Source organism: Pipistrellus kuhlii, unplaced genomic scaffold (assembly GCF_014108245.1).
Source record: "Pipistrellus kuhlii isolate mPipKuh1 unplaced genomic scaffold, mPipKuh1.p scaffold_m20_p_8, whole genome shotgun sequence".
In the NCBI taxonomy this organism is placed as follows: Eukaryota; Metazoa; Chordata; class Mammalia; order Chiroptera; family Vespertilionidae; genus Pipistrellus; species Pipistrellus kuhlii.
This window is the reverse complement of record NW_023425584.1, coordinates 30,831,249-31,070,507: the sequence shown is the minus strand read 5'-3', so window position 1 is coordinate 31,070,507 and position 239,259 is coordinate 30,831,249. Positions and strand designations below refer to the sequence as shown.

The 239,259-nt window shown below is 42.5% G+C and overlaps 8 protein-coding genes, 1 long non-coding RNA gene, 1 other non-coding gene and 1 pseudogene across 19 annotated transcripts; 7 read left to right on the top strand and 4 right to left on the bottom strand.

Annotated features, from left to right (window-relative positions):
• The first annotated feature begins 21,912 nt into the window (after nt 1-21,912).
• On the top strand, nt 21,913-24,875 carry SOWAHA (sosondowah ankyrin repeat domain family member A). 2 transcript variants are annotated; one of them, XM_045576560.1, is made up of 2 exons: nt 21,913-22,595; nt 22,680-24,875. In XM_045576560.1, exons 1-2 carry the CDS (start codon nt 22,300-22,302, stop codon nt 24,037-24,039), a joined length of 1,656 nt encoding a protein of 551 aa, XP_045432516.1. In that variant the 5' UTR covers nt 21,913-22,299; the 3' UTR covers nt 24,040-24,875. The 2 variants fall into 2 exon arrangements, with proteins under 2 accessions (XP_045432516.1, XP_045432515.1); XM_045576559.1 differs by having other exon boundaries at nt 21,913-22,605; nt 22,681-24,875.
• A 7,318-nt stretch (nt 24,876-32,193) lies between these two features.
• SHROOM1 (shroom family member 1) lies at nt 32,194-37,079 on the bottom strand. Its single transcript, XM_036424544.2, has 8 exons — nt 36,789-37,079; nt 34,786-35,765; nt 34,641-34,693; nt 34,203-34,412; nt 33,480-34,010; nt 33,256-33,379; nt 32,865-33,137; nt 32,194-32,784 (listed from the first exon to the last, which is right to left on the bottom strand). Exons 1-8 carry the CDS (start codon nt 36,874-36,876, stop codon nt 32,452-32,454), a joined length of 2,592 nt encoding a protein of 863 aa, XP_036280437.2. The 5' UTR covers nt 36,877-37,079; the 3' UTR covers nt 32,194-32,451.
• Nucleotides 37,080-56,911: 19,832 nt separating this feature from the next.
• GDF9 (growth differentiation factor 9) lies at nt 56,912-61,956 on the bottom strand. 4 transcript variants are annotated; one of them, XM_036423879.2, is made up of 3 exons: nt 61,103-61,956; nt 59,843-60,041; nt 56,912-58,272 (listed from the first exon to the last, which is right to left on the bottom strand). In XM_036423879.2, the coding sequence occupies exons 2-3, from the start codon at nt 59,976-59,978 to the stop codon at nt 57,314-57,316; spliced, it is 1,095 nt and encodes a 364-aa protein (XP_036279772.1). In that variant the 5' UTR covers nt 59,979-60,041; nt 61,103-61,956; the 3' UTR covers nt 56,912-57,313. The 4 variants fall into 4 exon arrangements, with proteins under 4 accessions (XP_036279772.1, XP_036279771.1, XP_045432285.1 ...); XM_036423878.2 differs by having other exon boundaries at nt 59,843-60,042; nt 61,726-61,956; XM_045576329.1 differs by having other exon boundaries at nt 61,764-61,956.
• Nucleotides 61,957-62,218: 262 nt separating this feature from the next.
• LOC118711005 (cytochrome b-c1 complex subunit 8) lies at nt 62,219-63,674 on the top strand. 3 transcript variants are annotated; one of them, XM_036423884.2, is made up of 3 exons: nt 62,219-62,363; nt 62,522-62,689; nt 63,476-63,674. In XM_036423884.2, exons 2-3 carry the CDS (start codon nt 62,536-62,538, stop codon nt 63,568-63,570), a joined length of 249 nt encoding a protein of 82 aa, XP_036279777.1. In that variant the 5' UTR covers nt 62,219-62,363; nt 62,522-62,535; the 3' UTR covers nt 63,571-63,674. The 3 variants fall into 3 exon arrangements, with proteins under 3 accessions (XP_036279777.1, XP_036279775.1, XP_036279776.1); XM_036423882.2 differs by having other exon boundaries at nt 62,238-62,372; XM_036423883.2 differs by having other exon boundaries at nt 62,265-62,376; nt 62,526-62,689.
• A 2,623-nt stretch (nt 63,675-66,297) lies between these two features.
• Nucleotides 66,298-149,543, bottom strand: AFF4 (AF4/FMR2 family member 4). Of its 3 annotated transcripts, none has more exons than XM_036423875.2 (22): nt 149,137-149,543; nt 129,644-129,735; nt 129,112-129,238; nt 125,962-126,756; nt 124,871-124,915; nt 120,334-120,420; nt 102,840-102,876; nt 101,324-101,372; nt 98,577-98,631; nt 97,912-97,949; nt 97,638-97,800; nt 96,022-96,939; nt 93,844-93,932; nt 92,358-92,598; nt 88,059-88,153; nt 85,920-85,983; nt 85,673-85,809; nt 84,760-84,831; nt 83,164-83,257; nt 82,291-82,334; nt 80,388-80,608; nt 66,298-66,349 (listed from the first exon to the last, which is right to left on the bottom strand). In XM_036423875.2, the coding sequence occupies exons 3-22, from the start codon at nt 129,232-129,234 to the stop codon at nt 66,333-66,335; spliced, it is 3,384 nt and encodes a 1,127-aa protein (XP_036279768.1). In that variant the 5' UTR covers nt 129,235-129,238; nt 129,644-129,735; nt 149,137-149,543; the 3' UTR covers nt 66,298-66,332. The 3 variants fall into 3 exon arrangements, with proteins under 3 accessions (XP_036279768.1, XP_036279766.1, XP_036279767.1); XM_036423873.2 differs by lacking the exon at nt 66,298-66,349 and adding an exon at nt 77,516-79,341 and having other exon boundaries at nt 149,137-149,540; XM_036423874.2 differs by lacking the exons at nt 66,298-66,349; nt 129,644-129,735 and adding an exon at nt 77,516-79,341 and having other exon boundaries at nt 149,137-149,540.
• Nucleotides 70,381-71,781, top strand: LEAP2 (liver enriched antimicrobial peptide 2). The gene is made up of 3 exons (XM_036423885.2): nt 70,381-70,539; nt 70,723-70,862; nt 71,601-71,781. Exons 1-3 carry the CDS (start codon nt 70,483-70,485, stop codon nt 71,635-71,637), a joined length of 234 nt encoding a protein of 77 aa, XP_036279778.1. The 5' UTR covers nt 70,381-70,482; the 3' UTR covers nt 71,638-71,781.
• LOC123651747 lies at nt 145,427-145,992 on the top strand. Its single transcript, XR_006740629.1, has 2 exons — nt 145,427-145,677; nt 145,710-145,992. It is a non-coding gene; the product is annotated as an uncharacterized LOC123651747 (long non-coding RNA).
• A 7,237-nt stretch (nt 149,544-156,780) lies between the features above and the next one.
• Nucleotides 156,781-158,255, top strand: LOC118711265 (annotated as a pseudogene).
• A 20,014-nt stretch (nt 158,256-178,269) lies between these two features.
• Nucleotides 178,270-183,777, bottom strand: ZCCHC10 (zinc finger CCHC-type containing 10). Of its 2 annotated transcripts, XM_036423880.2 has the most exons (4): nt 183,616-183,777; nt 181,958-182,119; nt 180,203-180,244; nt 178,270-179,359 (listed from the first exon to the last, which is right to left on the bottom strand). In XM_036423880.2, exons 1-4 carry the CDS (start codon nt 183,654-183,656, stop codon nt 179,092-179,094), a joined length of 513 nt encoding a protein of 170 aa, XP_036279773.1. In that variant the 5' UTR covers nt 183,657-183,777; the 3' UTR covers nt 178,270-179,091. The 2 variants fall into 2 exon arrangements, with proteins under 2 accessions (XP_036279773.1, XP_036279774.1); XM_036423881.2 differs by lacking the exon at nt 180,203-180,244.
• An 8,725-nt stretch (nt 183,778-192,502) lies between these two features.
• LOC118711957 lies at nt 192,503-192,641 on the top strand. The gene has a single exon (XR_004985905.1). It is a non-coding gene; the product is annotated as a small nucleolar RNA SNORA7 (small nucleolar RNA).
• A 966-nt stretch (nt 192,642-193,607) lies between these two features.
• On the top strand, nt 193,608-234,311 carry HSPA4 (heat shock protein family A (Hsp70) member 4). The gene is made up of 19 exons (XM_036423876.2): nt 193,608-193,992; nt 200,317-200,374; nt 203,329-203,469; nt 205,884-206,006; nt 209,014-209,113; nt 209,724-209,857; nt 211,623-211,867; nt 216,790-216,866; nt 218,167-218,318; nt 218,789-218,895; nt 219,464-219,597; nt 220,305-220,486; nt 221,491-221,580; nt 224,470-224,622; nt 225,754-225,879; nt 226,921-227,028; nt 229,951-230,070; nt 231,538-231,699; nt 232,150-234,311. The coding sequence occupies exons 1-19, from the start codon at nt 193,886-193,888 to the stop codon at nt 232,351-232,353; spliced, it is 2,523 nt and encodes an 840-aa protein (XP_036279769.1). The 5' UTR covers nt 193,608-193,885; the 3' UTR covers nt 232,354-234,311.
• Nucleotides 234,312-239,259: the final 4,948 nt, after the last annotated feature.

Below are 239,259 nucleotides of genomic sequence, written 5' to 3'. Positions count from 1 at the left end.
AGGGTCTCCCAGGCCTTGCACTGGATGGTGTTTGCACCAGCTTGCCGGCAGCTGGCCTTCTCATCCCGAAATGGCTTTCCTCTCCCTTCTCACCCAGGCAACTGAAGCTTGTCCCTAAGGTGAACTCACATCCCACCGGACCTCTCTGGCTCTGTTTTCATTCCGTCCTCCTCTCCATCACGGTGTTCCCCGAGCTGCCTTATACGTACATCTACAAGAAATGCGCAGAGCAGTGGGTTAGGGAGCTGGACTTGGGCAAACCATCTGGGTTGGAATCCTGCCTCCATCCCTTGCTAGCTTTTAACCTTAGGCAATTTAGTTAAGGGTGCCTCCCTTTCCTCATCCCCAAAATGAAAATAATTATAGTACTTCTGTCACAAGATTAAGTGAGATAAAATAAGTGAAGGGCTTTAAACTATACTTGAAATAAAATCTCCCTCTCTAGACTGCAAAGGCCTTACTGTTGAGTGGATCATCTCAGGCCCTATCTTTTGTTTCTTTTCTTTTCTTTCCTTTCCTTTCCTTTCCTTTCCTTTCCTTTCCTTTCCTTTCCTTTCCTTTTCTTTTCTTTTCATATAACTGGTAAGAAATCCGTCCCAACTGCCATTTTCTGCATTACAATACCAGAGGATTTGCCCTAAAGTATCTTTAAAATTGTCTTGTTTCCTCTTAGTTGCGCATATTTCAAAATGTCTGCTTCTAGCAGCTCAGCTGATGGCCATGAGAACTAAGCACCCAGCTACAGCTGACTTCCTTCCATAGGATATGTATAAATTCTCCCTCTACTAGGAGAATTTATACATACTCCCCAAAATTTCCTTTTATTTTTCTTCTTTTCTTTTTTTTCTCCTCCTTCTTTCTACTCCTCTTCTGCCCCTTCTGCTTTTTCCTCTTCCCCTCCTCTCTTCCCCCATTCAATACTACTACTGACCAGAAGTACAGAAAGGGTATATCACCTGTGGGGACATAAAGGTAAATGCAACAATCATTTCACATGAGTCAACGTGTTATTTCTTATGGCAGCATTTCTAAGTGTCCCTTACACACCCAGGAGAAGTTCACAGATGTTACATACACACCCAGCGTGGTCCCACAGTTAAATAACAACATGTATGGAATGCTGAGTTCCACCCAGGAAAGGGTTTCTGTAGAAGTCCTCAGAGATTTTGAGCAGCTGCTATGCACTGTCACTGTGTTACAGGCAAAGGGAGTAGGCATCCCTCCTCAAACAGCTCATCGCTCCTCTGGCCCCACCCCATACACACCCAGCACTCACTGAACTTGACTATGACACACTTCACTGTTGTTTGTCTTTTACTTTGAGTTATAGTTTCTTTTCATTGAGTTTAAAATGTTGATGTTGTAATGTTTTTCTGTTATTTTCTTTATTGTTTTCACTATAATGCCTCTTTAAAAAATAAGATAAAATTAAAAAAACCTTTCCCCTCCCTCAAAATCATAAAGATATCCTCCTTATATTTCCTTTTAAAACATTAAAAATTTTTGTCACATTTAGGTCCATCAGTGGTTTGTTTGTGTGTGTGCCAAGGCAATCATTCCATTTTCCACAATGACCTACAACGCAAACAGATTCACAGACTAAATTTCTACATGAGTGTGGCAGTCTGCAGATGCGTTAGGATTATGTTCGTTTGCTTCAACAAGACAGAAATGCCTTTTTTTTTTTTTCATGTTACCCAGACAGGTAGTCTAGGGCATGTGACCTCCTACACACACCTTCTACGTTGTTTTGTAAGCCCTTGACCTCATGGTCCCACGTAATGACCTTTGCATTCCAAGCAGCAGGAGGAAATGAAGGTGATAAAGAGAAAATGAGTAAACACTCTCAAATGATCCCAGAAGCTGCCACATGGCACGTCTGCTTACATCCTGTGGGCCAGAGCTGGGAAATGGGGCCTTTATTCTAGCCGTCATGTGTGCAGCTAAGAATTCCACATGATGTGAGCAGGGCCAACATTGAGAGATCGCAGCAGCCTCTGCCCAATCTGTTTCTGGACTGTTTATCTGTTCCAATGAGAAGCCTGAAAATATTTTTTTTCCTAATATTTAAAAGTGTATGTTTACTTTTTGGAATGTTAAAATATTTTAAAATGACAAGCAAGAAAATATAATCAGCTGCATACCACCTTTGAGAATCAACTACAGAATGACCATTCTATTTTATTTTTTAAATCATATAAGAAAATTTTCTATGCTTGTTTGCACATCAGAGGAAATTTCATTAGGGATATTTTTATAAGGATTGGACCATAATACATATGCTATTTCAATTAAAAGTATTAAATTGAATTTTACTTGAATTTGAAAGAAGTTGAAGTGAAACTGAAGGAAGAGTTGAACTTCAAATAATGTGTCTTGACCACAAGAGATATTACTTCCTAAAAGATACCTCTGAGGTTAAACAGAAATTGTGAAAAGAATTAAGAGATTGGAGTCATTTTTAAAAATATATTTTATTGATTTCAGAGAGAGAGAGAGAGAGAGAGAGAGAGAGAGAGAGAGAGAGAGAGAGAGAGGAACATCAATGATGAGAATCATGGATCAGTTGCCTCCTATATGCCACCTATTGGAGATTGAGCCTGTAACCCAGGCATGTGCCCTGATGGAAATCAAACCGAGACTTACTAGTTCTTAAGTGCTCAACCACTGAGCCACACAGGCCAGGCTGGAGTCATTTTTTAACTATACATTTCAATTATGTGTGTATATTATTAGCTCCCATGATTCTTCCCATCTTTCCATCTCTTTTGACCCTGCCTCTAGTTTCTTATACTATCTGTAATAATAAAAGCATAATATGCTCATTAAACAGGACATCCTTGGGAAGATCTTCTGGATGAAGCCAGGGCTGCAAGGAAAGCCCGGGTCCTGGGTGCCAGAGGGAAGCCAGTGCCAGCAGCCGGGGAAGGGAGGTCTACTCTTGCATGAATTTTGTGCATTGGGCCTCAAGTTATCTTTATATCATCCATGTTAATGGTAATCATTTATGTTCTGTAAAAACATAACTGTATAGTTATGCAATTGCATTGTGATCATGAGGGGAAAATGGAATAAGCATTACTTAGAGTAGGGGTGTCGAACTCAATCAGAGAAGGGGCCAAAATCTAAAATCCAGCCTAAATCGTGGGCCGAATGGTTTACTGAACAGTCATAAACTGTCATTGTGATGGAAACGCAGCGGAGTGCAGTGATGACAGCGCGGTGCGGGCCACTTTGCAAGGCCTGGCGGGACGGATTTGGCCCGCGGGCCTTGTGTTTGACACATGTGACTTAGAGAGTCACTTAAAATTGAGTCAGGCTCTGGCTAGTGTGGCTCAGTGGTGAAGTGTTGTCCTGTACACCAGAGGTAGCAGGTTTGAGTCCTTATTAGGGCATATCTCTCTCTCTCTCTCTTTCTCTCTCTCCCTCCCTCCCTTTCTCTGGAAATCAATGGAAACATGTCCTCAGGTAAGGATTTTTTAAAAATTGAGTCAGGAGGCTGTTAGGTTACTGGGGCCTTCGCAGCCTCTGCATGGATTGTGCCTCAGTGGCTAAACTGCTGTTAAACTCAGCTCAAGGCTGAGTCATAAACACTCTGGAACTGCTGCATGGACACTTATGGACTTTTTGTCCTTCTTGTGGTTTTCACTTCCCTCGTTTGCATATCGGAACTAACCAATCCCTGTTAACCTAGTCAGCAACCCTCATTTGCATGAAATAATTACACTTGGTGATTTTTGCCTTTACAAAACCAGCCCTTCTTTGCTCTCTCCCCAGAGCAGTTTGGATTATTACCTCTATCTGTGTTGCACCTTATTTTTACTCAAATAACTGCTTTTTATTCATTATTACAGCCTAAACGTTTTGGGTGACACTTGGAATACAGTGTAGATTTAAATGACTTCAATACTCCCCGCTGGTCTTTTGGAAGGCAGCTATGCTCACCACTACACCACCAACGCCGACTCCATTGGCCTTCTGATCCAGGCTTCCCCATTGGCAAGCTGTTTCAATTAATCTCTTAATAGACTGAATTTCATTCTTAAGCTGTTTTTTCTTTTTTCAAGAGGGTTTTGGTTATTAAAGAATGTCTTTCTGTTGCCATTACTCTAGGACCACCTTGACTGCATATAACATTTTTCTATTTCTTTCTATTTTCTACTCAATTTCTTTCCCGTCAAATGTGGTGGAGTTAGCTCCTTTTTCTTCTGGGAAGAGGCCTGAGGCCCGCCTGAATTTCCCCCTCATAGGTGACTTTTCTTCCTGCTTATATTCCTAAGGAAGTCACTCTTCTTCTTTACAAAGGCATGCCATGGTATTAAACATTCTGAATCAAGCTTCTCTGGAACATTACGTCTCTCAATCTGCAGTGTTAGTCTTTTTTCTTTTTTCTTTTTTTTGCATTAAACATGCTCTTTTGCCTCTATTTTTTATTTCTCTTCTTTAAGGGTAAAATAATCCTTATATGGGGTCATCTTTGCCTGCGTTCCTTTTCTACTCATTCTGATCTCTTAAATCTCTTTCCCTTATTTACATGCCCTGGCTCAGTGACTGAGTTTCAGTGGGTTCTCTTCCTTATCGGTTCTAATGTATTTATTTGTTCTATGATCATAGTTTTTTGGTTTTTTTGCTCTCAATGTGTTTCCTTTCCATCAATTTCCTTGTCTTATCATCCAAACGTTCAGCTTCCAATTTATTAAATTCATGTTCTTATTAAGTCACTTTATAAGTGAAGCAGTTGAGAAGATTTTCCTTCTGCGGTGGGCCGGGGGGTGGAGCCTGGTCTTTTTCCCACTGTCTTCCCTCTATTGTTTTCCCTCTGATCATTTGCTGCCATGTGTTTGCATCCATTGGTAGCTCTGTCCAGAACGGTTTTATGCTGTTGTAACCACCTCCCCACTGTTTGAGGCCTGCGTGTTTTTCCCTTGGAGCGAAGTGAGAGGCTGGGCTCTCATTGGTTTGGCTCAGTGGATAGAGCATCGGCTTGCGGACACAAGGGTCCCAGGTTCGATTCTGGTCAAGGGCATGTACGTTGGTTGCGTTGGTTGCGGGCACATCCCCAGTAGGGGGTGTGCAGGAGGCAGCTGATTGATGTTTATCTCCCATCAGTGTTTCTAACTCTCTCTCCCTCTCCCTTCCTTTCTGTAAAAATTCAATAAAATATATATATTTAAAAAAAGAGAGAGAGAGAGTCTGGGTACTGGCATTCTACATACTTACTCTTTGGCCGTCTTGGGGGAGGAGGGGAGAAGAGAGCTCAGCAGGAGCAGCGTGCATTCTGGGCTGGAACAGCGTGTGAGCTCCTGTCCTAGGGTTCCGGTGGGCGTCCTGCACAGGCTCATGCCGCCCGATGGGGCTGGAGCGGAGGACACTATCCCCAAGGAAGGGGGTGACCCAGGCTTTGGATCCGTCTCCGGAGCCTTTATTTCCATCGGCTGAGTCAGCGCAGCAGATCATGTTCCCTGCTTCCCCTCTTTCTCCCCACGCACATTTCAACACGGCTCCTTCAGAAGAGGAAGAATATAGGGCACAGCGCACATCTGTTTCCTCTCCCATTAGGGCGCGAGGGAGAATGCTCAGGATCTTGTCCCTGTCTGGGCGTCGAGGCCAGGGGAGGGAGCAGAGCTAGGCTGTGCCACTCCTCACCTCGCCGCCTTTTGGCTCTTCCTTTGGTGCCAAGTGTGAAGCTGATGGCATTGGTTCCTTACAGAACGGTTCCCCATGGTCTTACCTGCGCTCTTTGTTTTGTTGGGAATTGGGGAAGAGCAGCTCTGGGGACGCTTTAGCCCACGGCCTGTGCTGGGTGCTTGCTGTCTCTGGCTTTCATGTCTGACCAGTGTCAACGCCTGTGAAGCAGTGCAGAGCAAGAGAGCCCCGCGGGGCCTGCTGGGTCCCAGGCGCGGGGTCACAGGTCCCGAGATGCTCCCGCCCGGCAGGCAATCCTGCCCATCTCGCAAACATGACTCTTAAAAGCGAGGTTTAGGAATTCCAGGGAAATGGCAGCCCTGCCAGGCTGAGGCCTAGCCCAGGATTCTGGCCTGGTGGAAAGCTGTTCCAGAGAGAAGCAACCATTGTCTGGCTCCTCCTCCAGGAAGTCTGGCCAGAGTTTGCACGGAGGCTGGATGTGGAGCCTGTGGTGAGGTCGGGGTGGGGGGGACGGGGGTAGCCAGCAGAGAGCAGCCTCCCCTGTCCTCCCTGCCTCAGAGTTTTGCAGCAGACACTGCATGGATGGGTGGGAAGCCTGTCAAAACCCAGTCCTTGCTGCCTTCCGCCGGAGCATCTGGCACAGATGCCCAGTGCACAGAGCTCTAGCGATGCCACGGAGAGCCCTGGAGATGAGGATCTCTGCCTGTTTTCACAGAAGAGGCTCCTTTAACACGTGGATCCCTGGGTCCCCTGGGAGAGCTCCTCTGAGACCAGATCCCAGGGACAATCAGGTTTGTGGGGCCTGGAGCATATAGAATCGGGAAGGCTTTCTTGGGGAAAAAGAGCACACGGTTATAAATACAAGACGAGTAATTAGTTCTTCAGGATGAGAAAGGAACAGGACTAGGAAGGGACTCCATGCGAGGGAAAACGTAAGCTTCCTATGTGGCAGGATGCCCTCAGGTAATGGGCCACAGAGATGCTCACAGGTCCCGGTCCCGGTGTCTACAGGGCCTCCTGAGGCAGCCCCTGCGGTCCTGTCCTAGGGTTCTAAGGAGGGAACCCCACTCCGGGGGCGGAGAGGCTCCAGGACAGGGGTGGATACCAACTCCTAAGGGACTCCGTGTGACTTGTCAGGAGCTCTGCTCATGGCTCTGCCCCACCCCCAACGGGCACACTGAAAGCTGGGCCTCCCTCAGGTGGAAGCGTTTCTGCTCCTCCAAAGTCTTTGTGACCAAAAAGAATTCTCTGGGAAAAATAGGCCAACTGCCCAGCGACCAGAGAGCTCCACTCTGCGTGGGGAGGCCCGGTGACGAGCAGCTGGCTGGCCAGTCGCTTCAGTGTGGCCTCCATCCCTGCAGCCAGGAGCAGGCGGACACACGCAGGTGAGAGGAAGCTCCACCGGGCAACACAGGAGGCAGAGACGAGGATGTGAAAACGTGCTTTGGGGGGTAAATGTAACCTTCGAAGAGCATGAGCAAAGTGAAGAGAGAGAAAAGCGCTTCATGTTGGCAAAGCCAATAGGGAGAGAGATTGTTAACGGAGGAGAAGCAATGGGCAGGGCCTGCTCTTCAAACTGGGCCCAGAGGGGTCTGGGGAGAGGGGGGCAGAGGAGGGGCCCGGCTGGGACTGCGGGCTCTGCCCGCTCCCCACGGCTCCATTCCATCTGCTTTATATATTAGGCTTTCATTTCAACCAACGGTTCTTCTGCAGCTAAAAATAAGTCTGAAAACCACATCTCTGTGGGGAACTTATTCAGACAGACAAAACGGGTCTGGAAAAGGCTGCTGCTGGGAGGAATCCAGGGAAACCACTGAGCTGGAGACAAGATGGCCGAGAGGCAGAGTTTTACCTGGAGCCATGGGTTCGGCCAGAGAGATTGGAAGGAGGAATTCAAGGGAGCTGAGAGAAATTACTCTGTGCATTAGGAGCAGAATGAAAGTAAGCTGGCTCTATAAGACACACACACACACACACACACACACACACACACACACACACTGATGGAGCCAGCTAACCGAGGAATGAAAATAGAACTAAGAACCTGACCAGCCCTAGCTGGTCTGGCTCAATGGATAGAGCCTTGGCCTGAGGATTAAAGGGTCCCAGGTTCAATTCCAGTCAAGGGCACATGCCTGGGTTGCGGGCTCGATCCCCGGTAGGGGGTGTGCAGGAGGCAGCCGATCAATGATTCTCTCTCATCATTAATGTTTCTCTCTCTCTAAAATCAATAAAACATATTTTAAAAAAAAGAACCTGACCACCTGACCAATGTACACAACCCCATCCAGATGAATGAATGCGCTGCTCAGCCAGAAACGGCTCACGGCTGGCGAGTGCAGCAGCGGTGGCAGGAACCTCACCCACCTCCGTGGCAGTCAGACTCCCCCGAGGGCTCCTGGGCTGTGAGAGGGTGCAGGCCAGGCTGAGGGGCCGCCCCCACAAGGGCATGAATTCCATGCACGAGGCCTCTAGTTTCAGATAAGAGTTCATTTTTCTGATAACTTGCAGATGTGGAGCCGTTAGAATTTGTTCTCATCTGTGAAGTCCCTCTTGGAGGGAAGGGGAAGGACAATCTCACTTCTCAGCACCCTGCTGGAGGAAGCTATCATGATAATAAAGGCTCTTGGACTGACTAAACACTGAGGCCATTTGGTCATCCATGCCACAAAGATTTTCTGAGTACTTCCCGTGTGCTCCGGGCATGGAGATGATAAGGCATGGTTACTGCCTCTTAAACTTCAGGGTTCAACAGGAAAGCAACCATAAATAGTATTAATTATGCCCAGCGGATATTGCTCAGTGGTTGAGTGTTGGCCTATGATCCAGGAGATCGCGGTTCGATTCCAGGCGGGGCACACGCCTTGGTTGCAGGCTCCATCCCCAGCAGGAGGCAGCGGATCAATGGCTCTCTCTTATTATTGATGCTTCTATCTCTCTCTCCTTCTTCCTTCCTCTTTGAAATCAAGAAAAAATGTACTTTAAAAAACTTAAAAATATATTATTAATTATAATCATTGACTTGGCTACTCACCCCCCCTTTAAGAACCTTCCCTCAGCTGAAACCAGTTTGGCTCAGAGGATACAGCATCGGCCTGCGGACTGAAAGGTCCCAGGTTCGATTCCAGTCAAGGGCATGTACTTTGGTTGCGGGCACATCCCCAGTGGGGGGTGTGCAGGAGGCGGCTGATCGATGTTTCTAGTTCTCTGTCCCTCTCCCTTCCGCTCTGTGGAAAATCAATAAAATATATTAAAAAAAAAAAAAGAAAAGAAAAGAAAAGAAAAGAAAAGAAAAGAACCTTCCCTCAGCAAAGCAAAATGTGTTGGGAGTCAAATAGACGGGCACGCGCCCCAGCAATACGGAGCTCCAGCCTTTCCCCGCCAGCCTCCACCTGTTCCCCTGACATCTGTCTCCTTCCCCTGGCCCACCCGGGGTGCCTGGACTTCGGTTTCCCATGGGCCTCCAGAACCCGCGTCCTGACCGGCACTCTCCTCGGCTGGCAGTCCCACCGGTCCCACTGGTGGGGCCTGATGGCTCAACCAGGCTCCCGACCTCCCAGGGTGTGCCCTGTCCCGGCAGCTTCTGTGCCCCAGCGCAGGCTTCCTCGTGGGGCTCACCGCACTCCTGCCTGGGGTCCGGGGAGGGAGAGGCAGGGACAGGCTTCCCCGGTGACCTCTGGACTGAGGCGAACACGCTCATCTGCTCTGGTCACGGCGGCTGCCAGCACAAAGGAGGAGCCCACCCAAGGCAAGCACTCTCTCCAGGAAGGAAGCCAGGCCTTGGGGAGCTACACGGACGCCTCCAGGCCTCCGCTGAGAGGATGACAGCAGGCCCGCTCACAGTACAAAACCCCATCTGCTTTCTCCGCACGCTCCTGCAGGCCCGCGCTGTGTGAGGGAAAGAGGCATCACCCCCCCACTGCCTGCCTGGCGGCATGACCTCCCGGCGGATGCTGGCTCAGCAGGCCGAGCAGAGCTGCTTGGAGATCCTGCCCTGGCTCCTCATCACCGCCCTATCCCCTTCCCCTGGCAGCTGCTTCAGAGTGTGGTCCCTCTCCCCCACTCATCCCTCTTCACTCTCAGCCTGGGCCTCTTTTTCACAGATAAAATCCATCCACTCGGCCAACAAGCATTCACTCAAGGCCTACTGTGTGCTAGAGCCAAGGGCATACATCAGGCCTGGTTCCTGCCCTCACAGTCCAGGGGAGGGTCAGAAAAGTACCCGCAGGAGTGATGTGGGGCAAACAGGCTATTCCGTCGCTGAAGCTGCCGGGGGCTTGGGTCAGCTTCTAAAACCCTTAACCTCACTGCCCACCACGCCCCCAGCCCAACATTGTGTCCCAGAGTGCCACCCCCCCTCTGGGCTCCAAGACAGTTGTCACCCAACTCTTCCCCAGGGCATTTCCTTCCTTTTCTCGTAACTTAAATCTCTCCCTCCCTCCTTCTCCTACCCTCTTCTCTGGCCAATATCCTCAAATCTCCTCCATCTAAAAAAGCCTTTGTTGCCGAAACCGGTTTGGTGCAGTAGATAGAGCGTCTGCCTGCGGACTGAAAAGTCCCAGGTTCGATTCCGGTCAAGGGCATGTACCTTGGTTGCGGGCACATCCCCAGTGGGGGATGTGCAGGAGGCAGCTGATCGATGACTCTCTCTCATTGATGTTACTAGCTCTCTATCTCTCTCCCTTCCTCTCTGCGAAAAAATCAATAAAAATATATAAATAAATAAATAAATAAGCCTTTCTTGACCCCCTCCCTCCTGTGCCCCCTGCTTATCTCTCTGTCCCTCCCTTTCCTGTCCGACCTCTTGAAAGAGCAGTCTACGCCTTAACTCCCTTCTGTGTCATGTCTTTTATCAATCTGTCCTTTGTCTCCACAACTCCAAGGAAATTGTCCTTGTTGACATCCCTTTTAACGGATCAACCTAGTGGCTTCTTTTTTAATTCTGCTTCCATCTGCCCGCCCTGCACTAGGCCCCTGTTTCCTTCTCTGTAATGTGTGTGTCCTCGTGGAGAGAAAGAGCCACGTATATCAAAAGTGCATAAAAAGGGAGGGAGAGCCCTGCCCCAGCCTCCCCCTCCGTGGGTGGATGCGTATCTTTTCTCCGTAGGTTATTCCTTCATCTGCCTCTACAGGACTGGGACTCCCCAGGCTCACACTGCTCCTCCTGCCCTTCGACACCTCCTCCTGGAGGGGCTCACTGCACCCTCCTGTCCTCTGCCATCCAGAAGTCCATAACTCCCATGGCTCCTGCCCGACGTCTCTCCTGAGCTTTAGATCCTCATGTGCAGCTACTGCCCTGGTGACCCACCACTTACCTTGTCCAAACTCAGCTTGTACCTTTCCCTTCTTCAATCTTCCTACCTCAGCAAACAATAACGCTGTTTTCCTCTTCTCGTGAGACAGAATAAATTATCCTCTAAGCATCTTTTCTTAGGAAGTTACCTGATAGCATGCTTCAGCAGTTACCAAGAGACGGAGATAGCTAGGACATTCAGAAACAGTTCATCCAGCCCAGGAGAGCAGGGAAGGGGAGCCCCGAAGGCATGCTGGGAGCTGTACAGCACGCCTGGACAGCCACCAGGACAGACTGACCAGAGGCCTCTCGGAGAGAGCTGGGACCTGGGGGCGGAGGGAAGACAATAGAATAGATAGCGTGATTAATGGCTTGGGAAACTCACAGAATGCAAAAGAAGGAGAAGAGAAAGAAAGTTACACTCTCACATTATTATTATTATTATTATTTTTAAGTAGATGAGCCCTAGCTGGTTTGGCTCAGTGGATAGAGTGTCGGCCTGCAAACTGAAGGATCCCAGGTTCGATTCTGGTCAGGGGCACATGCCCAGGTTGTGGGCTCGATCCCCAATGGGGTACCTGCAGGAGGCAGCTGATCAAGGATTCTCTCTCATCATGGATGTTTCTATCTCTCTCCCTCTCTGAAATCAATAAAAATCTATAATAAAATAAAATAAGTAGATGAAAAGGCAGGGGTCAAAGTGAATCAAACTGAAACACAGCACGGAGGTGAACTGCAGTGCACACCTCTGGAAAATTTCACTCTGGTTAAATGGAATGCAAACATCACCAAACTGCATCACGTGTGCGGCAAGGTGCGGGCAGGGAGTGGCTGGGGCGCGGAGGGTGAGTGGTTGGATGGGAGCTCTAACATTCCCAGCTTACAAAGTGGTAAGTTAGTGGTCTGCCCGAGATTGAGGAAGCAAGACATTAAGGTTTAAGTATATGTTTTGTGGTTTCCAGACAGACCTGAGGAGGAACTAGGAATACTCCGAGGCTGGATAGGAGAGATAAAAGGCAATAAAAGTGACCTGGACCCTTATTTATTGCACTAGGATATTGATAAGGCAAGAAACTTCAGTAGAAGCCTAATATCGGGGACGTGCAGGTAACCACCAGCAGTGCCAAAACCCAGAACTGGCCAGAAGAGGTTCTGCAGGGGGAAAGGCTGCGGATGGGGGATGTCAGGACACTACTGCTTTTCATTATAAGCTCCTCTGCGCTTGTATTCTTTTATTTTTTTAAATATATTTTATTGATTTTCTACAGAGAGGTAGAAAGAGGGATAGAGAGTTAGAAACATCGATCAGCTGCCTCCTGCATAACCCCTACTGGGGATGTGCCTGCAACCAAGGTACATGCCCTTGACTGGAATGGAACCTGGGACCCTTCAGACCGCAGGCCGATGCTCTATCCATTCAGCCAAACCGGTTTCGGCTCTTTTAAAAAAAAATTTTTATCAGAAGATGAATTCTAGAGGGTCTTGTGAGCCATTTAAAATAGAGTTTTGCACAGACAGTGACATGAGTAGATCTAGATCTGTGTTCTAGATGGATCCCTGGCTGCAGGTAAGAGTGAAGTGGAGGCAGCCATACTGGGACGAGAAGTTGGGTGTGAAGGGGGGACACGGCAGATGAAAATGGCCCGGCATAGGAGTGGAGAGAGCCGGATGGATACCGGGAGGAATGAAGAGGGTGAGGTCCCTGCCAGCCGGGCGGATGCTGACCCCTCTCAGGAGCTGCAGCCCCTGTGGGAGGAAGAGGGGGGCCGGGAGAGACAACCCGTTTCGGTTTGGACGTGTTCCGTTTGAGTCATCGAGGATGTGTGTGGCCCTTAACAGCCTGGCACCATCTACCTTCTCCAACCTGTTTCTGTCCTCACTCCTCTCTCTCATGAGCTTCTTGCTGATCTACAAACCCATTGTGTGCTTTTGCTCCTGCCGACGCCTCTCTCCCCGCCCTCCTCAGTCATTACTCACCTCTAGTATCTTGTCTCAGAAGCATCCAGTCTCCCAAGGAGGAATAGTGCCTCCTCTGGGCGCCCGGCGCACAGCACACCCGCCCACAGCTCTCTGTGGATCCGTCCGCCCTCCCCACCCAGTGCTGGCTCTGTAGTATAACACAGGATAGGAACAGTCACCTATGGCTCGTTTCACCGGAAGTCTGAAGATATTTCCTCTTGCTGTCACTCTCGGGAATGGGGATGACTCCCTGCAATGCCGTGCTGTGGATGGTTCCAGAGGGATGCGGGCCGTGCAGGTGGCGGTGGGGTTCTGGGGAAGAGAGCCTGTCATGGGTGGAGCAGGAGTCAGGGACCCGCCGTTCAGCGAATAAACGGACAAGAACACCCCTCCAGGCAGAGTACCAGTGCTGGCTGACCTGCCATCTCATCGCATCAAACACTGCCTCTGGGTCTAGACACCTTCACACCAGTGGCTCCCAGCCTTTTTCAGCCAGGCCCCACCTAAGCAACTCCAAAATCCTGATGCCCACCCCCTGCATGACATATAATTATTCTTCTTCAAAAAAGTAACTCCTAGTCATGTGGAGGAAGCCTAAAAGGCCATTAAATGGGGGGGGGGGGGGGGGGAACCATTCAACCCACTACACCTTCTGGAGCAAAATGATAAATAGCACATGGGATTTGTTACCTTTGAGACATAAACAATTCCTCCTAATGGAGACATAAGCAATGTTCTTTAAAGATGTGGACTGAACTGCCACGAAGAAGCAGCAGGAGAGCCCAGCCCTCACCAACAACATTAGCATGGTTGTTTTGCTCTTCGCTGTCACAGACACACAGAAGGCTCTGTGCAGACTGTGGTCGTATTGTCTCTTCCCTGGAAAGTTTCTAAGGCCCAGTTATGTTGAGCTCAAAGGACATTAGGACATTGTGACATTTTGACAAAATTTTCCAGTTGAAAAAGAAAGGATTATTTTGCCCAGTAAAGTCTGTCACCGATGTTAAAGGGAAGGAAGAAGAGAGGAAGGAACAGGGTGCCACACATAATGAGCCACCCTGCAGCCTCCAGCCTCTTTCCAGTAAGACAGAAGCCTCAATAGTTTGTGTTTTAGACACAGAAGGGCGAAAGGGACGGGGGTGGGGGCTGGGAGGGGTGGGGAGTCGAGCCTTTTGAGCGCCACAAGCACCTTTGTATTTTTTTAAATATATTTTATTGATTTTTTACAGAGAGGAAGGAAGAGGGACAGAGAGTTAGAAACATCCATGAGAGAGAAACATCGACCAGCTGCCTCCTGCACACCCCCCACCGGGGATGCACCCGCAACCAATGTACATGCCCTTGACCAGAATCGAATCTGGGACCCTTCAGTCCAGAGGCCGACGCTCTATTCACTGAGCCAAACCGGTCTCGGCACACCTCTGTATTTTTGTTCCTTGCTCTTACTCCAGCCGTTCTATCTGGAATTGATGTTCTGCAAGATCTAGTGCAGGCGTTTGCCTTGCTAGCTATGCTATGATCACCTCCATCCAGTCAACATCAAAGAAGGTAACCAGAAGTTTACATCCAGAAAAGTGGCTACATGGCTACTCTCCATGGCTACACCGCTACTGTACGGCCAAGTTGTTTACACAGCCAAGTTGTTTACTGACTCAGATGAGAGGTGGGTAGACAGGAAACTCTCACCCCGTTTTATTTTTTATCATTTTGGGTTTTTTCTCCTTTCTTTTATTTTTTCATGACCCCATTTTAAAAAAGAACGAAGTGGTGAGACTCACTATCACGTGACAAACTGTTACTATTATATCATTATCAATAGTTGCTGAACATACTGCATAACTATTGCACTTATTGACAACAGTGCCCTGTGACCCCATTCTGAAAAAGAAAAATCAAAGCTATGAAAGTCATTCTTACGTAACAAGTTGCCATATCATCGTTATCAATCTTTATTGAACATCTAGAACAACATGCCAACTGATGAGGACACAGCACCTTGCTCCTGGGAGCTCGAGCCACCTTGGGGACAGAGACCTATATCTCCCCTGTTTTCCTTTTGAACTGCGAGCGTTTCGGTGAAGCTAAGTCAGGCAAGTCAAACCAGAACTGTTCGGGACTTCTTCCCCAGCCCCCACAGCCTCAGAGGCAGAATTCATCCTCCCGTTTCTTGCTCCATTGCTCAGTGGCACAAATGATCGCTCAGAGGGCTGTTAGTAAAACTGTTTGCTGTTTACTTCGCTGATAGTCTCAACGCAGCAGGCAAGTACTTATCTTCTGAGGCAAGCCGTTTGGCTGCCTGCCCACCTCACTCCGTTCCCCCCAATTACCCCAACTTCAGCTCGACTCCTCCCCCAACCCATTCCATCTAGAAGGGAGGATCTCACTCTACGGATAACTTTCAGTCTTTTAGTCTAACTTATTATTAATAATTTTATTCTGAGCTCTCTGTTAACGAGTTCTAAGAACTATTGACTAGGAAGCTGGAGAAGTTGGTGTGTACTAGTAAGAATTCTTTCTACCTTTACCCATGATACTAAACCGAAGGCAAGCCAAGCCCACAGGTATACTAACTAGTGTAAGAGTTCAGGGAAAAGTTGAGCTATTTCTTAACTGTCTATCTGTGAAGCCAGATGCTGTTGGTGGGACTCTATTTCCAGACATTCGGTGCCGTCATCTCCAAGCCCACCTGAATGGAATACCCAAACGGGTTCCTGATTTGTCCATCCTGGCCCAAGCAGGGCTCTACATTAAAGGAACGGTTAAAATAGGACTTTGCAGGCCTTTCAAACTAAGCTCTCCTAATTTAGATACCGACCAATGTGAAAGGAAAATGGAGCCCCAAAAGGTCCCTCGTGGTGTAGAAGAAAAAAGTATTTTCAGTCAAAACTCATCTATAAGAATAAAGCATGCATAACCAAGGGCAGCAACGGGCAAGGTCTGCCCCTGATCCCCCAGCCAGGACACAGCCTTCCAAGTCTTTGCGGACCAGGCCTACTGGTTCCCTGCCTAGCAACCAAGCAAGTCTGAGGAATCAGATCAGCAGCCTGAAAAGTCAGCCACAGAGACAAAAGCTCCGTTTACAACAGAGACCAAGGATCTGACATTTGTCGCTGAAGTTTAGAAATAAAGTCCCTTTGACCTCAGAAAAGACGGGACTTAAAAAGTCACAGGCACGACGAAACAGGTTTGGCTCAGTAGATAGAGCGTCGGTCTGCGGAGTGAGGGATCCCAGGTTCAGTTCCCGTCAGGGGCATGTACATTGGTTGCAGGCACATCCCCAGTGGGGGGTGTGCAGGAGGCAGCTGGTAGATGTGTCTCTCTCATGGACGTTTCTAGCTCTCTAACCCTCTCCCTTCCTCTCTGTGGAAAAATCAATAAAATATATTTTAAAAAAAGAAAAAAGGTTGTAGGTGTGAGAAAGAAAAGGCCCTTCTTTTACACACACACACATATAAATTGATTTTTTTACAAAGAGGAAGGGAGAAGGATAGAAAGTTAGAAACATCGATCAGCTGCCTCCTGCACACCCGCTACTGGGGATGTGCCCGCAACCGAGGTACATGCCCTTGACTGGAATTGAACCTGAGACCTTTCAGTCCGCAGACCGATGCTCTATCCACTGAGCCAAACCGGCTAGGGTGAAAAGGCCCTTCTTGTTCCCCTTCGCTGGTTAGCATGGACAAACATGATTCCTTCCGGAAGTGCTGACTGCAAAACTTGGTTATCTGGGCAAAGTCCCTTTACTGCCACTCTGAGGAGCCCATCCCCCTCAAGTCCCTGCCTACTGGCACCCAGTTCTCATGGTGATACTTTGGTGAGACACCAGGGGGCAGAGGAGCCAGACTGTGGACTAAGCCTAATGGAAGAAAGCGATTCACGTTGTCATGAAAGGACAAGACAGTCACCGACATAAAGCGTCTACTGGGCTCCCTTGGAATAGGCACTGCAACATAACATAGCATAACATAACATAATATAATGCAGACTATGGGTGGTTTTTAATTTTATATTCATTTAATAATGTGATTTTTAAAAATATGAAGTGCTTTCTACCCTGACTGCCTCCAAATTTAAGATACTGAACTAGGAACAAATGGCCTCCCACTTGTGTTCACCCATATTCAAGACACATTACAGACATTCATCCTTGATAGAAATCAACATTATAAAATATTTTTATTGATTCATAGAGGAAGGGAGAGGGAGAAGGAGAGAGAGAGAGAGAGAGAGAGAGAGAGAGAGAGAGAGAGAGAGAGAAACATCAATGATGACAGAGAATCATTGATTGGTGTCCACAGAGAATCATTGATTGGCTGCCTCCTGCACACCCTGCACTGGGGATTGAGCCTGCAAATAAGGCATGTGCCCTAACCTGGAAATGAACTGGGACTTCCTGGTTCATAGGTCCATGCTCAACCACTGAGCCATGTCAGCTGGGCTAGAAGCGTACATTTTGTGTTTGATCCTCCCAATGTTTAAGGGCAAATTGCTGGTCACTGGAAGAATTGATTCCATGGCCTCAAAGGCAGCAGGGTACCTAAACTTAAAAACCGCCTGAGGAACAGAATGTTATTGGCATCCTTGCTCTGATGTTTGCTCAAACTACAGACCAATCACTGAAAATACTAAAGCAGAGTATGTTCCGACACCCAAATACAAAGGTTTAAGCTAGATTTCTACTTGAGGAATTTCCCCCTATATTTGTTAACCTTCAGAACATTGATTTTAAGCGATCGGTGACCTAATTTTACTCAGTCAATGAGCACAAGCTTTGGAATCAGCCTGGGGTCAAGTTTGGGTTCAGCCAATTAACTGTGACCTTGGGCATGATCCTTTGTAGAGCTCAGAGCCTGAAGCCTGTGAAGCACCATCCATGAGCTTGCTTGTGCCAGCAATTCCTTTTCAATCAGTACTTAACCCCTTGTCTATTCTTAGTGATCACAGTCAAAATGAGTTCAAAGTGAGTACACACAAATCAATAACCATCTTAACGGGGGACTCCTCCCTCCTCCCAGTGGAGAGAGGAGGCAGTAACAAAATTCCAAGTGGATGGAGGCTCCACTGCCAATGAGGTCATGGAAACTATTTTTCCAAGGGAACCAGCAAGGAAATATAAAAAGTGACTATTGAAATGAAAATGCAATGAAGGAAATGTGACTGTAAAAATGAAAACAGGCAATATAATACAAGTTCTGTTTCTGAACTGTCTTTGGCATCTGAACTGTCCTTCTGCCCCCACTGCCCTAGCGTGATGACCCTCCCCAGCGCTCTCAGGGAGCCTGCCATCAGCTCCTGCAGGGCCCCTCTTCCACCCGCACCAGCACTGGTGACAGCAGGCAGTAAAGAAGCAAGCGTTCAGTGCAGACTGTACACATGGTTGTGTTTATATCTCTGGATGTATTCAGGAAACCTCCCAGAGTAAACCACAAATATTAAGAGTGGTTTTCACCCCAGATAGTTTGGCTCAGTGGATAGAGCATGGGCCTGCATTTCATTTTGCATGGAAATGTTTGTGCATAGAAACTTCCATTCCTCTTCTTTTTTTAACAAAAAACATAAACATTATTTTATTCATTTTTTTGAATATACTTTTATTGATTTCAGAGAAGAAAGGAGTGGGAGAAATAGAAACATCAGGGATGAGAGAGAATCATTGATTGGCCGCTGCCTTGTGTCAATCCCATGTCCCTCACTGGGCATAGAGACTGAAACCTGGGCATGTGCCCTGACTGGAAATTGAACTGTGACCTCCTGGATCATAGGTCAACCCTCAGCCACTGAGTGACCGGCTGCTCTTATGGAATGTAGCCATAGTGGTTGATAAAATCATTCAGATGTTGATAGAAATTGCAAACACCACCCCATCCACAAGTGCATTACTTTTTGAAAACAGTAACAGTGTTCAACAGTGTCAATAACTCCATCTTTTTGCGTTTCTGTAAAAAGATTTAGGAAGCGGATGGATACGAGGCAGGATTATCTACTGATGGGGTTATCCACTCCCTTCTTCCATAATAGGGAATCAGAGGGAAAGCCACTGCAGTTTTGAGCAAGCCACAGGCTGTCTGCATGTCCGGAGTGGGCCAGCAACACAGCCCTGGGGGAACCTGGATCGATCATGGAGACAAACCAGCCTTCTCTGGTGAGTACAGATTTCCTGTCAGCAGCCACACTGTCCATGGTATATTTTTCCTTTTGTGAAACCTCGGGAAATTAGTAGACTGTGTTGCTGTTAAATCAAGAAAGTGTCTTACTCAACGCCATTTCTTAGGTGATAATGTTTGTTAAGGAATGTTCAAAGTCTTGTACTTTTTTGTACATAAATTTCCTAGAGTTGATAGGCCTGATATTTTTGTTTTGTCTTGGCTTTGTGTTTTATTGGTTGGTTTTTTTATTTTTATGTTTTAAGAGAGAAAAAGAGGAGAGTGAGATCAATCGTTTGCTTCCTGTTGCAGGGACCGAACCCACAATGGAGATGTGTGTCCTGACCGGGAATGGAACCCTCAAACTTCGGTGAATAGGACCATGCTCCACCAACCGGGCCACATCAGCCAGGTGGTTTTGCTTTGTATTTTTGTTGTTATTGTTTTAAATATATGTATTTGTATTGATTTCAGGGAGGAAAGGAGAGTGTTGGCCTATGGAATGAAGGGTCCCAGCTTCCATTCCGGTCAGGGCACCTGCCCAGGTTTCGGGCTCAATACCCAGTAGGGCGAGCAGAAGGCAGCCGATCAATGATTCTCTCACCACTGATGTTTCTATCTCTCCTACTCCCTTCCTCTCTGAAATCAATAAAATATATATAATATTTTTTTAAAAAGAAATATTTGACAAATTAGCACACCTGTTTTTACCTATGTAGACCCATTTGTATAATTAAAATTAAGTATATGAAAAGTTTAATTCCACAGAAAGCTTCGACACGTATTACCGCAGTTTTAAATATATGCTGAATAGTTCCAGTAAATGAATGTCACCTTGAGCATTGCCTGCAGGCGTGAAGACGGCTGCAGGAAGTCAGTCCAGGGGACAGCGGCCCAGTTACCTCCTGTGACGCAGTGTGATCACATGCTAATCGTTCTCTGAACACTGTTGACCGGCAGTGACTTTTGGATTTAAATATAAAGACTTTAGTTGTAGACACGGAATATTTATTTATGTTGGTAAAATTGCTACAGTGTTTTTCCAACCTGTGGCCTATTCGCTAAAATTTGTTAAAAACAACAGTGGCCCCGTCTGCGTGGCTCAGTGGTCTACCTACGCACCAGGAGGTCACGGTTCCATTCCCCATTGGGGCACATGGCTGGGTTGTGGGCTTTATTTCCAGTGTGGGGCGTGCAGGAGGCAGCTGGTCAATGCTTCTCCCTCATTATTGATGTTTCTATCTCTCTCTCTGCCTTCCTCTCTGAAATCAATAAAAATATATTTAAAAAAAATCATTTGTAAGGAGTATTATCATTGGGGGAAATACTTGCAATAAAATATAAAGTGAGGGGGAAAGGATTAATCATGCATTCTGGAAAGCAAATGCATTCTAGAGACTGAAATGGCCTTTGGGGAGGAGAGAAAGGGGATCTTTCTCATGTTACTGTTCTCTTTTTCTTTTCAACAAGTAGCAATAATAGTAGTGGCTACACTACTGACAATAATCTGAATGTCTACTGAGAGCCAAGCATGTTCATTTTCTCACTTAATCTTCACAACAGCCTTTGAGGTAAGCACTATACTATTACTGTCACCCCCATTTACAGATTAGAAAACTGAGGTACTTAGAGCAAGTAGCCTAAGGTAGAGCTAGGATTCAAGTGTGGAATTTTGACTGCAGAGTCTTGCTCTCTATAATTACAGTACTAGGTGTGGTGCCTCTGGGTTTATATTGTAGTATTCTATTTGTAAATTAAGAAAGAGACCCCACTTTGCCCTGGTGGTTCCTTCTTCTTCCACCTGGTGAACTTCCTGATCACTTCAAGTCCCTGCTTACTGGCAACCTGCCCCTCCTGTTTTACTCTATTGTTTCCATAGTATTTGTCTCGCATACTCTCCAATTCTCAGATTCATCACATTACTTCTGTTCCCACCCCACCATCCGTGAACTCCATAGGTCAGGGGTTTTTATCTCTCTCTTTTTTTTAATATACATATTTCTCTATTGATTTCAGAGAGGAACGGGAGAGGAGAAAGAGAAACATAAAAGATGAGAGAGAATCATTGATCAACTGCCTTCTGCACACCCCCTACTGGGGTTTGAGCCCACAACCCAGGCATGTGCCCTTAGCGGGAATGGAACCTGTGACCCTTTGTCCGCAGGCTGACACTCTATCCACTGAGCCAAAAACAGTTAGGGCTTATCTGTTTTGCTAATTGACGTATCACCACCTGAAAAGATGCTGGCACATACAAGGTGCTCAACTAATATTTGTAAATTAAATGAAGTTTTTAAAGCATAGCACATTTTCAGTGTCATATTCTTATTTTAAAGTGTAAACACGTATACACATGTATATGGGGGAGAATAAAAATATTTCAAAATGTTACTGGTGATTTCAAGTGATTATTTTTTTTTTTACTCGTTATGTTTTCCTGTGGTCTTATTCCCCAAATTCAATGTGAAGATGTATTATTTCTTCATCAGAAAATTCCTTTTTTTAAACACCTCTTCTAAACCTCGTGTCACATACATTGCCACGCGCAGCGAACTGTCTTTGCTGCAAATGGCATGAAGCCAGTATGAATGGCATTCGACTACAGGAGAGGGGGCACGGATAGTCTTTAAAAGAAATGGTTGCTTTTAAATCATCGCCCGGTATTTTTGTGGTAAATATTTCTTAAAGGAATAACATCCTAAGCTCCTTGTGGGTGGACTGCGGCATTCATTCCTGGGAAACACGCCCACCTAGCAACCGGAGCCGAGCTGCGGCTGCCGGGCGCTGCGCCTTTAATTTCTGGGTGTGCGCCTGGAGCTGGGGGGCGGGGGAGCGGGGGGGGGGGGAGCAGTTCCGCTCCCCGGTGGCAGCTGTCACCTGTACAGCGAGCACCGAACCGGGGGATGGAGCCCGGCACCCATTGGACAGAACAGAAAGGCGGACACCTACCCCGGAGACCCCGGGCGCGGCGGCGGCAGGCGCGGGCGCGGGCGCGCGCGGCGACCCCGAGCGCCTTTCCCCCGGAGGCCCCGGGCTCTGCGGCGTGGGCGTGACCGTGACCGCGGCCCGGCTCCGGGACACGCCCGTTCGGCCCCGGAGGACCCGATCCGGTGAGCCCAGCGAGGCGGACGCGGCTCCCGGAACCCCGGCTCAGGCGCGTCCCAGCGCGCGCCGCGACGCGCACCTGCCGCGGCCACCGGGGGGCCGAGGCCGCGGGACCCGGGGCCGCCGCGCTTCCCCGCCGCGCGGGGCCCGGCCATGGCGCTGGCCGCCGCCGCCGCCGCCGCCGCCGCGGCCGCCGGGGTGAGCCCGGCCGCGGTGCTGGGCTTCCTGCACGAGCGCGGCGGGCAGGTGCGCAGCTCCGAGCTGCTGGGCCGCTTCAAGCCGCTGCTGGACGCCGGCGACCCGCGCGGCCGCGCCGCCCGCCGGGAGCGCTTCAAGCAGCTCGTCAACGACGTGGCGGTGGTGAAGGAGCTCGACGGCGTCAAGTTCGTGGTGCTGAAGAAGAAGCTGCGGCCCCGGGGGGCGCCGGAGCCCCCGCGCCCCGCCGCCTCCAGCGCCCCCGAGCCCACGATCGGCGCCCCCGAGCCCACGATCGGCGCCCCCGAGCCCACGATCGGCGCCCCCGAGCCCACGATCAGCGCCCCCGAGCCCATCTCATCGGCCGAGACCGCTGCCTCGGGTGCTCCGTCCTCGGCCTCCGATGACCCAGCCCCGCCATTGGAGCAACAGGACACCCCCGAGGCTCCTCCGGTCTCCGAATTCACCCCGCCGACCGGGGAGCTGCGGTTAAACCCCGAGAGCCAGCAGCCCGGAGCCTCCGTGGAGCCGGTCCAGCCCCCCGAGGGCCTCTCTGCAAACGTGGCCCCCCCGGCCCGGGCACCGTCGGAGGAGGAGGCCTCCTTGCACCACGCAGAGCCCCCGAGCCTGGACCCTGAGCCCGGGGCCACGCCAGGGCCGCCGCCGCCGCCGCCGCCCCCGCGGCGCGCGCCCCCCCAGAAGCCCTGCATGCTGCCGGTGCGCTGCGTCCCCGCCGCGTTCCGCATCCGCGCCGAGGAGCAGGGCCTGCGCCGCCAGCTGTCGGAGGAACCGGGCCCGCGGGGCTCCCCGCTGCTGCGGCGGCGGCTGTCGGTGGAGGAGTCGGGCCCCCTGGGGCTCGGCCGCTCCCCGCACCTGAGGCGCCTGTCCCGCGCCGGCCCGCGCCTGCTGAGCCCGGACACGGAGGAGGCGCCCCCCGCGCCGCCGCCGCCGGCCGTGCCCCTGGAGCCGGCCGAGCACGAGTGGCTGGTGCGGGCGGCGGGCGGCCGCTGGAGCCACCAGCTGCACGGCCTGCTGCTGCGCGACCGCGGCCTGGCCGCCAAGCCCGACTTCATGTCCGGCTACACGGCCCTGCACTGGGCCGCCAAGAGCGGCGACCGTGAGATGGTGCTGCAGCTGGTGCAGGTGTCGGGGCTCGGGGGCGCGCCCGTGGACCTGAACGCGCGCTCCCGCGGCGGCTACACGCCCCTGCACCTGGCCGCGCTGCACGGCCGCGAGGAGGTGGCGGCGCTGCTGGTGGGGCTGGGCGCGCAGGTGGCCGTGCGCGACCACAGCGGGCGGCGCGCGCACCACTACCTGCGGCCGGGCGCCTCGTACGCGCTGCGCCAGCTCCTGGGCGACCCCGGCCTGCGGGGCGCCTCCAAGCCCGGCGGGGCCGGCGGCGGGGCGAACGGCACCCTCGTGGTCCGGCGCCCCGTGCAGGTGGCCGCCACCATCCTCAGCTCCACCACCAGCGCGTTCCTGGGCGTCCTGGCCGACGACCTGATGCTCCAGGACCTGGCGCGGGGCCTGCGGAAGTCTGGCTCCTTCAGCAAGTTCCTGGGAGCCTCGCCCTTGGCTCCTCGCAAAAAGACAAAGGCCCGGAGCGGCCTGCCGCCGGCCTTCTCAGAAATCTCTCGGGGGTCCATGCCAGGAGGACCTTTCGCTGGTCTCATGCCCAGCCTGCCCCCCACAACCTGACTGGCGGTCCTGGCGCTGCTGCGGGGATCCAATCCGGCCTGCCCCTCAGCCTAAGCTTGCGCATGACCAAGGCTCCATCCGGGTTCCAACCTTGTCCGCTACAGTGTTTCCCCCGGTGGGCTTATGCCTCCAGCTTCTGTCTGTAGCTTGATCTGCCGTCAGAGATGGGATTCAAGGTCTCAGGGAGAGCTTCCCATGAGAATGCCAGGACTCAGGCTTACACTTTGGAGGAGACTTGAAATTTAGGATCAGAGGTTAAGGGGCCAGCAGCTGGTCTAGTCCCTTCATGAGTTAACCCAGTGCCTCTGCATCTATACACTCCCAAGCCAGGACAGGTTGCAAGGGTCCCTTTAAGTGCTGTGTGAGGTTGGGTGGTGTGTCAGCTGTAAGATACTGGTGGTTTTGTAATTTGATGCTTTTATCCCAATTTTTTAAATTGAAATGAGGTAAAGCAATTTTCATAACCTTTTGAAATTATATTTTTCCATTTTTAGGCAACAGGCTTAGACATTTTTGATCTTTGGTAAAGATTTTGGAATTCTATTTAAAATGATTAAAAATTATTATCAAGATCTAAAGGAAATGATTCCCAACCAACAAAATCCTTAAATGTTTATCTACCTCGTTTTAGGCAATCAAGAGTTCAGAGAATCTTGAACATAGAATATGACCATTAAATGTAATTAACTTCACTTGTGCTGTGAATGCTAAACATTAGGAAGCAAATGTGTCTTGGGAGTAAAGGTGATTTACTAACGAGAGAAAAGAGACATTTGGACAAATACTTTTAATTTGTGGTTATCTTTATGGTGAAATATAAACACGTGTCTTTGGCACTGGTGGGTGTCTATTTTGATTTGGCATGAATAGTTAATTAAATGTGATTTATGTGAATTGCACTGTTGTACCATATTTCTCATTCTGTGGTTTTTAAAATCTGGCTGAGACTTTCAATGCAGTAGATGACTACTCAACGTTGGGCTGCCATTCAAAAAAAAAAAAAAAAAAGGCATAGCAGAATAAAATAATAACTGGTAAAACAATAATGAATATAATCAAGGACCAACTATTTTACATGAACGTTCTAGACCAGTGGTCAGCAAACTCATTAGTCAACAGAGCCAAATATCAACATCATGACTGAAATTTCTTCTGAGAGCCAAAAACCGACTTCTGGGCATGGGCCACGAAGTTTCAATCGCACTGTACGTGCGCACCCACACGTGGTATTTTGTGGAAGAGCCACACTCAAAGGGTCAAAGAGCCACGGTTTGCTGACTACTGTTCTACACAATTGGAAAGTACGACATGACATCCATTTCTGAAAGCAAACAACTTAATCCAAAATACCAAATGTGAAGTCTCTGCTTAGTGACCTCAGAGGGGTGACCTGATGTCTCTGGACCTTTGCTCCTTTCTATAACTGAGAGGTTTGTAGGTATGGCCAAGATTTCCCAGGTTCATGACAGTGTAATTACAATGTTTTTTGTTGTTTTGTTTTAGAGATGTGGAATCTATTTGCTCAACCTTTTTTTAAAAAAATCATATGGTGGTAATACTCTGCTTTTGCAAATTGTGTTTGCATGTCATTAGTTATATCAAATAGCTTTTGTGGCACAAGGTAGTGGGGTTCCCCTCCCAAAAATACATATTTCAGCGAGGCCTCTGGAATTATGTAAGGCAGTCCTTCATGGAATGTTTTGACTTAAGCAATGAAATAAACAGCCTCTTTCTCTGTTTCTGCTTGTGAGATGATGTACTTCCCTTAAGCCTTTTACAGCTCTTGCCACTGTATTTTTCTTTCCTTCTCCTTTTTATCTACTTAATCTCCCTTTTCTCCTCATCCCTCTTCTGCCACTTTATCACTGAAAGAGTTTGAATTGCTCTGCAAAATAAAAGGCGTCAACCCCTCATGGCCATGGGAGCCAACACTGCAGATACATGTAAGCTCTGATCTGCCCTTCCCACATTCCTCACAAGAGCTCTAGCTAAGCTGCATAAATTATTTTTAAATGAAGACGAAATCTTCTGCCTCTGCAGGAAAATTGTGGGAGGCAATAATTATAGCAATCTGAGTGAAGGTCTAGAAGGCAATAAAATAGCAGAGATTTCCCATTGTAAAAAAGAGGCTTGACTTTAAAATAGGTCACAAACGCAAATATGACCCACCTTGAGAAAGATAAAAATCTAAGCCGGTAGGGTAGTAATAATAATAACGAATGTTTATTGCACATTTAAATCAGAGGAGGTTTACTCAAGCTGCCAGAAGAATCTTCATGTTTCAAAAGAGTGTGCTGCAATCTTTCTAAATGAGGTGAAACAGCCCTAGCCGGTTTGGCTCAGGGAATAGAGCTTTGGCCTGCGCGGACTGAAGGGTCCCAGGTCTGATTCTGGTCAAGGGCACATGCCCAGGTTGCGGGCTTGATATCCAGTAGGGGGGCATGCAGGAGGCAGCCAACCAATGATTCTCTCTCATCACTGATGTCTCTATTTTTCTCTCTTTCTCCCTTCCTCTCTGAAATCAATCAAAATACATTTAAAAATAAAGAAATAAAAATAAAAGGGGTAAAACATTTGACAAGAGTTTAAGATCACCAAGCCTAAAACTCAGGTGTTAGAAGCCACTGCTTTTTCCTTGCAGGCCAACACTTTCTGACGTTATAAGGTAAATCACTAGGGAATTAAGGTTTGCTGTGCCTGTGGAAAGTTTTCACGAACCATATATTGCCTAGCAAGGAGGTACACTTGTGGGAGGGTATTTCCAACTGACACACACAAAAATAATTGTTAATACAGGGAGGCAATTTAGCTGGTTAGAATGACCACAGGGAAGAGAGTCACTCCTCTTAGTAGGGAGAATTGTTGATGTAGATGCATGAGAGTCACATCCAGAGCAAGCTTTTTAATGAAGTTTTTTATTTCTCTTATAGAAGGTGGGAGGTTGTCTTGGAGCATGTCTCACTTCACTAATGGAGACCGGGGTGTGGGTAATACACGTAAGACCTGTGTTTATTACGTGCCAGGGACAGTTCTAAACACTTTGCAGATACTGACTACAACCTGAAAGGTCTGTCCTGTTGGTGTGCTGATTTTAGAGTGAGGAAACTGAAGCCAGGAGAAACTGTAAGTGGCCTGTTCAGGCCCCACAGCGAGGTCAGTGTCATGGGATGGCATCCTGTGCTTTTCCCATCACAATATCCTGTTGCAGAAAAGCAAGGTGATCTCAATCTCAGCTCTTTGCCCATTTAGTGACCTTAGGAAAGTCATCCAATTTTCTTTTCTTTTTTAACTTTTTATTGATTTTTTACGGAGAGTAAGGGAGTGGAATAGAGAGCTAGAAACATCGATGAGAGAGAAACATCAGCAAGCTGCCTCCTGCACACCCCCTACTGGGGACATGCCTGCAACCAAGGTACATGCCCTTGAACGGAATGGAACCTGGGACCTTCAGTCTGCAGACCAACGCTCTATCCACTGAGCCAAACCAGTTTTGGCAAGTCACCCAATTTCCCAAGCTCCATGTCCCTTTTCTGTGGGACAGAAGCCTGGCAGTACCTACCCTACTGGCTATCGTGGGAGAAGCGTAGGAAATGAGTAGGTGGAGTTCTTTGGGAACTACAAACCAACCTGAAATATTACCTGGGGGGCCAAGCTGGCCCCACGGAGGTATCCAGCTGCACTCCCAAACAGCTCTGATTGGTGGCTGTGCTTCACATGATCACCATTGTTAACCATGTTAGTGATTGCGCACATAAAGGACAATCAAGCCCTGGCCAGCTTTGCTTAGTGGTGCAGGGGTCCTCAAACTTTTTAAAGTGGGGGCCAGATCGCGGTCCCTCAGAGAGCTGGAGGGCCGGACTATATGAACTACTAATTCCTACTGTAACACCTCGGCTGCGCTCACTGCCCAAAAAACCTGGCGGGCCGGATCAGACTCCTCTGCGGGCCGCATGTGGCCCGCGGGCCGTAGTTTGAAGACGCCTGGGTTAGAGTATTGGCCCGAAAAATGGAGGGTCTTAGGGTTCGATTCCCCGTCAAGGGCACATACTTGGGTTGCAGGTTTGTCCCCAACTCTGGTCAGGGCATATGTGGGAGGCAACCAATTGATATGTTTTTCTCATATCAATGCCTATCTCTCTCCCCTACCCCTACTCTTTCCCTCCCTTCCACTCTCTAAAAATCAATAGGAAAAAAAAATCCTCCGGTTAGAATTAACAAAAACCAATGTGCTTTGCGAGAAAACATGTATTCCACAAAAGGAAACTTATTTCATACTTACTATGTAATATTGATTTAATTGAGAGGCATAACAATGTCTTAATTCATATTCCTCTAGAATCCCTACCCCCACCTTCCAGAACTAGACAGTTGTCATTCAGCCCTCAACACACAGTCATAAAGCTTAGGCACACCTAGTATTACAGGCAGTTAGACATGAGCAGAGCAAGGACGATGGGCCAGGTACAGGTCACGTGGACAGAAAGCCCTGGGTGCCCAGCAAAGGGCAAAACTGGGAAAACAAGAACCGCCCCTCAGGGTAACATTTTCACCACTAGCACATTGCTGGTCATGTGGTTTAAACAACCCCCTACCCCCCAGACCTTCTCCTCCTTAAAAGATAACATCTAGGCATCAGTTGTATTTCAGCTCCAGACCCCAAAGAGCAGCAAAACCAGACCAGTGACTCTGTGGCTGCCTCAGGACCAGCTGCATGGACTCAAGACCAAGGGCCCAGACCAAGCAGTGGAGATCGTGATGGTGAAAGAGCACATCCGAAAAGCTGATGAATATTCTGTTGAGACCCTCCCCTGAGGCCTCCCCTAAGATTCCCTCCAGCAGAGTGAGATAAATACCCTCAACACAAAGGACCCAGCCTGTGCTCCCCCTGAGGAGCAGGCCCCACTCCCTTTTCCCTCTTCTCCCCCCACAGGCAGGCTAAACTCTAATGCCTAAACTCTAAAGAACCCCATGAGGCTTGTAACCAGGGGAGCAATGGGCAGCAGCAGCTCATCCCTGGCCAATCCCCCGAACATGTCCCCAAGGCCCCCTTTTCTCTGATTTTGCAGGGAGCTAAAGCAGACAACCCAGGCTCTCCTGCTGCTTCTATGGTAAGCCCTTTCTTGTCTCTATGTCTCCAGCTTTAATAAATGTTCCCTTATAGTCACCTGGACTCATGCTGTTAAAGACCCATCCGTCCCCACTCTCTCCCCAGCACACTCCTGCTGGGTCCCAGGCGGAGCGGTCAGGGCCAGGTCCCCTTTCCAGTAACACCAGGACGTGCATTCTCCCCTCGCTTGGGACCTTTCCTTTAACGAGTTATTTGACCTTTTAAAATGTCTGCATAAATACACAAACTCTATTCCTCTCCAGGTAGCTTTTTGCCTTCAACCTCTGCCCCGGCCTCACCATTCCGCAGAGGCCCGCCACACGTCTGGACTTGAACCCTGAAGCAGAAGTAGCCTCGGGTGTGACTACAGGGAAGAGGGAAGAAGGGGAAGGGAGAAAGAGGAAGGGAGGGAGGGAGACGGACGTTCCAAAGACGTCAGCAAAGCACCTGTTGTGATAATAGCCCTGCAGGGCCGTGGAGAAGATTGCTTTGTAACAGTTCCCTCCCCCACACCTCCCCACCGGCCTCCCCTCTCTGCGGTTCTCAACCACAATTGCTCTAAATTCCCTCTTAAACTTGTGATTCACAGGGGAGGACCCACGAGGAGGTTTTTCTGCCAGCTGCTCCGGGAGGTGCGTGGCGTGTGGAGCCGGCTGTGCAAGGCAGATTGGCGCTGCTTTGTGGCAGGAGAACATTGCTTCCCTATCCGCTTCCAAGCTGCAGTCTGGAGGTAAAAGCACACTAATTGCATCCATATTGGGAGCAGCAGCGAGGGCGGCGGGGGCGAGCCTGGGAGGCGGGCGCTGAGCTGCCTGTTGCTCAGCAACCATCCCAGGCACAGCCGGCCGGGCAGAGCCGGCAGGCACCCCGCGGGCAGCGGGGGCGGAGGCGGGGGCGAGGCTGGGGGGAAGGCGTGACGTCAAAGGGGGCCACAGAGACCCAAGACACCCTGTTCCACCCTGGGGGGACTAAGTAAGGCTGTTTTAATGACTAAGGAAAGCCAGACAGCCTGCCCAAGGGCTGCCTGGCCAGCACTGCTTTCCGACAGAAGTCAAAAGGCCTAACCCCATCCCCCAGGCCCGGCAGGGACACTGCTCCCCTTGGCCAGCCCAGAGAGCCTGGGAGCTGGGAGGCTGCAGGTGGTCCAGTGCGGGTAGCAGCTTCCATCGTAAGGAGAACAGTGCCCTCTGCTGGCAGCGTCCTGGAGGTGAAGTTCACTCGGCTCCTGGTCCTTCAAGTCTTGGTTTATGGTACCAACACGGAACACCTGCTAGCACGGGAGCTCATCCTTGCCCTAATGCCTGGGGCAGGAGGGAAACAGGGACAAGAGAGGACTGGATGCCGAAACCGGTTTGGCTCAGTGGATAGAGCGTCGGCCTGCGGAGTTGAAGGGTCCCAGGTTTGATTCCAGTCAAGGGCATGTACCCTGGTTGCGGGCACATCCCCAGTAGGGGGTGTGCAAGAGGCAGCTGATCGATGATTCTCTCTCATCGATGTTTCTAACTCTCTATTCCCTCTCTCTTCCTCTCTGTAAAAACGCAATAAAATATATTTTTAAAGAGAGAGAGAGGGGGGAGACGGGAGCAGTCGGTGCCCACCTACCTTGGCGGCCCCCTGATCTGGAGGGGAAAACAGAGAGGCCTTGTACTTCTCCAGGGGAAGCCGCAACACTGAACCGAAGTGCCATCAAACGGGACGATGGCCGACGCCGCTCCCCAGGCCCACTCCGGCCATGCCGGCCTGGGGGTGCTTCCTCTGAAACACACCATTTCCACTGGCCTAACGGACCCTTTACGCGAGTTTCTAAGGCTGTCACAATGGGCTAACGCAGTGGGGCCTGGAACAGGGCAGGAGACAGAAATAAGTAGGTTCCATCCAGGACGTGTCTAGAAGCCAGCTGCCCTGCGAGGCCCAGGACCCCGGGCTCCGCAGTGTTCAAAGCATCCTGTTAGGGCCGCAGCTGCCTCTGCAGGAGCCCCATATGTTTCTTATAAAGAGGCACAATGGGAGCTTTGTTCTGCGCTCAATAGCACCACTGTTGCCACTCAGGCTTTCGCTATGAATGCCGCCATTTAAACCTCCCACCCAGTTGCACTCGGTGACAATGGGCATCAGAAAACAAGCCCGGGAGCAGCGGTTTCTCACTTTGGGGTCCGTGGCTTTAAATACACATGCTTTCTCATGCGCCCGACTTCCAGAAACACACTGCGCGTTTGCATGGACCGTGTTCTGAATCTCCCTGGTGTTGGCAGCTACAAATGGGAACGAGGGTTTTTCACGGGTGTCTTTGAGAACTTAACACGGATTCTGGGCACCCTGGGCCGATGCACACATGGAGGAGCGTGCCTGTCCTGTGTCAGCCCCTCCACCCCCAGCCCACCCTCACGTCAGTGTCTCTGGCACACAGGTGAGCTGCCCCCCCCCCCCGAGCCCCCTTCCCCCCCCCCCCCCCCCCCCCCGGTCCTCAGCCCTCACAGGTGGGTCTCAGGTCCCCCAGGCCTCACCTTCTGCTCCCTTCCCCATCGGCCCTCCTCAAGCCTGGCAGACCCAGTGGAGTCTCCTTAGGAGCATGAGATCAAGTCAACGCTGGAAACATAATTGGAAGAGGAAGAAAGCTCTTAGGATGAATGTCCCCACATTTCCAACTGCACTGGGCATGTGTCAGGGCTCTGAGGCAGCAAAACATTCTAATCCACAGGAAAACGCTGGGGACTTTATCCGTTGGGTCCTGAAGGGAGGCAGTACCCCACTTCCACTCCTGAGGTTGGGGGCTTGGGTAAAACCAGCAAAGGAGGCCTCGACTCAGGCAGCCGGGCCTTGGCTTTGGTAGTGACGCTGTTACCAGAACAGTGAGGATTCTACCGGTCCCTCCTGCTTTCAAACCTGGTTCTCGTCTTCCTGATTCTCAGACCTCACTGATCCCCTCTTCAGCGCTAGTCAGATAAGCGGCTGTGTGCGATCAGCCAACAAGACCCTCCCCGCAAACGAGCTTCACGTGGCATCACACTTCTCTCACCAGTTTTTATTGAGAAGAAACGGCTGCTTTGCATCTGTCTTGTCTCCTCCCCCTCACCGAGCCCATCTCTCATCACAAAAAGGGGGAATACGGCAGTTTGTAAAATCCATGTTCATTACCAAACAATCCTCAAGAAATAGGTGAGGCCACATGACAATGAAGTATCTCGGGAGGGCCTGGCCTGGGTCATCCCCACCCCAGGGGGGAAAAGCACCCAGTAAGCCAGCGTCACCCCCAGGCTGGTGCGTGAAAGGCAGGGGGCAAAGCTCCCCACCTCGGCCGCGGGTGACTAAATGAGCAGAGGGGAGAAGGGCGGTGTGTCCGGAGGCCGGGTCCCTGGGGAAGAGGCCGGCCTGGGAGACGGGGGTTGATGGCCGAGGCCGCTCCGGACGGCATCCAGCTGGTCCTGAAGGAGCCGCACCCGCTCGTCCAAGCTGCGCTGCTGGGCCAGGACGGCGGCCTTGCCGGCCAGGAGCGCGCAGTAGGCCCGCAGCTCCCCGGCGGGCAGTGCCCGCACCAGCACTTCCCGCAGGGTCCGCTCGCGCCGCGCCACGTGCTCCTTCAGCTCCCTGGCGTCCTCCTGCTGCCGCTGCAGGAGCCCCAGTCGCTGCAGCAGACAGGCCTGGAGCCGCGGGGAGAGGGCGCCGTGAGCGGGGCAGGTGTGCCTCGCCACCCTGCTCTCCTGCCGCCGAACCCCTTTACCTGCTCCTCAGGGTCTGCGTGGGCTCCCGTGCGAGCCAGGGCCCGGTGCACGCGAGCCAGGCGACTGCCCAGCAGCAGCAGGAGGCCAAGCACCCGCTCCAGGTCGGCCATGAACCGGCTGAACCGCTCCAGCTCGCGGGGGGCACAGGCCTGGCCCACCGCGGCCTCCAGCGCAGCCCCGCGCCTGGCCCAGGTCTGGGCCGTCCCCTGCAGCTGCTCCTGCTCCGCCTGAAGGCCCCGCAGCATCTCCTGGAGGAGGTCCGCCAGCTCCGCCTGCAGGGAAGGTGGGGCTGCTTTAAGGCTCCGGCCGGGCTCCTGCCATCTCAGGCCAAACTCAGGTCTCCGGTCCCACCCAGCCTCCAGCAGCCCCACCACATTCACACTCACTCACTTTCTTAGCGTGGATGCTGCTTGGCTCAGGCAGACCCTGGCCACATGGCCGGTCAGACACAGGGTGAGGGGTGAGGTGTTCAGGCCTCATTTCTTCCTGAGAAGTTGGCAGGACCCGGGTGGAGCTAGACAGATGGGACAGGGGGACAAGGGGGAGCCCTGGGTTGTGCTGCCCCGGACTGCACGGGCTCCGAATGCCCTGCGTCCCCGGTGCCCCTCACTCACCCCGGCTCAGAAACGCCAGCAGCCTCCTCGCCGGCCCTGCCACGGGCTGGTCTCATGGCAGCCCAGACCTCGGCTAACGGAATCAGCCCGTCCAGCAGGTCCAGCGGCGGCTCTGGGCTGGGGTAGGATGTGAGAGAGTCGCTCAGAGAGGGATCCAGTCTGGCAAGCTCCTGAACCAGCTGCTCCAGGCGTGGACTCGGCCACGCTGGCTTGGACCCAGGCTGGACCGTGCCCCAGGCCGAGGCCGTGTCATCGGGGGGCCCTGGGGTATCCCTGCCTGGAGGTCCCGGGGCATCGGCAGGGAGAGGTGTGAGGGAGTCACTCTCCCCCGCTGCCCGGAAGTCCGTCGTCAGCAGTCCAGCGGAGTCGGCGGTTGGGACGTCACCATTTGCAGTCCCCGGGGAACGGCAGCCTGCGGACCAGCAGTCACCTGTCCCTGCAGTCTCCAGGAGCCCCTGTAGGGGGTGCTCTGGAGCCCCGCCAGGCCTTTGGCCCCAGCGGGCTGCATGGTGTGGGTCAGAGGCACGGACACTGGGAATGGAAGGAACACTGAGTCAGAAAGAGTTACGGCTGGACCAGTGGTGGTGTCCCCGGGCCACCTGCCACCACCCCATCGCCCAGGCCCCCAGGCGCAGCCAGGGCGGGCTCCCCGCCCCTCGGCGCTGTGAGGCTGTGTGCGCAAAGGGGATGCCTCACTCTGCTTGGGAGCCAGAGAGAGCTCACCTGGCCGGAGGACCCGGCGGGGCATGGGAGTCGGGAGGCGCCCTCATGCTGACCAGCGGGGCTTCTTCCAGGAAGACCTCATCATCCGGGAGGGAAGGGAGCCGGGCACACACCATGTGGGTCTCCGGGACTCGGAGCTCACCGTCAGCGGGCTTGCTCTGGGCGCCCTCTGAGGGACACACCACGGCAGCTGCCTTCTGAGTCAGGAACCTGGAGGCAGAGAGCCACGCTGACCACAGGGACCAGGACGGAAGCTCCTGGTGCTGCACCAGAGAGACAGTCAAGTGTTGGGAGGTGGGGATGGGGGGAAGAGGGGAGATTTGGTTTGCAAAATACAGAGCCCCAAGGCTCAGGCTGGGGGTAGGTGGGAGGCCTTCTCTTTTCTGGGGCAAGAGCCGTGAAAGCTGCCTCCTGCCGAGAGTGAGCCGTGTCTCTCACCTGGGATGTGTGGCCTGAAACAAGGGTCTGGGCTCTGCTCCTTGAAGAACAGCCTGGAAAGGCAAACAGGTGAGATGTCATGTGGCTCAAGTTCTCAGCCGTCCAGATGTGCCCACCCCAAGCCTGCTGCCCTGCTCTCCCAGACCTGGACTCCCCAGGGGCCCACGGCTTCCCCTGGCGCGGCGCTCTGAGTCCTTGGAGCAGGCCTGTAGGCGTGGTCGTCGTCGTCCAGCTTCCAGGAGAGGGGCTCGGGGTCCTCCGTGCCTCTCAGCCATCTGATCTGGTGACCTTCGAACTCTGCCCCCGCCTGATGCTGCCATTCCTGGGTCTCAGGCCTGGCGAAGCCAAAGCTGGAGCATTCCCCGGCCATCCCAGCGCCCGGACCCGGGCCGTCCGGCTTCCCCGGCTCCGAGAGGCACCACTGCTGTTGCTGCCGGTTGGGGTGGGCGAGGCGGCCCGGGCCGGCCGTTCCAGGCGCGGGGGCCCCGGGGCGCGCCGCCTCCCCTTCCCCGTGGCCCAGCGAGGCGGAGCGCGGGTGCGCCGCGGGGGGCCGCCCCGGGGCCGCGGGGCGCAGGCGGGCCGGCAGGCTCATGCGGAGCTCCTTGCGCTGGAAGGACGTCTCCCGCAGCACCCGCCGCTGCGCGCCCTGCAGCCGCTGGCGGTAGGCGGCCCGCGAGGCAGGCGGGCTGGGCGGCTCGGCGGCCCGCGCCGCGGCCTCCGCCTCGGCCGCCAGCGCGAACAGCAGCGGGGTGGCCTGCGGGCTGAGCGGCCCCGGCCCCGGCCCCGCGGGGACCTGCGGGGCGCGCGGCCCGTTGCGCGCGGCGGCCGCGGGCCGGGGCTGCGGGGAGGCGCGGAGGGCGGGGGCCGGGGCCGGGCCGCCCCACACCACCCGCACGTAGTCCCAGTCCAGGTAGGGCAGCAGCTCGGCCTCCGGGGACGGCGTGCGCGGCTCGGCGCCGCCCGAGGCCGCGGAGAAGGAGCTGTAGGCCGAGTCAGCGCGCACCGACAGCCGCCGCAGGTCCAGGCTGCGCGTGGACGAGGCGGGGGAGACGCGGCCGCCCCCGGGGCCCATGGCCTCCATGGCTGCGCGGATGGATGGGGGCCGGGCAGCTAGCTCCGCAGGGCCTGGAAGAACACAGAGGGCGCGGGATGGGGCCCCAGGTGCTTACCGGTCCCCTCTCCAGGCACACGGTCTCGGGCGCTGTCATGGGCAGCCCTAGCTGATTTGGCTCAGTGGGTAAAGCCTTGGCCTGCGGACTCAGGGTCCAGGTCCCATCCTGGTCCAGAGCACATGCCCGGGTTGCAGGCTCGATCCGTAGTTGGGGGCGTGGGGGAGGCAGCCGGATCAGGGATCAGTGATTCTCTCTCATCATGGATGTTTCTGTCTCTGTCTCTCCCTCTCCCTCCCTCTGTGGAGAAAAAAAAAATGGCATGGGCGGTAGGCCAAACCCAGGAAGCAACTCTGGAGGTTGAGGGTCTCAGCCCAGGGGAAGGAACTGGCCCCTGGCCATTCCCTGCAGGGGCGCTCCTGGCGGGTCCCCCACGGGAGGCCTGAAAATGTACCCATGCTCCTTCCCTGCCAGCCCCGTCCCGCCCGGCTGCTTCCTGGCGCTTTGTTAGCTTCTCGGTGTGCTCTTTCCCCGATGAACAATGGTCAGGAGCGTTCTGGGACAAGAAAGGAGCCTGGAAGGCCCAGGTCAGGGGGCAGGTCAGCCTCACAGCCTCCTCCCTGTCCCCTGCCAGTTATGTGCTTTCTATAAATATTTATTGTATCTTGCTCCTCCCAACTGCCCTCTGCATTTTACAAATGAAGAAGCTGGGGTTCTGAGCGGGAAATCACTTGCCCAGGGGCACACAGCTGGTAAGAGGCAGAGCCCTGCCTCCAGGCTCACTGCAGCCAGATCCATTTCCTAGAAGCAAACCCTGCTGAGAGCCAGTTTCCCCACCCGCCCCTGCCTCCCACACAGCCCCCACTCCACTGTGGGAAAGTCCCACCTCCCCTCAAACCACTGGCCGAGGCCCTGCTTCTGGAGGCTGCCTTCTGTCTGGTCATGACAGGCTCATCGCCTCTTGTCCCACTGTTCCTGCACCGCCAACGGGGCTCCGCGCAGGGGTCTCCTGGCCTTTGGGAATCTCGGCAGCGCTCATCACCCTGGGTTGTAACTGCGGGCCTGCCTGATTCCTTCTTCCCACTCCCACCCTGAGCTTCCTGAGGACAGGCGCTGTGTGTACTCATCTCTGCACCCCCACACCCAGCACGCAGTCGACGTCAAGTATCTGTTGAATGGCAAGGTGAGGAGCCAGCTTGTAAGGAGCAGATGGCAGCGAAGGAAGAGGGCTCCTCTGCGTCTGTCTCCTCTTCCCCCCCAGCAGTCTTTTCTGGGGCGCCCTGGGCGAGGCAGCAGCCACCACGGACACGGACCAGAAAAGCAGGCAAGCACAGCTGGGAGCAGAACTGGCAGAAATCTGTACCTCCCAGTGCAGGTGTAGGGGGTGGGGGTGGGGGTGGGAGTTGAGTGGGAATGCCTTGGTCAGGGGTAAAAGCAGCTTTGAGTCTTGGGAAACTGGGGTCCTCATGGGCTATGGGGAGAGAGGGCTTGCCTTCCCTGAGCTGCTTGGTGGGGAGTGCAGAAGAGGGTGCCCCCATCTGATGTAGGAACTGAAAAAGCAAGCTCACCTGAGCCTTCTAGAAGCTCCTCGAGTAGCAGCCCTGCCCCGGGAGGACAGTCGCCTCCTCTGGGAACCCCATCTCCGTGCCCAGACACTAGCCCTCTCTCTTCCTACCCTTTTGGGCCAGCGTGGGAGCACCTTGGCTCGTGCCACCCCTGCCTGCCCAGGCGGGCTTGCTGAGTCTACAGGCATGGCGACTGTTCGAGCACAGCGATGTTTCCTCAACAAAGGTCTTCAAAATGCTACCTTATTTGTGAATCACTTTGTTGACACAGAAGACTCTGAGTTCACTGAGTAAGGACAGCTTGAATGGATAATAAGAATGTGGGTACGTATCTATTTTCTTACTGCTCTCGTCTCAGGATGCGTTTGCGGCGGTGGCCCCCGCAGGACACTCACACCTCTGCAGAACCTGCTCTGCCAGGCGGCCCAGCTCCTGTCCTGTGTTTTGGGGCCTCGGCACAAAGAGGAAGGAGCTCTCACACTTGTCTGGCTGCAGGGGGCCTCTCGCAGTCCCTGTGGCTGGAGGGGGCTCAGCCCAGGAGCCCCAGCATCGGCGTCAGGGTCAGCTGTGGGCTGGGCTGCAGGGCGTGTCTGCAGCGAAGTCCGGAGCTGTAGCTCAGAGCGCTCTTCCGCCAAGCTGGCCAGAGCGGGGGAGGCATGGACTCTCGGCTGGAAAACCACCGGATTGGGGTCCCGTGGCGGGCGGAGGAGGGCATATGCAATGTGTAGTTATCACCTAAACCAGTGGTCGGCAAACTGCGGCTCGAGCGCCACATGCGGCTCTTTGGCCCCTTGCGTGTGGCTCTTGCACAAAATACCGCGGCCTGGGGGGAGTCTATTTTGAAGCGGCTGGTGTTAGAAGAAGTTTAAAAAATTTGGCTCTCAAAAGAAATTTTCAATCGTTGCCCTGTTGATATTGGGCTCTGTTGACTAATGAGTTTGCCGACCACTGGCCTAAACAAATGAGCAAGAGGGGAAGGAGAGAAAGATGACTTCAGCATGCCGAGCTGCGGGCCTGGAAGAGGCAGGTGCCACGCTCAGAAAGGAGGAAGCTGAGATGGGATTGATCTAGGGGCCGGTGCCCATTCCATTTGAGGCCCGTGGGCTTTACAGTGTTTGCGGCAAGCCTGGCAGTGGAGAAGGTGGGATATGGGTCCGGGCCTCCGTGGAGAGGTGGCGCCGGACCAGCAGGCTGACCCAGGGTGTCAGTTGGAGGTTGCTGGGGAAATAAACGAAGACAGCTTCCAGTGGGTACAACCATCCCAAGCCAATGGGAGCAGATCCAGATCAGGTGACCAGAAAGGCGGACAAACTCACATGACCAGCAAGGGCCAGAATTAAGTGGTACCCCCTCCCACCAGGCCCGGGAGGGTGTGTGCAGGCCGCCCCTCCCAGATGAACTACCCCCAGAACTAGGCTCGCCCAGGGGCCACTGCTGCAAGGCAGGCTCCCCGCCAGGCTGAGTGTCTGGGTCCCAGGCACTGTCCTGCACCCAAGCCCCCCACAGTAGGTCTGACCTGGCAGTCATTCTGCAAGGTCCCAGGGCTGTGCCAGACCCCAGCGCCCTCCCCCGGAGCCTCCCCGCAGACTCCTGCGTGCGGTGCAGGAACCGCGGATGCTGCTGACGCCTGGAGGCGGCGGCATGGCCGGATCACATACCTGAGTCTCCCGGCTCCGGAGCCCGGACACGCGGGAGAGGAGAGGAGAGGCCCCGGCCGGCGGCCGCGGGGGGCGGCCGCGTCACGTGGCGCGGCGGCGGCGCGGGGTCTCTGGGGTCGGAGCGCGGGGGCCGCCGGGGGCAGCGGGCCGGCTCATGGCGCGGCCCGTCCCGCTGGACCCGCCGTCCGGGCGGGAGGGCTCAGAGCGCCAGCCGGTGGGCAGCGCGGCCGCGGACCGGAGAAACCCACCTTCCCGGGCCCGCCGAGGGCGGAGCGGAGGGCGGAGCGGACCCTCGAGGGGGGGGGGCTTTGGCCACCAGCTGGCTCCCGCCCCCCAGCCTTCGGCGGGGAGCACCTCGACCCGCAGGGCCCCCGGACCCGCGCACCCACACCTCCGTCTCCGGGCGCACGGCTGCTCCGCGGCCCGCGGACACCCCGCCCCGCCCCGCCCCGCCCCTCCGGCCGCGGGCCCGCCCCGCCTCCTCCCGGAGCGGTCTGCCGCCCGGCTCCCGCACCTGAGCTCCGGCGGAGAGGCCCGGGACCCACCTCCGGGCTCCCCGGACCCACCTCCGGGCTCCGGCCTCGCCGGGGAGGCGCCACGTCCGGCCGCAGGGACGGGAGCGCGGAGCTGGGCGCTGCCCCGGGAGCCGCCCGCCCCCTCGGCGTGGCCTCGCCCCAGGCTCAGGGGGTGGACACTGGTTCCCCGTCTGGCCTCTTGCTCTGGGCTGTGCATACGTGGTTTCCAGTGGTTTATTGTAAAGGACTTGTAAAAGCATTTCTTCCCGGGGGTACTTTTTCAAGGGGTTCTGCACCTTGATTAGTTTTTTTAAATCCTCATCTGTGAATACATCTTCACCAATTTCAAAGGGCGGGGGGGGGGAAGAGTAAGGGAGAGGGAGAAACATTGATTGGCTGCCTCCCATAGGCACCCCAATTAAACCCTCAACTTAGAATGTGCCCTGACGGGAATACAATCCACAACCTTTGGGGGTACAGGATAATGCCCCAACCAACTGAACCACCACCAGGGTTGGTTTTGTTTGTTTGAAATTATATCTTGGGGCTCATTTAATATCGGTTCATAGAACCGTATCATTCTTTTTAACAGGTGCAGTTATTTAATGCATGGACACAGATGAGTTATTTCACCCAACCCACTCCTGATGGGCACTGAGGTGAATCTAGTCTTTTTCTATTACTAATTCTGTAATGAATCCCCTTGGTCCCTAGTTTGGCTCACATTTGTAGGATAAATTCCTCAGAGATGAACTGAAAGTGAATCCTTCAGTGTCGGCCACCCCAGCTGCCACCATGTGTGGATCAGAGAAGAACTGGCCTTCCCTCAAGTTCTGGCCCTCAAAGTCATAACAAAATCCTTGCAGATGTGCAAGACACTTGGTTTTGGGTAATTTGTTACACAGTAACGGGGGGGGGGGGTGTAAATTTCTAATTCTGATTGATATTGTCAAACTTCTTACAAAGAGGTTTACCAATTTACATTTACATTAGTGTATGAGAATGCCTGTTTTCCTACAACCTCATTAACACAGTACATTGTCAAACTTTGATCTCTGAAATCTGAAAGGTTAAAATAGTATGTTTTAATTTCCTTTTTAAAAAATAAATGAAATTGCACATCATTTTGGACATTTAAAAGCCATCTGTATTACCTTCTGTGATCTCTCCATTTCCTCTGCTCATTTTTCTATTGGATTTTTAGTCTTTTTCTTATTGACTTGTAAAATCTCTTTATATATTAAGGCAATTAACATTTTTTCCCCTATTTGTGGCAAATATCTTCGCAAGCTTATGCCTTTTAAAAATACACATATTGCCGGGACTTGTTTGGCTCAGTGGATAGAGCATCGGCCTGCAGACTGAAAGGTCCTGGGTTCGATTCCAGTCAAGGGCATGTACCTTGGTTGCGGGCACATCCCCAGTAAAGGGGTTGTGCAAGAGGCAGCTGGTCGATGTTTCTCTCTCATCGATGTTTCTAACTCTCTGTCCCTCTCAATTCCTCTCTGTGTAAAATCAATAAAATATATATTTTTAAAAAATATACATTTTTTTTATTGAGTTCAGAGAGGAGGGGGAAGGGAGAGAGAGAAACATCAATGATGAGAATCACTGATCGGCTTGCCTCCTGCGTATCCTGATGGGGAATAAAACCGTGACCTGCTGGTTCATAGGTTGACATTCAACCACTGAGCCACGGTGGCCAGACACCAAGTATATGTCTTCTGACTTTGTCTGTGGTAGCAGTGAATCTATAATCCATGGCTGAATTAGATGAGTCTCTTTTAAATAGCAGCTACTTAGCTGTCTTCATAATTCAGAAATGGTCATGTCTTGGTTAAAGTACATCAGAGCCAGAAATCTTTCAATGCAATCATTTCTGTTTTTAGAAATAACAACAAAGCATGAATCATTGCTTATACACAAACGTCTCCTTAAATTGTAAATGTTCCCTAGGGGCCAGTTTGTTTGCTTTTTAATTATGCACTGAATTCACCGCGTTCGTCCTGGGAAAGGGCTTTACAGAAAGGCAGCCATAGCAGAAAGCACAGGAGCCTCCGCTCAGCCCTCCTGGAGGGAGGTTGAGTAGGAACTGGTTGTCCCAGGGATTGAACCAAAGTTCCCTTTCAGACCGGTAGTTCCTGGAAAGGAAGGTTGGGCTGGCCCACTCCTATTGGGTACACATACATCACCTTTTCCCTACAGGCACTGGGTGCCGCCCAGCCTCTGTTTTGCTTTGGTCACAATAACTCAGCTTTTCTCTTCCAGCCACTGGCCACAAGGCCCAGGCCTGCGACCATCCCATCCTCCTGGTCTACGCGCATTCAGATGTTACCCACACATCCTAGACAGGAGAGGATAGATCAGAGAGATGGACACAGGCTCTCTCCTGCCTACCCCTGTGGACCCAGGACAGATAAGTGGTAGGTAGGTGAGCTTTTCTACTTTGTTATTCTGGCCTCCTGGTACCCAAATGGAAAGTGACTGTATGCTTTATTTTGGTCTGAAAGCTTATAAATTAACTCAAGTTCTGAACTAGACCCCCACCCCCCAAAACACACCCACACACACCCACACACTCCACTGTCCAAAGAAGGCAACAGCTGGGTGAAGGCCAGGAATGAACAGACTGCCCTTCACTGTTCAGGCCTGTGCATATGGTCTCCAAAACGCCCTGCTTCCATTTGAGCTAAACCTCCCAGGCCTCTGTTTGCTAAGGAGTTTGCTACTTGGCATTTTCAGTGGGAGAACAATTCAATTCTAGAGCTCCCGGCCCAGGGCTGTGCAAAGAAGCCGAACTGGCTCACAGCATGCCACGTGCACGTGGGATGAGTTTTTTGGCCATTGGCTCTGGACACAATAATGCATGTCCTTAATGTTCACCTAGAAAACCTGAGTGATTTTAACTGACCTGTCTAGTCAGGTACTCACATGGCGGAGACTTTGTTCCACAACCTCTGGGTGCGTATGTTTGGTATCCATCATGGTCTGTTTGCTTTTAGCACCTGCCAGGGGTGAATGTTCACATGCACACACACATGCACACACATGCACACATGCACACACATGCACACACACATGCACACACAGTCTAGCTGGAAGTTCTTTGGACTTCAAGGGAAGCACCGAGAGCATTAAAACAACAAAAAAGAAAGTTACCTCTAAAAAATTATTTGTTGATTGATTTTAGAGAGAGAGAGAAACATCCATTTGTTGTTCCACTTATTAGCAGTGCACTCATTGGCTGAATCTTAGATGAGCCCTGACAGGGGATCAAACCCACAGCCTTGGCATATCAGGATGGTGCACTAATCCACTGAGCTACCCCACAAGGGCCTTAGAAAATTGACTCCCCTAGCCAAGCACATAAGAAGAGGAAAGCAGGCTATGTATATGAGCTGGGTGACACCAATAGAATCGGGGGGCGGGGGGGGGGGGGCAAACAGCGGCTAGTAGCAGTTGCCTGGAAGGGGCAGAGATGGAGTCACAGCCTCACCGGCCACCCTGTGATTTCTCACCGGGGAGCGGGGCCCCAGGGGAAGGGAAACCAGCGAACGGAGAGAGTCTGAGCCCCACACCTGGCAGGCCTGTGTGAACGCCAGTAGCTGCAGGACCCCGGAGAAAGCCCACCTTCCTGAGCCCCCCTCGAACACTGCGTGTTCGCCAGGTAAAGATGAAACGAGATTCTGTCACACATTCAGCTCCCGGGAAGCATCCGTGAATGAGGTCAGTTATCACCGTCATTCCTCACATCCAGCATCCCCCCCGCGGGAATATAATCTTGACTGAATCTCAGCCCCATTTTATCTCTGAGGATTGCCTTGCATACCAGGATTTCCCGTGAGTGTTGTTCCTGCTGTTGGCAGCCCTGCTCCTAAACTCAGCTCCCTCCTCCCACCGGCAGGGTGCAGTGGTCACTGAACACTTCCTTTTGGGGACTGGGGGGAGGAAGGGTCCTCATCCTGTGGGAGAGACAGAGCCTTCCTCCCGCGTTGGAAGTCAGCCTAGCCCCAGGGCAGCCACGAGGCCTAGACTTGACGCTTCTGCCAGGGACTGGCACTCCCGTGTGATGGACACAGAGTCAGGGCCAGGTGAGAAACCATCACGTCCTGACCTCACACCCCAAACCGGTTTGGCTCAATGGATAGAGCATTGGCCTGCGAACTGAAAGGTCCCAGGTTCGATTCTGGTCAAGGGCATGTACCTTGGTTGCGGGCACATCCCTAGTGGGGGGTGTGCAAGAGGCAGCTGATCGATGATTATCTCATCTGTTTCTAACTCTCTATTCCTCTCTCTTCCTCTCTGTAAAATATCAATAAAATATATATTTAAAAAAGAAAAAAAAAGTCCTTACCTCGGTGGTGCTCCTAACGTGTGTCCTGCTCTTGCTGCCCAGATTCGGGCCTCTTTTCATAGCCTGGTCCCCCTGCCTTCTAGTCAGTTCTGTGAACTGCCAGACCTCCTTCCAATGCGTTCCTTTCAGAGTGACTCAGGCAAGCTGATTGCTGTTATTTAAAACTAACAGGTTTCACCCAGAGAACCTACTAAGATTGAGGCGGCAGTGTCGGGCAGGAGGGAAATCTAGCCAGATTGGGGTTCCAGAGCTTCTCTTCTCAGGGAAGCAGCCCCCAGGCCGGAGGCCAGAGAGCGCCCCCACAGCTGCCCTGACGTGGGTGGGCGGGACGCCCTCTCACAGCTGCACAGTCTCAGAGCCAGCAGCCCGGGACACAGGATAAAGCAGCGCCGGAGAACACCAGGCAGGCAAGCCCCTGGTTCAAAGTCAGACACGTTGCCATGAAAACATAAACAAGATTTCCTGAGCTCAACCTAAAATCAATGGTTACACAACTTAGAGTGGTTGCTTTTTCCTATTCCTGCCCTACAGAGGGTTGGCCGGTTCTGCCTGGTTTTTTCACACCAGCCTTGGCCAAGAGGCTAAGAGGAGGTGAGGCCACGGTGGGCCTCCTGGAGACCCAGAGCAGAGGCCCCCGGCCCACAGCTAGCTGCCCCGCACAGAGGGCTGGCCAATCGCTGAAGTTTCCTCTTTTCTTTCCTCTCCCACCAGCAGCTGTCCCTAGCCAAGGACCAAACCTGGCAGTACCAGGCTCAGAACTCCCGTCAGTGCTGCTGAATGAGGGCATGTGGGAGACCTGGTCTCAGAGAAACAGCTGTGCATTCTTCCAGTCTGTGAGTTCACTGTTGATAGCAACATTCTAAGGATGGCCTTGGTCCCTCTGATCCAGTGATGTGTGTGTTTGGGGGGCGGGGGAGGTAGAGGTGGGGAGTAAGAGGGAGTCTATACGAACAGCATTCTAGGCACCAAGTGGCCCTCCTATGGGAGTGTGTAAAAGGAATCATTTAATTAGCAAGCAGAGTGCCCATGTACTAATCTCCCCACAGCTCAAGATGGAAGACAAAGGACACCTGTCCTAAAGGCTGAGAGTCGGAAGGGAAATCAGCAACACCCTTCCCTTTCTGCTGCTGCGGGCATCGGTTGCCCCGGAGGGCCCAGTGGCTCTGCCCATGGTCAGACTCCCCCAGCTTCTCTGGGAAGAACAAGGTAAGAGCAATATTCGATCCTGGCCTGCTCATCGCCCTCAGGTCTCCACAATTCTCTTCCCTTTCTCCTTCGGGTGGTGCTAACAAGAAGATGTGACTTACCATGCTAGAAGGGGCTACTTTCTTTTCAGAATAGATAGCTTTAGTCGCTTATCCAGGATTTCCAAATCCTCAGCTTTGGTTCTGAGGATTAATCATCTTTATTAGCGATGGCAGTAGGTTCTAGTTCACAGTCTGTGACCACAGGTTCTTTTCAAAAAGTGTTTAAGAACTAGAAGTAGCATTGGCCAGTGTGGCTCAGTTGGTTGGGTGTCATCCTGTGCACCAAAAGGTTGCTGGTTCAATTCCCAGGCAGGGCACATGCCTGGTTTGTATGCTCAGTCCCTGGTAATGGGTATGCAGGAGGCAGCCGGTTGATGTTCTGCTCTCACATCTATGTTTCTCTCACTCTCTCCTTCTCCTTTTCTCTCTCTAAAAATCAATTTTAAAAAATCTTAAAACAAACCACAAAGTCAAGCTGCAACCTTATTTTTCTAGAGCAGTGAGTGCTTTATTTAAATTAGATTCAACTTAATATGCTAAACAGCATACAATTCAACAATAAAAAGACAAATAATCTATTTTTTAATGTCTACTGCAAAGGAAGTAGGACAGACATTTCTCCCATGAAGATGTATAAATGGCCAATAAGCGCATGAGAAGATACTCAATATAAAATGCAAATCAAAACCATAATGGGGCAGGGGGGAGGTGTGCGGGAAAAGGTTAACCGAAGAACTTATATGAATACTAGTATATGCTTAGCCCATGGACACAGACAATAGTATGGTGATGGCCTGGGGTGGGGTGGAAGCTGGGTTAAGGAGGAAGAAAGGGGGATGTTGGAGATAACTGTAACACTCTCAACAATATAAATTTAAAATAAAAACCACAATGTTTGGTGTGGTGAACACACAATACAATATTCAGATGATATAAAATTGTACATCTGAAACCTATATATAATTTTGTTAGCCAATATCACCCCAATAAAGCCAATAAAAGAACCATAATGAGACATTATTTACACCCACTTGCACGTCTATAGTGAAAAAGGCAGACCTGGTTTGTAAGGATGTAGAGAAGCCAATCTTCATGCACCGCTGGTGGGAATGGAAAATGGTGCGGCTGCTTTGGAAACAGTTTGTCAGTTCATCAAACAATTAAACGGAGTTGCCATGTGACCTAGGCATTCTACTCTTAGGAAAATAACCAAGTGAACTGAAAACATATGTTCATGCAAAACTTGTACGTGCCTGTTTATAGCACCGTTATTCACAATGGCCAGAAAGCGGAAACAGCCCAAATGGCCATCCACAGACGAATGAATAAACAAAATGTCACATTTCCATCCTATGAAATATTATTCAGTCATAAAAAGAAATTAAGTGCAGGGGGAGAGAGGATAAATGGTGGTGGAAAAAAGTAAGTTAAAAAAATTAAATACTGATACATGCTATTACAACCTGGATGAATCTTGAAACCAGACAAAAAGACCACATGTCACAAGTCTTAGTTGATATGAATTGTTCAGAATCAGCACATCCAGAGAGACAGAAAACAGGTTAATAGCTGCCAGGGTCTGGGAGTAGGGGGATAGAGAGGGAGTAACTGGTATAAAGTTTCTTTGGGCGATAATGGAAATGTTCTAGAATTAGGTAGTGGTACACAACTTTGTGATTTGTACTAAAAATTACTAAGTAATCAATGTTTCTCTCTCACACACTCTCTCCCTCTCTTCCTTCCACTTTCTCTAAAAATTAATGGGAAAAAATATCCCCAGGTAAAGATTAGCAAAACAAAAATTACTAAATACTAAAAGTCACTAAGTTGTACATTTTTAAATGGTAAAATATGATGATGTGCATTTCTCTCTGCATGTGTAGGTATGGAGAAACATGCTGACATTGGTCCATTCTTGAAGATCTTCATATACAAAGCAAGAGACAGCCTTCAAGGCCTCTAATCACCCTGACATTTTAAGTGTATGTTTCTAAATGCAGAAAGACAGCTCATGTGTCCTCACACTACTTTACTCATTAGTTTAGAGCACCATGTGCCCACAGACTTAAAAGCATCTTGCAAGCCACATGATCTGTTTTACCTGTGAGCCATATTTTTCTGATATGCACATGGGTCATATGACTTTTTAAAAAATATATATTTTATTGATTTTTTACAGAGAGGAAGGGAGAGGGATAGAGAGAAACATCAATGAGATAGAAACATCAACCAGCTGCCTCCTGCACACCCCCCACTGGGGATGTGCCTGCAACCAAGGTACATGCCCTTGACCAGAATCAAACCCCGGACCCTTCAGTCTGCAGGCCGATGCTCTATCTGCTGAGCCAAATTGGTTTCGGCGAGTCACATGACTTTTAAAAAATTATTGAGCTCTGGCTGGTGTGGCTCAGTTGGTTGGAGTGTCATCCCATGATCTGGAGGGTTGTGGGTTCAATTCCCAGTCAGAGCACATACCTAGGTTTTAGGCTCAATCCCCAGTTGGGGCATGTTTGAGAGACAACCAATAGATCTCTCTCTTACATTGCTATTTCTCTCTCTCTCGCTCTCTCTCCCCCCCTTCCTTTCCCACCCCTCCCTCCCTCTAAAATAAATTTTAAGAAATTACTATTGAGGGTGAATCTATATCTACTAATTATTTTAAAAATAAGTCTTTATCAGCAATGCAAAAAGGAGTCCATTTAAAAGAATATAGCATAGTGCTACCTGTTAACCAATTTCAATCTGACTTGAAATCATAAGTAGAACACAAATTATTCTCTGGACCCATCATGTCAAGGCATATCCAATCCTGACACCTGTGTATCTACATGGTAGTTCTGAGATTCATGTGTGTAATTTGTGGAAGATAAAGAATTTGGGCAGAACTGGGCTGTGTCTTCCTGGTGGGCAGAGTTCTATGTTCTCTCAGTTCCTTCCACTTGAGTGGGCAGATAATCAGACAGCCTCCCTGAGAACTACACTCCAAAGGCAGTGACAGCGTATTATTTCATTTATATCTCAGTCTGTGCCTCACTCCTCAAACAGTACCTGTTCTCTCCAGCGAGAGCTGTGATTTTTTTATTTTGTTTTTAAAAATTTATTTTATTGATTTTTTACAGAGAGGAAGGGAAAGGGATAGAGAGATAAAAACATCAATGAGATAGAAACATCAACCAGCTGCCTCTTGCACACCCCCTACTGGGGATGTGCCTGCAACCAAGGTACATGCCCTTGACCGGAATCGAACCTGGGACCCTTCAGTCTGCAAGCCGATGCTCTATCCATTGAGCCAAACCGGTCTCGGCTAGATGTTTTTTTTTAATACTCAGTCTTTGAGAGCTGTTGTATATTTTATATTCACAACTCATCCCAATTTTGACCAGCCACATTTTATTTTATTTTTTAAATATATTTTATTGATTTTTTACAGAGAGAAAGGGAAAGGGAGAGGTTAGAAACATCGATGAGAATCATGGATCAGCTGCCTCCTGCACACCCCCCACTGGGGTCGTGCCCGCAACCAAGGTACATGCCCTTGACCAGAATTGAACCTGGGACCTTTCAGTCTGCAGGCCGATGCTCTATCCACTGAGCCAAACCAGTTTTGGCAGCCAGCCACATTTTAAATGCTCTGTAGCCACATGTAACTAGTGACTACTATATTGGAGCACAGCTTCAGAGAATCTTAGTTAAGGTGATAATAATTAAAGCAGCACTTAAGAGAGTCTATTTACCAGACATTGTTCTAAGCTTTTTACATGTATTAACTCACTTAGTCCTCACAACAACCCTAATAAATAGGTCCTGTTGTCAACCCCATTTTACAGCCGAGGAAACTCACTCGCCCAGAGGTGTAGACAGGTGGTTCCAGAGCTCATGCCTTTGATTACTCTGTTCCGTAGGTTGTGCCTCCAGTCTCTCCTCTAGCATGACCTTGAGTGGTGGTAATAAGCCAGGTGCTGCTCCACTGGGGACCCGTCCCCATCTCATTTGCATGAAAAGTTTTGTTGCAGAAGGAGCTAGGCGAGCTGAAGCCAAGAACCCTTGAGATCCACGAAGCAGTCAGTGTGTGGCATCAACTCAACACATGTCAGAGATTCCTCAATCCCCACGACCCTGTTTTAGCCCTTGACAAACATTTCACAAGCTGGTAGCGGCAAGGGCACGAACACATGAAAACCCCTGCTCCTGATCACTTCTCAAATCATGCAATGATTTGCAAAGTTCCCAGCACACATTTTCCTGGCAAATGATGCAATGGAAGCTGGGCACATTAACCTTTATTCTGACTTTAATAAACGGTTAAGCCTGTTTATCCCTTTTCTAAAGGTAACAACTGAACTCAGTTTTCCTACGTTTAGGCAAAACCTCAGATTACTTATTGGAAAGCAGTTTGGTCCTGCTAGTTAAGACTATCTAATGAGGTACTTCTTCTTTGTTAAATAAGAATGTGGCCGAAACCAGTTTGGCTCAGTGGATAGAGCGTTGGCCTGCAGGCTGAAAGGTCCCAGGTTCAATTCTGGTCAAGGGCATGTACCTTGGTTGCGGGCACATCCCCAGTGGTGGGTGTGCAGGAGACAGCTGATCGATGATTCTCTCTCATCAATGTTTCTAACTCTCTATCCCTCTCTTCCTCTCTGTGAAAAATCAAATATATATATATATATAAAAGAATGTGCTCCTGTCTTAGATAGTTCTACTTTCCTTACCCCAGACTGACTGGACAAGGAGGACACGGAGAAGTTAAAGGAAGCTATCAAACAGAGGGCATGTTGGAAGTTCTTTGAGATCACAAAGGGGTTACAATTTGCTATAGACTTTTCTTACCCCTTTCCTCTAAGCAGAGGGTTGAAAACGGACTTTCCATGGTGCTTACGGCAGTACCTCTCTGAACACAAATTTATCTCTACCTCCTCCCATTAACATTAGAACAAGTGAATATCAAATACTATACCCACAGGGGCAAAGAGCAGGTGATGAGAGCAGACTCCTGGGAAAGCTCAGGAAACGGAGATGCTGTGTACCCTGGGAGGCAGCTGTGCCGGCGAGGACTGCCAGGGGGTCTATGGTGGAGTGTGTAGATGAAACCATTGTACCCCAATGTACACTCCTCCATCCCAAGCTGGCAGGGGACCGCCCCTCCGCCAGTCCAGCAGGAGACTAGTGGTTGTTTCTGTGGAAAAGTTGACTAGGCAGGTGAACTCCAAGTGTGGCGGGGGTCGGGGGAAGAGGTATAATATTGAGATCGAAAGGGATGGGTCAGCCAAAGCTCACAGCCCCTTGTACTGCTGAGCTCTAAGTCCACCAGCAGCCGAGTGTGTCTTTGCCCCCTCTTCCTCCCACCAGAAGCCCGGATAACAGTTCTGTGGAGAAACCCATAGATACTGATAGAAACCTCAAGCCAAAGAGCCTGTTAACCAACACATCCCACCCTCTCAAGCACAACTTCCAACAGCTTTCCAGGCCTGACACTTTTAGATGGACAACAGAAGATGACTGAGAAAAGCTCCAACATGAAAGGCAAAGACCAGAAACAAGACAGAGAAGAACAAACAGAACCAGGAAGAGTGCTGGCACAGCTTGTGTGGCTCAGGGATTGAGCGTGAACCTAGGAACCAAGAGATCCCCAGTTCGATTCCCGGTCAGGACACACGCCTTGGCTGTGGATTCAATCCCCAATAGGGGATGTGCAGAAAGCAGCCAATCGATGTTTCTCTCCCCCTTCCTCTCTCTGAAAAAAAAAATCAATGAAAACATTAAAAAAAAAAATGATGACTAAGAAGCACCTCATGTGGGTGGAAATATGAAAGCAGGAAATGAGATGTTTTATCCTTTCCTTTCACCGTAAGAACCTAAGTGTTTTTTCTTAGAAGGTTGCCATTCTACAACCTCAGAGACATAGGCCAAGTAACAGAGAAGAGCCACAAAGAGAAAACCCAAGTTCACGGCTCTGCATCCCCCTCTGCACTGTCATAGTCCCTGCAGCATCGCCTCGTAACGGGCCCACGAGAAGAGCCCGGGAAAGCAGTCTCCCTGTCTCAGACTAGTCTCTGCCAAACAACACTCAGAGTGACCTTTAAAAAATCCTGCCGGGCCCGGTTTGGCTCAGTGGATAGAGCGTCGGCCTGCAGACTGAAAGGTCCCGGGTTCGATTCCGGTCAAGGGCATGTACCTTGGTTGCGGGCACATCCCCTGTGGGGGGTGTGCAAGAGGCGGCTGGTCGATGTTTCTCTCATCAACATTTCTAACTCTCTGTCCCTCTCAATTCCTCTCTGTGTAAAATCAATAAAATATATTTTAAAAAATAATAAAATAAATAATAAAATAAAAAATCCAGTCATTTCAGGCCCCCGATTCAACATTTTCAATGGCTTCCTATTGATCTTGGCATGAAAGTCCAATCCCCTCACACTGGCCAATAAGGTCTTGTATCATCTTGTCTGCTTCTTCAACTTCACCTCCTCCCACCCCAATTGCCATCCCACCTGTTCCTTCTCCTTTCCCACTTGCCAGTCATACCCAGGACTTTGTGATGTCAGAGACGAGTTTGTTCTGCCGGGAGGCCCCTGTACATGGCTGCTCATGTTGTTTACTTGTTTATTGTCTCCCCACCCCCTCTCACACCGGAATATGAGCTCCATGACAGCAAGTGCCCGTCTCTCTTATTTGTCACTATTACACCAGCCTAGCAAGCAGTGGTTCTCAGCCTTTCTAATGCCATGGCCCTTAATACAGTTCCTCCTGTTGTGGTGACCCCCAATCATAAAATTATTTTAGTTGCTACTTCATAACTATAATTTTGCTACTGTTATGAATCATAATGTAAATATCTGTGTTTTCCGATGGTCTTAGGCAACCTTGCTAGCAGTTCTCAACCTGTGGAACCCACAGGAAAACCATAGGAAAACATAGCTATTTACATTACAATCCATTAACAGTAGCAAAAATTAGTTATGAAGTAGCAACAAAAATAATTTTATGATTGGGGGTCACCACAACACGAGGAACGGTATTAAAGGGCCACAGCATTAGAAAGGTTGAGAACCACACCTCTAGAGGAATACCTGGCATGTAGTATATGCCCAATAAACATTTATTTTCTTTAATTTTTTTAAAAAATATATTTTATTGATTTTGTACAGAGAGGAAGGGAGAGAGATAGCGAGTTAGAAACATCGACCAGAGAGAGTCATCGATCAGCTGCCTCTTGCACACCCCCTACTGGAGATGTGCCCGCAACCAAGGTACATGCCCTTGACCGGAATCGAACCCGGGACCCTTCAGTCCCCAAGCCGACGCTCTATCCATTGAGCCAAACCGGTCTCGGCCTTATTTTCTTTAATTTTTTTTAAAAATGTATTTTATTGATTTTTTACAGAGAGGAAGGGAGAGGTTAGAAACATCGATGAGAATCATGGATCAGCTGCCTCCTGCACACCCTCCACTTGGGACATGCCCACAACCAAGGTACATGCCCTTGACCGGAATCAAACCTGGGACCTTTCAGTCCGCATGTCGACGCCCTATCCACTGAGCCAAACCGGTTTTGGCTAAGCATTTATTGAATAAATAAATTTGTAGTTTCAAAGACTCATCGTTTCCAGGGTAGAGGTGAAGTGGTAGAAAATGAAAAATACTGAACCATTAATTCCATCAGGAGATATCAAAACTTTACTGATGTTAAGATCAGCATTTCCCGTGACCCAAATGAGTTTCAATGTGAAAATTCTTATCTATTGTATCAGTGTCAGTAAAGAGTATGCTATGCTTTTGCATGATCTTATCATTGAGGGGACTGGATAAAGGCTACATGAGATAATTTCTTACAATTGTATGTGACTCTGCAGTTATATTAAAATAAAACATTTAATTTAAAAAATTCTAATCTAAAGGTAATTTAGTATTCATTCGGCCTGCTTATATAGTACTCACCCCAAAATGTATTTCCCCACAGAATATTCTGTGATGGCAGGTGCTCACAGACAGAACTTAAGCTACTAACAGAAGTCATTTCTGGGAGGCGATCTTTTTTTCCTGGAGCCGAGAACATTAGACTCTGTTATTCACCCCACACGGCACCTGGCCCATAGTCAGTGTTCAATAAATATTTATTCAATGAGCTAATTATTTCTGAGAATGCCAAAATGACATCCAGGTACAGCCTGTGAACTGCCTATCATAGCATTCCAACTTGGCAAGACACCAGCACCTAAGGTGGGTCTATAAATAACTCTGTAAAACACTCACAAAGCATTTAAGATGCTCAAAAGGTTCACGCATATCTAATTACTCAATTCTCCCATGAGTACTGCATTACATAGTAAGGTAGGACAAAGAAATACTGTTAGGCCACCTATAAAATAATTTTTTCTGTTTTTAAGAAAACATTTATTGATTTCAGAGAGGAAGGGAAGAGGGAAAGAGAGATAGAAACATCAATGATGAGAATCATTAATTGGCTGCCTCTGCACGCCCCCTACTGGGGACCAAGCCTGAAACCCAGGCATGTGCCCTTGGCTGGAATCGAACCCAGGACCCTTCAGATTGCAGGCTGGTGCTTTATCCATTGATCCAAACTGGCTAAATCATTTTTTTAAATGGGTACTGAGCCAAAACCGGTTTGGCTCAGTGGATAGAGCGTCGGCCTGCGGACTGAAAGGTCCCAGGTTTGATTCCAGTCAAGGGCATGTACCTTGGTTGCGGGCACATCCCCAGTAGGGGGTGTGCAAGAGACAGCTAATCAATGATTCTCTCTCATGTTTTTTTCTAACTCTCTATCCTTCTCTTTTCCTATCCGTAAAAAATTAATAAAATATATATAAAAAAATAAATGAATACTGAAATAGTCTGGTCTAATTAACCAATACCCTTTCTAAAAATTGACCAGTAAGCTAAAACCAGTTTGGCTCAGTGGTAGAGTGTCGGCCTGGAGACTGAAAGGTCCCAGGTTCGATTCCGGTCAAGGGCATGTACTTTGGTTGTGGGCACATCCCCAGTGAGGGATGTGCAAGAGGCAGCTGATGGATAATTCTCTCTCATCAATGTTTCTAAATCTCTATCCCTCTCTCTTCCTCTCTGTAAAAAATCAATAAAATATATTTAAAAAATAAATAAATAAATAAAAATTGATCAGTAAATCAGTGGTTTGGGGACAGTTGCACATGGAGAACCTATTTGACTTGTCAGTTCTGGTAAAGGATGAAGTATCAACCTCCTGGTTGTGTTTGTTTTTTCCTTCTATTTAGACAACAGTTAATGGTTAGAACAGCACACTTTTCTATTGTATCGACCCATTCAGCCAATCTCTATACTTAAGGAATGTTTGTGGGACCGACATCCTCTAAAAGCATTATTTACATGTTAACATTTCACTTCACTTATCAAAAGTTACAATCACTCCAAAGTTACAAATTATGACTAAGGTTTGATATAAACCAAGTTCTATCTGAGCACTTTTCTTTTATCACTTATATAACCAGGAATACTTCCTCCATGAAAGAGCAACTTTCCTGTCTAAACTGAGCTCTAAACCAAGGCCAAGTGGCTACTGCTCTTGAAGCTGATTAGTAAAACAAAGTACCCAACCTAACACAAAAGTTGATTTAAACGGATAAAAAGCAGGAAACCCGGAGCTGAGGTAAAACCAGCTCCTGACATGCCCCATTGTTCCCTGGCTCACTAAGACTCCCCTCGCTTTAGGTGGCCCGTATCTCATCTGGACTAAATACCAAAGCTGAATGCATCTATTTAAGGCAGATGTGGCCTCATCCTTAAATTTCCAGATTTAAATCACTGCTGTCCTTTGTCATTTATGTTCTAAAGTGGCAGCTTTTGTTAAGAGTAACCCAAGCAAAAGAGGCTTTATACGGAGGAGGCAGTTGGAAGACCGGTATAATATGCTTCTCTATTGTGTAGAAGAGAATCTTTGAAGTTTAAGTTTAGCAGACATATCAGCCCTGAATATTAACACTGTCTTATGAATGAGAGGAACTAGACTTACATATAGAAAGTTATTCAAGCTATTTTTTAAGTAAATCCATTTTAGAACTTACCTGTAAGGATGAACTTTTTTTCTGTTCCCAATTCTAGCACTGCCCATGATTCTTAACGTCCAGCAGAATCACCCTTTCATTTTCTTCTTTTCCAAACTTTTAGATTGCAGAGCACATTCCACACTCAGCCACAGAATGAGGCCGTGAAAAAAAACAAACAAAACAAACAACAAAACAAGGTTCTGTTCCAGAGAAACAGAAATCAATTTACGGGAGGCTGAGGGCTATAAGGAATTCCTTAAGTTTGTATTTCATGGGGTACATTTAAAACAGCCCTTACTCATGGCCTTTCCATGCTAGGTATGTTTTACTCCTAAGAATGACAGAAGTAACCCCTGAAAAACCATTAATCTTTTGGACTTGCAGCCTCCTTTCCCAAAAAATAATAATGCCTTCAAGTTACACAACAAGATGGTCAAGTTATTTAAAGTTATTAAAGTTAGGGCCACCTAAAATTTCTTCCTCCGTTTCAGTACCACTTTTCTGAAATGTTTTCAAGGGGGGGCGGGGGTAATCATGAACAGAAAACAGAGCATTTATGTCAGTATATGCAGGTTTGTAATGTATATGCATGACAGTACCAGGCAACAACCCCAAAATAAACAATTCCATTATAACATCAAAAGGAATAAAAATCTTAGAAATAAATTTAATAAAAGGTGCAAAACTTACTCAAAAACTATAAAACATTTTTTTAAAAAATCCAAAGCTGAAACCGGTTCGGCTCAATGGATAGAGTGTCGGCTTGGGGACTGAATGGTCCCGGGTTCGATTCCGGTCAAGGGCATGTACCTTGATTGCGGGCATATCTCCAGTAGGGGGTGTGCAAGAGGCAGCTGATCGATGACTCTCTCTCATCGATGTTTCTAACTCTCTATCTCTCTCCCTTCCTCTCTGCACAAAATCAATAAAACATATTTTTTAAAAAAAATCCAAAGACCTAAATAAAGGAGAAAACATCCCATGTTCATGGATAGCATTAAGATGGCAATACTCCCAGTCTGATCTACAGATTCAACACCATTATATCAAAATCCAAGCTGACTTCTTTAGATAATTACGCACTAAACATCATTTACAAGAATGGTTACATACTTCTTGTACCTAGTAGTTACTTCTGGTTTGTAGATGAAGGTTTTAGAAACTCTGAAACAGAAATCAACTGCATCAGTCCTCCATGCCCCTAGGACTCTAAGGTAAATTGATTGAAAACCCACACATAAGCCCTCATATCCAAACAAGGCCCCCTCTGAAACATAACCTCCTCACTACCAGCTTGGATCAACAGAACAGTCCAAAGTCCACCTGAAAAAAATATGTGGGGGTGGAGTGATAGGAGCTAAGGGAAATTGGAAACAAGCAAAAAATGCTCCTTGACTTCCTCCCCTACAGTCAGAGATCTAAGTACATAAAGAAGAAAAAGCATTTTAAAAATCTTTAACACTGAAATTTCTTGGGAAAAAGATCTGCAAGGCAATTTCCTTTAAATAAATGGAATATTATATTGTTTGATGTGAATCAATTTATACAAGTCATCTAGTGAGCGGAATTAGTATACTGTGTACCAGTCACGTAATGCAACAGAAACGCTGCATACACTCCAGACCCAGTGAGCCCCCCTCCATTAGAATGCAGGCAAAGTCAGCCTCTCTTTTACTCTGAAAGAGGCCAAAGGCTGAGCCAAGACTAGCTTTTACACATGCTTCCTCTGCCTCCCAAATCACCATAGAAAAGCAATATTTATTTAATAAACACACATACATAAAATTTATGCCACCGACAGGAATTTATTCTTCCATGAACTAATACAACACTCTGAATTGTCTACTTAGAGCTGCAATTCCATTCAAGATTAATGCTCATTAAGTTTTTAACACCAAAATAAGAAAAAGAAAAAAGAAAAAAAGATTTATGAAAAGAAAAAAGAACTGCTTAGGGGGGGGAAAAATGGAAAGCCCACCAAAATAAGTACACTCATTTACATTTGTAAATAAAAAAAGGCAGATGTCCCTTTACATTGACAGATGCCACCGAATATGCTAACCTACACAGACTCCTCCTTATACAAGACACACCGCATTGAATTGTGAGATCTGACACCTGACGACACAGGTAGGCGCAGGGCATTGACTTGGCCAAAGAGGCTCAAGGCTTTCGTGTGGAAGACCATCTGTTAACGACAGGTGCACTTTGTGGCTATCATGTCTTCATATTCTTTGTAAGCTATGGAGCCATCGGGCTCAATGGTCAGCACACTCAGAGGGCTGTACTTGGCAGGCACGCACGACGGTCTGGGCACGGAGGAGTCCAGCTGCTTCTCGTAGATGATGTTCTGCACCATGGTGTGCACCGGAGAGCCGTACCGGTGCCCCACCGCCCGCGGGCACTCCCCCTTGCAGTACCGGGGGTTGTACCTGTGCGGGGCCACGATCCAGTTGTCCCACTTCAGCTGGCTAAAGCTAAGTCTGAAGTCATGGAGCTCACACTCGTTCTGGGGGAACAGGAACTGTTTGAAGTATTCACTCAGATTTAGAGAAGCTGGAACCAGAGGCTTCTTCAGTGCCGAGGTGACCGTTTCCCGGCCTCTCCGGTGACGGGGCGATCTTACTCGCTGAGCAGCCTCTTCCCCTACAGGACAGGCAGGCAGGCCTCGCTGGTCGGGAACCTGGGAAGGGCTCCTTTTGTAGTGGAGCGAGTACCACCTGTGATGAGCCTGGGCACTGGTGTCATTCAGGTACAGCAGCAGGGAGGGGCGTACCAGGTTGAAGGGACTGTCCTGCACAGACGGGCGCTGCAGCTTGTCTTTCACGCACGTAAAAGCCACCGACACGTGGACACTTCTCTTGTCGGAGGCCACGAGAGGCTGAAGCAGGGCAGTCACATCGACCTCAACCCATTTGTATTTCTTTTTTAATTCAAACGGGGCCGTAAAGGTGCCGGAGCGCGGAGCTCGGGGGGGAGTCTTGCTGGCACTGGACTCTGGCTCTCTCAGCACCAGGTGGCACACACACTGAGCAGCAGAGGGGAAAGAGGCGGAGGTGTTGAAAGTATACAGCAACACTGACTTGAGGAGGTGCTCCACAGCGGTAACCCGGTCCAGGTTAAACAGCAGGTCCACAGATGGCACGGGTCCTGGGGAGAGAAAAGAGTCACCAGTAGCGCCTGAATACCATCCAACGGAACAGGAAGCCAAATCAAGGAATTGGTGCATTGGGATGTTGCTTTCTCCCTTCTCTTTTCCCACTTCTTCAAACCTCAAAAAATGGAAAAGTGGGAGAGGAAGGGTTTATACAGAAAACACAGGTAATTGGGACTATTACATAAGTAATTCCCAGCAATTATAAGTGAGTATTTTCTCACCAGAAGGTCAGAACAGCTTTGGTGGTGAACTGAAATAACAGGGCATTATAATACAGTTTAATTTCTAGAATCTTAATAATTTGTTCCAAACACAGGACGATAAATAAGGAAAATTCTATTGTTCTCTTGGGGAGTCTCTAGAGTAGGGGTGTCGAACTCAATCAGAGAAGGGGCCAAAATCTAAAATCCAGCCTAAATCGCGGGCCGAATGGTTTACTGAACAGTCATAAACTGTCATTGTGATGGAAACGCAGCGGAGTGCAGTGATGACAGTGCGGTGCGGGCCACATTGCAAGGCCTGGCGGGACGGATTTGGCCCGCGGGCCTTGTGTTTGACACATGTGCTCTAGAGGGAAAACTATAATAAAAAAAAAAAACACTAAGTTGGGCCCTAGCTAGTTTAGCTCAATGGATAGAGCATCAGCCTGCGGACTGGATCTGATTCCGGTCAAGGGCATGTACCTCCGTTGCAGTTCCCTGGCCCTGCTCTGGGTGTGGTAGGAGGCAACCAATGGATGCTTTTGGTGGTTTTTTGTTTTTTTTCCCCCCTCTCTTCCACTCTCTCTAAAAATCAATGGAAAAGTATCCTCAGGTGAGGATTAAAAAAAACCAAAAAAAAAAAACCTCACTAAGTTTGTTAAGCAGCCATTCTAAGCCTTAATGGATGGCGTCAATAAAGAAAGCTTAATTGTCTAAGTTAATTTGAAACACTTGAGATAGACCACAGATGGAGGGTCTAAAACTACCAAAATAAAATAGGACAGCAAGAAAGGAGGAAGGGTTTGAAACAGCCCCCTTGTGGGTTAAAACCATGACCCAGTCAATACAGTTTGGTTTTCTCAAGCACTGGCCCTTATACACACTCACCCAGGTGCTGAGCCAAACTCGGCTCTGTTCTTGTGAGGACCTACTTTCCTCTCACAGACAACAAACAAGGGGAAACAGTACGTATAACAAAGCATACCCATAGCTGGGAGACGCTGTACGCACATTTTCAGGCCAGCATTGGAGAATGGGAAAAATAAGCAGCTGAAAGTCAAAATACCGGGTTTCCAGTCTTACTTTTGTGACCTCGGGCAAGATGCTAACCTTCTCCAGCAGCATTCTCCTCAGCCTTTATTGCCACTGAGTCTCTTCTAGCTCTAACATTCTGTCCTCTTAGCCCACCTTAACCCACTAGAAGAAACAACAAGACCAAGTACCCGATTTGTCTGAATTTGGAAACTGAGAATCATGAGAAATAAAATGCAACTCAAGAAGTGAGGCCCAGCTCTTCCTGAAACGGAGTGCAGCCCAGTCTATCATCCTCCCTCCACCCGCTAACCAGCCTGGTCCTACGCACCTGTCACCTGGTCCACAGAAGCCTGCTCCTTGTGCTGGATGTGAGGGGTGAAGAGCCGCACAGTGTTGTAGAGGTGACTTCTGTTGGATTTGGGGATCCCCTCCTTGGTGGCATATGCCTTATAGAGCCTCTTCATGTAGCGCAAAGCCCTGGAGTCCGGCTGCAGCCTAGGGAGCCCCCCTTGCCCATCACACAGGACCTTGAAGAGCGGGGGAAGGAGGCCAGATCTGTCTCTCCCATCTGGAGGCTGCAGCCAGGACCAGGGCTCAGCCTCCGGTTCCAGTTCAGCACTGGCTGCCATCTGAGCTCCTCCCCTGGAAGCTAGAGAAGCAAGGCTCCTAGGAACACACAGCCAGGAAAAGCAGCCAAACCACAAAAAAAACTTGCTGGGAAGCGCCATGGCTTGGAAGAACTGGCAAGGGACCCAGCCATACCAGCCTTCTTCCTAAGCGCCAGGAAGAACCTAGGCTGATCTCTTAAATAAATTTTAGGTGTGTGGGTGGGTAGGGGCACTTCTGTAATCAGACCTCAAGGATGCTTAGCTGGAGATAATTTTTATCAGCTGTATATCAAACAGCTGATAACATCCTACTTTTATCCTCATTAGACACGGATTTGTTTTTTTGTGTGTTTTTTTGTTTTAGTTTGTTTTGTTTTGCTTTCCTCCTCTTCCTTTCTTCTGGCATTTAATTTTAAAACCTCTTAAGTTATTGTTATACTAATGCACCAGCTATGTAGCTGAAAGGCTAAGAGAAATTATCTTAAAAGAACCCATTTTTTTAAATAGAGCAACTAGGGTTCTTAAAAATATTCTTTAGGTGCTTGCTGAAACTTCCAGGGCACGTGGAAAAAGTAACTATTTGTGATGATACAAAGATCTGTTAATATGCAATTTATGGTATTAGGTTTACTCTTCCTATCTCTTCATCCTCACCGCGGCTGCCACGCCCCCACTGTCAGGCGCTTCGAATAATTATTTACCACATGTTGATTTGGAGGGTGAGAGAAAGGCACCCTTGGTATTGAAATTCTAGAGAGCAGAGAATGGTTAGGTTGCCCAGATCTTCCAGGTGGCTTCTACAGAATATGTACTTGGAATACAACAATATGCTTTAAAAAGGAGGACATCACCTTTAACCTTGATTCATTTTTAATGTCCTGATGTCTTTGCTTTGTCTGCAACATTCACCTGTACATATTTTGGCTGAAAGGTTTAGGAATGTTTGCAGGTGCTAGAAAATACATGGAAGTTTTACTTACTGTTTCATTAATCACTCAAATGGTGGCAGAATTTCCTAGGGTATTATCGTTCTTAACGGTTATGTCCTTGCCTCGGAGCTGAGACCAGGCTAGAGATCATGTTTTAGAAAAATGAGGCAAAGATGTGTCGTGAGCAGCTGAAATAAGGGGCTATCCAGTGCCACCCCAAAGGAGACTCTGTGCTGGCAAAAAAAAAAAAAAAAGGCAAACACTCCTGGTACCAGATACAAAGCCAGTCTGTGCAGGACTCAGGATGATAAACTGAGGTATGTTTGCAAACTTAAGTTCCTTGCCTGCCAAGCCTCCTGGCCTGTGGCTCGGAAGCAGGGTTATAAAACACCCCCGAACTGTTAACCACATAGCCAGCAATTCCAGGGACAAAACGTGTAGACACTGCAGCCAGTCGGACAGCCAGACAGCTGCATCCTTCAGTGGAAGGTACCTTCCAAGAACACGGCAACTGCCTCTCAGCCAACGTCCCTGCCTCTCCTCCCGGAAAGCCGAGGGAGACTGTGGGCATCACGATCTATCCCCCACCCCTGCCCCCGCGAGACCTTCTTGGGGACCAGGAGCCGGAGGACGGGGGGGTGCTGGATGCCTTAGCCTCCTTCTTCCCTCTTATTACCACGTCACAGCCCTTTATCAATTGCTTGACAATTACTTGGGGGCTCTGTGGCTGCATCTCCAGAAATGTTTCCATTCTAACTCAGGAGTGTCTACATCCTGCCAGCAGATTCGCAGGCGGCGGTGGCCCAGAGAAGCCCAGATCCGAGTCCCTGGTTCGGTGCAGGGCCGAGCCGAGTGCCAGCTACCGCACCGGGGGTGTGAGACCGCGTCCGGGGCCGCGCGGCGGGCCTCGGGGGCGCGCTCCACAGGCGCTCAGGGCCCGGCCGGCGCGGCCCTGCAGGTCTCCGGCCTTTCTCGTCACCTCTGGGCTCTCCTCGGCACCCTGCCGCTTCCGGCGGCTCCATCCCAAGGAGGAGCGCTAAGAGGAAGCGCGAACGCGAGGGGGGCGCCCCGGGCCCCGAACCCTGCACCAGGGTCACCCGCCCCCCACCTCGGCCCCGCCCCACAGGCCCCGCCCCCACAGGCCCCGGCCAGGCCACTTCTCTCCAGGACGCAGGGGGGGCGTCAGAGCCCCCTCCGGAAACGGGGAACGTGGTATGCCCCGGAAGTGATTTCAAGGCCTCCTAGACCGGCTTCCGATCCTACCGGAAGTGGCGGACGGAGGCCGGTGGATCTCGCTGCTGTGGAGGGCGAGGTGACCCCGGTGCGGGAGTGGGGTCCGGTGGCGGGGTCCTGGGGCCCGCTGGGAGGGTGGGGGCGCCGCCCGGGCGGGGGGGACGGGGAGGGCCGGCCGGGGTGCGAGGGGCGCGGCCCAAGACTGAGCCCAGCGCCTGTCCGCCCTCGGTCCTGCAGCCGTCGCCGCCACCATGGGCCGCGCGTTTGGGAATCTGACCCGGGTGCGGCATGTGATCACCTACAGCCTGTCGCCCTTCGAGCAGCGCGCCTTCCCGCACTACTTCAGCCACGGCGTCCCCAACGTGCTGCGCCGCATCCAGGCATCCATCCTGCGCGTCGTGCCGCGTGAGTGCCCCTTTCTCACACCCACACACACCCTTTCTCCCTGAGAACACTGCGAGGCCCGTGAACTAGTCCCGTCATCGCCTCCGTGCTACCGGGGAGGAAACTAAGTCCCAGAGAACTTAAATGAGTGGCCCAAGGTCACCTGGGTGACTCCGTCTTCCTCCGAGGTCATCTCCACGCACTGCTTTCCTAGCGGCCCACTGTTTTGTGTTACAGGGAAGCAGGTAGTGAGGGTAGTAGCACAACCTTGCGAATTTGGTTAAATGGTGAAGTTAACTTTATTCCCATTATCTGAAAAAAATTTTAATGTGCTACAGGGGAGGTTTGGTGATAAGAGTTTCCCGGGTAGACCCTTTTCTTTTGGTCATTTATCAAGTGGGTATGTAATGTAACCCTTCTTTTTTTAAAAAGTCCTCACTTGATGATATGTTTATTGGTTTTTAGGGAGAGAGAAATATCGATCTGAGGAACATCTATCGGTTGCCTCTTATGATCGGTTGCCTCCTTCCTATACATGACCCTACTGGGAATCCAACCGCAACCTTTTGGTGTGCTGGGACTACCCCACCCTACTGGGCAACCTGGCCTGGGCTGATGTAGCCCTGCTTGGTCCTCTGGTTTAAAAGGGATTTGGCGTGTGAAGAAAGAAAGAAAGATAAATAAATAAATAGGATTTATTGAAAACTAGAAACAGGGGGGCAGAATCTGTTGTGATGCAGAAAAGAGGACAGGCACTCCTTTGTCTCATCTGTGCTCACTGCTTTCTCTCACTTTTGATTTTTAAAGCATTTGTTGGATTTTATCTTATCTACACGTGGGGGACTGAGGAGTTTGAGAAATCCAGGAGGAAGAATCCAGCCACCTATGAAAACGACCACTGAGCAACTCATCTGGAGGATGGTCCCGTCTCTGAAAGACCCTTCTCTGGGAGAGGAGTCCACATTGTATAGTGTCTTCAAGACACAATAAACTTCTTATGGGCTGCTATGTTGTGGTTTTGCATTTTTGTGAGCAGAGTCCTTGGTGTGACTTGCTAATCTTAAAGTTAATGAACTCCCTTCCCCAGACGAACCCTGAACCATTTTGGCGAGTGTGGGAATTTGGTGAAGGAGTGGGGCTCACCCCTCGTTCGGCATAATTTACAAGGAAGCCGCTGCAGCTCCTCTGGCAGGCTGGCCTGGTGTGGGGGCATGGACTGTGGGGAGTGCTGGTTCCCCTCCCTCTGGTCCTATCGCAATAATAAAATCTATATTGTAATTGCTATGTGTCAGGCACTCTTAGTGCTTTACACACATAAGTTCTTTTAAACCTCACAACTACCTTTGAAATATTACACTCGTTTGGCAGGTGAGGACACAGGCACAGGGAGGGTAAATAATTTGGCCAAATTTATATAGATAGTGAAATGGTGGAGTCTGGGACTAAAGTTTATGTTCTTCAGGTTACACTGTACTGCCTTTTAAGACAGGCCTTCCTTAGCCTCAGGGGAGTCCGCTATAAAAGGAAGGGTGAGGTGACCCCTTGACCTCGCGAGCTGAGGCAGCACCCTGGCTATTTGTACCAGATTACTAACAGTAGTCATTAACCATATATGTCCATAAAGCCTAAAATTTTACTCTCTGGCCTTTTACTCCTGTTATGGAACCTTTGAATATATGATTTGGTAGAAAAGTTCCCTTTATTTTTTTAACAAAATACACTAAATATATTCATCACTGGGGCTAAACCAGGAACTTAACTGAAACAATAAATATGACACCACAGCTATAGAGTTCTATACAGAAATCAAGTCAAGGACAGAAAATCTAAAAACAAAAAGCACAGGCCTTGGCCAGGTAGCTCAATAGTTTAGAGCAAGCAGGTCAAACTCAAAGGCTAACATGGGCCAAATAAGGTTTATGTGGGCCGCAAAAAAAAAGCTTCAATTTTCATAGGAATGTAGGTTTATTTCAATAGAGATGTGCTGAATACAAAGGGCTGAAATAAATGAATAATCATTAACAAAATAGAACATTTTAATTTTTTTTCTTTTTTTTTTTTAAATATATTTTTATTGATTTGTTACAGAGAGGAAGGGAGAGATAGAGAGCTAGAAACGTCGATGAGAGAGAAACGACGACCAGCTGCCTCTTGCACACCCCCTACCGGGGATGTGCCCGCAACCAAGGTACATGCCCTTGACCGGAATCGAACCTGGGACCTTTCAGTCCGCAGACTGACGCTCTACCACTGAGCCAAACCGGTTTCGGCAGAACATTTTAATATTTTTTCTTGAACATTAACTTAGACACTGAATAACCACAATAAGTGTAGCGTAAATCTATTCTCCAAAAGCGAAATATTTCCTGTTGGGCACACCAAACAAGTCAGTACAAGACTAAACATGGCGATCGGCTACTAAAACATTAGCTGCTAGTATTAGTGGAGAGAAATGGTGTGCCTGCAAGTAAGGTGTGTGAGGGAAATGAATATGACAAGGTTATGCTAATCAGCCAACGTGTAGCTCGTTATTACGTATAACAGGATATAAAAAGTTACGACATTTTTATTAAAAAGTTTCTTGAATACCATTACAGTGGTGCCTCACACAACAAACTTAATTCATTCCAGGAGCAAGTTTGTTATGCGAAAAGTTCGTTATGTGAAACGCGTTTTCCCATAACAATACATGTTAAAAAAAATAATTCGTTCTGTAGCATAAAATATGCTAAGATGACATAAAAAAAGATAATTTTTTTGTTATTTTTATTTAGATACATCATGATATAAAAAAAAAATATTGAGTTTAACTTAAAAGGACGACTGCCGTGATACGTGCGTGATTTAATTCGTAATGAAGAACGATTGCCGCGATACGTGCTTAAGTTAAGCGCAGTGACTAACGACTGCCTGCTGTGCCTGCGCGGAAGGATGCAATACATCGGCAGCGATCGTGGAAGCTCGGGCAAAGCGGTCGTGGAAGCTCGGGCGACTTCGTTGTGTGAAACGAAGGTCGTTGTATGAATCATGAAAGGAAGTTCGTTGTGTGCAGCGTTCTCTGTGCGAGGCGTTCTTTATGCGAGGCACCACTGTATATTGATTGGGCCATCGCCGTGGTAGCAGGGATTAGGAACTTGGCCATGGGTAAGGGTGGCCACGGGAGCTCTAGGGAGAGCTGGTACCTCATGTCTTCATAGACTGCCAGCTGCTCCATGGATGGTCCTCACCCATTTGAAAGATGGTCTGATTCAGGGAAGGCAGAAGTTCCTTTGCTGCCAGGCATGGGATCATCAGCTCCTGTAACGTCCACACCACGCACCTCCTGCCCACAGGGCCCTCCCCTGGCTCAGCTTCACCGGCAGCAGTGAAGCTGGCGGCAGCTGGGTTGCGGTTCTGGGAAGCCATCTGGGCAGCTCTGGCAGGGACACAGGAACTTGGAGAACACCAGTGTAATTCAAAAAGGCACCTTTTTCCTTTTAACAGCAGTTAGTGTGGGAAGGGTCGGCAGTTGTATGCTTATGCTTCCCTGCTCTGCTTGTAGAAATTTCCCAAGTACCCTTGTTGCTGGTCCAGAACGGTAGCTTTCACTGTAGTTCAGCTTCTGCCTCAGGCTGCATCTTTCCTTCTTATTCTAATGATTGTTCTTGCCTTTTAGGAACCAAAGTTAAAATGTTTCCAAACCTAAAAACAATAAATTGGCACGGTAAACTGCATTTATTTACTTATTTTAATATATTTTACTGATTTTTTTACAGAGAGGAAGGGAGAAGGATAGAGACCTAGAAACACCGATGAGAGAGAAACATCGACCAATTGCCTCTTGTTCACCCCCTACTGGGAATGTGTCCGGAACCAATGTACATGCTCTTGACTGGAATCAAACCTGGGACCTCTCAGTCCTCAGGCCGACGCTCTATCCACTGAGCCAAACCGGTTTGGCACAAACTGCATTTATTGTGGGGCAGGAAAAGGAGGGAGGGCAGACTTGGGCCCATATCCTTTTACTGTTGCTTCCTTCCTGTGATATAGGCAAGAAACCTGCATTCCTGAGCTTTGAACTTGCTGCCCATTAAAACAGATGAATTAGTAATTTTCCTGTTTGGCTCTTTGTCCAAATTTATTCTCAGGGCTTGCCTGATATGCAACATATTTGGGTTGTGGACTTTGAGAATGATGAGAGCTGTGGACCTGAAGATGTAAATGTACCCACTTTGCATAGTTTCAACAGATGCATGCACCAGGGGAGGACCACTGCCATTCATGACTCTCTCCCCATCTCTGATTTTAGCCCCAAGCTTACTAGAGGAGATGGTCACCCTTTCCTACCTTCTGGGCTTCATTTTTTAAAAATACATTTTTAGCCAAAACTGGTTTGGCTCAGTGGATGGAGAGTTGGCCTGTGGACTGAAAGGTCCCAGGTTCAATTCTGGTCAACGGCATGTACCTTGGTTGCGGGCACATTCCCAGTAGGGGGTGTGCAAGAGGCAGCTGATCGATGACACTCTCTCATCGACGTTTCTGACTCTCTCTGTCCCTCTTCCTCTCTGTAAAAAAAATCAATAAAATATATATTTTTTAAAATACATTTTTATTTATTTTCGAGAGAGAAAGGAGAGGGAGAAGAGAGAAACATCGATGAGAGAGAAACAAAGGGCTGCCTCCTGCATGCCCCTACCAACTATGGAGCCTGCAACCTGGGCATATGCCCTTACTGAGAATCAAACTAGCAACCTCTCGGCACATGGGACAATGCTCAACCAAGTGAGCCACACCAGCAAGGCATTCTTGGCTTCATCTTACCCTAAGACTCTCTTTGACTTCTTTGGAGGTATTAGCTCAAAATCAAACGTGCCCGTTCTCAGCACCGAGCCTGTTGGTCTGAATCCTTTTTATCTCAGGAGTACCCTAAGATGGCCTTCTATAAGCCCTGTACATTCTGAGCTTCTGCTTTTAGATAAAACTGTGAAAGGCTGCTCTTAAGCTCCTCTCTTAGCAAAGAGCTGCCTCTCTAAACTTAAAGGCACAAAGCTCTGTGTAGCAGGGTGCTGACAGAATGTGGGGAGTTGTCGTAACTCAGTGCTCCTGTACAGGATTTGGGGCCTGGGGTCATTTTAAGGACTAGTTGTAGAAATCCATAAAGAAAAGGAAAACTTGGTTAAAGTATCTTAAGGAAGAGGGAACTACTTCGGGCCTCAGGATCTATAACCCACTCACCTGCCCCTTCCTGACTTGGTGCAGCTCCTTCACCTGCTGCTGGGGGCACAACCAGTTGTTCCTTTTGCCCTTCTTCCCCTCAGCAGTGCTCCTTCCCCAACAAAGGCATTCATTCTGGGGAGCAGAATGGGAACTCTTCAGGCCAGAACTGAAGAGTGCAGGCCCAGAACTCTGCCAGTTCCAGCCAGCAAAGAAGCAAATACATTTTGACCCTTTGTTGAAATTTCACCTAGAAAAGTTTTTCCATTTCAGGAAGGTGACTTTTTATTAGGCACCTTCTGCTTGGGGACAGCACAAGTTCCCAGTTACTGTTAAGCTCTAATGATCTCTCCTCCTGAAATGTCTCCAACATCTGTTCCTGTTCTACACCCTCCTCCTCTCATTTCATCCCGGGCACCTTCCTCCAAAGCAGAAAACCCCTGGGAGCTGTGTTCAGAGTTATCCATGCTATACACTATCAAATGTGCTGCAGTATCAATTTCTTGTAAATTAGTCACGTGAACCCCCAAATGTTAGTGCCTGAGAGGCCTCAGGGATCTCCTTCCATCTCACAGACAGAACAAGAGACTAAACCCAAAGGGGCTGGGCTGGCCTGTGGTCAGTTGCTCTACCCACTCCCGCCTCCCAGCCAAGAACTCTTCTTACCGCTGCAATTGTTAAAGGCTGCTTAGACCTTTCGCTGGAAGGAGGAACATGGACTGTAGTTATGTGTTTATTCAGCGAAATAGTTGATTGCAGGGAACCTGTGACATTTCAGTGTTTTTTTTTTATTAAATTATTTGATTTTGCTTGGAGTACAGGGAGGCAGCAATGGAGGATTAGGAGAACGTACCTATCTTTGGAATGAGCAGGTTCCAAATCTCATTTGGCACATCACTCCAGGCTGATAAAGGGGAGACTGGCACCGAGTCCACAGACCCAACTGGCTCTAGGACATCACGTTGTTCAGTTTTTTGCTTATCTAATCAGACTTGTTCTTACCCAATGTTCACTAGGTCACCACGTAGCCTCGTCCCCACCCTACAGAGTTCCTAGTTAAGCCCCTACCTGAGGTCACTCAGAATGAAGGGAAGGAGCAGCTAACTGGTCACAAACTCGCAGAATTGGCTAGGTGAGTTTAGCAGAGATCTGCTTCTCAGTGTTTCTGCAAGTACAAGCAGTGCTGTCTCTTTCAGGCCTGGAACCAGGACAGCCAGGTGTGGTCAGAGCCCGTCCCACCCAGCTTTGAGGTCCACCAATATCACCCTCCTTTCCCTTGGCAAGAAGATTGGCAACCCTCTGTTTCACCTCCAGCTATGACGCATCTCCTCCTTTCCCTCGGAGAACAGGCAGGTTCTTGCCAAATATCCAACCTCTGAAGATGAGAAGGGCCTTGGAAACAGGTATCAGCAAACTTTTCACAGACACCTGGCAGAGAAGGAATCTTATTGCATTTGTCTTGGTGGCTAACCCTTCTAGGTCACACAGGTAAATCTATCAATCTCTTTACTCAGAATTCACACCTTTGCCCCAAAATTCCTTTAAATGCCCACGTCATTTAATGAGTACCCATAACTACTCACGATTGCCCCAAGAAGCCAGCAGCAGTTCCTACTTTGGGCTTTGGAGACAGCTCAGCTTAGACCTGCTTCCAAGGCTGCAGGAGGGACATGCTCTTTAGGAGGCCCCAGGCGCCTAGTGGAAGACACGTCCGTAACTCAAGGCTTTGCAGAGTGATTTGTCACCACCACACAAGTTGAGAAGCCCTCGCTCCCAACTCATTCACAGAACAAAACAATACATCCACCTATATTCAAATTCATTCGAGCCACCTGTGGCTCACCTAAGTCCCACATCAGTCCCGATGGCCTTACCCCCAGCAGAGGGCAGGTAGACAAGATTTTGAACTTTCCACAGCTGCATCTCTATACTTCTAGGACAGTGATCGGCAAACCAAGGCTTGCATGCCACAGGTGGCTTGTGAGCCACAGTTTGCTGCTCTGTTGACTAATGAGTTTGCTGACCACTGTTCTAGGAAGATGATCTGGAGCAGAGAATTAGGGTGACAGTCAATCTACACAAATGAGGGATTGGGGATTGGGGCTTTGTAGACTCTGCTTGCCAAAGCATCCTCCCACAATAGGGAGATGGGGTCATTATCCAAATGCCTATAACACAATAGCTCAGGGCCTCTTTCCTAGACAAGACTGAAAGGGGTCAGCGCTATTTCTGAAGACCTCATTATTAGAATTCTATTTCAATATAAGTGATCTCATTGAGCTATTTTGGAATCCAAATGTGGCAAGGTGCCTGACCTCCCTCAATGTCTTCACGTGGCTTTTACAGGGGAGGGGTTAGTGCTGACTTTTGCTAAAATGGGTGAAAGGGTCCAAGCAGCCAACATAATCACTCAAAGTCCAGATGAGAGATCAGTAAATACAACGTGCTTGGAAGGCAGGCCTTGAGCACATTCTTCTGGTAGACATTAACTTATTAAATCGATCCTGATTGCAAAAATAAACTTTGCCCCCATCTCACCTGGCATCTGTAAAAGAGGCACATTTCAGTCTATAAAAGTGGGAACTGTCCCTGGCTTTCAGGCTCCAACATTCCGTGTCAAGATGTGGCACCTTAAACTCTTTGCAGCGCTCATGATCTGCCTGTTACTGCTGGGCCAGGTAAGGAACGAATGCGGGTGTGCGGGGAGGGTGGTACTGTGCGCAGAGCCCGAGAGCCGGATTCCATCCTGAAGAATGATTCTTCTGCGCTCAGTCTACAGCATCCGGGGAATGACCATTTCTCCAAGATGTGCAGCAGGGTGTCAACCCTTCCACACCAAAGAATTTGTCTTTGCCCCACAGATTGATGGCTCCCCAATATCGGAACTGAGTTCAGCAAAGAGAAGGCTGCGGAGAATGACCCCATTTTGGAGAGGGGTTTCCCTCAGGTCCATTGGAGCCTCCTGCCGGGATGACTCCGAGTGTATCACCAGGCTATGCAGGTATTCCACAAACTTGGGAGCATGGCTGAGCCAAAGAGGCCTGGGAAGCTAGGCAGAGATCAACACACACAGACTTAAGAATAAAGTTGGGCCCCACCCGGTTTGGCCCAGTGGATAGAGCGTCCGCCTGCGGACTGAAGCGTCCCAGGTTAGATTCCAGTCAAAAGCATGTACCTTGGTTGTGGACACATCCCCAGTAGGGGGTGTGCAGGAGGCAGCTGATCGATATTTCTCGTCGATGTTTCTATCTATTGCTCTCCCTCTGTAAAAAATCAATATATGTATATATATATATAATATATTTTAATTTTTTACAGAGAGGAAGGAAGATGGTTAGAGAGCTAGAAACATGAATGAGAGACATCGACCAGCTGCCTCCTGCACACCCCCTAACGAGGATGTGCCCACAACCAAGGTTCATGTCTTTGACTGGAATCAAACCTGGGACCTTTCAAGTCCGCAGGCCAATGCTCTATCCACTGAGCCAAACCAGTTTCGGCAATAAAATATATATTTTTTAAAAAGAATAAAGTTGGGATGGAGGACTTGAGAGTTGGAGCTCATTGGCAAAACCCTCAGGAGTTAAGAGCCAAGGACAGCTACACACAGGTGCCATGAAAGAGCAGTGCCTTTCCTCTCTGCAGTCCTCCTTGAACTTGGATAGCTCAGAGGAAGGAAACAGGTTGGCTCTGGGCACTGCTCTCTTTACCTTAAAAACCACCTTTTCTTTTCCCTTAGAAAGAGACGCTGTTCCCTAAGTGTGGCCCAGGAATGATGAACATACCAGCGGAAAAGAGGACAGCACTCACCTACAACAATGCTCCGTTCTATGGAATATTGATTAACTGCGTATTGGCTGGAGACACTCAAGTGAAGCAATCTTGTGTTTTTAATATTTAAAGACAGATTATGCTTTAAATTGGTCTCCGTTTCTTCTTAGAATGTTGATATTTAGATGAGCATAAAGAAACTTGTCAATTTATAGAGTTTATTTTTCTATGTATATTATTAAACGTCTTAAATTTGAAAATTTGGTAGTCTGAAATTTAAGCCTTTGAGTGGAAGAAATGTCACTTGTATACTATAGAAAAAATAACCCAGTATTGCCTAATAATCATGTGTTACTTTTCACACTTGATCTTAGCCAAAAAGCTGAGAAGTGATATGTTACTTCTCAACCTTGAAAGTTAACAGTGAGTAGCAACAAAAGTAGTGAGTTAACATTTTTCCAATAAATAAAGAACATGCCCTGGTCAGTGTGGCTCAGTTGGTTGAGCATCAACTGTGCACTGAAAGGTCATGATTCCTGGTCAGGGTATATGCCCAGGTTGCGGATTCGATCCCGGGTTGGGGTACATGCAAGAGACAGCAGAGGGATGTTGACGTTTTTCCTCTCCCTCTAAAATAAAAGATAAAACACAAAACCCAGAACTAACATGGTGGCAAGCTACAGGCATCAGATTAGTAATGGCCTAATTGTGATCAGCGCGTTCCTAAGCTGCGGTCCTGGATCCCAGCCCTTCGCTCCGTGTAAAAGGACTCTTCAGTAAGATGCCAGAAACGGGCAATGCTGGCACTGGCAGCCTGATGATGTGCCCAAGTTTGTGACTGAACAGAAGGCAGAAGTGAAAGAAAATCTAGCTAAATAAAACAATAAAAGCCCAAGGCACAGAGAAACAGCAAAAAAGGTTTGTCTGAGATTTTTGTGAGTGCAGGGTGAATTCTAATCTATGGAAAGGGATTCGTGGCCAGCGAACGTGCAAAATTTCTGTAATGAGAAAATGAGATCTGGACTAATAGGACCAGACTTTTAAAGTAAACTGAGAATGGACAGTGTTTATAAACTTTAATACAGAAAATCTATTTGATATTTATTAAACTTAGTTTCTCCAGCTATGGTTTGGCATTATACAAAGCATCTTAATGACACAGTAGAGTTAAAAAGATCTTTACAAATTGAAATGTGATACCCTTGTCTCCAAATATTTTAATTGCCATAAATTTGTTTAAAAATACACATTAAACGCATGTTTGACACTCTAAACTTTCTATAATTTCAATACCACAAAATACATATAATATACTATACAGATGTGGAAAAATCTAGTTAGTATATAATACTTTGCTCACCATTAACAGCTTTATTATGTGAAATGCACATACTGACTTAGAAATCCTAGCTTTTGAACCCCAAAGTACCTCTGAAATTTTGACATATTGCAACAAAAATCACAGTATATAATTGAAATTTTGGTTGAAAATGTCAGATGCCTAAATATTTTGGATAAAAGAAATGTAAGACAAAGATCTGGATCATGTACAAAACAAAGGCATCCAATAGACACTAACAGTACCTTTCTGTAGAATCAACAAGGCTTCTAATTTATCAGTGGCGTTACCTCCCCTCCAAAACTCTCGCTGGATCTCAAACCATTGTTAGCCAAATAATTTTAATTTCAAATAAGATAAAAGGACTTTCAATAAATATATAAGCATTTCCATCCTCCATATACAAAATTTAAAACCATTCACAACAGAGGCTAGATAGAATTTTTCCTAACTGTGCTTACCAACCCCACATCTGGTCCTCAATGATGGTGCCTTTTCAGGCATTGCCACTTGGGCCAGCTCTGTTGGTGAGCCCCACCCTAACCCAACCCCAGTACTGTTGAATGCTCATGTCAATGATTTGCCAGGTGTATGCATAAAACTGTAAAATAGGGACACTTCTTGAACAGTTACAACAAACTCAACAGTATGGATAATCAGGTCATTGACTTGAAAGGCAACATTTCCAAAGAGATATTTTCCTAGAGAGAAACATAAGCAGGTAGAAAATTCCAATGGTTAAAAGCTGAAAAGAAACTCCACGTGGAAGCAGATAGAGGTCAAAACTGAATTATTACTAGAATTTCTGGGAGTTCCAGTCCCCACTCCCTTCCCCCTTTGCTCATTTAGAGAGCTCTTTTGTTTCTTTTTAAGAATGGCAATGGCAATTTATGCTTAGCTGAGCAATAGTGGCAAGGAGAGGTCAATGGCGACATACCCAAAAGTCAATTCCCGATACATGATTATTTAGGCTGCTATTTTATGATGCTTAAAGATCTACAAGACTTGGTTCAGATTTGACTCTGATGCCTTATTCTGTGACCAAATTCTATAAAAAAGAAGAGACTTAAATATTCTTTCTTTTCCCCTTTCTGAAGACAGTAAGTTCTTTTTAATTAACTATAGGGTTCAACTGAATAGAATCAGCATCTGCTTTACCAACTATTAATAACTTACTCCCTGTCACTGACCAGCTTGGTTCTAGGGTCCAGAGTATCTAAATTGAAATTCTCCTTCAGTGAGTATGTGAAAGATATACTCACAAACATGACCAATTTGGTCTCTTGTCACTACATATTCCAAGTCATTCCATACTTATCTCTTCTATGTATCTTATGGAATAGCAACCTTAAATGTGCAATATTATTTATTATTGGAAAAAATCATCCTCTCCAACAAATTGATATATAACATTGAAATGAATCCTGTGTTCCACATTATTTAGGGAACATGAGTTATAGGAGTCTATATGGATTTAAAATGCTTTCTCAATTTTCTTAGCTTTTATTGTGTGTTTTTTTAAAAAAAATCACCGCAATCTGCCTAAAACCAGTCATCCCAAGTAGGCGTTCCTGAGACCCAGAAGCAAACTCCTATAATTCAAAACACATGAGGCCATTCTGTCCAATTAACAACTGGAAAATTAAAATCCTTCCCACCCTGTAAAAGCCCTATTATACTACAAAGGGCTCTATATATTTTAAAAGTTAATTTACTACAAATCATAGTAATTAAGCTTTAAGATCTAAAAGGAATACACATTGCACCCTTGAACATTATTCAAGGTGTCAACAAGAAAGTGTCTTAGATCAATTTAATAAATAATGTGGAAATAGTTGCACTAAGCTAAAATACTAAACACACAATTTTTGACAAACTAAGTTCATGTTTTCATACATACATACGTACATATATATAAAGTGTGTATGTGTACATAGTTTTAAAATCCAAAGCTGCATACCCTCACACCTAGAAGAGTGCACAGCTACCTCTCCTCTGCACACAGGCATCATGGACTGGAGAGACCACTGGCTGCTCTGAAACTCTATAGAATCAAAATATTAATTTATATTTTGCAAGCACTTGCTTCACAATGCAAGCTCATTAAAAAAAAAAAAAGGCAATTTCACCAAGTTTCTGTCATAAAACACAAAATGATGCTATCTGTGCTAGCTAAAAAGAAACAACAATGAAAAACAAGAACAGTGAATCTAATAAAGTCACAAGTGTATCAAAGTGCAGCCCAGATGCCCAAGGAGCGAAAGCTCCTCAGAGCACAGGCGTGTATGGGCAAGTACACACGTTACTCTAAATTGCTTTTTACTTTGGAGAATTAAATTAGTGATGGTCAACCTTCTCCACTTTTCAGCAACTATAACTGTAAATTTATTGGAAGTATTCATTGCTTTTAAAGGTCAGTTCTTGGCTACTTGCCCAGAAAAAGGTAGCGTTGAGGCAAGAAGCAGGCTGAACGCTCTCAAGCAAGACTGGGCCTAGGCTGGACTGTAGAAGCTTGAGACTCACCTGGAGGGAAGCACTCTCCATAGCCCAACCCAGGCTGAGCAAGACTATTATGTAACAACTTCATCCACTGCAATCTGCTGGTTGGTTACCTACAAAGAGTCCAATAGTGTAGGCTGCTAACTCATACAGATGTGGTCTTAAAGAGGAGTCAACACAGTAGTTTTTAAATAGTTGCTATTTCTAGAATTAACTATATATTAAGTACAAGTCTCAGACTACTAAGTAAGTTTTTAGTCACTTGTAAAATACAGTTTTAAATGGTTGGAGAACACTGAAGACACCTACTGAGGAAGGAGGAATGGTCACCTGTAAAGGAGTCCAAAGTATGTGCTGAAGCAGAGAAGACAAAGACAGAACTTTTGAGATGGACTCAGGACAAGGAGTGGTGTTTTCAGAGAACATTACCTTAAAGATTCAATTATTTGGGATAGGATTTTGATCCACTGTCCATTACTACCTGCTGGGAAAAACCCACCACAGTGAAAAGCTTAACAAACTCACTCTCCAAGAATTGACACAGTTTTCAGAGAAAGAGTATCTTAGAGCAGCACCATAAAACAGGCAGGAAACTCTGCTTTATCAAAATGCTGGTGTGACCCTAGAAACACTCCTGCTGCCTCTCAGGACACCCAAGAGATTAGCACATACTGAAACTCAGAGTGCCCAGAGGCTCCTAATGCTGACAATCTAAAAGCTCAGAGGATACTTTCTCCATTTCTAGGACATCACTGCAAATAAAGGAATCAGGGTTAGAAAAGTCAGAAGGCCAGGACACATGTCTACTGGATTAACAGTGGTAAGTTTCTTACTGAATAACTACCATGCTTGCCGAGTTGTCCTCTTAAAGAAAACTGTTCCTAAAACATGAAGATATCAGAGGCAATTTCTCTAAGGGAAAAAGGTGGTCAATGCAATTTACATATATCATTCTTCAATGATATGCAGAAACAACTTGAGGTACAAAATAGTTAAGCTCTAGAAATATGAAGCCACAGGACAATGAAAATTCTCTAGTTTCAGGAAATACCCTACATGATTCCACAATGGAAACAAGCTCCAAACCACACGATCCCGGGACCAGGAGAGCACGACAATCTAGATCAAAAGAAAGAGCCGGGACCGGTTTGGCTCAGTGGATAGAGCGTTGGCCTGCGGACTGAAAGGTCCCGGGTTTGATTCCGGTCAAGGGCATGTACCTTGGTTGCGGTCACATCCCCGGTAGGGGGTGTGCAAGAGGCAGCTGATTGATGATTCTCTCTCATCGATGTTTCTAACTCTCTATCCCTCTCTCTTCCTCTCTGTGAAAAATCAATAAAATATATATTTGGGGGAAAAAAGAAAGAAAGAACGAACGAACGCGTGCGCCAAAGCAGGAGGAAAAATACCGCTGAAATGTCCAAATCTGAAAGCATGATTGAAGAAGAGCATTATTTGCAGACATGCGCAGTGAGCCCATCTACTTTAATAGCTTCTACATAGAAATTGAGGACATCAAACAACTACATCAATTGTATCAACAAATTGGAAGCCAACCATCTCAAGAAAGTTTTTCCATCTGTAGTACCCTGTCCCAACTCAAGGAGTCTTTAAAAGACTTACAAACCAGGATGGTTCGTATAGAGACTTACTTGGCAATTGTAAGAGAAAATGGAGAAAATGCAAGCAACTATAGATGAAATCAAGGTTGTCACATCACAAAAGGGACTGACTCAGATGGTTGGATCAGAAATAGGAGAATTTGCTAGATTCTGCCCAGGATTCAACCCCAGCCCAATGCTGCAAAACAACAGGCAATCAAAGAGCAACCTGGCTCCTCAAACATAGTGGAATCAATGGACTCATACAATGAATTCCTTAAGGATATCTAGACTCACACCCCATGAGTCAAGGCCAATCATTTATGATTTAAGAGAGAGAGAAAAAAAAAGAAAGTTCTCTAGCTTCAGAAAACAGAGAATTCACTGCACCACTGGGCTTGGAGATTTTCTATCCTTTCCATTTCAAGCCTTAACAATTATCTATAAATATCAGGATAATCCTTTTTTTTTCTGATTGGGTGGATTCATTTTTAGAATGGGGAAAAGGACAAAGTATTTTTTGAAACAGCATTACCCAATAGGTTAGATTAAGTCATGTACAAAAGCATTAGCTTCTCTGAAAGCATTCATCTTTATGCGACCCTAAAGATGTAAAAGAAGAGAGAATTTAACATTGTTACTGCAGGAGACCAACCACATGGGTGATCTGGTCCTAGTGTAAAACTTCATCTGTAAACAGTCCAGAGTCTTCATTTAAAGGTAAGATTTAAGGCACACTAGACATGATAGGGGCACTAAAACAAGATAGAGGAAATATTTCTCACCTTTGACTCTTATATGCACCTTATAGGAAAAGGTACAACTCTTATAGAGCTGGCTTCTTAAGCAATACCCCTCCTCCCCACCCCTTCCCAAGAGCTCACATTGAACCATTAGGTACTTTTCTAGTGTGAATTTTCTGATCCTATCAGAAACATATTTAATTGATGAGGGCCTTCATAATACAAAGGGACTAATTACAAAACAGGTCTAAAAGGAGAAATTCATCATCTCTACATCAGGCATTAGACCTCTAAGTTGTATAACAAAAGCACACACACCAAAGCTCTAGCCCATTTCAGTATCAGTCACTGCATGCTCCTATTTGAGCATCACAATCTAGTGTGGAAGAATACTTATATAAGAATTCTGAAGAGAGATTTTACCTTTAAATATCAATAATGAAAAAGATATAGACAGCAACTTTCAGGAGTTGGATCATCCTTTGCTTTACAGTAACTTACATTATTTAAATTTTAATAATTAGAAAAAAAAACAAACCAAAAACCTACTACCACATGGTTTTAGTAAAATCCGTAAAGTTCAAGATTGTCCTTTATGAAACCCTTCATTTGATATACTTCTCCTAGAAAGTCTGCCTGCCCTCTTTTGTAATGCATTAAATGCAAGTTGTAGTCACCTTGTGATTATTAGTGTTATCAACACACGTTCACAGTTCTTGAAATAATGCATACCAAATCAGACATATTTGTTTTACACCCATGTAGAATGCTATCTTCTCATATTTAAGTGATTTTCATATGTAGAATATCCTTAATACTAAGTATAAATTCTGCATTAATAAAATTGTAGTTAATAACTGAAATATTATCAGGTAGTAGGTATAGAAAGAACATGTCCATATTTTAAATGAACCAACTATTACTCTTAGAAGAGCTACCACAAAAAGACATTAATTGGTAACAAAGCTCCCAAAGTCTATAAATAAAAATGCCTACATTACATTTATGTTCAATATTTAACAGGATAAATTTATAGGCAGAAATAATGAAGTTTTAAACTAGCCCCAATGTGGGAACTTAAAAAAATTAAAATAAATACAATTTCAATTGATTACTTATGAACTGCAGTTGGAATTTCAATCTTATTAATAAAGATCACCGAAACCATCTTATCAATATGCTGCAGATTTAAAAGCATTTACATGATTTTTCATATTGGGAATATTGACAGGGCCAACTGACATGATGGCTTTGGGCTATAAAAAACAATAACATATGAACATGGGAGAACACCATTCCTCATTCTTAGTGTCGACTAGGCGGCATGTTATGGCAGTTTTCCTTCATGATGTAACACAGTGTTGTGGAGAAAATCAGAGGCAACAAGAATGTGTTCAGTTCAAGATATCAACTTGGCATCCTGGCGAAGCCAGTGCAGTCCCTGCCGGGTGTAACGAACTAGGTCTGTCATGATGCTTGCGTTAAAGATGAGAGGGCCCATTACTTTATCCAGTTCAGCAAAGAATTCTATAAAATGAAAAACACTCATTAAGTGATGTACACTGCTTTAAAATTTTTAGTCTAGACTATAAAATAGTATTCTTATGAAGTAAAAAAAACAACACACCCTCTTATACTAAATTCTCCATGTCTTAGAACAAAACATACCATAGTCTCAAGTTATAAGTTATAAGTCACAAAATATTTAAATTAACTGTATGATTAGGAATTAAATGTTATGTAAGTAAGCATAATTCCGCTGATGACCATTACAAATTGTTAATATGCAGTAAACATTATTAAAATAGAGACCTAGTATCACAATGTACTATTATTACTCAAAATCAATCTCTATGTACTGTTTTAGTATAAGAAGCATGTTTCCCCATAAGAGCTAGATGCCCAGGCCAGGTTGCTCAATAGTTTAGAGTGGGGGCCCGAGCATCAAGGGTCTTAGATTCAATTCCCAGTGAAAGGCACATACCTGGATTGCAGGAGGCAACCAATAGATGTGTCTCTCTCACATTAATGTTTCTTTCTCCTCCCCTGCCCCCCGCCTCTCCCTCCCTTCTACACTCTCTCTCTCTCAAAAAAAAAAAAAATCAATGGGAAAAATATCCTCGTGTAAGATTTAAAAATTAAATTTAAAAGAAATGCTAAAAATCTACTCATTTGTAGTCTCTTTCATCACAAAGTTTCTTACAATATACCTAAAAATCTAATACAAACGTGCTTTCTTATAATATCCAATATGTATAAGATGTCTGGATGTGATCCTGCTATTAATCATCCTAGAACAGAACATCCTGTTTTATTACTTTTATAGTATGAGCAACATTTAACATATTAGAACCATTTAGCTTAGTTTGTGTCACCAGTGTAGTGAAAGGTATTTTTAACCAAATTCAGTACATTCAATATGATTGCTAAGCAATGGAGATTAGCAAATTGATTATCATTAACTCTAAACTAAATGATAAGCTAAAAATGCAGACCAGACACTGATTTAACTAGGCCATAAAAATTCCTTTTATCAATTCTACCCCTCAAAGTTTCTCCAGAGACCATCCTACCTTTTTGTTCTTTGGAAAGCTGCTCAGCTTGGTCCCAAATTTCTGTGGCATAGAGGAAATTAGATGTAACCTGAACATAGCTGGCTGCCATCTGGTGGATCCTGTGTGGAATGGTCACTGAAGAACCACTTGCTGAAGCACTACTGGCCCCAGAAGAATAATTTCCTGAATTGCCTGGCGACAGCTTTGGAGAAACAGGGGAAGGCATCCCAACAACTTTGCTACACACAAAGAAACAGGAAATTTATTCATATGGCTGCAGTGAACATGACAATATCAATGTAATATATGGGCTTTTAGGAAGAGCCCCTATGAAGGTTTTTAAAATTTAAAGATTCTTTCAAACTTGAAGGGTTTCCAGAGAAGTACAATTTCTTTTAAATAAGTACTTCACTCACTAAAGACCACTGTGAATTATCATTTTATCTGAATGCATTGTTTTAATAAATGGCAATAGAATAAGAATTGGGAAAGAAATGCTAGTACTGTAATTTGTAAGTTAGATTGCCTCACTCCCAGTCCAACACTTTTGATGGGCATATATATTTAGGTACTTTTCGAACTGTTTTGTGAAAAGTTGGGTGGAATTAATAATTTAGCACCAAAAAAAATTTGTGGTAGTACATGGGAACATTTTATTTTTAATTCCATAATTTCTGATACTTTTGTAGGTTAACCAAGTTACTTAGAGCTTACAAAGAGATACAGCTTTCCCAATCAACTGTAATCATATCAGGCTTCTGTCGACTAAATATTTTTAAAAACACACGTTGAAAGCTGGCAGGTTCATTTCAGTACTAAAATTTGTGGAAATGCCCAAGATCATAAAAAAAGAAAAGAAAAATCAAACAAAAGTTGGGGCTGGTAGGGGGAGATCTATTTGTTAAGAATATTTTTATGTAGTCCTGGTGTGGCTCAGTGGGTTGAACTTCCCCCTGTAAACCAACAGGTTGTGGTTCAATTCCCAATTCAGGGAACATATTTGGGTTGTGGGTTCATTCCCCGATTGGTGCACACTCCACATACAAGACAAAAGGTAGATGTTTCTCACATTGATTCTCTCAGATTGATGTTTCTCTCTCTCAAATAAATAAAAACATATCCTCAGGTGAGAATTTTTTTAAAAATATATTTTATTGATTTTGTACAGAGAGGAAGGGAGAGAGATAGAGTCAGAAACATCGATAAGAGAGAGTCATTGATCAGCTGCCTCTTGCACACCCCCTACTGGGGATATGCCCGCAACCAAGGTACATGCCCTTGACAGGAATCGAACCCGGGACCCCTCCGTCCTCAAGCCAATGCTCTATCCATTGAGCCAAACTGGTCTTGGCTCAGGTGAGAATTTTTAAAAATTGTTTTTAAAAAGAGAAAAATTTTTATCTGCACTTTTGGCACTATAATTTGGTTAAGAAAATACTTAAGGGCAGAGACAAAATGTCAATTAACATAAACATACTAAGTGAATAAACTTATCATCAAAAAAGATGATTTATGCATTTTTCCTCCTTTTTAGGGGTGTAGGTGGGGTAAAGTGATGTAGAGATAGAGGAGAAAACATAACTATGCCTCAATTATTAAATTCTGACACTGTCAAGACTTTAGTAAGATAAAACCACTGTGATAAAAACCCAAGAAGCTACAGAAATCAACCTGCAAGAAGAATTAAAGTGCTTTAAAAAAAACTCAGATTTCCTCCTCTCTAATCTTTGTAAGATTGTGTTCATTATCCTATTTCAATTTATAAAAAGATAAAATATTTAAAAATACTTAATTAGAGATAATTCTCATTTTTTAAAAGATTGTTATCTTACCATTTTTGGAAATTAGACCCTAAACATTCCACTTATATGTAAAAATAAACTTGTCACAAATAATATTTTATAGAATAAAATTGACCTACCTTCCCAAGCCAGGTGATGGTGCTTGAGAATTATTATAAGAATTCTGTGGAGAAAATAAAATGTAATTAACAAAAATTAAAAAACAACAACACTACTTATGAAGTACTAAATATATTCAAAAGCACTGGGCCAGAGCTGATCTTAAGAAGCCTTGTAAATTAAAATCCAAAATATGTGTGTGTGTGTGTGTGTGTGTGTGTGTGCGCGCGTGCGCATGCACATTTCAAAGTTATAGTTAAGAGCTGGGGTTTTCCGGAGGACTTAGGTGAGACACAAAGAACGAGTAACACTCAGACTGATAAAGAAGAAGTGAGAAGGGAGTCATTACACATACAAAGGCTGTAGAAAAGAGAATATATGAGACCATAAAGTTAAGCACAGGTTTAGATAAGGAACAAGAAAGAGAAAGATCTTGAGGACCTTATAGGTCAGGGTAAGAAACTTGGCTTGATTTTGTAGGCAATGGTAAGCTACTGAAGGATTCCAAATCATTATTAGGGCAGGATCTGAGGAAGATTTATGTGTTGCTATTAAAGGAACAAACAGAAAGACATTTTAGAAAACTATAAGTCATCTAAGGAAAGATGGTAGAAAAAACAAGAGACCATTTTTACAAGTATAAATTAGGTTTCACAATAAAAAGAGCCTACATTTAGTGAAATGTTAAGAGCTACTGAATATTACTACATAGGTTCTACAATCAGATATATGTGCATTTAAAAACTTACAAGAAACCTCAAACTTATTTGAAAGTTCCCAAAAAGCTCCTCCCTCGCCATGGCAGGTAAAACATGAGGGCACTTCTAGAGTGGGGATAGAAGACTATAAATTTTGTCTCCCAGCAAATGGACCCTCCTCTTTGGCACACTTACCTTCAGGTGCTCTGTCAATGTCTTTGAGTACTTCAGAGCATTTTCCTTCTTCAGTTTGAATAGCCTCAGGTACAGCAGAGACTGGCATCTCAGGCTAATCAATGGCGAAAAAAAGGGCAGCTTATTCATAGGACAAAACACTCTGGTCTCATCTGTATAAGCTTTGAATCATGCAAGAGTATAGAATTGGCTCATGTGAGCAGACCAAGGCATAAGGTCAACAGCACTAACTCTTAGGCAAAAACAAAGGATGGCTTTAACACATGCCCTAAAGAGGAGAAGAAGGGACAGATACCTAGGACTAGTTTCCTATCTGTTGACATTCAAAAATTAAAACCTCACCCACAGGACCAAACATGTCATTGTAACATATGCACTTAAAAACTGAGGGGTAGACTCTATAGATCAAATTATAAGTAATCTAAAATTAAACAACAAAAACTAGAAAACTTAACTATAAATATTATAACTTTGAGGAAATATATATAGGCCTTAACATGGCTTCAGTCATTTTCACTTGTACTGGTCTTTTTTGTTTGTTTTTTTGTTTGTTAATCCTCACCCAAGGATATTTTTCCATTGATTTTTAGAGAGTAAAAGGGAGGAGGAGAGACAGAAAGAGAGAAACGTTAATGTGAGAGAATCATATCAATTGGTTGCCTCCCACATGTACCTTGACAAAGGAATCGAGCCTGCAACCAAGGTATATGCCCTTGATTAGAATCAAACCCAGGATCCTTCAGTTGTGGGCCTACGTTCTATCCACTGAGTGAAACCAGCTAGGGCTCACTGGCCTTCTTTTGATTCTTCTATAGTTTCCAGTTTCTTTCCACTATTCAGCCCTTACAGATGTTCCTTCAACCTAAAGACTAAGTTTCCCTATACTCTACTCTTACCATTACTTATACTTTTCTTTCAAACTACTTAATTCAAATACTTGTGATTATTTGATTAATATCTGTTTTCTCACACTAGACTCTATGACAAACAGGACCATGTCAGTTCTACACACAGCTATATGCCCAACTGTTGCCAGGTAAATAACTATAACAAATGAACTGCTACATATCCCTGAAATACAAGCAAACAAACCACATTCTTTATTCTGAGAAAACGAAACATTTGCTTCCCAAGGAAAGGTATTATATGAATGGAGAGAGAAGATACAAAAAAAAAAAGAGCCTGGAAAAATAACCATTTAAGACACTATTATTAATTTTATTATTTATTATTTATTATTTATTATTATTATCATATTATAACAAATATTAATATATAACTATATATTGTACATAATAAATATATGATAAATAACATAATAAATATTATAATAAAATAATATAATAATATTATTAATAATATTATTAATACCACTTTCCCAAGACTTTTGTCAAAAGGGCAATGGATCAGAGACTGACAACTATTAACATTTTTCAATTTGAATTTTGAGTTATTTTCTACTTTGCCCATCAAGAATAGATATATGAGTGGGTTATGGAATGTTGATTCAAGAATAACTTTCAGAAGCACATACACAGCACAATTTATTAGGGAACTACCTGACATTTAGCAGAAGTTAGAATACACAACACTTACCAAAGTACTGTAAGTCTTTTATCTGCAGCTGTAGCATCTGGTGCTAAGTAATTCTTTAGCTTCATAGTGTATCTGTGAGTTAAAATAACAAATGACACAGTATTTTAACTTAATCTTCTGACTACCTTAGTCCTTAAAACATTAAAATCTAACCTACATAAAGACAAAAATACAGAAGTATCTAATTCTCCTTATCCAAGGACAATACAGGATTAAACATACTCCTCAGCTCTATTATATAGAGTCATGCTGCTTAACGACAGGGATATGTTCATGTCGTTAGGCGATTTCATCATGTGGGAACACAACAGTGCTCACTTACACACACCTAGATGATACAGCCTACCACTGACCTAGACTACATGGTACAGCCTATTGTTCCTAGACTACAAGCCTGTACAGCATTTTACTGTACAAAACAACACAAGATTAAGTCAAGTGCAAGAGAAAACGATGCAATCAAAAGATGGGGTAAACTACGTAAGATATTTAAGCTACAGCCAGTGTAACACAGCATACTATTTGTTTTACAGAAAATTTTTTTTATGTAAGTAGAAAGAGTATACTTTAAAATAACGATAAGAAGTAAACACATAAACTAGTAACAGTGCCTTCATTAAGTAACATATACATGGTATACTTTTATACGAGACGGGCAAGTGCAGTAGGATTGCTTACACCAGCATCACTATAAACAAATAAGGCATTGTGCTGTGACATTATCACCGATCCACAATGCTAGGCGATAGAAAATTTTCAGTCCGATTATAGTCTTATGGGATCATTATACATGTGGTCCTATCATTGACCAAAACATTGTTATGCAGTGCATAACTGTATAGTTACATCAACCACTTCCTAGATAGACCAGAGAAATAATATTGTCAATGATATGGCAAGTTTTCCCACTTACTTGATGAGCTCCACTGTCTCTGAATACATAGGAAATGGGGATTTGGATTCCTGAGCATTTTTCTCTAATGCATTTCCACATTCAATGAAAGAAACCACAGCATCAAGATAGTATACAGCTTTCTCAAACCTGTCAGACTGAAGAAAGGAGAAAAAAATAACGAGAGCTGCACTGACGTGGGATGGAAACAAACAAGTTAAGATTTAATTAATCTAAATATATAAATATGAAGAGAATATTTACATACCAATGCATCTGCATTGTGCTTTAGCTTTTTTGCTTCTTGTAAATAATGGTCTGCTGAATAACTTCTGCAATGTAAATTGTTATTGTAAATAATGTAGTAAATATTTTTCATAAGATGACAATAGTTCATTTATTAGTCTAGTAATAATTAATGTCGTTTTCTAATACTTTTTTAAATCAAATTTATTTAAACAATACAACAAAATTTAATCAACAATATAGTTGCCGTTGTTTTCTACTACTTGTGCCCAATGCTCAGGAAGCATTTTAATCCCTCTGTTGTAAAATTCTTGTGATTTTGATGCAAAAAATTCGGTCAATGCATTTTTTCTTTTTTTAAATATATTTTATTGATTTTGTTCAGAGAGGAAGGGAGAGAGAGAGTTAGAAACATCGATGAGAGTCATCGATCAGCTGCCTCTTGCACACCCCCTTACTAGGGATATGCCCACCACCAAGGTACATGCCCTTGACCGGAATCGAACCCGGGACCTTTCAGTCCCCAAGCCAACGCTCTATCCATTGAGCCAAACCGGTCTTGGCAGTCAATGCATTTTTGAGGCATTCTTCATTATTAAATTTTTTTCCAAGAAGAAAGTTTTGCGAAGAACGAAACAAATGGTAATCGGAAGGGGCAATATCAGGAGAATATGCAGGTTGAGGGAGAACTTCCCATTCCAACTGGCGCAGTTTTTCAGCAGTGATTCTTGCAGTATGCGGTCGTGCCTTATCGTGGTGAAGAATTACGCCCTTCCGATTAATCAGCGCGGGTTCTTTTTCTCTTAAAGCTTGGGCTAACCTTTCCAATTGGGCACTATACACTGCACTTGTGATGGTTTGGTTAGATGGTAAAAGTTCATAATAAAGAATTCCTTTAAAATTCCACCAAACACACAACATCACTTTTTTCGCAAGCAAGTCAGGTTTTGGCGTGGGCTGCGGAGCCTCATTTTTGTCCAACCATTGAGGCCGCCTTTTCAAATTAACATACAGTACCCATTGTTCATCTCCGGTAACAATTTGCTCTAAAACGGCAAACGGTTTTGACGAGAGAGGAGCGAACTGCAAATTGTGACTCTTTGATTATGGTTGTTGTTAGTCAACTCATGAGGAACCCATTTTCCAAACTTTTGGACTTTGCCAAGTGCACGCAATTGATTGGAAATTGTTTTTTGTGAACAATTTAAAGTTGTTGCAAGCTCTTGTTGGGTAATTTGAGGATTTTGCACCAAAAGAGCTTGAAGAGCTTCTTGATCAAAATTGGACACACGGCCTCGACCACTCTTGTCATCTAACGAAAAATTTCCCTCGCGAAATTTCTCAAACCAACGCTGGCATTTTCTGGCGCTAACTGCATCTTGACCAAGAGCACTACAGATGTTTTTTGCAGCCTCACTTGCTTTTCTTCCTAATTGGAACTCGTAAAGCATGCAGTGCCGAATATGCTCTTCATCCGCCATCTTCTTAGCCCTAGTTTTGCAACAAAAACCAAACCAAACACAAACTTTTTCAATTGCACTTCACACGTTCTGTAGATACCAGGTGTTTGAAGGTTATGTCAATACAAGTCAACGCCAAGCAAGATTTTAAACGAATGTTTAAAAACGACATTAATTATTACTAGACCCGATACATCACTAGCATCCCTCAGTTTTCATGCCCTCAAGAAAATGAGCAATTACTAAAACATTTGACTCACTGTTTTCCTGATAAATGTTTATATTGAGCTAAGAGCATAAATAGTACTGGCCAACTCATGGCAAAACAGAAATCAAGCTCCCTAATATTAAATACTAACTTATCCAAGTCGTTTGAGAATTTTAGAGTAAATAAAAGAATAGGAGAAATCTCTTATCAAAATGCAGAGAAAAACCCAACATTATTCTTACATATTTGAGAACGTTCATATTAGCAGCAACAAGGTTCTACCTGAAGACACATCATTCACATCCCCAAAGAGAGTCATAGAATTAACTCAGAGGAACAATACTTGGGGCTAGTGGTGCCTTTCAAAGTAAAAGCCAATTATTCTATAGATCACAGTATTAATTCTTCTAGTCAATGACAACTTAAAATGAATTTCTTATATTCTGACTGACATGATTTCTTGAATGCATAAAAAAATCTTAATTTATCTCACCTGTCATCAAAGGTAAGCTTTGTTCTCCGAGGCTTTGAAGCTTCAGGAGTTGGTGTAGATGTCGGACAGTTAGAGGAGCTATTTGAAGCCTTTTCCTGACAAAAAAAATATAACTATGTTTAAAATTGTGAAGAGATTAAAATTTAAATTAAAAAAATTTCCTTAAAAAAAAATTTTTTTTTTTAAATTTCCTGAGCCAACGGTAAAAAGAAAACAAAATTCCACTGATTTCAATAATTAATTTCCTTGTTATAAAATTTTAAAATTTCAAATTATAAACATCTTTTTTATAGATTGCAGCCATTTTACATAATCAAAATTTTTCATTCTAATATTAGGGCTCTACTACGTGGCAGGCACTGATCTAGGCACATGTTAAAACAAAAGTAAGATACAAACCTAGTGTTAAAATAGCAATACTACTTAAGACAAAATTTACTGGTAATTAGTGTCAATGAAAATAGTAATAAAAATATCTAACATTTCCTGTGTGCTTACTACTTACCAGGCACTAAGTTAACTTAGCCCAGTCATTAATCCTTCAATCCTATGAAATACGTACTACTATTAGAACAGAGTAAAAAGCTGTCTCATGGAGGTCAAGTAACTTGCCCAAAGTTCAAACTGATTTACTTGTAAGTGGCATTCCTGGAATTTGAGTTTTCAATCCAAATCTGACAAATCTGTCAGATTTTAAAAGCCTAGCCACTTTCTCAAACTTTATTCTGCTTCCTATCAATATAACTCTCTATGCCAGGGCTATGATGGCTTCCCCATCCAGCCCTATCTTTAATAAAATGAATATATACTTTCCACAATAAAACATCATAACAAAGGAGAGTTTATCCTACGAATATGTTTTAACATCAGAAAATCCAGTAATAAATAATTTTACAACTGGTACTTAAAATTTATTTAACATGAATCTTATAATCATTTTCTTTCTTTCTTTATATAAGAACTTTTTAGTTCCACCCATTACAGCTTACTTCAAGAATAAAAGTACTGAGATTTGACAAAATACTAAGCTCTTTATAGTAAAGTTTACATGTTTATGAAATGGCTTCCTAAATATTGTATTGCAATGTAATATTACTAAGACAGCTTGTAGATTTATAGTGCCTAGCTTTAGATTTATTGAAAAACTGAAGTTTCTGAAAATTAAAAAAATGTTTTTCCAGATAGTTCAATACTTTCTTATATAAAAATTATTATGTGTGTAATATATAAAATCACTGTGTGGTGATAGGTGTTAAGTAGACTTAACTGTAATGATCATTTCACAAAATATACATATATCAAATCATCATCTAAAACTGATATAATATTATGTATAAAGTATATCTAAATTTTAAAAAGTGATAAACTATAAGAAATAGACAAATCTTATATATTTGTAGAGATAACAGGAGAAGTAAAACACAATTCTCTCAGTAAACAATAATAGAACTGGTAAAATATTGATCAGCATAGAAAAGGTTTAAAAACACGATTAACCTAATTAAATTATATAGATCCCTGCCCCCAATATATGATTCTTTTTAAGCAAATATGTAATATTAGAAAAATCTTCCATATACTTTAAAAATATAAAACAAATCTTAACAAATTTTAAGATTGCCACCATGAAGATTACTCTCCAGTTCCAATGCAATTAAGGTAGGACTAATCAAAAGATAACTAGAAAATCTCTGTATGTTTGGAAATTGAGTAAGTAACTCTTTGACCTAAGATGAAATCACAATAGAAATTAGGAAACATTTTAAATTATGTTATAAAAACATTACATACCAAAACTTGTGCAATGCAGCTAAAACAGTATTTAAAGAGAAATATACACTGAGTGGCCAGATTATTATGATTTCTGAACGCATAATAATCTGGCCACTCTGTGTGTGTGTGTGTGTGTGTGTGTGTGTGTGTGTACACACACATATATATCTGTTTATGAATTCATGCATAGGTGGGGTCCGCCCAACCTGGCCAGGGGAGGGACATGGGCGGTTGGCTGGCCTCACTGCTGGTCGAATTCCTGGTAGAGGGGACAATTTGCATATTAGCCATTTATTATGTAAGATATACACTGAGTGGCTAGATTATTATGCGTTCAGAGATTATAATAATCTGACCACTCAGTGTATAGTCTAACTGCTCATATTAGGGACGGGGAAGGCTTAAAATTAATTTAGAAAGTAATGAAATATTCATCTCTAAAAGTTAGTAAAAAGAATAATAAAACAAAAAGAATAAGAAAGGAAATTATATAGATAAAAGTATGGCCCGGTCAGTGTGACTCAGTGGTTGAGCACTGACCCATGAACCAAGAAGTCCCAGGTTTGATTTTTGGTCAGGGCACAGGCCAGATTACAGTCTCGATCCCCAATGGGGGGGCCTGCGAGAAGCAATCAATTAATGTTTCTCTCTCATCAATGTTTTTATACCTCTTTCCCTCTTCTTTCCTCTCTCTCTAAAATCAATTTTTAAAAAAAGAGTATAAACTAATGAAATAGAAAACAAAATAAATTACAGAGAATCAACAAAAACAAAGACTGTTTTTTGTTTTTTTAAAAGACAAGTAAAATTGATTAGCTTCTGATGAGACTGATCAAGGGAAAAAGAGAGAAGGCACACAGCTAATATTAAGAGCATAAGAGGAACAAAAGTAGAGATGTTACAGATATTAAAAACATAGGGAGACACTACTGACTAGCTATATGTCATTTTAAAAAATTGATATGAGCAAAAATCTAGAAAAAACATAAAATAGAAATTATATGAAATTTTGGGTTGCCATTAATTTTTCTTTAGTTGATATAAGAAATAGCATGTTTTCTAAATAAATTAAAGATTTTTCTTTCATAAACCCATACGTAATTGTTTAAACTGGAAATTGTTAAGACTAACAGTAACTTTAACAACTGCCATAGATCTTGAAATTAAAGTGATCAGGGCCTCTATTTTAGTTTGTCAAATATGCACATTTTGTTTTGTTTTTATAAGGGGTTATAGTTTTTTATTTTTATTTTTTTTATTCTCTAAAGTTTTACATATGCCTCCCCCCCCCATTGCCCCTTTGCCCCTTCCAGCCATTCCCACCCCAAATATCCACATTTGATCCAACAAATATTTCTTGATTACCCAGTAAATTCAACACTATATAAAAAAAACCAAACAAACAAGATACAAATCTCTGCTTTCAAGAAGCTAATGAACCAATAAGGAAGAGGTACAGGCAGCTGAGTTTTATCTATGAGATTAACAGAAGCCAAATGAGCAGGCAAGCTTATTGAATAAGTGCAAAAAAAAAAAAAAAAAAAAAAAAAAGACAATAGGTTTCACAAAATAAGCATATAGGCCTCAAAATCCTACAATTAAAGGAGAAGAGATGAAGAAAGAGCCAAAAAGCAGGTTAGTAGAGATCTAAAGTAGTGAAGGAAGCCAACAGGACACTCAGGTTCCAGAGAATACTAGGACTAACTCTAAACCACTACAGAAAGGTGGCCAGCCAGAGAAAAGGCCTTCTGTAAATTTCCATTTGAAACACTTTGTTCACAGTTTAAATTATTTCAATTTAAAAGACTTAATTACCACATTTAATGAACAGGACTAACTGCCTTCATCTAATTTTTCAACTCTCAAACCTTTGCTACTTAAGTTACAAATAATACAGTGAATTATATTCTTAAAAACATAGGTATTTTCTTAATTTTGTCATAGAGTTTGCTCCTGGATCGGAACAATTTAGAAAGCAATGCAAATAAAGATTTTTATTTATTTGCATTGAGGGTGATAGATCAAGAAGCTTTTTGTCAAAACTGCATTAATTTTCATCCACATACATTAAGAATATTCCCCTACATATGATCATGCTTTAGAAATAATTCCAGTGTTAGCTCAGTTAAAGAATTTTCTTCTTCTTCACAAATCAAAGCCAAATGGTTGCTTTGTAATTTTATGTAATATAACTTGCTTATGAAATTCAATTTTTAAAAACTTGAAGCCAATTTCAAACCATAGAGAAGCAACTGGAACTATTTTTAATTCAATCATAATCAACTGTTTTCCCACAACCAACTCTTCTAATTATGGTTTTCTATCTTAATTATTAGGCATGTAGCCAGCTGACTTGCTGCTTTCATGGTCTTAGATCACTGCATTAGTTTATTATCAAGAACATGACATTCTAAGATTAAAAATGCACAGATCTATAAATTTTATGAGATGTTTACAAAATTTTCAAAGTAAGAAGTCACATGGCAATGAAATTGATTTTCAAGACTAAGGCCCCCAGTGTCTTACCTTGGCCTCCTTAGAGCTACTGGAAGTCTTCCCTTCAGTTTTCTTCTGCTTTGACGTGGAGGAACTGTTTTTGCTGCTGCCACTATTCTCCTTGTTGCTGTTATTACTTGACTTTAGGGAAGAAGACTGACTAATGGTCCTCTTTCGAGAGCCATGCTCCGTTTTTGGATCTTTTGAAGGAACAGGCCCAGCAGGAGAAGGCAACAAATCTTTTTCTTTTGCCACACTCTGTTTAGATGACCTGCCAAAACCAAACAAATGCCCTCATTTCTCCACACAGTCATAGGGGCAACAGGGTTTTTTCACTTCTCTTTGCTTTTAAGACAAATTTGCTGTTACCTATGAGATAACTAGGACATATGGTTTTTGCAAAACAAATCTGTAAATTTCATGAGTACGTGCATCTTGCCTGGCTTTTCCCTGCCATGGTTATATACCAACTAGAGGCCGGTGCATGTAATTTGTGCTGGGGGTGGGGGAGGTTCCCTCAGCCCAGCCTACACCTTCTCCAATCCGGGACCCCTCGGGGGATGTCTGTCTACTGGTTTAGCAGTCGAGACATCCCTCTCACAACCCTGGACCACTGGCTCTTAATTGCTTATCTGCCTGCCTACCTGGTCACCCCTAGTTGCTCCCCACTTGCAAGCCTGGTTCTCCCTAACTGCCCCCCCTGCTGGTCTGGTCACCCCTAACTGCCCTTCCCTGCTGATCGGGTCACCCCTTACTGCCCCCCCACCCTGCTGCCAGCCTGATTACCCCCAATTTCTCCCCTACCAACCTAATTGCCCTCAACTGCACCCCCCCCCCCCAATGGTCTGGTTGCACCTAACTGCCACACTCCCCCGCCAGCCTGATCACCTCTTACTGTCCCCCTTGGCAGCCTGGTTGCCCCGAACTGCCCCCCTCTGCTGGCTTGGTCACCCCTAACTGCCCCCTCCCTCACCAGCCTGGTTGCCCCATGAAGCCTGCTGTTCAATTGTTTGGTCGCCCCCTGCTGGCCTGGTCATAGGCAGCCATCTTGTCAGGGTGTGAGGGTTAATTTGCATATTACATCTTTATTATATAGGAGGATGCTTAACCCTTGGCCTGTCATGCAACAAGTATTCAATAAATACTAGTTGAATAACAACAAAAAGATGGATGGTGAATGAAGATATTAATGCTCATGAATTACCAGTCTCTTGCAAGTTACAGATAAACTTATCTAGCCAAAAAGTTGCAAAACTTTACTTTCTTACTATACTCAACTCTAACTCCACTAAAAAAAAAAAAAAAAAAAAAAAAAAGGCAGAGAAAAAAGGTGAATAAACCTTAAACGCTTTCCATCCCTGTTAGCTAAAAGCAAAAGCTCCCACTATTTGGTGTATATGTATACATGTATACGATATATACTTGCTAAAAGGAACATTCTAAGAGCATATTAGGAAGCCCAATAGCAAATTACATACATATATTAACACATATGTAACATGTTTTAGGGACATACTCTCTGTTGCTGGGTGGCTTGTGGCCTGCTAAATTCTTGTCCTCTGTTTTGGGTTTCTTGATGTCATTGGCTCGGTTATCATCTTCATTCTAGATGAAAACAGAAAGAGCTGCTAGGTTTGAACTTTATAGATTCCAGAACTAGTCACCCCCAAACAGTTTATCCCTGAAAAACTTCAGTAAGAGGACAAATGTAAAGTAATTCATTTAAATAATGTTTAGTGAAGTAGGTTTTAAGGTTCAGTAGTACCGTATTTTTTGAACCATAAGATGCACTTTTTTCCCCCTAGAAGTGGGGGGGAAAAGTCCCTGCGTCTTATGGTCCAAATATAGCCTACACATATACTTTAAAAAAAAGTTTTTTTACTTGCCCGGCTCTGTGTGGTCTCTGTGTGCTTGCCCGGCTCTAAAATGGTTCTAAATGCTGCTGTTTACTTTACAGGGTTGGTTACATGTGTTTATGACTGTGATGTTGGGTTTTAATGCACATAAAATATTTTAGGACACTATTTGTTTCAGAATCTCTTTTTCTTCATTTCCCTTCTCTAAAAACTGGTGCGTCTTATGGTCCGAAAAATACGGTAATCTCCTATTTTATATAGACAGAGCCCAAATATTAAAACAAATTTCCTGTAGTCTTTTGGGGCAGGGTGTGTGAAATTAAAATTAAGATATAATTCACATACCATAAAATTCAATCTTTAAAAGCACACAATTCAATGGCTTTTAGTATATTCACAGAGTTGTACAACCAGGGCAACAACCAATTTTAAATCATTTTCATCATCTTAAAAAAGTCACCCTGTACTCATTAGAAGTCACTCCCTATTGTCTCCACCTCCAGACACTAGCAATCATTAATCTATACATTTTGTCTTTATAAATTTGCATATTCTAAACAGTTCATGTAAATGAAATAAAAAATTGATGCCATTTTGTATCTGGCTCCCTTAGTATAACACTTTATTTATTTTAAAATATATTTTTATTGATCTCAGAGAAGAAGGGAAAGAGAGGGAGAAATAGAAATATCAATGATGAGAGAAAATAATAATTGATCAGCTGCCTTCACCACAGCCCTACAGGACCAGGGCTGACTTACAAGTATTGATATAGAAAACTTGGGAGGAAATTATAAAAGTGAAGTTTAATGGAGGGGAGGAGATAAGGGGTACTCCTTTTAGAGGAAGGGGATATTTTCTTGTAAATAATATAGTTTTAAGCAAAAGAGTAAAAAGGCTGATATGGCTCAGTTGACTGAGTGTCTTCCCATGTGCTAAAAGGTTTCCAGTTCATTCAATTCCTTGTTTGGGAACATACCCAGGTTTTGGGTTTAGTCTAAGGTGACCAGACATCCCGCTTTTGGCAGGAGAGTCCCAATTTTTAACAATTTGTCCCGAGGCATTTTAAAACTGAAAATTTCCTCATGAGAACTGAAAAGATTAGGCTGTTTTTCTCAAAGAACCTCCATTATATAGGTAAGTTGTTAAACTCTTCCCATTATATGTCTATTATCCTCCAATCATAGATACTATGAGTTTCCACATTTCCTGTATCTAAAAAAAGCTGACCTTAACTATATATAATACACCAAGCCTCATTTCTAAATCCAAATTATCTTGGAAGTATTTAGAGAGCTATATGCCAGCAGATGTTTTTAGTTCTGAACTTGCAGATATGGGTGTTTGAAAAGGGAAAAGAGCTGGGCAGAGTTACATACAGTGGATTGGTGAAATTCTTAAGGATGTGTCAAAACCGGTAAGACAATGTTTTAGCTGGAATTAGTAATTTAAAAGACGCAACTTGGTCTGCATATAAGAGAGAAGTGTGACAACCTGGAGAGTACATATCCCAACTAAAGACATTTCAAACCAAAATTTGAAGGACCCTGTGAAGGCCAGTTTGCAATCTCTGCTTCACTCTCCCCTCTACACTGGCCAGCACACGCTGGACTGGTCCATTTCTGTCCTAATCAGAAACTGCGCTGCTTTACAAAAGGAGACAGGCAGAGGCACAGTGGTCTTCAGAAGACTGTTCTATCTGCAGCCTCAACTGAGCCTTGGGTTAGCCTCCATTTCTCTCATAGCTATGACTCAACTAGTCATTTTTGGCTGAGATTTCCACTGCATTTCAGATTCTGATGTTGAAAAACAAAAACCACCACCAACTCTTTACAAACCTTATGTTTCCTCTTGCCTTTACTGGAAACTTTTTCTGAGGCTTGTTTCTGAGCCTCTCTTGTGTGCTTCTCCGGCACATTTTTCTTTTCCCCCTTCGGTGGCTCTGTTTCTTTGTAAGGCTTTCCTGGTATTCTAGTCAAGAGATTCAGGTCAATCTTCACAATGAGTGGATACCTATCATCAGGCTCACTAAGGGGTGAAAGAAGTTCCTTCTCTTCCATAGGAGAGAACATTCGTTGCCGGAAAAAGCTATCTTCTTCCTCCACTGAGGAGGGTTTAACGGGAGTCCTATTACTCTCAGGGTACTTAGGAGTTTGTGAGGAAGGAGGAAGGCTCTCGCTTTCATCCGAATCTGAGGATGAGGTATCTGTTTCTATGATTTCCCTTGATTTCTGGGAAGATTTAGTAGTTGACTTGTATTTCTTTTTCTCTGCTGAAGGGCGAGGGGAAGATTTGGACTCCTTTTTTATATTGGGTTTCCTGGAGCCTTTGGTGGCTGCTTTGTGTCTGCTGGAGGGTATGCTAGTAGCCATGTCTACGGGGGTTTCGCTTTCTATCTTCAAACCTCCTCGAGGTTCTTCAGCAGCCGTCTTCTCGGTCTTTTTGGGTTGTTTTTTGCCTACAGTTCTCCTCTGTGTTGTACTGTCACTCTGTGCGGGAGACTTCTGCCTCCCACGCCCACTTTCTGATCCCTTTTGAGCAGTTTTGGAATCTCTTCCAGGAGTAGCGGAACTTGTTTCTTTAGGTCCACCTGGGTCAGTGTAGCTATTCCCAGTGCCCTGTTCTCGGCCTTCCTTTTTATAGCCTTGAGATGATGGGATGTTACTGTCCACAGAAGAAGCTGGTGACACTTTATGTGGGTTCACTTTATTCAACCAGTTATCAAGTTGCCATTTGTTTGTTGGTGGTGGTTCAGGCTGAAAAACAGAGAAATAAGTATGCTTTTTTTCTATACTGAAGCTTTTCCCTCCTTTACAATCTCAGGAAGAGGAAAAACACTATGGCTAACGCCTCAAAGATTATTTGTTTTTTCATAGTTCTGTGTGAACCAAGGCAAAGGGCTGAATATTGACTCTCACATCTAATCACCTGAATGAGAAGATATAAGCTGAATTACATACATAGACTTTAAATACTAAGTATTCCTACCAGGAATCCATCTTTAAATGCAAAATTTTAAAAAACCATATAATAACCAGAAAGTAAACAAATGATGTAGGTACCAACAGAGATTTTAAATCACATTTTATCAACTTACAGTTGATAGCCATATACTATCAACCTATAGTATAGTCTTATACTGTAAGACTTTTTATCTACAATGACTACATAATATAAATTAACATATGAAGAAACAAAAGTAACGACCAAACAAACAAAAAAATCCAATAGTTTCATGACCTGAAATATGACCTCAAGTAGTTCATAACTAGACCAAATGTTTATTCAAATAACAAGAACACTGAAGTACTAAGTTTTCCTACAAGATAGTTCAATTTCTTTTTGTCAGAATATATAACTTTCTTGCCTTCATTTTTTATATTTGAGTCAGGTTTCGACAGGCATCACCACGGGCCTTAAAAGGGCCTACGGAAGGTACCCCGCCTCCCCTCACCTCAGGAGATGCACTCTGAGATGGCTCATTTGCCTCACTGTCACTGGAACTGCTTTCACTCTCTGAGTCAGATCCAGAGCTGCTTTCAGATCCACTGTGGCTGCTAGAATCATCCCTGGAGTTATCTGCTCCTTCACTATTATGGTGTGAAGGTTCAGAGTTACTAAAAGAGATAAAACATATAAATGACCAAACGTTTCTTTTCTTTTTTACAATGACAACAGGAAAACATTCAAATCTGGCAACCAATTTTAAGAAATAAGAGAATGCCTACCTTCCCGGTGTACTCCTTGGCACTGTCTTGTCACAATCCTAAAATTAAAACATGAGAAGAAATCCATCTACTTAATGTGAACAATATGTGAACGTTCATTAAAAAACTGGTTTCTCTAATATATGCATCAATGTTTACTTAACACAACATACTGTTTTAAACTAAAAGTAACTAATTGCCAGGATGAGAGGAAAAGCTTTGTTAATAGTTCTTGTCAACAATCTAATGCTTCATGAGTATATTCTGATCCCTGATAAGTATTAAGAAAAAGCCAATTTCTGTCCTGGCCGGGTGGTTCCGTTAGCTGGAACACGGTTTCACACACCAAAAGGTTTCAGGCTTGATTCCCGGTCAGAGCACATGCCTAGGTTTCAGGTTCGATCCCAGGTTTGGGAGCATACGGGGAGGCAATGGATGGATGCTTCTCTTTCTAAAATCAATAAAAATATGTCCTTGGGTGAGAATAAAAAAAAAAATTTTTTTTATTTAATGGAGGTGTAAAGATAGAGCAGAAAAGTACAACTTTCCAATGTTGGAAAGCAGGAATTAACTTATTTTTAAATAACTGGATCATAAATGTATTTTCAATTAGAATTCTTATTTTAAAAAAATAATGAAAACAAATACTGTATGAGAATGGCAAAATCATGTAGTAGTGGACACACCTGTTCCCCATCACTGTCTTCACTGCTGCTTAGCTTTAAGTCATCTTTTAACATACTAGAGGGAAAAGGCAGAAAGGGTTATTATTTTTGGAACAGTTTATCATGGCATACCAGAGTATTAAATATCTACTAAGAATTCTACAAATAATCACTGTGATAGCCAATGAGTCAATTGAAAAAACAAAGAAAAGAATCAGTAAGTCTTATTCTGTCTGTTACTCTGTTCATATTCAGAGTAACAATTGAGAAATAAGTAATTTAAAATTTCAGAAACTCCAACTTTTCCATAAGTAATATATTCATTTTTCTTTTCTAATTAAACAAAAGCCACCTTCTAGAAACTCTTATACTCATTTTTGTTATCTCTAATTTTTCTCTAATTGTATATACACATTAACTATTAAAAAAATTATCATATTCATACCCAACAGTCCACTGAGAGATATAGCTACTAAAAAGAAGGAAGATAAAATAAAAGCACCAGCAATTCTCTTTCATTGTCCCTAATGTTCTATAAAGAGATCTGTACAATTAAATAATTGTGTAAACCAGAACACAAAAGTCAAAGTTGTAGTTCACTATGAAAGATGAGTGTCCTGTATAGAAGTAATGATTATGGGTAAGAAACTTTGCTATACCATAAAAATGACCATGTATATGTTAAAAATAAATTCTATGTTCCAAATCTTCCTTGATCAAAATTCAAATAAATTCAGAAAACAAAAAGACATATTTTTCTTAAGGTAATAAACATCAAAATTAAATTTAAAAACTGAGCCCAGCTACCATAGCTCTGTGGTTGGGTGTCTCCCTATAAACCAGGTCACGGTTTGATTCCCAGTCAGGGCACAAGCCCGGGTTGCAGGCTCGATCCCCAGTGTGAGGCATGCAAGAGGCAGCTGATCTATGATTCTCTTCATTGATGTTTCTCTCTCTCTCCCCCTCTCTCTTCCCCTCTGAAATCAATGTTAAAAAAAAATTAAAATGTGAGTAACAGACCATAGAAAACTCCTTGTCTTTTTATAGAAGAGGAAAAAATAATACAAAGATTAGGGAGAACTACAACTGGAAAATTTTAATTTCTCATTACTAGTAGTTCCATTACTTTTCTTTTAAACTTTCATGATAGTCTCCACTCAGTGGGAGAAATTTTTTTTACTCTAATAAGTACTTACACTATCCACTCAAAGCTTAACATGAGTTTCTAAATCTGACCCCAAATTCTGATTATCTCATACAAAAATGACATAGAAACAAAGTAACCAAATGATAATAGAATTAAATGTTTTAAGGCTGGCTCAATTAAGTGGGACAGAAAAAAAGTTTTCTTTTGGACAAGAGCTTAGTGCATTTCATGACTGATTTCCTATAAGCAAATAACTTACTTTGAATTCCCCCCAGCCTTTATGATTTAATAATGCAGCTCAATGAACCTATTCACATGTGAATATGCTAAAGCTTTTACCAGACTACTCAATGTCCTGCTTGCTTTTTCCCTCAGTAACCAAAGTGACATGCACCTATATGGTAAGCCCCCATTAGTTCTTTGCATATGAAAATAGGAATATAATTTGAATTCTTCAGCAGTGAAGTGGGACTGGTTGCATTTATATATTTTCATTCTCACTCAGGTCTCATTTATGGTCATCTAAAGAGGCTGAGATTATTAGTATTAGATTGTAGTTATGGCATAAAGCTGACACTATTTCTGGCCACAGTTTCTTTAGAACTTTCTTTTATTCATGCAAATGACTTGTGGTCTCAGAAATTGAGGAGTTCATTATTTTTCAAAAAATTTAAATTCTTTATTGTTTAAAGTACTACATAAGTCACCCTTTCCCCCCATTGACCTCTCCTGTGCCACTCCCACCCTCTAGCACATGCCCTCACCTCCCTACTATCTGTGTCCACTGAAGGAGTTAATTCTGGAATTTATTATCATTTGATATACTACCCTATTAAATTTTGATGTTTTCTCCACGTTCTGCCTACAAAATGAAAGTAGGGAAACTTGCCGAAACCGGTTTGGCTCAGTGGATGGAGCGTCGGCTTGGGGACTGAAAGGTCCTGGGTTCGATTCCGGTCAAGGGCATGTGCCTTGGTTGCGGGAATATCCCCAGTAGGGGGTGTGCAGGAGGCAGCTGATCGATGACTCTCTCTCATCAATGTTTCTAGCTCTCTCTCTCTCTCCCTTCCTCTCTGTACAAAATCAATAAAATATATTAAAAAAAAAAAAAAAAAAAAGAAAGTAGGGAAACTTAATACCTACTACGTTGTTTTAATATGCTACATTTAGAGATTAAATAGAGGGACTACTAAAAAGAATCCTTTCTTTTTTAGTGTCTTCATTAAAAACAAATGATCAGCACACACTCAGCACAAATACATCCCCAAGAGATGGAAATAAAATCTGTAATCTCAGAGCAGAGGTAAGCAAACTATGGCCCACAATATTTATAAAGAAAGTTTTATGGAATGCAGCCATGGACTACGTTCATCGATACCCATGATTTATGGCAGCTTTCATGCTATGATGGCAGAGCTGAATAGCTGAGATGGAGACCATCTGGATCTTAAAACTTAAATGCCTAATTATTTCACTCTCTGGCCCTTTACATAAAAGTTTGCCGACCCCTGCCTTAAAAGATAAAGTACATATTTCTAAGTGTTGTTCTAAATATCCAGATACTACATGTAGACATTTAGAAAAAAAGACAAACATTAAACTTATTAAACAATAAACTTACGATTTAGATTGATGCCCATTTGAGGTTTTAGAAGAAGGATTATATCTTTCTAGAATAAAAAGAAGACAGAAATCAGCAACTAAACTAGGGCTATATACTATAGATTGTAAAATATCAAAATACCTTCAAGGAAATATAAATCAAAATGACAAGATATAATTCTTCATTCATCAAATTTGTGACACTTTAAAGTCCAATAATATGAGATACTAGTGGAAATAGACATGCTCATATACTGTTGGTAGAACAATAAACTCATGCAATCTTTTTGGAGGGCAATCTGATAATATCTAGTCAATACTGTCAAATGCACATGTCCACTGACTTAGCAATTATGATAAAAAAAATTTACCTTACACGTATATCTGGAGGAATACATAAATATAAACACACACATGGATGTTTATTATAATATAGTTTGTAACAGCAAAATCTGGAAACAAATGTCCCTCAAGAAGGGACTAAATAAATTATGGTACTTTTATACAATATAAACACAATTTTAATGCTAAGAAAAATGAACTAGAGCTTTATACTGATACAAAAACAGCTATAAAATAAATTAAGTAAACAACACAGGTAATAAAGAGTAGGTGCAGCTTATGATCCCATTTGCCAATAGTTAATTTTGGGGAGAGATAATGGGAGTTTTTTTTTGGGGGGGAGTAGAACTAAGAATGAGATATTCTTAAAAGGTTTAAAAGAGAAAATGTAAATTCTCTGCTCTATTTTCTATATATTCACAATGCCAGGTCCCTTTTTCCTATAACTACAGCTTTAATGCTGAAATAAGAAATAGATATATAAACTTTGTTAATATTAAAAGGGATAGTCATCTAGTTTCGATTTAAGATCACTAAAGGTAACACAATAAGTATCAAAAGTTCCATATTTTTAGCTCTCAAAATAGCTTATTATCAGTATAAATCTATCTTACTTAAGAAGGAATTGCTCTTAACAAAGATAATCTTAGTTTTGTTACAGAACTATATAATGAAGCCTAGACATTTGCTACAGTTGCTGACCTTATCCTAACCTTACCACCAGCCATCAGATCTTGGGACCATGCTTGAATTCCCTAAGGCTATCTTCCTCTCAAGGAGGTGGAGGGGGATTGTGTAGCAGACAGCAGACTTTCTTCCCAGACAAAAAGAATAAACAGAAATACAAATAGAAGAAGATCCACTGTAAGCTACCGTGACCCCATGGAATTTTGCTGTCGTAGAACCAAGTATCTTCATAAGAAGATGGAAAGACAGAATGGCTCTTGTTTTGATAAGATTTCAATCAAATTGAATTCATGAACTTTGTAGTTCAAGTACTTAATAATAAAGTTTTGATCTCGAATGATCCTTAATTCTTCATTTTTTAAGCATATCAAGATTCAGTTGAACCCATTACTAATCATCAGATGACAAAACTGGGATAAGATATGCAAAAATTTATTAAAGCAATATATACTGTGACCATGAGCTAGGAAAAGTTCAAGAAAACCAAAAGTAAAAGAAATACTCACTTTGTTCTCCAGGGCCAAAGTTGGACTGCTGAGTCTCCTATAATAAATGGGATATAAATTATATAGTAACATTATATGGAAAAGTTTTATTAGTGAAAAATGCTTCAAATTAAATTATTCAATTCCAGGTAATTCAATGAAAAAGTATGTTGAATTCCCAAGAATACATAAAAGAAACACAAAAAAATTTAATGACTCCATCTGATTGGCCTCAGCAATTCCACAGTTAATAATGAACTTTCCCAGAGCTTAATAGAAAAAGCAACCTAATAGTGTTTATCATTCATTTCTTTTCAGCACCATCCACAGAACTCATATCCTAATTTAGAGGCCTGGAAAAGCAAATAATTTAAGATTCTTGATCTTAAAAAAGTGTTTAATTCTTTTCTTTTTAAAAAGGTAATACCAAGACCTGTATACCAGGGTAAATGGCTGTACAACCTATACAATCTCAAAAAAATACCACTTTTACAGACTAAAAAAACCCAAATGGTATTTCCATGTAATTTTTCTCCCTCTCTCTGCTTCCAGAATCTTATAATTAAAAACTTGAAGAAACTGTCATATACTTCTTTATATGCCCTATACCAGTGGTCGGCAAACTATGGCTCAAGAGCCACATGCAACTCGCAAGCTGCGGTTTGCAGCTCTGTTGACTAATGAGTTTGCCAACCACAGACCTAGACTCTTGATTCCAATAATTACAGGCTGTTGTTGTTCCTTGTGATTAAGCCCCTATTCCAGTGGTCGGCCAACTCATTAGCAGCAAACCTCAGCTCCCGAGCAGCATGTGGCTCTCGAGTCGCAGTTTGCCGACCACTGGTATAGGGCATATAAATACTCACACGGTGCCCAGTACTCAGGAAGCACCAGTAAAAAGAAAGTCAAAATGTCACTATCGTTGAAACACGAGTTTCCAAACTCAACTTTTACAATCAGAATAGCTGTCTCACATGTGTAAATTGTCCATTTTTCTAGGTTAAGTCTGAAGTATACCATATAGTACTGAAATCACATAAACATCCCTAAATGCCTATTTAAAATAAACACAATTGCCCAGCCAGAGTGGTTAGGTGGTTAAGCATCAATCTATGAACCAAGAGATCATAGCTCAATTCCTGGTTGAAGCACATAGGTCACACATGTCAAACACAAGGCCCGCGGGCCAAATCCGGCCCGCCAGGCCTTGCAATGTGGCCTGCACCGCGCTGTCATCACTGCACTCCGCTGCGTTCCATCACAATGACGCGCGGTGACATAGGAGGCTTGTGATCTCGCCCCATGCGCATAGATAACAAGTCACGCGAGATTCAGGAGGCGTGACCTATAGTCCGGCATCCGATGTGGTTGTGCGGGTGGCAGAGCAGAGGAGAGAGTGAGTGTGCGGGCATAAAAAATACACAGCAGAAGCTGCCAGTTCCTGGCATAAAGTGCAGGCATAAAAATCGCAACAGAATCTGCTATCTGTACCCAGCCAGGCATTTATTGACTGACTTTTTTTTCTCCACTCCATCTGCCAAATCAAGCTATCCCTGTGCAGTTTTCAACTTTTTCCTTCTAACGCAGATTTCCAATAAACTACATCTTTTACTGCCAATATTGATCCCAAAATGTCCAGGAAAAGAAAAATTGACGGTGAAGGCAGACAATTTAATGACAAATGGGAAAATGAATACATCTTTGTGCTTAGAGAGGGCAAACCAGTGTGTATATTGTGTTATGAGACAGTGTCGGTGATGAAAGAGTACAATATACGTCGTCATTTTGACACCAAACATAATGTTAAGTATGGCAAATATACTTTGGAAGAAAAGCATAAAATTGTTAAAGAACTAAAAGGCAAACTACAATCACAGCAGCAAATGTTTACAAAGGCTACAGCGAAAAATGATGCTGCAGTGAAAGCAAGCTTTATAGTGGCTGAAGAAATTGCCCGTACTTCAAGGTGTTTTTCAGAGGGTGCCTTTTTGAAGCAATGCATGCTAAAAGTGTGTGAGCAAGTATGACCAGACCAGATACAGAGTTTTCAAAATGTCAGTTTGTCAAGAAACACCATTGCAGATAGAGTTCAAGAACTCTCAGGAAATCTATCATCACAGCTGGCCGAACAGGCATGCAGTTATCTCGCTTTTTCACTTGCTATCGATGAAAGCACAGACAACACTGATACAGCGCAGCTGTCCATCTTTATACGTGCTACGAAGACCGACCTCTCTGTCACTGAGGAACTTTTGGATGTAGCTGCCATGCATGGGACGACGACTGGTAGAGATATATTTGAGGCTGTGGAGAAATCTATAAATAATTTTAAATTACCCTGGGAAAAGTTGGTGGGGCTAACTACCGATGGCGCACCTTCAATGTGCGGAGAAAAGGAAGGCTTGGTTGGACTAATGAAGGAAAGAATGCAAAAAAGTCACTGCCACACACCCTTGATTACTTATCATTGCATTATCCACCAAGAGGCTATGTGTGGAAAAGTTCTGGACATGAATGACATAATGACCACAGTCATTAAAACTATTAACTTTATACGGGCACGTGGCCTGAATCATCGCCAGTTCCAGCAGTTTTTACAGGAGGTGGGTGCAGAGCATGGAGACGTGCCATACCACACAGAAGTAAGATGGCTGAGCAAGAGCGCAGTCCTCAAAAGATTTTTTGAGCTCAGAGAACAAATTGCTTTTTTCATGGAAAGTAAAGGAAAGCCCTTGCCTGAACTGTAGGATTCCCCCTGGCTATGTGATTTTGCTATGATGTGTGACATATGCGAGCATCTCGCCCAACTGAATCTGAAGCTGCAGGGACGCAAACAAGTCATCACGAAGATGTCTGACATGATCACAGCATTCCAGCGTAAACTTCAACTATGGAAGTCCCAACTGGAACAGGACAATCTTGCCCACTTTCCCGTTTGTTTGAGTATCTCAACCACTATTTCTGGTACTTTTCCTTGCAGTCGGCTGGCTACCAAAGTTAGCCGTTTACTAAGTGAATTTGAGCGGCGCTTCTCTGACTTTAGAACACAGCACTCAGGCTTTGACATCTTTGCCAATCCTTTTACAGTTGATGTCAACAATGTGCCCCATCACCTTCAGATGGAGATAATCGAGCTTCAGTCTGATAGTGGCCTGAAATCAAGGTTTCAGGATGTTGAAATTGAGGACTTCTACCCTCTACTGCCCCCTGACTCAATGCCAGAGCTCCAACTTCATGTATTCTATCCATGTTCGGGAGCATCTATCTTTGTGAACAGATGTTTTCAATAATGAATCTGAACAAAAACAAGCACAGATCACGCATTACCGATGACAACCTCCATGCTGTTTTGCGGGTTGCTACAGCCCAAGAAATAAAACCGAACATTGACTCATTGATCCGGGGAAAACGGTGTCAGACATCTAGCCAGAAAACAAAACAATGAGCATTTTAGGTACATTCCAATATTACTGTTTTGCTTGATACCAATATTACTGTTTTGCTTGATAGCATGTGAGTTGGTTAACAGCACTGTTAAGGAAAAGATTGTTCCACTCATTTTAAATTCACATTTCTGGTTAACATTGTCAGTTTATGACTGTTCAGTAAACCATTCGGCCCGCGATTTAGGCTGGATTTTAGATTTTGGCCCCTTCTCTGATTGAGTTCGACACCCCTGACATAGGTTGTGGGCTCAATCCCAGTAGGGGGCGTGTAGGAAGCAGCCAATCGATTCTTTCTTATCATTGATGTTTCTCTCTCCACTTCCCTTTCTTTCTCTGAAATCAATAAAAACATATCTTTAAAAAAATTAATTAAATAAGCACAGTCTTCCTTTAATGACATAATTATGTGTGAAAGAAAAATCCAAACTGTATGAAACTTAAAAATATAGTTTGCTATTAAAAAAAGTTATATTCAAGAAGGGTACCAAGACCACCTAATGGTGAAAGAAGAATCATTTCAACAAATGGTGCTGGGACAACTGAACAGTCATATGCAAAAGCATGAAGTAGGACGCTTACTTCAGATATTAAAAAAATTGAATCAAAGATTTAAATTTAAGCGCTAAAACTACAAAACTATTAGAAGATAACGTAGTGCCAAATCTTAATGACTTTAGATTTGACAAAGAATTCTTACATATAATACCAAAAGCACAGGACACAAAACAAACAGATAAATTAGACTTCATCAAAATGAAGAACTTTTGTGCTTTAAAAGACACTATCAAGAAAGTGCAAGACAACCCACAGAATGGGAAGAAAATATTTGCAAATTATATTATCTGATGAGACTGATATCTACAATATATAAAGAGCTCTTACCACTTAATGGTAAAAATACAAATAATTTAACTCTCTTGGGTCCTCACTTCCAAGATAACTAAGAATAGAAGGAACAATAATCATGCCAAAAAAGGCCACAAGCATGTGCAGCCTATTCATGGCACTAACTGCACTGATACATGCCTATGGATCAGGCCATTACAAAGTTCCTCATTCAGTTAGGATGACTCAGTGGTTGAGAATCAACCTATGAACCAAGAGGTCATGGTTTGATTCCCGGTCAGGCCATATGCCCGAGTTGTGGGCTCGATCCCCAGTGTGGGGTGTGCAGGAGGCAGCTGATCAATGATTATCTAACATTGATGTGCTATCTCTCTCTTCCTCTCTGAAATCAAATAAAATATATTTTAAAAAGTAATTAAATTTAAAAGAAGTTAGTCATTCAAAATATAGGAGAGGCCATGGCTATTAGGGACATTTCCAAAGGGAGTATCACTGATGCCTATGTGCTTTTCAAGCTGTATGTAAAACTATATTACTGTGTGAATTGTGCCATTCATAACAAGGCAGTCAGGAGTCAGTCTTGTGAAACCCAGAAACACCCCCACACTGATTTAAACTTGCGAATGCTGCCCCACGACCTCCACCAAGGCTCATGCAAGGAGCTAAGCCCTTAAAGACTAAAAGAAAAGTTATCTAGAAAAAATGAAATGGAAATTCTATATTGTTTTTAAAAAAGACAACTGAATTGAAAAATGGGCAAAGGATTTGAATATACTATATATTTCTCCAAGGAAGATATATAGATGGCCGCAGTAAGCACATGAAAAGATGTTGTTTGATATAATTTTTCATCAGGAGAAATACAAAACAAACCCACAATGCAATAAATACCATTTCATACTCACTAGGATGACTAGAATCACAAATACAGATAAGAAGTGTTGTCAAGGATATGGAGAAACTGAAAGCCTAGTGGGAATGTAAATTGGTGTGGCTAGCTGCTTTGGGAAACATTCTGGTAGTGTCTTTCTTTCTTTCTTTTTTTTAATAGTATATATATATTTTTAAATATATTTTATTGATTTTTTACAGAGAGAGAGAGAGGGATAGAGAGTTAGAAATATCAATGAGAGAGAATCATCGACCAGCTGCCTCTTGCACAGCCCCTGCTGGGGATGTGCCACAACCAAGGTACACGCCTTTGACCGGAATCGAACCGAGGACCTTTCAGTCTGCAGGCTCATGCTCTATCCACTGGGCCAAACTGGTTTTGGCTCTGGTAGTTTCTTAAATGATTAAATATAGTTACCATATAAGCAAGCAAAATGAAAATATGATCACATAAAAACTTGTACCAAAATGTTTACAGTAACATTATTCATTAACAGCCAAAAGTTTGAAACAACTCAGATGTCATTCAACTGATGAATGTATACAAACTGTCATATATATTATACAATAAAATGTTATTTGGCCATAAAAAGGAATGAAGTACTGATACATGCTACAACTTGAAAGAACCTTGAAAACATTTTGCTAGGTAAAAGAATCCAGGTGCAAAAGACCACATATGGTATAATTCCATTTACATGAAATATCCAGAAAAGGAAAATCTCAAGATAGAGTAGATTAGTACTTGTATAGGGCTGCAGGGGACAGAAGAAAAAGAGGTAATAGCTAAAGAGTAGAGAATTTCTTTTTTGGGTGATGAAAATGTTCTGAAATTATAGTGATGGTGGTAGCACATGTCTATAAATATACTCAAAACCATTGAATTATATACTTCAAATGGGTGAATTGCATGGTATGTGAATTTTATCTCAATAAAGTTATCATAAAAACTTATAAATAAAGCAGTGTCCAGAAGGTCAGTCCTGTGAACTATGTAAAAAATGAAAAGAATTGTCCAACTAGTGTGGCTAAGTGGCTAACCTCCTATGAACCAGGAGGCCACAGTTCAATTCAATTACTAGTTAGGGTACAAGTTCAGACTGTGGAGTTGGCCCTGCTGAGGTGCATGCAGGTGGCAGCTGATCTATGACTCTCTCTCACCATTGATGTTTCTATCTCTCCCTCTCACTTCTTCTCTGAAATCAACAATACATTTTAAAAAATGAAAAGAATCCTCCATTCCCTTGAACTGCTAATTTACCTGGTAAGTTGTCTAAAAATTAATAGCACAAACTTTAAAATATATATATATATTATATATTATATATATATTATTGACTTTTTACAGCAAGGAAGGGAGAGGGATAGAGAGTTAGAAACATTGATGAGGGAGAAACATAGATCAGCTGCTTCCTGCATACCCCCCCACTGGGCCCACAACCAAGGTACATTCCCTTGACCGGAATTGAACCTGGGATCCTTTAGTCCACAGGCTGACATTCAATCCACTGAGCCAAACCAGTTAGGGTAATAGCTCACACTTTTAAGTAATTTCTGACTCTTTTCCCTCACGTCCCCTAATAGCTAGTTAGTCACCAAGTACTACTAGATTCTATCTTCAAAACATCTGCTAAATGTCACACTATCTCCTTTCCATGCAGATTTTATTCAGGTCCTCATCTACAATGGCTACCTAATGGATCTACCTGACTCCAGTATTTATTTCTTCACTCAACTATAGCCTCTAGCTAACCTTTCTAAAGTTCAAGTCTTAGTATGTGACATCATTACTCTCCTATTTTTCCTTCTTTTTTAAATTGATGTGAAGGACAGAGAAGGAGGAAGGAAGGGAGGAGGGGGGAAAAGTAGGTAGGGAGGGAGAACCTGTTGCTCCACCCATTCATGTATGCACTGGTGGATACCTGCACATGCCCTCACCAGGGATAGAACTCGAAACCTTGGCACATTGGATGAGGTTTCACCCGAGCTACCCAGCCAAGGCTCTTCTATTTTTCATAGAGCCTCTAATGCAGGGGTCAGGAATCTATTATTTGCCAAGGGCCATTTAGATATTAACTATAGTATAACGTCATCTGCAGGCCATACTAAATTATCAACTTAAAAATTAGCCTACTATATTGGTCAAACAATTACTTAACTCACCCCTAATGCACTGGCAGGGCCAGATTAAATGATTTTGTGGGCCTTATATGGCCTGCAGGCAGGATGTTCCTCACCCCTGCTCTAAATGGATGAAACACAAACTCTTTGGCATGGCATTCACTGATACCTAAGTACTGGAAAAGAGAATGATAAGCAAAAACAAACAAGCTCCATGAGGACAAGGAGCTTAACACCCATCTGAATAGTGTCAATGATTATCTTTGTAACTACTCATGAAAATAAAGGTAAATTGGAAATTATGATAAGTATAAGGAAGGGCAAATACACACACAGTATTAGTCCACAAAGAAGAGTGATGAGAAATGAGACTCAAGACCTGAGAAGCTGGATTATATAGCTTGTAAATTTTATAGATCATATTAAAGATTTGTGTGTGTGCCGTTTCCTAATAAGTAGAAGAATTATACAATGACAAATGCATGCTGTGAAGATCATCAGTCTTGCTATTAAGAAGTGAAGAATAGCTTTGGAAAAACTAGAATGAAAGTAAAGATATTAGGTGATTACTCCAATGGTCCAAGCAGATGATTACAACCAAACTTTTTTGATCATGCACTCCCCATCACTAGAAATTTTCGTATTTTTTTTATTTATTTTATTTTTTTAAAATATATTTTTATTGATTTTACAGAGAGGAATTGAGAGGGACAGAGAGTTAGAAATGTTGATGAGAGAAACATCGACCAGCTGCCTCTTGCACACCCCCCACTGGGGATGTGCCCGCAACCAAGGTACATGCCCTTGACCGGAATCGAACCTGGGACCTTTCAGTCCGCAGGCCAACGCTCTATCCACTGAGCCAAACTGGTCCCGGCAAATTTTCGTATTTTTATCTCTAAAATATGTGCAATTGATCCTTGAATAAAATAGGTTTGAACTACATGGCAGATTAAAATAAACACCCTCATATAAGGATCAACTCTGTATTTTATTTATTATTAATTTTTTGACATATATAACCAAACTATTGAAATTTTAAAGGGCTCAGAAAAAAGGAATGTTTTAGATTAAAATTATACTCATTAATGGCAATACTTTCATACACACACAAAATAGTGCTTCAAAGAATCTAACAAATATCATAAAGAGATTACCATAAGCACCTATGTTGCCATTCATTACAGCTAACTGTACATTGCATAATTTATTTCAATATATGTGTCCTGAAGCTTCAACTCTGCTTTTTAAGCTTGTTTCAGTAAGTTTCCTGACAAAGAAATGCATTTTAGTATGTTCTCTTTTCTCTCCAAACATGATTTCAGTCATTTTCACAGAAGCAGAAAGACCAAATATTTGGACAAAGGTATAGAATATTGAGGGCAACATCAAAAGAGGTTTTAATAAAATGTTACTAAATTTTGATATATGATTAAGAATGGAACTGAATTATCACATAACTCAAAATATCACCGAGTATAAATTGTGATGCTTGCATAATTTCACAAGTACATTATACACAAAAAGCCAGGTTAAAGACATAAATGCATATACAAACTAATACTGATAATATAGATCTGTTTATGGCATACTTGTTTCTGCTTTGTACAATGGCAGATAAAAAGTTCACAGTAGGAGAAAGAAAACGAAAACACTGCCATTTTCTTGTTTGCTCAAAAATGCATTTTAGTGTTATTTTCATTCGATAGTTTCACTGTAGGTATTTTCTTAAAATATATTTTATTGATTTTTTACAGAGAGGAAGGGAGAGGGATAGAGAGAAACATCGATGAGAGAGAATCATCGATCAGCTGCCTCTTGCACGCCCCCTACTGGGGATGTGCCCGCAGCCAAGGCACATGCCCTTGACTGGAATCGAACCTGGGACCTTTCAGTCCTCAGGGTGACGCTCTATCCACTGAGCCAAACCGGTTTCGGTTCACCGTAGGTATTTTTTAAGCCACTTGTGCTTTAGTGAAGATTGTTGGGTTAAGACCAGTTAATATATTTTGTAAATAATGTTAACCAAGCCCCACTTAAAATTACAATATGCTACTGCTAAGATTAAATGAATGTGAGCAATTCTATCAACTTTTCCATATTGAGAAGATCTAAACTCTTGGAATACCTTACATGCCAGAAATAACACAACACATACTAAACTTTGTGAGTTACAGATAAAACATTAAGAAAAAAATTGTAACACTAAAAATGTATATTATTAATAGAAAGTAAGAAAAAGCTCAAGTCAATAACATTAGTTTCTACTTTAAGAATTTTTTTTTTTTATTAGAGCACACTGAACCAAAGGAAAACAAAAAAAAAAAGGTGATCAAGATTAGAGTGGAAATCAATGTACTAAAAGAGAAAACAATGGAGATAAAAAATAGAACAGTTTTCAAAGATCTATAAAACTGACAAATTCCTAGCCAGAGGAAAAAGAGAGAAGAAATAAATTACAAATAACCAAAATAAGAAATATAAAAAATAAGTACAAATAACCAAAATAAGAAATATAAAAAATAAGGGAATGTTATAAAAACGTACACCAATAAATTTTATGTCTTTGACAATCAGTAGATAAAGCACAAATTTCTTGAAAGACACAAACTACCAAAGCACATTCAAGAAGTCGATTACATGACTAGCTCTACATCTATTAAATAAACGTCATTTTTACTTAGAAACTGTCCTACAAAGGAAGCTCAACAGCCAAAGGGTTTCACTGGTGAATTTTAATATTTGTTTAAGGAAAAAATATCAATTTTATGCAAACTTCCAGAAAATTGAGGAGAAAGTTATGTCCCAACTCACTCTCTCAGGTCAGAATTACTCTGATACCAAAACCAGGCATAGATATAACTACAACAAATCTCCACATTAAGTTAGAAATGGCTCTCCCTCCCAGAGCATGCCCTTCCCCCAGCACCCCAGGCATGTTACCATTACCTTCCTCACTCCCAAACTCCAAGAGTCCTGCCTTTACTTCCATAATTCATCTCCTAAGCCCATTTCTTCTAGAAATTACATTTTTCTACCTCTGCGATTTACCAAATAAATGTTCTCTTACAGTTTGGGTCTTGGCTCTGAATTCTTTCCTAGTCAGAACTCAAGAACCAAGGTTTCTGAACCCAGGTTTGGTCTGACCCCTGGTCGCTCTGCATAATGGTGTCTCTACTTGGAATGTTCTTAGAGTGACTCAGATGGTTTCATCACTGTTGTATTTTAGCTCCAGGCCCAGATAACCAACAAAACCAGCCACTGCTGACCTTAGGACCAGCTACTTTGAATAATTAATTACCTCATGACCTGGTGGCAGCTAACCAATCAGTGGAGACCACAACCCTGTAAGGACACACCTGGAAAGCTACTGAATAGTCTATTAAGACCTTCCTTTGGAACTTCCTATAAAATCTCCACCCTTAAAACCTTTAGAAGGAGGACCCAGTGAGCTCTTAACTCCTTTCCTTCACCTTCCCCCGGGCTGTTACCATTAGCTTCCTCCCTTCCAAGCGCCAAGGGCCCTTCTTTTACCTCCATAACTCATTTTCTAAGCCCATTTCTTCTAGAAATTACTTTTTTTTAACTCCTGTGATTTACCAAAAAAAAGTCCTCTTAAAAAAAAAAAGTTAAAAGAAAAGCAAATAAAACCCATTTTAAGTAGAAGAATCACCATAAATGCAAAATTAAAGAAATAGAAAACTGAGAGAACCTTAGATGATTCTTGGAAATGATTGATAAAACTAATAAACCTCTAGCTGGAATGATCAAAGAAAACAGAAAGAGAGAAAATACAAATCACTAATATCAGGTGGGAAAAGGACTTCACTACAGATCCCATAGACACTTAAGAATAAGTACACATCCATCCATCCATCTATCTATCTATCTATCTATCTATCTATCTATCTATCTATCTAAAACCCTATATGCAAATAGATCAAATGGCAGAACCAGTGGCTATGACATGCACATGCACTGACCACTAGGGGGCACACATGGAACATGGCGAGCATTGGCTGTGGGGGTATGGTGGAACAGATGGGTGGGACACCAGATCAAGGTGGGGCGCCAATTGCTGTCATCAGGGCAAACCTCTGGTGGTTACTGAAAATTCTTTGCTCCCAAGCGCCACGCCACAGTCCCACCTGGAGCTTGCACCTGCCTGCCAGCACCGGAGCCATTGCTCACACCCACTACCAGCGCCTGGCGCTGGTCCCAAACGCTCAGCACTGTTAGTGGGTGCAAACAGCCGCTGCCACTCCAATTGCCCTTGAGGGCTTCTCCACCTCCCCCTACTCCTGAGGGGCAGCAGCTGCCGCTCGTACCCGCTGAGGCACCGGCCCCACTTGCACCCGCTGTTGGCGCTGACTCCAATCGCTCTGCGCCATCAAGGGGTACAAGCAGGGTGGTGCCGTCAGTATGTGGAAGAGGCGGCAACAGGAGCGGGGCTGTGGCGGGAAGCAACAGACAGGGGTGTGGAGTATGAGCTGAGACCCACTCCTGTGCCCACTGCAGCCTTACAACCCATAGTTCCTTTCAAGGCGCATGAATTCATGCACTGGGCCTCTAATTATAAATAAATCTATGTCAATAAATTTGACTACTTAGATAAAATAAAATTACCAAAACTCACATAAGAAAAAAAATCTGAATAGTTTTATATCTAATAAAAAAATTGAATTTGTAATTTACAAACTTCCAATAAAGAACTCTACAGGTCTAGATAGTGTCACTGTTAAACTATATTAAACATTCAAGGAAGAATTAATAAATCCCAAAATCTATTTAAGTAAAGATAAGGTAGTACTTTCTTGCACCTTTTGGGAAACCAGTACTACCATGACACCAAAATCTAAGACATTATAAGAAGGAAAAAACCTATAAACACCTCCAACCCTGCCACCACCACCACCACACACAAAAAAGACAAATCATTTGAACTGACACGTCAAAAAAAAAAAAAAAAAAAAAAAAAAAAAAAAAAAAAAAAAAAAAAAAAAAAAAAAAAAAAAAAGGTTAATTCACTCATGAAAAGAAGTTCAACACCATTTGTCATTAGGGTAATAAAATTAACACAAAAAATAAATTACATGTCCAGTAAAATGGTTAAAACTAAACAGACTGACAATACCAAATGTAGGCAAGGATGGAGAATAAAAACTACCATACACTGTGGGAAATGGATGTGGGGGAAATTAGGAATGTGATACAATCACTTTTGAAAATAGTTTTCAGTTTAGTATTAATTTAACATGCAATCAACATATGACCCAGTAATTATCCATACAAAGATCTGTAAATGAATGTTTACTACAATAGTATACTTAATTCTTAATAGCTCAAATCTGGAAAATACTCAATTGTTTACCAAAAAGTGAATGGATAAGTTTTAGTATTTTCATACAACAGAAATAAAAAGTCAAAAATAAAAAGGTACAAATCACTGATATATTCAAGAACATGGAAGCATTCCAAAAGTATTGTATATGCTAAACAAAAAAGTGACCCTATGTACAAAAGAAATAAACAATGGGATTCTGTTTATATGAAATTCTAGAAATGGCAAAACTTATCTATAATTACATAAAACAAATCATCAATTGTGTGGGGCCAGTTATAGGAGTGAGGTGGACTGCAAAGGAACATGAGGGAACTTGGAGGGTGATGGAAATGTTCTAATTATTTTTCTTAAATAGATTTTTATCAATTTCAGAGCTGAAGGAAGAGAAAGAGGAGATAAAACTTCAGTGATGAGAGAGAATCATCGATTGGTTGCCACCTGGAAGGCCCCACTGAGGATGGAACCCAAATCCCAGGTAGGTACCCCAACCAGAATCAAACTGGGACCTCCTGGTTCATAAGTCTATGTCAACCACTGAGTCACACAAGCTAGGCTAATTCTTGATTAGGCTGGTGGTTACAAAGGTGCATACATCTATCAAAACTCAAACTGTATATTAAATATATGTGCAGATTTTTATGTAAAAGTTGATTTAGAAAGTAAAAGACTGGCCCTAGCTAGTCTTACTCAGTGGAGAGAGCATCAGTCTGTGGACTGAATGGTCCTGGGTTCAATTCCGTCAAGGGCACAGGCCGGATTGCAGGTTCAGTCCCCGGTGAGGGGCTTGTAGAAGGCAGCCAATCAGTGATTCTCTCTCATCATTGATGTTTCTATCTCTCTCCCTCTCCTTTTCTCTCTGAAATCAATTAATCAGTATCCTAATATAAAAATAAAAAAAAAATCAGAGTCCGTAACGACTGAAGGCTCCATCAAACACCGGAAGTTAGTCCTGTAGTCAGTGCTGGACTGCTGTGGCAAACCAGCACTGACTGCCGCCTCTGCAGGTGCAGTGATCCAGCAAGACTACTGATGCGGCTACAGAGCAGGCCCAGAGAGAGGGGCAGGGTCTGATTCACAGCCTCTGTGGCAGCTGTTGATCAGCCCTTGCTTCTTTCTTTCCTGGCTTCATCAGCAGCTGCGCCTCTTGTTCTCCACGAGGGCTGCTGATAAGCCCCTTGTGTCTCTGATCAGGCCCGGAGATAGGACCGGAGACGCTGACTGGCATAGAAGCTGACTAATCAGAACCAAATCTGGGTGAACTCTGAGGGGCCAATGGTTGCATAGGAGGCGGAGCTTTTGATGCTGATTGGCATAGAAACCGATAAATCAGAACCTAATTGGGTAAACTGCAAAGTCAGATCCTAAAATGGGGGCTGAGGAGGGATTTTAAGAGCAACAGCTTTTTGGTATAAGGCAATGGTCGGGAAACTTGTTAGTCAACAGAGCTGCAGTTTACCAACCACTAGTATAAGGTGTAAGAAAGCAGTTCAAATTTTATTTATTTTATTATTTTTTTTTTTTAGCAGTTCAATTTTTTAATGACCAGTTTGGCAGTATAGTGCATACGACTGGCTATCTATCAGTCCAGATATAGGGATTATGTATTTTGTCTGCCAAGAGCATCTCCTCTTGCTGAAAAAGGCTCCCCCACACCACCATTTAAACAATCCTATACTATATAATTTATCTATACTAATAAAAGAGTAATATGCTAATTAGACCACGTTGATCAGCCATCTTCTGGATGTCGGACTTCCTTCCAGGCAAAGCAAAGATGGTGGGGGCCGAGGCAGAGAAGTTAGGGGTGATCAGGCCAGCAGTTAGGGGTGATCAGGCCAGCAGGGGAGGGCATTTGAGTAGTGAGATCAGGTCAGCAGGGGAGGGCTATTGGGGGCAAGATCAGGCCAGTAGAGGAGGCAGTTAGGGGTGAGCAGGCAGGCAGAGAGAGGTTAGGGGCAATCAGGCAGGCAGAGACAGTTAGGTGTAATCAGGCAGGCAGGTGAGCAGTTAGGAGCTAGCGGTCAGACATCGGACATCCCCCAAGGGGTCCCCAATTGGAGAGGGTGAGGGCTGGGCTGGGGGAACACCCTCACACACATGAATTTCATGCATCGGGCCCCACTAGTGTGTGTGTGTGTCTGTCTCTTCATTCATATATATATATATAGTGACCAGACATCCCACTTTTAGCGGGACAGTCATGCTTTTTAACAATTTGTCCCGTGGCATTTTAAAAAAGTCCCGATTTTTGAAAAGACTCTTCAGGACTTTTTTAAAACACCGCGGGACAAATTGTTAAAAAGCGTGACTGTCCCGCTTTTGATCACCTTAATATATTAAAAAAAAAAAAAAAAAAAAAAAATATAATATATATATATATATATATATATATATATATATATATATATAACTAATTAAAAAAAAAAAAAGGAAAAAGAGTGCCCTGATTCTAGCCAGTTTGGCTCAGTGGATAGAGCAGCAGCCTGCAGACCAAATAGTCCCAGGTTTAATTACAGTCCAGAGCACATATCATGGTTGTAGGCTCCAACCAATCGATATGTTTCTCTCACATTGATGTTTCCCTCCAATCTTTCCCTCTCCCACTCTCTTTAAAAGATCAATGGAAAAATATCCTTAGGTGAGGATTAACAACAACAAAAAAAGAGTGCCAGGTCTGCTCAGTGGTTAGAATGTCAGCCCTCAGATCGAAGGATTGTGGGTTGGATTCCCAGTCAAGACTCCCTAGACCACATGTGTCAAACACAAGGCCCGCGGGCCAAATCCGTCCCGCCAGGCCTTGCAATGTGGCCCGCACCGCGCTGTCATCACTGCACTCCGCTGCGTTTCCATCACAATGACAGTTTATGACTGTTCAGTAAACCATTTGGCCCGCGATTTAGGCTGGATTTTAGATTTTGGCCCCTTCTCTGATTGAGTTCAACACCCCTACCCTAGACCCAGGAGGGGCATGTGTGGGAAGAAACCAATCTTTGTGTCTTTTTCATATCAATGTTTCTCTCTCCCTCCCTCTCTTCCTTCCTTTACACTCTCTCTAGAAATCAATGAAAAAATATCCTCGAGTGAAGATTTTTTTAAAAGTAAAAGAGTGGTACGGCGCATATACTGGTATGGGAAGAAAGTTATATCTCTAACATAACATCATCCACAAAAATAAACTTGGCTAAATATAAACATAGAAAACAAAATTGCAATCACACGAAAAGAAAAATAATAGGATATATTTATAATTTTAGGGAATGAATAGTGTTCTTTAAAAAGATATTAAAAAGCAAAAGCTATAAGAAGGAGAAAGATATATTGGTATTTACTCATCAAAATTAAAACTTCAAGACCATAAAACTTAAATGGGCTATGGGAAATATATCTGCAACATGCGGTAAAAGGAAATATTAGATTCCATAATTCAAACAAACAAACAAAAAAACATTAAAAAATACTCCTAACACTCAGAGGTGAAAGATGCAATCCTAAGGGTAGAGGATGTGGGTAAATTCATCTATATAGAAATCAAATGGATGGCAAATTTGTAAAGATGAACTTCACTAGCCATTTGGAAATGGAATGCCACTTTTCACTCAAAAGATTAGTGGTCAAAATAACAAATGGGTGTGCATATGAGGAAAAATAGGGAACACAAGTGGGAGCACTGACTGATACATTCACTTCAGAGGGAATTTGAGAGTATATATTAGGCGTATACTTTCAATACTCAGTAATTCTACTTCTTGCTTTTTCCCAAAAGAAACTTGCATGCACACTAGAAGGCATGAACAAAGATATCCACTATAGCAATGTTTATAGAAATGAAAACTTGCCAACTTAAATAGCAAAGGGAAATGGCTAAATAATAATATACATTTATAGTATGGATGCATTTTTAAAAAGTGAAATAGCGCTATATATAACATTATCTATTCATAATTTATAGATAATACATATGTATAACAAGGAAAAGACCTATTTCTGAGTGATCAAAAATACAAAGAAATAATTCTGTAAAGAAATAATGAGAAAATGCTTATGATTACATAATATGCATATAAATGCATATGAAAAGTATTACAAATGGCTGGGACCGGTTTGGCTCAGTGGATAGAGCGTCGGCCTGGGAACTGAAAGGTCCCAGGTTCGATTCCGGTCAAGGGCATGTACCTTGGTTGCGGGCGCATCCCCAGTAGGGGGTGTGCAAGAGGCAGCTGATTGATGACACTCTCTCATCGATGTTTCTAACTCTCTATCCCTCTCTCTTCCTCTCTGTGAAAAATCAATAAAATATATTTTAAAAAAAAGAAAAAAAAAGTATTACAAATGTATGTATGAAAGGAGCTCGTATGAGATGGAGGAGGCAAAACTGAGGAAGGCTACTATTAGAAGTCCTAATCAAACTACATAGAAGAATGTATTCTTGTATAATTTGTATAAGTTAATGTTTAAAAAATTCTGCTGATTTTAGTTGAGCTTGGAATTTTTGTCTGAGGTATCTTTTTCCATATAACATAAATATGGTTTCTATGTCATATGGAAAGGAGTTTCTCAGACAATAGTTTAAGAAGACCTTACCACCTGTAGCCTAGAAACCAAAGGCGTTTGCCAACGAACTTAAAAGTCTCTTCCTCATATTGCCTTGAAAGCTTTTCAAGTATCTCTCCATTTAAATCCCTCTTGATTCAACTATCTGGTTTTATTTTTCATAGCAGTTATCACTAGCTGAACTTATCTGTTTATTCTCGTTTATTGTCTGACTCCCACTAGAATGGGAATGGCAAGACAATTTTGAATTCATATAATTTTAGTCAAGCCATTAAGAGTTTTCTTACAGTATCAAAGATACATTTTATTTACTTACCTTAGTTGGAAAAGGAAATTTGGAAGGTTCTGTTTTGCATGGTGTATGAATAGCCGTTAGAGGGGGAGGCCATGAATGCGTCATCTCCTGAAATGTAATTATTACAGTTTGTTTTCAACCAGGTCAAGGATAAAAATTACACAGCTAAAAACCAGATTTGTATTATAAATGCTGGTTTCATGATTGTTCCTCTAAAGGTATACATATTTAATCGATAAATATTAATTAAGCACAACTGTGTGCAAGGCACTTTTGGGTAGGTAATAGGAAAATAAATAATATACACTCTCTGGTGTCAAAGAGCTGGGAATTAGAATGATATAACCTTGTGAACAGTTACAGAAATTAGTCCTGTAGTCAAATACAAGGCACATAGTAAAATGCTACTGAGGAAGAGGTTGCTGTGGGAGTGAGAGGAGAGAGATAATAATAATAAAAGTAGCTAACGCTGTGTGCCTGTAATGAGCCAGACATTATGCTAAGTGTTTTACATGTCTATTACTCATATAGTGTTCACAATCACATTATGAGGTAGATAGCATTATTATCCTAAGTCTATGTAGGATGAAAATGAAGCACAGAGATTAAGTTATTTATGCAAGATCACACATTTAGTAAGTAATGAACACAGAATTTCATCCTAGGATGTCTGGCCACAGAGGTTATTCACTGATAGGAAATATTAGTCAGGAAAATCAGAAAACAGATATCAAAAGCACATGAGCAAGAAGACAAACAAGCACAGCCATAAGTCTGATTTTATTCAATACCTGCTGTCTAATCATATGCCAAGTATGTCCAAGTGGAGGTTTGGATAAGATCACAATGTGCATATTAGGGAACCAGGGGAGAGAGAGATATTAAACATGGAATAAGGAGGGAGTGTTTTATTCTGGCATTTAGCTCAAAGTAAACCATTATACAGAGAAAAATACAATAAAGGTAGCATAAGCTTTAAGAATTTATCTTATAGCTTATACCCATATAGTTAAGATACATGTTCAAGCAGCTCACACTAAAAAAATGGAAGCAACCTAAATGTCCAATAACACAGGAATAATTAAATAAATAACCAGACATCCATACGATGGAACACCAAGCAGACAGTAAAATGAGAAATTTAAATACTGACATGAAATGATGTCCACAGATTATTACTAAGTAACAAACAAAAATCACAGTGTCTATGTTCTAGTAAATGTTTATATATGAAAAAAAAAAAAAATCTCTGGAAGATAGTTAACAATAGCTACCTTTGGGCAACAGAATGGCAGAAGGGACAAAAGACAAGGGAATTTGATACAGTCTTTACTACCCTGTTTCCCAAAAAATAAGACAGTGTCTTATATTAATTTTTTCTCCAAAAGTTGCGCTAGGTCTTATTTTCAGGGGATGTCTTATCTTTTCACGCGCTAGGTCCTATTTTCGGAGGATGTCTTATTTTCGGGGAAACACAGTACTTGAACCTCTAGAATCACTCACTACCTGCACTGTAATTGCTCTTCACCTTCTTACAATGCTTTATTTTTTAATGACATTTCACTTACTGAAATAATATAATTGATTTCTTATATCCTGCTCTAAAATGTCAGCTCAAAGGCAACAGTATCATTATCATCACCACTGCATACCCAATATTTGATACACAGTAAGTGTTAAATTAGTAAGACTTGAATTAATAAATCCTTTTTTATAGTAAATACATACTGCTTTTACATTACATTTTTTTCCCCTTTAAATTTGTTCCTAGAAACAGTATGACTACAAATATCAAGAAAACATGAAGGGAATTCAGACCTGAAGTTCCTTGCCCACTGCACATAGGGAAGGGGAAAGAAAACAGAAAATCATATACCCCAGGTTTATAGTATTGGTATTTTACACTTCAAATACCAAAATACCCTCAAAAGAAAATCCATCATCAAATGATTGAGCACTTATTACACCCAAGGCCATATGCCACCTTGTATATATAAAATGCAAAATAAATTGTCAGTAATATGAAAGGTATAATTAAGTACAAAAAAATATAAGATTTCTTCTAGGTATTAGAATGCCATATATTTTTGAGGATTTGGGGAAGAGAGATATGCTCCCTTAGATTTTTTTATATACATGGCAACTGAAAAATTAATGCTATATGAAAATCAAAGGAAAAAGCTTATCACTGTGGTTTCTGTTGATATGATAAAGGGGGAAGAGAATTTCATTAGAATTCTAATAAAAAATAAAATCTATATATAACTTGAGAGGAAGGAGAGACACACTCCATGCAAGTTTTCTTTAAAAAAGGTAAAAGGGCCGAAACTGGTTTGGCTCAATGGATAGAGCGTCGGCTTGGGGACTGAAAGGTCCTGGGCATGTACGTTGGTTGCGGGCATATCCCCAGTAGGGGGTGTGCAAGAGGCAGCTGATCGATGACTCTCTCTCATCGATGTTTCTAACTTTCTATCTCTCTCCCTTCCTCTCTGTACAAAATTAATAAAATATATTTTTTTTTAAAAAAAGGTAAAAGGAAGAGAACATGTATGGCTTAGGGAAACCAGTATGGTTAATCTGTAGTGGGAGAGATTAGGACTGGCCTATGGAAGATCTGGAATGTTAAATTTGGGCACTATTCTTTGTAGGGGCCTTAAGAGAGCCATTGAAAATTTTTAGGAAGCATATTAATTTATGAAGATAAAAGGATTGAGGCAATGAACCTGGTAGCAATACAGAAGACAGATGAGCAGGGAGACTGAAGACAAGAAAGGCAGAGTGAGAACTGTACATTGCAATTATTGAAGCTCAAGGTAGCAGAAATGGAAATAAAGGAAATAAATATTTTCAAGGAATTTCAAAGTCTACCTGTAGTCTGTGATTAAATAGAACATGTGAGAAAGAAATGAGAGGTAATTAGGATGCTACACTTATAAGAATGGGAAAATGGTAGTACTATTAATGCAAGGAAACCTGATAAATTTAGACATTTTAGTCTGAAAAAGCAGGGAGAAATCCAAATGGAGACACAGGTAAAAAAAAAAAATAAAAAAAAATAAAAAAATAAAATAAAATAAAATAAAAATTAAGAAACATAAACCAAAACCTAAAGGAGACCAAGGCAGACGAGAAAGACTGAATAGATATCTAATAGATAAAGCAAAATAAATAAATAAATAAATAAATAAATGGAGACAATGGCAACTAACCGAGCAAAAACAGGAGGAGAGGCTAGAAAATATACCCATATTAAAAAGGTAAGAGAGGACACAGGGTTCCCCAAAGGCAGAGAATAAGAGACAAGAAAATTGTATGGGAAATAAAAACAATGAAGCATAACAACAGCCAAGGAAGAAAAAAATAAAAATCCTTTAAAAGAGCTGAAAGAGCAGAGAACTCAAATGAAGTCCCCAAGGACATCACAGAACAGATTCAGCAAAATGGTAGAGATAAAGGAGAGATTATACTGGACTAAAGGAAAGAAAAAAGGAATAAAGTAAAAGTGACCAATGCAAATAATCTTTCAAAAGTATCCATATTGAAATGCTAATAGAATAAAAATTTAGGTGCTTTTATAAAAAGTACAAGTAATATGTTTCTGACAGTTTTTCTCTATTGAGTCAAAAGCAGTTATTTGGTCACTCATACATATGAGTGACCAAATAACTTCATATTTTTCAAAAGCTTTAAAATATCTTTCTTATGCCGAAACCGGTTTGGCTCAGTGGTAGAGCGTCGGTCTGCGGACTGAAAGGTCCCAGGTTCGATTCCGGTCAAGGGCATGTACATTGGTTGCGGGCACATCCCCGATAGGGGGTGCGCAAGAGGCAGCTGGTTGATGTTTCTCTATCATCAACGTTTCTAGCTCTCTATCCTTCTCCCTTCCTCTCTGTAAAAAAATCAATAAAATATATTTAAAAAAAAAAAAAATATATATATATATATCTTTCTTATATTCAGATTAAAAATAATTTTAAGTGAAATTATTCAGGTGAGCAGCTTGTCAAAAAAATTCAAATATTTATATACAAAATATACCATGATACTGAGATACATCACTGGACTTCCTCTTTTTCTTTTCTCAATGGAGGAATCTACTTTTTGGTCATATGTCACTTTTAAACATTCCATTAAACACTCAAAATATGCAGTATTCAGAGGAGGTCTTTCAATGTAGGATTTGATCAGTGTGTACAGATGAATTACAAAGCAAGCTATTTTCAATATGATGGTTTGACTGATAACTATCGAGTTTTTTTAGCACTTCAAATAACTAACAGATAAACCAGAAAACGTATAGTTATATTTAGTTCCTTCCTCTTTTTAAGGCCAACAGTTAAGACTGAAATTTGTTTTACTTAAAAACAAAAACCGCTCTTTGAGGCCAAATAGTAAACAAACCAAGTGATTTAGAACCTAAGTATGAATATAAGCATAATAAATAGGGTCAATTATTTTTTATGGACATAATCAAGTTACACATGTGAACAATCTGTTGCTTCAGATCCTTTGTGAAATAGAGGGATAAATAGGGTAAGTGAGTGGCAGAGCAACTTACTTTAAGAATTTCATCCACACAGCTCACATCACCAGAAGCAGATGCCTTAGGAAAGAAGAAAAGAAACAGACATTAGATTTGAAATCACTTATTATTAGAATTTTATCATTGGTTGTACAAATTCAATAACATTATTAGAAACAAAACTTAAAGAAGTACTTATGCTCCCACTATTCCACATCAGAGTACTTATTAGAATACTTGGACTACTTTTCTTAAATACAAACTTCTCAAAAACTAAAAATATCTTAATCACCAGACAGTACATGACTTTAAAAAAACTGTAGTTTTCAAAAGCTTTAGAATTTCTTTCTCATACTTAGGTTAGAAATTATTTTTAAATGTAATTTTTCAGATGAACAATTTGCCAAAATTTTTTAAAATTCTAAGAATCATATTGTTTGAAGAAAGAACAAATTACCACTTTTTTCTGTCCAGAGGAGTAATTAGATGACAAATGCCAAGAACAATAAGTTTTTCAAGGCCACAGGAAAATTTTTTAAATGTTCTCAAAATATGTTTAAATGTTCTCTAAACCTGACCTCCACCCCACTGTTTTAAGCTATGAGCTGTGATTTTCAGCTACTAACATTATCTTTAATTATTTTATTTTATTTTTTATCCTCACCTGAGGATATGTTCATTGATTTGAGGGTTAGAGCAAGAGAGAGATAGGTGAGAAAAGAGGAAGAGGTGGAAAAAGAGACAGAGAGAGAGAAACATCAATGTGAGAGAGATGTGTGTGCCCTGACCAGGAATTGGAACCCACAAACTTTTAGTGTATGGGAAAATGCTCCAACTAACCAGGCCACCTAGCCAGTAGGAAATCTAAGATTTTCACAGATCATACTTTTATTCTATAACCAACTCATCATTTTAATGTTTGAAACAACGAATATTTTCTCTACTGCATAAGAGGGCGAAACTAAAAATTCTATGGATCCATTTGGAAGTCAATCACAAGTCTTCCTTTAAACTTTTACATTCCTTACTATTACTACAAAGGGACAGTTCAAGATCAACCATAGTTTCATGGTAAACTGCTCCACATAGTCACAATGTTAAAAAAAAGTTCTAAATGTGTGACTTACATCCAGTGGTTGAGAAGGTATTTTCAGCTTGGTGAGATGTGCTTTGCTGCTAGATTTCAATTCAGCCATGCTGTTGCCATGGGATTGACTGCTGTAGTGCTCAGAGGACAGCTTTGGTTCCATGGACTCCTGTCCGTCCATAGGTCGTACATAGGCAGTGGGTTTCTGTAACATTGAACTGGACTTTGACATCAATGAAGGTGGGAAAGACTGATTTGAGTGCTGCCCACTTGAAAAAGATACACGGGAAGGAGAATCCCAATTTGCATCAGGGTCCCGAGGTGATTTGGAACGCTGATGTTCCTTGTTATGGTGATCATTCCCGTGAGACCTGGAATGACTGGAGCTTAATGATGAGACAGCCTGGGGTTTTCCAGGGCTGGAAGAGCGTGATTTGGAGTGTTCTGATCCATGCTGGCCTTTTTTCCGGCTACTGCTCCCACTACTGCTATATGAATCACGGTCATGCCTCTGGCTACTACTATTAGTGCCACCACTGCCACCTGCACTGGTCCGCTGGTTACTGTGTCCACTCTGTAAGCCTGAGGACCGTTTCTGAGACTGAGAAGTGCTGGGTGCAGGTCCTACAGGAGTCCATTTGCTACTCTGATGAGAGCTTCCATGTCTCTGTTCAAAGAAATTTGGGTTAGATTTTTCATCTGCTGTCGTTGGTACTGCAGGCTTGGGAAGTGCAACAAGCTTTGGTATAGATCTGTCTCCTATGAAATCCTTCATTTCATCGTAGTTTCCAAGCATACTCTGAATACGACTTGATAGCTTATCTTCTTTACTAGTCTACAAAGAAATGTAAAATATAATTATATAATTAGCATAACTTGAAATAAGAGATGCCTCTAAAGTGACTTTCCAAACTTCAAATAGAAAGGGTCTTTCCTATCTTCAGGTTAACAACTCAAAGCAAACTACAAATATATAATTTTTTCTAGTGAAAACAATGCACTGAAACTGAAACACATTCATGCTAAAACACAAATATTCTATAGGACACTGAGAAATATATATATAATAAATTCCAGGAGGAGAAAAATATAAATTTCACCAATAAATATATTGACACAATACTGAAAATCTTTTCAAGAACAGGAAAAATAATCTGCCTTTATGTAATTAAGTTCCAGGTCATCAGATTATTCATACACAGTCTAGGAAAACATTATATTCCTAATAATTCAAAAATTTAGTGAAACAAGTTCTAGCCAACTACTGTTTTTTAAATTTTAATTCCTCTGTTACTTTGACTCATCAAATTAAGAAAAGTCCCAGTAACAAATTAAGCATAGACAATCCATTGGTAAAAGTTTTAAATTCTCCCCAATAAATTTAATTTAAATGAATAAATAAATAAATAAGTTTTAAATCCTAACTACAAATTCTGACCAATAAATACTCCGCTATTTGAAGTCAATAGTACATACTTTAAACTTAAAGAATTATTCTTGGATAATAAGGAAGTCGAAGATGTATCCAAGCTTTAGGACTCTTTCACGTTCATACACATAGAAGAAAGTCTACCAATTACATTAAAAAAGGAAATCAAGACTGAGTCACTACTATTTTATTTTGTGGTTGCATGAATCAGTAAGGACTTTAAATAATTTGAAAATCAGTATGATCCCTACTAAGAAAGCTAACTATACAGCAACTTATAGACAATATCAAGATTAGAAATAAAATCCAATTCATTACAGAGTGATTACAAAATAAATGGCATATGATTTTAATCAATAATCCCAAATCTCAAGTTTTGTGTTATATTCATATAAATCATGTCAGTTTAACTGCCTTTATTAGGAAATCCTTAAAAGCTCTGAATGCATGGCTTTTATAGATCTCATATAATATCCATAAACATTAAATGTTCTAAGGATAAATCCAGGATATGCTCTTACATTTATTTTTATTTTTTGCTGTTACATTTATATTTCATCAGAAAAAAAAGTCTAACAACTTCTCAATCTCATACTATGGTAATAATGGTCATTGCTGCTGCTATACATTGTATTATAGCTATTATACAAAATATGTCTTTAAAATGTAAAAATACTTCAAATAAAACCCAAAGCCAAATCAAATATTAGACACCTTTGTGGCCACTATAGCTACATTAGTCATCAGAAGTGGTACCATTCAGTGTTTTATGTCATCCCAAATCAAGCACAATGGTAGTTATAAAAATAGCAGTTGGTTCCATTTATTGAACAACTCTGACAATATGCTTTACTCTAAATCTGATATGGTTAATTAAGCATTAAATACATTAGAAAGAAAATCAGAGAATTTAGTATGTGACAATAGCAAAAGAAACAGATTGATACTGAAAATACATTTATTCAAACAAACTATTAAGTCACTGAAACCTAGTTAACCAAGCAACTGAATAGGCAGAAAGAATCTATGAAATATATTCATTTTGTCTGAGGTTATACCCAAAGAACCTAGAAAACAGCAGACAATGAAGATTGATTCACAAAATTTTAACTTAATTTAAGGCTTAAAAAGGTGAAATACCTGCCCAAAGTTAGTAGTAGAGACAGAAATACAGACATGAATGTTTGAGCTAATCCAGATCACATTTTCAAAATTATAGGATAGCAATTGGGAGGGAGATGGGCAATGACAATGACTGCTGGGCCCTAGTAATACCCTATTTCTTGATCTAGATACTGATTATTATCAGGGTGTTCATGCTGTGAAAAATTCTTTTAGCTATAACATAATTTGTATACTTATTTTTACACGTTATACTCCAATAAAAGCACCTCAAAAAAATAAATTCCACTCAGAGGAAATGGTATACATGATAACTCTTATCTAATATAAAAATTCAAGCTTATAAACATTTTAAAAATAAAAACATCATAGTATTGCCCTAGCCAGTTTGGCTCAGTGAATAGAGCATCAGCCTGCGGTCTGAAGGTCCCAGGTTCGATTCTGGTCAAAAACAAGGTTGTGGGCTCAGTCCCAGTGGGGGGCATGCAGGAGGCAGCCAATCAATGATTCTCTCATCATTGATATTTCTCTCTCTCTCCCTCTCTCTCCCTCTCCCTTCCTCTCTGATTAAAAAATAATAATGATAAAAATTTTTAAATGTCATATTGGGGGGAAAACATTCAGAAAAGGACAACTTACAACTTTGTATGGCTCAGCAAAGAGAGGAGAGCTAGGTGGGAAGGCGTCTTCACCCTGCTGAATTTCCTGATTCCGCCTTTCCCGTTCTTTCATACGCAGCACATTCCGGTCTTCACGGTTCATGTTGCTATGGGGAAAAAACACAACCTTTATATCACACAAAAGAAAAGGAAAAATTAGATGTTCTCTACTGATTTTGTCAGTTTAATGCTTCAAATGGAGATTCCCTTTCACCTTCCAAATAATAACAGGCATTAGTGCTGAAGTTGGGTTTTGGCAATGATTTTATCAATTAATACCACCCCATTGAAATACTTAACCTTATCAACTTTTAAAGTATTCTGCTATCTAAAAGCCAGCTAAAACTTATACATTCAGAGAGAAGGTAGTACTTAAACCCAAATCCTTAATATTTCTGATGGCTTCCTCTTCAGAACTCTTAACTATTCTCTGTTATTAGAGGCATACAACCCACTCCCACCTACCGCCCCTTCTCCCCAAGGTCCAGTGCTTGTCTCTACTTTGCATCTACCTTATCTTGATTTCTTTTTGTCCCAAACACAGCTTCCTTGGTGTCCATCCTTATGGCAGTTTGACCTCAGCTTTGCTGTTGCTCTAGATTCCCTAAAAAACGACATTTCTGCTCTAAATACATTAATATTTCAATTAACACCTCAATAAATGGCAAAACCGAGGCTTTCAGCAATATAATCTAAAATTACTTGGGTTAGTAACAGTAGTTGAAATTGTGATGGAAAAGAAAAAGACTTAGGGTGAAGGGAAAAATGAGAGTGTCTTTTCTATAATCATGAAAGTACGGTGTCTTTTCACTAAGAATAAACTAAGAAAAATAGTTGATTTACAGCAGTAGGGATTACGGTTACATAGATAATGAAAAAGGTTTTCAAACCCTGGGACAAAGAATTACCAGGAACTGTGTAACACTCTTCCTTGGAGATAGATTAAACCACCTGTCCTAGTTTTACCAATACTTATTTTTAAATTTTTATTTATTTCAGAGAGGAAGAGAGGGAGAAAAAGAAAGAAACATCAGCGATGACAGAGAATCATTGACTGGCTGTCTCCTGCACATCCCCTACAGGGGATCAAGCCCGAAACCCAGGCATGTGCAGCACTGACTGGAATAGAATCCAGGACCCTTCACTCTGCAGCCCAATGTGCTATGCACTGAGTCAAATCAGCTAGGGCTGTTATACTTTTGATTAAAAAAAAAAAAAAAGTCCTGTTGGAAGCCAAAGGCAAAAATCAAGTGATACTATGTGCAGCATTTTGAGACTTATGATTTATTAATCAAATCTAATTGGAAAATTAAAGTCTAGAAAGATTAGGGAAATTTAATTGTAAAATTAGAATGGACAGCAAAGCCAATATACTCTTGAGGACTTTTATAAGTGGTTAGAACAGTATAACATTCAGAGATAACCTTTCTAATTTGCATAATCAATACCTTACATTTAATATTTTTAAAGTATCCTAAGTGTTCCAAATGTATATTCAAGCTGTTTCTTTTTTTAATTTAAATATATTTTATTGATTTTTTACAGAGAGGAGGAGAGAAGGATAGAGAGCTAGAAACGTCGATGAGAGAGAAACATCGACCAGCTGCCTCTTGCACACCCTCTACCGGGGATGTGCCCACAACCAATGTACATGCCCTTGACCTGAATCGAACCTGGGACTTTTCAGTCCGCAGACCGACGCTCTACCACTAAGCCAAACCGGTTTCGGCTTCAAGTTGTTTCTTATTTGTACAATTTTCTAATAAACTTAGAAATGAATGTTTATTGAGTGTGTGCTTTGTTCGATCTCCCTAGTATTTAGCACCATACAGAACCCCCAAAAGTGTTTGAGTCTTCCTTTAATAAATATCATACAACATCTACACTTCAGTATTCAGAGAATAAAACCAAAGACCATATATTATCCTCCAGTTCACTTGATACAACTAATAATTGTATATCGCTAACAATCAAGTTTCAAATAGACCTCTTAACCTATGGTGCTGGAAAATATAAATTTATTTGTATCTGAGAATTTAAGGGGCATGTTAACTAATGATTTTCTTACATTTCATAAATTCAATTCCAGAAAGATCAGAGATCAGAAATTCCTTCTTTAAACTATGATTTAATTTTATGTATTTAACACTAAAATAATCATGCAAGAAATACAAAAAAACAAAACAAAACAAAACAGGTATGATTTCCATTAAAAAAATCCCTCCAATAATTACAAAAAACTATGTTTTCTTTTCTTAAAAAATAAGAGTCATCCAACCGAATATTCCCTCTTTTAACAAGAATGCCAAGAAGCTCAGAACTGCCTGGCTGGTGTGGCTCAATGGCTGAGCACTGACCTATGAACCAGGAGGTTATGGTTTGATTCCCAGTCCAGGCACATGTCCAGGTTGTTGGTTCGATTCCCAGTGTGGGGAAGGCAGGAGGCAGCCAATCAATAATTATCTCTCATCACTTTATGTTTCTAACTCGCTCTCCCTCTCTCTTAACTTTCTGAAGTCAATAAAAATACACATTAAAAAAAATAAGATCAGAACTAAATTAAGAGATTATTTAAAAAGAACTAATACCCAGTTATAGTTCTTTTCTAACTTTTTTCCTGATTTGTTTTTGCATCTAATTTATTGTCTCCATTTTTTCCTTCTGTATTTTCACATCAATATCTTTGCTTAACGTAAAATAAAGTTTTCCAAAAGCAATCATTCCAGTAATATGAGCTCTCTTAAAAGTAACATAAAATTTAAATGTATCAATTTGAAATATATCTTTGCAGTACAAAAACTATTTTATTGCATATCCCTCATGACACATGCAGCTATTGTACTAAAACAGGATTCAGTGTTTGTTTTTAAATTAGCAAATTGCTGTATCAAAACAAAACTTATGGGACTGATAGATAAAAGGATTTTGAGAAGAAAACTTGTCAGGCACAGGCATGCAGGTGGGAAGATTGCTGGATTCAGAACTGTGGAACCCCTGGAGTATTATAGGAGATTCTTAAAAGAGAATTCTCATCCTGATGGAAGAGAACTAGGTGAACTGAGAACCACAACTGTCAACATGAGTTTAATTAGTTCTGCAGATGGTTCTGCTTCAGTGAAGCTGGAAAATACTACAGAAATTTGCAGTATTTGCAGCACTACCAACAGATGTCCCTGATAAAGGTGTGCTGTTCCTAATGTGAATCTGCCACCTCTGTATTCGAGATTTCAATGTGGACCTCTTCAAGTCAAAGGTAATTCAGGTGGTTTAATTATAAGCAAGGACTATTTGATAAGCTACATGGAGAGTGGCAACCTTGCTAGTAAAAATTCTTAAACATAAAACATCTAGTAACCAAAAACCAACAAGGGCAGTCATCTCTTAACTTTTTAAATATCGTAACAAAGTAATGTAAACTCTTAACTTCAATTGAACTATAAACAGTTGAGGTCCCAATTTACTAAATGGAACAATTAAGGATACCTGACTTTTTGTTCTGGTTACATAACACTGGTGGCCCAGTGTATAAATTTATGTACATTGAAAGGAAATTAATTAGAAGAAATATTTTAATAATGCTATTTGCCCTTTCTCTATAATAGAAGTGTCAATCAAATTCACTACAACGATGACAGATTGAAACACATGCATGCGATTGGCGCCAGCAAGAGCTTTATATGTATTAGGCATGCCTTTTATAGATATAAACTTACTAAATTAGCCTGCTTTCTGATTTAGCTAAAGTTTTTCCAGCCCAGTGAAGCACCCAAACTTCTCTTTCAGGCAATTGTCAGCAACACAGCAGTAAATATCAACACAAAGCACATTATTATAGTAAATCATGCAGAGAAAACAAAAGGTAAAATATTTAACTGCAGTAGTGTCTTGACTATATTCTGTGCAGTGAGAAAACCTGAAGTCATTTTCAAGGTCCACCATTTCTTTCTTTTTTTTTTTTAATAAATCTTTATTGTTCATATTATTACAAATGTTCCTCTTCCTCCCTGCCCACCCCCATTGCTCTCCTCCACCAGGTTCCCACCCCACCCTCTGCCCTTTCCCCACCCCCAATTGTCCTCATCCATAGGTGCACAGTTTATGTTCAGAATCTTCCCACATCCCCCTCTCCCCTTTTCCTCAAGAATCATCAGTTCACTCCCCTTCCATACCTCTGATTCTATTATATTCAACAGTTAATATTGTTCATCAGATTTTTTTTTTAATTTCCTTGGTTTTTAGATTCACTTGTTGATAGTTACGTATTTGTTGTTCATAATTTTTATCTTTATTTACTTTCTCTTCCGAAAGAACGCTCTTCAGTAATTCATATAATTCTGGTTTGGCGGTGATGAACTCCTTTAGCTTTTTTTTATTTATGAAGCTCTTTATCTGGCCTTCGATTCTGAGTGATAGCTTTGCTGGGTAGAGTATTTTTGGCTATAGGTCCTTACTATTCATCACCTTGAATATTTCTTGCCATTCCCATCTGGCCTGCATGGTTTTCGTTGAGAAGTCAGCTGACAATCGTATGGGTGCTCCTTTATAGGTAACTACCTGCTTTGCTCTTGCTGCTTTTAATATTCTCTTTTTGTCTTTTGCTCTTGGAATTTTAATTATGATGTGTCTTGGTGTGGTCTTCTTTGGATTCCTTTTGTTTGGAGTTCTGTGAGCTTCCTGGACTTGTAAGTCTAATTCTTTCACCAGGTGGGGGAAGTTTTCTGTCACTATTTCTTTCAGTATGTTTTTGATATCTTGCTCTCTCTCATCTTCTGGGACCCCCATAATTCTGATTTTGGTTCACTTGAAGTTGTCCCAGAGGTTTCTTATATCTTCAACTTTCTGGATTCTCTTGTCTTCTTGCTTCTGTGGAGGAGTGTCTTCTGGCTCTTTCTGTTCCAAATCTTTGACTTGATTCTTACGATCTTCCATACTGTTTTTAGGACTCTGAATAATATTTTTTATTTCAGACAATGTATTCTTTATTTCTTGTTGATCCCTTATTAATTCTAGTTGATCCCTTTTCATATCCTCATAGGTCTTATTGACCTTTTCTAGGAAATTCTTGAAAAATCTTATAAGCGTAGATTTTAACTCTATATCCAGTCGCTTTTTGTCCTCCATTTCTTTCGTTTGTGATTTATTTCCTCGTCTTGGCATTTTCGCAGCTCCCCTGAATTGGTAGCCTTAAAAGTCTCTGTGTTCTGCTTGGATGGGGCGGAGTTTCAGGGTGGAGCCTATAGCCTTGGCTTCTGTCAGCCCCGCCCTATGAGGTTTCTGAGTCTCAGTATTCCTCAGGGTCCTTCAGTACTCGTTGCAAGCACCTCTGAGAGAAAGGTGCCCTCGATTTTCGCCTGCTACCAAACAATCTAGGCTCTCCCCCAATGAGCCCAGAACTGGGGTTCAGTTCAGTTGGAAGTGGAGTTGGAAGTGGGGTTCAGAGCAGACTGGAGCTTTTGTCTCCTTCCCCCCAGGGCAATCCTGTGGCACAGCCAACCATCCCTTCTCTGCGCGCAATGTGCGCGCCTCCGGGACCTCCTTTCACCGCTCCCCCGGGTTTCTGCCTTACAGCTCAGCTCCCTCTGTATGAGCCTGGGTCCCTGGGGTCTGGCCTAGAACTGGGGTTCAGAGCAGTCGGAACTGGGACTCAGCACAGTCCGGAGCTTTTGTCTCCTTCCCACTAGGGCAATCTAGCAGCAGAGTCAACAGTCTGTCCTCTGCGCGCAATGTGCGCGTCTCCGGGGGCTCTGCCTTTCTCCGCTCCCGATATTCCACCTCACAGCCCCTGCTCACTCTGTATGAGCCTGGGTCCCCAGGGTCTGGCCTAGAACTGGGGTTCAGCGCTGTCGGGTCTGGGGTTCAGCACAATCCGGAGCTTTTATCTCCTTCCTGCTAGGGAACGCCAGCCAGGCACTCAGCCTTCCCCTCCTCTCCGGCTCCGTTCTCTCCGCGCGCGCAGCCTGTCTCCGAACCTTAGGCTTTTTCAGCTCCTCTGATTTTCCTTCAGGTTTTCTCTTTCCTTCTCATTGTAGAATTTCCAGTCAGTCGACTTTCCTGTAGTTCTGGGTAATGTCCATTTTGTATTTTAGTTGTATTTTATTGAAATTGTGTGCGGCTGCGGATAGGTGTTTACCTGTGCAGCCATCTTGGATTCTCCTCAGATCTTTCTCTTTTGAGATACAGACCGTATATCTAAGGACGTTGATCATGTCTTCTGAGGAATCTCAATCTTAATACATCCAAAATTGATTTCTTGGTGTTTTCCCCTGCCTCCATCAACTATTAATCCAGTGATCCTATCCTACCAAGCAACTGCTCTTGCTGAATCCTCCCTTCAACAACTCTCCATACCCAACCCATAATTACAGCCTCCAAAATATATTTTTAATTAATCTGTTCACTTCTTTCTCCACCGCCACTGTTCAAAACAAGCCATCATTTTATCTCCAACTTGGGAATGCTAAAGCCTTCTAATTAAGGCTCCTAGTTACCCTGGTCTCTCTCTACACATTTCATACTACACAGCCAATGTGATGTCTTTAAAACACAAACCAGATCATGTCATCTAACCCCTGCTTTAAATTTTTTAATAAGCTTTCCACTTGCCTTAGGATAAACTTTAAGGTCCTTAACATGGCCTACAGAGCCCTGATCTGACTTTCTACCTGATCTGATTCCTGCCTATTTCATCAGATTCAAATTATATCTTACAACTCTTCTCTCCCAATTCCCACTAGGGGCCTTTTAGGGGCTTCTTAAATTTGCGATGCTCTTTCTAGCTTTAGAAAATTGATGCATACATTCCCTTTTCCTTCAGAACACTTGATCACAATTAAGTAGATATTTATTTTTATGTTCATTAATATTTCCTCCCTCACTAGACAATGGATAGAGAATCAACCTGCAGACTGAATATGTTTATTTTGTTCAGCACTGCATATCTTTACAATAACCTAGTAGACAATCATCTGAATGAGAAAACTAATGAATTTCACAGTATGGTTGGAAAGAAGACATTATCGCACTTACTAGAAAATAATACCCAGAGATCATGGTATTATTTACCTAATATCACAAAATACTGATATTCACAATAAAAATAATCAATACTTCATATTACATTAAAATCAAACACCATGTGCAAAAATTAAGCACTGTAACATTTGCATTTAATTATTTCAGATAGGCCAGAACTAAAATATTTATTTGTCAAGCTCTACAACTCTTTTCCTTTAACTATAATTCAATTCACTTCCTCCATGAAGCTTCTCGGATAAAGCAAATCTTTATTTCCTCATCTTAGAAGCCAAAGAGTAATGCTTATCATGTAGTTAAGCAATTATTCCATTGTTCAATAAATAATTTGAAACAGTATTTGCCACACTGATTACTGATAAACTAGTATGTTCTTTTAAAAATACTAGACAATGTAAAACCTCAATTCAAGGAAAGAAATGTTTATTATATACACAAATGCTACACTTAAGGGTAAGTCTAAGAATATATGAATATTCATATTACATGTAACGAGCTGACTTCCTTTAGACAATACTTCTCTCAGTAATACTACTCTTTCCTCTTCTTGTCCTACAGTTATATACCATGTACCTATTTCAGAACCAAAACCAAATCAAATTATACTTCCTTCATTAACATTTTAAAAATGTGCAAACCAAATTTAATTAGCGTAAACTTACCTCAAAAACTGTTGCTATCAAACTCTTCAAGCATATGAACAACAAAAATCAAACCGAGAAGCCTATTTTCAACTTCAAAGATAAATAAATGCAGATAGAAAATGGTTAAAAGTAAAAATTTACAGTTCTTTTTATAGAAAAAAAATCAATCTTTTGATTCAGATTATTTTAAATATATATATTTTATTGATTTCAGAAAGGAAGGGAGAGGGAGAGACAGACAGAAACATCAATGATGTGAGAGAATCATTATTTGGCTGCCTCCTGTATGTCCCCCACTGGGGACTGAGCCCGCAACCCAGGTATGTGCCTTTTGGCCGGAATCAAACCCGGGACCTTTCAGTCTGCAGGTTGAAATCTATCCATTGAATCAAACCAGCTAGGGCTCAGATTATTTTAAAAAATACAAATATCTAAAACCCACAAAGGCATCTTACTGGAAACTTCTATAATATATGCATTGGTAATTACTTTTACAGTTTTATAAAACAGAGCTAAGAGAATCTTATGCAATAAAAAGATTTCAAGCTGTTTACACTTCAATTCTTAACTATTATTATAAAGCCTTCAGGATTTATCTGAGCCTGAAAATAACCTATAATACATACATTCAGATCCAGATTTTTACTCAAATTGGCCCCTCTACTTAGTAGTTCCTTACTTCTTCCCATTTCTAAATTTATCTATTTCAAAGCTAACCACATATACCTGCTTCCAAAAAACCCTTCATGCTTCCTCTGACTTTTTACTATGTTAATAAAAATATGTAAATATAAAATTAGGTAGGAACTCATTATGTTTATAGCTCTTACATAATAGTAAAACTAAAACAACTTTAAAATCTAAATATAAAACAAAATTTTAAGTAACATGAATGTAACAGATTGTGTTGATTTATAGAAACTAGACCAATGACATATTCAATCCTAGAAATATGTAGTCTCAAATCTGGTTCTATATTTTTAAACCACTTCTGTAACTTGACTTCAATAATACAGAAAATGCTTATAAATATGTTATACAAAATGGACTTAATAACTGTGCTTATTTGTTAGTTTGGGAAATACAACTTTATACACCAGGCCAACCACTGTGTTTCCCCGAAAATAAGACATCCTCCGAAAATAAGACCTAGCGCATGGAAAGATAATACATTCCCTGAAAATAAGACCTAGCGCAACTTTGGGAGAAAAAAATTAATATAAGACACTCTTATTTTCGGGGAAACAGGGTAGTAGTCCGTAAGTGTCCATGTTAAAGAGGTCTCACTTGCTAACTTGTTCATTTGTGGTTTCCTACCTTATCGAAATCTACATTAAATACATATAAAATATATAAACCACTGCTGAAGTTGAAAACATAACGCCCATACTGCAAAATTTTGTGTTGATTAATTATAAAGATGGGGTCCATCAGAAAGGTGAAAATATGACACCACCTACTATGCCAGAGTTTTTTCAGGTTTGTCTTGCCTATATTAATTAACATATACTATGACATGGTCCAATTTTACTAACTTTCCCTTCTGAGCCACTGCAATATTATCTGAGTACAAGGGACTATAGCTTGGCACGAACACAATAAACAAAATCTAAACACAGCAACAAACTCCCAAGGGAGTATTTCGCTATAAAGCAGTCCTTAAGAAGTTACATAAAACTCATTAATGTCTAAGTATTCCCCAGGTAAAAGAATACTACAGAAAATAGAACACTACTAAGGAGTTTAAAGTAACAAAATCAGATTTGCGGTTTCGAGAGAAAAATCATTCTGGTACAGGGTATACCGTTTCCCCGAAAATAAGACAGTTTTATATTAATTTTTGCTCCCAAAGATGCGCTAGGTCTTATTTTCAGGGGATGTCTTATTTTTCCATGAAGAAGGATACGGTACACATTTATTGTTAAATGAAAATAAAGGAAATTTATTACCTGTATACGGTACAGTAGTACAGTAGTTGTCAACACAAACCAGACAAACTGTGAATCCTACAGTATCAAGAATTTACTCATTTATTCAATGACAGTCCAATTCCTGAATTTCCTGGTGAATTTCTTGTGACTCCATTTCTTTTAGAATCAGTGGACCAAATGTTTAGTCTAGGGGGGGCCTTATTTTCGGGGGGATGCCTTATATTTCACTCAGAAGGAAACCTGTAAGTAGGTCTTATTTTCGGAGGATGTCTTATTTTCAGGGAAACACGGTAGTAGATCAGTCTGGCAATAAGAAAACAAATGAGAAGATTGTTGCAATACTCCAGGTGAGAGTTGAAAGCTTTGGATTAAGACAGCAAATGCAGAGAAAGGGATTGGATTCAAAGATGTTAAGGAAGTACAATCTTGGGAAAGCCAGATGTGAGAAGTAAAATAGAGGAGTCAAGGACAACTTGCATTGTTTCTAGGAAAAATTATGATAGTGGTACATTCTCCAAGACAAGAAAAAGAGCAGATTGGGGGTGAGGGGATTGAGAAGTGGCAGAATAATTAATCCTATATAATAAAGAGATAATATGCAAATATTGTGACGCCCTCACGAAGTAACACCATAATGGCTCAGACACTCAACACTGAGGAGGAATGGGGACCAGCTAGGCACAAATGGGCTCACCAGAGAGGAATGGGGACCAGCCAGGCTGTGGCCTGGGAGAGGAAGAAGCTACCTGTCCTGTAGTCCCAGACATCAGCAGCTGGGGCTGTGGCCTAGGAGAGGGACAAGCCACCCACCCCACAGTCCCGGGTCCCAGTGGCTATGTCTGCACCTCCATCCTGGGAGAGGGACAAGCCGCCCACTGTGCGATCCTGGGAACCAATGCCTTTGGCTGCAGCCCAGGCAAAGCCGTCTTCCCACGGTCCCCTGCGGCTGTGGCTGGCCTGGGTGAAGCTGGCCCAAGTCCTGGGTGCTTGCGGACAACCAGAGGGAGGGAAACCTGGGTCCTGGGTGCCTGTGACCAGTCAGAGGAGGAAATCTTGGGTTCTAGGTGTGGGGTGAGGCACAGGCATTTAGGGGAGATCAGGTCAGCAGGGAAGCAGTTAGGGGCAATCAGGCTGGTAGAGGAGCAATTAAAGATGATCAGGCAGGCAGACAGAGGTGGTGAGGGGTGATTAGGCAGGCAAGCAGGCGAGCTGTTAGGAGCCAGTGGTCCCAGATTGCGATAGGCAGGTGGGCATCTCCCAAAGGATCCCAGGTTGGAGAGAGTTCAGACCAGGCCAAGGACCCCACAACACCCCCCCCTACGCACAAAATTTGTGCACCAGGCCTCTAGTCTGTACACAATGAACAATTATAGGGACTATCTGACCAGACTCTGGCTTCACTTCACCCTAGATTTTCTGGAAATTCTCTTCCCCATTTACATAGTTATACTAAAGGCAACCATGTTATAATGTACCGTATTTTTCGGACCATAAGACGCACTTTTTTCCCCCCAGAAGTGGGGGGGGAAAGTCCCTGCGTCTTATGGTCCAAATATAGCCTACACATATACTTTTAAAAAAAAGTTTTTTTACTTGCCCGGCTCTGTGTGGTCTCTGTGTGCTTGCCCGGCTCTAAAATGGTTCTAAATGCTGCTGTTTACTTTACAGGGTTGATTACATGCGTTTACGACTGTGATGTTGGCTTTTAATGCACATAAAATATTTTAGGACACTATTTGTTTCAGAATCTTTTTTTCTTCATTTCCCTTCTCTAAAAACTGGTGCGTCTTATGGTCCGGAGCGTCTTATGGTCCGAAAAATACGGTAACCTATAATGTGATCCTTTAGCAGGCGTCTTCAAACTACGGCCCGTGGGCCACATGCGGCCCGCAGAGGAGTCTGATCCGGCCCGCCAGGTTTTTTGGGCAGTGAGCGCAGCCGAGGTGTTACAGTAGGAATTAGTAGTTCATATAGTCCGGCCCTCCAGCTCTCTGAGGGACCGTGATCTGGCCCCCACTTTAAAAAGTTTGAGGACCCCTGCTTTAGAGTAAAGGGTACAGTAGACACGTCAAGTCTGATTCCCTAACTAAAGCTAGGCTAATGCCCAGATCCCACCTGTTTGTGTATGTGTATTTGTGTGTATACTGTATGTGCATATGTATCTACAATAAAACAAAAACCCATAACAACTACCACATTAAGTAGGGGCATTATAACTAACTGTTAAACCCTAAGGCAATCCTTAGACCCAAATGTCTACGAAGGCCCATTTGATCTGCTAAAACAGTAGTCAACAAACTTTTTTAAAGCCTCCTAGAAAATATTTTAGGCTTTGTAGGCCATATAGTCACAACTACTCAACTCTGCCTTTGCAGCAGCAAAAGCAGCTTCAGATAATATATAAACAAATAGTTGTCTTTATGAAATTGAAATGTGAGCTTCCAAAAAAGCATTTCTTATAATTTTCACATGCCACAAAATATTCTTTTGATTATCTCCATCATTTAAAAAGGTAAAACCATTCTTAGTTCACAGGCCATACAAAAAGAACACAGAACTATGTCGACTAACCATAGTTTGCCGCCTTGTAATAAGCGACATAGATCTGTCCTCCCCTAACATTCCTTCCAACTGCCCTCTTAGTGGTAATCTTAATCTAAGACAAAAACCTTCCCAGTGAACAGAACTGAAAAATCTTCATTTGGCTAAAAAACTCACTCCATTTTCAAGGAAGACAACAAATGTAGGCCCCTATAATTTGCTAGTTGTATCATTTATCTTATACCATACCTGTGTAGCAAGATATGGTATTAAGTTTTGCAACAATATCTTCCTCTGCTCTCCTCTCATAAGCGTTTTAGTTATTTTGTTTCCCCACCATTGTGTATCAGTTATGTTAAGGATGATTAAATTTAGTTTTTTAGAAACAATTTTCAGACATGTGACAAAGCATATCTAGGCCTGATTAACAAAAAATCTCACCTTTAGAACCTGAACTCAGAGAACAATGACCTATGGATGTTGTAGCCAGATGTGAATTTGGGTAGTCTTCATAGAAGAGATGAGGTTGTTTGCTGATATATATAAACGTTTTAAAAACATTTACATATGGGGAAAAGTAGGACTAAATAGCCATGGGATGAATGAGGTGGCCCAACTAAGTTTATCTCTTATTTTTTATTATTGATTTTAGAGAGAGAAGGAAGGAGGAAGGGAGATAGAATATTGATTTGTTCTACTTATTTATGCATTCACTGGTTGAGTCTTATATGTGCCCTCACCAGGGATAAAACCCACAACTTTGGAGTATCACGATGACACTCTAATCAACTGAGCTTACCCAGCAAATGCCCCAAATATGTTTTTTATTTGTTTAGTTAATATATTTTTATTGATTTCAGAGGGGAAGGGAGAAGAAGAGGGAGATATAGAAACATCAATAACGAGAATCATTGGTTGGCTGCCTCCTGCATGCCCCCCCCAGTAGGGCGTGTGCCAGCAACCCTGGCAGGTGTCCCTGACTGGAATCGAACTCGGGATCATAAGTCCACAAGCCAACATTCTATTCACTGAGCCAAACCCGCTATGGCCCAACCTGTACTGCACTTCTCTCTGGGATAGTGCAGCTAGAGCATCTTATTACAATGTAGCCCCTCAGCCAAAGTTATGGTCTAGAGGTGGACACATAATCTAATTAGTCCCCTTTCCTAGGTCAGTCTATCTCTGAAAGCAGAAGATACAAAATTTCAAATTCAGAAGATATTAGTATTAAAGTTGGTCTGCAGCAAGAGAACTAGCTGACTATACAAAGAACCTCTCTATCTAGCTGTTCCTGAGTTCTATATTCCTGCCTTACTTAGAATTTTTAGGATACCCACTATGTTCCCAATAAATTATTTTGGCTTAAGGTAAGTATATATATATACACTTTATATATATAAGTATATACTTTCCTAAATAAAACAAAGTACCTATTAGACAAACTAAAGGGGTCTATTCAGTTGAATGAAAGAGTCCTGGTGCCCATAAAACACTTAGAGATGATAGCTACGCAATACAAATGGATGGTATTACCCAGAAGAGTGAAGAATAAATGACAAGGCTAAAATCCAGAATACCAATCTCAAAGGATTACTAAGAATTAAAAATCTGCAAAGAAGCAGTTAGTAGTAAATGAACAGTCATCAAAGTAAGGAAGAAAACAATATCAAGTATCAAATGATTAACTATCAAGTACAAAAAGAGGTAGTAAACAATGATTACATAAGTTGGCAATATAAAAACACAAAGTAGCCTTGGAAAGAGTAATTTCACTGGCATGATAGGATAAGAAGCCAGGCTGAAGGTACGTACACACTACCTACAAAGTATTCTTGCCATTAAAAAAGTATCAAGCCTGATAGTCTAGCCAATGTTGCTAAATGGTTAGAGCCTCAGTCAGAGCACCAAAGGGTCTCAGGTTCCATTCCTGGTCAAGAGCATGTCAACCTCAGTTGCAGGTTTGATCCCTGGCCCTAGTCAAGACAAGTTCGGGAGGCAACCAATCAATGTGGCTCTCTCACATCTCTCTTTCTTTTCTTCCCTATCCATCCTTCCCTTCCTCTCTCTAAAAAGCAATGGAAAAAAATAGCCTCAGGTGAGGAGAGAAAAAAAATTCAAGCCTAAATCAAATCAATCTCCTAAATGTAACTACTAATAGGAAAACCAGTGGCAAAGAAACATCTATAATAATAATATGCTAATTAGACCAGACAGCTGGACAACCTCCTGGACAAAGCTGGGGCTGCAAGGACAGAGCCCCTTGCACGAATTTCATGCTTTTGGGCCTCTAGCTAAGTGTCCCTCCAACCGGTAGCTATGATGCACACTGACCACCAGGGGGCAGACGCTCAATGCAGGAGCTGCCAGGCTGCAGTGAGTTGGCAAAAGCAGTTCTTGGGTGAGGCACCCTGGAACCAGAGGAGGGAGCCTGATTCCTCGCAGGGCTGCATGATTCCACCTTCGGCTATGGGTGATGTTGTTGCTGGGGCACTGTCAGCCCTGAATCTGGTTTACTGCACATTTGTATTTGCGTTCCATACCCTGTACGACAGCAACTTTGTATAATGCCCTCTGGCACTCTGGGGGCCCCCAGGGGATGTTGGAGAGCTAGTTTCAGCCCAATCCCTGCAGGCCAGGCAGAGGGACCATCTACTCTACAGATGCTCTTCAAGCCATGGTGCCACCCCAGGTGAGGCTGGCCAGGCAGGGAATCAGGGAGGTTAGCTCCAGGGCCTGTCTGGCCCATCTCACCTAGTCCCACCCCACTGGCCACCTTCTATATAATTAATGTCCTTTCAATGTGCACAAATCCATGCACCAGGTCAGTAGTATTTACATGAAATCACAGCAATGCAATCACCACAATCCAGACTGTGAGAAAACTCATAGGGCAAAAACCTGATTTTTTTAACAAACTAATTGTATGGGAATAAGAACAAAAAGACAGCAACTAACAAAGAAGGGGATGGGGGAAAGAAGGTAGAGACACATACCCAATGTAATATAGTATGTCCCTTTGTTTGTTTTCTAACTCAAACTGTTAAAAACAAAGCAAAGCCCAGCTGGTATGGCTGTGATTGAGTGTTGACCTATGAACCAAGAGGTCACAGTTCCATTCCCAGTCAGGTTACATGCCTGGGTTTCAGGCTCAGTCCCCAGTGGCAGCTTATCAATGATTCTCTCTCATCACCGATGTTTCTATCTCACTCTCCCTCTCCTTCCCTCTCTAAAATCAATAAAAACACACTTTAAAAAAATCAGAAGCTATAGTCAAGGAAATCTGAACACTGACTGGGTATGCAATGATAATAAAAAATTAGTGTTGCTGAAACCGGTTTGGCTCAGTGGAGAGATTGTCTGCCTGTGGACTGAAAGATTCCAGGTTCGATTCCGGTCAAAGGCATGTACCTTGAATGCAGGCACATCCCCAGTAGGGGGTGCACAGGAGGTGGCTGATGGATGTTTCTCTCTCATTGATGTTTCTAACTCTCTCTCATCAATGTTTCTCTCTCTCTCTCTCTCTCTCTCTCTCTCTCTCGCTCTCTCGCTCTCTCGCTCTCTCTCTCTCTCCCCCTCCCCCCCCTTCCTCTCTGTAAAAAAATCAATAAAATATGTTTTTTAAAAGAAATTAGTGTTGCCGAAACCGGTTTGGCTCAGTGGATAGAGCGTCGGCTTGGGGACTGAAAGGTCCCGGGTTCGATTCCGGTCAAGGGCATGTACCTTAGTTGCGGGCATATCCCCAGTAGGGGGTGTGCAGGAGGCAGCTGATCGATGACTCTCTCTCATCGATGTTTCTAACTATCCCTCTCCCTTTCTCTCTGTACAAAATCAATAAAATATATTTAAAAAAAAGGAAATTAGTGTTAATTTTTTAGTGAAATTTTATATTGGATTATTGTTTTAATCCTTATTTTTCAGAGATACATAATGAAATAGTGTAACAATTTTATTTTACTAGTGTGTCTTCCCTAATACATTGTGTTCCATGTCACCCAGCAGGCTATGGCCCCAGTTAGCTGCCTAACAAATAATTAAGGAAGATACAAAGTGATACAGGATTCCAGGGAGGTAGGTCACAATTGGAGTAGAGTGAAGAATTAAGCAAAACTTTAGGAAGGAAATGGTACTTGCCATGGGCCTTAAAAGATGGTAAAATTTTAACAGGTAAGGAATGAGAGAAAAATGATATTCCTGATGGAAAAAACGAAAGCAATTGCAAGGTGGTGGGAAGGCCTGTCTATGCAGCATATTCACCTGTACTCACCTTTCCATAAAACTGTCCCTACCCTAATGAGACATGAAAACAAAAACTTGAAGTGAAAAGTTATAACTCTCTAGGCAGCTCCAAATTGACAAAATCATGGGGGACTCATTCAGGCTCCAAGCAGGCCCCGGGGGGTGGGGGGGTGGGGGGGTGGAGGGTGGGGGAGAGTTCTTGTCTAGTCCTAGGACAGATCATGACAATATCTGGATAGCCAAACCATACTGGCTGTCTAGGGCAGTGGTTGGCAAACTCATTAGTCAACAGAGTTCTTTTACCTATCCTAGGAAATAATGATCAAAATGAGTAATTTAAAACAGTACTCACTAAAAGCTACCACCATGGCTCATTAGGGAGATAAAAGTTACATGAAATGCCTTTCCTCAGGTTACAGATTTTTTTAATGATAGCTGATGAAGCAAATATATTTTAAGAAAGATTTTTTCTTCTTCTTCAAAAATAGACTAGTCCCAAAATTAAAATATTTTGGAAATATTTTGGAAATGGATTCAGTGGTTCTAACATTTTCTATGTGCCAGTATCATTAAAATTCTCAGGATATGATGCCTGTGAAAAATGAACATCTAGACAAATAGGAATGCACATAATCAGCCAAAAAACTCAGTAATTGGAATGCTTATTACTGTCCTCTTCCATGTATTGGAGTATCACTTCAAATAACCAATATAAGTGGGTGTAGGGAGATACTAGAAGTATGGATGCTTTTCTTAAACTAAAGTAAAAAGCAGCAAGGTAACAGGTCAGATTAGGTGTAAGCAGTTTTAAGTCACTGACTACACCTTATTTCACAATAACTGAGACTGGTATACATCTTCCCAGAAATCAAATGTAATTATTCCAACTCATAAGAAGAAATAGCACTGGCTGGTTTGGCTCAGTGGATAGAGCATCAGCCTGAGGACTGAAGGGTCCCTGGTTCTATTCTGACCAAGGGCACATGCCCGAATTGCAGGCTCGATCCCCAGTGGGGAGTGTGCAGAAGGCAGCCAATCAATGATTCTCTCTCATCACTGATGTTTCTCTCTTTCTCTCCCTCTCTCTTCCTCTCTGAAATCAATAAAAATATATTTTTAAAAATAAAAGACTAATAGATATATTTTAAGGAATGTAATGTGATATCTATCTCTTTAAAAAAAAGAAGAAAACAAGAAATGAGTAAGACATAATAATTGGGGGTTCAAAAACTGGGAAACCTTTATATTATATAGGAAAGATTTTGTGGTTTTATATCTGTAGAATAGAGCTAAAAATAATAAAATTTAAGTCAATTTTTATAATTCACACTGAACTTCTAGGTCACTGCACAGGTGTGCCTTCAATACTTAAAAAATACCTCTTTGATTTTCTGAAAAATACTACAAAGACTCATATATATTTTGGACTCTATTCTAAACCAGTAGATGGCCACAAAAGGAGAAATACCTGTTTTCTTTGTTCCTCTCAGGTACACATTCAACCATTACATTTACCTTAACTCTTCAAAAAAGGTAAGACACCATATTTTTAGAAGGCTTCATCTTCTGAAACTGACAGTCACATTTTCCTCCACAAATACTGATCACTTGCTCATATAGCTTTCTTTAGATTACCTCTTTGTGAAATCATAGGTTGGCTATCACGTTCAAATTCAACCTACTAATTGATTGTATAAAATATTGGGGAAGATAAAGAGGGGTACAAATAAAGCTCTTTCTCTAGAGACACTACAACAGAACTATAAGAAAATTGCAATGCAAAGCAGAAAGTATCAACTGTTACAAAAGGCGATACAATAACTCAAAGAGCACAGAAAGAGAATGTATGTCATCTGACAAGTAGAAAGTGAATCTGAATGAAAATATTTTTATCTTTAAGAATTCTTAAGTACATAGCTTCACCAAAAGCACTGTAATCACCTTTATACCACAGAATTGTAGACACTTTCCAATTAACACAGCTAAGCTCCTTTTTTTTTTTTTTTTTTAAGCCAAACAGTAAAAGCTGGGTCATTCACAGACATCCTATCTTGTCCCCATTTGACACAAAATTTTATTTAAAGTAAAATTTGCCTACTGTTCCTGTAGAGCTAACAAACACCAGTCATCAGCCTGCAAGCTACCACAGTCTGAACGAGACTGCTGGTATTAAATAAAAATACATTGATTGCTTCCAGTAAGTTAACCCTAAAAAATAACGAAAAACAAATTATTGAAAATTCTTTGTGTTTGGAAACTGAAAAACACAATGTTGGATAAGAAAAATTAACCTGAGAAATTTAAGAAGCCAGCTTTGTTAAAAACCAAGTGGCCACTTGCCAATACTTCTTTATGCACAAATGACCAAAGATGATCCTAGGCAGATTCAGAGGCCACAAAGGATCTTTACCAAATGCCAAATTAAGAAATGTCTTGCAAACATTTCAATGTTCCTAAGTCAAAGGGCCGTTAAATAAAAGAAGCACCTCACAAAGCTTTGTAGGATGAATATGGAAACAAAGCTTTGCGCTTCTAGCATCGAAGTCCTAAACATACACACACACACACACACACACACTTCAAACGTGACGTTTACAAATATCTTCTTCACACGGGCACCTAGACCTTAGATTCCATCAAGAAAAAATCCCGCTCACAGAGAAAGGGACTGGCCCAAGTTCTAAAACCCTGTGGCCCCCACAGGAAAAGAAAACCCCACCATTCTGAATTGCAACTCTGAACTCCACGCACAATCATTTCAGACCCGTCCTTTCACCTTGATACAAATTAACACCGTCGGTGAAATTAACTGGCAACAAGGAGACTCCTCACACTCCTCTACCCCACGATCCATCCATCCATCCCTCCAAGAGTGGAAGGAACAGCAAAGTGGAAGGAACAAAGCACTGACGTCAATTACGAGATTAACCCCGGGCACAGGCAGCTGGAGGAAGAGGCCTTCGCCATCCATACCCAAAGACAAGCTGCCGGGTAGCCCGCTAACAGGCAGGCACCGAAGTTAAGGGGGGGACAAGCACTACGCCCCCACATTCCCATTTTTTCGTTAACCCCCTCCGCGGCTGGAAAGCGGAATATTTTCCGCCCCCTCCTTTTTTTTTTTTTTTTTTTTTTTTTTTTTTTTTTCAGAGGAGGAGGGTGACGGTGAGCAGGATCGCGAGAAGGAAAGCGAGAACTAGTTGGGTTATGATAGCCAGAACCTAGGCCTCTTTTCTCTTTGACTAGACATGGCTTGAAATTGAAATTAAAAAAAAAAAAAAAAAAAAAAAAAAAAAAAAAAAGGTCCCAAAACAGACGGCGGGGTTTCTGAGTGAAGGAACGGGCTAAGGAACGAAAGGGGGGGCAAGAGAAAACGGCGAAAAAGGATGGGTTTCTGGGAATTTCTGTTAGGATTAGGTTAGTTTTATTTATTTACATGGGGGGAGAAGGGAGTGGAACGCGAAGGTGAGAGACGAAGGCGGATGGAGCAGCCCGGGCCCGGAGGGGGTCCCCGAGCTCCCCTCCTGCCTGACCCCCGCCCGGTGGACCCCGAAGCCCCGTCCCCCGCCCCTCGTCCGCCCCTCCCCCGCGGCGCGGCCCGGCCCTTAGCGCCCGGCTTCTCACCTCCAGTCCCGGCTCCTCTAGGCCCGAACCATCCCCCGGCGGCGGCGGCGGGACCGGGCCTGCACCTTCACCCGACGCGCATCCGAGCCCAGCGGGGGGCGGCGACAGGCTGCCGAGGACCAGGCGCTCGGGGGCGCCGGGGGTCTGGAAAAGCGCCGGCGGGGAGGCGACGCGCCTCACACGGAACAGGCGGAGGTCCCGACCCGGTCCATGACGGTCGGGCCCAGCCTGGGACGGCCGACGGCGGCGGCGGGGGCGGGCTGATGAGGACCTGGCGCCCGGATCTCCGCCCTGTCAGCTGGCGGCGGCGGAGACGACGGACGCTCGGCGCCCGCAGCCAGGACTGACTGACGCAGCGGCCGCGCCGCCCATGTGACCGGGCCCGGCGAGCGCGGCGTCACGTGACGGCGGCGCGCCCCTCCCCGCCGGGGCAGCGGGGGCGGCTGGCCGCGGGGGCCGCCGGGCCTGTGCTGAGGGCGAGGGCGTGCGCAGCTGCCGGGCCCGACGAGGACGACGACCCCGGGCGTGCCCAGCGCCGGTCCCCTGGGCCCGGCGGCCGCGTTCGGAGGGCGGGGCGGGCAGGACACGACCGGCACCCGGACACGCACCCTCCTGCGCGTAGCCGCTAGCGAGGTGCGGAGGGCGGCGCCGGGCCCGGCCGGATCTACCGGTTCTGGGGTTCAGGTGAAGGGCTCAGGCCATCTGCGCCCCCAAAGTCCCCAGACCGGCTTCCCGTGCGGACTGGAAGCCCCGAGTCCAGGGCCCCCAACAGGTCCTGCCGGAAGGGGGTCTGCGGGTCTGTCCGCGGAGGGTGCTCGCCACCTCGCTTGAACTTCTCGAAGAAGCTGAGACAGACCCCACCCACCCCATCTCCACCCCCCACCTCAATCGTCTAAACGTTTTCTGCCACTAAACCTGTTCAGAATATAATTTTAAACCTTTTTTCCTTCACCTCAACGTCCTGCCAGTCAGGGCAAACTATAATTTAATTAGGAGTCAAATAATAGTTATGGACTAGACGGAATTTTCAAATAATCTCATAGAAGCCAGTACAGTAATTGTCCAGAGATACTACCTCTGGCTCATTATTTGGAAAAGACTTGGTAATCTGCCTCTCACCTGTTTTCTTCCCATGAAGGAGCCCCTTGAAGCAGGTGTGTGTGTGTTTCACTTTTTACTAATTTTGAAACATTTTAAAGATTGTTTTTAATAAAAGGTAAGAGTTTTGTAATATTATTGTAGACTGCATATGAAAATATTTCTATTAGCCCTAAAAGCTGGTAATTCACCAGCATCTATACATATTTTTTCTTTTAAATTACTTAACTGACTACTTATTTCTTTAAAGCTTCACTCTTTTTATGTATATCTACATAGATTTCATCTATATATCTGTTTATAAAGAAATATATAAATGCAACATAATAAAAGGCTAATATACAAATAGACCGAACAGGGAACAACTGAATGCTCTGACATGTGCTGACCACCAGGTAGCATGTGTAGAATATGGAGGATGTCGGCAGCAGAATGCAGAATATGGCTGGCAGCAGGATGGTGAAGGTAAGTGGGGGTTCCAGACCAAGGCAGGACACCGATTACTGTCATCAGGGTGCGCCTCTGTTGGTTACTGAAAATTCTTTGTTCCCGCATGCCAAGGTCCTGCTCTGCACTTACACCTGCTGCCAGCGCCAGAGCCATCACTTGCACCTGTTGCTGGTGCCCGTCAGCAGGTGCAAGTAAGGCCGTCAGAGCTGCTAGCAGACAGGACCAGGGGCCACAGCAGAAGGAGCTGGGCAGGAGCACAGAGGATGGGCTGAGACCCACCCCTGTGTCCACCGCAGCCTCACGGCCCACAGCTCCTTTCAAGGTACACGAATTTGTGCACTGGGCCCCCCTAGTCTATAATAATAAAAGTGGAATATGCTAATTAGACCAGACAGCCAAATAACCTTCCGAACATCCTTCCAGACAAAAGCCACAGCTGTAAAAGCCAAGGCAAGCTACCACGGCTGTGAGGACTGAGCCCCTTGCACAAATTTCATACATTAGGTCTCTAGTCCTATATAATAAAAGGCTAATATGCAAATCGACTGAATGGCAGAATGACCAGTCACTATGATGTACACTGACCACCAGAGGGCAGATGCTCAATGCAGGAGCTTCCCCCTGGTGGTCAGTGCACTCCCACAGAGGGAGTACTGCTCAGCCAGAAGCCAGGCTCACAGCTGGCGAGCACAGTGGCAGTGGCGAGAGCCTTTCCCGCCTCTGTGGCAGCGCTAAGGATGTCCTACTGCGGGGGGAGTGGGCCTAAGTTGGCAGTCAGATCTCCCAAGGGCTCCCAGAATGAGAGAGGCCGCAGGCCGGGCTAAGGGAATCCCCCAAGTGCATGAATTTTGTGCACTGGGCCTCTAGTGAAAAAATAATTGCTGCCCCCAGCCCTAATCCTCCCTGGCTGTCTCTAGGTCTCACCCACTTCTTCCTCACTCATCCTTCTCCCCAATATATATATAGCCTGAATTTTGAGCTGGCTTAAGGTAGATTTGAGAATTATTCCATCTTCTCAAGCTAGGCCTTCTTTAGGGGTGTCAAACTCAATCAGAGAAGGGGCCAAAATCTAAAATCCAGCCTAAATCGCGGGCCGAATGGTTTACTGAACAGTCATAAACTGTCATTGTGATGGAAACGCAGCGGAGTGCAGTGATGACGGCGCGGTGCGGGCCACGTTGCAAGGCCTGGCGGGACGGATTTGGCCCGAGGGCCTTGTGTTTGACACGTGTTCTAGATCAATAAATCTTTCCTTGCTCTAAACTGATTTATTGAATATTAGCCTTTCTTTTGGAGCATTGGGCATGCAAACTTTGTGCCTGTGACATTGGAGAGAATATTAGCTTCCTATTACTGCTGTACCAAACTGTCACAAATTTAGGGGTTTAAAACAACAAAAACTTATCATCTTACAATTCTGTAAGTCAGAAGTCTGAGCAAGTATTCCTGGGCAAGGCTACTCCTTTCTGGAGGCACTAGGGAGAAATCCCTTTCCTTGCCTCTTCCATCTTCTAGAGACTGCCCATATGCCTAGGCTGTGCCACTGTATTCCATCTTCAAAGTCAGAAACAGCTAGTCAATTCCCTCCTAAATCACATTACTCTGGGGGGGGAGGGGAAGGCGCAATGGTAAGATATGTACACATATAATACCTTAATTAAAAAATGGGGGGGAAAATCACATTACTATGGCCTTCTTTATTCTGCCTCCGTCTTCTAATTTTGAGGACCGTAATAATCACTGTGTGCCATTTTAGATAATCCAGAATAATCTCCCTATTTTAAGGTCAAATAAATTAGCAACCTTAATTCTATCTGCCACTTTAATTCCCCTTTGCCATACAACAAACAGCATATTTAGAAGTTCCAAGGACTGGTTCATGGGCAACTCTGAAGGGCCATTATTCTGCTTACCATACAGCATAAGCAGTCACTTAAAGTCATCTATTGAAAAGTTGAGGATTTTGAGAAATTCCTGAAATGAACAATAAAGCTATTTGTATTGTAATTTTTCTCTTCCTGGTCAGAATGTTCCTGGAATAGTAGTTATGTTAAAGATGACAACAAATTAATAAAATTATATTAATGTTGACTGAAGGAACCAAAATTCTGCCACCCTGAAGCTGCTTTGGGAATATATACTATTAATATAGTATATATTCACCTGAGGACAGTTTTCCCATTGATTTTTAGAGAGCGTAGAAAAGAGGAAGAGAGAAAGAAACATCAAGTGAGAAAGATACATCGACTCATTGGCATTGGTTGCCTCCTACACACACCCCAACCAGGGCTGGGTATTGAGCCTACAATGGGCATATGTGCCCTTGACCAGAATCGAATCCGAGACCCTTCAGTCCAAGGGCTGACACTCTAACAAATGAGCCACTGGGGTACTAGTTTTAAGCTTTTTGTTAAAAAAAAAAAAATAGAGACTTAGAAAGAATCATTGACTCTCCCCCTTTTCCCAAAAGATTCAGACAGAGAAATCTATTTCAGGAAGAAGATCTTAGGAGGCGGCCTTAGCCTAAATTTGAATTAAGTGTGGTAAACAAGAGGCTTCCAGGCCCCTTGTGAGCTAGCTACCCCAGGGACCCATTGTGTCTGAGTAGCCTAGCAAGGATTTTCCTGCCTTGTGTGTTCCGTTCTTCCTCAACTACCTATAAAGCAACCATCCCCATTCCTGAAAATGACTACCATGCCCCCCCCCTTTCTCCTTTGTCCAAATGTGTCTTACATAATCAATGTTGCCTCACTAATTTTTGAATTTTCATGGAATTATGATGCCTATGTGAATTCTCTATGCACATATATTAAACTTTGATTTTCTCCTGTTAATCTGTCTCTGTTAATTTGATTATTAGCCCAGACAAAAGAATTTAGAAGGTGGGAGGAAAAGTATTAACATGTTCTTAGCTCCCATAATTGTAATCTGTATGGATGTAGATGGTGTCAGTCCTCAGTGCCTGATCTTATAGTCATTCTTCAGCCTGAGCTGGGGACCATTAGCACTTGGGGCCATGATCAATCCAAATCTTCACTGTTACTTGGGGTGTCATAATTAGGAATCAAATTTTTGGAGGGTGGTTATTTCAACTTGCTTAAGTTCCAGGTTTTCTCTTTTTTTTCTTTTTTTTCTTTTTTAATTGATCTTATCAGAAGGTGAAGAGAGAGAGGGAGAGAGAAACATCCATCTGTTGACTTCCACACATGCCCAACAGAAATTGTACCCCCAACCTGGGTATGTGCCCTGACTGGCACCTTCTGATGTATGGGATGGCACTTCAACCAACTGAGCCACACCAGCCAGGGCAGGTTTTTCCATCCTTAATCCTACTGGGGAACACTGCAGAATGCCTACTTTAGAGCAGGGGTGAGGAACATCCGGCCTGAGGGCGGTATAAAGCCCATGAAACCATTTGGTCTTGCCATGCCAAGGCATTAGGGGTGAGTTAATGAAATGCTTGACCAAACATAGCAGACTAGGTTTTAAGCTGATAATTTTGTAGGGCCCTCAAATGATGTGTAAGTGCCCAATGGTCCTTGGCAGAAAAGAAGGTTCCCCACCCCTGCTTTAGAATTATCATGGGACTGTGAAAAGCAAGGGACTGGTATATTTATGTAACTACTATGGTGAGAGGCCTGCTCCTAGGGATATTAATTCCTCAGCAGCTCCAGCCTGCTGCCTGTGAGCAGAGCAGATTCCCGCAGCTGGAGAAGGTTCTCAGGCAAATAAAATCAGGAACATCTGCACAAGTTGAAGTCAGGCTGATATTCCTGAAATGTGAGGGGATATGAATGGGCAGCAACAGTGATAATTACTGTACACAGCTGTGTGCTAAGCACAATACTGAACACTTCAGATGTGTTCTTTAAATCTTCTCACCTTGTGACCTCTCCCTCTCTGTCTTGCCTCCTACCACCATGCTGCTGAGACCACTCATGGAGATCACCAACAAGTCCCATACTACCATATCCAAAGCTGAATCTTCGTTTTTACCTGAGTGGCATTTAACACAGCTGACCATTGTCTCTTGTTTGAAACACTTTCTTCTCTTTGTTTTGGAGATGCCACGCTCTTGGGAGTTTCCCTCCGACCTCCCTGGCTGCTGCTTTTCAGTCTCAGTTGCAGGGGGTCCTGGATCTTTCCGGACTTCTGTCCTTAGTCTTGCTCTTCAGCTCTTTTCTCTTTTTCTCTATGAGTTTGGCAAACTTTTGCTGTAAAGATCAGATAGTAAATATTTTAGGTTTTGTATGACAAATAGCAAAATCAAAGATTTTTTGTAGGTACATAGTATTAAATTTTACCTTTTTTGCATAATTTTAATGAAATCCAAAATATAGTAATTGAGTAAGTTTTATAATTCAGGTCCACTAATGAGAAGAATAAATTTGTGTTTTTGATGGGGAATGGGGACATTTCACTTAACTGGGATTCAAAATTAGTGTTTCCCGTCATCAAAAGTGATTTCAGTCCTGGATGGTGTGGCTCAGTTGATTGAGCATGGTCCTGTGAATTGAAAGTTTGCTAGTTGGATCCCCACTGAAAGTTTTGGAACCATGCCCAAAGTTGTGGGATCCAACCCCAGACAGGTGCATACCGGAGGCAAACTGATCAATCTTTCTCTCTCACATCAATGTTTCTCTCTCCTTTTCCTCTCTCTTTCTCTCTCTCTCTCTCTCTCTCTCTCTCTCTCTCTCTCTCTCTCCCCCCCCCCCCAAAAAAAAAAAAATCAAAAAAAAAAAAATCAGTCAAAACATTTTTAAGCTGAAACCGGTTTGGCTCAGTGGATAGAGCGTCGGCCTGCGGACTCAAAAATCCCGGGTTTGGTTCCGATCAAGGGCATGTACCTTGGTTGTGGGTGCATCCCTGATAGGGGGTGTGCAAGAGGCGGCTGATCAATGTTTCTAACTTTCTATCCCTCTCCCTTCCTCTCTGTAAAAAATTAATAAAAATATATTTTAAAAAACATTTTTAAAATATGTTTTTATTTGAGAGAAAGAGGAAAGGAAGAGGGAAACAGAAACATCAATGAAAGAGAAACATCAATTGGCTGCCTCTTGCATTCCCCTACTGGGAATCCAGCCCACAACCTGGGCATGTGCCCAGTCCCGGAATTGAACTGGTGACCTCCTGGTTCAATTCTCAACCACTCAACCACTGATGCTCAACCACTGAGCCACACTAGCTGGGCAATAAAATCATTTTAAAAATATAATTTTTTAAAAAGTGATTTCAAATATTCCTCTGTTAATGCTGACCTGTAATAAAATGTTATGTATTTCACTTTTGAAAACATCTTTCCACACAGATAGGTACTGGGAAACACTGCTATCATTCCATTGGCATGTGATATTAATATCACACCCTGATGTGGGGGGTGATCTACACAATCAATGAGTTGAGCAATGTCCCTGTCCCTGTCATACTAATGCTGAATTGTTAGTGTAGGTAGCTAGTTAGTTGTTAATAAAGGAAGGGAGCAAATGGAATCAGATTAGGCCTAATAAACCAGGGAGCTGAATTGGACATTACGCCTGATTCACTAGGAAGCCATCGTATTCACCATCTCCCCAGGAAACAGCTACATCCTCTACTGAGGGGACTTAATGCCGGAAGTGGACAGGGAGAATCGGCTTTCCAATCTTTTCAGGGGGACAACCAGCCATTAGCCAGATGGAGGGATAAAACAGCAGGGGAATTCCTTCGCTAGAAGGATGCGCAGTAGAAACCAAGAAGGCACAGGGAGAGGTAAGCGCCTACATTTGTAACCCCATGAAGAGGCAAGACTCTGAGGCATGCACAGCAGGAGCCAAAATGGCAACATAAAGGGGTGGAATCTAGCCTGGGAAAGGATGAGGTTGGATAAGGGACACCAAACCCCAGAAGATCCAGAAAAGGAGTTGGTCAGGGGGAGGGCCCAGGATAAGTCCAGGAAGGATTAGGAAAGAGATTGGTTAGTTTGAAAGAAAGCCTGCTTTCTCCCAAGCCTGAGTTAGTATAATCAGAGCTAACAAAGGCCTGTCATGTGGGTAGCACATGTGTGTTTGCCTGTTCCTTCCCTTGCCCTCTCTCTGTGGCAGCTGCTCAGCTCCAAGCATGGCTCCAAGCATGGGCCTCCGGGTGGCAGTGCAGTGCCAGCTGGGACACCGCCAGAAGCAGAGCCTAAGCTGGACTTGCAGAGCCCAGGGTGACAGCATTGCCGTGCTGGATCCGGACCCTCCTGGTGGGCACCGGGCCCAGGACTTCTTCCGCGGTGAGACGAAGCTACCCTGCCTGGTCGTGGAAGGGACAGTGGGCACCCGGGGGCAGTCCTTGGTTTTTACCCCAATAAATCTTACCACTACATCTCCTCTTCCTCTGTGTTGATCCCTGAAATGCTTTTCTAGTGACTGTGTGGAAGAACTCTATTTCCACCGGCAACAAGATGATTTCAAAGCATACGTCAAGATCCAGGTGGACAATCATCTCTTCAAGAAGGAGAACCTTCCCAGCATCTTGAAGTTCAAGGAGTACCGTCCCACGTTGTTTTGAAATCTCCAGGAGAGATCTGGGATTGTTGATCAGGATTACCAGAATACAGTGATGTGCCCCTCTCGATAGTGACAGCCAGGGCCAAGGTGGCACACGTATCCTCACCACCTATGACCGGCACTTTGTCATTACGACTGTGGTAAGTGAGGATGTGCCTGAGATGCACATCGTAAGTACCACCAGTTCATAGCGGAGTGTCACGGCAACACCTTTTTGCCATAGTTCTTGGGGATGTACTGCCTGACCACAGGAGGTGTGGAAACCCACATGGTGGTCGCTAGAAACATGTTCAGCTCTCAGCTCACTCTACACTGCAAGTATGACCTCATGGGTTCTACTGTTGCCAGAGAAGCGAGTGGCAAGAAGGCTAAGAACTTGCCAACATATAAAGACAATGATTTCTTCAGTGAAGGGCAGAAACGCAGATAGGAGAGGAAAGTAAAAAGAACTTCCTAGAAAAATTGTAATGGGACATAGAGCGTCTGGCTCACTAAAGGTCATGGACTGCAATTTGCTGCTGCGCATCCACAACATGGGCCAGGCAGAGCAGGGAAAGACGGAGGTGGAGGAGTGGATAGAGGATGAGGAGTGTGAGAATAACGGGATGAGTAGCCACCTGCTCTGTTCCTATGGCGCACCTCCAGACAGCCTGGCAGCCGCCTCAGCTTCCCTGGGTTCTTTGGTACTGGGACACTTGATCCCTCTGTTGAAGTTTGTGCCATGAGAAGCCATGAAAGTGCCCGCAAGAAGGAGGTCTATTTCGTGGCTGTCATTGATATATTCACACTCTATGGTGCTAAGAAAAAAGCTGCACATGCTGACAAGACACCGAAAAATGGGGCAGGGTCTGAGATCTAGGCTGTGAATCCTGAGCAGTACTCCAAACACTTCAACAAGTTTATGTCCAACATCCTAAGGGAGAGCCAGAGAACAGAGATCTGGCGACAGGGACAGGAAGAGGGAGGGGTGTATTTCGGCTAGATGGGAGGGAAGGGAGCAGAATGAGCGGTCAGGGAGGGCTTTAGCAGTGAGAATGCAGCCGGTGATGCTGAAAGAGATTCTAGGGAGATGGGGGGAGGGAGGGGGGGAGGGAGGATGTGCTAAGTGTGTACCCGCTCACAGGGTGTAGCCTAACCTTCTGCTATCTTAAATTTATTTTTCCCCATTTGACCCTGGTTTAAAGTGGTTTCCTTTTTGCTACCTTGCAATCTTTTCAAATACCTTGGGGATAGAAGTGACTGTGGGTTTATTTGTGTGTGTTTTTTTCTGAAGTTCCGTTGCTCCAGGTTTGCTGTTTATAATGATGTGTCATCACCCTATTCGCCTTCCCCATCCCTGCCCTGAGTTTCCTTCACTGACAGGGGCACCCACAGACCCAGCCAAGGGTCCTCTCAGAGCCAAGTGCTCCAGTACCAGAGGAGAGGCGGTCAGACACCTCATCCCTCCTACATTAACTTTTCAAATTTTTTTCTTTTTAAAAAAATATTTTATTGATATTTTACAGAGGGGAAGAGAGTGATAGTTAGAAACCTTGATCAGCTGCCTCCTGCACCACCACCCCCCCACCCCCCACCGGGGATGTGCTTGCAACCAAGGTACATGCCCTTGACCGGAATGGAACCCGGAACCCTTCAGTCCACAGGCCGACGCTCTATCCACTGAGACAAACCAGTTTCAGCTCTCTTTTCAATTTTATGAAGTATTGTGCACAACTTCTTTCACCTTTCATCCTCGGATCCAAGTGATTCTTCCATCTGAATGCTCTCCTCCTGAAGGAACACTGCAGCTCAACATCAGTCATTTGGGACCAGAATCAACTATCTCAGAGGGGTGTGAGGTCATCCTCATGAAAAGGTGAGGGGTGGGGGTTGCTGCTGGGCTCTCAGACAGCTGGTTCTCAGAGAACCCCGTGACCTTCCCTCGTACTCCTGGGCTTTCTCAGCTACAGGAGTTCTGATGTTTCTCTATAAAGCCTGCTTCCCACTTGGTCATGATGAACTAGAAAGGACCCTTGTGTTAAATGGTTTTTCCCCTTGCAGAAACCCCAGAGTGGATGAGTATCAAATTGAGGGCTTGTGCCCTCCATCCATTTACTTTCTTCTGACCTTCTCCCAGGCACCCCACCTGAAGGTGAGCTTTTAGTTGGGAGCAGATCTCCCAGCACCTGGGGTATTCCTTGCAAAGATCCTTTTTTGAACCCCAGGACTGCCATGTAGGTAATCAGACTCCCTGTGCCTGTGGTTTGTCACCTAGACGTTATGACCAGTTGGGAGTGATATCTCCCACCTTGGAGTGTGGTACCCAAGCCTGAAGTTGGTTCTGAATCACTTGAGGATGTGACCCAGGAAATCCAAATTGGAACTCGATGTGGGATTGGACCTGGCCCCCGCCTCGGGGCTGTTTTCCCTTGAAGCCCACTTCTAGACTTTTAGCAGATCTGACACCCACAGGCTTCCTCAGGAGTAATCCTGTCGCTTCCTTCAGGATCTCCACCCACCTTCTAAGCTTTGCTCTCCAGGCCTCAGAACTGAGCTGTGAGTCATTCTGTGATGACATCAGAGCAGTCTAGTCTGGCTGAGAGAGAAAACAGACACCGCACCAGGAACTGGGGATTTGGGATGAGACATGATAAACTATGTACAAAATACAAAAACAAAAGTTTGTGGAAGCGTTTTGGATGAATGGATTCATTTTCTATGGCTCCCTCCAAACCTGGCCAAGGTCCGCGTCTGAAGCAGGAACCAGCACAGTCTCTGTGCCCTATTCACAGCATTTAGGTCATGAAGGAATGGAGACCGCATTCTTGGACTCCTCTTGGGAGGCTGGGACCCTTCTGGAAGAGGCAGATGGGTCAAACAACTGCCCTGGTCCCAGGAAGGCGCCTCTGAACATCAGTAGGAAGACCACAGGTGAAGAATTTGAAACCAAGCGGCTCATGGAGAAAAAAGGATTAATTTAGGAAGGGATTACATCGGAATAATGTTTGGACTTGATTTCCCTGCCTTCTTATCAAGTATGAGCATTTGAATCTGCTCAGAGTCAGACCCAGCATCTCCCAAGCTTGGCAGGCTGTGTCCTCAAGTAGCCTCCACAGCCACTAGCTCCCTGCATTTATGTGGTCTGCTGATCATGTTGCCATCACGTGTATGAAACATGTAACATCAGTTATAGATGAGCTACGAGACATCTAATTTCTTTAACATTGAGTTTTTGTATTTTTGTGCATCTTTGTGTGTGTGTGTGTGTGTGTGTAGGTGTGTGTATTGATTACAGTAAGAGATAGTATCCTGTTTCAAATGTTCTTATGTGTTTCTGACAGTGTTGTTGATTAAGTCAGAACATTTGAGCTGTGGTTTGGTGAATTTAGATTTTTTAAAATATATTTTTATCGATTTCAGAGGAGGGAAAGGGAGAGAGAGAGGTAGAAATATCAATGATGAGAGAATAATCGATCGGCTGCCTCCTGCACGGCCCCCACTGAGGATCGAGCCGGCAACCTAGACATGTGCCCTTGACCAGAATCCAACCCAGGACCCTTCAGTCCACAGGCTGATGATGCTCTATCCATTGAACCAAACCAGCTAGGATTTTTTTTAAAGGTAATTCTTGCCTGCCCTAGCCGGTTTGGCTCAGTGGAGAGTGTAGACCCACAAACTGAAAGGTCCCGAGTTTGATTCCCGTCAAGAGCAGGTACCTCTGTTGCAGGCTGGATCCACCCCCTCTCCCCCCCTTATCCTCCAACCTGTGTTGGGTCATGGGCGGGAGGCAATTAATTCGTGTCTCTAATTGATATTTCTCTCTCTGTTTCTCCCTTTCCCTTCCACTCTCTCTAAAAAACTCAGTGGAAAATATCTTCAGGTGTGGATTAACACACAATTAAACAAAAGAAGGCCATTCTCCCCCTGGCTGGTGTGGTTCAATTGGTTGGGCATGGTCCTGTGCACTAAAGAGTTGCTGGATTCCTCGTTGGGGCACATGTCTGAATCGTGGGCCCAATCCCTATTGGGGGACATAGAGGAGGCAGCTGTCTCCCTCTTCCTTCCTCTCTCGAAAAATCTGTTTTTAAAAAGTTCATTTCTTTAAAAAAAAAAAAAAAAAAAAAAAAAAAAAAAAAAAAAGTTGTTATTGATTTCAGAGAGGAAGGGGAAGAGAGAGATAGAAACATCAATGATGAGAGAGAATCACTAATTGGCTGCCTCCTGCACACCCCATACCGGGGACTAAGCCTGAAACTATGCCCTTGACTGGAATGGAACCTGGGACCTTTCAGTCCACTGTGCTGTATCCACTGAGCTAAACTAGCTAGGGCTTAAAAGGTTATTTTCTGTGCTATCTTCAAAATCTTGGCTTTGGCCCTGTAATACTTTTGTCATTCAAATGTTTGAAAGCTATTTATCTTGCTTTTACACCAGTTTTCTTTTTATGATGATGAAGACATATTTGGTTTACAGCCTGAATGCAGAGAAAGTGAACTGATCTCAAGCTTTTGTTTCTCCCCACCCCCTCCAAAAAAACCAAAAAACAACAACAACAAAAAACACACTACCATCCCTTTTGAGCAGTAGCAGGCATCTGAGGGGAAGTAACTACCCTCAACCTTACAATGTGGAGCCATGAAACCCAACAGCCTTATATCATTCTGGAATAATTTTGGATGTCTTAAGAACAAAGGGCCCGGCTAGTGTGGCTCAATCTAGGAACCAGGAGATCACAGTCAGGGCACATGCCTGGGTTGTGGGCTCAATTCCCAGTGTGGGGCACTCAGGAGGCAGCCAATCATTGAGTCTCTCTCTCTTTCCCTTCCTTTATGAAATCAATGAAAATATATTTAAAAAATAATAATAATCAAGAACTATGGTATAAGAATAGGACATGGGTGAGGTCTAGAGTGGGATAAGGGCAGGATTCATCTCTTTCTACCAACTAACTAGTCACAGCTCCTTCCATTCCATCTCTTTTCTAAGTCTACAGTTTAGAAAACCTAGTCGCCCAGGTTTTCCAGCCGAGGCGGAGGGGCTGCCTGAAAACCCCACTGAGACCACTAGATGCAGGCCTCTGGTCCTTGTTCCTGTTCACGAACCACTGAGTCTTATCCTTCTAGTCTGGGCGCCTCCCTGAGCCAGCAGTTCCAGGAGCACAGACTGAAGCAGTGCCCCATCCTTCCTTGTCTCACTCAAGGGTGACTGGTCTGTGGCAGGTGCCACAAGTTGTCCCTGTGGTTATTCTCAGTGACGTTCTCTGAACTCCCACCACGGGCAGCGCTTCCTCCCTGTCTGTGTGTTAGGCCTTGAGCAGGTCCCCTGGTAGCACTCAGGGATTGGGACTGCAGACTCCTCCCTAGTGACTTTCCCTTCTTCACAGTCTGCCAGGGCTGCCCTAGGGAGGTGGGCCAAGGACCCAGGACTTTTCTCAGTCGTCAATCCCATCCTACAATTAAGTTTTTACCAGTTCAATGTGTGGAAAACCTTAGAGCTCGGGCCTTAGAACTGTGGCTCCAAGTCTAGGGTCCTCACCCCTTTCTGGTAGACATGTGTGCAGGGGAAGTCTACTCTGAGCACAGGGATCAAAGGGAAAAAACATTTAAAGACCTGCCCCCAAATGTTCCAGCCATCTGCAGAGGGCAGTGACAAGGCCCAACCTTCCTCTGAGATGTGCCACATGTTTAGAGTGAGACTCAGCTTTCCCTAGCCTAGAGGGTAGTGCCAAGACTCTTCAGAGGCTGAACAGGAATCTTCCACAGAAGCCCCTTCCCCTTGCTCAGAGCCATTTAGTGAGGAAGTAGGAACCTTTAGAGGAAGGCCTGGTGCTGCTTGGCACACCCAGGCATCAGGTTAGATCATTGTAATAAAAAATGTGAATTAAGTATAGGTTCAATTTGGGGGAGAGGGGAAAGTAGGATAAACTATCACCCCATTAAAAGCAGCAAGAGAAAAACAGTTAGTTACCTGCAAGGGAGCACCCATAGAATTGTCAGAAACTATGCAGGCCAGAAGGGAATGGCAAGAAATAATCAAAGTGATGAATAACAAGAACCTACAACCAAGATTACTCTACCCAGCAAAGCTGAAGAATTGAAGGTCAAATAAAGAGCTTCACAGATAAGAAAAAGCTAAAGGAGTTCATCACCACCAAAACAGTATTATACAAAATGCTGAAAGGTATTCTTTAAGAAGAGGAGGAAGAAAAAGATAAAGATAAAAATTATGAACATCAAATACTTATCTATCAACAAGTGAATCTAAAAACCAAGTGAATAAAAAATCTGATGAGAATAATCTGGTGAATATAATAGAATCAGGGGCATAGAAAGGAAGTGGACTGACAATCCTGGGGGGGCGTTGTGGGAGAGTGGTAAGAGACTGGACAAAAATCATACACCTATGGGCAGAGGGTGGGGTGGGAACCAGGTGAAGGGGAGCTATGGGGAGGAGGGGAAGAGAAACAACTGTAATAACCTGAACAATAAAGATTAATAAAAATTAATGTAGAATATAAAAAATAAACAATTTTTTTAAAGTATCTAAAATAGGCCTACCATGCTACTAATACTCACTACATTTCCGCTACTACTATTTAAACTGCGTTTCCTCAAACTGTTCTCCTTCACCCGCCTTTTTGTTGAGAATTATTAAGGTCAAGGTGAGTAATAAACCACCTGAGAGAACAGAGGATTGAGGCAGGAGGAAAACCACCCTAAACATGATGAGGCAAGAGATGCTATACAATTCAAAGCAGTGTTTTCCATCTGTCTGTCACCTCTGTAAGTCCTGGGGACGCTTTCCAGAAATAACACACGTGTAGCTAAAAGGAAAATAATGCTTGTTTAATAACTCTTAGGAATGTCAAGAAAGTGCTTGGCTCTTCTAGAAAAGAGAAAGCACTGCAGATATTCATTCAATGTTCGTGAGGGAGACCTTTCGAATCGTCAGGTCATCAGCGACATGGACAAGTCTTGGACAGGAAAAGCCAGTGAGACTCCAGACGTGGCCCTCCATACAGTGATGTGCCAGGAAGTGGGAGATGTATGTCTTTCTGTGCATTTTTGAATCATGTTTATAGTATGAAATGTGGGAAAGTAAGAGAGTGTATTTTTGTACCATTATATTTACTTCTATGTGTGTAGTAATTTCCATGTTTTAATTTGCAATGAAAAGGCCAGAACATGCTATCTAAAAAAATATTTATACTTTTATTAAATTATTCTCTTGATGTATATCTTAGAACATATTACATTGAAGATTAATCATCTCAATTGAAGATGGAATGAGATGTCCTCAGTTGTTACAGTTAAATGGAGTTTGAAATATGAAAAATTTTTTTTACATTTGAAGTGAAGTCCAAAAAACACTGTAGGCACTGTAGTTTTAGCTCAGAAAAGATATACATTGCAAGTTTGTGTCTTAATAGATGTTTTCTTCTTGTTGTAACTTTTAACAGCACAGGAAGTATTTAAAGCAACTTAAATTGTAATTCAAAAAAGTTATTGTTGCTGCCGAAACCGGTTTGGCCCCGTGGATAGAGCGTAGGTCTGTGGACTGAAAGGTCCCAGGTTCGATTCCGGTCAAGGGCATGTACATTGGTTGCAGGCACATCCCTGGTGGGGGGGGGGTGTGGAAGGCAGCTGATCGATGTTTCTCTCTCATCAATGATTCCAGCTATCTATCCCTCTTCCTTCCTCTCTGTGGAAAATCAATAAAATATATTTTTTAAAAAAGTTATTGTTGCTAAAATGACTTTACCGCAGTAAAAGTTTCACATATAAACAGTTTGCCTTGTAATTTTAGGTTGAACACATTAAGAAGCATTATGGAATGCTCAGTAAAAGTTAATTTCCAAACCATTTAGTGTTCAACAGTGGTTGAGGGAAGTTCTCACTCATAAAAAGTCTGCCTTTCAACATTATTCATTATAGCAAAAAGGTGGAAGCAACCCAAGTTCCATCAATGGATGAATGAATAAGAAAAATGTACTATATTCATAAACAGACTATTATATAACCACTAGTGACCCGGTACACGGATTTGTGCACTTTGAAAGGAAATTAATTAGAAGGTGGCCACTGGGTAGGACTGGATGAGACAGGTCAAACACACCCTGGAGCCAAGCTCCTATAGTCCGTCCTGGGCCTGCTGCACTGCAGCTCTCAGGGCATCTCTGGAGTGTGCTGGATTCCTCAGGCGGGTGGGGTCCCTAAGCCTGGCCTGTGGGGTTTGGGCCAAAACTGGCTCTCCAACAGCCTCTGAAGGGTCCCGGATTTTGAGAGGGCTATCCTCGGGTTACACACCCTGGAATTGGGCTCCTTTCTCTCTGGTTCAGGGTGCAACACCCGAGAACTGCTGCTGCAAAGCCATTGCAGCTTGGCAGCTCCTGAATTGAACATCTGCCCCCTCGTGGTCAATGCGTGTTATAGCTATCGGTTGGAACGACTGCCCCCTAGTGGTCATTGCACATCCTACTGATCAGCTGGTTGGATGGTTACTTAGCCTTTTATATACATAGCTAAAAGGAAGACAATTTTTATATGTGCTATATTATGGATGAAGCTTGGGGACATAATGTCAGTCACAAAAATACTGTATGATTCCACTTATATGAGGTATCAAGAGTAGTCAAATTTCTAGAGACAGAAAGTACAATGATGGTTTCTAGGGGCTGAGGGAGGGGAGCAATTATTGTTGAATTGGGTATAGTGTTGGTTTCTTTTAAATATTTTTTATTGATTTTTAGAGAGAAACATCCATGTGAGGGCAAAACATTGATTGGCTGCCTCCTGCATGCCTCTATCAGAAATGGAGCCTGAAAACTGGGCATGTACCCTGGCCAGGAATCAAATCAGCAACTGTCTGGTCCATGGGATGATGTCCAACCTATTGAGCCACGCTGGCCAGAGCTAGTGTTCCAGTTTTGCAAGATGAAACAAGATTTGGAAATGAATAGTGGTAATGGAGGAGACAGTTGCACAACAATGTGAATATAGCCGAAACCGGTTTGGCTCAGTGGATAGAGCGTCGGCCTGTGGACTGAAAGGTCCTGGGTTCAATTCTGGTCAAGGGAATGTACGTTGTATGTGGTCACATCCCCAGTAGGGTTGGTGCAGGAGGCAGCTGATAAATGATTCTCTCTCATCGATTTTTCTAACTCTCTATCCCTCTCTCTTCCTCTCTGTAAAAAAATAAAATAAAATAAATAAAAGAATACCCTTAAAAATTAAAAAAACACAATGTGAATATACTTAAAAAAGTTAAGATATTAAATTTTATATGTATTTTACCACAATTTTAAAAATTTCTATTTTCTTTTTAAAACTGATTTCAGAGAAAGGAAGATGGAGGGAGGAAGAAAGAAACATTAATGAGTTGCCTCCTGCACCTGCCCTGACTGGGGATCGAACCACCAACTTGGCTACGTGCCCTGAAGGGGAATTAAACCTGCCACTTTTTAGTGTATGTGATGTGCTCCACCAAATGAACCATACTGGCCAAGGCATGCGGCCATTTTAGAGGCTGCCTACCACTTTGCCCATTTAAGTAAAATAAATCAACAAAAGATGGAAGTGTGAACATTATTTTTTCTTTTAAAATGTTTTTGTTGTAATAAAATTTAATTTAAAAGAATGTTTTTGTTGTAATTATTCTAATGCAACATTAAGTAGTAAAATTTCACACATGGCTCATAGTATTCATACACACACACACACACACACACACATACATACACACACACACATTCCAGAAGAAGAAAAAAACTATAATCCAAGTATACTATAAGGCAAATGTGAATATTAATGATTTTATTTATCATTCATTTATTCATTCTTTCAACAATTATCTATAGAGTACCTATCATATATCTGGTAGCATTATAAGCATTCTCGGACTTGGAGGCAGTAGTTAATAAAATAGTTCTTGACTTTGAGAAAAACACACACACACACACACCCCTCTTAGTTTTAAACCCAAAGAGAAAAAAGCAGGGCAAAGGGATGGAATAAGTGCAGGTGCTATTTTAGCTAGATTGGCTAGGAAAAACCCCTCAAAGGAGATGAACTGTGAGCAGAAACTTGAATTTGGTCTTTTAATAAATGTTTACTTTAAAACATTTTAATTAGTAGTTTTTAAATTGTTACAGAGACAAATTGCTCAAAACGTAGTGGCTTAAAACCACAATATCTATGGTTTCTCATAATTTCTGTGGGTCAGGAATTCAGGGTGGCTTTGCTAGGCAGTTCCAGAGGATCTCTTGAGAGGTGACAGTCATTTGGGACTTAACTGGAGATGGAGAATCTGCTTGCAGGTGCCGCCCTGACAAGACTGGCAGCGTGCTGCTAGCTGTTGGCCAGAGGACTCAGTTCCTCTCCACCGGCGTCTCTACAAGGCTGCTTGAATACCCCCGTGACACAGAGGCTTATTTAGCCCATAGTGAGTGTTTCCAGAAGCAAGGCAGGAACTGTCATGCCTTTTATGACCTAGCCTCTGAAGTCACACGCTGTCACTTTTGTACTATTTTACCGGTCACATGGACTAGCCCAGGTTCAGTGTGGGGAGGGACTACGCAAAGGCATGATATCAGGGGATAAAGATCTTAGGAATCATCTTAGAGGATGGTAGTATAACCATAATAACGATCCAAGTTATTACTTTCTCTCATATGTTTGTAATAATTTTAAGCATTTTACACAGGGAAAAACCCTCACTAAAAAAATAAAGTGTATTTTTTATATTGGTTCAATTTCATTCCAGTCCTTATCCATATGCATAACCTGTGTACATTAACATTTATAGAACATTCCACCCAACAATAGCAAAATACACATCCCTTTCAAAGTGCACCCAGAATATTTACTAAGGTATATTTACCAAACTAGCCCATATTCCAGATCATACAACAAGTATCTTCAAATATAAAAAATTCAAGTCATATAAGGTATATACTAGGTATACCTGATCACAATGGATTAAATTAGGAAATATTAACAGAAACATCTCTAGAAAATCCCCAATATATGGAAACTAATAATATATTTTTATATAATGCATGGGTCAAAGAAGAACTCAAAAGAAAAATTAAAAAGTATTTTTTAACTAACAAAGATGAAAACAAAACTTATTAGTATTTGTGTGATGCTTCTATAACAATGCATAGAGAAAATTTATAGCACTGAAATTAGGGGGGGTAGAAAAAAGTGTCTCAAATCAATAACTTCAGCTTGCATCTAAAGAAACTAGAAGAAGAATATCAAATAAATTCCAAATATAGCAAAAGAAAGGAAATAATAAAGATCAGAGAAGAGATCACTGAAATAGAAAATGAACAAAAAACAGAGAAAGTTAATGAATCCAAAAGGTAGTTCTATGAGAAGATTAATAAAATTGATCCAGACTGCTCAGGATAAAAAGAGAGAAAATACTAATTACCATATGAGGAATGAGAAACATAACATCACTACAGATTCCACAGATATTTTTATAATATATATTATTGATTTATAATATATATTATTATTGAGAGGAAGAGAGAGGGATAGAGAGCCAGAAACATCGATGAGAGATAGTCATTGATCAGCCGCCTCCTGCACACCCCACACTGGGGATATGCCTGCAACCAAGGTACATACCCCTGACCAGAATCGAACCCGGGACCCTTCAGTCCACAAGCCGATGCTCTATCCACTGAGCCAAACCGGCCTCGGCTCCACAGATATTTTTTAAAATAAAGGGAATAATTGGAAAACTTCACACATTCAATAAATTAGATAAAATGTAAAAATTTCTTGAAAGCCAAATAAGTTTCATAAAAAAATAGATGACCTTCAACATAGTACTGGAAGTGCTAGCCATAGTGATTAGACAAGAAGAAAAATAAAAGATATCCAAATTGGAAAAGAAGATGTAAAACTGTCATTATTTGCAGTTGACATGATACTGTACATAGAAAACCCTAAAGACTCCATAAAAAATTATTAGACTTAATAAATTAATTTGGCAATCTAGCAGGATACAAAATTAACACCCAGAAATCTATGGCATTTTTATACACCAATAGTGAATTCACAGAAAGAGAGATTAAAAAACAATCCCATTTACCATTGCGCCAAAATAATTAAGATACTTAGGAATAAACTTAACTAAGGAGGTAAAAGACCTGTACTAGGAAAACTACAGGACTCTGGAAAAGGAGATAGAAGAAGACATAAACAAATGGAAGAACATACTGTGTTCATGGATTGGTAGAATCAGCATCATTAAAATGTCCATACTACCCAAAGCCATCTATAGATTCAATGCACGCCCCATTAAAATACCAACGGCATATTTCACAGACTTAGAATGAACTCTTCAAAAATTCATCTGGATTTAAAAAAATACCCCAAATAGCTGCAGCAATCCTGAGAAAGAAGAACAATGTAGGAGGGATCTCAATACTAAACATCAAACTATATTACAAAGCCACTGTTCTCAAGACTGCCTGGTACTGGCACAACAACAGACATATAGACCAATGAAATAGAATAGAGGACCCAGAAATCGACCCAAACCACTATGCTCAATTAATATTTATAAAGGAGGCAAGAGCATAGAATGGAGTCAAGACAGTCTCTTCAATAAATGGTGTTGGGAAAATTGGACAGATACATGCAAAAAAATGAAACTAGATCACCAACTTACACCATACACAAAAATAAACTCAAAATGGATAAAGGACTTAAACATAAGATGGGAAACCATAAAAATCTTAGAGGAATCCATAGGCAGCAAATCGTCAGACATAAGCCAAAACAGTATCTTCACTGATACAGCTCCTAGGGTAAGGGAAACTAAAGAGAAAATAAACAAACAAGACTACATCCAAATAAAAAGCTTCTGCATAGCAAAAACAAACAAAACAACAAAAACAACAAGAAAGCCCACTGCATGGGAGAACATATTTGCCAATGTTATCTCTGATAAGGGTTTAATCTCCAAAATTTACAGGGAACCCATACAATTTAACAAAAGGAAGATTTAAAAATCCAGTAAAAAAATGGGCAAAGGACCTAAATAGATACTTTTCCAAAGAGGACATACAGAAGTCAAGAGACATATGAAAAAATGCTCGAAGTCACTAATCATCTGAGAGATGCAAATCAAAACGACAATGAGGTACTGTCTCACACCTGTCAGAATGGCTAGCTATCATCAACAAATCAATAAATGACAAGTGCTGGTGAGGATGCGGAGAAAAAGGAACCCTCGTGCACTGCTGGTGGGAATGCAGATGGTACAGCCACTGTGGAGGTCAGTATGTAGCTTCCTCAAGTATGGAACTCCCATTTGACCCAGTAATCCCAATTTTAGGAATATATCCAAAAAAAAAACCAGAAACACCAATCAGAAAGGATATATGCACCCCTATGTTCATAGCAGCACAACTTATAATATCTAAGATTTGCAAAGAGCCTAAGTGCCAATCAGCCGATGAGTGGATTAGAAAACTGTGGTACATCTACTCAATGGAATACTACACTGCTGTAAAAAGAAACTCGTACCATTTGCAACAGCATGGATGAAACTGGAGAGCATTATGCTAAGCGAAATAAGCCAGTCAGAGAAAGATAAATATCACATGATCTCATTCATTTGTGGAATATAATGAACAACATAAACTGATGAACAAAAATAGATCCAGAGACAGAAAAGCATAAATCAGACCATCAAACCTCAGAGGGAAGGCAGGCGAGGGTGGTGGGGGAAGGGAGAGAGATCAACCAAAGGACTTGTATGCATGCATATAAGCATAACCAATGGATAGAGACACTAGGGGGGTGAGGACACAAGCTGGGGTGGGGGTGGGGGTGGGAGGGCAATGGGAGATAAGGACACATAGATAATACCTTAACCAATAAAGAAAATACAAAAAGAACAGATGACGTAAAAGAGAAAAATAATAAAAAGAATAGATGTCCTGAATACTGTGTATTTTGTAAAGAAATTGAATTTGTACTTAAAAACCCTCCTACAAAGAGAACTCCATTTTTTAAAATGTATTTTATATTTTTTATAAACACTTAATTTTATAAACTAAAGAGAATAAAATTTAAACAGGAAATAATTCCAAAGGGAATGAAATTCAATTTCCATATGTTGTGGAATTTTCAAGAGGTTTCTGTTAGTGATTCCTAACTTGATTTCACTGTGGTCACATATACCTGCATACACCTTGTATGATTTGAATGCTTTTACAATTATGATCTGAAATATGAGCTACCTTGGTAAATGTTCTGGGTATAGTTTTATTTATTTTACTTTAATTTTAAAATACATTGTTATTGATTTCAGAGAGAAGAGGGAGAGAGATAGAAACATCAATGATGAGAGAGAATCATTGATCACCTGCCTCCTGCACGTCCCACACTGGGGATAGACCCTGAAACCTGGGCATGTGTCCTGACGGGGAATTGAACTGCGACCTCTTGGTTGATGTTCAACCACTGAACAATTCAGCTGGGCATCCCTCACAACTTCTTAAGGAAAGGAATCATTTTATCAAGTGTACAGAACAAAGACCACATTTAAAAAAGTAATAAAAAGGCCTGGCTGGTTGTAGGTTAATGGTTGAGCATCGACCCATGCACCATGAGATCGATGGTTTAATTCTGGATTGGGGCACATGCCCGGGAAAATAATAAAAATAAACTCACTGACACAGCATGAAGTGGAGATGGGTGCACAGGGACACAGCTTCTTACATAAACTTTCCATTAGCTGTCTTCAAGTTCCCCTTTACCTTGGCTGACAAGTGTGTGGTGCCATGAAGCTTGGAGCCTCTCCACAGAGTTCTGTGGTATGAATTGGCTTCTTTTTGTTGGCATTTCCTCACTGCAGGCCTATGGTTTGCCTTGTTTATTCCATCAACTTTACAACTTTCAAAAGAATTGCCACTTCTCATTTGTTTCATCTCCTCTCCTTTTCTCTTTGCCTGATGGGTTTATGCTTTTGATTTCTTTCCTGCCACTTTAGTTAGATGTCAGGATGAATGGTAATAAAAACATGGGCTCGATTTGCCAAGTTCAACTGAAAGTCTTCTTTTCCTTGATCTTTTTGTTTCTGTGTGTGTCTGGTTTACCCAACTAGATTGCGAATGAATACTGAGAAGATTGCTGTTGAAATGTTATCTACATTGGTATAGCACCCTTTTAAACAGGAGTTATACTAAAGTTTGTGGCTATGACTGAATGCCTTGACCAGCACACACAAAAGACTTCAAGAACATTAGCAATCTCCAGGTCCACAGCTTCTATCAATACCCTCTTCTTAAATTCAATGGAGAACGTCTCCAACACACACTGGCTTTCCTTTCTCTCTTGTTCTTTCATAAGGCCTTTCTCAATCTTTGCTATGTACACACATACACACACATCTAGTCTTTCTATAGTACAATTTTTCAGGGTGAAGAAATCTGCAGGGCAGCATAGAGAGAGAGGGGTCCCTGGTTCAATTCCCAGTAAACACACACACTAAACACACACACACACACACACACACACACACACACACGAGGCCCAATGCACAAAAATTCGTGCAAGAATGGCCTTTGTTCCCCTGGCTACTGGCATTGCCTTCACTTCAGCCAGAACCGCCTTTTCGCTCTGGCCCAGAGCTGCCTTTCCATGATATCCAGAGGCCCAGATCGGCTGGGATGGTGTGGAAAGCCCCTGCTGCTAAGCACCTGCGTATGAAAATTAACCTGCCAGTGTAGTTGGGTTAATTTGCATACTCACTCCTGATTGGCTAGTGAGTGTTGCAAAGATACAGTCGATTTACATCTTACTCTTTTATTAGTGTAGACACACACACACACACACACACACACACACACACACGCTTTTTTTTGTTTGTCAAGAACACAGCCTGGTGCCGAAACCAGTTTGGCTCAATGGATAGAGTGTCAGCCTGCGGACTGAAAGGTCCCAGGTTCGATTCCAGTCAAGGGCATGTACCTTGGTTGCGGGCACATCAACAGTAGGGAGTGTGCTAGAGGCAGCTAATCAATGATTCTCTCTCATCGATGTTTCTAACTCTCTATCCCTCTCTTTTCCTCTCTGTAAAAAAATCAATAAAATATATAAAAAAACAAACAAAAAAACAAAACAAAACAAAAACAGAACACAGCCTGGTGTCAGAAAATGGATATTTGTCCTATGTCTGAATTTACATATATTGTAGAGTGAGGGAAGAAGGCAGTAATGACAATTTTTAATTGAAGATTTTCCCTCTTCCATCATTTGTCAAAGAAAGTATTGCTCCTGAGGAAGAATCTAGTGATATAAAAGCAAAGAAAGCAAATATGAGAAATGCTGAAGGGATGACACCTGATTTCTTACAGAAAATGGCAAAACTCTACACCTTATCTAACCATCTTAGAACACTATCAGTCGAAATGTGTAAAAAACATACTAAGGCCCAGCCAAGTGGCTCAGCAGTTGAGCATTGATCTATGAATTAGGAGGTCATGCTTATATTCCCATCAGGGCACATTTCATGGTTGCGGGCTCAATCCCCAGTGGGGGTTGTGCAGGAGGCAGCCAATGGATGATTGTTTCTCATCATTGGTATTTTTATCTATCTCTCCCTCTCCCTTCCTCTCTGAAATCAATATATATATATATATATATATATATATATATATATATATATATATATATATATATTGAACATACTGACAGCACTCATATCTTAGATTCTAAATACTATTCTTCAATTTAAAATTATGCCGAAACCGATTTGGCTCAATGGATAGAGCGTCGGCTTGGGGACTGAAGGGACCCGGGTTCGATTCCGGTCAAGGGCTTGGTTGCGGGCATATCCCCAGTGGGGGGTGTGCAAGAGGCAGCTGATCGATGACTCTCTCTCATCGATGTTTCTAACTCTCTATCTCTCTCCCTTCTTCTCTGTACAAAGTCAATAAAATATATTAAAAATAAATAAATAAATAAATAAAATCAGGGCAGGTCCCTTGGAGAAGTGGTTGGTTCAAAAAATGGGGCACGGAGGGAAGATGAATCTGGGACACCTTGTTATCTCAAAAAGTAAGAAAATGTGTGTGTGGGCCGAAACCGGTTTGGCTCAGTGAAGAGAGCATCAGTCTGTGGACTGAAGGGCCCTGGATTCGATTCCAGTCAAGGGCACGTACCTTGGTTGCAGGCACGTCTCCCTACCTCTCTGTAAAAAAAAAAGAAAGAAAGAAAAAAAGAATGTGGAAATAAGAAAATGTGTATGTGTGTTTTTAAAAGAGGATGTACTAAAAGAACAAAGGAGCCAACCTGAAGGAGCTCTCCTGGTAGCCAAAGGTGGGACAATTTGAGCAACAAAGTAAATAATGGTATTATTGGATTCTAACCCATATAACTAATAAAATCCATGCGTCCATACTATAAGTAATTAATTAAATAAATATGTGGAGACAAAATAGCTCTTTTGTATAAAATTCCAATTAGTGTAGAAGAAGAAAATAGAAAATCACCATTGGCAAAACATCACAGTAATAACTCATACTCATGGATACAGAGAACATTGTGACAGTTGCTTGAGGGGCGGGGGGATGGGGAGCTGGAGATAAAGAAATACAAATTGGTGGTCACAAAATAGTCATGGAGATATAAAGTACAGCATAGGGAATATACTCAATAATATTGTATTTACTATGCCATATGGATACTAAATTTATCAAAGTGATAACTTCATAGGTTATAGAAATGTCTAATTACTGGGTTGTACACCTGAAACTAATATAATGTATGTCAACTGTAATTGAAAAATAAAAAATTATTTAAAAAATTAGCAACCCCTCTCCCCCAAATAACTGTCATAGACAACATCATCTAAAACTAAGTGGATGAGTGTAAGGAGAAACAATTTGCATAATCTCAAAGTATCTCCCCCAAGGTATCTATCTATCTAGCCAGTGTCGTGACATCCAGGATGACCAAATGACCGGTCACCACGGCGTGCATTGAATACCTTTCCGTCCCTGCCCTGCAGCCCACAAGGCTCTGATTGTAGCAAGGCGGGCGGCAGGCAGGTGGGGCGAGTGCGGTGGGGCAATCAATGGATGGGTGGGCGTGGCTACTAGGTGGGCAGGCCTGTGAGTAGCAGAGGGAAACCTCAAGCAATTTCATGCACTTGGCCTCTAGTTTATTAACTAACTTTACAATGGAGAAACCTGACAGAAGCCACCTTAATCAAGTGATCAAGGTCAACATCACCAATAATATATTGACATTAGGAAATTTGTGATGTGGATTGAGGACACAACTGCATTTGGAAGAATGTGATGTTGTTTATTTTTTTATATATACAGTATATATTTTATTGATTTTTCACAGAGAGGAAGAGAGAGGGATAGAGAGTTAGAAACATTGATGAGAGAGAGTCATCAACCAGCTGCCACTTGCATACCCCCCACTGAGGATGTGCCCGCAACCAAGGTACATGCTCTTGACCGGAATTGAACCCAGGACCTTTCAGTCCACAGGCTCAGTGGATAGAGCGTTGGCTGGCGGACTAAAAGGTCCCAGGTCGATTCCAGTCAAGGGCATGGACCTTGGTTGCGGGCACATCCCCGGTAGGGGGTGTGCAGGAGGCAGCTGGTCGATGTTTCTAGCTTTCTGTATCTCTCCCTTCCTCTCTGTAAAAAACAAAAACAAAAACAAAAAACAATAAGATATATTTTTTAGCCAAAACCGGTTTGGCTCAGTGGTAGATTGTCGGTCTGCGGACTGAAAGGTCCAAGTTTGATTGCAGTCAAGGGCATGTACGTTGGTTGCTGGAACATCCCCCATGGGGGGTGTGCAGGGGCAGCTGGTCGATGTTTCTCTCTCGTCGACGTTTCTAGCTCTCTATCTCTCCCCCTTCCTCTCTGTATAAAATCAATAAAAAAAATAAAAAATAATATATATATATATTTAAAAAAAGAAAAAAGAAAAAAAGAAAGAAAATGTATTTTCTGGGTAGTATTCTGTAACAAGAAAAGGACATTAGTGGGAAAACTGGTGAAATATGAATAAGGTTTTTGGTTTATCACATTAATTTCTTGGTTCTTATCATTGTACTGTGGTTATGTAAATTCTAGCATTAGGGGAAGCTAGATAAAGTATATGTGAAAATTGTAATATTTTTACAACTTTTCTACAATTGGCTCAAAATAAAAATTAAAAGAATACATAAAACCATAACACCTTCTGTGCACTTTTTTCCATATCCAATACTAACTTGTAGCCTAGTGCCTTATTTTGATTCCAGGACAAAATTTCAATATTGTACCATCATACTAACAAAATGTTTGGGGATGAAAACCTATGATTTAATGACTCCTTTTGAAATGGTTGTAGTTGAAACAGAATACATTTACTAAAGACTGGCATTAAATAAAACAGCAAAAAAATAACAGAAGCGTAAACTTGTAAGCAAAACTCTGAGCTTTATTTCATTGCAAGTGATGTTACCTATGTACACATTTTTCTTTCAAGTTAACTGCTGAAATTGCCCTTAAAGAGACCACACTGCAAAATGTGTTTAACTACTAATTTATTAAAATTTCCTGTCAATTGACACATTCTGTATGGAGCCTTTCAAGGAAGTTTTGAGAGTTTATTTACAATCACCAAAAACAGGTGGTTCTGTAAAACTTACAGGTAATTGTAGGCTCCTTAAACTCGCAACTTATATATTTCAACATTTAAACCGAAGTCCATTTTCTTCCAAAGTAATTTTATCTCACTTTCTCATAAAAACATAAAAAGGCAACATTCATAGTTTTTAAAAAAAAAAAAAACCTATATTGAACACAAATCAAGGTTTCTTTACAAATGTATTTTTCCAAATTTTTTAAAAGACATCAGAATAATCTGGTGTTAAACACTCTTACCACAGCAGAGTAATTTAAGAAATATTGGGCAGTATTTTTTAACCTTTCATGCTAGATTTCATTTGTGTAGGTGCTATGTTAACCGCCATATTTATGTAGTACATTGTTGAATATGACCAGTTACCACATAAACTGTCCTACTAAAATAATAAAAATGGTAAAAGGCAATCTTTATGAAAGCTTAAAAAAAAATCTCAATAAAAGGCAACCAACATCACCCTAATTTTCTGTAAGAATTACCTTTCTTCCTTCCTTTGAATGGTACTTTTTATAGCATATTAACAAAGAAATACACTGAGTGGCCAGATTGTTATGATCTCTGAATGCATAATAATCTGGCCACTCAGTGTATATCTTACATAATAAAAGGGTAATATGCAAATTGTTCCCTCAACTAGCAGGCAGGCTGGCCAACCACCCATGTTTCCTCTCCCTGGCCAGGCTGGCCGGACACCACCCATGCATGAATTCATGTACCAGGCTTCTAATATATATATTCAGAGACCATAATAATCTGACCACTCAGTGTATATTTATACCACTTTTACTTGTTAGCCTTTTATTTTTTTAAAATATATTTATTGATTTTTTACAGAGAGGAAGAGAGAGGGATAGAGTTAGAAACCTCGATGAGAGAGAATCATCGATCAGCTGCCTCTTGCACACCCCCTACTGGGGATGTGCCCGCAACAGAATCGAACCCAGGACTCTAGTCCACAGGCCAAGACTCTATCCACTGAGCCAAACCAGTTTTGGCTACTTGTTAGCCTTTTAAATGACTGTTTTCTGACCTACCAAAGGCACCCAAGATTCCTAAGTAGTTTTAACATTTTTTAAAAAAATATATTTTATTGATTTTTTTAGAGAGGAAGGGAGAGGGATAGAGAGCTAGAAATGTCGATGAGAGAGAAACATTGACCAGCTGCCTCCTGCACACCCCCTACCGGGGATGTGCCCGCAACCAATGTACATGCCCTTGACCGGAATAGAACCCAAGACCTTTCAGTCCGCAGACCAATGCTCTACCGCTGAGCCAAACCGGCTTCGGTAGTTTCAACATTTTTATTCCTTTTTAAGTTCCTCTAGAATGATGCTCCTCAGATAAGTGTAACTTTAAGAATCAGAAGAAAATAAATGATACAACACAGTAACTTGAAACTTGTACTATCAAAAAAGGTAGAAATATATTAATAGGTTTCTTGAACTTTTCATTTAGGACAGAAGACAAAATAACTTTCTGAACATAAACATAAAAATAGAGCACATTTATCAACATTAGGAAGATGCCTAAGCTTATAACAATGTATTAAATCTGACGTAATAATACACAGAAATTCACTGCCAGATATTCTGATGCATTATCCTGAAAATATGTCTCATACATAACACTAACATATAAAAATGTATAGCATTGTTTTCACAAGGAGAAAAGATAAGTTTTAGTTTTGTTTCACTCTAAAGATTTTTTTTTTTAATTTTTATTTTTTCAAGAGGAAGGCAGAGGGAGAGAAACATTGATGTGAGAGTGAATCACTGACAGGCTGCCTCTGCATGTCCTCCATCAGGGATTGAGCATGCAGCCTGGTTTTGTGCCTTGATCGAATCAAAGCAGCAATCTTTTGGTGCATGGGATGACACTCAACCAACTGAGCCACATGGGCCAGGGCAAAAAATAAGCTTTACCACAAAAACAGAATTATTGTATTTCAGCTTCTGATTAAGTGTTAGAGATATACTTTAATTATAAAAAAGAAAAACAAGATTCACCCTTAAAATAAAAAAGTGTGTGTGTGTGTGTATATATATATATATTTCATTAATGCTTTTTATGCTCTTACAATGTAAAACATTTAGAAACTTCTGAGCTCTCAAAATTTTGGCCAGTTAACCTATTTGGCTTTAACATTCTAAATTCCCTTTTGAGAATCAAGACTATAGTTTATGGTCCATCAGTCCAATATAGGTAGAGCAATTCTATTTCTTTTGTTTCTTTTTTGGTGGTTCATCTTCGGAGCTGCTATCTGTGCTGGTGCTACTACTACTGGAAGAGCTGGAATCTGAGTCTGAATCAGAGGATGAGGAAGAGCTTGCGGAGGAGGCTGAAGACGATGAACTGGAGGAGCTTTCATCAGAATCACTGTCCTCAGAGGAGGATGAGGTAGATGTTTCTTCACTCTCTGATGATGAATCACTGGCTGAACTGTCACTGCTATTGCTACTGGAGCTGGTTACACTCTTAGACCTATTAGACAATTAGTAGTTATATTCATGGGCAGCCAACATTTAGTAAAATGTAAATTTCTGTACATGTATATAACTGAAGCTTTGCTAGCATGTTATTCCTACATTTACTGCTTTTGGAATTGCCTAACTATTGTAACCATACTGCCTTCCATCCCTTAGCAAGGTCATTTACTATAGTAATTTAACTCTCTTGGATGGTATAATATACCTAATATATTATGCGCCACAGCAAATAAATAATAGTAGAATAAAGTTGCAGTATAACAAATGGTTTTATTTAAACCTCATGAAGTGGCAACTGTTTCATAATCTCAATTACTTCAGACCAGGAATAGTTGGACAATAATTTCTTACTACTTTAATAATATTTCCTATTCTAAACTAAAAGAAATTATTTACTATTTCCAGGAAGAAGGACTCTGGAAAGTAAGAAAAAAAGGAGACATAAAGGCAATAAATTCCAGATAAAGAGAGGAACATATCAGAAAACTGCAAACAAGAAACTTCAGATTCAAATCTTTAATTACTATTTTAAAAATCACTCTTCCTGCCAAAACCGGTTTGGCTTAGTGGATAGAGCATCAGTCTGTGGACTGAAAGGTCCCAGGTTTGATTCCAGTCAAGGACATGTACATTGGTTGCGGGCGCATCCCCAGTGGAGGGTGTGCAGGAGGCAGCTGGTCGATGTTTCTCTCTCATCCACGTTTCTAGCTTCCCTCACCCTCTCTGTAAAAAATCAATAAAATATATATTTTTAAAAATAAAAATAAATAAAATCACTCTTCCTATCCCTCCAACTAGTATTACATATTAACTATATACTACTCCTGAAGCCACATACCTTTTTTTCTTCGTCTTTCTTTCTACATTAGCTTCTCCAATGCTGATAAACATGGGGAAAAGAAACTTCTATTAATAGACTGATTATGCACAGCTCAGGCCAACCCTTCTGTTCTCCCCAAAATTATTTTATATTGGAGAAACACTTTGTCTTTCATAACATGTATTCAGAGTCCAGTATTATTTGTTATAACCAAATGGAAAGTTTCCTGTTGTAGGCTCTATGTGGTACATAGTCAATATAACCAGCACTGAAGCAAAACATGTTATCTATTAACTTTATCTTAGAAGCCAGTTAAGTTGGTAAAGATGACTGAATGAACCAATTTGATTCTTCTTTTAGTTTTGAACGTAGGTTGATATGACTAAACCAACTACATCCTGAACAACAATACAAAGTAAATAATACCATAACAATTGTAATTTATAATTTGAGTTTCCAGAGTAATATAAATGGCCATCCTATATAATAAAAGCATATGTCAAGTGTCCAGTTGTTCAGTCAACCAATCAAAACATAATATGCTAATGATATGCTAAAGCCGCTCAAGCACTTGCTATGATGTGCACTGACCACCAGGGGGGCAGATGCTCTGACTGGTAAGTTAGCTTGCTGCTGGGGTCTGGCCGATCAGGACTGCGCAAGATGGGCTAGACATGCCCTGGAGCCTTACCGTAGTCCCTCCCCAGCTGGTCAACCTCCTGTGTCCCTCTCTGGCCCCAACTGTGCACCAATGGGGTCCCTTGGCCTAGCCTGAGCCCTCTTGCAATCCAGGATCCCTTGGGGGATGTCAGAGAGCCGGTTTTAGCCAGATCCCACAGGCTGGGCCAAAGGACCCACTGGTGCAAGAATTCGTGCACTGGGCCTCTAGTTTCATATAAAAAGCAACCTTTAATTTAAAATATCCATTTCTTTTTCTGTATGTCCCCAAAATGTTCAGTTATTTCAATTAATACTTCAAGACTGTGTTCCCTCACATCATTTACCAAGAACAAAGTCTGTCTCCCCTAGGACATGGGGCGGGTGGATATGGGGCAGGCGGCTTCTGTGGCCAGGGATCATGGGGCAGGAAACTTCTTGGTCTTCCTAGCCACAGCTAGCCTCAGGCACTGGTGCCCGACTTCTCCAACTCCCACAGGCTCGGAGCAGCTGGGAGGCAGGGCCGCCACCATCTTTTCAGGTTAATTTGCATACCCACTCCTAATTTGCTGGTGGGCGTAATGGAGGTACAGTCAATTTGCATCTTTTTCTTTTATTAGTGTAGATACTGCTTTCTACTTACTCTATATACTTAATATAAGTATCTTGAATACTTACCTTGGATATCTTTTTATAGCAGCTTATATAATATTATGTGTATTCTGTCATCATGTCATAGATAGAAGCTATAAAGCAAAATGATTAAGAGCATAGATTCTAAAAAGACAGGTTGGTTTAACACTTAACTTTTCTACTTTCTAGCTGTGTGACAACACTGAGCAAGTTACTAAACCTCTCCATGCTTCAGTTTCTTCATACGTAAAATAGGGGTTAATAATAGTACTTACCTTTATGTTATAAATATGACGCTTAAATATGCTAATACTTCTAAAAAGCTTAGTATAGTGCCTGGCACATAATAAGAACTCATTAATATTGTAAGCTAAATCTGGATAATGACCATGAGACATTTAGGCCCTTAATAAAGTCTATAAATACAAATTAAAATATTCCCTTGGGAAAAAATATTCCTTTAAATATCACATGTAAACTTACCTTTGTTGTAATAATAATCTGTTTTCTTTTTCTTTTAAAGCTTTCTTTAGTTCTGCTGTTCTTGAAGGCCTATGTAAGTATTTTCTTTTTCCTGTGCATTCATAAGTCCAATGTCCAAATTCCAAGCATTTCTGACATCTTACATGTTGCTTATTTGCTTCACTACAGAGCAAAATCAGAATACAGTTCTTAAATTTAAAAGCATAAACAATATAATGTGTAAAATGGTGCTTATTTTTAAATAGAAACAAACATCATTTTACATTTTAAATTGTTTGTTAGGTTTAACCATAAGATAGCATAGTAAGTGGTTAAGAGCATGAACCTTGAACTTAAGACAGAATTTAGCTCAAATCTTCATTCCTCAGTTCTATTCCAGCAATGGCAGACTAGGTAACTAAGACAACACTTGGGCTCAGAACTAGAAAAGATAATCAAAACATTTAAAACAATCTGCTTGACGCATGAGAGAACAATAAAGTAAAGAACAACCAAGCCAAGATACGGAAGAAAATAGAAATCCAGAGTGGTCAGCCCTGTAGTTTGTATCTGGTTAGGACTCAGAGGGACTATCCATTAAGAATAAACCAACCATATAAGGAGGGCAGCCTGGTTTCTAGACATCTAGGAGACTAAGAAATTAGATTAAGATGCAGCAAGCAAAGAGAAGCAGATGAAAGAATGGGTAAGGAAGAAATAGAATTTTCATTCCTCACTGATGATGTATTATGTACATGGCAAATCCAAAAGATCTACAGATAAAATATTTTCAATAGTTTGAATTCATGAGTGAGTTTAGCGAAGGCTTTGGACTGGGTCAGCAAATTGTCCACAAAGGGTCAGATAGTAAATATTTTAGGCTTTGCAGATCAAGACTCACCTCTTCAGAAGGACCTGTCCTGTTCAACCAACCTAACCCGGGCCTTTCCCTCTTTCCACCACCTGTTGTTTGCTTCAAAGTTCTTATCACCAACTGTATTTACTTAAAATGTTTAATTTATGGGCTCTTCCCACTACTTGAATGTAAGCTCCCTGAAAGCGGAGTTAGTCTTGAACCCCTCTTTTGCTTTTATACCCAAATTCTGACACAGAGCGACAGGTAGTGAATACATGAATACTAATTGGATAGAATGAATGGCAAAAAAAGTGAGACAGCTTGGGGGAAAAGTCGGCGTTGTAGTCAGACGGTTCCTAGGGAAGGCGTCAGGAAGGGCAGGCTAGGCTAGAGGCCGCATAGAGGAAGCTGAAGAAGGTTTACGTCTGCGAGGATAGGGAGCCAGGATCAGGCCTTCAGCTTGCCCGGGCCCCGCGAGGGGTGGGCGGCTGGGTGGGCAAAGGGGCACAGACCACTTAGCGACCAACTCCTGTGCGTCCCCTTCCGGGAAACCAAACTCCAGGCTCTCTTCAGACTCACTCACCCCCACCCGCCCGGGGTCCCGCTAGGTGGACCCTACGCAGCCGTCTTCTACGATATCGCTAGCCAAACTTGATGCCCCGCCGGAGCAGCGGGGCTGCCCCGTGTGAGAAAAACATCCACCCTCGGCCGGCCCGTCCGAGGATCCGAGACCGGCAACGCAGGCGGACGCCGCTCCACCGCCGGCTGACGCGCTTCTCCCCGCCCCCAGCCCGCCCCGCACCCAACGAGGGCCCTCACTTACGCTTGTCTCCGGGCTATGAGTCGATGCATGGGAGTCGCCATCTTAGCGCGGCTGAGGTGTGCCGCGCTGGATTTTGGGATATTCCTCGGGAGGGGCGGGGCTTCGGGGCTTCGGACGCAGAGGACGCCGGCGTGGGCGGAGCTAGTCCCGTCTCCGCTGCCTCTGGGCTGCGGGCGGGAGCTGGGTCTGAGGGGTGAGGCCGGAGGTCTGGTCTGAACAGAGTTTTGAAGGGTGGGTACTTGTACCTTTGACCCTTGAACGGATCCGCTTATACACGGATTTATTTTTCTCCATAAATACAGTTGTGCCCTAACTGGTTGCTCAGTGGTTAGAGCGCCGGCCTGCGGACTGAAGGGTTCCAGGTTCAATTCCAGTCAAGGTTGAGGGCACATCCTCAGTAGGAGGTGTGCAGGAGGCAGCTGATCGGTGATTCTCTCTCATGGGTGTTTCTATTCTCTATCCCTCTCCCTTTCTCTCTGTAAAAATCAATAAAATATATATTAAAAAAAATAAGTACAGTTCCTGCCTATCCACAGGTTTCGCATCCACGAATTCAACCAATCTTGGGTGGAGACCATCAATTGAAAGACTGACGTTAGCAAACTACTAAGTGAAAATGTATGTTTATTTCTATTTTTATGTATTTCATAGGGACTAAATGACATTATATAAGTAAAGCTTCTTTGTCAATGGGTAAAAGATGCTACAAATAATTATTTTAGGCTATGTTAGCATTTAGTGTCAGATTACAGAAATTTTATTACCTTAAATCTATATTTTTAAAAACATATAACTCTGAAATATATGCTTCTTTAATAAAAGTGAGGTCTCACTTTTATTAAAAATATATTTTTTAAATAGATTTCAGAGAGGAAGGGAGAGGGAGAGACCGAAACATCAATGATGAGAGAGAATCATGGAATGCTGCCTCCTCCACCCCACTCCCACCCCACACTGGGGATTGAGCCCACAACCCCAGCATGTGCCCCCTACTGGAATCGAACCCAGGACCCCACAGTCCGAAGGCCAATGCTCCATCCACTGAGCCAAAACAGCCAGGGCCCCATTCACTTTTCACATTAATAATTATCCAACACCTAAAATGTTTTAGGAACTGAGGATAAAGCACTGAATGAATAAAGTTGTACATGTGGAGCTTTCTTCAGATAATAAAAAGAGATAATGTCCAACAAACACAAATACTCTAAAGAAAAATAATTGAGGGGTCCTAGTCAGGTAGCTCAGTTGGTTAGAGCAGTGGTCAGCAAACCCATTAGTCAACAGAGCCAAATATCAACAGTACAATGATTGAAATTTCTTTTGAGAGCTGAAAACTGACTGTTACACCTGGGCACACCTACCAATTCCACTACTGTAATGACGGAACGGCACACATTGCTTCTTTAAAGTGACATCCTTCAGATACTTGGTGGCTTTTTGAATATGCATACCCATGATGGCCTAGGAAGTTTTGTGAGTGTTCTTTTAAAAAAATATATATTTTATTTATTTTTTACAGAGAGGAAGGGAGAGGAATAGAGAGTTAGAAACATCGATGAGAGAGAATAATCGATCAGCTGCTTCTTGCACACCCCCTACTGGGGATGTGCCTGCAATCAAGGTAAGTGCCCTTCACTGGAATCAAACCCGGGACCCTTCAGTCCACAGGCCGACGCTCTATCCACTGAGCCTAACTGGTTTCGACATTGCGAGTGTTCTTAAAGTGAACATGGAGATTTGAGCCTCTGGGTTTGCATGATTTCGTGTTTTTTGGGGGGGTCTAGTAAATAACAAACTATTTTCAGAGGTCACCTGTGGCTGCTTTGGGGAAGAACATGGCTTTATTTTTTAAATTTAATTTGTAAACTTTTAAGTGTTTGATAGAAATATACTGTTGTATATGACTTGAGGTAGGGATCTAAATTTTTCCTCAAAATGGATAGCTAATGTTCCAACATCACCCCCTCCACCACTAGTTTTAAAAATGCCAAGTATCATATGCTAAATTCTCATACTTGAGTTTGTTTCTGGACTTTTATTTCTGTCTTTGTGCTTTCTAGCACCAGTATCATAGTTGTAATTATTATTACTTAATTATAATGTGCCCTTTCTTGCAGTTCTGATAGGATGGCTTTGCTAGCAACCACACCTTTGGCCAAGTCACTTCTCACAGAGGAAGGCTAAGTGGCCAGCCTTGCTTCACAAGTACCAGCAATTATCAAATGTTGCAGTGAAACTGTGTTGCATTTAGGAAACCCCAATGACAATCTTAGAAGAAGACACTCACCTAAGAAACCTGAAAGTACATGCTGAGTGGGAGGGGGGAGGAGAAGCTCATTCAGGAATTTCCTCTCGATCATGTGGTTATTCTGTTCATTTACATGGAGATGCCAGATTGTCACCATGTCCCCCTACTTTGGAAGGGGATTTTACTTTTAGAGCAGAAGCTCTAAGGAAAAACATCAGAAGCCCTAGGGAGGCATTTTTGGCACTCCACTGGCATTCTAAAGGACTATAAGAGATCAGAGGGGACCGTCTTGGACCTCTAGATTTCATCTCATTTAGATGTAAAATAGACATGCCAAATATGAATGTACTACTCCTTCCTGACTACTCATGCTATCTGCTGATACTATTGCAATAAAGAAGATATTCTCACTGGTGCTGGCTGCGCAACCCAATAAGGCCATCTGGTTGGAATCTTCAGGATCAATTTTCTTTCTTCAAAATGAAACTTGCCTTGCGTGGAAATGGCACAAAATATATTCATATTTACTAGTATTCTTAAAGGGAGAGTAACCCAGTTTTGAAAAATGACTTATTAAAAACAAAGAAAAAAATGAAAAGTGACTTAACTACATTTCTACTCTCTGCCAAATACATTCAGCTGCTCTGTATCCACAGGTTCTGCATCTATGGCTTCAACTAACCCAGATCAAAAATATTTTTTAAAAAGTTATGTTATTATTGACATGTATCGGGTCTAGTAATAATTAATGTCATTTTTAAACATTCGTTTAAAATCTTGCTTGGCGTTGACTTGTATTGACATAACCTTCAAACACGTGGTATCTACAGAATGTGTGAAGTGCAATTAACAAGTTTTGCTTGAAAAAGTTTGTGTTTGGTTTGGTTTTTGTTGCAAAACTAGGGCTAGGAAGATGGCGGATGAAGAGCATATTCGGCACTGCATGCTTTACGAGTTCCAATTAGGAAGAAAAGCAAGTGAAGCTGCAAAAAACATCTGTAGTGCTCTTGGTCAAGATGCAGTTAGCGCCAGAAAATGCCAGCTTTGGTTTGAGAAATTTCGCAAGGGAAATTTTTCCTTAGATGACAAGAGTGGTCGAGGCCGTGTGTCCAATTTTGATCAAGAAGCTCTTCAAGCTCTTTTGGTGCAAAATCCTCAAATTACCCAACAAGAGCTTGCGACAACTTTAAATTGTTCACAAAAAACAATTTCCAATCAATTGCGTGCATTTGGCAAAGTCCAAAAGTTTGGAAAATGGGTTCCTCATGAGTTGACCGACAACAACCATAATCAAAGAGTCACAATTTGCAGTTCGCTCCTCTCTTGTCAAAACCGTTTGCCGTTTTTAGAGCAAATTGTTACCGGAGATGAACAATGGGTGCTGTATGTTAATGTGAAAAGGTGGCCTCAATGGTTGGACAAAAATGAGGCTCCGCAGCCCACGCCAAAACCTGACTTGCATGCGAAAAAAGTGATGTTGTGTGTTTGGTGGAATTTTAAAGGATTTCTTCATTATGAACTTTTACCATCTAACCAAACCATTACAAGTGCAGTGTATAGTGCCCAATTGGAAAGGTTAGCCCAAGCTTTAAGAGAAAAAGAACCCGCGCTGATTAATCGGAGGGGCGTAATTCACCACGATAACGCACGACCGCATACTGCAAGAATCACTGCTGAAAAACTGCGCCAGTTGGAATGGGAAGTTCTCCCTCAACCTGCATATTCTCCTGATATTGCCCCTTCTGATTACCATTTGTTTCGTTCTTTGCAATACTTTCTTCTTGGAAAAAAATTTAATAATGAAGAATGCCTCAAAAATGCATTGACCGAATTTTTTGCATCAAAATCACAAGAATTTTACAACAGAGGGATTAAAATGCTTCCTGAGCGTTGGGCACAAGTAGTAGAAAACAACAGCAACTATATTGTTGATTAAATTTTGTTGTATTGTTTAAATAAATTCGATTTAAAAAAGTATTAGAAAATGACATTAATTATTACTAGACCTAATACTAAGTAGTTAGGCCTATGTAGTTAAGACTATTGTGGTTGAGTCTGTATTGTCCTGAATATGTACAGCCTTTTTAAAAAAATCATTATCCCCTAAATTCCTGAAGAATACAGTATAACAACTATTTACACAGCATTTACATTATATTGTACTAGGTATTATAAGTAATCTAGAGATGATTTAAAGTACCCAGGAGGATGTGTATAGGTTATATGCAAACACTACACCATTTTATATAAGGGCTTTAGGTATCTGTGGGGGCCTTGGATACCAAGGGATAGCTGTATCAAAATATCTTCATAGTGGAAATGTCTTTTGGTCACCTTTTCCAGAGTTGTCTTTGTCTTGTTTGGAAAAGAAACTCTGACGCTTCCAGTGAGCTCAGATCACCTCTTCTCTTGTTTCAGCTTGCTGCTGCTGCCTTTTGCATTAGGGATGGATTCCTGTGCCATTGCCAGGAAAACATGTTAGTCATCTCCTCTGAGTTAGGGCTTATACTGCTAGCATTCAAGTGTCAACTGTAATCATCTGTGATATATTTAGATTTTTAACTCACATTGCATTTGAACACTAACTACATGTCAGCAAGAAAATAAATGGTTCTCCTTTGGTTGGGAAGTAATGTATGGGCAGAATGCCACATCAACTTGTTCGTGATAATACTGTTTCTTTATCAAATTACAAATATGCAAACCCAGACTCCTCTTTAATAAGGAAAGATAAATTATTATCAGAGGCCACAGGGTCTTTTAAAGTCATTGTCTTTGAGTCTTAGAGCATGTAGAAAAGAGCATTGTCCTGAGACAAATGACCTGTTTTCAGCTGAAAATAAACCAGAGTAGGGTACTCTGAGTCCTGATGAATTAGATAATTAAAACAAAAGATGGTAAAAAAAAAAAAAAAAAAAAAAGCTTTGTAATCTGTAGAAACAAGATGGCAACTGCTACTATAGCAGGATAGCTACCCGGGCAAGGTGGTGAGGTACCAGGAAGGAGTGGAGGTGGGGGGGGGAGGGGTGGTTGGGAGTCCTTCCACACTTTGGAACAGGACAAGTCAGAGTAAAACTGGGCTGAACCGATCAGAGTCATATTTCTGCTCTCAACAGACCAGACCAACAGGCAGGACTTTGGGGTGGAGCTAGAATGCCAGCTGCTAGAGGTGGAAGAAGGCTGTGTCTGGGGCTGGTTGAGGAGAAGGTGGAGCTAATGGATATGGAGGTTGTGAGTCGGGCCAGGGAAATTTTTGTTGATTAAGGAGTTAAATTTTCATGATCATATCAGCTTCTGTGGCTTGGAGAAATCTGGGCGAAGTTCATCCAGCATTTAAAGATTATAAGGAGAAAAAGGGTGGGACTAATAAAAGGGTAATATGCAAATTGGTCATGACTCCCTTACAGTAACAACTGAACAGCAGGCTGCATGGAGCTGACAAGGCTGGCAGGGGGAGCAGTGAAGGGTGACCAGGCCAGCAGAGAGGGACAGTGAGGGGTAACCAGGCCTGCAGGGTGGATAGTGAGGAGCAACCAGGCCAGTGGCGGGGGGGGGGGGGGGGGGGGCACGACAGTTGTGGGCGACCAGGTCAGCAGGGAGAGCAGTGAAGGGCAACCAGGCCTGCAGGGGGGATAGTGAGGGGCGACCAGGCCAGTGGGAGAACAGTTGTGGGTGACCAGGCTGGCGAGGGGGGGGGAAGGGGACAACCAGGCTGGCAGGGGGGCACTAAGGGGTGACCAGGCTGGCAGGGGGGCACTAAGGGGTGACCAGGCTGGCGAGGGCGGGGGAAGGGGACAACCAGGCTGGCAGGGGGGCACTAAGGGGTGACCAGGCTGGCAGGGGGGCACTAAGGGGTGACCAGGTTGGCGGAGGGGATCAGTTGGGGGTGACCAAGACAGCAGGATGGGCAGTTAGGGGCAAGGTGGCTGGCAGGCAAAGTTAGTTAGGGGCGATCAGGTAGGCAGGCAGGTGAGCAATTAGGAGCCAGCGGTCCCTGATTGTTAGAGGGATGTCCAACTGCCAGTTTCCCAGGGATCAGGCTGAAAGCAGCAGTTGGACATTCCCTGAGGGGTCCTGGATTGGAGAGGGTCCAAGCTGGGCTGAGGGAACCCCACCTCCATGCATGAATTCCATGCACCGGGCCTCTGGTATATATATATATATGTGTGTGTGTGTGTGTGTGTGTGTGTATCTGTAATCAGCCTGAATAAGGGCAAAACTTGAGGCTTTGGAGAATGAGGTAACAGTGGTGCTATGTAAGCAGTCAGTTTGACAGAGTGAGTTAGGACCCTAGTATTTCAGCCAATTTGGAGTTAGAAGTGAACTGTTTTTATATCAAAAGGGCATATGATTAGAAAAATGCTTGAGGGGAAAAATCAGTAGTCTAAATTGTGTTCTACTACTCCTTAACTATATAATTATACTTCTTATATTTATACTTGTATTTATGATTAAAACAAAGTGAAACATTTTCTACAGGACTCCCCCAAGCCTTTAAAATGGTAATATTAACCTATTAATATTTCATGGCACACTGTCCTGGGGAATAGAGTTTGGGAAAGGCTGGTTTAACTTAATGTTAAAAAAAGGCACAACCAAATTCAACCATCATATACAACAAAAGCACTGAAAGGAAGGAAGGTATTCTAAAATGTCAATAGTGAATGATTCTATTTGAATTATTAATTTTATTCTCCCCCTCCAGTATTTACTTTAATGAGCCTCTGAAAGTAATGTGAATTTAAAGAAAGCAGTGGTGTAGCTATAGGAAACCCATGTTGAAGTCAGAGTTTTTAAAGCTGTGTGATTTTGAACAGGTTACTCAATTTCATCAGGTCTTACTTTTCTCTATAAAATTGGAAAATAATACCTATCTCATGGGCTTTCTATGAAGATTAAATCAATTATGAACTCCAAATCGCTCAGCACAATTCTAGCACATACTGTACGAGCTATAGGTGTGGTAAGGTATGGTAATTATCATTGAGGGATTCTGGTTTAACTAAGGCCACTGGTCTACTGATTATGAGATTAGGGAGACCAGAATACCCATTATCTGAGCTTTTAGCTTCTTCCTGAAGCAAAGAATTGCAGAAGCTGCTCCAGAGAGTATATTCCACAGGACTTTTGGCAGGGATGATTACAAATTCCCAATTTTGAACCTTTTGTCTCATTGATAAACAGCCTATATATATTTTTAAAACAAACAGCAGCCTATGAATACTGTATTTTTAAAACAAACAAACAAACAAACAAACACCTTCCTGATTGCTTGGTACCAAATTTAACCATTGTATGAGAGAAAAGCATTTAATAACTTCCTTCTTCTAAAATACTCAAGATAGCTGTGGCTGGTATGGCTTAGTGTAGGGGTGTCGAACTCAATCAGAGAAGGGGCCAAAATCTAAAATCCAGCCTAAATCTCGGGCCGAATGGTTTACTCAACAGTCATAAACTGTCATTGTGATGGAAACGCAGTGGAGTGCAGTGATGACAGCGTGGTGCGGGCCACATTGCAAGGCCTGGCGGGACGGATTTGGCCCGAGGGCCTTGTGTTTGACACATGTGGCTTAGTGGATAAAGCGCCAACTGCAGATTGAAGGATCCCAGGTTTCGGGCTCCATCCCTAGTAGGGGGCATGCAGGAAGCAGCTGTTAATGATTCTCTCTCATCATTGATGTTTCTATCTTTCTCTCCCTCTCCCTTCCTCTCTGAAATCAATAAAGATATATTTTAAAAAATAAAATACTCAGGGTAGTCTGCTGAATGAAAAGAACTTGTGCTTTATTCATAGTGTGTCCAACATCACTTTGGCAATTTCATTGCTTCACAATTGTGATTCTTGGAAACTTGTCATTAAGATTCTTCACAATTCTTAAATAACTTTTCCTGACTTCATTTATTTAAATATCCTAGAATAGTCTCTTGAGCTATAAGTTTGATGATCCAGGAAACTATTTATAGCAGGATGAGTACTCCCTGTGACTGATGTTAATGTTTTATTTTGAGAACAAATCCTTAAAAAGATTGATAGGGTTGATGGTATTTTAAACTGAAACCAGTGCCAAGGCAAATAGATATGAACTTGGAACATAGAGAGAGATGGGTGTGCCTTTTTGCCAGTTTAGCTAAAGGCTGGGGAGGCCTCCCACAAGCAGGAAGGCAGAGACCCAGGGTAAGCCAGAGGTAGTAATCTTTTAGGTGGATTAGACACCAGACACCTAGGGCCTGGCCTCTCCTCGGTGCTTAATAACGCAGAATAGATTAGTGGAGACATTCTGTCGTAATTAAGACCAATACTGTCTTTGAGGTGATTGCTATGCCCCTAAGTCGGAGAAAAATAGGAAGGTCAAGGTCAACCTAAGTTAAAAAAACACACACACAAAACTGTGTGTTGGGGGCCCTAAAAAATAGAATCACAAAAGTAAATATTTAGAACAAGAAATTGCCACAAATTACTGGAGACTTGGAGGTTAAGCTTCCCCTTCTTCTGAATCTCATCAAGCAATTTATCAGACATGCTTATTGCTGATCGCACGCTGGCTTCCCCTTCACACCCGGAACACTCCTTAACAGCAAGTCACTGCTTTCCCAGGTGCTCCTGCAAGTGAGGACCTTAAATTAAGATTTATTAGTTTCAACCTCCCTGGATCATGTTTGGAGAGTGGCTAATATTCTGCCAGCTTCGGAGACAGGAGGGAAAGCAAGTCTGGCAGAGGTACACGTTACATTCCTTGCTTGCTTAGTAGCTGGTACTGGAAGACATTCTGCAACAATGTAAAAAAACCCAAAAAACAAAAACAAAGACAAAAAAACAACCCATGACCCCGGTTTGGCTCAGTGGACAGAGTCGACCTGCAGTCAGACTAAAGGGTCCCGGGTTTGATTTTGTTCAAGGGCTAGATCCCCAATAGGGGGCGTGCAGGAGGCAGCCAATTAATGATTCTCAGCATTGATGATTCCATCCCCCTCTCCCTTCCTCTCTGAAATCAATAAAAATATATATATTTTTAAAAAGATTCATTGCCTTATGTAATCCTACCACTTTACTGGCCGGTCTTAACGGACCCAGGTAGTTTATCATCTATGTCCCTTGCATCCAGCTCAGGACTGGTTCTTGGAATATGCTGGGAATAAACGTCCTGTAGGTCCTTCGGTCTGACTTAAGGACAGGAGTGCTGTAGAGAACGGTGCGTTAATATAAACAATATAAACAAAAAAACAACAACAACAAGGCGGTGGGGTTGAGAGTTGATTCCTTCCTTATGCCGGAGAGGGCGCTCGCTGTCTTTGACTTTGACACAGCTCGGCTTATTTTGAGCTGCCTTCCCCAGTAAGATCCAACCTACCCCTAGCGCGGTAAGAGAGCCTGCGGCACTGGAGCGCAGGTCCCACCACCGGAAGTTTCTTTGGCTATAAAGAGAACGGCGGAAGTAGGCCAAAGATACTTCCTCGGTACCACGCCTGCAGCCCGCTCTCCTTTCTTTTGGAAGGGGAGGCGCTCCCAGCCGTTTGCTTTGGTGGACCGCGCGGCTGCGGCAGATTCCGTGCGCGGCTTCAATCGGCTAGCTCCGCCTCTCAATCTTTTTTTTTTTTTTTTTTTTTTTTTTTACCTTCCTGGGTTCTCCACGCAGGGACCTGACGTACGCTTGTGCGTGACTGGGGGCGGGATCACTAGAGGAAGAGCGTGAGTGGAGATCTCGCGAGAACATTTTTTTTTTTCCTCCGCAGTTCTCGCTCTGCACCTTCATTCTCGTCGCAACGAGATCTTTCGAGATCTTCTCCGCCCCCGCTACCCGGCGCCCTCTCTGCGGCCGCTGAGCCGGAGCCGGCCTGAGCAGCACGCTTCGCAGCGGCTCGGTTTCCGAGAGAACCTAGGCGCTCGTGTGGGCACCCCTACGCCCCTCGCTAGCACCGGTCCCCTGGCCTACGCGGCCCGCTCTCCGCGCGCCATCCCCGCCGGGGTCCGTGTCCTGTTTCGCCGGCCGGACCCGGGCTCGAGCCCGAGCTGTAGCCGGCGCCATGTCGGTGGTGGGCATAGACCTGGGCTTCCAGAGCTGCTACGTTGCTGTGGCGCGCGCCGGCGGCATCGAGACCATAGCTAATGAGTACAGCGACCGCTGCACGCCGTAAGTGGGGGCCAGGCCACGGCCGCGTGCACTGGGGGGTGGGGAGGCAGCAATTGCTTTGGTCTGCGACCCTCTCCTCTCTGCGGAGGAACCCGGGCCGGGGAGTCCTCTTCATTCCGGGTCGAAAGATCGGTGGCTACCAGACCCCCGCTGGGTGCCAGGTCCCTGCTGGCCGCGACCTGCTCTGGTTCTGTGCCAGGAGCGAGGCCTTTTCCCTATGGCCCGCCTGCTGGGCGAAGCTGGGAGCCGGTACTCAGCGGAGGGCACAGGTAGGAGCTGGAAGGGAGGGAGGCCTGGGATGTAGGATGGCCCGAGATCCTCTCTCTCTGCGAGCAGAGACCAGGCCCAGGGCAGGAGCCTAACAGAATCCGTAGCTTTGCACACAGCCGGCACTTAATAAAAGTTGAACGGGTTCTAGTGTCTGCCCGCGGCAGGTCGTTGGAGCGGCCCGAGTCCCACGTGAGTGGGGGCGGGGCGGCGCCCGGAAGCGAGGGAGCGGGAGCACCTGAGGTTCAAGCTCCGGGACCCGATATCTCAAACTTGGGGTTGTGCCCGACATAAATCAGGAAAGGATTTAATAAAATCGGTGCCTTCTAGATGTCTTTGCATTCACTTTTTCATATAGCTTCAGAGTATTAAACGGAATTGGGTCATTTTCTGCTATTCTGTATGCATTCGCTTTAACAGTAATACGGTCCAATCAGGGTGCTGTCCACAATTGTTAATGAATGACCCAGGAGTTCGTTTCGACATCTAGAATAGTAATAAAATTATGGGACCAGTATAGACACAGGTCTAAAAAATCAGGACTCACCCAGGACTTTGCTTGGTTAGACGAAGAAATCTACTTCTTGAGCACATAGGGATACTTTTCAATCCGTTGTCTTCCTCTTGGGCAAAACCTTCATTCTGAGCCTCCCCGGGCCAGGGCAGCCTTCCTTTTTAAATCTAAATCATCCTGTTGCTCCTCTTAGATCTGTATGGCATGTAAAGACATTCACTTCAGAGAGGAAGGAATTTCTTGCAAACATAAGGTTTGAGATATTACTCTGCCAACACCCAGAAACTATGCTACGTTCAGCTTTTGCTCTGAAGGGTGGTTATTAATTTCTTCACATTCCTAATGTGGCTCGGTTGTGCATTATCCCATGCACGGAAGAGTCACCAGTTCATTCCGGGTCAGGGCGCAGGCTCGATCGTGCAGGAGGCTGTGGATTGATGTTTCTTACACTGATGTTTTTCTTTTCCTCGCTCTCTAAAATCTATAAAAGCACTTAGAAGAATAAAGAAAAAGAAGGCTGATTTGTTAATTAAAGCTTCAGACTTTCTACACCACTTCCCCTCCTGTCTAATTGCTGTGGTTATGAAAGGAGTCTCTTATAAAGCATTTTTCCTCAATCTGTTGAGATCTTGCTTCCAGTTGTCTGTCCTCTGGCTCAAATAAAATTTAAAAATATATAATTTTTTGTTCGTTTTTAGAGAGGAACGGAGAAGGAGAGAGAGAAATATCCATGGGCTGCCTCCTGCAGGTCCCTCATTAGGGATGGGGCTAGCATGTACCATGCCTGGGAATCCAACCGGCAAGCTTTTAGTGCAGGGGAGGACACTCAGCCACACCCGCCAAGGCTCAAATACATTTTTATAAAAATACAGGTTTGAACCTTCTTACAAGAGCAGTCTTGGAAACACCAACATCACACTTCCAGGCACCAAAATATTCCCATTTAAATACATTTAAGGAAGGTAACGCTAATCTATTAATAATGAATTGCAGTCAAGACAGTCTTGTTAAAGCTCAATACCCAGCCGCTAACACATTATCTGGCATTTAGCTACATTTTGTTAATCATTTGTGAATCTGAGAAACAGGTGTATTTCAAAAGCGTATTCTTTAAAAATGATTTCACCACCCAGGCAGTGTGGTCCAGTGGTTAAGCATAATGTATCAGGAGGTCACCAGTTGTCAAGGCACACTCCTGGGTTTTGCGCTCAGTAGGGGATGTGAAGGAGGCAGCCCACTGATGTTTCTGTCTCTACCTCTCCCTTTCTCTCTCTCAAATCAATAAAAATATTAAAGTAGTTTTTAAAAATCACTTAAGAACTAAAATACAACCTTACATACAAATTTGGTAGATGTAATGTACAGGAACTTTGCCATTGGTTTCCTAAACAAACATTTTTTTTTTGACTTACCAAAACGTTTGCTGTAACAATAAAAACACTATAAAGTGTTAGAGTTAAGTTTCCTTCAGTTATTTGCTCTATCCTTGCATACCTTTTTCTAGATTTCTACTAATATATATAGTGTGCTCGTGTGTGTGTGTGTGTGTGTGTGTGTGTGTGTGTGTAAACAAAAAGGATCATATTGTATTTTGTAATTCATTTCTTTCACTTATACACAGTGGGGCAAATGTAGGTTTATACTTGGTATAGAAAATAATACAGTAATTAATAGTAATATAAGAATAAGCTTTAGCATGTGTACAACTGTAAACCTGCGTTTCCTCACCCTGTATTTTAGACATTTTTCAGAGTCAAATATGAATTTTGTTAAATAATGTAATTCTGTATTATGGCTATGACACGTTTTCCTCAGATTATTTCTAATATTTTGCTATTATAAATAGTTTTTCAACAAGTAGTTTTTTAAAATTGATTTCAGAGAGAGGAAGGGAGAGGGAGGTAGAAACATCAACTATGTGAGAGAATCTTCATTGATGATGCCTCCTGCACGCCACCTACTGAAACCTGGGCATGAGCCCTGATCTGGAATCTAACCAGAACCTGGTTCATGGTCAACCATTGAGCCACACTGGCTGGGCATCCAGTTATCTTTTTTTCCATTCCTCACCTGAGGATGTTATTTTTCTTTAAATCCTTACCCGAGGATATGCTTGTAGAGGGAATGGGAGAGTTGGCTGCCTCCCATATGCAGTTCACCTGGGATGGAACCTGCAACCTGGACATGTGGCCTAATTGGAAATTGAACCCATGTATGGGAACCACTGGCCAGGGCTCAACAAGTAGATTTTTATGTTTACATATTAATACTTTTATTTTTGTTGTATAGATTTCCAGATGTGAAATTGCTAGGATAAAGGATATGTATGCTTAGAGTTTTAGTCCATATTGCCATAATGCTTTACAAAAACTTAGATTAATTTATACCAGGAACATAAATGATATCTTTTTTTTCTTTTTTAAAAAAAATATATTTTATTGATTTTTTACAGAGAGGAGGAGAGAGGGATAGAGAGCTAGAAACGTCGATGAGAGAGAAACATCGACCAGCTGCCTCTTGCACACCCCCCCCTGGGGATGTGCCCGCAACCAATGTACATGCCCCTGACCGGAATCGAACCTGGGACCCCTCAGTCCGCAGACCGATGCTCCCTTGGCCAATTTGGTTTCGGCATACATAAATGATTTCTCTGTCTTAATGGGGTTGTGAAGATTAAGGAGTTAAACTAAAGTGTTTATTTAGAATAATTTCTGACATATAGTTAATACCACCTAAATATTCGCTAATATTGCCATTATTACCTTTTTATATCTTTGTTAATCCTCTTTATTAAGTGATAGGTTGGTATAGTAAAATGAAATCTATAGAAATTTACCTTTTAGTATTCATCAAATAGGTGGTTTAAAGTTTTTTCACTTTATTTTTTCATCACCATTTATCCCCTCTATCTTCATCCATCCACAATCACGACACTGTTGTCCATGTGTTCTCTTCCTTTTTTGCTCAATCCCCACTCGAAAATCCCCCAACATTTGCTTTTAATGTGCAAATATTACTGACTCAGGAATTTGCTGTGCTTTAGGAACTATGTCTCCCATGAAATGAGTTACTTTTCTGCTTGATATAAACTTTGTGTACTTGATAGTTTGGGACTAAGTAACCAGAGGATACTCTGATTAATAACCATTTCCAAATCATTTTGCCACCGTCTCTTATTTGATCATCTAAATATCGATACTATTGGTTCTTTGAAAAGCTCATTTTCTTAGTTTTAAGAAAGTAGAGCAACAGCCATCCTAATACTCTGAGAGTACTCACACAAACATGAAACTACCTTTTAAGGATAGCAGCTGTTCTTAATATCCTAATCAGAATGTGCATAAATATTTGATCAGTAGTATTTCTTACCCAGGAAAGGGATATCATTGCCATTCTCTGTCTTAAAAAAGATTATTATTTTTAGGACTAGAGTCATAGAAATAAAGATAAGAACAGAGTGTTGAATTGATTTGAATTAATTTCCAACAATGCCAACCTGTAATTTGGAATGGAGGAAACGTAGTGTCAAACAGCAAGTGTCCGAGTACTTTACATTTTTAGCAGCATAGCTTGCCTTTGTGTGTAGTATGGAGGAAGTGGGAGATAGCAGTTCTCTTATTTACAGCTGTAATCCTTCTAGTTGGAAACATGAATGACATAAAAGCACAGTGAAAGCTTATTTATGTACAGACTTAAAATACTGAATTTAGAGGAGACGTTACATCAGTTGAGGATGGAGCGATGAAGAAAGGCAGGCGAGGGATTTGAGCAATAGGATTAGAATACCTGGAGGAAAGGATTGGGACAGTCTGAGGGAAAGTGTAGAAATAGGAATAAATTTAATGGTTGGTTCGAAGTACTCAAGTTTGCATGTATGAGATTTGAAGTCCAGTAGTCCTGATGATTTTATTATTTTTAGTTTTAAATATATTTTATTGATTTTTTTTTTTTTACAGAGAGGAAGAGAGAGGAATAGAGAGTTAGAAACATCGATGAGAGAGAATCATCGATCAGCTGCCTCCTGCACACCACCTACTGGGGATGTGCCCGCAGCCAAGGTACATGCCCTTGACTGGAATCGAACCTGGGACCTTTCAGTCCACAGGCCGACGCTCTATCTACTGAGACAAACCGGTTTCGGCAGTCCTGATGATTTTAGAATCCTTGAATAGGTTCTTCATTATAAAATGGGGACAGTAATAGTTTTTTTTTCTTTTCTTTTTTTTTTCTCAGAGTATTTAGTAGAACCAAGTGTAGAATGCTTAGCACTCTGCCTGGTATATGAAGGGTCAATAATAAGCAACTACTGTAAAGGGAAGTGCCAGATATATGAGAAATTAAGGGAATGCAGGGTAATGTAGGGATTAATTAGGGATTAACATAGCCAAAACCGGTTTGGCTCAGTGGATAAAGCATCTGCCTGCGGACTGAAAGGTCCCGGGTTCTATTCCAAGTCAGGGGCATGTACCTTGGTTGCGGGCACATCCCCAGTAGGGGGTGTGCAAGAGGCAGCTGATTGATTATTCTTTTTCATCGATGTTTCTAACTCTCTATCTCTCTCCCTCTTTGTAAAAAATAAATAAAATATATTAAAAAACAAACAAACCATAGAGTGATGCATAGGGGTCATGATAGCAAAAGCTTCAATTCCAATATAGCTGACTTTAAGCTTAAGCATAGTATTTTAAAGTAGTTTACCTTTAAGCAGGCTTCAATTTTGCTTTCTAAATTAAGCAGCAAATAGATCAAACCAGTAGGTAGTGTATGAATTGGTGATTTGGAAGAATGTGTTCAGAAGTGGGAATGAAGCTCTGTGTCAGAAATTGAGTCCTCAGAAGCTAGTTCTAGAAAAATTACTTTATATACTAAAGGATAGTTGTTTTCAGGGTTTATAGGCTGTTTTCTTTTTGTAGTTATAAGCTGTTTTAAAAAACAATATTTAATTGATGAATTGATATAAGGTACATTATTTTATGTTGGGATTTGAACATTAGACTTGAAGAATTAGAGGGTAGTGGAGACTGGCTAGTCCATATCTCTGAAGAATAGAGAGTTAGAAACATCTAATAAAGAATTAGAGGGTAGTGGAGACTGGCTAGTCCATAACCCCTAACCCTAACCCTAACCCTAACCCTAACCCCGAACCTGTGGACCCTTCAGCCTGCAGGCCGAAGCTCTATCCACTGAGCCAAACCGGCTAGGGCAATAATCTTATTTTTAAAAAACTCAAGATGTTTTAGAAGGCATAATAGCAAGTACACAGCTGTATTGAATATCTTCTAAAATTTCAGTGAATTTCTGTATTTTAGACAGATTGTCATCACATACAACTGTAACATATAAATGAGAGGACTCTAATTATTTTAAGAGGCAGCCCATTCTGCTGAACAATATAAATGTTAAAGTCATAGACTTTCTGTGTGCTGTTAAAATAAATGGTTTTTTAGTGAAGATAGAAATCTTGCCTGGTGTGATTGTGGCTGTACTGTAATATTGCATTAATTTTGGATGTAATATACTAAAATGTTTGTTTTATCTTCTAGGGCTTGCATTTCTTTTGGTCCTAAGAATCGGTCAATTGGAGCAGCAGCTAAAAGCCAGGTAGGTAGAGTTTTGTTTTTTCCTAAAATGACTTATTTTTCTGGTTTATCCCTCCCTCTGTTTAGCAACTATTCGAGTGCTCATTATGTGTTTAGAACTAGTAGGCAGTGCATGCATCTGTGAGACAGACTTATCCCTATTCGCATATACTTGAGTGAATAGCATGAACAATATACTAATCTGTTTAATGCAAACTGCTAGGATGTATTTTGCCCAGAACTTATTTTAAGCAAGGCTTGCTTGTTCCTTTATGTTTAAAATGCTCTTTAAAGTTGTCTCCTTGGGCCTTTCTTGCTAATATTGAGGGTTGTTATTGTTTCTAGAATAGATCTTGTTAATTAAGATTCTCAAGGAAGGAAAGCATACTTGTAAAAAAGCACATTAACTTACCATTAGTTAATTTTGTAAACTAGGAATCTGTCATATTTGCTGGTTTCAGAGCAGCAGAATCCCAAGAGTTCTGTTATCGTGAGTGTCTGTGGTTGCTGTGACATTAAGGAGTTGCTTATTTTATCTTTTTATGGTTCAATCTGGGGCAAAATATAAAATGACTACTTGTCTCTCTTTCTGAACCCGGAAGGGCCTAAAATTCATAAGCCTGAGAAAATGGTGGTTGGCCAGTTGATTATTAATTAAACCAGGTGTTATATAATCTTTTTAAAATTTTTTAATTTATTGATTTCAGAGAGGAAGGGAGAAAGATAGAGAGATAGAAACATCAATGATCAGAGAGAATCATTGATCGGCTGCCTTCTGCACGCCCCCTACTGGGGTTTGAGCCCACAACCCGGGCATGTGCCCTTAGCTGGAATCGAACCTGTGGACCCTTCAGCCTGCAGGCCGAAGCTCTATCCACTGAGCCAAACCGGCTAGGGCAATAATCTTATTTTTAAAAAACTCAAGATGTTTTAGAAGGCATAATAGCAAGTACACAGCTGTATTGAATATCTTCTAAAATTTCAGTGAATTTCTGTTTTTAAAATTTTCTTTCTTTGAGAATAGTTATATTAAATTGGCTGCCTAGTTCTAGGTTGACATAGTTAATTGTGGTATTGAGTTTCTACTTGGCAGCTTGCTGACGCAGGGCCTGATTTGGGAGGCATTGTTTTACAAAAGGTCTTCTGTGTGGGCCCTTGGACATACCTGATGCAGAGGGCTCTGTAGCTTATCCTCGGGGCTTGGTACACTTAGCTCTGGCATTGAGAAGAGGAGTCTGTAAATCTTAATTAAGCACGAGTTCATCTTGAATTTTTTTGAAATGTTTTTGCCAGTGTTTTTTCCTCCCGTAATTATAATAGTTTATTGTAGAGAAATTTAAAAAATATATAGATAAAATATTATAGGAAATTTGGAAGTTACTGTATTACCACTATCCAAAAATCACTTAGTATCTGAATGCATGACTTATTGTACTCTTTCTAAGCATATAAATAGCTTTTCCCTTACAAAAGTGAAGTCATATTATATAGATACTTGTCTTCTAATCTCCTAAAATAATCTTGCCCACTATATAGCTATATTGTAATTTATTTTTAGGCTATTTCTAGTCTTCTGGTATTATAAATAACTAGAGGCCGGGTGCATGACATTCGTGAACAGGGGTGGGGGCAGAAGGGTCCTTCAGCCTGGCCTGTGCCCTCTCACAGTCTGGGACCCCTCAGGGGATGTCCGCCTGCCTGGTTAGGCCCTCTCCCCACAGGTGGACATCCCTTGAGGGGTCTTTAGCGTTGCCACCACCTCTGCTGCACTCTCTAGCCAGTCTGGCTTCTGGCTAAGTGGCATTCCCCCTGGAGGAGGGCACTCACTACCAGGGGACAGCTCCTGCATTGAGTGTCTGCCTCCTGGTGGTCAGTGCACATAATAGTGACCAGTCATTCCGCCATTTGGTTGATTTGTGTATTAGTCTTTTATTATATAGGACTAGAGGCTGGTGCATGAAATTTATGCACGGATAGGGTTTGTTCCGCACCACTCCCTGGTGGTGAGCACATGTCATAGCAAGCGATCAAACTTGGGGACACTTTGCATATTAGCTTTTTATATATATAGACTAGTAGGCCAGTGCACAGAATTTGTGCATGGGTGGGGGGAGAGGGATTGTCCCTGAGCCTGGCCTGCACCCTCTCCAATCTGGGACCCTTTGGGAAATGTCTGACTGCCAGTTTAGGCCCAATACCTGTGAGATCGGGCCTAGACCATCAGTCAAACATCCCTCTCTCAATCTGGGACCTCGGGCTCTTAACCGCTCACCTGCCTGCCTGCTTGATTGCCCCTAACCACTCTTGCCTGCCAGCCTGCTCGCCCCCAAATAACCAACTCCCCACCAGCCCTCTCCCTTGCAACTTCTCCCTGCCAGCCTGCTTGCTCCCAACTGCTCTCCCCGCCCCCTCCGCCAGCCTGATCATCCCCAACTGCCCTCCCCTCCTGGCCTGATCGCCCCTAACTGTCTTTGCCTCAGCCCCAGAAGGGCTCTTGGTCTAATTAGCATATTACCCTTTTATTATTGTAGTATAGATACTCTGTCAGCATGCTAAGTTTCTTTCACTCGAGTTTCTGAATTGACACATACTTCCAAACTGACTCCTGGAAAGATTGAATCACAAACTATGAGTAATTTTAAAAAGCTAATATAAATCATTATGTGTGGATGTTTTGGAATTTTAGGTGGAGAATAACTTTTGTAAGTATAATGACCTATTTATATGGAGAAGCAGGGCAAGTGGGGCTGTCTTTGATCTCTGTGTTACTTGTTCAAGACCCTTACCCTTCAAGCCTCACTTCACATGCTAGTAAGCATCATTCAGTAAAGTTTAGTGCTGAAGAAAACAAACTCAAAGGAAAACTTTGTGGTGTTACAATGTTGGTAATTTAATCTGATGCTATTGAATTTCTTTTTTCTTAACTTAATTTCTATCAGTCTTTCTACTTTTTGACACAGCTTTCCTTTCTCTTAGGTCATTTCCAATGCAAAGAACACAGTCCAGGGATTTAAAAGATTCCATGGCCGAGCATTCTCTGATCCGTTTGTGGAGGCAGAAAAATCTAACCTTGCATATGATATTGTACAATTGCCTACTGGATTAACAGGTATAAAGGTAAGGTTCTCAAGATAATTCCTGATGATTAAAATATAGCATTTTATTTTATTAGGTTATTGTATATCAATATCATTCTGATTTCATAATGAAAATGCTTAGGAAAAACTTGCTACTAAAGACCGTTTGGCATTTTTTTCCAATGATTTTGATTTTGATTGAGAACCATCAGTGGCACTGTTATGGCTTTGACTGATAGGTAGTGATAAAATTAATGCGGCCATTGCTGCTTGTCTTTTTTTATTTTTTAATATATTTTTATTTATTTAGAGGAAAGGAGAGGGAGAGAGAGAAGCATCAGTGATGAGAGAATCATTGATTGGCTGCCTTCTGCATATCCCCTACTGGGGATCGTGCCCACAACCTGGGCATGTGCTCTTGACTGGAATTGAATCTGGGACTTTGCAGTCTGTAGGCTGACATTCTATCCACTGAACCAAACCAGCTGTCTTGTTTACTGATTTAGTGTGTGTCTTAAGGAAGAGCAGTCAAAGAAATCAACACTTTTAAGTCATTAGCTAGATATATGGTCATACTTTTGACAATATGAGTTAGATTGGAAGAGATGTTGTTCTTTTGAGGAAAAGGGAGTTTAGTTTTTGATATCTCTGGGATGTCTAGAAGATCCTCTTTGTGAAGCATGCAGTGAACTGACCATTCAAAAGAGGTGAGAGGCTAGGGATGGGTAGGGTGCACTCCACTCTCTCTAGCACTTAAAGGTGGTGAGAAGAACTCCAGAGGGTGGTTGAACTTTCCAGGCAAGTGAGTTTAGAGAGAGGAGGTTTGGTGTTTGAAACATTCCAATTGGAAAAATCAGAATCATGGAAACAGGCTCAAATTCCAAGAGATGATAAGAATTGAGAGAAAAAAGTAGTTTATTGTAACATTTTGTAGATGAGAAATTCAGTTGAATTTGGAAGTGATGAATTCTAATAACTGAAGTATAATCTCTGGGATTACTTAGAATATCTGTGGCAATAATCTCAACAGTTTGGATGACTAAGTAAGATGTAAAGCTGGAGTACAGAGGAGGTGAAGAAATGGGGGGGGGATGGGCGGGATATTTACCGTTAAGAAAGAAATAGCATGAATATTGGCAGATTTAGTCATAAGCATTGTAAGGGCCAAAGGAGAAAGAGACTAGGGAGAAGACCTGAAGGTTAAGTGGATCCAAGTACAAGGGTAGAGGAGTTGACTAAATTTATCGATAGACAAATGGGAAAAACCAGGCAACTTAGAAAGAGGTTCACAGGGAGGGTTATATTTCCATCTTTATCATGCAATAAAATGAGAAACTGTTAGACTCTAAACCAGAGTACATTATGGTTGGGCTGGGAGTGGGGAGCAGGTAGCTTTCAAGCTGAGGTAGCGGAGCAGATTTAAAAGAAGAGAGTGACATTTTCTGGTCTGCATTGTAGTTGGGGAATTATGGGTATATGTGGGATGGGGCTTATCCTCGCAGTCTTTCAACTTACAAAGTTTGCAACTCTTTTTTAAAAAAAAATATATTTTATTGACTTTGTACAGAGAGGAAGGGAGAGAGATAGAGAGTTAGAAACTTCGATGAGAGTCATCGATCAGCTGCCTCTTGCACACCCCCTACTGGGGATATGCCCGCAACCAAGGTTCATGCCCTTGACCAGAATTGAACCTGGGACCCTTCAGTCCCCAAGCTGATGCTGTATCCATTGAGCCAAACCTGTTTCGGCAAAGTTTGCAACTCTTGTCAAAGTTGCAGACTTCATCCAGGATAGGCTATCTGGAAGCTTTGTTACATTCTTTAATTCACCAAGTATTTATTTATTTATTTATTAAAAAAAAATTTTATTGATTTTTTTTTTACAGAGAGAGATAGAGAGCTAGAAACGTCGATGAGAGAGAAACATCGCCCAGCTGCCTCTTGCACACCCCTTACCGGGGATGTGCCCGCAGTCAATGTACATGCCCTTGACGGAAATCCAACCAGGGACCTTTCAGTCCGCAGACCCACGCTCTACCGCTGAGCCAAACCGGTTTCGGCTCACCAAGTATTTATTTTGTTATGACTGTCAGTACTGGGGATACAGCAGTGAATGAATTTGACTAAAAACATGTCCTCAGATTAGATTGCATCTTAGGGAGGTGGTAACACACAGTATGTCAGATGGTAAAGTAGTTCACCATCAGATCTTTACAGAGGGGCCATATAGCTTGCTTCTGCACAGGTACCTTGTCTCAGGTTTTATTGATAAAGTTGCCACAACATTGTTTATGTAGTGGTCCTCTCTTTAATTATTATGTACATGTTATAAAGCTAAAAGTGACCTTTAAATTATTTTTATTTCTAAAACTAGCTTTCTTCAATTCCTTCTTGAGATAATGCTTCATTGATGATGGTGAGATATTGTTCATTTCATTTTGTCATTTTATTGCAGGTGAAATATATGGAGGAAGAACGAAATTTTACCACGGAGCAAGTGACTGCCATGCTTTTGTCCAAACTGAAGGAGACAGCAGAAAGTGTTCTTAAAAAGCCTGTTGTGGACTGTGTTGTTTCAGTGAGTTTGAGCCCTACTCATTATTAAGTCTTGCATGAAGAAGCATTTCATTTTAACTGCAAATAATACTGTTTTTTGCTGTAGGTTGTATGATTGATTATTTTAAGAAATTTATCAAAGTAGTCCTCATTTTCTTGAATTCTCTTTTCTGGCCCCTAGTTATTGCTTCAGCCTCCTGTTGTTCTGCCTATTTAAAGGCTTGTCTTAAAGCCCACTTCATCCTGGATTTCCTGTAGCAAGAAATCTTGTAGCACTGAACATAGTTGTCTAGTGGCTACTTATTTGTTAAATTAGTTGAATACTCTCAATGAGAAATGGTTTATTTTTCTCCCTTTGTATCTCTGTATCTTTGCTGTCACTGTATCTAGCTCTAAAAGCAAAGCAGCAATAGACTTTATCTTGTCTTTCTCATAATACTATCTAGATGGAAGCTTGGCTGTTTGTAGCAATGTGCTTGTAATATGATGGAGTCCTTAGCAACCGGTGAAAATTCGGCAGTTGTATTGGTTTTGTCACTGAATCTCTTCTTTCTGTGGCTGTTATCTGATATGTGGCCTCCTTTGTTGGTGCATTGGTTGACAAAGCAAGGACTATTAGGTAGTTTTTTCACCACAGTCTGTTGTCTGGCGGATTCCTTAGTTCTTGGCTACCTAGTAAAGCAGAACTGACATTTGTCAGGAAAATTTGAATTATAACTGTTGTGTCACATTCTGGTGATGCAAAGAATATTAATGCTACTTCTCTTAAAGATTCAGTACAGACACTGTATTTTCTTAGATGCTTTCTGCTTTTTTTGAACTCTTTTGTTCTGTTAGATTTATCCTCATTTCCCCATCTAGTTTAGTACCTTTAATATTGATTCTGTATTATGCTCAGTGTTGAAGTAAAATTTATCTAAAATGATAGAATGCCTGAGTGGTGTTTTCAACTTTTTGAATAAGTTTAAAGGTGATGTGTTAAGTCATGTGTTGGCGGACCTAAGGACTACACTGAGTTTTGATGACTTGCTAAGAGAATTAATAGGACTCAGAGAATATAGCTGAACTTAAGGCTAAGAGACTCCAGTTTATGAGGTACTTATTTAGTCAGTCTCTTTTTGTTGCGCATCCACTTTTGTTTCCTTTTTGCTGCCTCCTGCACGCCCCCCACAGGGGATGCGCCCGCAACCAAGGTACATGCCCTTGACCGGAATCGAACCCGGGACCCTTCAGTCTGAAGGCTGATGCTCTATCCACTGAGCCAAACCGGTTTTGGCCACTTTTTTTTTATTTTTTATAGTGAAGAATGCTGCAATAAGTACATTTAAATATCATTTTGCTCTTATATGATAAGTTTGTAGAATTTATAGGCTAACTTCTTCGAAGTGCAATTGCTGGGACAGAAGATATGTGTACAATAATTCCCCCTTATTCATGGTTTTACTTTCCATGTTTTCAGTAACATGCGGTGAACGTCAGTCCAAATATATTAAATGGAAAATTCCAGAAACAAACCATTTATAAGTTACAAGTTGCATGCCATTCTGGGTCCTGCTCTGCCTGCTCTGTCCTGCTGGCATTATGAATCATCCTTTTGTTCATTGTATCCACGTTGTATGTATAGCACTAAAATATAATTTTGAGGGAGAGACCATATTCACTTAACTTTTATTACAGAATATTGTGTAATTGTTACATTTTATGATTAGGTGGTGTTAATCTTTTACAATGCCTAATTTATAAACTTTACCACAGGGGTGTATGTATGGGAAAAAGACATAGTATATATAGGGTTTGATACTATCCTCAGTTTCAGGCATCCACTGGGGGTCTTGCAAATGGACTCCTGTATTTGTAATTTCTTATTTTTAATTTTTATTGATTTCAGGGAGAGGAAAGGCGAGGGAGAAAGAGAAATCAATGATGAGAGAGAATCATTGATTGGCTGCCTCCTGCATGCCCCCTACTAGGAGTCTAACTTTGATTTCCTGATTCATGGGTCAATGCTCAAAACCACTGATCCACACTGGCCGGGCTGTATTGTAATTAAAATAAAAAAAAAAATAATTTCAGAGAGAAGGAGAAAGATAGAAACATCAGGGATGAGAGAATCATGGATCAGCTGCTTCCTGCATGTTCCCTACTGGGGATCAAGCCAGAAATCCGGGCATGTGCCCTGACCTCTTGGTTCACAGGTTGATGCTCAACCACTGAGATACAGCATCTGGGCTGTATTTGTAATTTTTACAGCTGTTCAGTTATCCTTCAAAGAATTTGCAGTAATTCACACTTCCACCTGTAATGTATGAAAAAACTTATTTCACTGCAGCCTCACCAGCATAGCTTGTTGTTTTAGCTAATTCTAATAGGTAGAATAATGGTATCAAAGTGTATGTAATCTTACTATTTAGATGAAGATGAACATTTTAAAATTGAAGAGCCACTTTGTATTTTTTGTTGTTCGAAATGTTCCCGTTCTCTGCTCATTTTATTCTGAGTTTGTGATTTCCATTTTGACTTGTAGTTTATTACATATTATTAGATTAGCTCTTTGTGTTTTTATGATGTGAGTTGCAAATATTTTCCCCATTTGATCATTAGAATTTTTTATGAGTCAGAAATTTTTTTTTTCTTCTGGGTGTTGTGTTATATTTAGAAAATCCCTTACTCTGATGGTAAAATTCCTTTCATTCTAGTACTCTTTATATATATATATATATATATATATATATATATATATATATATATATATATAATTTTAAACATTTAAGTCTTTGATTTGACCTAAATTTTGGTATAAGTTGTACAGTAGGAATGCCAATTTATTATTTTTAATATGGCTGACTAGCCATTGTCTCACTACTACTTGTTGAATTTTCTAAATTTTTCCTACTGGTTTGAAATCCTCTGATCATAAGCAGAATATGGCTGTAGTTGACTCTCAGGGTGGTTCTGGGTTTTACTTCTTTTTGACAGATGCATCCTAAATGAATCTCTATAATATAGTAAACTTGCAAATTTTTTTGTAGGTTCCTTGTTTCTATACTGACGCAGAAAGAAGGTCAGTGATGGATGCAACACAGATTGCTGGTCTCAATTGCCTGCGATTAATGAATGAAACTACTGCGGGTAAGAGAGACTATTAACTAAAATTTTTTACTTAATCTTGAGGGTTGTGAAGATCCTAAAGTTTCTTCTTTATTTTTTTGGTTACTCTGTTACATAGAAAGAATTCATCTGACCAGTTACTTTTTCTGTATCTTCATATTTAATCACATGGTTGGTTGTAAAGAAATACATTTATTGTGTGATCGGAGCAGTGGTTTGATTTAAAGATTGGCCTTTACTATGACCTGTGGGCTGGTGGAATCAGAGGAATGGGTGTAAAGCAACATCTCAGGGACAGGATATATGGGAATGCTGAGATGGCACAACGGTAGAAGAAATCCTGGAAAATATGTTTGGGAAAGTTAAGTGGTTTGGGAACTATTGCCAAAGTCATTGGAATTGGAAATTGGATTTGGAAACATTAAGGAACCCTTCGTCAGCATTGAACTCTGAAGTTAATATTCTTCATGAATAAATTATGCAAGGCTTCTAAGAATTTAATTCTTTTTAGAACTGAGCATATGATGCAGCTCCATTCATTATATACAAAGTCTATTTTGTTTCCTACTTAAATTTTAAGTTTACTCTTAGATGATAATATTATGTTGAATTTAATTTTTTTCTTATGTAGTTGCTCTTGCATATGGAATCTATAAGCAAGATCTTCCTGCCTTAGAAGAGAAACCAAGAAATGTAGTTTTCATAGATATGGGGCATTCTTCTTACCAAGTTTCTGTATGTGCATTTAATAGAGGAAAACTTAAAGTAAGTATATTTTTTTCCTGGAAGACTGTATTACAAATGTGAGAGACAATTTAAATAAATGTTTAAAGGATTTTGTTTCACTAATGGAAACTTGCTATGAGTTATCTGAACTAGAAACTAAAGTATATAGGGTGGGTGGAAGTTGTCAGCTCAAAATAATTTCGTAAGAGTTGGTGTGAGTCTTGGCCTGGTAGCTCAGTTGTTTAGAGTATGATCCCAATATGCCAAAGTTGCAAGTTCAACCTCTCAGGGCACATACAAAAATCAACAAATGAATGCGTGAATAAGTAGAACAACAATTTAATGTCCTTCCCTAAAATAAAAAAATAAAAAGAGTTGATAGGTATGAAGAAAAATCCCTTAAGATTGCTGAGCTATACTTTATTTATTTATTTTTAAATAGATTTTATTGATTTTGTACAGAGAGGAAGGGAGAGAGATAGAGAGAAACATCGATGAGAGAGAGTCATCGATCAGCTGCCTCTTGCACACCCCCTACTGGGGATATGCCCGCAACCAAGGTACATGCCCTCGACCGGAATCGAACCCGGGACCTTTCAGTCCCCAAGCCGACGCTCTATCCATTGAGCTAAACAGGTTTCGGCAGATTGCTGAGCTATACTTTAATGTGGGGAAATAATGCTTATCTACAGGCTTGTTAGGAGGATTCTTTAACATGTAGTCTCTTGATGTTTTTACACTGAGGATTGAGGAGATTATTTTCTTTTCTTTTTTTCTTTTTTAAATATATTTTATTGATTTTTTTACAGAGAGGAAGAGAGAGGGATAGAAAGTTAGAAACATCAATGAGAGAGAATCACCGATCAGCTGCCTCTTACACACCCTCTACCATGTGCCCGCAACCAAGGTACATGCCCTTGACCGGAATCGAAAATGGGACATTCTAGTCCGTAGGCTGATCCTCTATCCACTGAGCCAAACCGGTTTTGGCGAGATTATATTCTTAAGTTTTTTTTTTTTTTACATGTATGTTTTTATTTCAGAGAGGAAAGGAGTGGGAAAGATAGAAACATCAATGATGAGAGAGAATCATTGATCAGCTGCCTTCTGCACACCCCCTACTGGGGATCAAGTCCAAAACCCGGGCATGTGTCCTGATCAGGAATTGAAACATGACCTCCTGGTTCATAGGTTGATGCTCAACCACTGAGCCATGCTGGCTGGGATTGTTCTTAAGGTTTTGAGCCTTCTGGTAAAAGGGTGGAAGGACTAGAACTTGATGGCTCCAAGAAACTAGGCTAGGAGTGATATTTAGATGTCTGGGAAGCTTAGATCTCTGGAGAAATAAATTGCTATGAGTTAAGCATCTTTAGCATCTTTCCTGGTGGTAAGATGTATTGAGCAAGGCCTTTTGTATTATTTATAGTTTTGTGATAGCACTAAGACCAGAAGTGTGTAAATGACATGTTTGTATATTTGGCATTGGATATATGTATAATTGCTGTTTGGAAGCAGACTAGTGTGGGAGAGGGCATGGGTTTTGCAATTGATGAGATTGGGTTTTAAATTTTAGCTTTATGACCTGCAGAGTATCTGATCTGACTAGGTTTGTGACATCATCTGTAAATTGGGGATTACAATGTCTCTCTTCAGAATGGTTGTAACAATGATTAAGTGACACATGCACATTGCCTTGTTTCAATCTTCATGTCTCCCCGATCCTTTAATACAATTTACCCATTAACTATATATCATGATAAAATTTTAAATTGCTTCATTTTTGAATTAATTACCTTTTTCCAAGGTTCTGGCCACTGCATTTGACACAACACTGGGAGGCAGAAAATTTGATGAGGTGTTAGTAAATCATTTCTGTGAAGAATTTGGAAAGAAATACAAGCTAGACATAAAGTCCAAAATCCGTGCATTATTACGACTGTCTCAAGAGTGTGAGAAACTCAAGAAATTGATGAGTGCAAATGCTTCAGACCTCCCTTTGAGCATCGAATGTTTTATGAATGATGTTGATGTATCTGGAACTATGAATAGGTAATAATGTTAATATTTTGACCTTAAACTTTACTGTGATTTTTCTTTTATTAGCCTTAATTAGCTAATTGTTAAAATCATCATGGTTGTTATATGTATTATAGGTAAAAATTAGAGGCCATTCAGAATTCTGTTTTTTATGTGAAGGTTGGGTTTGACTATTCTAATAATGTAGACTGATGTTTTTATTCTGATTCATTGAATATTGCAGGAAGTTGGTAGTTCTTACATGTACATGAATTATACATGATTACCAGTTTTCATAAAAATCAGGACAAGGCGCTTTAATGTAGAATTATGTTGAATTTGATTTAGTCATTGGTTCAGAAATTGGTGTTTTTGGGGTTGTTCAGGATCTCTTGAGGACAACAGCTCTTTCTGTACAGTGCTACAGATGTTTCAGGATTTTCCTCAGAAATGTTACTGTTGTTTGAATGTTCCTGTTTGGTTAGGTAGGTTGGGTATTGAGAATGAGATGTTCTTTTTGTTTTGTTTTGTTAATCCTCACCAGAGGTTATTTTTCTAATTGATTTTTTTTAGAGAGAGTGGCAGGGAGGGGGAGAAATAGAGAAACATCCATGTGAGAGACAGCAATTGGTTGCCTTCCATGTAAGCCCTGAATAGGGCTGAGATCCAGCCTGCAACTGGGGTATGTGCCCTTGACTGGAATTCGAACCTGAGAACCTTCAGTCCTTGAGCCAATGCTCTATCTATTGAACCAGACTGGCTAGGGCAGAATGAGATGTTTTTATGATGTGAACTATTTTGGTAGAGTTCAGGCAAGACTGATGGCTTGTTTAGGGAAGTGTGGCATTAAAAAAGTTGAGGTGGAATTTAACTTGCTCCTATTCTGCTAGAGTTAGATTGTTGTTCCTAGTAACTAAATTTGCAGTCACCTTTTCCACCCTGCTTGAAAGTGATGGTTTATTTATTTATTTATTTATTTATTTATTTTTTAAATATATTTTATTGATTTTACACAGAGAGGAATTGAGAAGGATAGAGAGTTAGAAGCGTCAATGAGAGAGAAACATTGACCAGCTGCCTCTTGCACACCCCCTACTGGGGATGTGCCCGCAACCAAGGTACATGCCCTTGACCGGAATCGAACCCGGGACCTTTCAGTCCGCAGGCCGATGCTCTATCCACTGAGCCAAACCGGTTTTGGCTATTTTTTATTTTTTATTAAGTAGCGGTTTTGTATGTGTTACATGTGGTGGGGGCTAGGATGTAGGGGTGTACCCGTTTATGTTTCAGAAATTGTTAGTGGAGTTTTAGGTGATCTTGAGAGCCAAATAAATATTTATTATACTTTTAAAAGCTGAAAACAGTTGATTAGCTTGTGTGCTGCTTTGAAAACACATGCAGTACAATTTACTGTATCTGCAATGTCAGGGCACGTTATACTCTTTATTCTGTTTTGTAGCCTTCATTTAGTTTTAATGCTCACTAGCAGTCTTTTTTTTCTAAACTAATAAAACCAGATAATTTATTTCTGACATCATAGCATTTCTTCTAAATTTTAAAAATGTGAGGTAAAATTCTTACATCATTTTATTTTTTGAAATATATTTTTATTGATTTCAGAGAGGAAAGGAGAGGGAGAAAGAGATAGAAACATCAGTGATGAGAGAGAATCATTGATTGGCTACCTCCTGCACAACCCCCACTGGGGATTGAGCCCTGTCTGGTAATCCTCTTGGTTCATATGTTGAAGTTCAAACACAGAACACTATGTGGGCTCTTGTACTATTTTAATGTGAACTCAGTGCCATTTAATACATTTACAATGTCATACCATGACTACCTCTATCTAATGAAAAAACATTTTCATCGCCCCAAAAGAAAACCTCATACCCATTAAGTAGTTACTTCCCATTTTTCTTAACATCTGTGCCATGGCAAACACCAATTTACTTTTATCTTTAGTTTACCCATTCTAATCTTTTTTATAAACGGAATCATATAATACAAGGGTGGGTAAAAGTAGGCTTATAGTTATTCAAATTGAAAATTGCACAATATTTAATAAATAATATAAGAACAAACTTTCATATACTCAGAACTGTAAACCTACTTTTTCCTACCCCTGTATAAGTTTTTTTTGTCTTGGCTTTCAGCTTCTTTCACTTACATAATATTTCCTAGGTTCATCCACACTGTAGTTTGTATTAGTGATCAGGCTGGCAGGCAGAGGTGGTTAGGAGCCATCAGGCAGGCAGGCAGGCAGGCAGGCGGGCGGGCGGAGTGGTAAGGGGCCATCAGGCAGGCAGACAGGTGAGCGGTTAGGAGACAGCTGTCCCAGATTGCAAGAAAGATGTCTGACTGCCAGTTTAGGCCCAGCAGTTGGACATCCCTTTAGGAGTCCGGATTGTAGAGGGTGCAGGCCAGGCTGAGGGACCGCTCCCCCTACCCCCCAGTGAACAAATTTCATGCACTGGACCTCTAGTTGTTAATAATGCTGCTATGAACATTCATGAACTAGTATTTGAGTATTTTTGTTTTCAAAAACAAATTTCACTCCTAGGGTATATACCTAGGAGTGGAATTGTTGGGTCCTTTGGTAATTCTGGATTTAGCTTTTTGAGGAATTGCTTGCTATTAGAAATACAACTGTCATTTTTTTAAAGTTCCTGACAACATGTAGGACTTTGTGGTGTTATATATCTTCATCAATATTGGTATTAGTGGTCTTGAATTTTTGCCATTCTGATGGGTATTTTCTATATCTCTACAATTTTTCTTTTTATTGAGATGTAATTCATAAAAGTGGCTCTTTTAAAATGTATATTTCAGTGGCTTTAGTATATTCACAGAATTGTGCAGTCATCACTACAACCCGGTTTTAGAATGTCATCCCTAAATAAGCTGTCAAGGTGTGAAAAGACAGGAGGACCCTTAAATGCACATTTCTAAGTAAAAGAAGTTAATTAAAAAGGCTAAATCCAGTGTGATTCCAACTATATCACTTTCTGGAAAAGGCAAAATTGGAGTCAGTAAAACGGTAAAGTCAGTAGTTGGCAAGTGTTCTGGGGAGGGAGGGATGAATTGAATGGGTGGAGCATGGAGGATTTTTAGGACAGTAAAGCTTCTCTGATAATACTGTAATGGTAGATACTTAACATTATACAATTTGTCAAAACGTGTAGAATCTAATATATACCATCATGTATCAATATTGCTTACCAGTTGTTAGGAATGTATCACACTAATGCAGGATATCAATAGGGGAACTGGGGAGGGGTGTTGAGGAAATTCTTTTACTTATAATATTTCTCTGTAAACATAAAGCGGATCTAAAAGATAAAGTGTATTTAACTATGTTAAAACAAAGAAAAGAAGAAAACTATACACATCAGCTGTTTTTCCTTATCTCTTCTTTTCCTCCAGCCCTAGACAGCTAAAAATCTACTCCTCTGTCTCTCCGAATTTACCTGTCCTGAACTTTTCATATAAGTGGAGTTACATAATTTTTTTTTTATTGGCTTTTAAAAAAATCTAGCCTAATGTTTTCAAAGTTCATCTGCATCCTAACATATTGTTCATATAATCATTCTTATTTAAATTTTTTATTTATTTTTTGTTAATCCTCTCCCAAGAATATTTTTTCCCCCCTTTGATTTTTAGAGAGAGTGAAGGGAGAGAGAAAGAGAAACATTGATGTGAGAGAGACACTTCAATTGGTTGCTTTCCACATGCACCCTGACCAGGGCTGTGGATTGAACCTGTAACTGAGGTAGGTTCTTGACCAGAATCGAACCTTTGACCTGAATTTCATGGGCTGATGCTCTAAACAGCCAGGCCCATGGTTGGTAAACTGCAGCTCGAGATCCACATGTGGCTCTTTGGCCCCTTGAGTGTGGCTCTTCCACAAAATACCACGGCCTGGGCGAGTCTATTTTGAAGTAGCGTTAGAAGAAGTTTAAAAATTTTGGATCTCATAAGAAATTTAAATCGTCGTACTGTTGATATTTGGCTCTGTTGACTAATGTGTTTGCTGACCACTGGGCTAGGCCTTTTTTTAATTTTAAAATTTTATTAATTTTAGAGAGAAAGAGAGAGGGATAGCTAGAGAAACATCAATGATGAGAGAGAATCATTGATCGGCTGCCTCCTGCATGCCCCCTACTGGGGATCAAGCCCGAAACGGGCACACATCCTGACCTGGTATGTAAATGGTTCAGAGGTCAATGCTCAACCACTGAACCACACTGACCTGGCCCTGTTTGTTTTTATAGCCAAAAGTGATTCCTCTTTCTGGCACTGGAACTCTGGGCAGGGAGGCCTGAAGTTGGGCTGGGACCCCCTGCTCCTTAGGAGGTATCTTTGCAGCCACACGTTGGTGTAAGATCAGCATTTCCATGTCTTTGCCCCTTCTCTCAGTCTCTGTGGGCGTCTTTAATTTCCTAGTTGTAGGATTTCCATTCAGATAGATTTCAGGTGGTTCTGAATGATGGTTTTTCGCAGTTTAGTTGTAACGTTGATGTGCTTGTGGGAGAATTCAAGGACCACATTTAACTACGCCATCCTCTTAACTGAAGTATTGTATTCATTCCTTTCTATTGCTGAGTACATTTGGCGGACTTCAGGGCTTTTCCACTTTTTTGGCTGTTTATAATTAATGTTATTGTAGTCATTCATGGTTTTGTATGTTGTATGCTTTATTTCTCTTTATTGTATACTGAGTAGAATTACTGGGACATATGGTAACTCTGTTTAACATTTTGAAGAACTGTCAAACTATTTTCCAAAGTGGTTGCACCATTTTATATTCTCACCAGGAATGTGTGAGGGAGCCAATTTACTCTATATCCTTGCCAGTGCTTGTTATTATCTGTCTTTTTGTTGATAGCCATCCACTCCACATAAAATTAGAATGTGATTTAACCTTTTTTTTTTTTTTTTTTTTTTTTTTTTAATAGAGGCAAATTTTTGGAGATGTGTGATGATCTCTTAGCTAGAGTGGAGCCACCACTTCGTAGTGTTTTGGAACAATCCAGTAAGTATTTTTGCGGTTGAATTGTTTGTGTACCTCACGCTCTTTGGAAATATTGTTCATTATTTTTTCAGTTATACAAATTGTCATTGGACAAACAACATCAGTGCTATATTAAGCTTTTTTATATTTTCCCTCTGGAACTCACACTTCCCCCAGGTAATCTATGGGCACACTGTTATGTGTCCAGGGATATCTAAAAGTTTTCCCGGGAAACTTAGTTCAGACTCAAAGATGGATGTAAACTTTTCAGTTATTTTATAGTGGTAAAAATTGTCTTTTGCAATGCTGCTATAGAAGTCTTACAGGCTTTTCTGTCAGTGAATCTTTTGTTTGCTGAATGACAATTAGAGCAAAGGGAGGATATGATAACCACATACTGACTTTAATGGAGTGCTTTTTTATCTTGGGTTAAAACGTAGAAGTTTGATTTAGGAATATATTACTAACTTTCCCAAAATGTTTGACAAATGTTTATCTAGTAGAATCCACTGTTGTGTTGGTTGCTAGCTATTTCAGAATGTTGAAAAATACTGTCAGCTTGACAAAGGTTCAGTCTTAAATCACAGTGATTATGGCAAACAGGCACATTCTTTCCACACTGGGACATCCTGTTTCTTTAAATAGTCCTTCTCAGCAAAATGTTAGTGTTTGTTACGTAAAATATGACCAGGAAACTAGGGTGGTATTAAGAGATATTTTATGAGTGACAGTAGAACCTTGGTGTTTACTTTCTTTCCTTCTGACAAGAGAACATTTTACACTGTACATATGCTGTAATGTGAATTATGTTTATATTTGGGATGGAGTGCTAGAGGTGCATCTGAACACCTTTTTCTTTCATGTTGTGTCAGGGCTGACAAATAGAGCAAAGGGAGGATATGATCTTCCTTTTAAAAAAAATTCCTTGATTGATTAAGGTATTACATATGTATCCTTATCCCCCCAACCCCCTCATATCTTCCTTATGGCTAGCTTAACTGTTATAATTTTTTGTGTGAGCGTCTATCGGAGATTGTAGGACATTGAGTGTCCCTGACTCTCACCTCCTAAATCCTAATATTACTGTGCCACCCTGCTCTCATTGTTTTGATAATCAAAACATACCTGTTTGTTGCCAGATGCTATGCACCTGAGTGTGAGCACACGTTGGTGTGCATGCTGCTGTGGATGGATTATAAGGAAGGAGTGACAGGTTTTGTTAACCATTTGCAAGTTATTTTGTTGTGATAAGGTGCTCTTTCATTGTAAAATACTAGTTTAAAGATTTTAAAAATCTAAATGTCTAATCACATTAAAATAGGGTTAAGGAAAGAAGATATTTATGCAGTGGAGATAGTTGGTGGTGCGACTCGAATCCCTGCAGTAAAAGAGAAGATCAGCAAATTTTTTGGTAAAGAGCTCAGTACAACACTAAATGCTGATGAAGCTGTCACTCGAGGCTGTGCACTGCAGGTGAGTTTTATCTTCCACAGGTAGCCACTTAACAAATCATTGCAACAAGACATGGTAGTTTTATGTATCCAATTAATGTGAGGTTAGCTTGAAGTGATCTCAAGTTGGTAAGATTCTGAAATTTTTGTTTTAAAATGGATATCAGAGGTGTTCTTCATAAATAGATGAATACTGGAAACATAGGTAAACCTGAAATACTTTTGGATTTGGCATTTCATCTGTTTTCTATGTATGAAGTAGCAATGTACATCAATTAAAGGTTGGGGTTAATGAAAAAATGTTAAGGAATAGCTAGATTATAGATAATTTGACAAATAATAGAAATTTATAAAGCTACTTATTTGGATACAATTATTAATGTAAATGTTTTAAAACCATTAGTGATGGTTTTCTGAATTCTTCTTAAATAGATCTTGTACTATCAGTTTACAATGTTTGTTAAATGGAATTTTAAATAATTATTATTCTAGTGTGCAATCTTATCGCCTGCTTTCAAAGTAAGAGAGTTTTCCATCACTGATGTGGTGCCATATCCCATATCCCTGAGGTGGAACTCGCCTGCTGAAGAAGTGTCCAGGTAAGAGCATTTACCAAATTACTTTTGTACTTAAAGTTACTTTAGTGCTAAACAGTCTGAGTGAAGTTATTGAGCTCCTTTTCAACTTCTCTAAATCTATAACCTTTTTTGTTTGATTTTAAAATATGTTTTTATTGACTTTAGAGAGAGAAAAAGGAGGGAGAGATAGAAAGATCAATGATGAGAATCATTGATCAGCTGCCTCCTGCATGCCCTCTACTGGGGATCTAGTGTGCAAACCGGGTGTACCCTTGACTGGAATCTAATTTGGGACCCTTCAGTCCAGAGGCCAATGCTCTTCCCAATGAGCCAAACCAGCTAGTGCTAAATTTGTATCTTTATATAGTTTCTTATACTTGATTATGTTAAAATGGTGCCTTTTTGTACTGATTGAAATACATTCCTTTTTTAAAAAATGGACACCTTATGTGTGTCTGCGCAGAAATTTATAATCTGGAAATTAAGCCAGTTGAAAAGAATAGTTAAGCTATACAATTACAAAACTAGAGTTCATGGGAAAAGTTAGGGATATCCTAAATTTGTGTTCTTGTCTTTTTTCTCCATTTAGTGACTGTGAAGTCTTTCCAAAAAATCATGCTGCTCCTTTCTCTAAAGTACTCACATTTTATAGAAAGGAACCTTTCACTCTTGAGGCCTATTACAGCTCTCCTCAGGATTTGCCCTATCCAGACCCAGCTATAGGTAAGTAAGAAGTTGGGAATTAAAAAGCAAAAACATATATGAGGGTGAAAGGCAGGGGAGAAACAGAGAGAGAGAAAAACATTGATGTAAGAGAGACTCATCAGTTGGTTGCCTCCCACATGAACCCCGACCATGGCCAGGGCTTGAACCTGCAACTGAGGTACATGCCCTTTGACCAGAATGGAATGTAGGACCTTTTAATCCATGTGCCAAAGCTCTATCCACTGAACCAAAGCAGTTAGGGTGGGAGCATATATCTTGGTTAATGCACATTGTGGGTATATTCTGTGCATAATATAGTGCTAGATAAGACATTAGTTTAGTAATTGAATTTGGAAGTAGCAAGTTCTTGATAAATCACAGAAACACTAAGGAATTTTTGAGGTTTTGGATAATGTTACAGAATTGTTTTAGGAATTTATTTGGCAGTAGCCTAAAAGGGAGTTGGAATAAGAGACAGGGGAAAGAAATGTTTGGAGAGTTAAGAGATGTTTGCGTACTTAATTGGGTCAAGTTTGACTGTGTGAAAAAGAATGGAGAAATATGATTTGGTAAAATTCTCTGAGTACCCACATTGCTTCTTTGAGGTATCATGTTACTGACCTGTTACTGAGAAATGCATGCAACCTGGCTATGTGGCTATATATTCATGTTTGAATTCCTCCTCTCAGATTATTTGTTCTCTCTTGTCTCTCATATGTCCCTAGCTCAGTTTTCTGTTCAGAAAGTCACTCCTCAGTCTGATGGCTCAAGTTCAAAAGTCAAAGTCAAGGTTCGAGTAAATGTCCATGGCATTTTTAGTGTGTCCAGTGCATCTCTAGTGGAAGTGCACAAATTTGAGGAAAATGAGGAACCGATGGAAACAGATCAGAATGCAAAGGAGGAAGAGGTAATTTGGACATTTTATACCATTTATGGGGCCTAGAGGTGACTTGTCTAAAAATTATAGCAAATAGACAAGGGAGTTAACAAGGAAGGAACATTATGACAGAGCAACTGAGTGTGGGTTTGTATTCATCCCCTTCCCCAGCATGGGTGAACTGGCAGAAAGTCTGCAAAATTTATAAGGAAATGTAACATAACCAACTCCCTCCTTCAGACCATGCACTTGTTAGAATTCTTGATTCTTTTTAATTATTGAAGAATGTTCTGAGCCCTTAGTTGATTATTTTCACAAGTAGAATAGATTGACATTCATTTGTTGGAATCATGCATTGTCTTGTCCTTTTGTGCATCAAAACCTCGAGGCTTTATGAAACTACAAGTGTTGGGTCTCATCCCCAGAGATTTGTTTGAATTAATCTGGGCCTACCAGGGCCCAGTATCAGTAGTTTTAAAAGCCTCTGAGGTCATTTTGGAGTGTTACAAGCATTGAAAGCCACTGATTCAGGGTCTTTACGAACTTCTCCCTTCTTTTTTATTATTGTCAGGCTTTGGTCTTTTAACAGAATTCTCAACGCGTTCAACTCAAATGCATGAAAAGTTGTATTTTTGAGGATGAAAAGGCTGATTTAAAAACTGCTTGAAAATTTTGTGAAGATTTTTCAGATAAATTTACTCATCAGGAAGCTTGGAGAAACTAATGCTCTCTTCAGATTATAATATGTTAAATATTGCCACTCTGTGTACTATCAGTACTTTATGGTTGATAGAGCAATTCCACAGTCAAGTGTTACCTCCAGTATACAGATGTCGTTACTGAGATCCAGAGAGGAAAACTTCTGGGTTATGGCAATATAGGCATCATAGCTGGAATTTGAATCCAGGTCTTCTGATGGCTGGTAATTCAGCAGGAATTGGATGCCATGTGATTTTGCCAGTGTGTCATGAAGGTTGCTTAGTCCTTTCACTGGTATGAACTAGTTTCAGGATTTGGTGTGATCTGTTTTTCAGAAGATGCAAGTGGACCAAGAGGAACCACATGTTGAAGAGCAACAACAGCAGATGCCAGCAGAAAATAAGGCTGAGTCTGAAGAAATGGAGGTATAAATTGTATTTTAGAGGAAATATTACAATCTTTTTACATAGATTTTTGGTTTTGGCTGTGTTTTCACTGTGGTTTGGGAGGTAGTTATATAGAATTTTTAGTGTATTTTTGAATAGTTTTTAAGCAGGATTTTGTAGTATGTTTGAAAAGTACATTTGCAAGATGATCTTTGAACTCTATTCTGGCTGATATATGAGAAGGAAGCTCTCAGAAGCCATAGTTTTATTATTTATTTATTTAAAAAATATTTTATTGATTTTTTACAGAGAGGAAGGGACAGGGATAGAGAGTTAGAAACATCGATGAGAGAGAAACATTGATCAGCTGCCTTCTGCACACCACCTACTGGGGATGTGCCCGCAACCAAGGTACATGCCCTTGACTGGAATCGAACCTGGGACCTTTCAGTCCACAGTCCGACGCTCTATCCACTGAGCCAAACTGGTTTCGGCACCATAGTTTTATTATACTAGTGATTGTTTAATGCTGTTTTCTGAATGTCCTTAACTAAATAGTCATCCTACCCATTCCTTAGTGATAAGTGAGATAATTATTTCATATTTTGTCACCTCTCAGAACCTTGTCTTTTTTGTAAAAATTTACTAATTTTAAATAATTTACTTAAATATATTTTGTCAAGAATATAAATACTATAGTATTTACCCAAGAAATTATCTAAATGAATATGTAACATGCCAGTTCTTTAATGCTAACTTTTTGAGTTTTCTTGTTAAATTTGTTATCAGCATTTAAAACACCTTTCCCCCCCCCCCCGCTATTTATAACATTGCAATGTATAATCTCACCCTAAACATTTCTGATTATGGCATTTTAAGGTAGAGCTTTAAGGTAGCTTAAGTCTATTATCCATATTCTTATCAGTTAACAAATTACAATTACTTTTAGTTGTGTAAATACTTAAAAAACGAAAATAATGTACAGAGGAAATTATGCTCACAGATGCTTTAGTCTAGTACAGGCATTTTCCAAGGTGGAAAACCTTCATGTTGTTGGCTGGGTTTGGGGCAGTGGGAGAGTGAGTACCCATTCTCCTATGTGTTTGTGGAAGGTAGGGGAGGGAGTGCCACCAGTCACTACCACCGCCCTCACCCCTAAACCCACCCAAATGCCAAGGAACTGTGAAATTTTAGGGAGGTTGTTATTGAAGCTTCTTCCATGAGTTGGCTTGGGAATGGATTAGAAAGGAAATGAAATACAAATGATACATAAATTTCAGCAACTGACTTAAGTTTTTTGGATAGGAGATGTGGAAATTACTCAGTTGTAGATAAATTTGAGTGTTAAAGTAAAACAAAACAACTTAATATTTTTCTAATCTGTGGGTCAGGAAGGTCTTTCAAAGCACTGAAAGTAATCACAGGAAAAGATGGATAGATTCAACAATAAAACACTTGTATAGATAAATAATATACAATTAGAAAAAAGCAGAAGTCAACCACTTGGGAGAAAAATCACTTAAATCCTAAAAAAATGGTGGATGAAATATTGCTATGCAATTTGAAGCAAAGGTTATTTACCCAAAGAAAATAATAGTTATTTGATGGTAAACAAATTACTGTTTGTGGTGCAGTAGAATAGGTTCTCATTCCTTGTGAGAATGTAGATAGGTACAGACATTTGGAAATCATATTGATAATGTTTCTGGTCCATAAAAATTTTATACCCTCTCCCCATTATTTTTATATGCATGTCTATATGTTTAGGTAAGAGTGGAAGAAAATTAGAGAAGATGAAATAGTAATTTTATGTTGACTGTGGGATTATGGTAGGTTGTTTAATGTGTGTGTGTGTATGTGTGCAGTTCAGCAGTGTTAAATACATTCACACTGTGGTACAACCAATCTTCAGAAGTTTTTCATCTTGCCAACTGAAACTATACTCATTTAACAACAACTTTGAATTTCCCCATCCCTCCTCCTCCTCCTAGCCTCTGACAGACCATTACTTTCTGTGTCTCTGGATTTGACTACTTTTATAGTATTTATTAGAAGCCTGGTGCATGAAATTCATGCACTGAGGGTGTGGGTGTGTGTACCTCAGCCCAGTCTGCACTCTCCAATCTGGGACATCCCTCTTACAATCCGGGACTTCTGACTCCTAACCCCTTGCCTGCCTGCCTAATTGCTCCTAACAGCTTCTGCCTGCTGGCCCGATCACCCCCTAACTACTTCCCTGCTGGCCTGATGCCCCCAACTACCCTCCCCTGCCAGCCTGATCACCCCTAACTGCCCTCCCCTGATCTTGCCCCCAACTGCCCTCCTCTGCCAGCCAATTTGGTTCTGATTGTTTGGTTCCTGTGCCAGTCGGTGTTAAAAGCTCTACCTCCTAGGCAGCCATTGGCTTCTCACAGTTGACCCAGATTTGATTCTGATTGGTTGGTTTCTATGCCAGCCAATGTCACTGAGCCTATCAATGGGGGCTGATAAGTAGCCCCGGTGGAGGCCTGGAGAGAAATAGAGGCATAGCTGCTGACCAGGCCCGGAGCTAAATAAGAGGCAAGTGCTGATCAACAGCTGCCACAAAAGCTATGGATCAGACCCTGCTTCTCTCTTTAGGCTTTTCTCTGGGCCTGATTCACAGCCCCTTCAACAATCAATGTTGGGTCACTGTGCCAGCAGCCGTAACAGTCAGCGCTGGGTCACCACTGCAACCCAGGGCTGACTGCAGGACTGACCTCTGGTAGTCAAGCCTCCCAGTAATTGCGGGTGTGATGGACCCAGGATTTTTAACTTTTCAGATATTATAAGAAAATGTTGTAGGTTATTTAGATAATCAGAAAACAAAATGAATAAACAGCAAAAACAGCTTTTGAAACATGACCCATTTAGAATTTTAAATTAGTCTGTTTATGTGCTTCTTTTTAGACCTCCCAAGCTGGATCAAAAGACAAAAAGATGGATCAACCACCTCAAGCTAAGAAGGCAAAAGTGAAGACCAGTACCGTGGATCTGCCAATTGAGAATCAACTGTTATGGCAGATAGACAGAGAGATGCTCAACTTGTACATTGAAAATGAGGTGGTTATTTCACATCTTAGAATAATAAACTAACAAATTAATGTGACATAGTGTTCAAGCTCTGTGTCCAGTGACTGTTAGGCATTTTTGGTTGTTTGGAGAAAAATACTTTTAGATTTTTGGGTTTTATAATAACAAGTTTAAAAGAGCCCATGTAATCCTAAATTCTTCTATGGTGAAATTACATCGGTATTGCTAGAAGCTCTATTATGAGATCTTTGACATTATGGCATTGGTTTAAGGCATGTGTTTTTCACGTTAGGGCATGTATGTGATTGTTCACTAGGGGTTGGGATTTTGAGGTGGTGAGTCTTGGAAGTTGAAGGTAGGAGAAATCACAAAATTACATCCCTTTAACAGTAGTACTATTTTGTTTACTATTTAGTATCTTCCCATAATGCCAGTTAATATGTAACTCTTTTTATGGTGAGTGATATAAGGTTTGGGATGTTGGAGCATATTTATTGAATTATTGCCAGTGAGTTTTCTTATGTGTTTATTGGATATTACAATAGTTTTATTTTACAGACCTTTAACATTTATACTGTATAAATAATTTTCTTGTTTTCCATAGGAACAATAATATAGTAGAGATACCACTTTGGACATTGAGCTAATATAATTATTTTTTAAATGAAATTCTTTTAAAAAAATATTTTTGATTTCTGAGGAAAGGAGAAATAGAAACATCAATGATGAGAGAGAATCAGTGATTGGCTGCCTCCTGCTTGCCCCTCACTGGAGATTGAGCCCGCAACCTGGGCATGTGCCCTCACCGGGAATTGAACTGTGTTCTCCTGGGTCATAGGTTGATGCTCAACCACTGAGCTATACCTGCTGGGCTGAACTAAAAGTTTTTAAAAGTTTTCTTAAGTTCTTTTTCTAAGTTTTGATTTTGAGTTTCTACAACCCAATATTTCTATTGCACTTTTTTTCTAAGCATACCCACAAAACTCAATTGGTCTTCATCATTTACTGAGGACCAATACTTCCAGCTCTCCTTTCTTGGATAATTTGCAGGATTAAAAGCATTTGAGGAAAAGGGATTCTCTTTGATAACTATATTATTAATATTTAAGAGGAGATTGAGTTGTCCAGATGCATGTCTTAATTGATTTATACTGTCCTTAGGGTAAGATGATCATGCAAGATAAGCTGGAGAAGGAGAGGAATGATGCTAAGAATGCAGTAGAAGAATATGTGTATGAAATGAGAGACAAGCTCAGTGGTGAATATGAGAAGTTTGTGAGTGAAGATGTAAGTATGTGTCACAGTGTGGCTACCTATTTGTCTTCTGGGAGCATCCTAAAAATGTGTTAGAAGGGAAGTGTGCATCTCTAGGTATACAGTAAAATGATTAAAATGTACTTTTTGGATTTACTTTGTGTTAGTGGAGTGTTTCCTAAAGGTTATATATAGTCTTTGTTACTTTTTGATACATTCACAGGCTATTATTTACCCAGTATCTTTAAATCAACTAACTTTTCCCTGGTATTTATTTTAACTTATTTGTAAATGCGGTTTCTAATTCTGAAGTTTTAAACATACCCAAATAAACCTCTCTATCAAGCAAAACTACATTGTGCCAGTTGTGTGTGTGTGTGTGTGTGTGTTTGCTTGTTAATATATATATTATTGATTTTTTAGAGGAAGAGAGAGGGATAGAGAGTTAGAAACATCGATGAGAGAGAATCATTGATCAGCTGCCTCTTGTACCACCCCCACTGGGGATGTGCCCGCAACTAAGGTACATGCCCTTGACCAGACCTTTCAGTCCGGAGGCCGACGCTCTATCCACTGAGCCAAACTGGTCTTGGCCATCCGAGGATATTTTTACCATTTATGTATAGAGGGAGTGAGGGAGGAAGAGAGAGAAAGAGAGAGAGAGAGAGAGAGAGAGAGAGAGAGAGAGCGCGAGAGAGCGAGCGTGAGATCGAGAGAGAGAGAGAGAGAGAGAGAGAGAGAGAGAGAGAGAGAGAGATAGAGATTGGAGGGGGACATCAGTATGTGAGAGACACAGACACACTGATGCCTCCCTCCCACATGTGCCCAACTAGGGCTGGGTATTGAGTCTGCAACCCCAGGTATGTGCCCTTGACTGAGAATTGAACCCAAGATCCTTCCATGGGTGGGCTGACCCACATCAGGCAGGGCCTCATATTTTTTTTAAAAGAAAATTCAGATATAATTGCAGTCTGTGCCTGTGATTACACTAGTGAATAAAGTGATTTCAAAATGGTTGAAATCAAAATTGGTGAATCAAAATTGAGTTAATTACAATATTTTCTTCATCTTTAGGATCGTAACAGTTTTACTTTGAAACTAGAAGATACTGAAAATTGGTTGTATGAGGATGGGGAAGACCAGCCAAAGCAAGTTTACATCGATAAATTGGCTGAGTTAAAAGTAAGTGACTCTTGAAAGTAGAAGTGACTTGAATGCATACTGTAGTTTTCAGTGAGAGCAATCAAAATTGGGACGAATTAGATACAGTAATGAAGACAGGCTGAAAGTGATTAAAGAACTATATGCTTTATCATTTATGTTCTATTATCTCTCTTTAAAAAAAAAACTTATTGATTTCAGAGAGGAAGGGAGCGAGAGCGAGAGAGAGAGAGTTGGAAACATCAGTGATGAGAGAGAATCATTGACCAGCTACCCCTGCACACCCCTATTGGGGATCAAGCCCCCAGCTTGGGCACGTGCCCTTGACAGGAATCGAAACTGGGATCCTTCAGTCCACAGGCTAATGGCTCTATCCACTAAGCCAAACCAGTTAGGGCTAGTTCATTATCTTTCTCACTTTTAGAACTTTTGTAACAATATTTTTTCTGAAAACGCTGAGTTTAGACTTAAAATGTTAATTGAATTGAACCTGAATGTATTTTTGGTGTCAAGAGATACAAAGACTAGCAAGATGTGTCCCTGTTCTAAAGGCAATATAGGGCAGGGCTGTGTATATTACTTTGGTTCTCTCAGTAAAACAAAACATCTGGTTTTCATTTGAAAAATCTGATGGTAAAGCTTAGGATTAAAGTACCAAGAAGTATCTAAAATTGAGTTCTTTGTTTAGGAGAGGATACAAATGCACAGGGACTTTATATATTTCTCTGGATTACTTAGTTTCTTGTCAAACTGGGCCATTGTGACTAACCTGGAATGAAGTTGCTTAAATATGGTGCCTGCAGTTTCCTATCATCCTGGCAAGAATGGCCGGAGCATCCAGTGAGATCCTTCCTGATGAGTTTTTTGTTTTACTTTTTTAAAAAAAATATATATATTTTATTGATTTTTTACAGAGAGGAAGGGAGAGGGATAGAGAGCTAGAAACATCGATAAGAGAGAAACATCGACCAGCTGCCTCCTGCACACCCCCTACCAGGGATGTGCCTGCAACCAGTATACATGCCCTTGACTGGAATCGAACCTGGGACCCCTCAGTCTGCAGACCGACGCTCTACCACTGAGCCAAACCGGTTTCGGCTTGTTTTACTTTTGAAGAATAGTGTCAACCGATGTCAACTTATGGTCAATTTTGTTTCATTTCTGCTCCCTCTGCCTGCTATTTAAAGCAAGTCTGGCATGTTATATTTAATCCAAAAATATTTCAATTTATATTTAAAAGAAAATGTAAACTTAAGCTATATGTTCAGTCAGTTTTCAAGTCCCACTTATTTCACATCAGTTTTTAATTTGTTTGACTCAGTATCAAAGTGAGTACCACACATTTTTTTTATTTGTCTGTTAACTCTGTGTCTGTAGTTCTCCTTCCATCATTCCTCCCCTTATTTAATTGGATAAAACTGCATTATTTGTCCTGTTGGATTTGTCCCCAGTCTGGGTTTTGCTGATTTTCATCTCTGTGGTGGTTAAATATCGGATACATTGATGGATAGACGAGGCTTCATCAGATTCAGGCTAAAATATTTTTCCTTTTGGCTTCGGTACTTCATATTTACTGTTGTATATCACTATCACCAGGCACCCAGTATTTGATTATCTCCACACTGTGTTTTGAGAATTAGGGCTCAGATGATAGTGGCTCCACATGGAACAGTATTGAGGTTTATTCTCTTATCAAACCTGAGTAGACAGGGTGGGGCAGAAAGTAGGTTTACAGTTGTTCATTTAATATAATAAAGAGGTATTATGCAAACTGACCATCACTCCAACATACAAAATGGCCACCCCCATGTGGTCAAAGATGGCTGCCCCATGTGAACACAAGATGGCCACCATAAGATGGCTGGCAGGGGAGGGTAGTTGTGGGCAATCAGGCCAGCAGAGGAGGGCAGTTGGGAGGGACCAGTCCTGAAAGGGAGGGCTGGGCAGTTGAGGGTGATCAGGTCTGCAGTGGAGAGCAGTTAGGGATGACCAGGCCTGCAGGGGAGGGCAGTTGGGGGCAACCAGGCTGGCAGGGAGGGCAGTTAGGGATGACGAGGCCAGCAGGGGACGGCAATTGAGGGAGATCTGCCAGTAAGGAAGGGCAGTTGGGGGTGATTGGGCCAGCAGGGGAGGGCAGTTGGGGGTGACCAGTCCTGCAGGGGAGGACAGTTAGGGGCGACCAGGTCGGCAAAGGAAGGCAGTTAGGGGCAATCAGGCCTGCAGGGGAGCAGTCAGGCATCAATCAGGCTGGCAGCTGAGTGGTTAGGGAGTGATCAGGCTGGCAGGCAGAAGTGGTTAGGAGCAAGCGGGTGAGAGCCAGTAGTCCTGGATTGTGAGAGGGATGTCTAACTGCCCAGGCCACTGGGATCAGACCTAAATGGGCAGTTGGACATCCCTCAAGGGGTGCCAGATTGGAGAGTGTGCAGGCTGGGCTGAGGGACACCCCCACCCCCCCCCAATGCATGAATTTTGTGCATCAGGCCTCTCTAATCTATATATAAAAGCCCAAGCAACCATTATGACCAAACAACTGGTCGACAGGTTGCTGTGAAGCTCACTGACCACCAGGTGACTGACGCTCAACACAGGAGCTGCTTCGTGGTGGTCAGTGCACTCCCACAGCCAACCTCCAGCGGTCGGCCAACTTCCCATGATCCCTTCTTGCAGCTGGCCAGGCCAAGGGACCTCACCTGTGCACGAATTTGTGCACCGGGCCTTTAGTGTAATTAATAAAAAAATAATGCAAGAATAAACTATAAATCTACTTTTCCCCAACCCTGTCTATCAATATTTCAGTGGGCTGGGGGAAAATATTTAATTTATATACGGCACATGGAGATTAAATGTACTTTAATCCATAACAAATTTTATTAGTTGTAGAACAATGCTACTGATAGTTTAAGCTGCTCTATGAAGAATTTGTATGTTCTCTCTTTCGTTAAGAATCTAGGTCAGCCTATTAAGACAAGATTCCAGGAATCTGAAGAAAGACCAAAATTGTTTGAAGAACTAGGGAAACAAATCCAACAGTATATGAAAGTAATCAGCTCTTTCAAAAACAAGGTATCTTTTGTTTTTTCCTCTTCCCTACTATTGTTTTGGTAGAGTTAAACTTTGAGGCGTTCACATTGTGTTTCTCTTGTTCTTTTTAACTGGTACTTAATAGTAATGTTTTCTTTTTAGTTGTTAGTGAATAGTATTTTATTGAATATATAAGAACCCTAGGATTTGCCACTTTAATAAGTGGAATCTGGACTTGAACAATATTGTTTTAATTTCCTTTTCTTGTTGTGAAATGCTTCATAAGTGACTTAACCTGTTCTATCCTGGTCTTTCTGAGAACACATTAGGCATATAATTTGGCTTGTTATGCAGATGTAGGACTATCTCAATAATAAACTGCTGTTTATAAGTGGATTTAATGAAGTATACATTATATACATTATATACCTGTGTTTTCCGATGGTCTTAAGGCTCTACAGGTTGAAACTCACAGGTTGAGAACCGCTTGAGGGTCGCCTAAGACCATCGGAAAACACAGATATTTACATTATGATTCATAATAGTAGCAAAATTACAGATATGAAGTAGCAACGAAAATAATTTTATGGTTGGGGATCACCACAACATGAGGAACGGTATTAAAGGTTGCGGCATTGGGAAGGTTGAGAACCACTTGGAGCTAGGGCAATTTCTAACTTACTTAAGCCGCAGTGTCCTTAAGCAACACCCAGGGTTATGGAGAGCTGGGACCTGGCCTCAAGTCTGACTCCAGAGCTGGGTTTCTGACCATTGCACTGCACTCCAGGTTTTCAATGCATTGTTCATGTAAGAAGCTTTAGAGATAAATTAAGCTTTTTCATTAAAACATTTTTTTAAACTTTGCTTCTGAAAAGACTCCTTTAAGATACTGTATTTATTATTTTTTTTGTTCCTAACAAGCATTCATAAGTCTTTGCTGTCTTATCGAATGACATGTAGTTTTTTTGCATTGTAAAATTATCTTAAGATTTTGTGTAGAGCATGTGCTATTTTTACTGTTGAAACCTTTTAATTTAAATCTTATGTATGTTTTTGACCTCCAAATCTACTTCTTGAATGTTTCAAAAATTGGGTTTACTTTTCCTTTCTTGAAAATTTTTTTGTTAATCTTCACCCAAGGATACTTTTTTTGTATTGATTTTTATAGAGAGTGGAAGGTATAGGGAGAGAGAAAAATCGATATGAGAGAGACACAATTGATTGATTGCCTCCTGCACCCACCCTGACTGGGGCTGGGATTAAGCCTGCAAAACTGAGGTACATGCCCTTGCTGGAATAATCAAACCTGCCACCCTTTGGAGACGACACTCCAACTACTGAGCCAACTGGCTAGGGCTTTCTTTTTTTGAATTTTTAAGGAATTGAATATATATTAGATTGTGAGTGTTAATGTGCTTTATTTTGGGAGAGATCACAACTTCTTGAAAGACTGATGTACTTGTGGGTGGGGAGTGTCATCCTTTGACACAGTCTGGTTGACTGATGCAGGAGGACCAGTATGACCATTTGGATGCTGCTGATGTGATGAAGGTGGAAAAAAGCACAAATGAAGCCATGGAGTGGATGAATAAGAAACTGAATCTGCAGAACAAGCAGAGTCTGACTATGGATCCAGTTGTCAAGGCAAAAGACATTGAAGCTAAAATTAAGGTATTTTATGTTTTTAAATTTTAAATAGTCTTTTCTTGACAGCCTCGTTATTTTTATTTTTGGTCAGTCCTCACCTGAGGATATTTTTTCCATTGGTTTTTCAGGAAGAATGAAAAGGAGGGAGGGAGGGCGAGAGAGACAGAGGAGCAAGAGAAACGTTGATGTGAGAGAGACCATCCATTGGTTGCCTCCTGTACCATGGCCATCCCGCTGACTGGGAATTGAACCTGAGACCCTTTGTTACATGGGCTGGTACTCTAATCATTGGGTCACGCCAGCCAGGGCCTCGCTATTTATTGATGTCCTTAGAGAGGGACATTTAGGAAAAAACTTAATTATTGGATCTTAGCTTCTGATTTGGGGATTGAGGGGAGGAGGGTGGACTTGGATTTCATGTGCATGTATAAAATTTGTTATTTTATAAGGAACCACAATTTTCTATCATTCTAGGAGCTGATCAGTATCTGTAGCCCTATAATTTCAAAGCCCAAACCCAAAGTGGAACCTCCAAAAGAGGAGCAAAAAAATGCAGAGCAGAACGGACCAGTAGAGGGACAAGGAGACAGCCCAGGCCCTCAGGCTGCTGAGCAGGGCACAGACACAGCTGTGCCTTCGGATTCAGACAAGAAGCTTCCTGAAATGGACATTGATTGATTCCAACAATTGTTTATATTAAAACAGACTATTATAAAGCTTTAAGTTGTCAGCTTTGTTCTAAATATCAACTAGAGCAATCCAATACTGGACATTTCTTAGTCAGTTTTTAGGGGGTTTCAGGGGAAGGGATATTGGTAGTGTATGGAGCATTTTGACTTCTAAATAGTTACATACAGAAATTAAGTGCATTGTTATCTTTTTCATAATGGTACTATTTAGAAACACCAGTTAGGCTTACCGAGCTTATGCCTCACTCCCTTTATGTTTAAATCATGCTTATACAAAGATACGTTTGTTTTGGGAAGTTGAGCTATAGCAAAAACTACAATATAACCGGCTATCAAGCAGACTTTTTATTAAGACATACATGGCAGGAACCCTAATTGCGCTTCAAAAACCTGTGGTGGAGATTGCCACAAGGTCTCCCTACCTGGTGTGGGGATGGGGGTGGGGCTAGAGCATGGCATGGCATGGATTAACATAGAATAACAGGTATGCTCTGAGTTTCCCGATTCTGCTTCACTTCAACTCCCTCCCTTTTCATAGTCCTGCCCCTAGTACAGGAGCTCCCATTACAAACGCCATGTGCTGCTCTGGGAAAGCAGACCTCTTTACCGGGAGCAAGTTAACTGAGGATTTTAGACCTGGAAGCCCTTAGAAATTATGTTCCTGAAGTATTTCACTAATATCCCAAGCGTCAAAGGTCTATAAAGAATTTTCTCTTTGGGAGTTTAGAATTGGGTTAGATGTATTGTTGGATATAAGCATGATAAATTCACCTGAGGAATTGATTCTTATTAATTATGGTGCAAAGATTTGTATCCTGGCCTCCTTATTCAGCAGAGAGATGTTCTGTAAATTTGAGGTATAATCTGAAGTTCTAGGATCAGAGTTAAATTTTAAAAAATCTCATTCATAATCACTATGTGTTAAGTGTTAATATCTGTCATGAATATGCCAATTTGTATGTTTTAGACAGCTGACAGATCATACAAAAAACTAAGATGCACTGGGTTGTACTGTGACTTTGAAATTAGTGTTAAAAAGAAGTGTGGTGCTTGACTCGAGCAACACCTCATTCTTGCTGTGCAGCCACTGTCAGGAGTACCAAAGCATTTCCTGCGACTGCCCTTGGGGGCATTGTTAATAGGAGTGAGGCACTTGGGGAACTCCAAGGAAAGCCTGAATCAGAGGTTGGAGCTGGTACCCGCCCTAAAAACCCGTAAGCTTTGTTGGTTATATTTTACATCATTGTAATAATTGTTACTCTGTATAACAGAGTGTCTCTCTGTTAATTTTGGCCTAATGTTAGAAATATAATCTACCTTGTGTATTTAGAATAAGATTCTGTCCATCTGCGCACTAGAAAAATTTTAGGGTGTTAACTTCTCAAGTGCTATAGAGAAACTTTGCTTAGAGAGAAGGGGAGGTGAAAGTGTTTTATGTTGGTGTGTAAGCATGAGTAGGAGCCAGGAACTGGCCCCTTAGAACATCCTCGACCCATCTCTACCTGTCATGCTTCCAGAGTTCCACCTGGCCTGCTGGGAGGGAGGCCAAAAGCTACTTTTGAGTGCTAGCTGCAGGATTAAGCCAATTCTTTGCAACTGACTCAGTCCTTAATGACCATTTCTAATTAAAAAAAAAAAAAAATTGTGTGTGGGGGAGGGTGTGGGTGGCGGGATAGGAGTAAATTTGAAGTTTAAAGTTGAAACTATAAGATGATGTGGTCTGCTTGCTCTCTGTTTAGACAGGCTTTAAGACCAATTGATTTACATGGCGGCCAGGCTAGAGAGTGATGATTGATGACTTATGTGCAGACAAGCATTTATTCAGGTTGCGTTACCCAAATGGGTTTGTTAAAGCTCCAGGTCACGTTCTTACACGAAGAAAAACATTCAGTAAACATGAGACAAGTTTAGGGAAAATTAATAAAAGAAACCTGTCTTACACTTAAAGGAATGGCTTCCTTAATTTCAGAATGGAGAGGAGAGAGAGAGAGTGTGTGCGTGTGCACGTGTGTTTTGTGAAAACCCCTCTTAGCTAATTGGTCAGAGACCTCTAGTCTGAGCAGTTGAGGCACAGCACAGTGGGTGGGGGGAAGCGGCTCTTCTGTGCTCATTCTGTGTTGAGTCTTGGCCCAGTTCTCTGACGTAGGAATCCTTCCCTTGTTCCTGTGGCTGGGCTTTCCTTTGAGGGTTTTGACAATAGTAGAGGGTGGGCTATGGCCCCAGTAAGTCAGCACCAGCCCTGGTGTCTGCCCTGTTAAAGAATAGAGCATGGCCCAGAGAGTGCTAGTAACAGTTGCCACCCCTGGGTGTGTGTGGTGTGTGCACACAGGTGCACGTGTGTTGGTGTATACGTGGGGTGGTGAGTGTTGAAGGGATGGAGCCATGAGGAGAGAACCTAACTACGATGCATGGAGCCTAGATGGGGAAGGGTCCAGCACCTTACAGTCCTATCCTCTGGTTGTACTAGAAGGAGCTTACCTGCCAGGGCTGACCAGCAGGACCTATGCCAGCCACCTTCAGAAACACATCTGCAGTAAGGTGGGTTTTCTCCTGGGCCTCCGTGGCAGAGGAGTGGGAAGCCTGGGACCAGCCAGCTAGCCATCGTCCTTTTATAGGAGTGTTGGGGTGAAAAGGAAAGTAACAGTCCTGTTTATGCGAAAGAGGTGCCAGTGTCCCTGTATGTCCCTGGGGAAGCGGGTGTTATAAGCAAAGCTAGGGCTTCGACAGGGCAGCTTCTGCTCATTGTGAACTTTCAGAAGGGAAGGGAGAGGGGGAGAAACATCAATGACGAGAGAGTATCAATTGGCTGCCTTTTGCATGCTCCGTATGGGATTGAGCCCACAACCTAGGTTTGTGTCCTGACCAGGAACTGAGCCGTGACCTCTGCTCAACCACTGAACCATGCTGGCTGGGCTGACCAGGGACTTTTGAGAGGCCTTTTAAGCAGCCCAAGTGCTTCTTGTCGGGTAGGGCTGAGAGACTGGGCTTCTGGTATGGGGTCCTGGCATGGTACATGGGGTTCCTTAGGTCTTTCCGCCTGAGGGTGACAGTGTTTGAGGGACGTTCATGTGATGTGTACAAGATGAGATGGGCCGGGGGAAGTTGGAGGTAGTGGGACTTCTAAAAGCATGTTTGAGGGGAAGAGCCAAATGAAGAGGGGGAAAGTAGAAAAATTAGAATCCACCGTATGCACATGTTTGGAAAGACCAAGAAATATTTGTATGAAAACCAAAACTCGACAATAGATGTTTCAAAATGAAACGGTTTTTTCCCAAGCTAGGACTGTGGGTGAAAGTTTGTAAATGTTTTGCTTGTTTGTATTCTTCTAATCCACATGTGTCAAACACAAGGCCCGCGGGCCAAATCCGTCCCTGGCCAAATCCGTCCCGCCAGGCCTTGCAATGTGGCCCGCACCGCGCTGTCATCACTGCACTCCGCTGCGTTTCCATCACAATGACAGTTTATGACTGTTCAGTAAACCATTCGGCCCGCGATTTAGGCTGGATTTTAGATTTTGGCCCCTTCTCTGATTGAGTTTGACACGCCTATAAATCTAATCAGTATTTTGGGATTCTAAGTTTAAAAATCTAGAATTGTATTTTTAAAGGAATCGTTCCAGGGTTTCAAACCTGGAACACAAGACGTAACAGACATGTGGAGCTTCAAGTCTGTTGCAGTCACGGAGGTTGGTGGGAGTCTGGATAGGTGGGCTGTGGAGATCCTGAAGGCACGGGTGAGTGGGAGAGGAAGCTTCAGGGGTCAGGCCATGTGCCTGTGAATGGTGGGTCATTTTTGGATGTGTCAGGAAGAGGAAGTGGAAGCTTTGAAGGAAATAAGAAGCTGCCAGAGGGGAATGACTGAGGGAGGATGGGAGTTTGGGGAGTGAGGCGGCAGTGGCTTTAGAAGGGGGAGGAGGGCTTCAGGGATGTGCCTGAGGCCCAGGGGAGTACTTACTGAAGACGGGTGGCCTGGTTGAAAAGCAGCTTGGGAGGAAGGAGGTTGGGCAGCCTGTCCTGGGCCCACTGTCCTGTGTGCACCGGGGGTAGTTCCGTCGGTTACTAGAGACCATGGCTGTTTTGGAGTTGCCAGCGCTTCCTTTCCCAAGTGTTTCTCCCGCACCTCTGGCTGGGCAGCCCTGGGATGGGACCCTCACTGCCCTGGTCCACTGTGCGGTGGGACTGCTGCTCGGAGCACGCGCCATCAGTGTAGAGATGAAGGAGGGGACTCCTGAAGCAGCAGCCTGGGAGGCAGGATGGAGACAATGGCCACGTTGAAGGAGCCACACTTACAGGGCAAAGCAGGCAGAATGCTTCTCAGGGATCAGAGAAGGAAAAACCTCAGAGGACGAGAAAAAGATGTCAGAATGCTTTCCAGATGTGTCCAATATCCAAGGGAAAGAACCAGGCTGATCCTGACCTTGTCACTCCAGTTTTGGCACAAGGAGGGAGGGTCTGGCGCAATTCTGTAAGGTCAGGGGGAGGAAATATTTACTTCTAAGTCCTCTGTGGGGTTTGCCAGACTGAAAGAATATAGAGAGCTGAGATTGAGGCCATTTTCATTAGTCACGTCCGGGTTTACATCCTCCCAAGGCCAGGCGGACTGTTAGATTTGGAGTCCTGGATCAATGAAGGGAAAGAGAACACTTCAAATGCTTTTCTTATCACAGGCGAGCAGGTCCTTCCTCACCACGTATATTTTTTTTTTTTTTTCTACACACACTTTAAAATTCAAAGTACACTGGTCTGCAATTCAGTTAAGACGTGGCTAATGCCTGAGGAAAAGAAAGCTGGAATCACTTGGAAAACCACCTCAATGGCTCAGCTTCTGAGATGTGTGGGATAGGACTCGGGCCTTTTCTCTGTGACCAATCCTGGCCCTAATCCGTTCCAAATCTCGCCTGCCTACCTCACAGCTGCCCCCTGCAGCCCGCGTGGAGCACAGAATGTAGAGCAGGTGCTCAGTGAGACATTAGTGCAGTGTTTTCAGCGAAGAACAGCAGAACTATACTTGAGATCATGTCCAACTCCTTTCTGAATAAGGAAAGGGCCACAGCAGGCAAAACTCACAGAGCAAGCAGATGGTAAAGCCCGGACTCCCGACTCCAGCTGTTTTGAAGAATGTTAACCTGGGAAGTTGCGTGGCTAGAATATGGGGCTTTTGCCCTCCAAACAAGCCCTTCTGCATATAGCGAACTCTGGAGTACCCCGGCTCCTGGAATCCAGCCTGTCTGGCCGCGCTGTGCAAGCGGAGCGGCTGTGTCAAAGCTGCCACCAGAGGGCGGTGTCGCTCTTCTTTGCCTCGTTCCTACTTGGTAAAAACTCCAAGATGAGTCCCAGAGTTTGGAGAACACAGATGGCCATCTCTCCTTCAGGGTAGCTAAAAGCAACAGCAGTGTGGTTTAACAGAGGCCTCACGCTAGAGAGCAGAGGTTCTGTTATGGGCTTTTGCTAGGAAACCCGTAGGTCCTTATCACTCAAAGTGTGGCACCATTTATTATAAAGAAACTTTGGAGTGACCCCAGTTGTGGCTAAGTATCCAGCCCAGTGCTGCTCCCTCTCAGCCGGGGACCTTGCTAAAAGGCAGATTCTGATTCAGGAGGTCAGAGTGGGGCTAGAGGGGTTATACAATAGTTCTAATAAGCTCCTAGGTGGTAACGGGTCATGGGCCACATTTTGACTTGAAAAAACCTCTAAGAGCCCCAGTTTCTTTATCACACCAATCCTGTCCATCACACTAGCTGGTGTCTATAGAAGACTGACAAGAAGATACAGATACTGTGAAGCCCCACCAGGAACAGCTGGCCCAGGCATAAGTAGTCCCAGGGTGGAGGTGGGGATATGGGGTAGGGCAGGGACTTTCTTTCTTGTCCTTTTCCTGCCAGGAGCCCAGGCTCCTGAAGAACAATGCTGACGGGCAGCCTAAGGAGCAGAGCACCTCCTGGGGCCTGGGCACCAGCCCCTGGGCAGGGCTGTGGGTGGAAGTGTTGCTTCCTGCCCCCGGAGTGACACGTGAATCCACCTTACCAGTGCCAGAGGTCCCGCCATCCCTGTGGATTTGACTCAGTGTGCCCCCATCAGCCCCAGAAGTGGCTGGCCTGACCTCTGCAGAGGGTGGGCGTCTGCCGCAGGGGGTTAGGACCGGCTTCAGGATGAGCCCGGACATCAGTTTAGTCTCCTTGCCTCATGGTAGTGATCCCAGTTCTGGGTGACGGGAAAGACAAGTTCCCCGGTGTATGAGGGTCCCCTTCTCCTCCACCCCCGTTCCTTCAGGGAAGGCTGTCTGCGGCCATTGCGCACCCCCCCCCTCCCCCCCGCCCCGAGTTCTGTCTTGGCCAGCCTGCTTTCCAGATTTCTGTAATGCCGACTCAGGAGAAGGGGGACAAGAGACTGAGCTGATGGGCAGGGAAGCGGGAGGGACCTTGCTGTGGGTCATCGCCCGAGCTGTCCTCTCGGCAAAGCGGGGCCTTTGAAGCCCTGCGGGAGGCTGGTGAGCACAGGTTAAAACGCAGAGGCTTTGATGCAGCTCTGCAGCAGGTTTGGGATTTGCATTTCTAACAAGCTCCCAGGTGGTGGTGATCTGATGCTTTAGTTCTGGGGATGAGGCTGTGGGTAAAGGGGAATAGATGAGGCTGGAGATGGATAAACAGCTGCTGGTGAAGGTGATTGTGGGGGTTGGGGGAGGTGGAGAGAGAGATTGGAGTACGTTTGTGGGGAGCAGGAGAGAGGAACATGCAAAGTCCGGAATTTCTGCGTGTCTCTTTGAATACTGACTGCGTCCAGTTGACACCAGCCTGGGTGACTCGGGCTCCGTGCGCCTGCCCTGACTGCGGTCGCTAGCCGTGCTCTCCTCTCCGGGGCCCAGCCTTCCGCCCCTCTCCAGGTGCGCCCTCCCCGGC

Coding starts and splice junctions, on each gene's coding strand:
- SOWAHA (XM_045576559.1), top strand. CDS start 22,300: ATGGCGCTGGCCGCCGCCGCCGCCGCCGCCGCCGCGGCCGCCGGGGTG. Junction 22,606..22,680: donor CCGCCGCCTCCAGCGCCCCC/GAGCCCACGATC, acceptor GAGCCCACGATC/AGCGCCCCCGAGCCCATCTC.
- SHROOM1 (XM_036424544.2), bottom strand. CDS start 36,876: ATGAGTACACACAGCGCCTGTCCTCAGGAAGCTCAGGGTGGGAGTGGG. Junction 34,694..34,785: donor TGGGCCCCTGGGGAGTCCAG/GTCTGGGAGAGC, acceptor TTGCCTTTCCAG/GCTGTTCTTCAAGGAGCAGA. Junction 33,380..33,479: donor GCTGGCGTTTCTGAGCCGGG/GTGAGTGAGGGG, acceptor CCATCTGTCTAG/CTCCACCCGGGTCCTGCCAA.
- GDF9 (XM_036423877.2), bottom strand. CDS start 60,242: ATGGCGCTTCCCAGCAAGTTTTTTTTGTGGTTTGGCTGCTTTTCCTGG. Junction 58,273..59,842: donor TTCTGTGGACCAGGTGACAG/GTGCGTAGGACC, acceptor TTCTCTCCCCAG/GACCCGTGCCATCTGTGGAC.
- LOC118711005 (XM_036423884.2), top strand. CDS start 62,536: ATGGGCCGCGCGTTTGGGAATCTGACCCGGGTGCGGCATGTGATCACC. Junction 62,690..63,475: donor CATCCTGCGCGTCGTGCCGC/GTGAGTGCCCCT, acceptor TGATTTTTAAAG/CATTTGTTGGATTTTATCTT.
- LEAP2 (XM_036423885.2), top strand. CDS start 70,483: ATGTGGCACCTTAAACTCTTTGCAGCGCTCATGATCTGCCTGTTACTG. Junction 70,540..70,722: donor GCCTGTTACTGCTGGGCCAG/GTAAGGAACGAA, acceptor TTTGCCCCACAG/ATTGATGGCTCCCCAATATC. Junction 70,863..71,600: donor TGTATCACCAGGCTATGCAG/GTATTCCACAAA, acceptor CTTTTCCCTTAG/AAAGAGACGCTGTTCCCTAA.
- AFF4 (XM_036423873.2), bottom strand. CDS start 129,234: ATGAACCGTGAAGACCGGAATGTGCTGCGTATGAAAGAACGGGAAAGG. Junction 101,373..102,839: donor CTTTGGCCCTGGAGAACAAA/GTGAGTATTTCT, acceptor TTTTTATTCTAG/AAAGATATAATCCTTCTTCT. Junction 82,335..83,163: donor CATTGACAGAGCACCTGAAG/GTAAGTGTGCCA, acceptor TTTTCTCCACAG/AATTCTTATAATAATTCTCA.
- ZCCHC10 (XM_036423880.2), bottom strand. CDS start 183,656: ATGGCGACTCCCATGCATCGACTCATAGCCCGGAGACAAGC. Junction 182,120..183,615: donor CTCATAGCCCGGAGACAAGC/GTAAGTGAGGGC, acceptor TTTGCTCTGTAG/TGAAGCAAATAAGCAACATG. Junction 179,360..180,202: donor AGAAAGACGAAGAAAAAAAG/GTATGTGGCTTC, acceptor ATTGTCTAATAG/GTCTAAGAGTGTAACCAGCT.
- HSPA4 (XM_036423876.2), top strand. CDS start 193,886: ATGTCGGTGGTGGGCATAGACCTGGGCTTCCAGAGCTGCTACGTTGCT. Junction 209,858..211,622: donor TTAATAGAGGAAAACTTAAA/GTAAGTATATTT, acceptor CCTTTTTCCAAG/GTTCTGGCCACTGCATTTGA. Junction 211,868..216,789: donor GTATCTGGAACTATGAATAG/GTAATAATGTTA, acceptor TTTTTTTAATAG/AGGCAAATTTTTGGAGATGT.